This window comes from Pezoporus flaviventris, unplaced genomic scaffold (assembly GCF_033815535.1).
Source record: "Pezoporus flaviventris isolate CSIRO_AGI_PZ_B2104156 unplaced genomic scaffold, CSIRO_AGI_Pfla_v1 ptg000021l, whole genome shotgun sequence".
NCBI lineage: Eukaryota > Metazoa > Chordata > Aves > Psittaciformes > Psittacidae > Pezoporus > Pezoporus flaviventris.
In genome coordinates this window covers 12,520,030-12,774,548 of record NW_026892569.1, presented here as the reverse complement: position 1 = coordinate 12,774,548, position 254,519 = coordinate 12,520,030, and the positions used below count along the sequence as shown (strand labels likewise).

General features: G+C 46.2%; 1 protein-coding gene across 5 annotated transcripts; it reads left to right on the top strand.

Moving 5' to 3' along the window:
* The first annotated feature begins 12,100 nt into the window (after positions 1–12,100).
* GRIP2 (glutamate receptor interacting protein 2) lies at positions 12,101–252,681 on the top strand. 5 transcript variants are annotated; one of them, XM_061456089.1, is made up of 24 exons: positions 12,101–12,267; positions 195,682–195,762; positions 199,176–199,311; positions 200,092–200,237; positions 202,929–203,015; positions 203,308–203,383; positions 203,931–204,076; positions 208,726–208,873; positions 209,569–209,738; positions 213,752–213,877; positions 214,744–214,896; positions 215,090–215,276; positions 220,437–220,582; positions 221,242–221,322; positions 229,352–229,418; positions 230,181–230,326; positions 230,607–230,751; positions 234,737–234,876; positions 237,251–237,427; positions 240,372–240,525; positions 243,426–243,546; positions 246,674–246,910; positions 248,563–248,709; positions 251,066–252,681. In XM_061456089.1, exons 1-24 carry the CDS (start codon positions 12,213–12,215, stop codon positions 251,261–251,263), a joined length of 3,270 nt encoding a protein of 1,089 aa, XP_061312073.1. In that variant the 5' UTR covers positions 12,101–12,212; the 3' UTR covers positions 251,264–252,681. The 5 variants fall into 5 exon arrangements, with proteins under 5 accessions (XP_061312073.1, XP_061312077.1, XP_061312074.1 ...); XM_061456093.1 differs by having other exon boundaries at positions 248,563–248,815; positions 251,066–251,203; XM_061456090.1 differs by lacking the exon at positions 12,101–12,267 and adding an exon at positions 136,366–136,514.
* The last annotated feature ends 1,838 nt before the right edge of the window (positions 252,682–254,519 follow it).

Here is a 254,519-nt window from a genome sequence, read left to right as displayed (position 1 = left end):
AACTCACACGTGCTGAACCCAGCCCTCTAACCTCAGAGGTGAGCACAGGTGACTCTTAGAGAATGAGTGTTTCACTTCCCCAGGGTAGGTCATTGTATCTGTTATCATCCCCATGAAGAAAAAGGGCTGTGATAGGTTTTAATTCACAGTGATTCTGAAGATCATGATTATCTGGAGTCGCAAGAGGAAGCTGCCTTTCACTTGTCTTTGATAAAGTGGGAATATATAAGGTGCTGCGATGTTGTTGCTCAGCAATGTGACAGCTGATGGAAGCGCCTGATACAGCTGCTTTGGTTTGTGAAGTTTATTGCTGTTGTGTTTGGGAGCTGGGTCAGGCTCCTATTTAAACAGTTTGTGGATGCAGAACTGCAGGGCTGACAGAGACACTCAGCTGCTAAGTAAGCTACAGTTGTATTCCGGGGAGCATGAAGTGTGCCGTTCAGCAGGAGCAGTTTCTGGCCCTACTGAAGCTGTCTTGCTTTGGACTTTTTAAATGGGAAGAGGTGGGAGACAACAGACACGGAAAAGTGCAGGTCGTGTCAGAGCCCTGAAGTTTGCTGCTTTCATCTGCGATGGGAGAAGGGAACTGAGCATTACTGAAAAATAGGCCGAAGGAATGAAAACATCTGCGCTGCTCTAATTAAATCTCACTTCAACAAATCCCCCATTGGTGCCTGTTCAAACCTCAGCAACAACACTGAGAAGGAAATCCAGCCCAACCCCAGCCCAGGGTTGGCTCTGACCAATTCCTACCCTTCCTTTGGAGACATGGCCTGTGCAAGGGCACATTTCCCCCCCCAGAGTGCATTGATTCTTCTCCACATTGCTCCCATCCTACATTACAGCCATAGGACTCGCTTGTTCCCCCATTGCCACAGGTTTCCAGCACTTTCAGGAGCTCAGGAGTAGCTTTATCTTGAGACTCCCACGACATGAAGTGTTCCTGAAGAGCTGTCAGTCAGCCCCAGTCCTGTGTACCTCTTTATAACTGCAGGTGCAAAAACACGTCAAGAAATCTCAGTCTTCTGAAAACTTGGCCTGCAGAATATGATGTTCACTGGCTAAACTCAATGTCTGAGGCTCTGGGGTAGAAACCCTTCGTGTAATGTAACACTAGAGAGCTGCTTGGGGACTTCAGTGCTGCTTAGGCTTTCTGACTTGAATGTAGAAGGATGCAAATGCCGAGTCTATTTGGGCTACATGTTTTATCCTGTCATCCCTCCCCTTCAGATGCCTGAATCCAGACCTTTGCTTGCAGGATTCCTTACTCCTTGGCACTAAGCCCCCGTAAGACTGTTTGCAGCTCCTTACTGCATTATGTCCTTCCTGTTGCATTTTCATGCTATGGCCTGCCCATCTCACTCTTAGCAAACTGCTTTCGGCACCATCCCGAATTCACTTCCTAGTAGCACTTTTCATCTTTACAAGCAAACTGACATTCTCTTGTGATGTTATAAGCAAATTCTGTTTTTCCACATGTACAAATCTGGGGTTTTGTTTGCTTTGGTTTGGTTTTGTTCTGTTTGTTCTCTCCTTCCTGCACTCTCCGCTTTTGTATTTACCGGCCTGAACTGTGCTGGAACAGCACTCTTTGTTTTGGGTGTTGCATAAAATAGCTCAGTATCATCCCAGCAGCCCTCTGTGTCCTTGGATAGTCTTAGGGGATGTGTGAAGGTGGAATGAGGCCCTGGAGGTGTCAGCATCTCTCTTAAAATGCTCCTTTCTGGTTGAGGGTGAGGTGCATGACCAGGGTTGTAAGGAAAAGCCGTGCTACCGAGTGACTGTGTCACAGGATGTGGAAAAAGGAATGAATCTTAGACATTGCAAGCTAGCTCGTGTTGTTGCTGTGAGCGAGGACCACAGAGATGGAACTTCTGCGCTTGCAAGAAACAGATTTAGCTCGTGTCCCCTCTCAGTTAGCATCAGCATCACTAGCAGGCAGTGACAAAAACCTGGACAGAGGGGAGCCTCATGCTTGCCGGAGCAGTGGTGTTGCTCTGTAAGGGGTATGGGATTCTGCACTGAAGCACACATCCAGAGAGGTGGCTTTCAGAGCACTCTGTACGTGTTGGTTCTGTAGTTTTGTATTTACGGTCTGAGAACTGACAAGCTTTCCCACATCTGGTTCCCTCCAAAAGGCTCGATATCGACTCTAACCAGTGGAAGGCTGTGGTGCACATTTGTTTCTAATCCAGCCCACAGGCATTCATAAAATGCCAGTGAGGGAGGGGGAGCCGGAATAAGAACACTTCCAAGTTGTGAAACTAAATCAGCTTGACCTAAAGGAATGAGGTGGAGAAGGGGAGGAATCTCTGTGTGTATAGCACAGACTGAAGTGTAGCTGTGCTTATTTCCTACTGGGAACCTGTGAAAACTCTATAAACTACCATGTCTAATCTTAGCCGATAGCCCGGAATTCCTGGGGAATAATTGATTCAACATTTCTAATTAGTATGCTGCTCATTTAGCATGAGGCCTAATTGTGTTTACTTCCACAAAGCTGCACAACACAAAAAGCTTGTTTGTTATTTTGGGGGAAAATGGGGGATCTGAGGGGATTTTGGATGAATCAGTGGCGTGTCAGTGTCTTGTGAGATTGGTGGGAGATGCTGCACAAACATGGAATTAATCAGTTGTAAAGCTTCAGTGTGGATTTCTACCCAAACTAGACTTACAGGAGCCCCACATCAAATTATATTGATGTTTGGGAGATTTGCTGTTCTGAAACTGATTCTCTTATCACAGACGCGAAGGTTTCATCCTCCCCTAAGGCTCTGATGTTCTATCTTACTTTCTACATCTTGGCTTTAAGATGAAATAAAACTGTGGACAAATAACAGCTGAATGTTTTGTGAGATAAGCCTTAGTGCTAGGGCGCTGTGTCCTCACACAGCTTCATAGACACTTGACATAAGGCAACTTATCCGTGTTTCTCTAAGGAATGGAGAAATTCCTTCTGGTTTTCCAGGCTCTTCATCTCAGAAGTTATCATATGAAAGAATTGGGGCTGCCTTTTTAAAAACCAAGCAGGGTTTGTTTTGCTTTCCATGGTTTGCATATGTACATGTACTAGAATATTAGTTCATTGAATTTGTTTGTGTTGGTGTGTATGAGGCCAAAACCAACTGGGGAACAAGCAAAATCGTTTGCAAATTACTAATTCTTGTAACGTGAGAAATCCTGGAGTGTTTCTTTCCCCCCTAGCAGAGATTCCATCTCTTCCCAAGTCCCAGCATACCTTTTTTTAACCTACTTCCCTTTATTTTCCTATAGGCACCTGAAGAATACCCCAGGTTTTTGTATTTTAGCATTGCCTTTTCAGAAGTGTCAAATTGCTGCAGCAAAACAAGAAACCAAAAGCCCTTTGGTACAGGTCCTAGATGGACTTTATAAATGATTGCTTTTAGCAGGAAGACCAGAACTTAAAATCCTCTGGGTATGTTATTAGCAGGTGTGCGCGTTAGGAGAAAACTATTTCTTTGATAAGAAGGGTTTTGCACGATCTTAGGCAGGAAACAGAAACCAGAAGTGGTGCATAATAATAGTGTTTAACCTCTTTCTGGCATGCATGAGGCTTACTCTGGTTTTGCCTCTTGGGTCACAAGCTGCAATGCCAGACTGCTTTTGTGCTAGCTTATTTTTGCTTGCAACCTACAAAAGAGGCACAGGAGACAAATCTGGTGGTGGCTTAATGCTAAATTGAGAAGAGATCTAAAGTAGCCTTGTTCTGTGGGAACCTGTATTTTACGTACAGTTTTATAAAGCACTTGAAATAGTGTCTTGTGTCAACAATATTGTCCTCTCTTCTCTCTTTGTGGCGTGAGAATTGAGTGCTGTTACGTGCTACTTGTGTAGAAATTGTAATTCCTCTCAAATACAGCTAGAAAAGAGGGATTCCCTAAGAGCATCCATCAACTTAGATCAGAAATAGGCTTAATGTCATCTTAAAACAGAACCTGTGGGAGGGAGATAGTTATTGCAACTGGAATTAGCTTAGAAAACTGTTATTGAGAGCCATGATTTTTTTAGTAGGCTTTTTAGCAAGCCTTGATGAAAATGGGCATAACAAGCCTTCCTCCTTTGGGGAGCATGTTCTGATAGCCATAAGAAAAAATGAGTACCAGTTCTAAAGAAGAGGTTTCTCACTATTTTCCTGTACTAAGGGTTATAAATACATATATTTGCTAAACTGGAGATGTAAGAAGCAAGCAAGTTCCATTGAAAACTGGTTTATGAATTACACTGGGGGGGTGGTGGTGGGGGTGGCTATGGATATTTTCATCCTCTAAACAGGAACCCAAAGCTATTGTATTACACTGTATTGTGAATATATTGTTGTCTGTGGTTGCTGTGTGGCTGGCATAAAAGACAAACATGCCCTTTAAGGAATTGCTCAACTCCTTGAGATTTACCCATTCATCTGTCCACCCTTCTCTCGCCATCTGTTTCTTTTGCTGTGAACATGTGAAGTTGCTCCATCCCTGCAGCAAAATGCAGCCTGGATGGTTCACAATCAGGATTTTGCAGGAAGCAGAGCTTTCCTCTCTTTGCAAGCGCGGATGGACTTGTCTCCCCATCAAGGTGTAGCCCTATAAGGAAGCTGGGTTTTGTATTCCAGCTGCACATCTGCAAGCTGCTTCAGGACACTACAGACTTGGGTTTCTTTGTCTCTAAGTCTGGGATGCCAGGCTGGAGGAAAAGCCTTGGTTTTTGTCTGCGGAGAATGCATGACAGAGGTAAGGCAGCAAGGGAATATGTGGAAGGTGAGGCTGTAATCGAGGGGATGCTCATGAAAAGGGGTTGGGTTCAGTGCTTCTTTTACTACTCATTGGCATTGCTGAATACTCCAAAACTTATGACTTTTTATTTAAAAAATAAACCCACAATTGTAGCTTTCCCATTAAGAAGCATATTTTTAACTTGAAATCTGCTGCTCTTCCCAAGTCCAGGTCCAGATCTCCATGAGGATGTTGTTAGTGAATGGATGCCTGCTTTGCTTGCAGCTTTGTCTTTAATCTGAGCCTGGCCTAGCAGATACAGCTTTTACAGTGGCAAAGTTGTGTCTATTTAAAAGCATCTACCAGAGCATAACAGTTGGGAACTGTGAAGCTCACGTACCTACTTCATGCTCTGTTTTACTTCTTTTAAAGAAAATGCTGGGCAATTGATTGTGTCAGGTAGACAGAGATGTGCTCATTGTGGCTGTAACTTTCTGACGAGAACACTTTCCAGCTTTGAGTTTAAACCCTGTTATTTATGTTCAGTTAGTGTCAGGGTGATGATGTGAGCCATATTTATATCACCTTCACTGCTTGTGAAATGATTCTGTTTATATCCCACTGTTGGAGCTGAATTTTTTAGACCAGCAGGCTTGTGGCAGCAAATCCATGTTTTCTGACATAGTGACAGGAATCTGGGTCCCATAGCACGTTGCTGGACTACCTAGGAGGAGGGAGAGGGATGATTTATATTTACTTGTTCTAGCGCAATATCATTGCATTGCTGGTGGTGCTTTTTAAACATATATGGGATGGTGTCATTAAAGTGTGAACTGAGTGGGGCTTCAGGTCAGCATAAAGCAGCATGTTTTATTCCTTAGAACCACAGAAAACTAACCTGAGGTTTCTCACTGTCTCCTCAGGCTAGAAATGCCAAAGCACGTGTCTCTTTGAGAATAAGTATATATGTATAAACCCTTGTTCTGTTGGTTATCAAGGGTCCTTTACTGTACTTTGAGACACAGACACGGTGACATCCCTTCTGCACACTTTCTCTCTATGGAGGGTCTAGCTCTTGAGGCTGAGCAGAAGATGGACTAGCATAATTGAGCAAATTATGGCTCTGCATGTGATTTCCTGATACATTGGAATGATTAAATCTACATACTAGGGCAGGACATCTCTCTGGCATATGATCATTTTTACCTTGAAGCACCAGGGAGATTTAAATCAGCATAATTGGGTATTGAGTTTCTCTACCATCTGGGCATTGGTTACCTAGCAGTCATTTACCATATGCCAGCATAGATGTCTAAGTAGCAGCTATGATTAATATATCAAGAGAACAAAACTATGAACAAATCTATCCTGTATATATTCCTTCTCTGATAGTGAAAAGCTGCTGTTTGATGTTTCAGAACCAAGAGACATTTTTTCCTCTCACTGTAGCTCAAAGCCTCAATCCATTCCAGTTTGAATTCCTCTTTATTTTCAAGTTAGGTTTATCTGCAATAAAGTGTTCTTTTACTATCCATCATCCTATCAATGCAGTGAAGGAGATAAGTTGTCTTTCTAGGCAAAGTAATTGGGCATTGTGCATGTTGGAGGAGATGCTCGAAGGGCTGTAGAGCACAATCTTCCCCAGGAAAAGAGAGAGCAGAGTCTATGGAAGAAAGGGATAGCTGTTGATGCAGAGCTTCCCTCTGCAGCAATGTCACAGAAGTGTCACTCTGCTAGTAACAAGACCGCAACGCGGTAGATGGCACTACGAGACTGTTGATGCAGCCCCGTAGCTCAGATCTCAGCGGTACTGGGAGCATTTAGCAGAGGTTTCCTTACATAAATGAGCATCGCCCCCCCGCAGTTTTCTCTCCTCTCTCCAGCATTTGAGGAATAAATGGCTTTAACCTGCCAGAGGGGAGACTGAGATGAGCTCTTAGGCAGAAGCTCTTCCCTGTGAGGGTGCTGAGGCGCTGGCACAGGGTGCCCAGAGAAGCTGTGGCTGCCCCATCCCTGGCAGTGCTCAAGGCCAGGTTGGACACAGGGGCTTGGAGCAAGCTGCTCTAGTGGAAGGGGTCCCTGCCTGTGGCAGGGGATTGGAGCTGGATAAGCTTTAAAGTGCCTTCAACACAAACCAGTCTGGGATTCTATGGCTCTATGATAAATTGGTTTCTTCTCCCCATTCCTCCAGTCTCGTACATGTAAAGTTAGGTGAGAAATAAGACAAGTGCAGAACCCAGAACTGCAGGAAGAGTTGACCCTGGGTTTCAGGCTGCCAGTTCAAATTCTGTGTGCATTTGTGGGATGCAAGTTTTGGTTTCTGCTTTGGCCAGCTCTCTGAAATACAAGTTGGACAAGCGCTTATATGTTAAGTTGCATGAACGTAGCAGCTGCCACCCTTTCACACTCACAGCTGACAATGGTTTTGCTAGGGGTAAGACTAAAGATTAAATGAGTAAGGAATTCTTCAAAAGGGCTGCTAGCTTTGCAGGATCACCAAAACACACACCCTAAGGAAATCCTGATTTCCTTTGCTTGAGTAATCCCTGTCCTGTTGTTGAACAGGGCTCCAGCCCCCAGGACAGGCCTCCTGATACCAAAGTTATTGAAAAGAAAAGCCCAGAATGCACCAAAGTGTTGCTATATGGATCACAAAAGAAAGCTTACAGTGATTATAGATGTTATTTTAGAATGACTTGAGAAAAGAAATATTGAGTCTCTGCACATAGAGAGCTTGGAAGTGTGTGTGGCACTGCTGCCATTAGTCAAATATAGACAAGTGAAATGAGAACTAGAATAATACTTCAAAATGAATAACTACATCAGGCAAAAGTCCAATGATTGCTTTATTAAAGCCTTGATGAGTGCCAAACAACTCTTCAGCTATACCCACGAGCTGTACAAGATGTAAATTCCAGTGTTTTATGAAACACCGAGAGCCTGCACTATATGGAAGTGGAGGGTGCTTTACATTGTTTAACTCTTGCTCCCAGCTCTTGTTTCTTGCCAGCTAATTTGGGAGCGATCAGAGCACCAGAATGGCAATTCTTGGTTTTTTTTTCCATCTCTTTTGAATGTACATACAAAAATACAGAGCGTTTCCATTGAGACCAACAGTCAATACCAGTGCTTTGCAGTAGACTGTCATCATTAATGTGTTACTGACAGCTGGAGCTGGGTCACAATGGGAAGGATGAGGAAGCAAGACAGTCATAGTAATGACTTGTAACATATGTTGACAGAGCTGTAGTGTTGCTTCTTGCTGCTCATTTCTTGAACTGCTTTTGTTCACAAAGCAGAAAAAAAGGAAAACCCTGAATTTTCTCTAGTTGCAATATTGAAAGTAGTCTTGATGACATGCAAATGCTGATGTTCCTTTCTGAGAGACAGATGGGTGGCGTTTCTCTACTCACTATCAAGTGCAATAGTTCCAACTGGTTTCTAGTGGAATAGATGAGTGCTTAAGGCCAGCTCTGGCTTAAGGGAAGCTCAGGAGGGAGCCTGGGTTTGTGGCATGAATGAAGGGTGGGTCCAAGCTTGTCTTCATGTCCTGAGCCATCTGCTACTGGTGCACAACTGAACCTCACCTCACTAACTACTTCAGCACAGCTCCCAGTTTTCAGGATCTGGATGAATTAAGATCAGAAGACCCAAACAAATCCGAATCAAACCTGCCAACTGCTGCCCTGGGCCTGGCTGTCACCCAGGATGGCTCGTCTTGTCCTCCCTTCCCTTCCAATGTAGGTGTAAGTGGAGTTCTGGGCATGGCAGGTACTGCTGTCATGTTAATAGCTGGCACAGAAGTACTTCTGCTACGTGTTTCTCCCACGGCTGTTAAAGGACACTGAGCTATTCCCGAGAGGAATGACAAATCCCAGGTGAGCAACTTTTCTTACTTGCACAGCTGGTAACCAAGAAAGATGCAGTTTGGGAGTGTAGGGACAGCTTAGAGATCTTTCCCTATATAGAAAAGCTTGTCAATCAGGAAATCAAAGCCAAGTAGAGAACATGTCCTAATTGGAAACTTTCTCAGGCTGTGATCCATCTGATACCTCGAGTTCTCCATAGTGCAGAGCTGTCCCGTACCTGATAAGTCTTTCACTTAAGTGATTTGTAAAACTTCCCTGAGGCACCTCTGCAATGAGGAGCAGAGATGAAACCTTAAGTAGCCAGAGGCAAATCTTGCTGCTGAGTGAGTGCCTGGAATGAAAACCTCCATATAGCAGTGGGATGGCATGGGGATCTTCACTGAGGATAAATGGTGATAAGCACTGTGCTTGCTTGAGAGGATTATGTGACTCCATGAAGGTGAATGCTCAGACGTGGTGCAAATGGGTGATGTTTTATAGTGTCTAAGGGAGAAATTAGCAGAAGTGAAAAAGGAAAGGAGGGAGTCCTGAAAGCTGCCTTGAAAAGGAAAGAACATATTTCCAGCAACAGCAGTTTCAATCACTGGTTAGAAAAGCGCCTCTTGTATTGCTGTGATTGAGTATGTTCAGGCTTGTTTTTAAACCCCCTGTCTTCCTAAATAACAGTCCAGATCACACAGCTTCTTCATAACCCATAGCTGTTAACACTGTGAGCTGGCAGTCCTGAGGAGGATTTTACACAGGGTGGGACCAAATGGCATTGTCCCTTATGTTGTACAGCTGTAAGCAAATACCAACACTGTTAGGCGACTCTATCAGCTGCTTGTGCTTCAGGCTGCATGCTGACTGCTTGGATTTGGAGGGTACGCACAATGATACATAACATACATGGTCACCTCGGTATTGAATTCCTGACACATGCCTTAGCCTGGAAATTGATGGGCAGCAGCTGCAGTGGAGCTCCGGGCACTGCACAGCCCTAAACCATGCTGTTAGTGGGACACGGACCTCTAAGTCTTCCTTAAACACTGATGGTTTGGGGCAAGCAGTGAGGAAGGTGCAAAGTTTCCCTGGCTTTGTCTTGCTATGCTGGAGTCCTCCCAACACCATCTTGTGTGCTGCTGGGTCACTGGTACCACAGCATCTGTCTTACATTGGTTCTGCTTATGAATTCGCTGCCGGTATTCTTAGCTGTGCTTTGTTTTCTCTGACAGGTTCCCATGTGAGTGCTGAAGTTAGGCTAACGTGCAGTGCTTGAGAAAATCTCACCCACTGCACCAGCGCTGGCTCTTCCTACAGTAATGTATGTGTCAAATTCAATTGTTAAAAGCCCTGAGCTACCTTTTCAGCTGGTAACGTGCTTGCTATTTTCATGTGTAATTGTTTCTGTGGCACCGATGTCCTTTAAAAGTAGTGCTATTGTAGCCATGATGGTCTGAAGAGATTTAAGGGAAAGTCTTTTATGAGATCAGCCAGTGTAAATAGCAAAAGCAGATGAGCTTTCAGGTGCAAAAAGTGTTGATTTGACCTTACTTTGAAAAGGCTCTTGCCTGTGTCATGTTTTCCTCAGACTCTCATCGCTTTTCCTGAGAGCAGTGTTAGATTAATAACAGCCCCTTTTCTGGGAATCCTTTTCTAATGTCTAGAACCTGAACATCATCGAGCAGCTGAGGATACTAAGGTACAGAAAGGGCAGGTGATGTGCCTGCGTGAAGGGTTGAGTCACTCTAACTCAACAGCACTCGTCTCCGTGTGCTGGGTTTTAACTACCACAACAAGTATAATCTCCTTCCACAGGATATGTGCTGGCTTCAGGTTAGTCCTTCTCTAAAAAGCTTCTGAGTTTTGCTGTCAGATAGAATATTTGGTGCGCATCACAAACTCCTTTATTGTCAAGAAGGGAGATCTTTAGGAATCCCAGAGTGGTTTGTGTTGGAAGGGACCTTAAAGCTCATCCAGTTCCATCCCCCTGCCACGGGCAGGGACACCTTCCACTAGAGCAGGTTGCTCCAAGCCCCATCCAGCCTGGCCTAGAAAACTGCCAGGGATGGGGCAGCCACAGCTTCCCTGGATTGTATGGAGTGGTTCAGTTGTAACTGGGTGGGAGTCAATCCCTACCTATGCTTCTACTCTAAGTATGTTTTTGTCTTGTGAATTTTTCTGTGCTGCTAATGGGGGATAGGCAGGTCTGAGCTGTGGCCGTGGTCCTGCTGCTGATAGTCCTCAGAAATGATTGTTCCAGCTGGGTGGAATAAGCCTTCAGGTGCCATCACTCCAATCACTGCCCTTTAAACTGATGGGTGGCTCCCTGAGTAGAAGCATGAAAGGAAGTCAGCCTGTACAGAGCTGCTCTTTGCTGTGATAAGAACCTCTCTTGCAGTTCTTAGGCATTACATGGCACTCCATCCTCTGCAGTGTTGCAAGCTCTTATGTTTAAATGAAGAGGGTTGTTCTCATGGTTTGTGGTCATCCTAGCTTAACTCACCAGGAAAATAAACTCCTGATAGTAACTGTAGAGCATCTGATCCAGCCCAGCTCCTGCGTGGCTCTTGACTGAGCCTGTGAAGGGGGTATGTATGTAAAATGTTTGTGACTAATTTAACTGTGTATCTTTAACTCAATTGCCTCAGGATCCTCATCCCTTCCAATTGCTTTTGATTCAGGTAAGGACAGAAAAGCTGGTCTGAAAATTGATGCATCCATATGGCTGCATCTATTCCTTTGCTTTTCTATCTGTCCAGCCTGGGTGGCCTTCTGAAACTGGAATTAGTTCATGCTGCACCAAGGAGAGCTTGGTCCATAATATTTTAGATGATAGCAGATGTTGCACATAATATTATCACTCATAAAGGGAAGCAGAGCTGCAGCCAGCTAATAAAAGGCCTAATGAAGAACAAAAAGCAAGCTGCTAGTCATTGCAGAGATATGTTGCCCCCAGGAAATTAAAACCATGAATACCCCAGCGTCTGCAATAAACATCTCCTTTGTGTCTGCGTGAAAGCACGGAAACCTCTGGAATACTAGGAAATGACAAAGATGCTTTTAAGTCGTGTCCGCTTCCATACTTCAGCCGCTTGCAGGTGGTCGTGAGAGAGACGGAACAGCTCAACCCGGCTGTTGTGCAACTTTATTTAGCCCAACTTGAGGCTGATTGCGCTGCTCAGTGAGCACACCTGCGCTCGGCGCTGGGCTGAGGCGCCAGGCTGGACCGGGCAGGGGGATGTAGGTTGGGAATAGCGTGGTTTCCGCACCTTTCCCGGGTGTGCGTTTGCCCATCAGCAGCTGTAGATCTGGGACCCGCGGTGCGGGTGTGTGTGAGCAGACCCCATTGGGGAGAATATACAACATATAGCTATATGTATATATATATATATATATATATATATATATATATAGGTCTATGTTCCCCCCCTCGGCCGGCGGGGCGGGCGCTGCCCCCGGGCCGTGCGCAGGCGGGGTTGGGCAGCGCCGCTCCCCCCTCCCGGCCCCGCCCGGCAATAAAGAGGCGGGAGCCCGGCCGCGCTCGGCACCGCCGCTCCCGCCGGGCCCCCCGGGCCGCTGGAGCCGCGTCGCTGCCCCGGGCGGGCGGGGGGCGGCAGCAGCAGCAGGAGCTGCCCCCGCCGCGATGCCGGGCTGGAGGAAGAGCCTCGCCCTGTGCCTGCAGCGGATGCAGGAGGACGGTGAGCACGGCCGGGGGGAGGATGAGGAGGATGCTCCCGATGGTGATGATGAGGGTTGGAGCAGGGCTGGGGGTGCTCGGGTTTGCCCTCCTTACCCCGACCTCGCCTTTTCTTCTTTTTTTTTTGGGGGGGGGAAGGGGGCAATCCGCTAGCCTGGAGCTCCGCGGATGAAGGGGGTGAATGAGGGGATGCTCTTCGTGCTGGTAAACTTTGCTGCAGCAAATCTGTCCTTCCACCCCCCTGGTTGGCTTGGTCTTTGCTTTTCCTTTTCATTTATTGTTTTCCTTTTATTTTTCCCCTTTATCTATTCCCCCCCCCCCCCCCCAAGTAGTGGGGACCAACCCGAGGGGTGGCTGCGAGGTCCTACCAAGAGGGGCTTCCAGCATCTTGGCTCTAACTTTGGGAGGCTGCTGCTGTTCTCACCTGGTCATTTTTCCCCAACTCCAATTCGGCATTAAAGGGTTTGTGAATTTCCCGGAGGATTTGTCGCCTCGCCGTAATCCGATTCCCATTGTGCCGCTTCTGCTGTGAATGATTTTGTTTACATGCTCAGGAGTGTGATGTTAAATAAACGCTGGACCTGCAGCTCGGGGAAGTCGGGAGAAGGCAGCCACGAGGTGGCACAGCTTAAGGGAGGCTTGAACCCTGCGCTCCGGCTCTGGTCTATAGGCGAAGGGGGGGAAAGTTTGTCTCCGAAACAAAGCGCAGTTCTCATGTGCTCTCCTAAGGCGCAGGTGAAGGAGATGATTTGGGGTGAGCAGAAATAATCAGGAATGTGAGTCTTAATTAACCTCAGCTGCTGTGGTGCAAGTGGTTAACACAGGTGTTTCTTATGTCTCCCTTCCCCTGGCTGCCTCTAGACTATGTGCTGCTAATAGACGTTCCGCACGGTGTGCCGTTATTTGGTGTGAGTAATGCAAAAACCGGGGGGGGGGGGGTGTTCTGGTCCTGCTGGTTAATGGGCACGGAGAGAAATAGTGCTGTTGGGTGGCAGGGCAGTCGTTAAGCTGCTGAATCTGATGCTGGTTCCTTGCTCCCACTGTGTATTTCTGATGTTGGACCCCTGGGGGACCATGGCATCCACTCCAGCCACCTGAGATAGAGCTGTTGTACTGTAGAAGAGTAAATCAGTCCCCTGTCCGACAGAGTAAGACCTGTCGTTTTTTTTGTGGTGCAGTGCTCTGTAACGCTGCAGCTGACAGGGATGCACATGCACTGCTGGACCAGGGATGGCTTTGGAGGCATTATAAAACACTTAGAGCAGCAAGGACTTGATGTGCAGCTGTGCTGGGGTGGTGTGCTTGCCCGGTTGCTTTATCTGTGACTTCATATGTACGTACTGCCTCTTGTCTCTTAGGTCTACGTAATGCCTTTCCTCCGTATCTTCCCTCCCTCTGACTTCAGTCCCAGCACTGCAGTGAGCCTCTGACTGGTGTGCATCTCTTCAAGTGCGTTTATGCTGGTGACATAGCATTTATTGCCATGGGTGGCTCAAGAGTAGTTGGTCTTTGGAAGTTACCGTTAATCACAGGGTGGTTTATCTGGAGGAATAAACCTTGCAGGCTTGAGCTGCTGTGCTGTGTAGAGGAGGAGGTATATACCTGCTAAAGAATGTGCTGAGTTTGTAGGTAACTTCTTTCCCCTTTCCCCAAGGCAACTGGTTTGGTGGCTGTATTACAGCATAGAACTCTGCAGGGGTAGCAGAGGAGGTGTTTGCTGAGGTTTTTGTAGCACTGCAGTGTTAACAGGTAGAGTACAGGGCTTAACTGGATGTTAGATGCTTCACATTGTGTTGTGTATAACACCATCAGGAAATCTCTGCAGGGTTCTGATCAGATCTTGATTTTGCAGACCAATCTCCAACCAGTCTATGGAGAAATACTGACTCCTGGGTTTCCGTGTTCAAAACAAGTTACGTCTCCCTTGTTGGCATCTCCATGGCTCTGCAGATGTGGTAGGCTTTGTTTCAGGTATCTATCTGTGCAGCTTCTCCCTGAGGTGTGCTGTGGCCCATCAGCACTTTAACTTCCTCTGAGGACCACTCTGTTTCCAAAGGGAAAATGCTGGTGTTCAGCAGGAACATAGTTGTGATTGGAAGAGTGGTGTATTTTGGTTACTGAATATTAATGTGATGAGCATCTCTTGTAATCTGCAGCCATTCAGTGCTGGATTGGGAGCTTTATTAATCACAGATGGTATTCAAAAGGTCAGCAATGGTAAGTCACAGGGGGAAATGCAAGATACACATGAACTGTGCTCAAGTATGACTGCTGAGGCTTTTGATAGCCAAAGAAGCAAAGACTCATTTCTGCTTTGGGAGCACGAATGTACGTGGGCAAGTGGGAAAGTCTCTGGGGATTTTGGCACAGCTGAGTGGATGTAGAAACTGGATGCCCAGAAAGGATGAACTCTATCTGCAGACTGAGTAGGGGAAATATAGATGCAGATGACTTGTATAACACGGGTCACAGCAGTGGGCAGACAGCCTTTGCTAAACCTGAGATGTTTTCCTGCTTCTCCTGGGAGGGAATACAGAGTTTGAGTGTAAATTTAGGTAGTTGATATAATTCCCACTCCTCCCCCACATGATTTTCCTTCAGTCAAACCAGAAAATGACTCTCGCCTTAAAACTCCAATATGATGCTTTATTAAGAAAAGCCCCAAACAACCCCAAATCTGAAGAAAGACTGATGGGATTACAAAATATGAGGAGAGTTACTCGCCCCTTGCATGAGTCATGCGGTGGATGGAAAGGGGGAACTCAGACCTGCTCCAAAAAGTGACAGTATTGCAGCGTTGCATTGCTGCTGTTTGCTTCCTTCCCCTGTATATGGCTCCGTGCTGGTTACCTTGGAAACAGCTGTAGGAGCATTATAGGGGCATTTCGCTGCTGTGCAGCTGTGGGCAGAGGTGTCCTGTGGTGTGTGGAGATGAGAAAATCCTTCCTGGTGCAGGATGAGGGCAGCAAAGTGAAACCCGTTGCAAGATCTCCCTTGTCTTGGTGCTGGTGCCATTTGCCAGGGGTGGCACACTGGGGGGGCTTTACAGGGGGAGGTTTTTCATGGGTTTGGTGGAGCTATTGGAATCCTTTAGGATGGGGAAGTAAAAATATGGCCGCAGTTTGTCTTGAGAGGGTTTGTGACAGCTGGGCTATAAACATCAGCTCTTTATTCTGGCCTCACAACAGTGAACCAGGGCGTTCTGCTCCATCGCTGTGAAACTATGATTATGGGTGGCAATGGGATTCTTCTTTACTTAATCACGCACATCGAGGAGGAACATCCCAGTAAGATGGAATATGTGCTGGGTTTGTGTGATTAGCAGAAATACGGAACGTCCTTCGGCGAGTTCCATGTTTGTGACGGTGGAATCACCAAAATGCAGTAACTGTTAAAAAGGATGCAAATTATCTTTTGTTCATTTCCCATAAATATTTTGACCTTGCAAGCCATGTGGTGTGCGTATCTTAATCAGTTGAACCATTCTGCTGCTTAAAATGAAGTGTTTGCTCTTGCGATGGCCACATCAGGCATCATTCAGTTCCTCGGAAAGGGCTGAAAATAGGCTTTTGTATTTATCGAGTCATCCCAGGACCATCTTTCAGTGCCAGGTTGAGTCTATTCAGTTTTAAGACGTTGTCTTAGAGTCCTTTTGTCCAAACCTACAGTGACATGATCTATTGTACTGGCACTTAATTTTCAGTAAGGAAATTCGACTCGATAGCTGTCAGCTAAGTAGTGTGCAATTGAACTGCTCTGTGTTGAAGGGCTGTTATGTCTGTCTGCTGAATGCAGTGTATTAATATATGCCTGCTTGTTGCGACTCTGACTTTTATGTTGCATCCAGGCTTTGTTGGGGTGAAGACTTGCACCCGTGGCTCCGAGGAATTTATGGGCTGCTGTTTGTTGGTAATATTCATTATCCAGGCCACTGCTTTTAAACAAAATGTAAAGATAGAGGTTCTGACCCTCCACTGAAGTGTGCCGGGGAATTAGGATTGCTTGAAGGCTGTGGTGGTAATGCTTAAGGGATAATGTTCGTTCATCAAACTGATGGGACAGCCAGAGCAAATCCTGCTAGACTTTGATGGGGTCTTTTTTGTTCATTAATATGCTGATGTGGATTTGGTACCCATTGAGTGAGGGAGTAATAGCGGCACTGAGCACTCTGCTTGCCTGCTCCTCTCCTCGCTGCCTGTCACGCCGTCATGCTGTGCTGGGTTTGGGCTGCTGCTTTTGATCCCGAATCTGGCAATCCTGAACCTTAGCTCTGATTGAGAAGTCCTGCACAACTTGGGGATGATGGAGCCACAGTGAAATGATTGTGAAGCCTCACCGGAATTTGATTAAAGACAGAGTTTGAGCCTTGGTTTGGTTTTTGAAGTGGTCTGCCAGATGGTACAACCTGAACGTGCTCCTGTGTTCACAGAATTTGTCCGTATGAACTGTACGGACATCATGGAGTTCCGCTTTCTCTCATTCAAGCACTCTGTAGGGCTTTTTGCAAAGGGGTTTTTATTAGCAGCATTGTGTGATGATGCTCGGTGTGGAGCAAATGCATCAGCTGCGGTGGTTTGGCATGTCCTCCCTTTGGGGGTGCCAAGGCTGGGAGGTGTGGTGGGAACCTTTCAGGAAGCAGAAGGCCTTGATGGAAGCCATGAATTGTCATAGCCAGGAGAATTCCAGAGTAGCAGTTGCCAGATCTGGCTGGATTCAGGCCATGCTTGTTGTTCTCCAAACCTGTTGGTGCTGCCATTGGCTCATGCCAAGCATAGTGGAAAAGCACATGGGTAATTCCCAGGCAATGGATGTGGTCTTTGAAAGTGTTCCAGTCTTGAGCTGTGATGGCAGCCGCTGACCCAGAGGCCTGTTGGTTCTCTGGCTTGCACTGAGATGAAGATTGCTCAGGGTAAACTGAGGTCTTTAAGTTTAGAGGTGGATGAGTTGCTGTTTGTCTCTTCTAAGCAGACACAAGCGCGGGGGAGCTGCTCAGTGGTACCCACAGCTGGACCCTTCCTGGGTGGATAGCCAAAGGGGGGCTCTGCACCCGGGCATGTCCTCTATATGAAGTTGTGGTTAAAATTGCCACTTCCAGTTCTCCACTTTGTCCCCCCCTCTTTTCATCTTTGGAAGATGAAGGAATTCAGATAACTCAATCAAATATATTTTACAATTGGGGTGTTTTTTCCTGTTAGTGACTTCCCCTCATTAATGTCAGATGAACTTGGCATCTAGTAAGTACTGGCTTTCGGTTTGGAGCCAGAACTGATTTCTGGCTCCAGCAAAATTTGCTGATTCCACTGATAGCATTGGGAGAGCTGCTTTCCGCTGGGAAATCACTTCAATTCAATGTATTTTCCTATGACAGCTTCAGATATTTTGCATTAAAACTGTTCTGCATCTAAGGAGAAGGCGGCTCCCATGTGCTGTTTGAGGTCAAGGAAATGCTCTGTGTTACGAGGTGGTTAGATCTGTATCTTACCTGTGGCTCTAAGCAGAGGTGTTGGTGACCCTGCCAGCTAAACTGCTGTGTCTTGATGAGTAGAAACCTCTTGCTGAGGCTGCAGGATAAATTCAGTTCTACATTCTTTGAGTTTTCTATGAAGTAACACACTTTTTCACTGAACAATTTTATTTCTCACTGTGAACAAGGCATTACCGAGCTTCTGTTTTAGCAGTTACATTAGCCTTGGCTGCTGCTTTGTTGCTGGAGTCAGAGCCTATTCTGAGTATTTATTCAGCTTATAGATGTTGTCACCTTTTCTTGCACATGTGATGCTGCTCATCAGCTTGGTGACACTTCATTCATCTGTGCAGAGAAATAAAGGTCCTGGCTCACATTGCAGTATTGCCTCCTGCAACCCAAGAGGGGAGCTGCTACTAGAGTCAAGTATTGTATCAAGCTTGAGAGGTCTCACTTGAGTCCTGGGGGATGGAGCTGAGATTGGCCTCTATTTTTCATCTCATGTTTCCATTTAAAAGTAGTAGTAATAACAGTGAAGCCTTTTTGTCTCTGTTCTTTGGGCAAAGTTCTGGTGATCCTACATTGTCTGGGCACAGAGGGCCCCTGTCTTGTCTTTGGTCCCAGTTTGATAAGAGCAGTTGCTCAGGAGCAGTGTGTAGACTTGATGTTGTGGGGGCAGAGGGCTTGTCTTCATTTGCATCCCTTTCCAGCAGAAGCCTTGAAGATTTAGCAACAAATAAGATGCAAACAAATGAGGAAGAAATGAGGACTAAGGCAAATGGTCAGGGAGTGTGACAGGTTTGCAGAAATCAATGATGCCAACTCGCTCTTTTCTTACGTGGTACCCATGTGCTTTCCTGATGCAGGTTCAGCCTCTTCCATGTGTGCTCCAGGAAATGATGATTCCAGGAATGGGGGCTCCCTCATTACAGCTATCTGGCCCAGATCCATTGCTTTTGGCTACTGGAAGCTGGGAAGTTCCCTGGGGCTGTCAATGGGATGAATTTAGCAAAGAGCTCAGAGATGAGTTAGTAAATATTCATAGCAGCTTGTCTTGGGGCTATGTGTTAATCCTGAACAGAGGCCGCTATTGGGAATGACTATTTTGTTTCTAGATTAAATGTTCTTTTGCTGACTTTCATCTTGGACTGAGGAGCAGTCAATCTCCTTATTTTATGTGCTGTCATGTCCACAAAACAAACTTCTCATGAACCTCTCTGTTGTGATGGGAGGCCAGGTAGATCTGTGGGATGCATCCCTTTGGGTCCCAGGAGAAGAGCAGCTCGGGTGCGTGCTTAGTGAAGGACACTGCTGCCCAGAGCTGGTATGTGGTTGACCTGCACACGTCCTGTGTAGGATCTGGACATAATGAACAGCTCCTTGCTTCTTCTGTACCTCAATACCCAGAGGTGATGTGGTCACGATCACTGTCACTGCAGCTGTCAAAGCTCTCGTTTGTCTCCTTATTCCTGTCAATGGCTGAGGCTGCTTAAATTGCATGAGGTTATTTCCTTAAATAAGGAAGTTTTTCTAGACCAATAAGAGGGAATGGGGAGTGGAGAAACAAAGCTTAAAGCTAATGCTCAGTCCCAGGAAAAGTGCAGCATTGCAGGAGACGAAAGACAGGAGTTGCTTTAACTGTGCACTGCAGAGATCAATACAATTGCCGGAGAGAGAATGAGGATTAAAGAAGTAACTTGGTGTTCTTGCCTTTTTATAAATAACATTTGCAAACAGCTTTTGGAGAACTGGCTTAAATTGGTCTTTAACACAGAAGCCCCAAGTTGTGGAGGTCCCTTCTCAGTGGGATGGGAGGTAGCTGCAGGTAGGGTGCTTGCATGGGGCTGGAGGCTGGAATGCTACCTCTAGGTGCTTTCAAACGAAAGCCAAGTTCAAGAATGCTGCAAATCCCATGTCATGTGTTCAGATGAGATACTCATGCTCCATCAGTGGGTGTGCTCTCATTTACTGGTCATGTTTTGCTACTCCAGCAGGTTTCATTGGCTTTGTCCTTTACATCCCATCTGAGCATCTTGTGTAGTAGTATCTCGTGGCATCAAACAACTGCTGTGTTCGCCAGCAGGTCAGGTTGTAGTCCGGGGTAATGACAGCAATTCCAGTGTGGCTGGTGCTGAATTAGTGAGTACTGGGGATTAAACCACAGGCATTGTGGTCCTGTGCCGGGCTCTGTTCCTGACCAAGTGCAAGGCTTTGAGCAGAATAAATCATCATTTAGTTTCTCAGTGGTGGGGCATTTTCTGGGTTGAAATGAATGGCACTGAGGAGTTCTGAGCTCAGAACATCAGTCTGCAAACCTCTGTGTGTGTCCCGGTCTTCGCATCTGCAGAACATGGATAACGAATGAGCTTTAAAAGGTTTTGATGTTCAGATCAAAATAGATCTGAAAGTGCAGTTACTGAGTGTAACTTCGTGCCTTTCTTTCTCTGCTTAACACCTTCGCACTCAGAATTGTGCCAAATACTTGGAAAAGTGACCAAAATGTAGTAGAAAATGCCCTTTTGGTGCAGGATTGTGCATCCATTGCAGCACACAGCTGGAAGAGCCAAAATCTTAAGTGGGTAAAGATGTCCTTCTCCAGTAATGTGTTTCGAGTTTAGCAGCTATCTAATCTAGTTTCCATCCCTTACATCAAGTGATAATCCTCTAACAAATGAGGTGCTGTTAGCAGCGTTCTGGTCAGCCTGGGTCTGGCTGCTCAGCCGGGCAACCTGCCTTTGAGGAACCTCAGTTTGCCCTAGTCAGTCATGCTGCTTCCTCAGCCTCTGGAGACTGCATCTCCAACAGAACACAAAGCTGAGCTGTCTTGCTGCTCTAATTGTATTTATTCTGCTTTTCCTCCACGCACAGCCTGCCGGGGCGTTTGGCCATATATAGGGATAGCTTTTGGGTTGGGCTCTCTTGGAATCGCCATTGTAATTGGCTTTTTTGGCATATCCGGTCCTACTTTAACATGATTCCTTCACTGTGCTTACACAGGGGCTTGTTGGTAAGCATAAGGGGATCAGAAAGCAAAAGACTTGCAAACCAGGCTGTGATGCTCAGCGTCTCTAGGGCTTGCTGGCTGGGATGTGTCCTTGCCCAGGGATGGGTTGTGCCTCCAGCTCAGAGCCAGGCTTGCTTCATGATGAACCCCGTGCTGTTCTGGCAGCCAGCACTACCCCTGCCCTCTGGGGCTGCCCCTTGCCAAGGGTCCTGTGCTGCCCGGGGGTAATTCAGTGACAGGCAGTGCTGCAATGAATGCACTCCAATTTCTGTCTCTTAATAATTAAGAGGGAATGTAGCTTTTGGCCAGGGTGCACCATTCTCTGTCACCCATCTGCTTCTCTGACTTGCTTGAAGCAGCTGCTCCTCTCCAGGGCTTCCCAGCAGGGCAATGAGACACAGATTCTCAACTACCCTTCATTGCCTTATCTAGTGAGCTTAAAGTCCTCAGGGTGCCATTCCTCCGTGCTGCTTTTCTCTCCTGCAAAATCACGCCATGGTGTTTAATTGTGAGCTGCAAACTTGGTGCTTGGTTTCAGCGCAGAGATTGGAGCAAGGGATGGGAGCAGGAGGAGTGTGGAGCAAGGGGGCTTGTTTCACTGTTAACTCCCTCTGCAGCTGGGAGCTCCTTAGAGAAATCCAGGGATCCAGAAATGCAGGGAAAGCAGGGTTGAGTTATGCTCCAGGGAGATCCCTTGGGCTCGGGTCTTGGTGTAATGGGCATGTTGTCAACACTCTTTGTGGGAGATCCTTTAAGTGGGGTGTCAAGGAAAATCACTGACAAAGCAGCCCTTGCATTCGAGGGGCAGATGGTGGTGGCTGCCTCTGCAGTGTTTCAGAACAGCTGAGGAATTCCCTCTGTATATGAATATGTGCATGTTTTTAACCTGAATTCAATGCTGGGATGAATTGGCTGGAGAGGCTTTCCATCGCCCTTGAGTACAATTGTGTAGCACCATTACTAGCTGTGTCCCATGCGGTGAGGTAATCCAGCGTTTGACCTGTTGTACCTCAACACCAAGTAAGTGAAAGCCGAGAAAACAGCCTGGAGTTGTGACAGCCCCCAGCTTTGCAAACTCATCCGTGCCCCACTGCAGAACCTACTGCATAGAATCCCAGAACCCACGAGGTTGGAGAAGACCTTCAAGATCATCGAGTCCAACTGTTGTCCCAGGACTGCAGCTGACTGGGAGCTCCTTCCCCATCTGTGGTTTTCCTTGCACAGAGTTTCCTGCTGGAGCCTGGCAGATTTCCTGTGCTGGACCCCTGCTCTGAGCTGATGTGACGGTTGGTGTGAGAGTCCCGTTTCCCACCTACCTGTCACCTCCTCAGCCTGTCTCTAACCTGGCTTGGTTAGCCACTGGCAAGCTATTAAACTCTTAAACAGCTTTGACACAGCACATTAGTCAGGGTTGCAAGCTGGAGGTGAAACAGACCTTACCACACAAAAGCTTTGATCTGTGCTGTGAGAGGGGAGCATTGCTGATGGCATTTTGGGGAATGTTTATGTGACAAAAAGGGCAGAGTTCTTTGAAGAGATTTCTCTTGTTTTTTTTTTTTGGAGGTATTTCCCATTTTTCACCCATAGGATCTTGAAGTAGAGCAGAAAAAACAGTTTGGGGATAGGTAGGGGGAATATGAAAACTTGTTTATGCAGCCAAGTAAGCAAGAGAACGGAGGTGGCTTGTTGGATCATGCCTTGCTTGGGTGGACTTATTAGTGCAGCTCTCTTCTAGTGTCTGATGTTCCCCTTTCACTGCAGGAGAAGATAGACACGGATCTGCCCAATAGCCAAGAACTCCTTTGTGGAAAGGTGTTCTCTTCCCACGAGTGGTTGCTTCCAACCAATAAGTCCATCTTCCTGGCTGGTTGTGGTGACCTGGCCTTGGAAGGGACCTCTGGGGTCTACTTTCCCTGTAAGTGAGACATTAAACCACCAGTCATCCCAGCTAATACTGTTTCAGGAGCTCATTGATTTTCAGCGGAGGGAAGTGAGTTAAAGTGATGAGCCACTGACCTATTCAAAAATGAACAACCTCCTCGGGGTCATCAGGGGCTGGTAATAGATCATCCTGGACAAGAGCTGGTGAAAGGGAATAAGGGGTTTTCCTCGTTCCTGCTGTTGCTCTGTATTGTGTGTCACTGCTGTTGCACTCGCTGTGTGTTTTGTTCACGGGTGAAGAAGCAGTACATGTTATATATAAAAAGCCAACAATTTCTTGTGAGTGGAATGGAAACTCTAAGAGTCTGATCTTTATTAGCCCGGCTATAGTAACACAGTTATAATTGTTATATGGGCATGTTACTGGTTTAGTCCAGCTCTGTGTGTGGATTTCTGTAACTGATCATGGGTAAGTTTGGACCTGTGGCGTCTTCAATGTCAGATCTGTGTTTCATTGTTTGCTATCCTGTGCTGGTGCTCCCCTCCGTCACATCCTGTGCCTCTGCTTCTCAAGGGCAGTGTTTCTCTGCACTGTTGGCGTTGTGTTGGTCATAAATATCTCGCTCTTCGTAGAGCAGCTGCTCATTACAAATTCCTATCTAAAATTATGATTGTACTATACAGAGATCACAGATTTCATGGAGCGGTTTGGGTTGGAAGGGACCTTAAAGCTCATCCAGTTCCAACCCCTGAATGGACCCCTTCCACTGGAGCAGCTTGCTCCAAGCCCCTGTGTCCAACCTGGCCTTGAGCACTGACAGGGATGGGGCAGCCACAGCTTCTCTGGGCACCCTGTGCCAGCGCCTCACCGGTCCCACTGCTGGACCTGGTCAGTTGGAGAAGTTGCTGCTGCAGCTGAATCAAGTAAAACAAGGAGAGCAGCTCAAGGAAGGCTCAGAGCAAGCTTGGTGAGCCTCAGCACTGAGGCCATGCAAACTTGATGCAGAGCTTACAGCCGTGCATCTGAATTACCTTGCAGGAAAATGCCCTGCAGCTTTTCTTCTTGGCGGACCTTGTACCTGCCCCCTCTGCTCCTCCTTGCCTGGACTGAGGAGCTGCTTGCTTGTTCTGGGCTTTAGGGTAGCTGCAAAAGGTGTAGAGAGGATGTGGAGAAATGAATGACTGCAGGTCTGGCTCCCTTATTGATGTGTGAGATACCCTGGGATCCTTCCCTCTGGGAAGTGAGGAACAAACCTAAAACTCTGGCTTTAAAACTGGGTAAAACCATAATGATTTTTTTGCTTCTTGTAACATAAATTAATGTGGAGCCCATGCTTATTTGCTCCCTTGTTATTAAGATTTCAGCCCCTGCCTCTTGATCGCTTCTTTCCTGTCTCTGGTACCCACACGAGGCTTTGGGATAATGAAGTGGGAATCTGCTCCTGAAGTATCTCTTACAGGTTTTATGCCAAGCTGTGACTTTGGGGGAGTTCAGTTGGTGGCGTGTGCTCATCTGATCAATGAAAGTCCCGGTTATGTACTTTGCTATTAAGTCTTAGTTCATTGATTTAAGGAGCTACCAGGAACTAGGGAAATAACATGGTTAATTAAGTTAACTGGATTGTAAGGTCTCCAGGGATTGTTCCCGTCTCTGTGCTCTCTGAAGCACCTCAGACACCTCTGATCACTATGAAATAATGACTTTTTCTCCCCGTACCCCGGCAGTTTGAACTGCTGAGTTGCTTCAAAATGATCTGCGTTTCAAGGCAACCGATTTGCTCCACGAGCCATGGAGTTTTGTAGCCTTTGGCTTTCAAAGTTCATGTGCAGAGCGAGAAGGGGATTTTAAATAGGGTTCAGCTAAATGATCCCAAGGAATCTGGATCCTTGTGTTTGTTTGCCACCATATCCTGCAAAGTGGCTACCTGTGCTCTTAGCAAAAAGCCTGTGGGGTGAATCCTAGTTTATACCCTGGCCTTGGGAGTTGGTTTTAATTACATTTTTCTTGTCGTCCAGCAAGGTATGCAAAGAGATAACGTAGCAGGCCCTAGACAGAGCAATGCTGTGGCATCTATTTTTCAGGGAAGTAAGTAAACGGGTCTGCTGCTGTCTAAAATGGAAATTTATTCAGGGTGTATGAAGTGCAATCCAGCGCAGAGGTTTTCTTCTAGAGCTTGTATTTCTTCTAATTTATAGCTTTTCTTTTGCAGGTGAATTGGAGGCTTAATCCTCCCGTTATGGGTCTGTAATTCATGTTTTTGGACCTTTACGATTGTTATCTTTCAGTGTTTTTATGAAGCTCTGCTGTGGAGGTGCTCAGATAACGGGTATATTCAATGCTGGCCAATCACTAGGAGCAAAACTGGGATTATAAATAACCAGAAATGTTCTTCCTCAGCATGAGCTTGTTCTAATGGTAATTTCTTTAACCTCTTTTGAACCATTAGGGAAGAGGAGCTATGGGAAGATGGACAGTAATACACAACTGTACTTGGGCTTCCTTGTGTCATGATCTGTTGTTGGTCAAACAGCTTGAAGGTCTTTGTATGGATTAGGGCTTGTTGCCTTCTCCCTGGTGTTCACTTAGAAGAAAGGAAGGTGAAGGGAGAAAGCACTTTTGTGCTGCTTGGCAATGCACCCATCGAGTGAAGAGACTTCTTGAGGTTGTATTTCTCCAGTGATTTGTCTTGAAACTGAATTTCTCTTTTAAAGGTTTTAGTTTAGACTTGAGTTATCTTCCCTCTTGTGGCATCCCTTCTGAGTGTCTTTCCAGTGTTTCCAGTCCCACAGGAGCCAAGGAGTTACCAGAACCTGGAAGTTGAACAGTTTGGGGGAGCAAGTTGGTGTTTTTCCTCTTGGCTTGGCTGTTGTTTCTCTTGCTGCTGTTTTCAAAGTGGAACTGTCATACAAGGCTTTACTAGTTCCATAGCCCTATCTGGGGTGATGGGGGAAGAGGGCAAATGGGTCCCTTAAATCAATTTGCCTCGTCAGGAAAAACTTAATCTTGAATCTTGCTACTGTGTATGGTTCTGCTGCGTGACAGTGTCAAACAGTGCCTTTAAATGCATTTCTGTGTGAGGAACTTGGTTTTCAGCATCTTTCTAAATCACCAAAAGAAAGCAAAGATTCTTTTGCGTGTGGCTTTTTACTAAGATGAAGAAGGTCCTTCCCAGGAGGATGCAGTCACTGCTGCATGTGGTTGGTACAAAACCAGATGCACTGAAGAAATGCTTACCTTAACAGTAATTCAAGTCCATGAGGATGGGTTTTCTGAAGCCTCTAAACATTCCATGGTTGGAAGTAGGAAAGAGTGGTGTGTGTTTGTGGGGATGAATGGTGTTTTGTGGCTTCTTCCCTCCCTATGTGTGGATGCTTGTGTTAAAACCTTGCCTGCAGACACCAGCACTAGGAGAAAGGGTTTTCATTCACTTGAATGAAAGATTGTCTCCTTGTCTGCGGTGCCTGATGTATGGGTAGTCTTACTGTCACCAGGGGCAAACTTATTGGCTGCACTGTGATTAGATGAAGAGCAGTGGAATAGTAAAAACAGTGCAGTGTACCTTGCTCTTTGTTGCATTGCCATCCCTGTGGCAAGAGGAGCAGGAGAGCAGAGGGTGCTTTGCCATCATAGGGGGCCTATAGGGATGCTGGACAGGGATTCTTCATTAGGGAATGTAGTGATAGGACAAGGAGTAACAGGTTCAAACTGAAACAGGGGAAGTTTAGACTGGATATGAGGAAGAAGTTCTTTACTGTAAGGGTGGTGAGGCACTGGAATGGGTTGCCCAGGGAAGTTGTGAATGCTCCATCCCTGGTGGTGTTCAAGGCCAGGTTGGACAGAGCCTTGGGTGCCATGGTTTAGTGTGAGGTGTCCCTGCCCATGGCATGGGGGTTGGAACTGGATGATCTTAAGGTCCTTTCCAGCCCTAACTATTTGATGATTCTATCATGTTCATCATGATTGGCAGTGAGCATCTATTTCTCCTCCCCAGTTCCCTATAAAGCTGCTCTGAGAGATGCGTGTCCAGATATACAAGGCTTGACCTTCTCGGTGTTTAAAGCTTCCTGGGTATTTCTGCTAATGCCTCTCCAATTTCTCCCTCATTTCACCCCTAACACCCATTATGCAGCAGTATTCCAGCTTCTGCAAGAAGCAGCTCCAGCTAGGAGAGCCTGTCTGCTTCATCAGCTGTTCCCAATGTTGGAAACCCCCCTTTTCTCTCGAATTTCATCTGCCTGAATGTTACAGGCTCTCAAATTAGCTTTGAGAGCTTGTGGTTGTGTGTGGAGCTGAAGCAGGGCAGGGGAAATGGTGATCCTGGGAGGGCAAGACGAGGGCTTGCCCAGCATCCTATGGACATTGAGTTTCTCCTTTTGTAAATCCCATGGAATACAAAGCTCTGTGACATGGAACAAGGAACTTCTAGTTTTGTCTTCTGGCATAAGTATTCTAGATGTAAGTGTTATTCAGGCTGTAATCTTGCAAATGAGATGCAGAGCTGAGCAGGTCTGTCCCTTCATCCCTGGCTGCTGCTTTTCTGTCTCTCCATAACTGATAGTGGGGTATAAACTGCTCACATTAAAGCTCTTCTGGAAGTAGCATAGGTGTTCTGCCAGCTTTATTGCAATGGTGCAGTGCTGGTGTGGTCACTGCAATGCCTGTGTGTGGGATGTCATCTCAGTCTTTATCCCAAGGGATATAGCAAACATAAACCTATCTCTGTTTTAACACACTGCACACACTGAAATGCCTTTGCTCTTACATATTTCTCTGCATACAAATGCTGCTCAAACTGCAGCTGCATGTTGGGCTATGAGATGTCCTGTGTTTTCCCAGCCTGCAGGAGGAGTTGTTACTGGAAACGTCACAGTGGGATTCCTATGGGAATGAGGGCGCTTGCCTGAGTGTTGTAAACTTTATATGAGAGGGATAAACACCAGTGCTGGAGAAGGGGAAGAAGCCACAGGGAAGGAGATGAGCAGAAGAGATGGTGCTGATCCTCTTGCCAAGGACCAAAGGTTGCATAAGGCAAAATGCCATTGTCAGTGAATTGAGATGGCAAACCCATGGCATCTGGAGGAGAAAGATCGCTGGTGAGAGCTGAGAGCTCTTGCAAGTGCATTACTCTTCAGCTAAGAGGAACTTGAAGCTGAACCCAGTGAAGGGATGTGAGGTCAGGTAGCTGCATTTGTTCTGTGGGCCCCAAGTCCACCCTGAACCCCTACAGCAGGGAGCCTTTTGAAATAGTCATTTTACTTTATATGTGTAGGCTGTATCAAGCAAAGCACCAGAAATCCCTCCTTAAACAAGAAGAAACAGAATAGTAAAGCACCTCCAAACTACTCCCAAGTGCTGCCTCTGCAGCGGATACAGCTTCCAGCAGCACAAATCACTGCATGGCAAATGGAGCAGCCTGCACCTGAGTACTGAAATAAACTGCAAAACTCAAAATAAACCCTTGCAAGCAGCTAACAGCTCGTGTAGCTCTCGGCACTGGTTTGGGGGGAGGAATGGAACAAGGTTTGAGCACTAAAAAAACTTTGAAGTAGTCTTTCCCCAGTGTGAGAGTTTATCTGCAGCAAACTGCGTATGTCTGGTAGTAACGCGGGTGTAGAGAGAGGGAATGACAGTTTGAGGCTGTTTTGAATTGGCTTACGAGACTGAGCACTGCAGTGTCTCTCTTGACTTGGAGTTTCAAATGGATCTTGGGATCCAAGATGCCACCTTGGTCTAACTTGTTTCAATCCTCCCTGTCCACAGAATCTCCTTATCTAGCCCATTGTAGTAGCATTTGTCATCTCTCTGTGGTGAGCATTGGAGAAGCTGTTGTTACAAAGCAGCCCCCGCTGCATGGGTCAGGTCTTTGCCTGTCCATGGCACTGCAACTTGAGCAATCTGTCAGCCAGATTATCTCGCTGTGCACTTATGCAGCCCATAATAGACCTGAGAGCTTACCTGGCTTCTGCTCTTGATGCTGGGGATGCTGAAGTGTCTTAACTCACATGATTCTCAACGTTGTCATGGGCCTCTTCAGGGCAGTTTGCTCATTGTTATGGCTTCTTGTCTGCTAAGCCCTTATGTTGTCTTCATCAGTGTCCCAAAACCCTGATGGGACACTAAGACCAGAAAGAAGAGGCCATCTAGCTTCCTCAAGAGCATGAAGGCTTTGAGTTGAAGAGGCAACAGCTGTGAGGAATGCAGGAAGGTACACAAGAGTTTAGATACAAGCTGCTGGTTTGGGTTGGAAAGATGGTAGAGTACCTTCTGGAAATCTGTGTTACAGCTTGATGAAGTTTAGCTTTGTGAAAGTGGTGATGCTTATTCTGTCCTCCAAAATGGACCACGAATTCCTGCTTCCTCGCCTAGATGTAAAATTCTGAAGCCAGAGTTGAGAAATACAGCTATAGTTCAGGTCGGAGACAAGGAGATGGGAATGTGTGAGGATTGTTGACCCCCTCACGTGGTGCTACCCAGCTGTGGCATTTCTTCATTGCTCAGGACTGCCTTGGCCTTGCTCTCATGTACCCTTGTTGTTGTCCTTGTATCTGACTGTTGGGCAGCATTGGACAGCCTGAGCTTGTCTGCTGGGCTCCAGTCCTCTGATAACACTTCCCATCTTTGGCTTTCTTGTGCAAGGCTTTGAGGCATCACACACCCCAGAAAACTTCAGCTTATCAGACACATGTAGCTACAGCACTGGCAGTTTTCATTCACTATCAGCAACATTTACTTCTCAAGCTCCGTTTTTTACTTCTTTCCCCAACACTTCATTTTAAGCAGATGGTTGGAGGCTCTCCCTGTTGGCAAGCACCAAATGAAGATGCTGTAGGATGGGCTTTGTTTGCCGAGCTTTGTCTGTCTGCCCCCCTTCATCACTGCAGAAGGTAAATCGGTGGTTTATCTCCTTTTGCCCCACTCCAGATACCTGGCGCAGCCATGCGATGCCTGTCTCCTTCTCCCTTTGGCTGTAAAGAGGGGCTGGGGTGACTACTTGAGGTGGAGACACCAACACTACAGACTCCAGCTCTGGTAGTAAGCAATGGGTGTAATAAATGGGCCCAAACCCTCCCTTAAGACTTAGGGGTGTTCTAATGAGGCAGGTGAAGACATCCAGAGAAGGTGACTGTCCCTGCACAGGAAGCAACTTTGCTGACTTTGAGGCAGGAGGGAATGGAACTGGAGGTTCAATGAAGTGAAGGTTGAGCTGTTCTTCAGTGGATCACTGTGATCAGTCACTCCGTTAAATCCTAACCTTGCTTATTGAGTCCTCACTGTCAGAGCACAAAGCCTGTGAAGGTGGCTGAGAGCAGGAAGAAATGAATGAGGAGGAGATTGGGTGTCCCAAGTTGGGGTGATAACTGAGAGATTGCCTCATGTTTGTTGTTCTACTCAAGTGACCAACTCTATGGTGTAAATAAAGATCTTCGTTTAGGGCAGTCCCTCCTGCCCATGTTTCCTCCAGCAGACTGCAGGCATCAGTTTAATTAGAAGTAAAAATTGATTAGTGCCGTCCCTCGTGGGTCTTTCAGAGGTTTGGCAGCAGCTGCAAGTGATGTGTGTGCAGCTGTTGAGCAGCCATTGCCCCCTTACATTCCTCTTGGCAATTGATCAGAGCTATTCCTGTGCATTGATCTGCACCTCCTGGACGGAAGATGAGCCAGCCCTCTCCAAGGGCAGCTGGGTGGCAGCGTCTCAAGGAGACTGGGGGATCAAAGGTTGTTTCTCTTGGCTCTATCTTGTGTTATAACCTTTTTTTCCTCTAAGAACTTCCCTTATGTTCATGCTCACAAGTCTCAGCTGTGGAAGTCCCAGTGTTTAGCACCTAGTGGAAGCTGTAAATGACACTCTGGCTGTACAGGTCTGGCATGTGTCAATGTTATGCAGTGTACATTTTCCCCAGGCAAATGTACCTCCCGCACTAGTGGATGCAGGCAGGATGCCATTGCACTGAGTTTTGCTTTAGCTCATTCCAGTATTGTATTTAGTTTGTTTGTGGCAGTAAATGAATTGATCCAAGTCTATTGGCACAGTGGAGAAAGCAGTCTGTGTGCTGGTGGCTCCAGTGCTTGTCATCATTTCCTATTGTTCTTCATTCACAAAAGCCCATGTGCTTTACTGAGCTCCCCCGTTGCTAAATGTGACTCTCTGCTTTTAAATGAGAAGGGCAGGCAAGGTGTGATGAGGCGAGGACCTTGCCTAAGCAAGAAACATGCCCCCAAACCAAGCTGGAGTGTCCCTCTGTGCTCCTATATGGGATTAAATGCTGCTGTATAGCTGATCTCGTCAGCAGGAGGTCAGAAGTGATGCCTGGTAAGCAACCACCTCTGTGTCACTTATTCCTCTTCTTTGTCACCTCTGTTCCCTCGTGAAAGCTGAGATTGGCTTTTCCTTTGTAATAAAAGCTGATTAGGGGAACGAGATAGCAGGGAGGGTTTTCAAGTCCAAATTGCTTGGTATTTAGCCAGGTAACCACAGGCCAGTGTTTCCGATGTTGTGCATCCACCTTGCTGAGCCTGCTGTGCCTACAGAGCCTCTTCCCTTTGCTCTGGCAGCCCTGGCTTTGCAAGATCAGTTTACCGGGATGCTCATCCCAGGCAGTGCTTGGCTGAGTTGGGGCTGTGCCAGGGCCTGACCCGATACCAGGGTGTGCAGTAATGGTGTGATCTCCTTCATGTTGTAAATCTGTGTTTGAGCACTAAGCAGGGTGTGCTGTGGTGTGTTTTGTGTGGGGGGTTTTCATTTTTAGTTTGTAACCCATAGCTTTAATCCACTTTGAAATGAAGAATGAATACATTTCTGTGGTCTTTACGCCCCAGTGAAGTCTGTGTGAAAAGAGGAGGTTAGAGGGTTCAGGAGCTCATTGCATGGGATTTGCTGGAAGGCAGATGGGACCTTTCTTGTTCTCTTGGTTGTACTCTGAGTCTCTAAGGATAGTAGATTTGTTCATGTTAGGATCTCTTCATGGAATCTATCTGCAAATGGACCTATTGATGAGGAGAAACAAATGCTGTTGTACCCAGCTGCTCCTGTGTGCTCAGTAGGAATCGAGCAGGTCAGGTGTGTTGGTGGCAGGAGGGCCATGATGTTTGCTTCATCTAACAAAGCTCACAGTGTCCTCATGTAGAGGGATGCCATCATCAGAGTGCCAGGTGCTCTGGAGCTGTGTTGTCTAATTTAGCCCTGCTCCTAAATCCTGTGGAGTTCCAAAAGGACTGGGCTATGGTGTTTCACGGCATGTGGCTCACTGGTGGATGTGTCCAGCTTGGTGTGAGGGGTAGGTAATGCCATGGGGCAGTGCCCAGAGCCTGGGTTCAGCATGTGCAGTGCCAGTACCTGCACACAGCCCTGGGGTGGGCTGGCTTGCTCTTCTCTGTGCTTGGTGCAATGGGTTGATCCTGGCTTTTAATGATGTCAAGGCCAGGTTGAATGGACTTTGAGCAACTTGGTCTAATGGAAGGTGTCCTCTAGCATGTCCAGAAATAAAACATATGGAAAAAGCAAATCAAGATGAATTTTCAGGAGTTGTTTTGGTTTTCTAGTAAATCTGTAATAAGCTTGTAAAATCATCATCATTTATAAGTCAGAACGATATTTAAGGTCCCTTTCAACTCAAACCATTCTGTGGCTCTATGTGTTTCTTGTCCTCTAGTCCCTTGCTGCAGAAGCCCTCCTCAAGGCATTAATGGGCACTGGGGGGACAGGGGAAGGGATGCCTTTGGGCTTGCAGTTGGGTTTTACTGTTGCTCTGAGCCAACAGCAAAAACCTCATTGGGCTTGGAGGAAGCAGGACTGGAAGAGAATGCATCCCCAGAGCATTCACTTACAGCCAGTGTCAGCTGCTGAGGGAAGTGCAAGCCAAGTGTTCCAGGGAAACTCTACCAGTAACAGAGCCTGCTGAAGGGGCAGCAGCTTTGCAGGGGAAGTCATGCCTGGTGCTTCCCAACCTCACCATGGCCTAGCTGTACAGGGAGCAATCTTCCATTTCTGCTTGGTGTGTCCTGCTGGAGACTGGAGCAAACCCTTCCTTGCCTCCCTTGTGGGTTGTGTCACTGTTAATCATTCATTTTCCTCATCTCGGGATCTTGGGTGTATGTTGTTTGTGTGCAGATCTCAGCCCCTCACCACCTCTGCATCCTGTCGGAGATTATTTAACCTATAAATAGCTGTGTAGAGCAGGGCTGTTGGCTCTCGGGTGATGACTGTATTAGCTGTGCTGCTGACAACTCCTTACATCGTGTGCTGGAGGATCGCTTAAACAATGAAATGAGCCCCTTGGGAAAGAGGTAGGATGGCCACTGATATTTGATGCTTGACTGCACAAGGAGAGCATGGAGAAATCGAGCTTCTTGGGGAAATGCCATGTGTAAGGCCCATGGAGAAAGGATACTGGTGCTGCCTGGGTCCTGGGCTGGCTGTCCCCATTGCTCTCTCAGGACGCTTTGGTGAGCGTGACCCCAGGGTGATGCTGTAGGAGGGAAATTGCTGTTAATTGCAGCAGTCTGCTCCTCTTGCCAGCATTTCCTGAGAGATTGACTTTACCAGATCAGGCTTTTGGGGTGTGAAGAGTGACATCTCACCATGGGTGATGTGTGGAATGGCCGATCTTGTTATGCCATTGGGTAATCTTGCTGGGCATCTCATATGGACCAGTAGGTGGTGGTCACTCCAAACAAAAATAATTGTGCCAACTCTAGGATATGGAGAAGGAGGGAGCTTTTCTCACAGCTCAAGTCTGCTTAAGGCTCCCAAAATGCTGGACATTTTGCTTCCATCCCCGAAGTTCCTCTTTGCCTGTGCCCGAGTTCCTCTGCTTCATTTAAAACGGGTCTTCAAATTGTTTTTTGCTAAATTGCTGCAAAAAAACCCTGTGTGGATGCTCTCGAGTTGATTTAATCTTGGTTGATGTTGATTTAGTTTCTTGGCAACTTTTTTTTTTGCTAAATCCATTTGAGACGGAGTTAAATCAACTTATGAGTGTCCTTGCAATTTAATTAAATCGACTGATGTAGCTAATGTAACTGATTGTAATTAAACACAAGCAGCTCTTATAGGAAGACAAGCCCTGAGGGTGTTCAGGAAATCCCATCTCGTGTTCCCATTAGCCCCTAAAAGGAGTTTGCTTGCAGTTTACAATCTCTGCCTCTGATCCTTGTCCCAGAGCAGGGCTTTGTGTTGGGCCATGCTCTGCATTTACAGTAAAGTCCTTCCCTTGTGGCACAGCCCCATGGCTCCCTTCCACTGCTGTGCTTGTGTGGCCTTGTGCCAACAGCCCCATGGGACTGGTGCTGGGTTCTCACTGCCCTGGATGAATAAGAACCTGCCAAATGAAAGACAAGCCCACAGGAAAAAAGGTTCCCTGCTGCCCATGGCATCCAGAGTCATCCCATGAAAAGCATCTGTAGGGATGTGGGATGTGTAGGGCATTAGCAAGGTACCTTATGAAGGATGCTTGTGTTCAGCATGAGCTTATACAGGCTCACTGAGGGAGGGTTTTGCTGTCATGTTACTTATTTCCAGGTGTTGAAAACTTCTTGTTTCTTATGGGGTCAGTCATTGTGAATATGGGCTGTTGCTTTGAAGTGTGTTACTCTTCCTTATTCTCAGCCTCAGACTGGAGGCAGTGGTCTGTAATGATTTTAATCTTCCCTACAACAGCCAGATCCCATACCCCAAAGGCTGCTTTTGATCTCCAGCAAGGAGCTTTGCTATTCAAGGGAGCAAAGATCCTGTGTTAACGTGAATTTCTGTGGCTGCGAGTGATAAGAGAGGGCGAGATGGGAAAGCAGCCAGAGCAGCCTGTAGCATCCTGCTCTCTTTTCCCCATGGAGACTCTGCAGTGATAGCAGCAAAGGGAAAGCCAAGGAGTATCCCTCTTTTCCCACCTCTTGCTGCTAATGTCACCGAAACCTTGGGTAGCGGCAGAGGCACCATCAATGTCAGTGCAAGCTTTTAATTTGCCTTCTCCTGCTGCTTCCAGCTCAGTTCACACATTAAGAAAACATTAATGGCCTCTGATAGTTCTGTGCTCTGTTTGCATCCCTCCTAATGAGACCCACTGGCATCTGTGGGAGTGCTCCCTCCATGAGCAGAGAGGCCATTGTGGATGTGCCACTGAGGGACAGCTCCATGAAGAAAGACACAGGGGTTTGTTGGGGCTCTTCACACCCGGGGTCTCAAGACTGCTGCTTCTCAGGGTCTTCAGAGATCAGTGTTGGGCGATGGGGCTCTTGTGTTGCCTCTGCTACTCGGTGTTCAAATGGAGCTTTTTATTTCCAGAGGCATCAGCCCTCCATGGGGTCCCTTGTCCCTAAGGGCTTCTTGGCTCTCTTTTCCCCTCTTACCCAGCTCTTTTTCCAGCCTCTTACTGCCTCTCTTTATAGCTGTGCCATGTCTGTGAGAGTAGTGCTTAGGCTCAGGAGCTGAGCAAGGTCTCTGGTTCAAGACAAGGCCCCTAATAGGAAATGAAAGGTGAAAGCAGTCAAGAAGGCACTGCAGGAGTGCTAAGTGGCTTCCATGGCTAAGGAATACAGGCCCCTTTGATTGGGAGGTGAGGTGGGAGGCAGCAGATCTTGAAGAGCATCATATAAGGAGGGGATTTGTGGATAGAAAGGGAAATGACTGGCTTTAAAAAAGAAGCAAATGGCTTCTTACCATGGTTATTCATAGAGGGGAGTGGGGGATGTACCAGAAATGGTCTTTCTAGGATGGAGTTACTGCTGGAAACTTGGTCATCTTGGAACAGCTGGTTGTGAAATCCAAGGCTGGTGGCTCCTAGATCTCGGAGCAGTGTCAGAAGAGATAGGACAGCCTTTGGCAGACATACTCCAAGACAGCACTGGACATGGGCCAGGATGGGTGGCTGAGGTGAAGCTGACATCTTGCAGAACAGCAAGAGGAAAGCTGAGTAAGGAAGAGGTGAAGCTCTGCACCCGCTGGCACAGGGCTGCTGGAAGCCCTGGTGATGGAGGCAGGACCAGAGCTCTGGAAGGCACACAAATGAACATGATGTAGTTTTTTTCCTCAGTCTATGAAAGTTTATGGGTGGAAAAAAGCCTTGAAGAAGAGACAGCCAAAACATTCATCTGGGTGTTAGACAGCAGATCAACCCATTTGCCCTTAAAAATAGACTTTCTTTTTTGGAAACCCTCTCTCAAAGAATGAGTTCAAAACTCTGTTTAGTTCATTTGTTCAAAATCTTTCTCTGGTGTGCTCTGTTTGCCCATAAAAATGAATTTAGATTTTTTTTTTAATGAGCAGGAAAAAACTTGGAAAGTGATTTTTGATTCTTTTTGATGTAGTTGAGAGACACACAATTGCAGAGAAGTTTAATGAAGAAGAGAAGTAAGGAGGTTTATTGTGTTTCTCAGCCCTCTCTAGTATCAGGTAGTGCTTTCTGTGCAGCAGGATCACAACTGCCTTGTTAAGCAACATCAGGGCAAAGGAAGCTGTTGGCAGAGGTGCCGTGGGGTGCTCTGCCCCGTTCTATGAGTGTGTGATGTGTATGTGGTACCTACATGACAAGTCAAGAGTGTAGTTAGATGATGAAAGATGAGATGCTATAAACATGGGAAAAGCAATGGTGGAAGGATGTGCCATGAGATAGTCTGGGCATTTAGGGCAAAACCCCCTGTAGTAGGTTCAGCATGGAATAAAAATGGGAGGGAAGGGGATTAACACCATGCTGCAGAGCCCACTGGGTGATAGCATGAAGCATTTGGGTGTTCTCTCAAACTCTTCTAATTGAATTTTCCTTTGTTTTGAAGCTCTTTCTCCCTCAATGTGTTTGATTTATTTTGTTTCTAGCCAAAAATCCCCATGAAAACCAATAGCATCACTTTGCCACAGGGGAAAAAAAGCCCAAACCAGCTTCCTTGGAGTGTTTGGTCAAGATGTTCCAGTTAGTGGCACGGGAAAGGAATTTTATGCTGAAAAACTATCGCCTTGCATTAGAAGGAGATGGTTTGGGGGTTTTTAGCTTTACAAACCACCCCCAGCCCTCTCCTGTCACTGTGAGTGCATCTTTATCTGGACAACACAACCCCATCCTGTGGAGGAAAAGATCATGGAAATCAGTTTTATAAGGAGCACACTCAATAGGTATTTCTTATTTTAGCTGTGGAGATGTGGAGCAGGAGGCAGCAAAGAATGGGGGGGGGGGGGGAAGACTATGGAAAAAGAGAAATAAAGGGGAAAAAATAAGGACTAAAGGTAACACTCCTGGCATGCCAGTGGATGGGATTTCAGTTATTGATTTTTCTTATTCTATTGTATCTCGCAGCAGGAATTCTCTGATGCTGGAATGATTTTGAGGAGAGAGGCTAGGATGCGAGCTCTGAATGCTGATGCTAATGTAGCTGGTATCTCTAGATTTCATAAAGAAATGCCTTTGGCTGCATGCGAACCCCTCATCTGCTGCCTGGTAACAAATATTGAGCATGAACATGAGCTTATTGGGAAAAGTTGTCCCCTGGGATGCTTTTTCAGAGGCTCGATACAGTGTTTGAGCACAGCTTCAGCAGATGTGGCTGGTGACATGTGTTTGCATGCTTTTTGAGTCAGGTTGGTTTGGGGGTAGCATTGGTTCCTGATAGTCTGGAGATGGGTCCTGAGAGCAGTGAGGCCCAGCCTCTTGTGCTAGAGACAGGAAATGCTGAGTGGGAATGACTGTCTTGCTCAGGGATCTGCAGAACACCATGGAGGAGTCCCAAAGAGTGCAGGAGATGGAACACAAGCCTTGTGTATGGGTGCACACGTACCCATGCAAGAGCAACTGTGTGGGTTCTGAAATGTTGTTTTGTTCTATTACACTTCAGTGTTTTCCTGAATACCTTCCTGAGCCATGCAGAGCCTGTGTGGTGTCCTGATGTGCTGGCTGGTAGACTATGAAATGGACTTAGATGCTGTGTGCTGTCCCTGATCACAGAATCCCTCTGATTTCCTACTAATAATTCATATTTTTTACCTGGACTTCATAATTCCCTGTGGAACAGGAGCAAATATGTATTCCCAGCACAACTCTGTCCCGGGCAGTGATTTCTTTTCTCTCTCTATTCTCCTAACATCCGTAAGACTGGCTTTAAAACTAAAAAGGCAAGGCAGACTTATGCAGTGTCTTTACAGGGAAGATCCTGCTCCTCCCAGGAATGCTGGCTGCAGGGTGCTGCTGGATTTGGTGCAGACTGAGAACTGTAGAATCTGAGGCACAGGCACTGTGTGACTGCCAGTGGTTTGTGTGATCTCCACTGCAAGGGCTGAACTTAGAGTAAAGGTGTAAGTACAAGAAGGCTTGTTACTGTCTTCACCCTGAGTCCTCCTAGAGCTGTGGAAGTCCTATCTGCTCCATGCACAGAGCCAACTCTTTAAAGCTGTCTTCCTTCAGGTTACACTGTGTTTTAGCTAGCTTTTCTTCTAGATTTCCAAGCTGGGGGACCTTCCATCACGCAGGGGACCCATATTTTGCACCTAATGCTACACTAGGGTGTTTGGCAGAGCAGGTCTGATTAATGCAGCCCACTGATACAGCCTTATTAGGGACAAGGTTTGCTTTGCAAAGATGTCCAAAATTCCCCTCTGTCCTGGGTTCAGCAGTAGCAGTCATTTTTCTCCTTCTTAGTAGCTGGTGCAGTGCTGTGGTTTTGACTTTCAGCCTGGGAACAGCGCTGTTAACACCGATGGTTTTAGTTGCTGCTCACTCCTGTTTACTCTGACCAAGGACTTTGTGAGTCTCATGCTCTACCAGGGAGGAGGGGAAGCCAGGAGGAAGCAGAGACAGGACACCTGACCCGAACTAGCCAAAGGGGTATTCCATACCACAGCACGTCATGCCCAGTATATAAACTGGGGGCAGTTACCTGGAAGGGCGAGATCACTGCTCGGTCGGGCTGGGTATCGGTTGGCGGATGGTGAGCGGTTGTATTCTCTTCCCTTGTTATTTCTCTTCTCATTATTACTATTGGTGGTAGCAGCAGTGATTTGTGTTATACCTTAGTTACTGGGCTGCTCTTATCTCAACCCGTGCGAGTTACATTCTTTCAGTTCTCCTCTCCATCCCTCTGGGAGTGGGGGGGGGAGGAAGGGGTGGCAGTGAGAGCAGCTATGTGGTTTTGATTTATGGCTGGACTTAAACTGTGACACCCTCCCAGATTATGCAGTTCAAGAGGGAAACTAGCTCAACGTGGCCAATGTCTGCAGCATCTCTCTGGGAGAAAGCTAGTTTTCTTGCAGCACTACTGCTATAGCAATAGGATTTCACCAAATCCAGAGCATTGTGCTTTGTGGTGACCCTGGTGCCATACCTGCACTGGGGAAATGAAGGCACTGTGGGTTTTATGTTTACATGCTGGTAATAGAAATGAACCCAAGGCACTGCTCTCCCTGAGCTTTTCTCTCTATCCATGGAGAAACCAAAACCACCCAGTCACTTCAGAGGCTGTTGCATTTGGTTTGTGGGGTGGTTTTGGGACACCTTTTAAGTCCTTGGTTTTAATAACTATTTGAGGAATGTACATTTATCTTCTACTTTTCCACCCCCTCCAAACACTTAGGATTTCATATAAATCAAGAGGCTGAAACAAAGTGAAGCATGGGAATTAGCTGTGAGGGAACCTAATAGCTGTTTGGTAAAGCAGGTGCTCACTTGGGCCTCAGATTAGAAATGAAATTAAAACAAGTTTTCCAATGTGCTTTCTTTCCATTTTCCTCTGCTCCTCTGGGAGCTGAAATGAGAGAGGACATGACAAAACGCAGGGCTCAAGCCTGCTTTCCTGTTGTGTCTGGCCCTGCTCTAATCCTGACTGCTTGTGACCGAGCACTGTTTGAAGGATCACAAGCAAAGGAGTTTTGATGTGCTCACCAAAGAGATTCCTGTGTGAATGAAGCCCCCCTGGCTGCATGGCTCCCAGCTGGTCTTCTATGGAGCTGTGATTTGTGTGGTTTCTCCTGTCAGTCCCTGTGCTGCTAAAACCAAGGGAGCCTGTAATGTACAAGTGTGTAGGATCTCACGGGGCTGCAGTATCCTACAGCTCTGCAGGGAAATAAGAGGTAGCTCTGAAATCCTTCACACAGGAGGTGTTCCTTGAAACATTCCTCATCAGCCAGTCAGTTCTGTGGGCTCTCGATTCCCAGTCCATGCTTGGATCTTCTGCGGAAGACACTTGCTCATCAGAGCTGTGACATGGGCTGGGTTGGATCTGGGTTGTGTGTGGCCAGCAGAGATGGTGATGACCCCTCCAAATACAAAACTTGTCTGTTTATAGTTGTAAGACTCCTTCACATCGCCCTCCCTTTCTGAGGCTATTGAGCTTCAGACTAACAAGTTGCTTCTACGCAACTTGCTTCAGACTGCTCAAGGAGAAGGGAAATGATTGCAGTGCTGGGGCATGAATGATCGGGCTGTGAAGAAGGCAAAATGTGCAACCCAAGGAGGCAAAGGGGAATGTAGGTTCAGAGCTGACTTGTGATCCAACATGAAACCTCTGAATGAACGCTTGCAGCTTGTTTTACATGCTATGTGCCTGTGCGTATACGTGATGCGTGCTGCTGCCCTTTGGAGATTTACTGCTTACCCTCCAAGCCTGACTTCTGAAGTGCAAACAGGCTTTATCACTAAAGAACAGCTGAGGTTTTGTGGATTAGAGTCAAACCATCCATACTGAGAGAGAGTGCAGAAAGGGGGGTTCTGGCACAGGCTGTGTTTTCTCCCATTTTGAGCAAGCGTGAAGCAGGAGCCAATGAAGGAGCCCAGGTCCCCTCCTGTACCTGAGGCTGGGCACAGCCTCTTATCCATGCTGCAGGGTTGTTGCCCATCTCCTTGCAGGTAAATGGCCTTCTCCTGGGATGTGGTATCTCACTGTAAGGAAGGCAAAGCTTTCTGGTCTTGTTAGCAGCTGCAGCATCTCTTGGCACACTGACTGCAGGTCTAGCTGGTGAAACATCCCGGTCATTAGCTTAGGGTTTGCTGTCCGGAGTCCTCCAGTGGGGTTTCGTGGTCAAAGGCTGTAATTTAACCTCAGATGGGATATTCTTTTAATCTGCTCCAGTTCCCCTGTGTATTTTTACAATGCACAGCCCATTAGAGCTGTAATGTGCATTTACCTCTTAACCTACACACACAGTAAGAAAGGCGTTGTTGGACTCTGGAGAGGTGCTGGTTTGTTGTGCTGGGGCTATAGTGCTTGTATGCCCTTAAGGACACGATACAGTTCTACATGTGTGGCTCTTCTTCCCTGCTGCTGTTGTGTATATGTGGTAGCTTTTGCAGTCAGGCTGGTGTTCGAGTTAGACTTGCACTGTGCACGAATATGGAGAAATGGGCTCTTGATCTTTGTGCAAATGATGTTTTCAATGAAACAGCATAAGGGAAGTGAAGAGGGAGATGTAAGTCACTGAGATAACTTGGAAACTGCCTCGCTTCGAGATTCTGCTGAGTGATTTGAGGAGTGATGCTCGGCACAGCTTATCAGCTTAGCTTAGTTAGGAGGAACAAGAAATCAGAGGAGTGATGGAGGCCAGCCTTCAGAGACCAGCTTGCCTAGAGAAGGCAGCTGCCAAGCAGAGCTTTACAGCACTTGGTGCGCAGTGGAGCAAGACCATGCAAATCCTTTTGGCTCCAACTTTAAGTAGTTTGCTGCAGATAAGCAAATGCATAACCCTCTGCTGACCGCATCCATCCTCTTGCACAGGTGTGTGCGCGTGTCTTTGGGCACATACACGCACCCTCTCTGTAAGCACATCCGTATCTCAGCCTTCCCGCTTGAGGTAGCTCCAAATCCGCTCCAGAAAGATAAACGGGGAGGGTGAATAAAGCACTGCTGTGATTGCTCCTCATCCAGGTTCTGTTTCTGCTGTGTTAGAGAGATGTAGGCTGAAAGCTGCTGGGCATTTACAATGGCAGCATCAGGAGGTGGGTGCAAGCAGCCAAAGCGTCCCTATAAAGGGAATATCATGCCCATTTTGACCAGTTCTCCACTTACAGGACTGCCTTGTTTCATGGGACATGCCTGTTACCCTTTCCCATTGCTCTGTCAGTGCAGCTTGTGAAATATGCAGGTGTTCAGCAGTATCACTGATGATGAAGCTGCTCCTTTTATGTTTAAAAACCCAGGCCACTCTCCTCTAGGAAAACACCCAGGGCAGCCAACAGAGCTATGCCAGCAATGTATTTGGCACAGGAGGCTGACTGTAAAACCTGTTTGCTTCTCTGCATAAACCCCTGACACCTCATTTGCCCATAACCTCTGGAGGATTATGTGCAGCTTCTTCCAATAAATACCAGCTGATCCACAAGGATACTAAAACCAGTGAGGCCATCCATTGTGAATTAAAAAGCTTTTTCAGCCAGGCCAGTGAAACACAGTGGTTTATAGCCACTGTTTGCTATCGGAACTCGATGTATTTCCATGATTTGGGAACGGTTTCTATCTTTTTAGGCACTTTACATGGAATGTGGCATTGGAACTACAGTTCCCACAGTATCCAGCACAAACGTTGCTCCTGAAATTAGAAAAGGAAAGAAGAAAATACCAATAACCCCCCCCGTGTCGTGTCGTCCTTCCCCCCCCAGTCCTGCAGTAACAAAGTACTAATCACTGTTAACGTTTTGAGGCTTAATGCTTCTGCCGTGGTACTTAATCGATAATTGAAATCACAAGAGAAGTGTAATGCCCAGAATTCATGCAGTTAATTTTATTGCTCTCACTTGTAATTTGAAAGCAATTCTGAAATCAATATCAACGTGGTTGCATGCAGTGGGAGAGCCTGGAGTAGGTTCAGCCACAAACAGTTGTGAGAGCCGCTATTCCACGAGAGATCTGGATCAATTCTGGCCATTTCCCCTGCAGTTTATAACTGAGATCTCCCCCACACTGGGTGTATTTAGTGTTTGAATTGCATGAGGTTGTTCTCAGGTCTTCTCTGTGTCCCCACAGGCTGCTCCAGGTACCAGTGGGGCTGTGGAAGAGGCCAAGAGGAGGTTGCAAACCTTCTCCCTGCCTGAATCCTGTTCTTTTACAGTGAATCATGCTCTTGCAAGGCTTTCCAAGCTTTTTAAGGTCCCCATTGCTGCAGGCTCCAAAGAAGGCATTAATTGAGGCAGGAGCATGCTGGGGTGATTTGTACCTCAGTGTCTTCCTGATGAACTCATTGCAATGGGCTCCTCCTGGGCTTGCTGGGGGCTGTAGTGAAGGTGAACTACAAGGGCTTATGATGGAAAAGCTTTGAAGTGCCCTGGCTTTGTCTCAGGTCGTTAAAACTGCTGTAATTGCTCCATACCCTCTGCAGAGAGGGAAGAGGCTGGCTGAGATGGTTGAGTCCTTTGGAGATGTCTGTTTGTGCTGCAGGTGTCACCGTGCCACAGAAAACATGGAATTCAGATTGGGGGCAGTGCTGTTGGGCTTCCCCCAGGAAAGGCAGAGACCTGGCAAGGCAGCCAAGGTGCAGAGGATGAAGGGCTGCTGCATGTGTCCTGCAAATGTATGTACATCAGTGGGGAAATGGCCTGATTCTGGCCTTGGAATGTCTCATTTGGCAGAATCAAGCCAATTTCACAGCATTCAATCCTCTTCCCAAACTGCTGTAGCTTGGCAAAAAAACCCCAAGGTCAGATCCAAAGATGAGTCTTGGTGTTGCTGCTTTCACTTGTTTTTTGTCTTGTTGGCTGGAGGGACCCCACTGCTTCCTGAAACAGGCCAGATGTGCTGTGGCTTTGGAGCATCCCTCCTTAGACATCACAGTGTTAGAGCTGGCAGCTTGAATGCTCCCATGGTTTGCCTGTGCTTCTCCTGTTCCAGTACAACTTCATTCATGGACACAACAATAAGCATCACTTGTTTTGCAGACTCTCTTTATGGCATTGAAGTTCACAGGTTCTTTTTGACATAAAAACCTAAAATGGTGCATGGTGCTGATCAAGAGCTCGAGCCCAATCTGTGTCTGCAGTGTAAGCAAAGAGCAGCATGGGCCCTTTATATGACTTGGGCAGGGCTCAGGACCAAACACTGCCATCCAGGCTGTCTCGCTGCTTATTCAAACCAGCATCCTCTTGATCTCTGTGGGAGTGCTGACAAATCTAAGCTTGATGATTTCCCTGTATGTAAACCAACCAAGTGGGTTGCAGAAATAACAATGCTCCAATTGTTTTCCAGAATAGCTTTAGTGTGCAGCTTCCGATGGCTGAGAGAACTTGTAGAGGGGTTATTTAAATAAGAAAGCTCTTTTTTAGCTCCAGTTTCAGCCTTTAATTTATCAACCTAATTAACTGATCCTACCCGGGGACACTTTGTTCCTGTGCAACGCTCTCCCCTGTCTGAGTCAAGGCATCTGTGTGTGCAGGGTGTGCTATTCCCCTCCTGTACGTTGTGTACAACTACTGGTGCTTTCTCATTCGTTTGGCTTTGTTTTAATTCAGCCTGAGCTCATGTGAAGTACATCACAGGTTCTGCAGCTAATTAGCACAATTACAGCTGTCCACATCAGCCTGGGAGATGGAGTTAGAAGCAGTCAGGATCCCAATGTCCTGGAGTCTCATTACTGAGTCTCCAGTGCAGCCCCCTCTAATGAAATTCAAACGGATGAGGTTAAATTAGATTAGCTAATGGAATTCTCATCTTCTCAGTTTAATGTAATTCTGAACCGTGAATGTTTAGTTTACCTAGGAAATAAATGCTTCTTTGAGTTGGACTTGACTTAGCTTTGCAGGCCTGAGCTCCTTGGACAAGTTAATGTCCAGGATCTGAGCTCTGTGGGCTCAGATTGTTGGTGGCTTTTGGAGACCTTGAGCTGGGAGAGAAGAGGAGGCTCTGCAGTGCTCTTCCTTGGTAGCCATGGGGTGGTCCCAGGGGGTTTTCATGGTGGATTCCTCCTGCCCTAGGTGACTGCAGCTGGGATAGAAATGCAAAGCACCTATACCACAGCTACTGCACTCCAATGCAGAGCCAAAGCAGCCAGAAGACTGTGTCAGCATGCCTTGAAATGTTTGTCTTGTGCTATTAGCAACTCCATCCATTGTCCTGGTATTGAGGAAGGATGAAGGAATTGATGCTCTCGTTCCAAAGTAGGCAAATTTCTGGCAATATAGTAGGACCTGTGTCTTTAGTGAGATAAGGGGGAAAGGATGTTGTAGAATATCCCTTTTCTTACAGAGGCAGTGTTTTGCATGGTCCCTTGGTAGTCCCCAGCATAGGCATCAAAAATAGCAGTGACAGAGGGCATCAGAGCAGCCTTCAAAGCTTGATGGTGCGTTGCAAAGCTGTGCAGGGCTCAGCAAAGTTGCTGTGTCTTCTTGCTGTGACCCCTTTTGTGGTCAGCAAGGAAACAGGCGAGATGCAACAAAAGGTTCCTGCCTGCCTGTCACTGGTTTGGTGACGGTGTGTGCTATTGGAAGATGCAGAGGCTTGAGGTTCAGTTGGGGATGGGAGGGTATTCATACCTGCAGGGGCTGGCTGTGCTGAGTGAGGGTCTGTAGTGTGTTACTGCTGTTTGCCGTGTGCTGGTGGAGGGACATTGCTGGCTCTTTGTGCAACTGCAAAAGCTGCCTATTTAAAGAGTAAGTGTTGAGTAGGATAAGGTTTGTGTCCTGGTACCCTGTTGACAGCAGAAGGCCAGGGAGGCAGATGGTGGTGGTGGGGTTGGATGGAGAAGAAGAAGAAAGAAGTTATTTGTTGTATTTCTTTGTCTCTTAAGCAAGCTGCTTCCCTTTTTGAGTTTATCATGTCAGCGTGGTACCTCTGCAAGTACTAAATTAACTTAATTTGTGATGGCTTTGTGAGCGCAGTTACTTGACATCGCTGGCTGACAGCATGAGGGCTTTTGAAAGGCCATTAGGGCTGCGTGCTGCGTTCAACTTGGATCCCCTTCATTTGCCTTCTTGAGCACCAGGCACTTTTCCTGACTACATGGTGCCTGCAGCCAGTGTGCAATGTGGGCATCTATGCACTGTTGTGATTGGAGTCCCCCCAGGATCAGGTGAAGCATTTGATTCTCTTCCCCATCTTCCAGCAAACTGAGTGGGTTTTGGTTAGAAGAAAAGTAACTGCAGGTTGTGCAAGGACACTCTAGGGGCTTTGAGCTTCTCCTCTGCATGGTTTTGTTGTCACAGCATTGCTTTTGGTAGTGTCTGCTGGTAAAAATGAAGGTCTTGGAGCAAAGGCATGTGTCTTCATGCCAAACTTATTTAAGGCTCTCCTTGCTGTGACATCTAGGCTCTGCCCTGGGGGTGGATTGTGGTTTGGCAGATGTATTGTCCCTGTGTGTGTCCCCCTGCCCACCCAGCCTGAAGTGACATAAGGAACAATATATTCTTTGCTGGTTACAGGGCACTACTGGGACTGGAAGTGGTTATTCATAGTGGCACTCCTCACTCCTTCCATAACAGGCATTTCTTCTCAGCTGTAAATCCCATTGCCAGCACAATAATTGTTTTCATTGCTTCATTGGGAGTAGTGAGGTTAACATCTTGAGCAGCAGCTAAAATAGACAAAAGCAAATAGCACAATAGCTTAATCCCCTGGAAATTACTCTTTTCAGTATGGAGTTATGTTTCCTTTTTATCTCCCCTCTCTTCCCTGCCACCCTTTGCTTTTAAAGGGCAGAATTCCATTTTATTTACAGCTGAGCCTAGGACCTGGAGTCTGCCGCTTCCTCACACGGAGTCACTGGATAATCCTCTGGGTACCCTTTTCCCAAAGGGCATTTCCTGGCTAGAGGGTTGTGAGACCTTGGTGATGGAGGGAGGAGCAGTTTAACCACAGGGTCTCACCTTCCCCAGGTGTGGCCCATTGCAAATGGGGTCCCTCAGTGGAGGAGGAGCAATCTGGTCCCTCCTGCAGTAGAGATGGGAGACTTGAAGTTGTCCCTGCAGAGATGAGCGGCTTGCAATGTACATAAATATCCAACCCTTCTCTGTTGACTCTATCACTTTCCTTATAAACAGACGCGCAGTCATTTTCCAAGTGAGCCATCTGGGCTTGACAGATGTCTCTGGCTTTTTCTGGGCCCATTGTTAAAGGGGGGAAAAAGGGAGGGAATATTCTGAATTGAAGGAAATAGCTTCTGATGGCAGTCTGCAATTTCATGGGCCGGGAGATGAACTGCCCTTCTTTCTCTCAATTGCCATCAGCTCCATTGACTGTAATCTACGTTTGCAGCCTGGGAAGCATCACTTCTGGTGGGAAGTGCTGGAATTGTCACTTTGGGGAAGGAAGTTCAGGTACTTTTTACCCTTGATACAGAGCTCATGCGCTCTTCATCCTGATGAAGGATGTAGCAGTGGTTGCTGAAGCTGTGTCAGTGAGGTCTTTACAGCCCTTATCTTTGACTTGATTACCACCCTTTGCATTCCTCTTACCCATTCTGGTCTCAAAGCTTGCAGACACTGGTACAAGGTAAGATCCCCCCTCCTCTCAGTCTTGGAGGGCCGTGTATATTCAGACACTTTTAAACCTTCTTGAAATCATGTTATTTCTTCCTAGTGTAGAAAGATCCCAGTATCTGATCATTGCTGATGAACTGTGAAGTTGGCAAAGGTGACATTACAGCTAAATACCAACATCAAATGTCGGCATTATGGAATCTGTATTTTTTCATTATTTCCCTTGTGGATTTTTTTGGTTGTTTCTGATGAGAGCACATGAAATGCATCCGCTTCCTGAAAGTCATATTAAAAATAAAAGGGGAGGTGTGTAGGAAATGTTTTCCACGCTAAAGGTCACACATCAGAAATGAATTTCAAAGAATATACTCAAATGAGAGGCTGGTGAGATCCTTTGCTTCCCCTTCGCAACGTGTGCGTGGGTGAAGTCTGAGACTCTCAATTCATTGATGTACACATGCAGGTTTTGCTCTGCTTGAAGGTTTCTGCCATCCTCGTGGTGCAGTGGTGGTGGTTGTGAGGCATCCAGCACAGCAGAGCGTTTGGAAATGCAGGGCTGCGCGTACTGAACGTGGATGTACAAATTATCATCATCCTTTGGTGAGAGCAAGGTCCAAAGGACATGTTTAGGACAGCTTTGTTAAATCCACAGATTTTGTGTTTGCTTTTGGAGTTGATGTGCTTAGCTGAAGAGGGAAGGAGAGAAGCAGGGGGAGCACTGATTAGCCAATACTGCATTTATGGCAGCATAACGAGTGGGAAATTGTCAAAGATAGAAGTTTAGTAAAGAAACCTGTCAATACTGGAAGCCTCATTTCCTCCCCTGCATTATCACCCCTGAGGGAGGCAATAAAGGGTGATATTATGCAAGCCTCGTGTTTACTTGCTGCAACAGCTTCCCACAGTAATTACCCAATCACAATCTACAGACCATTGGTGGTCCCAGAAGGTCATGGAAGGTAATGCCATAAAGCATGTGACAGTACTGCCATTGGTCAATTCTCATTGACAAGTTGGATGTCGAGATGCTTTCTGCTTGAGGCATGTGGTGTTGGACATGGGAAGAGTTGAGTTACCACTTGTTTGAAGGTGCAGCAATTCTGGGAGCACCCAGTCATCCTCGAGGGGCATGTCTGATGAGGTCTCCCATAGCCCTTTGACAACAGCACAGCCCATGTTTGGAGCCCTCTCTGAAGTCCTTGGTTTTGAGTCGCTCTTTGAACACAACACAATAACATTACTCATAGGGCCCAACCGCGTGTAGTCTGGGTGCTTGGATGCAACTTTGAGGATGTGTGTGGTATACCTTTGATGTATAGATATATCTAAGGGCTGCTGCCCTATTCTCAGCCTGAAGCCACCTAACGACACATCTTTTGTTCTGTGTTCATGCTACAGAAGTGTGCTTCCACTTTGTCGGCTTTCTATGCTCTTAACACAGAGGTGCCTGCCCTGCATTATAAACACTTCTGGAAAGATTTTGTCCCTGCTGTGTACAGCATAGTTGAGTGTTCTCTTGCAAGCTGTTCTGGAATAGAGCTTAGGTTTGTGCTTCTATATGACTCTAGGGGGAAAAAAAATGGTTGCGCTGCCTGCTGCTGTCTTCTGGCTCTGGAACAAACCAGGAGACCTGGAAAGAAGCTCAGAGCAGGGTTAAAGTCAGAGTTTTGCTTCCAAAGGGGAGTGTCGATCAGGTAATGCATGTGAAATAAGGTGCTAATCATGGGTGTTGTGGCCTTTTTGTAAGTGTCTGGGAAGCCTTTAATGTAAGGTTAATTGGATGGTGGATTGGCAGAGATGTGTCCTGGGAGGAAGGGGTGAGTGCATGAGGAGACAAATTGATTTGATCTCTGTATATCACTGTAGGATGGTATATGCTGTTCCTAAGCTGATGGCTGCTGAAATGGCAATGCCACCATTCAGTCCCTGGGCGTCCTGCTGTCTTGGCATAGGTGCAAACTGGTCCTATGGATGCGACTTCAGCCCAATGGAGCAATGAGGTCCTGGGAGGAACATGCCCTGGTGCACCTGGGTGTCTCACAGACCTGCTTTCCTGTGGTAGCACATGTGATGCCGAGTTCTGTCCCTGTTAACCTTGTTGAGACCTGTTCAGAGCAGGGCTGGGAAAGATTGAACTCCACTGGCTTTGCTTCTCATAGCCACCTATGTCATGGCACGCTGGCACTGAAGCAGCAAAGCTGGCGAGTTCCTGTTCTTAGAAGCGTATCTGGGTTTTATTTCTGTTAATGAAAACACAAAGGTCAAAGGAAGCTCTGGAAAGGGGGAACAATCTTCACATGAATTTCACTTTTGAACTGGACAGATGCCTTGAAGATCTTGGCCGTTGAACCGAGCTGGGATTGTTTCCTTTGCTCAGGGCAAGTGTTACCTTGTCAGAATGGCTCCTGAATTGCAGACTGGGGGGGCTCCCATGACTGAATGCTGTCACCCAGGCTGCAGTGGGTCCCTCTGGTTTGTGACAGCATGGTTTTCTGTCTGTCATCACCAGAGTCTCATGAGCTGGCACTATTAGCATGTGTGTTTTTTCCCCTCACACTGTTCAAGAATAATTACCCTCTCTCAGCAGTGTGAGTGTTTCTGTTCCCTCTGATTTATGGAGGCAAAGAACTCGTTTGGGAGGATGAGTCAGAACTAATTGAGCTCCAGGGCAGCTGTATTTCATGGCGTTTCCTCTCTTTATTTTTGCCCTGTACTGTACCTCACAGTTACCAGTGCTTTGGCCTTCCAGGGAGCACACATTAAAGCTTAGAAGTGAGCTCAGGCTGTATACTGCCATGAGTTGCATTTAAAACCCAACCTGATTCTGTAACTCAGGAAGCTGACACAGAGATTATCTTCTAAGCTCTGTAATACTATCATAAATATAACATGATTCACTGCTGGCTATTCCCAAACACTTGACAGACCCTGAGTGAGCAGGGAATGGATGGCATGGGCTAGGGCAAAGGTGGGATACAGAGCCATTGTTTGCTGACCTGATATAAGCAATAAATGGATAGCAGAGCTATGTTTTACGCCTTGCTAGCTGAGGTCTGGGGGGTTACCTCCCTGTGATGGTCTAAGAAGGCTTTTGAATTGCACAGGGACTGGGTGAGCATCACAGCAGCATCAAAGGGCCGTAGTGCTGGGGTGAGCTGCTGGCAGCAAGGAAAGGATGTTTTTGTTGCCCTGTTGAAATACTTCCTTTCCTAACGTGGTAGTGAGACAATGAACACTGGTGCTCATAGGAGCCTTAATCTCCCAGGCAGGGTTTGTGCTGTGGAGCTGAATGGTTTCCCCTACCACTCTAGGATGCCATGGCAGAAATCCAGTGACAACCAGCTACCCTGGGAGCCTTGTGCAGTGCAGTTCAAATTGGGGTGTCTGTCTTTTGCTGGTTTGGTTTCTCCTTATGTAAGTATTCCTTGCTTTAGTTCCGTGTGGTGCCTTGTTCCCCTACACAAATCCTTTGCTGTTAGCTGAAACAGTCTTCTGATTCAGCCCCTGGCTTCTCCCAGCTTGGGGCTGACTTACAAACTTCTGTATGACTGATGACTGCTCTCACATTTCCATTTCTATTTACAGTTTAATTTATCCCTCCCTCTGTCTAGTGCTTCTTGAAGGAAAAAGCCACTGAAGTGTTCTCAAGTGTAGCAAAACTGAACAAAAGAATCTGATGTTTCATTGCTGGGCCGAATAACTCACTGTTATGATTGATAATGGTGGAACTGGGTTATAATCTGTCTGAACAGTGATGTACATCATTAAAAACCAAGCGGACAGACTCCAAGATGTCTACAAATCTGATTGCTTTGCAACAGAAGATGATCTCTGGGGAACTCGGAGTGGGAGCTCCAGCTCCGAGGGTGCTTTGAAGCAAGAACTGAATGCATTGTAAGAAGTAATTGTGAAAACTAACGTGAGGGATCAACAGTTCATTGATTTATACATGCTTTTGATAGGTAGAATTGTCTGTTGCAAATGGGGTTTGCTAGCTTTTAGCCAGTAATCTCTTGGTTATTCTTCTCCCCACTTACTTCTGCTTAAAGAGACTGCATTCAGGGTTAATCCCGTTAGTTAATACAGTCTTACTTTCTCAGTGACTTCATGATCCTAAGATCTAAACTGTGAAAGGTGACATGATTGGCATCCAATTTTATCTTTATTTTCCTATGCTGTGGCCAGATTTAGGGTGTGGATGCTTGTGGGGGTTAAACTGAGAACATGGGTGTTGTGGAATCTTCAGCTGCGTTTTCCCGAGGTGCATCCACTTACGCTGTTTGTCTGCATAGGCAATGAAAGAAGACAGCGCTCATCTGGTCAGAGCAAAAATGGGGACCAGCACTTGTGGAAATCTTCCTGATGAAGCTGCCAGCCTTTACAAGCTGGATTGATCTGGAAAGGTCCCCCAGATTTGCCATATACACAGGTTTCTGGCAATGATGTAGTGCATCCGAGTGCTCGTTGCTTAAGCCATTCTTATGGGGGAAAGTGGTGCCTGGTTCTTCTTCCCCAGAGCAATCAAACCCTTGGTCTATCTGTCCATCTGCCTGATGGCCTCCATCACTGTCTGCTCTGACCTTTAAAGCTGGTTAATGTCCTGCCATGTGCAGCTTTCATGGATGGAAAGAGTTGTTTCTTCATTTGCAGATAAAGGCCAGTGGGGATGATAAATGTTGGGGAGGTATTTAAACCCGAATTCTTTTTGTTGCATGATTCTTTATCTCTGAGCTGAATTCCTCTATGGACAGTGTTGTAAATGCATGGATTGCTCACTCTGAAGCAGTCTCTTCCAAAGATGGAATTGCTTTCCTGCTTCTCTCTGTCACTTTGGGAGCAGCTGATGTGCTTGAGATACCAGGATCATAGAATATCTCAAGTTGGAAGGGACTCCTAAGGATCATTGAGTCCAACTCCCTCTTCCTTGTATCCAACAATTACCGTGCTAATCAGAGCTGTTTTGTACTTTGAACACAAATATCCCAAAATGGCCTGAAGATGCCTGGTTGAACAGCCATGTGACACAGCTCCAGCCTCCCAGCAAATCCAGAATGAAAGCATCTGCTAAAAATTGTTGCCTGGAAAAGTCTCAAGACCACTTGATTTACCAAGGACAGCTACTGCTATCGAGCACCTCCGGGGCTTACGTCAAGGGGCTTTGAAGGTTACTAGTAGATTGCAAGTAAGAGGTTAGTTATTACAGGGCAGTAAAGCTGGTCCCAGGCTACTAGTAAATCATGTTGGTTACTGAGATGAGTAGTGGGTCTGCAGCAGACAGTATGGGAGAGGTGTCTGCTGCCTGGAAGGCAGTGCTGTAATTCGGATGGCAGAGCACAAGCTACCAGATTGCTTTAAATTAGTTACAACCCTCTGGTGTCAAGAGGGGTTAGTGATGAACAGCCTCATCTCTGTGCTAGACTTTGGGAACATAAGGTATGCAGAAGCCTCTCCTCTGCAAATCCCCAGAGACAGGCTGGGTCCTTGAGGAAAAGGGGTGGCTCACAGCTTTTGGGGAACACCTTGTGCTGGTTTCGATGGCTCTGCTGGGTAGAAGAGTTCTCTCTGCTGTGTTACTACTGCATCGCTCCCCTGTGGCAGGGGCCTGAAGGTGATTTAAGTGTCCTTGTTTGTTTGGAGGTGTGAGGATTATGAGGGGAGCACTGTCAGACATGTGGGGCTAATGCGGGTCAAGCTGGGCACCTTCTGCCCAAGGACGGCAGGCTGGGCATGGTAAATGGCTAGCAGAGATGGATACGGCTAACGATGGTCAGGCAGTGTGGCCAGGGAAAATCACAGAATGGTTTGGGCTGGAAGAGCCCTTAAAGCTCCTCCAGCTCCAACCCCTGCCACGGGCAGGGGCACCTTCCACTAGAGCAGCTTGCTCCAAGCCCTTGTGTCCAAGCTGGCCTTGAGCACTGCCAGGGATGGGGCAGCCACAGCTTCTCTGGGCACCCTGTGCCAGCGCCTCAGCACCCTCACAGGGAAGAATCTTTTCCTAATGTCTAGTCTAAGCTGTGGGCAGGACAGGCAGTTTCCTTGCCTCTGAGGTGTGCTGCCGTAGGAGATGCTGCTGGACCACAGAGACACGCCAGTGCAAGACATTGGTTATTGCTGACCCTGAGTGAGCTTGGCTTGACTCGATTCAGATGTCTACACTAGGAGCAAGGAGCTGGTTTAAGGTCCTTTTGCAGATAAAGATACAGAATATGGATGTAAATGCAAATACTTTCAGCTGATGACATTTGGAGATGTGTATGCTTGCTGTAGATTTTAGCCAGAGGGTGTGTTGTTGTGTGCTTTTGATTTGTTATGCTAAGTAATTGCAAAATGCCTCTGTGCTGGGCAAAGGTTTGGTGCAGTGCCACTACATGCATGGTTACGCTTTCCCCTTCCCTTCCTGCCTTCCTATATCTCCCTTTACCTCTTCTCGGCATTGTTCCTGCAAAATGAATGTAAAAAGGCAATTTGGGCTGCTGCTAAACCCAAGAGGTTCTGAGTGTCCTTCCTGGGAAGGACCTGAAAGTAAATGTTGGGGTTTTTATTTGTGGCTTGAAAAGAGAATTTCCTTCAAGGAGGGGGAAGGTTTAGGACTGTTCATTACAGTCCTTCACAGCATCTTAGGACTTTAACATCTAAGACAGGACAGAGAAGAGAAGCGTTATGGGGGGCATGGGAGCTGGGCTTGGAGCATCCCTTGTGCTGTCTCTCTCCCACCAGCTCCAGGCCAGGCACGGAGAGGACCTGACCCTGGTTATTCCCCATCTCCAGCCCGTTGACTTGGAGGCACTCAATTATTTCAATGAGTCTCTTGACCTGGGACAATGTCCTGCCAGCGAATCAAAGCCCATCAGCTCAATGTGAATCGGCAGCTCCAGTGCGCGTTGCTGGGTGGTGTTTTGCAGCCGTGCTTTGCTCTGTGAGGACGTTGATGGTGATTTTAATGAGTCCAGCCCTGAGCAAGGAGCACTCCTTGAGTCCCTGGGGCTGACCTCAATCCTGAGCTCAGCCTTGGAGTGGCCAGATCCCTCCTGAGGCTGTTCATGTTCTCCAGGAGCTGCTCTCATGTCCGTCCCCCTTCCTTTCCTGCTGCCCATACCTGTTCAGGGTGGCTGGAAGGGGTCTGTGTATGTCCCCATCACCCTGCCTCAAGCAGGATTTCTTTGGTTTTAGTTGTTCAGCAGAGCTGGTGCTTCCTGAGAAGGGTGACCCATGGCCTGCTTCCAGTCTGGGATTTGTGTCATTTTCATTAATGAAACTGAAATAAATAAATACATGAAAAATGTATTTCTTGAAGTACTGTTGGAGTACGTTTGCTTTTCCCTTAGGAATGCAGATAAGCAACCAAAATGTCATCTATATGGTTTTTTTTCTATGCTTTTTGCTATTTGAGACCTAGAGTAGTCCTGCAGACCCATTCGCTGCCCCTTCAAACTCAGCCCAGCTTTTTCCATTTGCATGTAATGTCTGACCTTGTGTTTGTTCTCCAAACCAGCATCTGTTCTAGGGTAGATCATGACGTAGATGTTATAGACCAGCACAGTACATGGATTATTGAGTGTTGTTTCATAGCTATGGTCATGGGAAATTCATGTTTCCTCTGTTTTGTCTTCTGTTCCCTACAGCAGTTATTTATCAGCCCTCTCACAGCAGTGTCCGGAGACCTCTGATCAGGTTTCCACTGTGTTGAGCATGGTTCAGAGAATCCCTTTGGGATGTGAAATCGGGAGTATGAGGGAGAAGAAAGTGGCTGTGTCTGCAAATGAGGATGAAGGGTCAAGCAGATAAAGCGCATGGTACCAGAGCGAGGAACCACTACGGCGTGTTCCTGGTGGCATCAGCAGCTTCTTTGGTGTGTTTGTGATAGTGATCCTTTTAGTAGAGATCTTTAAAGAGCTCTTTCCCCAGGGTTTAATGTGATGTGGGCATCCTGACTTGCACTTGCAGGGCTTTATTTTCAGACCGTCATGTTTGTGGCAATGCATCCATCCACGGCTGCACAGCTACCTTGTCTCTGCAGGCTATCGGTGGTGGGTCAGGACATCTGTCCTGCTGTTATCTACAGGCTTGAAAGGATTGGTGCAGAGGAAACGGGAAGATGCTTTGCTCGAGTTCTTGTGTCGGTATCTACAGCACTTTGTTTTCTGCCTTGTCAATTAGGTGGGCTGTTTGTTGTATTGCCGTAACTCCCTCTGGTGGCTAATTTGCCAGCTTAACCATCTGTTTTAATTGATCTTATATCTAGGTGCAGCATAGTTCTGTCCTGGAGACTGCCTTGGAAGGAGAAGGTGAGGAGTTTGTGCTCTGCTGGGGCAATGTATTTACTGCCTGTTCTTGCTGTGCAGGTTTGCATCTCTTTGTGGCTGAGTAAACCCATTCCCCTGATGAACCATCCTCTCCCTTACAGCTACCGAGTGCATCTGTGGCAACTGAAATCTGCATCAGGAGGGTTTGCTGGGTCTTTGCTGTGCTGCCAGGCTGCAGCTGGGGCAGAGATGCCAGCTGAGGCCCTGCCTGGGAGCGAGTTGTTCCTCTCTCCATAAGCACCACTGCAAAGGGAATCCCAGGTACGATGGGAGGACAGTGCCATGGAGACTCCCAGGAGTTACCTGACACAGCCAGCAGTTGTTAATGCCACACTGGAGCTGAGACAGGCAGCTGTGCTGTGCAGAAATCTCTCCCTGCGCTGCTGGGTCACTGCTGTGTGCCAGGAGCATCGCCTGCCTTAGTGGGCATTGCTGCTATCTGCTCGCATATATGCGCTGCCTCAGTTCCCTATGAGGGAAACAGTTTCAAAGTGCACACAAAAAGCTTTTACCTATGCTGTACCAAAACCACAGAAGAATTGCTTAATGAATATCAGCTCAGCTGTAGAATAAGTTCTGCATTCCTGCAAAGGCATCAGTTGCTTTTATGTTTTTATATATATATCTCCATGCCTTTGCAGGAATTTTGGTGCAAGAATAATAAATTACAGGTTCCTTTTTCCTCAGCATAACAAAGAAGAGACAGATGCTGTCCTGTGAGGAGCAGGGAGTTGGATCGATCCTCATGGGTTCCTTCCAACTCGAGATGTTCTATGTTCCTGTTCTTTGCTCCCTGGGTATTATTCCTTGCTGCTTGGCATTGAGTTTAATTAAGTTCTGGACATTTAATCCTTAAAGTTGATGGATTATGTTTTAAACCATATGCTAGCTTCAAGTGTTGTGGGGATAGTGCTGAAATGCTCTGGAGCTGGTGGGGCAGAGCAGTCTTCTCCCTGTCTGGCTCCTGTGGGCTCACCTTGATTTCATGCAGAAGTGCTAAAGTGCCAGGTCCCTATATCTGTGGCTGAGAAGCTGAGGCATATGGGTGGCTTGGATGAAATTTAAAGTCTGACCCATGCCTGTTTTACAATAGAGTTTTGGGGTTTTGCCTGTTTTACAATAGAGTTTTGGGGTTTCTCCTCTTTCCTTCTGCTTTTCTTTGTGCTGATATAACTGCTGAACTTGGTGAACTCGTGTGCATGCCAAGCCAGTATAAGAAACTGGGGGCAGGGGAGAAATCAGCCTTTTTGGCACTGGTTGACTTACCCCAGGTTCGTTTTGGTGTGAGAAGAGGATGGACTTGGCTGTTCTCTTGTGTAGCTTGTGGGTGTACCAGGTTGAGCTGTGCATTTCCTTACGTGCATTCAACACACCAGCGTGCTAAGTCCAATGCAAGACATGTTGGCCCTCTGGGCTAGAGGGGTTATGGGGGTTACTATCATAGATGTGCTGCATTGAGGTCAGGGGCTGTTTGGAGTGCTCATGTCCTTTTGTTCTTGTCAATGTGGGTGCTAAAAGGAGGAAAAATCATTGTGACTTGACTGTGCCTCCTGCCTGTGATAGGAAATCAATGGGCTCCTCATCTAGCCCTTGCCACACGTGCATCCCATGCTCCCAGCTGTGCCTGCCTCTTGCCTGTGCTTTGCCTGCCAGGGAATTTGGGACTCTGGAGTAAACCAGTAATGGAGGAGCTGCAGGTTCTTTGTAGAGAGCAGGAGGGGTTTTGGGTAGAAGCCTCAGAACAGTGACTGGGGTCTTTTCTCAGAGGGTTTTTGCCATATCTCAAAAGCTGGTGGTTGAGAACTGGCCCTGGGGGAGCTGCTTGCATTGCCCTTGCTATGATTTGTTGTGGTAAAAATAAATCAAGCCTGCAGAACTGGGGGATGTGTTACAGTCATTGACTGCAGGGTGAAGAGAGTGAGGGACATCCTGGGCATGGAGGAGATTGAATGGAAAGTGGTATTGAGTTAATGCGGGGTGGAATTGGAAAGAGCTCTGTTTGCAGGGTGGAAATTAATTATTGGATTTAGTCTAAAGCTGAGCTGATGTCAGAGGCATGTCTCAGTCTTCCAGACCTCAACACCTCAACTCTTTGCTTCTCTGTTTGTTAAAGAGGCACAGGTAATGATCTGCCCAGTGACAGCTCAAGCCAGCTTGCTGGGGCTGGATTGCTGAGTCTGCTGATGTTCTCATTCTGGGGTGTTGCAGTTTCATATTAAAGCTTTAGCTGACTGAGGGCAAATCGAATGTGTCTGCCTGTTGCTCAAAATGCAACCCCTTTCAAGCCCTCCCCGTGCTGCTCAGTGGCATGTTGCTTTGAACACGAATGCAGTGCATCCTCATAGGGGCAGGGTGAAGAGGAGGATATTGAGCTGACTGAGATCTCCTAGTTCCTCCAGCGATGTTTAATTGCCTGTGCCCCTCTCTGGCAGCCAAGAAAAGAGGTTGCTTCGGCCAATGCTACCTGGTGCTTCTGGGCTTGGGCATGTTCAGCATGGGACATCCTGGTGGCAAGCACAGTGTGTTTGTTGGGAGCAGTTGACTCTTTGCACTGGTGACAATTGATCTGCAAGAGAGATTCAGAAATGAAGGATTTGGACTGTCAGGGATGTTATTACTTGCTGAATATCTCGGTGGCTATCCCACAGGAGCACAGATTGTAGACCAGGACTGGTAGGCGCTTGTCAGACACAGAGCTGTGTTTAATTCATTTAATGCCGCCAGAACCTTGACAGTTGTTACACGTTTTCCCTCCTCTTTCATTTTCCCACATGCAGAGAGCAGTTCCAATGTTTTCCTCTATATGCTGACCTTTGAAATGAAAGCAGAAGAAAATTGCAGAAAGCCCCAGTGAGAAAGCCAGGAGTCGGTCTCCTTTGTTGTACCACATGGCTGCTATCTCAAGGAAAGGCCATTTGTCTAGTTAAAATGTTTTCATCAAGATTCTTTTTCTATGAGCAATGGCTTTTCCAAGGAAGCAAAACATTACTGAGCGTTCCTGCTATTTCAGTCTTTCATATTCTACTGCAAGATGCATTTGTTGCTCATTCCTTTTTTTCACCAAATCTGTGGAAAATGTCAAGCATTCAAGACTCTGAGTTTTGTTGTCGAATGTGTTGTTCCTTATCAGCGCACAGAGAAAGTCTCTCTGTATGACCTAGCAGAAATAAATGTGTGCTTTCATAGGCAGCTCTGCTGGAAAAGCAAAATGAGAGGGGAAGTGCCTCAGTGCAATGTACAACACCACGGGTCCTACCTGTGAGGTTGCTCTATCCTCAAAGAAGAAGACAGCGAAGAACGCTAAAGCTGCCCTGAAGCTCTGCAAGAATGTATTTAAGTGGAAATAATAACGATGCAATTATTTTTTTTCCATAGAAATAGCGTTGAGTTGAAAAATTAATCCTTCCAAAAGGAAAATAATGACTAAAAAAAAACCACCCCATAAAAACCTTTATTATGAAATTACCTTGGGGATAATGCAGCTAGTGGTGGGAGATTCCTTTAGTGCTGCTGTTCTTCTGGAAGGTTATTGTGTGTTACTTTTAATGGTGATAATATTCAAAATATATCAGCAACAAAGGCTTTTTTTCTCCTAAAATAGGGTCTTCCATTGGTTGTGCATAGGTTTGCTGCTGGGGTGGAGGATGGCTGGGGGAGCTGTCATCAGTATGATGCTGAATCAGTGATCTCCTTTTACCAGTGTTTTGATTTTTTTTTTTTTGGGCTTTTGTGTGTCTAATACTTATGGAAATATATTTTTAGATCTGCCTATAGCTGAAGGGAGTGCTGGGAAGTCCTGCCACTGCCTTTCAGTATGGGGGTTTGCTGATTTTTAACTCTTTCTCCTCTTTTATGCTGTAGCAACCCTGCTGCAGTCTTCCTTCTCTGTGGCTGGAGATGTTATGTCTGTCTGGGGGCTATTGCACTGATTTATTTCCACATATAATTTAATGGAAGAGCTGAAACATGACCTTCTGCAACACGCTTGATGTCTCTGGTCCCTTGTGTTGGTTATCCCTGTACAACCTCTCATGGAGCCTTTTCATGGGGAGAAGTTAAGCAAGTGGAAAAGGGTATAGATACATAGAAAAAAGATTATCTCCCATATATTCCGAAGCGGAGAGATGATAGGGGCAAATCACTTACTTAACCTTGCACTGAGAGCAGCAAAGCTTCAATAGACCTTGGATAAACTTGTTGGAGCCAGCGGCCAGAGTGTGAACTGAAAATCCAAGCCTGACACTTACATATAAATGTACTCTGAGGACAGTCTGCTTTTAAGATGTAGGTGACAGGCATTAAGAGGAGCGCCTGTGGAAGTGCAGTCACAGTTTCCAGCTCTGCTACTGCCTTCTGATCAAAGGGCTCTGTGCTCGGGCTGCTTGAGTGCAGCAGAGTGTGCGGGAGGCGAAGCCTTGTGAGCATCGCTTCAGGCTCAGCATAATTAATGGTAAACTACGACCCTCTTTAACATATTCAGAGGGAGTGGAGGAGAGGTTTGTGACAGAACTTGACAATACCTTAATGAAGGTGTCTGGCATCACCGATGGTGCCATCTGCAAACTGCTGGGCTTTGGCACTGGGGAGAGAGCTGCCAGGACTCCCCTGTGCTGCTTTGTTTCAAACTGCTTTGCTTTGGTCGTTGAAAGTGAATGATGGATGAGCTTCCCATGTGGGTTTTGAAGGGTCTGACACATGTGACAGGATTGCTTCCATTCCCCACTTTATATTTCTGACATAAGGGAAGATGAATGCGAGGTGCCTTCCTTTAAATTTGCTAGGCTTCTGCCTGATGTGGTTAATAATTAGTATTTCTGATAGAAATGGAATAAAGACCTGGAAGCATGGACCTGGGAGAGGGGTGCTGAGTAAAGCACATGTGGGAGGCACATGTCCAACTGGTACAGTTGTTACCCCTTGATAGGAAGGTAGGAGGATGTACATGGAATGGCAGGGGTATGTGCAGATCCACTTCTTCTTTTCCTTGTTAAGTCAAGACTCATTATTCGAGCCTTCCCTTTCACTTTGCTGTGTGTTTTGGTTGACCTGACAAGTATCAAGTGACACATCCAACCTTCTTTGACTTTACCTAAGCAATTATTAGCTATTTCAGTCCAATCTCGCAACACTTGATTGAAGGTGCGGTGAGGTACAGTCTTTAAGCAATGCGGTTTTTCTCATCTGACTGCATGGAATGCCACTGAGATAGACTAACAAAGTAAAATAAACCCAAAGAAGAGCAGAAACACAGTTCTGTTCTCTGCTGGGTAGAAATCCTTCCCTTCTCTCAAACTTCTTTCCACCAGCGTATCAGAGGCTGCAGTCAGAACATGTGTTTTCTCTGCTTCTATTAACTGGGATGTATTTCCTTACACTACGATATCCTGAGACATGATGTCCTGAGACTGGCAAGTCTGAACAATTCCCAGGAATTTAATAGGTTTTGAAATGCTGAAGCTTTATATGAGCTCTAATAGAGTTGTGGCGCATGGCCATGCTTCTTACTTTGCCTGTTGATTACTCGCACTGAATGCTGAAGTCAGTGTCTTTTGTGCGTGTAGTTGAATATTTGATTGAAATTTGGGGGATGGAAAGCAGCTCAAAAAAAAGAAAATGAGGTTCAAAGCCAGCCTGAGTCACCTTTTAATTTCTTTCATTGCCTTTTGCAGTCCATATGGAGTCTTTGCTTCAGTTTGCATGAAGTTGCCTTTTCTGCTCACCGTTTGCATCTCTCATTTCTTGGATGTTTTATATTGGTTATTTTCTGACTGCTGGATCTTTTCCTCATGTAGTGTACGCTCACGCTTGGTATCTTTTTATGGCTGCTTTTGTCTGTTAGTGTGGCTCCTGAAATCAAGACACCAAGACTCTGTAATGAACTTCATTAATCACCTTGGCGCTGTGTAGGCGCCATGCTGCATGCAGCCAGTGTGTGTGTGCCTCTAGTGCAAGCGGGTGCTGTGTGCTTGGGAGGGAACAGTGGGTACCAGCAAATACTTCCAGAAGCACAGGACTGTAAGGCTGGAGGAGGTTGCCAAGCACCGTATAGCTATAGCAGTGGCTGTGTCCTTGTAGCTGGTCCAGCTCCTGCCTGTCCTGTGTGAGCAACTGCTTCTGCACCCAGGATGTGTCTTAGGGCGGTTTATGTTGGGAGGGACCTTAAAGCTCCTCCAGCTCCACCCCCTGCCACAGGCAGGGACACCTTCCACTGGAGCAGCTTGCTCCAAGCCCCTGTGTCCAACCTGGCCTTGAACACTGCCAGGGATGGGGCAGCCACAGCTTCTCTGGGCACCCTGTGCCAGCACCTCAGCACCCTCACAGGGAAGAGCTTCTGCCTAAGAGCTCATCTCAGTCTCCCCTCTGGCAGGTTAAAGCCATTCCTCTCTACAGGCCTTTGTAAAAAGTTCTTGTCCATGTTTCTTGCAGGTCCCTTTTAGATATTGGAAGGTTGCTGTAAGTCTGCCCTGAGCCTTCTCCAGGTCAAATCTCCGGTTTCAAAGACTTCGATTTCCAGTCTAATCACATCACAAACTATCGCCTGCTTTTTCTAATTCTTTATGCAGTTTATCTTATCTCTTTTCAATATCCGTGTCTGAAGTCTGCTCCATTCTGTGTGTTTGTGTATGGGAACAAGGTTGGTCCCAATGGCAGCAGAGAGAAGCAAAGTGGGAACAAATACTTTTTTATTAGGGCTGTGGTTTAATGTAATGAAAGTCTCAGAGTCAGGGAGGTGCTGCCACCTCCAGTTACCTGGGGACTGTGTGAAAGGAAGGTGAGAAGGAGCGGTGATGCCCTGGAAAAGATTTTAAATCCTCGTTTAAACTTTACAGAGTTGATTGAGTTAGCAGCAGTGGTACTTTGATTCTTAGCTTCTTTAGTGTGTATCTCTCAGTGTAAGATGCAAAGTCTTTGGGATGAGAACGTCATTAGTAGAATGCCTTCACCCTTTCAGGTATAATTACATGGCAAATTGGACCCTTTCCTGAAAGATTGTGAATGTGATCAGGCTCCCGGTGGGGATCCTCCTGTGACTTGTGAGAGCTGGCTGTGGAAGTTATTGCTTTCCTCTCCCCAGCCCGAAGAAAGACCAGATAGATAAATGAATGTGCACCTCGCGTCAATGTCTGATACTGTGGGAGAGAATTACTTTGATTCCATCCATTACAATGATAATTTTTTGGAAGCGATTTATATCTAATGTGTTTAAGATTTCTCGCTATTGAGTTTTCACATTTTTCCATTATTTCTGCCTCTCCACACACCCCTTCTCAATCCCACTAGCCATTTCTTCTTAAATGACAGTAATTTCTTGCTGTTGAGCAGCAATGAACAGTGTTCCTGTAGTGGTGGAGAGGTGCTGATGGTGCTGTTGATGAAGGCGTGTGGCTGGTTGTGCTGAAAGGAAGCAGAATTTGGCTCCCTTATAAGCCATAGTCTCACTCTCCATAGGAGAGTGTGAAACTATTGGTTATTTCATCTCCTTTGAGAGACTACCCTCACCCATGGAGACCCAGATGATGTTCATCAAAGGGTTTTACACGCTCCTGTGCTGTCTATCCTTCCCATTCTTTACAAGCATCTCTGGTCTGTCACCAGTATCATTCCCCAACCATAACACTTTCACGTTTCAGCTGGCTCATGTGGAATGACATGTAGATGCAGAGCTTTCTCTGCTTTCAGCTGCTGATGGAAATTAAGATCTCGATTGCACCCCAAAATGATGGCCAGCCAACTAGTTCTTGGGATAGGGAGAATGCTCTGTGTAATCTGTGTCTAAAACGCTGTGCTGCAATATGTGATGGTTGGAGAGCAAAGTAGATTAGTTCAGAAGTGAAGCTGGGAATGTGTTGAGGAGGCTGGAGCTGTTTGGGGTGGGAAGGACGTGTGTAGGACGTGGTTGGACTCAACTCTCCCATCGTTAGCCTCAGGAACAGCTGAACTACTTCATGTCAAATCTCACCCTTCCTCCCAAATTATATCTATACACAGATATATATGTGAGTGTATGTATATCCTGAGGCAAACACTTGACATGAAATATGTCATCCCAATCCATTTGAATTTGGGGGAGATTTAAGCAACAAAAGACAGTCTTACAATGGAAAATGGAGTGCTCCCAGCACAGCTTACAGAGCCAGTGACTTGAGAGGAATGAATGGATCCCATATTGAACAGATCATGTGCTGGGCTGTGCTAAATGTATCACGGAGGGCACCATTTCCAGGTTATGAGTATTACCACTTGGTCCTTTCAGAGAGACTGAGCAGAGGAATGTGTAATTGTGTTGACAGGTATATAAGCACCCATGGCTGGATTTTACCTGGTGTAAATCAGCTTAGTTCTGGGGGTTTCAGTGGCTTTAGCTATTACCTTGGCTTAGGCTGAAGCCCTTGCTGATGGAGTTAATGGGCAGTGCCAGGCTTCTGCCCTTCTCAGTCTGTCCATTATCATCCCCTGGGCTGCCAGTTCAAAACTCATGGCTAGAGCATTAAAACATAGAGAAGGGATTAAAAATGAAGGGATTTAAAGAAAAAGAACCAGTTTCTCTTCTTATTTTCTAGTGGTTTTGAAACTTTTCTATGCCTTGGGTCATGTTTTCAAGATTTTTGTCATTTCCTTTGTAAAACTAGAGGCTATTTTGTGTATATATGCAAATATAGGACCACAGAGAAAATGTAAGTATGGTGAGACTTGGGATAAAATTAGACTGACAACACTGAGTTTGCAGCTCCATACTGGGCTAAGTCATCATTATTTGGATTTGCTGGCATCCAGAAAAAGCTCAGCTCATGTTTTGAGCAAAGCCAGCAGTCACATCCTGCTTTCTTAATTGCCATTTGATATGAACAATGATAATTTCTATTATGAAGCCAGTTTTAATTAAGCAAGCAGAACCTCTCTGCTCTTCTTCCTGGCTGGCTTTTGATGGCTTCTTCTGAATTGTGACAGTCGGGTTTCAATGTGCTCTTCGAACACAGCAAGATATTGAAGCTATAATAGAGAGCCATGTGTGTGGCCATAAGCAGTAGCTTTTTGTGGTACAGAAGCCACCAGTGTTTGCTGCTGGCTACCAAGTAGGATTTTAGTCATCAGTAGTCCGTAAGTGGTGAATTGCTTGGGAGTCTGTAAGGTGCTATGTAGGTGCAAACAGTAACTTAGGGGATCGAGAGGGCTTAAACTAGCAGGGAGATGCTTTGTCCTGGGTGCTGCAGCTTCTGCCCAAAACTGCACCTCCAGGTGCATTGGAGGGAGAGCCATCAATCCCCTCTGACAGAGGGAGAACTGTTCCTGGCCCATGTTGTAGAGGAACAACTATAATATACCAGGCTGCGGCCAGAGAGACTGGCAGATGTTTGAGCTGTTTTCTGTAGGGTGTGTACGTGAGTTTCTATGCTCAGATCAGGACTTCTCAACCTCTTTCATGGGCTCTGAAAAAAAGATACAGGAAATAGACAGCCTTGAGGTATCTGTGTGGGCTTGTGGTACTGCTCATGGTGTCCAGCAGAACGAGAAACAAGGTTTGGAAAAGCCAATGGACTGAAGAAGACAGGCAACCCCTTGTCTTTTTGAGGTAGATGAATCAGAGTTCTGTTTAGGCATGTATGGAAGTTTAGAGCTGTGTGTATGGGCTCAGGAAGGATCAAAATAACACTTCCAAGAGTGTGGCAGAACTTGTCGGCAACAAGGGTGCCCCATTAGCAGATGCTAATCATACCAGAAAAGATGTGAATGGTGTTTTCAGCTTCACTGAAGAAAGTGCAGTCTTAAACCCTCTTTCCTCAGCAGGAAGGAAGGAGTCTCTAGGCAGCAGTGACTAAGGGTTGGAGCAGGGCAATCCTGAGAGGGACCAAGGGTTCAGACAAGCCTGGGAGCCAGTGCAGGACTGTTAATCCTGCTTGATTTATTAATGGCCCACATTGCAGGAAGGGGATGTGTTTGGAGGTGGTCTGCTTGGGGAGCAAGCTGAAAGACACATCTGGTACCACGGATGTGGTACCAACCATATCCTGGGCTGCATCAAGAGGAGCGTGACCAGCAGGGCAAAGGAGGTGATCCTGCCCCTCTACTCTGCTCTCGTGAGACCTCACCTGGAGTATTGTGTGCATTTCTGGTGTCCTCAACATAAAAAGGACATGGAACTGTTGGAACAAGTCCAGAGGAGGCCACGAGGATGATCAGGGACTGGAGCACCTCCTGTATGAAGACAGGCTGAGGAAGTTGGGGCTGTTCAGCCTGGAGAAGAGAAGGCTGTGTGGAGACCTCATAGCAGCCTTCCAGTATCTGAAGGGGGGTATAGGATGCTGGGGAGGGACTCTTCATTAGGGACTGGAGTGACAGGACAAGGGGTAATGGGTTAAAACTGAAACAGGGGAAGTTTAGGTTGGATATAAGGAAAAAAGTTCTTTACTGTAAGGGTGGTGAGGCACTGGAATGGGTTGCCCAGGGAGGCTGTGAATGCTCCGTCCCTGGCAATGTTCAAGGCCAGGTTGGACAGAGCCTTGGGTGCCATGGTTTAGTGTGAGGTGTCCCTGCCCATGGCAGGGGGGTTGGAACTGGATGCTCTTAAGGTCCTTTCCAACCCTAACGATTCTATGATGTGGAGTCTTGCTTTTCAATACTAGTTAGGTGGTTGTGAGGGGGTTCTGATGGAAGGACAGCAGAGTCACCAATGTGGAGGGGGATAGGAGTTGCATTGGATGTAGCATGTAAAATCATGGAGAGAAAGAGCAGGCTGCAGTTTTATACCTTGGACCTTGCAGTGAAGGAATTAATGCTGGGACTGGGAAATTACTTGGAATTTTAATCTTGCTTTTTGCTGTATGTTTCATGTGCCCATCGGTCCAGTGAGAGGGAATGGCAGGTGGAGGAAAAGGAGGACAATTAAAGTGGAAGTCAGGGTCCCAGGGTTGGATTTTCGTTCCTCAGGATGGATCAGTTCAGACCCAGGTGGCACAAGTTGGCCTTGCTAATAATCCTTCTAGTCATTTTTGAGTCTTAAAGATAGACAGCAGTGAATGAATCCTCAGCTGTGAATATTGTGGCTCTCGTTTGCAATGCTAAAGGGCTCAGGGGTGAAGATTCAGGATAATGACAAATCTGAGCTCTACCTGGGCTATAGAGGAATCTTGTAGCCATTTTTCCCAACACCAGCAGCCAGCAAGTGGGGAGGGAGAATTAACAGAAAGAGGCATTCTATCTAAGTAAGTTGTATACGTGATTGCCTGTTGTGTGGTATGTATGAGGGAATTCTGCTTGCATCTTCATTCCCTGTCATCTTAAAGGGTTTCATTAACATCTAATTGCTGCTTGTTTTCCTAATTCTGAGCATCCAGGTGCTGTACAATGTTCTTAATCAAGTGTGAAAGGACCATTTGTTGAGAAAGCTGCTTTTTCAGCAAGGTGCCTCTGAAGATGTCTGGCCTTTGTCTGTGGTTATCTAGAGGGAAAATAAGTGTCAAGACTCTTGAACTTGGCTGAGATCTTGGCTCGATCCCATCAACCTTGTCTCTGTGCTCACACGTCATGGTAGCATAGCAACAAAAGCCTCATCTGAAGGAGCTGGAACTAATTTAATGGGATACCAATGCCGGCCTGTATTGGTGGTTTGCCGAGTAGCTCTTGAGACAAGCAGGTCCCTCAAACAGGAGGGAGAGAGATGAGCAATGTGAGATGTTACCAGAAACCTTAAATCCTTTGTACTGTAGGACTGGGAGTCTGGCTGGGAAAATGAGCCCAGGCAAGGGGTGGTGGTAATGACAACAGAAGTTATATGGGGTCCCCTTGGCCTCATGCATTTTGTTAGTCAAAAAGGGTAAAGTGTGAAAGAGGTTCTTGAACCTGCACAAGGCAATAGCTTTTGTTAATGTTAGGTGTCTTATTTTCAACCCTGCCCTTTATATTTGCACCCTGGTGGCCCTGTTCAGCGGTACATGAGATGATCAGAGCAATGGTGGTGATGGACCATTCTCCCACTGGCAGCATGCAAGGCTTAGGGACCATAACTAAGTGACATTGGGGAGCTTGAAGAGTTAGTAAGGTAATGAGAATACCATCCTCTGTGAGATGGGACATATGTTCTCCCTCGCTTGATTGAAACTGGCTGTCGAAAACACTTTAAAAGCATTTTCCCCCTCCACCTTAAAGAATTAATCCAGTGGAAACAATCCGGATTTAAGCAGCATAGCTGGAATCAAAACAAATACCTTGTTTTTCTCAACTATTAGGATATTTGTAAGCTGTTGGCTAATATCTCTGCTGATATGACTTCACTAAATTCAGTGAAGCTTGGATCAAGGTCTCCATTGGCATATTTTTAATCCAGTTCATTAAGCAGCAAGCAGTTGGATCAGATAGGAAACAAAGCACAAAGCACTTGCTGGAGACTGTAATATCCTTCATTAGTCAACTGGGCTTGCAAAAGAGCAGGGAGAGAGTTGTATCCACATCCTCAAAGTTCAGCCCTCAGTGGGTGTCTCGCCATGTCTCCAGTCTGTGTGAAGGGTGCTGTAGAACTGTGCAGCTGTATTGATCAGTGTTCTGAGATGCTGAGCAGCTTGCTGAACTCCAATGATGTAGCAAGGAAAAAATTCTCACCGCACAAGTAGCAAGGGACAAGAAGAATTTAAAGAGATGAGAAGGCAAATCCATCCCCTCGGAAATCCTGTTGATGTCATGTTGCTCCCAGGCATTTCTGATGGCAAAGGGAAGCTTCTGCAGAGCAGTGGCCACAGCACCCAGCAGTCAATCTGGGACCATAAGGAAATGGTTAATGGTGCTTTTTAAAACGAAGATCTGTTCATATATGCTTTTATTAGTAAATGCAGTTCACAAGGAGTCTCAGCTTTTTTTTGGGGAATGATTGATGGTGAATTTAGCATGAGCTGAACATACCTACGGGCTTACAGGCAGCAAGTGTGCTGGAAAAGGTAGACATCCCACATGCCCTTCCGAGTGGTGTACCAGCCTCTGAGCCCTTCAACATGAGCATTCATGACTGGGAGGGGTGGGAAAGGCGAGAGTGCAGAAGGAAGACTGCAGTTCCTTATATGCATGGAAAGGAGGATTACACCCACAGCATTTGACACGGGAGAACAAGGATTACTGCCTGTGTGTGACATTGCGTGGGAGAGATTAAAGTCACTCCAGGCAGGCAAGAATTGAGTGTGAAGCAGGAAAAGAAAGGAGGATTAGGATGGGAGGGGTGTGATACAGGTGGAAGGATGAGTGAAACAGGGATGGTATAAGGCAACAAGACTTGAATGGTGTGGGTAACAGGTGAGGCTGCAGCAGAGGTACAACGACTGGAGGATCTACAGGATGGAGCTGTTGTCACTTCCAGACCTTGGACTCCTGGAGGTTCTTGTCCTTCCAGCTCTCTGAAGCAGGTTGTATGGGACTTACCAGAACAAGGCTTTTGATGTTCAGCTCTTAAGATTCGGGTGATGCAGGATGCTCAGCTCTCAAGATTTGGGTGACGCAGGATGCTTCAGGGTTAGGGTGAACTGTAGGACATTGGGGTGCTCTTAATCTCCAGGAACTGGTTGTTGCCTTTAACTGAGACATTAGAGGCTTTCTGCTTTGGGGTGGGTTCCTGGATTGGCTTCACGGAGAACCTGCTGGCACTGTGAAGGAATCTCTATTGTGTCAAGTGCCACGTTAAAATGTAATGAGAGATAAGTTTTGCCCTGAGGAGACACCTTCTGCTGTGCCTGGAAAAGAAAAACCAAGTGTGGCATAAACCAGACCCTAAGTAGAATGGTTGTTGGACTTGTCAGTGCATCATCTTACGGATATGATCAGCACATTTGATACAAAGGAAGACTTTGGATGTGAGCCTGATGAGATTTAGACTTCAGTGCTTTATGGAGGGCGTTGTAAGTGCAAAAGTACAGGGAAGGTGATCTGCTGAGTGTCTAAGGCTGATGCTTCAGTTATATTGTACATAGGGTGTCTACAGTGTTTACTTATGTTTAAAATCCAGCCATAAATTGTACTTGGAGTGGCTGTTGCCCATTTCCTGCTCCGGGAGCAGACTTCCAAACCCACAATAAATATTCACTTACAGTTATGCCTGATTTGAAGGGGAAAGATCTCTAGCTTTGTAGCCTTAATAATTTGCTCAAACAGCTGTACGTTAATGAAAGTGTTGCTCAAGGCATGTTTCCAGAAATAGCATATAGTTCAGCCCTCTGAAGTCACATTGGATTAGGGAATGTGTGTGTTTAATGCTGGGAACGCACATAGGAGATGATATACGAGAACATTGTGGACTCATGATCTAGATGGCCAGGTAGATCTGGAAGATCTTGAAGACTGTTTCTTTATGGAATTGCAGAGGTCTTAAGAAGCTTAAGTTTTACATATGGCAGAAGGAATATGAGCCTCATCCTAGCCGATGCCCTCCATGCTCTGCAGCCCAAGCACTGAAAGCCTGTGATTTTTTTTCTGCCCCAGGAGTCAGAAATCAGATCAAAAACTATTTGAGACGATGAGATTTTTTGAAAGAAGCTACTAAGCTTTCCCCTCTGTGTTGGACACTGTTGAGCTCCACAGCTGGAATCTGTATTGTGTTCACCAGGAAAATGTTGTTGTTGTATGGCTTAGTCCATTGTCTCTTTATTTGATCGAGGACAGAATGACAAGAGGCTATTTGCTTCACTGTGTATTTGCTGGAGCACCTCCCATATGAAGACAGGCTGAGAAAGTTGGGGTTGTTCAGCCTGGAGAAGAAAAGGCTGCGTGGAGACCTCATAGCAGTCTTCCAGTATCTGAAGGGGGGTATAAGGATGCTGGGGAGGGACTCTTCATTAGAGACTGTAGTGATAGGACAAGGGGTAATGGGTTAAAACTGAAATAGGGGAAGTTTAGATTGCATATAAGGAGGAAATTCTTTCCTGTTAGGGTGGTGAGGCACTGGAATGGGTTGCCCAGGGAAGCTGTGAATGCTCCATCCCTGGTGGTGCTCAAGGCCAGGTTGGACAGAGCCTTGGGTGCCATGGTTTAGTGTGAGGTGTCCCTGCCCATGGCAGGGGGGTTGGAACTGGATGATCTTAAGGTCCTTTCCAACCCTAACTATTCTATGATAGGAAACCCACAGTCATCAAGTGGAACCAGTTCTCATTCTTCTCACCATCCCTTGCACACAGAGCCACAGGGACCTCACTCCATAATGAGCAGTTGATTTCCATAGAGTGATGCAATCTCTCAAGGATTGCTTTAGCCCGCTATATCTGTGCCTGTGATGAAGTAGCTGCAGGGATTGCTCAGGTGTGGTGGTGGACAAGGTACTGCAGTTGTTGGAGATGTCTGAAGTCAAGTATCTGTTTTGTCCTGATTGCCCCTTGGGATTGTTCCTGGCTCTGAAGAGAAGCATCCAGTAGCCGTTACAAATGTTGGTTTTGCCAGGATGGTAGGAGCCATGCAGATTCTTGCTCTGGTCATGGGTTGTGTGCTCTTGGGTGTCCTGTAAGGTACAGAATTGTCCCAAGTGGTATGAGAGCAGGGCTAAGTAAGATGGGTTCCTTTGTGAAGATGTGATGACTTGCTGAGTAATGCCTAGCAGTGGGGCAGTCATTGCTGCTCATCATTCCCATGGTGGAGAGCTGAACATCCCTCCCTCCTGAGGCTAATAGGATGCCTCGCTGCTCCCAGTTCAGTAAAGGTACATCTACTGTCCTTCATAAGAAGCAGGAAATGTGCTAATATGTTCCAATGCTGCTGCCCTGCAATAACACGTGCTTTTCTTCTTAGACTCTCACTTGATTGAGATTTTTCCATTAAGGTCTGGCCTGATTTATCCGTTCCAAACGTGACCGCAAATAAAAACCGTGCTCATTGAACTGATCCAATCTGACCTGACAGGGACAAAATATCTAGAGCTGGATGGAAATTCCCTCCCAACAAAAAATGACAGTAGAAGGTGGGGGAAGATGCAGCTTTGGCAGTGTTTTCCACAGAAGCGGTCCACTTTTATTCATTTCTTTTATGATGGGGGTAGGAATTCCTTTATTTAGGAGGGGAGAAAAAGATGCTGCTGGAAAAACATTGACCAGCCTTAAAAGGCTTAACTTTTAAGTTAAGCTGTGCCTGTGCTAAGTGCAGTGGCTCTTGACTGTGTATGCCTCAGAGCAGCAGGCTTCATTCATCCAGCATGGAGAGGTTTGGACATAACAGCTGACTCTGCTGCTGTAAACCACTAAACCCCAATGCAAGGGGATCTGCATGGGGAGGTGGTGATGGAGCTCATGTGTGTTGTGTTATTGTTTCTGTAAAGCAAAGTGAAGGTGGCACTTGACCCCAGAGCTGTTGAGTTGCCTCCAGATGGGATGATGTGAGAAAACCCTCGGTGATGAGGGGGGGAAAAGGGGTGGTGGGGTCAGAGAAGCAAAATGCGTTCAGACTGCAGGGAGGAATTGGTTCCTGACAGCGGGAAGATCATTCCATTTCTCTGCCTGCCCCTCCGTTTCACTGGGATTTATTGCTATGAAGATTGCAGCGGTTCTCATTAACAACCCGTTTCTGTTCTGCCTTCGGTGACTATTAACCCCTTCTCTGGTGTGTGCCTGGGGAGATGTGCCAGTCGGTCACATTCTCAGCTATACTCAGTTTGCAGAAACACCTAAAGGAAAGCCATCTGAGGTGCTCTGAGTCCATCACGTCTCTTGGAGAATGAGGGCATTCCCTAGGGGTGCTGAAGGTTGTGGTTGTGGGGCTGTTGGTGCCAGAGGAAGAGTGGCTGAGCAATGGGAACACAAATGGCTGAGGGCTTTGGGTCACATAGAGATTGCTGTCCTGTACTCTGCATTGAAGTAATGAAGTGGTGAGACTTATGGCACTGCCCATTGCTCTGAAGGGAGAAAAAGCCAATGGACTTTACAATTTTATTATGTTTTTTTTTAATAAAAGTATTTGAAAAGGCCCAACCAAAAGCTGGCCTCAGTCTGTCTTACCAGCAAAATAAACTCTGAAAGCTTTTCAGTAAAAGAGGGTGGTTTCCTTAACACAAGTAGCTTTTCTGTGCTGCCCTCTGAGAGAGGGGGAAGTAAAGAGGCTTCTGCTACCTGTAGTTGCTGCTTCATTTGATGGCATCACCTTTTGTGGTGGCTCTGGTGCCTCAGGGTCACCCTTTGCAGAGGCTGTGGTCCCTGTGTTTGTCTCTTTTCCTTTGTCTCCTTGTTTTGGAAGTTAAGGCATGCTGAGAAGAAATGACCCTGCATTGAAGGGTGTTTTGTAAATAACTGAGCTAATGTGCTCCTGGGTGGATGTGGGACTTTCCACCTCCTCCTCAGGACCGTTCAGAACAACTTGAAGCTCTGTGTGGCAGCTGGTCTTCTCCTAGGAGAGACCTGCAGGATAATACCTCTGCTGGTCCCCAGCCTAAGAAGAAAGCCGCTTAGTTTTAAGGGCATCGACAACCTTGGAGGTGAGCCTACGTTTTCAAGTCCAGACAGTACTAAAAGATTTCTTTGCAGAAATAACTACAAGAGGGCTCAGGGTTTCCATTGCACAGGTCACCAGGGAGAAGGAAGAGGTGAGGATGGCAAAGAGCTTGCATGGTTTTATGACATATCCCACGCCTGCCTTTGCCGTCTTTTGCTTAATGAGATTTAATTGCAGGCTTCTTGCTTGCCACTAGATGACAGCCTTACCCTGTGCACCAGGGGCTTGGTTATCACTATTAGGGGGCAGGGAAATGACACTCTTAGAGGACATGTCCTACCTGTCTTGCTTCCAAATGCCTTCTTGCAAGGCAGGGAGCTGGGCACAGAGGAGCCGATGGTGCAGATCCACTCCCTGAATGGAGTAAGGGGGTGCTTGAATTTTGGCCACACTTCAAATGGGGGAAAATCAAGAAGTAAAAGAAAGAAATGGCCTTTCTCCCAAGAATGAAAGGGTGGATTTGTTTTTAGGAGCACTGCCTTTGGATTGCTTCTGCCAGCCTGACCCAGTGTGATGCTCAAGCTGGCAAGCTCTGAGCCCCACATCTGGGCTCCAGGCTTGCTCCTATTGATGTTCATGGTGGGCTTCCCTGCACAGGGACCTGGCAGAGCCCCCTCCTTGCACTGAGCTGAGAGAATGAGACATGAGGACTCTTCTCCTCAAGCATATTGCCACAGAAAAGCCACATAAGGTCCTGTTGCACTTCTTGATTGTTTATCCTGTGTTTTTCTTGTCTGTGGTTTAAGCCATAAAGCTTCCCAGCCTCTTTGCTCTTTTGTATTGTGCACTTACAGATGTAGAAATCCTGTTGTATTGGTGTTATTTTGGGCAGAGCATCCCATCACCTTCTTCCTGCAGGCTTTTATATTGAGGAGAAACACAGATTACCCAGAAAACATGACTTTGCCATCCTGTTAGCATGGCTGTAGAGTATGAAATGATAGAGATCGGCAGGGAGGGTTTAATGGCTTGAAGGCTTTGACACTGCCACTGTTAATAGTATCAAATCTGAATATATGGTTTATGCCTTGGCTGGCTTTGGGACTCTGGAGCTGTGCTCAAAAGGAGTACAAATTGGAGGAGGTAAATGGGAGAGTAATAGGGGACGTGTTGATGTTGGAGATGGGACCCATCTGAGCTCTTCTCAAGGGGGCTTTTGGAGAAAGACCCTCATAGAGGTTTTGAGTCATTGGTCAAGTGTTGAATCATATTTGTACCATGCCCTGCTCCAGTGCGTTTGGTTTTGTTGTGATCCTGAGAGCCTTGAGGAGGCATTCCCACCTGAACATGGCTTTCCAGCTTTGCAGAACCGAAGACATCCTCTTGGGCTGCTTCTTCTGGCCCTGCTCAAGTAAAGCAGGGTTTTACTTTGGGTTGTACTTGGTCTAATGGATTGTCCATCCCAGGGGCCTTGTCTTTGGCCAGGGAAGCTAAAGAGAACTCGGGTACGCACTGGTAGGGATGTCTCGGTGAACCAGAAGCGTTTTGCTGTCGGGGTGATGTTAAAGAAGCTATGAGATCATTATTGATCAGGATCTTCTGAAAGCTTGAACCACTGAACTTGTGTCTCATTGAATCCTCTTCTTCTCCTTCTCCTTTTATTTAATCTTGCTCCATTATGCAATTTGCATATGAATTTATTGCTTGTGAAAGGTGCCAGATTATGGATATTGTCATAGCAGCTGTGATTAGAAATTCCCTTTGGGAGTGGACAGGACAGTGTGCTCTGATCTCTGGGCAGGTCACGGTGTATGTCTGTACCTGCTGTGTGCATGTGGGAGAGAGTGCATGTGTCCAAATTTGTATCATTTGAATCTATTCCTTAACAGCTGGGATTTTGCTGCTCATTTTTCATTAGCAGGGTGTGAATGCTCATGTGTTTCAGATGCTGTTAAAGCACCTTGCAAACATGTCAGATACCTTTTTCTCACTTGTGCCTTATATCAAAGTTTTGTGGATTTGCATTTTGCAAACATTCAGCATAACTTTTTGACATGAATAGTGTGAAATTGGTGGCACCAAAGCCAGGGAATGATCTCCTCTAATGGAAATGGTTCTGTATGGGTTTCACGGTTTGTGCCATTGGGAAACTGAGGCAGCAAATGTGAGCAGTGGGTTTGCAGGCCCAAGGATAAATCCCAGGCCTCTTGCCTTCCTATGCTGGTGGCTGTTTCTTGTACGGATGCAGGGTGGTTTTGAGGTTAAGGCAGTGAGCTGGACCTCAGGAAGCAGGGGACGGTGCTGTGCAAAGTTAAGTTTGCTGCTTCCTGTTGGGTACCATCCTTCCTGATCCCTGGGAACGCCTGCCTGTGAGCTGAGCTAGTGCAGACTGCAAGGTTGAATTCCCATCTCTCAGGAGATGTCTTTTTATCCACCACTGTGCTGTTTGGGAAGTCTGTTTCTGCCAGGCAGCCCTGGATGTCTGTGCCCAAGAGCATCACCGGTATTACTGAATTAACACCTCCAGGCTGGTACCAAACACTGAGCTGTGAGCAGGTGCTGACAAGGAGCAGATTTAGCTCAGTTTTGCTCCTGAAAACCTGCTAACATCTTGGTTCCATTTCAATGCACATTGGCTCAGCTTGGAAGGAGATGGGGATGGATGCACTAGAGCACATGGAGGGCTGTCAGGACAGGGGCTTGGAGGCAATACCCACAAGCATCAAGACACTGCTGTGCCTCACTGGAGACTCGATTCAGCCTCTTGCCTGCAGCACAGAGCCTGCCCCAGGCAAGATGTGTAAGGAGAAGACACAGGGTCATGTGTAGTTCCTTTGTGCAGGATGCTATACATGCACACAACAGCCAGCTTGTATAGCTGCTGGGTAACCCCTCTGAAACAGCCTTTCCTGGCTGTGAGCACTGCTATCATCTCTGTTTTGATTAGGGTGCTAATACATATTTATACTTCTTTCCACCTATCATCTGAGGAAGGAATGTGTTTTAGGAGTGCTTAGTTAGCTGGTTTTAATGGGCATAACGTACAAATAATAACAATGAGAGAGGAAGGAGGTAATACATGGAGTGGAACTCATTAATTATTATTTATTAGTCATTAGGGAGTGAACAAAGTGCTAATTGAAGTGTTTGAGCTTGACTAGCCGTGAGTGTTCTCATATGGCTGCAAGAAAGTCACTGCTTTTCAAAGTACCCGTAGAGCATTTTGAATTCTATTAAATATCTTTTCCATCCTTGATCTTTAAGGCTTTCCAGCTATGACGTTGCAGGAAGGTTCCTGGTAGTCCTTTTCAGCAGAGCTCTAGAAACTTGCTGGAGACTCCTCCTGGTGTTTGAAGTACTGTTTTGGGTGATAATCTTTTTCAGTGGCTAGAACATGCCTATCTCTATCCAAAACCTCCCCTTTTTGTGTTCAGTCGAGTACCATGTCCTTGCTGGGCCCTATTCTGGGTTTATTCTCGCCTCTCTTTATTTGCAAACATACCTTATATTAACTGAGAGCTGAGGTTGGGTTCTGTCCCCAGCTGTTGCTGTGTGCACGTGTTCTTGTGTGCCAGCATCTGTCTCTTCATGATGAACTGTCACTGTAGGCATGTCTTCCTGTTTATTTACGGTTCGCTACTTGTCCTCGTTCTTTGAGGGAATTATGCACTAGCACTCATCACTGCTCTGCTTTCTTCTCTACAGCTGCCTTTTCCTCTTCTGTGTCTGTCTCTTTCCCTCCTTTCCATTATTGGGATGCTGAACTGGGATTTCTCCTTGCTTGTGAGAGTGACTTTCTGGGCACTGGATATGTGGCAGTGCATCTTGAAGCGTAGTGGACCCACAGGCTTGCCTGCCAGGGCTGTGCTCCTTGGGTGAAGGACCATGTTGTGTGATGCCCCTGGCCTCAATGCCCTCCTGCTCTGATGCTATTTGACAGCTGTGGCTGCATCCAGGATCTGAGCAGGAGCACGTCTCAGTCCTCTGCTCTCATTTCTGGCTCCGTTGCGAAGGATGAAGCTTTCCAACACATTAAATATCCTTTTGGGAAACATGAACAGAAAGCTCCATCTCCCAGCTGTGTTCAGGCAAGTCTTTGCTCTATTCTGAGGGCTGCTGTGGGGCAGCCACTCGTGGGTGCCCTCAAGGAAAGTGTGGGTCCTGTGTGAGATGCTCAGCAGTGGCTCTTCATCTCTCTGTGCTGGTCATGCAGTGTCTCCCCAGCCTGTCTCCCTGCTCCTATTGAGCCAAAGGATGCTGGCTGCTTGTCCTGGTTTTGAACAGTGGTCCTGGCTTTTAAAGGCCTGGTCTTGTTATAACTGGGCAAGGAGACACCCAAAACTGTTGCTGGGGAATGCAAAGGTAATAGGGGCAGAGCAGGAGAGATGGACACTGGAGATTTTCTTGCATTCCAAATGGAGAAGTAAAGAATTGGATGAAAACCCCTCACTGTACCAAAAGAGAGCCCCAAATCCATGAGCTTTTCTCTCCCTCACCCTGCTTTATTCCTTGCAAATACTTTGGATAGGCTCGTCCTCTTCCCCTGTGAAGGGCAGGAGTGCTGTTTAGATTGCAACTTGGACAGTGACTGGACTGTCCTTTTCTAGTCCATTTTAGATCATTTGTTGCCTGCATGATCCTGTCTAGGACTAGGGCTTCTAGATGCATGATAAACATTTTATGTGGTTGCGTTGCTCCTATGTTCCTATCCTTTAGCAGAGAAGCAGGAGAATGCAGTTAGCAGGAGCAGTGCAGGTTTTCCTGTGTCCGGTGATGCTCCAAGCTCAGCTTGCTGCAGGCAGTGAGCACGGTCATTCCCACACTGCACCCATAATGTGGATACAGCATCTCCTGCCTCTCCTTCTGGATGAGCAGCATCACCAGGATTTCAGAGCATGGACAGCCCCTCTTGGAGGAACATCTCCATCTGCACTGAGGTTTGCAGCTGAACTTTGGTTGCTCCTTTCGTTTGTTTGTTTTAATATGAGCTTGTTAATTATGCTAAAAAAGAAATCTGTGTTTGTTCTTCTAAAAATAATAAATCCTTAAAAGCTTTTGTGCCTGAATAATCTCGATTTGGCGACCCGCAAACCATAGGCAGAAGCATAAAAGCAATCATTTTCTTTTTGTCCTAGGAAGCAGATGGCTCAGTTCAATCTCTGTGACATCCTCCAAATGAAATTGTGTTGTAGACATTCAGCAAGAAACTAATTTCAAGAGTTTGAGAGAACTCGGGAAGGGTGAAGGGACCAAACCCACAAATTATGTATTTCAACAGGGGACAGGAGAGAAGATGTGGGAGGGAGAAAGAGGAAAATTATAACTCAGAATTTATTCTAAGCTTTTCCTTTTTTTTTTTCTATGCAAAGAAATACCAAAATCTGCATGCATATTCAGTGCTCACATTTAATAACACAGTTTTGTTGGTCTGTACTTGTTGGCCTGAAGTTAATTGAACAACTCCTTCAAGCTGTTTGTGATTCGTGTTGTGGCTATTCACCGCATACATCAGCTGGCGATGCTGCGCTTCCTGATATGTGACCACAGCAGCGTGAATGTGGGACAGCGTGCTTGCACATAATGTTTGCAGATGGCTGGAAATGTGCAGCCTGCAAATATTTGAGTGGCTGGGTATAAAACTTGGGTTTGCCTGACCTGTAAAGCCCAAGCATTAAGAGGTGGTGCTGTGAGGAAGACTTCAGTTTGAAGAAAGATGGGGAGGAGGAAGAGGATGGCTCAGATTAGTCCTTGGGGACACGCAGTGCTGACAGCATTGCTGTGCTTGAATGCAAGAGGGGAAGAGTGAGGGGGTAACCAGTTCTTCCCTGTGAGGGTGCTGAGGCGCTGGCACAGGGTGCCCAGAGAAGCTGTGGCTGCCCCATCCCTGGCAGTGTTCAAGGGCAGGTTGGACACAGGGGCTTGGAGCAAGCTGCTCTAGTGGAAGGGGTCCCTGCCCATGGTAGGGGTTGGAGCTGGATGAGCTTTAAGGTCCCTTCCAACCCAAACCAGTCTGGGGTTCTATGAGTTTGTGGAGGAAATAAAGATGCATAGGAAGAGGAGAATGGATTTCAGCCTGATCAGTGACTGATGGAGCAGAAGGAAATGGCTGAGCCCATGGGGTCCTTAGGGGATATGGATGGTGGAGAGGTGTGATGTTCCTGCAGCTGGGCTGGCTGGGCTCTCTCTGACTACTCACACCAGGAGGTGGTTTTGCCTCTGTTTGTGGTGGTTGAAGAAGGTGCATGATATCAGCAGAGCTGTAGAAAACTGTGGCAGCTCTAAATTGTGGTGACTCTATTGCTTTAAGTCACACACATCATATTTTAGCAAGGAACAAAACCGCTGTCTGGAGTAGATGAGTGCTGTGGGAACAGCTTGGTTTTAGCCGCTCCAGTAGTGCAGGGCTGGGAAGCAGAAGATGGAAGGTAAAGGCTGGAAAGGCCTCAAGGACTGATACATTTTAAGTTTCATCAAGCCACAGAGTTGAATCTCTGGCACTTATCCACTCATCAGTGATGATTTCCATCCTATTTGTAAGGGTGCTTTTGTGCTAACTGGGATGTCTGTGCTGCTGTGTGGTGAAAACAGGGGATGCCCCTGGTCTCTTGAGCATCCTTGGACGGTCTGTTAACCATCCTTGCCTCGGTTTTTCCATCATGGATACAACATGAGTTGATCCTCTTCTTAGGACGTGCTTTGGCATCATCTACCGTAATATTACAAGTCATTTGCGATGATAATAAATATTGACCTGGCTCTGTGGTGTCTCTGGAGGGAAGAGGGTATATTGAGTAGGAGATGTCATTGCAGGAGCATGTTTGGTCAAAGAATAAAACAAGCAGTAGAACAGAAAGATGAAGAATAAAAGAGGGAAATGGAAGTGCATTCTTGTTCATTCTCTAAACAAATCACTGCATATGTTATTTTTTTTCCTTCCCAGGGCAAACTAAGGTAGAATTAATGTAACAAGGTCTGGCACATTAACAGAGAGGTGCAAAGGTTTGTGAAGCTGCGGAAGTAATTGCTTTGACTCTTGCACTGGAGCTTTAGGATAGCTGAAGAGACAGATGATATTTTTTCTGCCTCTGTCGTTGTCTCCTTTCTCCTGTGCATCACCTAACAGAAAACATCACCCCTGAAGGCTTTGGAAACTGTAGTAAATTGTCATCTTGCCATTACTGACTCTTGCTTAACAGCCAGTTTGTATTTCCATAGCCTGCAGCTGCCAGCACAGACTTCCCAAAGAAAGGAAAGGAGTTTTAGCTACTTGTTCCTCAGTTTCTACATTATTTTATACCCCTTGGTCCAGATGGGGGTGGTGCTGGTGATGCATTTGATTCCATGCCAGGGGAGAGAGCTTGTTAAGAGCTTTGTCACTGTCATTGCATTGCTGCAGGCTGGAATCTGCTGTGCTCAATCAGTTTCCCCCTTTCCCTCCTCCACTAAGGGCTGTCCTTTCAGACCACTTCATTGGGCAGGCTTTGGAGTAGCCCTCCCAGTCCTTGAGCTGCTCTGATCCATCTTCCAAGTCCATCTGCCTAAAAGGTCATAATTATTCCCTATTATTCCCTTCTTGCAGGGGAGGGTGTTGGGCAGTTTTGTTAGGTTTTGTGATCGGTGACGCCAAAATACTGCACACGTCTTTCACACTTCAGTCTAAAGCAGGAGTTTCCTGGGTTTAGCTGTCCCTCTGCAACATCCAGCACTCCTGAGTTGAAAAGCCCTAAAATATGAGTCTAAGCCTCAAGAGAAAGGTCTCTTTGGATGGAAAATGAAGCTGAAACCATATTGCTAGAGCTGACCTGGAGGGTTAAATCCAGCCCTTGCCCCTTGAGTACTGAAGTAGCTCAGATCCAAAGTTTTTGTGTGGCCACCAGTCATATGTGCCAGTAGCTTCTATGGCACAGAGATGTTCCCCCGAGGAGCTAAGATAACGTGTCCTGTGGGCCTATGACATACTGTCTCACAGCCTGCTGTGATTTATGAGCAGTCACTATTGTTCTCTCTTAGATTGTGTTGGCTTTTAACAGTAGCCTGTTCCAGGGGTGAGGGACCTTGCATCTCCTTGTCCCTTCTCTGAGTGTCTCCTCCCTTTCAGATAGGAGGAAAAGACGGCTTTGTTCTAATAACCACTGTGTTCTTTGAAGATGGGTGAAGTATGTGAGCTCCAATCTGTTATTTTTGGCTCTGCTGGGAGGATTTGGTCATTTCAGTTCAATATTACTGATTTTTGTGTGTGGCATTCACCCTATAGCTGCGGAACATCTCTTGTTGCTGATCTCCGAACAGTCCTGCAGTGACATGCGTGGCAGAGCTGTCTTTGTATGGGTGGTTGGCTTTGAGTCTTGGCAGCCAGGGAGGAAAAAGTGGAGGGGAAAACCAAACCCTGATGAGCAGTGAAGGATTAGCCAGGGAGACTGCACACTCTGCATCTGCATTTTCCTTCCTAGATAGTCCCAGGGAGCACAAACATCAACAAGGAAACCAATGGTCTTAAGCTAGTTTTGAACTTCAAAGAAGCATCCAGCTAGTGTTTAAGGCAAAATTACAGGCTTTGTTATCCAAGCTCCTCAATGCCATGGGGCTGCTGTTTTGGAGCTGTGGAAGAGCGGGTTGGCTTCTTTTTGCTGTCTATATCATTAATGCTAAAGCCAGTGTAGTTCTGATTTTTTTTAAACGTAACATTTTTGCAATGATGCATGAAGCAGAAAGGAAGCTGTTTGATTTTCGCCTTCTTCCCCTCTGCTCTGATAACCAGCTTTAGCTTTTTTGCATGCTGTCAGCTCAGGAAAAATCATGTTGAGACTTTAAATGGAGCAAACAGAATGAGAGAATCATTAGGAGGGAAAGAAATAAGGAATGTGAAAGCTATTTGAGTTTGGTTTTGGAGTTGCACAGTGGTGATGTCTTGTCAGACGTGGTCAATACTGGACAGGAAATGCTATAGGATCTGGAGGTGGCAACTGTAGTGATGCTGATGTGAGTATAAGGTGGGACTGGACTGTTGATTGCAGGAGTAAGTAGACTTTTCTCCTTAGCCTGAAAAGTCAGAGGGAGCCAACTATAGGGTTAAGACCATTTGCTGGCAGTGTTCTGTCTCCCAGTTCCTCCTGAACTGATTTAGGAGTAGTTGGATCTCAAACCGGTCTCGAGAGCTCCATTATTGTCCAAGAGAAAAGCAACCTCTGAGTAGCAAGGACCCAACAGGCAAAGCTCACTCAGAACTGAAGCATCTAGAAACAGGGTGCCTGGAAGAAGTCCTGGGGATCAGTTAAATGCTTGACACAGGAGACACCATGGCTAGCAATGGTTCCAGTCTTCCTGTAGCCATCATGCTGCTGTGATTAGGAGTATACAGAAAGCTGGTGCTCAGCTGAGATGGTGGCTCTCAGGAGCACAGTGTGGTTGGCAGTATGTGAGATGCCACCAATCCAAGTAGGTCAAATCTTTATGTGCTATTAGATCATAAGTCATAGAAATGAATGGGGCTCCTGTCCCAGCCCCACTTCTCACTGTTTGGCCATTAAAGTTTAAGAGGTGTTCAGAGTTTTAGTTTTTCATGAAGATCACACCTCTAACTGAGCTGAACCTTCATTCAGTGCTCAATTGAAAGCCCAAAGAAATCAGTAGAGGAACTCCTGCTGACTTTGAGTTGCAGTTCACGGTCCAGAATGCTCTCCGTTTTTTCAGAGGGATCATGAATTTTGAGTCTGGGAGGCTTGTTTTCTTCAGAAGGATGTAGATGTCAGAGATATCAGTTCATTAACTTGGTTTAATTCACTGTCACTTTACTCAGCAAAGCACGTTTTGGTAGCTGAAAGGCCTTATTGGAACAGTGCTTCCTACTCCTTGCCTGTATCGATTGCTCTTTCACATTGTTGCTGGGGATGGGGAATAGGGTGGTAATGCCATGTGAAATGTCAAGCACGCAAATGCTCTGTTAGTTTGTACAAGCAAAGGGCAGAATGCACAGAGCACCTTTGCTTAAAGGCTACATGGGAAGTAAAATCCACAATGAAATGATGGCGAGGCTGTGGTATAGACCTATCGTGGGTAAGAAGTCCAGAGCTGCTGCTGCAGCAGGTATCTCCTTGACAGAGCTGGTTTCTTTCAGTGGCTGGGTGTTCAGCCTCCTGTGATAATGCCTTTATCTCCCCCCTGAGGGATCTGCCCTATCACACGATGTCCATGGAGGTGACGGAGAAAAAGGCTGCCAACACAGCAATAGCCCTTTGAGGAAACAACCTCATTTCTCCAGGGGCCTTTGGGGACGATGGTAACTGGTAAGGAACCGTGTTTTAGTGGGAATTGATACCGTTATGCTCTTGATTTGTAAGGATGCCTGACCCCAGAAGAGCCTTTGTGATGGTCACTGCCTTGAGCTTGTGGAAACCCCTTTGAGCTTTCAAGTTTAACCCTATCTTTGCTCAGGTAGCACTAGTCTGGTTTTGTGCTTAGCCAAATCTGGTCACCACACAGGGAAAGTGTAAAACTTCAAAATGTGCTTAATAATGATTTAAACTAAACTAAAAGGCTCATTATTTTACTGAGGAGCTGTGGGCCTTGTGAACTTGAAGGCACGAGTAATGAGAGTTTTTGCTTTCCAGGTTGCCAGGCTGGATTTAGTCACACTGTAGGAAAAGCATGTCCCAAGTAACCGTTAATGTTCTTTTATTCCCACCTGAAGCCACAATAAATCCTCTGTTGACATCCCAGTTGCTCTGACAATAATTAGGGTGCTACTGACAGCCTTATCAAGAAGAATAAGCAGCAGAGGAAGAGCCTGTGACTGCCTTTGTACTGGTGACTATTTACATAGGAACCCCTATGGAGTAATTGATAGGGGAAGCTGTCGAGCTGATGATGCAGTGTAGGGGCCCTTGGTGACCTTTGGAGTTAAATAGCAATGGTGAGAGAACATGGTTTCTCTGCCTGCAGACTTCTCTGGAAGTGATAGATTAATACCTGTGTGTAAGTTTAGATCCCCATTTCCTAGACCACATTTAGGATTGATGCCTTTATTCCACCACCATACATTTATAGTGGTGGAACCCCGGAGGAGCTTATGCATTTAACATCAGCCAGAATCTAATCTTCACAGACTCCGCTTAAGGTCTGACCCATTTTGAACATCGATGAGGCAGTGTTGACACCTTCCTCAAAGGTTCTCACAATTTTGCTTGAAACCAGCAATAGTTCCAGGAAAACACCATGCTAACACTAGTTCTCATTTCATTTCTTCCCCGTTTTAACATTCCAGCTCTTTGGAGCTTGAGCATGAGGACTGGGTGCTTGTGGTTTCTGACTTGGCTGTTTTCTTGGACATGAACATGAAAAGAGATTTAAGAAGGATGCACTCCCTTTGCATTGGGTAATAGGAGAAAAGCAAAACCAATTTCTGAATGAATTTCTGAGCCTTTTGGATGGATGCGCTCTATTTTCAACCTGAGAGCGGGCAAATGGCTCACTCCTTGGCACAGATTGAAGGGCACTGATTGAAGTCCCTATATTTGCTACTGTGAAGATGTAACAGAGTTCTTGGATTTTAGCAGGCTTTTTATTGTAGCATTTTAGGGTTTGTGAAGTAAACCCACGACCACTTTGCCCTTTCAGTAATCAGGCTCTTTAATCATTTTGTAGCTCCTTCTTACAGCACAAGTGAGATTGTCTTCTCCAGCAAAACAAGCGTGTGTTGTATGAGCTGAAATAGTCAGAGAGGGTACGTGACAGAAAAAGAGCAATCCTGAATCGCTCCACTGGAGGGAAGTGTTTGATGTACAGTGTCGAAAACATCAGTGTAATTTCTGTCCTTAAATCTATATTTTTCCTTCTAGTACGTATAATGGGAAACTGCAGCAAAAAAAGATCAAGTGATGCCCTTTTTGCAGACTGCTTCAGCAAATCCTGTGTCCCTGCTTTCAGCTTAAAACAGGCACTTCAGTCTTCCAAGACCACCTCTCTTTGAGATGCTTTAAGTTCTGGGAGAGTTAAGTCAGAGTAAGCTTCTGGGGACGTGTTGCTTTTTCAGAGCAGATTGGATTACTGCCATTATCTCTTCTGACCGAGACCTTTGACATTTGACTGAGTCTGTGATATGTGGAAGTCTTGGTTATGTGTCCTAATGACAGCCTGATCACTTTTAGAGGCTGAAAGGACACATTTTAGCTCTTACTTGTAATTGTTCTCTGGCTATCAAACCAGTCCTGTTCCCAAGTGTTTTCTCAAGCTATATGAGCTGGTACTAACATTATTAAAAAGCCTAAATCTGGGGGGTGAGGGAGGGTGGGATGTAGAAGTAGCAGCCCTGCAAAGTGGCATATGCTGGGTGACAAATGACAGACGGTTGTTCAAGGGGCATGGTGCTAACTCAGGTATTTCCTCTTGGGAATGAAACCTGTGATTTCTAGGAGGTTCCAGTCCCAGCACGGCTGTGTGCAGTGGTGAATTTGTCACCAGAAGGTGTTTGATTTATGAGTGGTAATGGAAGATCAAGCTGAGCCCAGTCTTGGTTAGTGCATCCTGTGCTGTCAGGAGACACGAGTACACTAGTGGTCACTGTTACATTAAAGAAGCACTAGCTGTATGAAATATAATAAGATGACAGATCTAGCAGGGTGGTTGCTTGGCTGGGTTTTGAGGGATGTTGGTTTAATTCTGTCCTTTTTCACAACTTCCTTTTGTCCTTGGATAAATGACCAAAGGAAGCCTCAGCCCATTTGAGATTTTGCATCTAGAGGTGGTTTTTGGCTGGGTCTAGATTGTACAGCCCACAGGAAAGCAAGATGTGGGAACCTGTGGGGCTGAATCTAGGTCTTAGCCTCTGCGTTTCAATTACCCGTCTGCAACATAAGGATGGCAGCTTTGAGCGCTCCTTTGGGAATGCTGTGTGGATGTATTTAAGATGGTGAGCGGAGAGAGGTGATGCTGCCGAGAATGGAGTTAATAGGGGTGAGCTGGAGGAATGAATTAAGACACAGGTTAAAAATTTGGGACACGTATTGAGGCAGACATTTGCTTGTAGATTGTTTCCTGTGCTGTGCGAGCAGACAGACCAGCTCCCTCTTGCTCATAACTGCAGAATTATCTCCTTCAGTCACTGCACATGGAGTGACTCAGTGGTAATTTCAGATTCTGAGGCAGGAAAGTGGTGGAGATGCTTTCAGCACTGGGTGAGCAATCGGCACCATGCAGGCTGCTGTTGTGAGTGGGGCTGGGAGCACATCTCATCTCCTCTTGTGTGCAAGCTCCAGGAACTTTTTCTCCTTCACACCCTTCCTTTTGTAACTTAAAAATCCTAATCAAGAGTGCCAAGGATGTAAATGCAGCCAGTCTGTTGGAATAGCTTTCCCTTTCCACCTGGACCAAGTCTAGATGCCTTACCTCAATGGGTGTCCTTTGCATGGCGTTGTGGGGTGCTTTAAAATCACAGAGTCATGGACCATGATAGTGCTCTGCTCTCAGCAGTGTCTACTAAAGGACTGCTGGTCTCTTCTCTACTGTGGCATGAATTTATGCCTTAGCCTCCTGTCTACAGTGAGACTGACCCAGCTTCTCTTTGGGGAGCGCTTGGTGGTTTAAGTAATTAAGGTGCCACAAAGTTCCTTCTGATTGTGTTAAGTACTGGGTCTGGGCAAATCCTGTTATTGCAATACGTAACTGCTGCTTTGCTTTAAGAACAAGAGTTGAGATAAATCTGGACTCTTTGCAGAGGGCAAACAGTTAAATGTGGCTGAGCCTGTGCTTGTGAGGATAGGAGATTTTACTGCAATCAGTGTGTGCTGCAAGGCTCAGGGCTCCCCCAGCTTTAAGGTGGTGGAAGAAGAGGTTGCGGGTCAGGCTGACTTTCTGGCCATCCTGGCTATGTGCTGCATAGGGTTACAGGGTCCGGAGACCGTTTCATGCATTTAACGGGTGCCTTCCTGTTCTTGGTGTGGGTTATTCTGAGGTTTGGCTTTAAGTAACCAGGATCTCTGAGGAGTAAAAAGCCCTGGGAAAGCTTCTGTAAGGGAAACTTGATTGCTTTTGTGTTGGCTACAACAGAGCATTCATTACCGTGTAGGAAGTGAGCTCCTTCAGCCAGTGGGCAAGAGGCAATGTGCCCCTTCCTCTCTGAACTGTGATGTGTGCAAGGTAGGGGTGATCCAGAAACCTTCAGGATAAAATCTTGCCTTCAGTTTTCACCCTCTGGGTGCAGCAAGGGTAAAATTCTGCTCTATGCTGACCTCTGCAAACCCGAACAAACCTCCCATAGGACTTTAACACCCTGATGGGCCCAGAGCTTTGGGATGCTGGGAGGAGTCACCTCAGGAGTGATGCAGGAGTGCCTGAGCAGCACTTCAGCTCCCTGCCTCTTCACAGATGTTGCCTGTGTCCTGGGAAGCAGCAGAGATGTTTTGTGTGCTCTGCTCGTCACAAGGAGATGATTTCTCTCCTTTTTGTCTCTTGAAGTGGGAAGACTTTCATCTTTCTAGCAGTGACTCAAAGCTTGAGTCACAGGGAGAGAACTCTTTACCATCTGATGGCTCCTCTGTAATCTGGGAAGAATAATTTGGGAAGTGTTGGTTTAGTCCCTTCTGGGACAGATGTCTGCATCACAAAAAAAATCCATTTGCCATTTGAATAGAGAGGTGGAATGGACTGTGAAGACTGCTCTCTTGACAGCTCTAGAGGCAGTGATGGCTTGTGATTTCAGGATATCAAATGTAAGGCACCTTGATAGGACAGAGGGAAGAGATTACATTGCTGGGGCAGAGGATGCAGCTGCTTTGTGGCCAAAATGCTCTTTCTCTGCTTAGAATAACCAGAGTATGACAAGAATACATGGATGCATTTGTGTGAATATGTGCTGAGCCACACACCCGTGCACATGCCATATCCACATGGAAGTGTGCACAGGGCATATGAGGGGAAGAGGAATAAGAGTGAGTCAGCTCCAAATGTTAACAAATGACAAGAAAAATCCCATTTAGTCAAAGCATCCGAGGAACCTTTGGGAAACCGCAAGCTTCACTCTCAGACTTGAAACGTTCATTGGTGACCTGAATAATATCATAATGCAGACCTGTCTCCCTCTTTAATTCCCCCTTTTTACAGGCTTTTATTTGCCTGCCTTATTTTCATGGCCACATCACAGCTCAAATCATTTTACAAGACGGCTCTGCTTAATCTGACGCTCTGTGCCATGTGTATCTTGTTGATTACAGGCCCTCTTAAGATGCCATTATGAGTGACTCCTTGCATGCCCTCCTGTCAGCAGCTTTTCCCTTCCTTAAGTCTCTTGAATGTCTTTGCTCATGGGATTATAAGCCTTTCAATAAATACAGTGTGATTAGTGAATTAGGGTGAACTTTGCTCTGGGATTGCCAGTCACTTACTATTTAGAAAGCAACAGCAATCAAAGGCACCTGTAGGTGGTCTTTGCCAATGTTTAATGGAGGCCAGAAAAGTAGAACAAAGATGTCTCTATTTCCATGTAAATCATGTTAGGAGATGATGTTAAAGGGGAGTTTGGTCTTGGTTGATGTCCGCTTTCACGCTCCAGTTGGTAGAAACCTCTTTGAGCACGGAGGTAAATGGTGTGACTGCTGTTTTCAGCAGCAACCACGCAAAAGTAGATGAGATGCATTGAGTGGGCATTTATCCCATTCATTTTAGACCATGCTGAACAGCTCTTATTTCTCCCCATATCAGTTCTTGTTTTGGGTACAGGGATGTGAGAGGACGTTCCAAAGAGTCCCCTGTCTGACTTGCACTCTTTAAGATGATGGGGTTGCTTTAGAAGACTGTATCCACATTTTAAGATAAATCCTACTCAGGGATGCTTGAGCATCTCAGAAGTGCTGTGTTTAACACCAGAGCCCAGTCTTGATTTATGTCTCGCTTTATTGTGCAGGCTATTATTAGAGGACGTCATACTAATTGCTTGTTCAGATCTAATTTTACACAGTTTGGGTGACATTTTGAAAGCATTGAAGTGGGTTAGGCAACATGTCCCATTGATTCCTTGTGTACCCTGTATTCCTGGAGTAGCTGGTTGCTTTTGAGAAATCTCTTTAGAGCCCTAGGAGACAAAGAAGCAGCAGGTAGGGAATTGCAAAGCAAGCACCTGGTGTATCCGAATGAGTAGCTGCTCCGAGTCTGCATTTGGCAGAGTACCTACAGTCACAGCTAATGGCACGGGAGGCATGGGCTGAGGAATGCACTTTTCTCCTTGCTGGAAATCAAAAGCTGATTGCTTCCCTCTGCTGCAAACTGTCTTGAAAATGAGTTTGATTTGATTTGAGTCAACCTCCTGAAAACCAATCTTGGTTTCAGGTTGCAGAGGGCAGATGTTTATGGACTTGGGCAAGCTCCAGAAAATGGTTGTGAAGGGTCAAGCTGGGTCACACTTGCCACAGCCTGACTCTGTGTGTGTGTGTGTGTGTGTGTGTGCTACAGGAGCATGTCCTGGAGGGTTATTAAGGGCCCCAAATACTCATCATTTCTGCAGACCCAAATTGCGGTGTTGCCTCAAAGGACTCGTGTTTGCATCTCTTGTGGTCCAAGCCTTTTGTGTATGGAGCAGGCTGCAGCAGGTCTGGTTAAACCCTAGAGGAGAGGGATGTTCATTTCCATCCAGGAAAACGTGGATGCAAGTGAACTTGCACATAGCTATTGGAGGCACTGAAACTGCAGATGGCAATACTGCTGTGTGCTTTCCCTTTCACGTCAGTGATCCTGGCATGGATAAGTCTTCACGTGAGTTGGCTTTTTAACTATTAGCATGAATTTAGTGGTATTCTTCATAGAGAAACGTTTGCTTGGGGATGACAGTTACTTTTGTGCCTCAGGCACTGATTTGATAAAAACAATTAGTACCATTCTGATAGATATTAGTGTTTTGGGAAAGATAATATCAGGATTTTTTAGAGTGGAATTCCTTAGTATTTAGGAGGTCATTGTTTAATAATGTTATTTTTGAAAACTAGAATGGAAATTAAATGCTTCAAAGAAATATTGCTCTTTCCCCCGTTTATTCGTCAGAAAATTGTGAGAATCTGGGGCATTGTTACTGCTTTGTTCCGTAACATAGCAAGCAAAAACTCCTGAAGTAAGTGGGTAATGAGGGAGAAAGGGCATGGGTGAAGCTGAATGCTCCCATTTGGGGCTAATTTCTTACTGCTACTTAGCCGAGTGTTGGCATCGTGCATTCCACACTGGTAGCTTCTGGTGGTGGTAAATGGTGGTGTCTCCACCAGTTATGGGTTGGGCTTCTCCCTCTCCTCCCCCTTTTTCTCTCTGGCTTTCAGGATAATCATGGGAGGTCAGGACAGCTGTGGGTGGAGGGTGTCCGGATGGTGGGTCCTGCAGTGATGAGGACAAGTGAGGTCTTCAGATCTGGTGTGTTTCTGGAAGTGGCAATCATTTGGCGGATGTTTGACTGTGATTAAACCCTTCAGCTGTGTTACATGTGTAAGTACAATGCAAATGCAGTTTTCCAGGCATGCTCTGAGTATTGTAATGATTTTTGTTATTGCAACAAATACTTTCTATTATTTAATACTTCCAGGTGGTGTTTTGCTTCCTGTTCTACATCTTGTGGCATTTCACTGCTGTGTTAAATTGCCTGTGGACTTCTCCCTGTGCATGTTAATGGCAGATGAATGCATCTCATGAATGGGTTTCCATAGCTGCAGATAGCAACTGAGATGAGCAGAACCCATTTGCCTGCACATCTGCAGCGGCTGCAGTTATGTCCGTGTTATGTGCCTGTACAAATGTACTCTTGTTTTTTAGATCAATATATGGGGAGGCAAGAACTCGAGCCTCATGCAAACAGATGTAGTGCAATGTGCCCCTTGTTTGTACAGCAGACACGACTTCAAGAGGGGTTTAATCTGCCATGTGGTTTGGTGGGAGGTGGCTGGTGCTCCTAGCTGCAGAATTCCTCAGAGGGATTTTTCCCTGGTGCTGCAGGTTAGGTCCTGTATCTACAGGAGTCTGGTTTTGGATCAAACACTAGTAATTGGTTCTGTTCTTGGTTGTTTTATCCTCTACTCCCATACAGAGAAGACTCTTTACAAGCTGTATACAACTTCCCTTGTCCCTCCTTCCCGTGTCTCTCCCACCTCCTTTGCTCTTGGTTTTCTTAGACCATCTTAAGGCTTCCACCACACTTGGGCTAACTCTGGTGTTTGAAGTTCCTCTCGTTGAAAGGAGCAGCACCACACCTTTGCAGAGCAAAAGGCAACCCTGCTGTGGCAGAAGGACGGGAGGTTTGTGAGAACTCTTCTTGATAGTTCTTTCTCAAGATCATCTAATGAAACATTGCAGTTCAAGTGTTCCCATGAAGCAGAGCTCAGTGGCGTCTGGCTTGGGCTGAGCACGGAGCAGGAATGAGCCTGAGCGCACGGCTGAGGCACACTGATTTATCTTTTCAATTATTGCTTTAAGGTCAATATTGCAACAAAATAAGCTGCAGCGTAACTGAGCTGGATGGGGAGGTAGAATTGATGGTCTAGCGCCGCACTTCTGCGCTTTGAGCAGACTTTAATGGGAACTGTGTGTGCTTAACACCTGGGAAGAATCAAAAGCCATCTGCGAAGTGTTTGTGGGAGCGGATTTTTCCTTCTGTCCAGGTAATTCAGAGCTGGACTGGGAGTCAGGAAAACGGCTCCTGTTCAGTAGCTGACTACAAATCAACCCCAGCACAATTCTTTCACTAACAGATGTTCTTTGGGTCATCTTTGGGTAAAAGAGCCCTGGTCACCAGCTGGGCTTGAGGAGCTGACTGGCTCTGCTTTTTTGTTGTCATCTGTTCGTTCGTGCAGTGGTAAGAGAAATAAGTTGAAAGATCTGGGCCCTGTGCTCTCTGCTTGGCTCTTGAGTTTCCTAAAAGCTGTGATTCAACTGATGGACTGATGTTTAAGTAATTGTTGCTTGCAGGGAACGAAGCAGAGATTGTGAGGCACGGACTGGGGGAACTGAAAATAACACATTTCATGTGGAGGGGAATAGGACAACGCTGATTTGTTTTCTTACTGCCAATGAACTGATTACAGTAGTCCTGCTTTTATCCTCCCATGGCATCTGTCTCCTGAGTGCAGCAGGTCCAACACTTACTATCTGTGGGTATTGTACGTGGCTCTTGGCAGGGAGAAAGCAACTCCTGCCTTGCAAATAATTGAGAGGCACAGCCCAGTGCTGGGATGCTCAAGCACCATCGTGCAGCTTTAAATTACAGGCTGCAGCATCCTGGCATAACTGACCTGTTGGTTCACACGCTCCTGAGCTGTTCCTTGAATTCTTTTGCCTACCTGTTAGTTTTCAGTATAATCTATTCCAAAGCATTCCCATTTCAGCGTGTAGTTTGCGGAGTCAGCACACAGTTAACGTGTTTCAATCTTTGCAGGCAATTAAAGAGGTGAAAGTAGGCTGAGTTCATGGAAGGACACAAGTATCAGCGCACTGCTTGACTTGAAAGGCTGCTTATTCTTTTCAGTGCTGCTGATTGCTGATAATGACAGATGCTTTCTGCTGCAAGGTGAGAAGGAAAAGGAGAAAAGAGATTATTAGCTGTGCAGGGGGCCAGTGTGCTGCTGCAAGGAGCTTGAGACCGAGGTATTCACGTTCAGCTGTCTGAAATGAAAGATCTGGAATAGAAAGAGGAAAATCCAGGCTGAACCATCACCATGATTTATGCGTAGCCCAGTAAGTGCTTTTGCACGGGGGTAGTTGAATTCTTTGTTTTCTTTATAACTTGAATGCAATTGCTTTCTCTGTTTTCTGGCCCCACCAACAAGCTGAAATGCTTTAAAGACAGTGTTGAAGAAACACTAAGTGTCACCAGCCAGAAACTGGGGGAGATTTAAGAGGGAATGGTATGTGAAGCTGAGCAGAACGATGAGCAGTTAAGGCTGTGTTTTCCCAAGGGCTGCTGGACCTCCACTGCCTGCTTGGGAAATGCCTTTGGGAATGAACCATGTGAGTACTACAAGATCCAGACTTTTACATCCATAAATAAGGTTTAAATGAAAGGCTCCTAATGTTTTATTCTGTCCTGTGTTAATGAACAAGGCCTTTTTGTGAAGGTGCAGTTCTAGGAATGTTCCCCTGGTGATGTTACTGCTTGCTGGCATGGCCATGGCAGGCGTGCTCTCCACCCAGGAAAGAGTGCTCATTAATGTTTAAAGGGAGCAAATAGATTGTTTGCTTTTCTCTATGTACTCTCTGATGTCTTATCCATTACTAGGGAAAAACATCTGTATTCAGTAGGTGATGTCTGCCTTTTTATGCATTCCTAGAGTGGAGCACTGCTGTTATAAGCACATCGAAAATGAAAATTTGCAGTTAAATTTGGAAGTCGCCTCCAGTTTGTAGATGTATAATCTTTCAGACACGTCAGGTCTAGTTTGCAGATGGCAAAAGAAGCTTTGGGCATCCCCCATGTCCATAGTGAGTAGACGGAGAAGGAACAGGCTTAAAATAGCAGCTGGGGAGGTGAAGGTTAGGAAGGAGGTCTAGGGTTAGGATAAAAGCCAAAGCTTTGTCAGTAGAGGTAGCTGGTTTCTTTGCCCCTGTGGCAGCCAGGGCAGGTTCACAAATGGCTGTGCATCCAACCTCCAGCAGGACAGGCAAAGGGGACAGATCTTTATTCCTGGTGTTCCTGGTTAAGAAGGTGTCCCCACATCCCCTGCAGATTTGCTCCTCAAAGTGCCCCGTATGGCCTGAGGCTAGAGAGGGAGGAGAAGAAACATGTGGCAGTTTCCAGCATCACTTATTTAGTGTGCACATGGCCAAGCAACTGTCCCTGCCAGCTTCTGAGAGGTCCCTTTTTACATAGGCATAGCGAAGGGCTAACTAAAATTGTGCCCTCCAAGACTTGGATTTATGAGCTGTTTAATAATAGAGAGGAGCAAATACAATTTAACCCCCCCCCCGCCCCCCAACTTCAGTAGGAGGACAAAAATTTCCCAATGGGTTTAAGGTGAATGCAATTAAAGGAATCAAGAGTTTGATCCCAGTGTCTCTGAGGATTCACCCCATTTGTTCCCTCCTAGAATGAAGGAACCAGGGTGCTGTGATGAGGATGGGCTTTGCCCTGTTGTTACACCCTCTGGCACAGCAATTCTAGCAAAGGTGTGTTTAAATGCTGGCAGCAGGACTGGGATCCCAAGTCCTCTCATTTCCATCTAGTTTTCACTTACCTGTGCAGTTTAGGGGGTCCAACCCCAGGTCTGTGGGTCAGGTTTGCTGAGGTTTTGCTTTGCCTTCCCTAGTTTTAGCAGTGAGGGTTGGGGAAAACGCTGTGTGTAGCCCTAAAGCACCCAAGTTCTGTGCCTGTTCCCCTTCATGTTAAAAATGGTGTCCTCAGCCTTTTCTAAGGTCAGAAGAAAGTAGAACAGCACTTCTGGGATTGTTGTTTTTGACTGTGAAGCCCAAACTTTATCTTGGCAGGCAAGGCTCCCTGTGGCTGCTCTTTTCCTTATGTCCTTTCTCTGTGTAATAACCAAGAACATCCAGGTGTGGATGCCCCTTCTGCCTCCATCCTCTGACACGTTAATGTCTTGCTGAGCCTGGGGCAAACTTTGGTTGCAGCTGGTTTTACACATAAACTAGAGCAGTTTCAGGGATAGGTTTTGCTGCTGATCAAGTGAGCAATGCAGGTACCAGCATTGCAGCTTTGTCTTGGTCTCCCTTTCCTCCTGCACCCTGACTGCAGCAAGGCTTTGCTCAGCAAAGGCTTTTTTTCTGTGAAATGTGGAGGGCTCGTCTGTCTGCTCAGCCCATGTAAAATGACCAAGGGGAAAATCAAACCAGTGTTTTCCAGAGGAGGCCACGGAGATGCTGTGAGGACTGGAGCAGCTCTGCTCTGGAGCCAGGCTGAGAGAGCTGGGCTGGGTCAGCCTGGAGAACAGAAGGCTCCTTAAGGGGAGACCTTAGAGCAGCTCCAGTGCCTAAAGGGACTACAGGAAAGTTGGAGAGGGGCTTTGGACAAGGGCCTGTAGGGACAGGCCAAGGGGAATGGCTTTAACCTGCCAGAGGGGAGACTGAGATGAGCTCTTAGGCAGAAGCTCTTCCCTGTGAGGGTGCTGAGGCACTGGCACAGGGTGCCCAGAGAAGCTGTGGCTGCCCCATCCCTGGCAGTGTTCAAGGCCAGGTTGGACACAGGGGCTTGGAGCAAGCTGCTCCAGTGGAAGGGGTCCCTGGCCGTGGCAGGGGTTGGAGCTGGGGGAGCTTTAAGGTCCCTTCCAACACAAACCAGTCTGGGGTTCTACAAGGCTCTGATCTTGCAGCTTCTGAGCAGAGGGAGGTGTGGAGCAGCACTGGGTGTACAGAAGAGGTGCATGGGAGCCATGGGCACAGTGCCACCTTCTTTGGCCTAAGTCCAGGCTATTTTCCCCTAAAACCTCCTTTTCACAATATATTGGGTAATGTTTATGTCTTACAATTGCTTGGAAGGATGCAAGTTAAACTTTAATGAGTTTCTGTCCAAGAGGCGTTGTGAGAAGAAATGCAATTGCACCTCCTTGCTCTCTTCCCCATGCTTCAGCTCCTGTCAGAGCAGTGACATAATCGTATGTTGCTGAATAAACACAAGGGCCTGATGTTGTGAATGTGCTATAAACAGAACAGTAATGGCAAATTACATGGATCTTAATTTCTTTGATTAACAGTTGCTCTCAGGGGATTGGTTCTGCTCACGAAAGGGATATGGTGGACAGCCCTGTTCTGTGCTGGTAGTAGTGTGGATGCTGAAGGACCAAAGCAATGGGATCATAGGGCTCAGTTGGCCATGGGGCTCTTCTGCCAGCTGGGATTTCGTGTTAGTATTGCTGTCTGCTTTCCTTGGGATTGTGTTTGCCCTGGGCTCCTTCCCAGCTGTGCAAAGTCTCCCTCAGCTGCCTTGATTTTCCAGGATGTTTCTTTAATGTTTGCTTCCAGAAGGACAAAGAGGAGCCTTTGAAGCAGCAGCTGCCATGTGAGAGCTGTGGTAGATCACATGGAAAGGTATTTATTTCTTCATTCTCTTTGCAACTTCTCCGTGATTTCATGGTCCTGGATAGGGCAGCAGAAAAGCTGAAGCGTCCCCGTCAGTCACAGCGTTTGCTGAAGGGCAATCAGGAGCAACAGAGAAAGTGAAGAAGAAGATAAAGCAACACAATTAGCTGGGTTTCAGTGGGATTTTTCACGCCTCCATGCTCTCACCTTGTTGCTGCTGTTATTCCAGCTAGCAGGGTCAATGGCTGGCCAAGGACACTAATGAGGCTTGACAGAATACCCACTCAGGGGCAGCCCATCTCTCTGGGCAAGTTTTGGCAGCTCAGGAGATGGTGTCCGTGCTCTCAGTCATTGCTCTTACCCTGTTGTAGAGGGAATCTTTTATTAATTAATTAATTTATTCACTGTTGGCAACTAACTCTGTAATATTTTGACTGTAAGTAGAATCACAGAATAGTTAGGGTTGGAAAGGACCTTAAGATCATCCAGTTTCAACCCCCCTGCCATGGGCAGGGACACCTCACACTAAACCATGTCACCCATGGCTCTGTCCAACCTGGCCTTGAACACTGCCAGGGATGGAGCATTCACAACTTCCCTGGGCAACCCATTCCAGTGCCTCAGCACCCTTACAGTAAAGAACTTCTTCCTTATATCCAATCTAAACTTCCCCTGTTTCAGTTTGAACCCGTTACCCTGTATCCTAAGTACTGTTCTTGGAAAGCTGCGCCTGGAGTTTATGGAAAATCCTGGGATTTTGGGTCCTAGGAAAACTGATGTGCACTGAGTGTGCTGTAGGTGTAGCCATCTCTGGCTCCATGCATGCTCACAGTGTGAAATGGGGGCCTACAGGTACGAACCCTCATTATTACAGCTGAGTCAAGTGTGGTGGGGCATCAGATCTGAATGAGACTTGGTAACTTCATTTTGCCTTAACTTCTTACCTTGAAAATTACCTAATGAAGCACCTTTCTTTCTACTGCTCTGTGTGCATTTCAAATTCTTCAGGGGAGAAGGGAGCCCAGGAGGCTAAACCTCATTGGTTTTTTTTGACTTGGGTAATGGCTAAATGTTTGTGTGTTGAATGAACAATAAAGAAATAGAGAATTTGCTTAACTACATAAAGTTAGCATCCCTCTGTAAAATGGTTCTGAACTGCACGGGTGCCTCCATGCATTGCATAGCTGTGGGGAACACATATATTATGCTGTCAGGATGAATGATACCCTGTTTTGGTAGGAACAACAGGAGTTATTCATTACTTCAGGAGCTCTTTTCAAGCTGACAAGGTGGTAGCCTATGCTCGCAATAGCATCACTTAAAGCTGGAAATACCCTCCTTGTGCTGTCAGAAGAGGTTGGACACTTCAAGAGCAGCTTCTTGCTGATTTGGGATTGGCACTATCCATGAGGTGAGTGCCTTGATGTCTCTCCCACGGGTGGCTGCAGGAGGTGGTGAAGGAATGGATGGGTTTAAGGGTTTAAGGGTTGTGCTGTGTTTGCAACCTCACCACAAATCTTGATTTAAAGGCAATGTTTGCATTGGTGATTTCTGAGCCTAGGTAGCACAGCGGCAAAGGGCTGCAGGCACCAAAGTTACTTAAGAGGCTGTGACATGTTCTATCCTCTGGGTATACGTGAAAAGCGTACGTAAAGATCTTGCCAGGAACAATGAAAGGGATGAGGACTTCTGGATGTCAGGGGTGGCTCTTGGAAGGCTTTCTTGCTCTGTAGACCTGTCAGAGGGTGGAGGTGTCCGTGCAAGGGGGTGGTGTGCAACAGCAATGCCAACCAAGGAGTGGAGGTGGAGCTGTTGGAGGGGCAGTGATGAAGCACTCAGAAGTGAGATAGCACCTCGTCCTCAGTTGTGCTAATTAGTCCCTTGCTTGCAAGACCACCAAAGTAATAAATAATGAATTAGCTCCTATCAATATTGTGGACATGCAGTTGCTGAAGCCCCCAAGTAGCTTTTTCTGGCTCTGGTTGCTCTAGTGTTGATGCACAAATGCTTCACAAACATCTCTTTCATGTTTGCCTTTGCCTGGAACAGCCAGCCTTATGGGTGGCATATGTTATGTCTCACTGTCTTCTCCCTCTCTCATGTTCTGCATTGCCTCATGCGTCTCTGTTTATTATTGCCTTTAATGCTAGGGAAATACTCTGAATTATGCTTTTGAGGCTGTTTGCTCACATGAATTATCTCTGACTCTCCTTCCACCTTTCATTTTCTGGTACTGAAATATTTCCCTGAATTAATACTCTTCAGCCACACTTGCTGTCCCCAATGCCTCAGAATATGAGTTTAGATATTGAATTATTATTTTCTGTATAAATAATACATTTTAGTCCTTGATGTGAAGCATGATTCCTTTGCTTTAAGCTACATTCAGTTTGTTTTCCGAGCTTTTTTCCTTGGTAATTGTGAAGTTTCAGAATGAAAACAGATTCTCTCATCATTATTTGCCTTGAGGAATTGCAGATTTAAAAGAAACACCAAATGCTGTGAAACTCTCAGTAAAATCTGAAGGTTTGGCCACTCTGGGGATACCCTCAGCCTTTTAATTTGACAGGTTAAGCGCTGACAGGCTTTGAGTTCCATCCAACAGGGGATGGCGCATTCCATCCAACAGGGATGAATTTTAAGAGGCTTGTAGGGAATTTTGTTTTCCAAAACTGAGCCTGCAAATACAAGTGCTCACATGGGAAAAGCGTGTCCAGTAGCAACAGAGACAGAAACCAAGCCGAGGTGGGAAGCAGCAATTGGCCTCAGAGCTTGCCTGTGCGGTCTGAATATAGAGAAGTTGGTCCTTGCAGCAGTTTTTGCTTCTGGGGGCAAGTGTGGTTCCATCTTAGTCAATGTCAGAATCCCTTTGGGCATTACTGCAGCACAGATGTCAGTTTTGCCTGCTCCCCCTGTGTTCCTTATGTAAAGAGTGTTTGTGTTCATGATCAGGAGCCCTTTTCCTTGGCATTGAACAAAAATCAAAGATGCCTTCTCGGTGGCTTTGTAAAATCAGTTTGTTTTTTCCCCTCATCTAGAAAACTAGATTCAGTCAAAGGTTTCAATAGGCAGGACCTAACTACAGAGGCTGTTGATAGTTTCCCCTCTGCTTGTTTGCTTTCAGTTGCCTGATATTAGGTTATTTGTCAGCATCTGCTGCCTTCATCGCATGTGACATGATGTTTCTCATGCTGTCGTGTACTATCAGAGGTGGCAGTGGCTGTGCTAAGTGTGTAATAGTAGCTTTGGCGTGTGGTGTGTTTGAGTTGAGAGTTTAGCATGCGACCAGATTTTAGATGGGTTTTCTTAGCCTGTAGTTTAGTTTGCAGCAGATGTACAAGGAAAGACCTTTTCTTCTTTTCTCCTGCCTGTAATGTTTGAGTTTCAAACTGTTCTACCGAAGGCAGGAAAGCATCTAGATGCTTGGGTACACCTTCGAGTGTTTGAGTCCTTTTAGTTTGCTTATCAAAATGATTTTGCAGTGGCTTTTTACAGGATGTAAGTAAGTATTTCTACTGTAGGAAAATACTGGATATTAAACCACTCTTGAATCTAGTGGAGAAAGACATAACAGGAGCTAATGGCTCAGAGATGAGCCAGATGACTCTACAGCAGAAGGGTGATGAATTAAAGAGTAATTTTAAATAATCATTGAGATTAAGGAGGTGAAGAATAGAGTGGAGTCACCATTTCTCAACACCTTTGGATCATGACCGAATGCCTTTCTGAAAGATGTTTCTCAGGAAATTATGTGCTGCTGAGCTCAGTGTAAGGGCAAAAAGTAATGGTCTATGTTAGAAGAGAGTTGTCACAGTTATGAAATGGTGCCTCCTGGCCTTAGCGGTTATGAATTGAAGCAATTGAGGACTTGGTACATGGTGGTGTGGAAGGCATTTTCTTGTAATGCTTCCAGGGCTTCTGCATGGGCTGAAGTACAGGTCTAAGTTAGCTCTGAAGAGGGGGTGACTTTTTCACACGTAACATTTCCATTCAGCTTTTCCTTCTTTTTATCTCTAATTGCTTAGTTAGATTCTGGGGGTACCCTGTGCCAGGTGAGGAGGAATGCTTCAACTGTTCCTTAATAGTTAAACATATCTTTTCTGCCAGTAACACGCTAATATCTATTGTTTAGTGCTTAAAATTAAATACTGGAGCCAGAGCTGATCTGAGCTGGGAATTAAACTTGGAGCCTGGACTAATCACTTATGCTGATGTCTCCCTTGTAATAAGAAAAGTATATCATAATTTATTACTACTTTGATGACACTTTCTTGAGGTCCCCTGTTTTCGAAAGACTTAATCTTGCAATTTTATTATTATTAGTTGCTTTGCTTTGAGAGCCTCTAATAGAAAACTCATATAGGCAGAAAGCATCACGAAGGGGCAATCCTTTGCATGGTGCAACAATCTTATCTGTCATAGCAGATGGTATCTGCCCTTGGGGATGTTTCAATGGAAAGATGCAGTGAAACTAGAAGAGTATTAGATACCTGTGCCTGAATTTTACACTTGCATGAAAGTGATGATTGGTTGGTTTTCTCCCATGTATTTGAAGAAGGACTCTTAATTTTTGCCTTGCACAGGAGAGTTGCAAATACTCCTCTCTGATGCTAAGTACCCTACCGGTGGCATCACTATGGTGGAGGTGAGCCCTTTTGTAGGCTTGTAGAGGGGCTCTTGCCACTTTTGGAGGGTGCCACCTCCAAACTGTTTCACTTTAATTTTAAGGTGGAACATTGAAGTGTCTTTTTCTCTCTCCCGAGACCCATCACATTGAACTCCTGTGTCTTTTTCACTGAGATGCTCCCTTGAGGAACTTCCCTGTCAAGCTATCAAATCACTGCAGAGATACTGGCTTTGCTTGCTGTAGTAATCCCTTCTGCCAATTCTTGGGATACACGTGGATCTGAACATTGTCAGAAAGGACAGTGATTTGTATTAGTGGAAACTGCTTCTGACAGAGCAGCAGGTGTTGCTTAATATAATTTTCCCTATGAAAGTCAAGTGCTGCCTGTAGGAAATGAGGTAGCGGTTGCTGGTGCAGTCTAGTGCTGTCCTCCTGTCCCAGACATCTATACAAGTACAGCTCCCTCTTGCAGCCTTGCAGAGCAGATTTTGATAGAGGCAGATATATGAATATATGCCGGGAAGAGTGACCAGGACTGAAGGCAGAGATGGAGAGGAATAACTTCTGCATAGGCTTTTCCAATTTTCATCTTTTTTGTCATGCAGTGATGCCTGATTGCTGTTTAGGAAGGTATGATGAGCTAGGCGAACATCGGATCTGACCTCCTGTTTATCGACCTGCTCCATCAACGTAATCATTTCTGTTGATAAATTGGTAGCACAGGAACAATGGAAGTCCACTTCCTGTAGGGGCAAATAATTGGTTTTCTCTGTGTATGGTATTGGCTGGCTGTCACACCAAACCTTGTTGGTCCTAGTTAGGCCTGTGTTCCGGTGGTACTGTGGCGATGGAAATAGTACAAGTCCTTCGGGCAGGTCCAGCAGTTTACTTGGAAAATTGTGATACTGAACAAGCAAGGAATTTTGTGTCTGGAAAAGGAAATTTTTAGGGATTTGGAGGCCTAAGGCCAACACATCCCTTGTGGATGTGCATGCCCTGGGTCTGGTTTTCTCCTATCTCCTGTCTATGCTTTGCTCTGATGGAGGAGCGATGCGATCAGGAGCCACCTTCTCACCAATTATTTATACAGGGAACAATGTAACTCAGCCTCTGAGTGAGATATTTATACCAGTGGGATCCTAGTGCTGTATAAATAATTGCAGCATTGAAAGCGTTGCCTGCTGACTGTATGGCATAACCACACTATTTATATGACTCTGACAATGTAACTATAGCTGTGGAAGACAATTTAAATACAGCCGGTGAAAGTAAGTACACCCTTAGGAAGATATAACTAACTACACAGATAATAGTATCAGGTAACTGTACCCACAGGAAAGCATAAACATACAAATAATAGCCACAATATAAGTCAGGGGGTCTCAATATTGATATGATAGCAGTAGGATAGCATTACTCAAAGGAGAGGAATACAACTGTCTGAATAACAATTGCAGTCTAACTGCAGCGATGGGAGAGGGTAGATCAGAGAGTAATAGCTGTGATATATCTCTCCCAGTAACAGGAGGTCATCTGCATGTGGCCAGAGCAGCCTTTGAACTGGAAACTTTAAGGAACTGGGACTTGAAGGATGGGCAGTTAAGTGTGGAGCGGGTCTGTTCCCAGGAAGCCCTGTGGATGGGGGAGCTGTGTTTTAGCATGGGAAGATGATGGATTGAGGAGTGCAGGGGATTTGGTTTCTGCTTGCTTCCCTGCGAATGCGTTTTAACATATTTCAGAATGCAGTTTTAATGTGAAAGGAGGCATTCTCAAAGAGAAAAGGTTTCCAAACACATGAAATGGTGATGGGCCCATCTGGCTGCAGAGTAGCAGCATTGTACTGCATGTGCTGAATACAGGGTTAGTAACTTGTGCCAGAAAGGGGGGGGGGGGGGGGAGAGGAGAACAAAGTCTTAAAGGCAGCAATTTGTGTGGTGACAAACAGCAAACAGAAAAGGGAACTGTCAAAAATAATGCCTCAATTTGTTCTGTTTTTATTTGGTCTATTTGACCCTTTAAATACAGATGGCTTTTTATTCCTGTGCCTCTTAAAAATCAAAGCAACAACAAAAATCATTGCCAGTTACCCTGTATTTGTATACAGCTCTACAGCAACAAACCCTTCTGAAGAGAGAGCAGAAGCAGCTCTTTCCCCTTGCCTACAATGTTATATTGAGACTGGTGCTGTATTCAGTGGGAAATTGGATTGAGTAAAATGAATGCTGTGTTCTCTAGACCTTCACATGGGTTTTATATATTTCATATGCGTTTGAAATGGGAGTGGAAGGGGAATGACTTAGTTTTAAAATAGAATCGGTTTAAATCTTCCATGCAGTGCTGAGCTATGTATTGTTTAAGACAAGAAATTGGGCTTTGGAATGTTTTTTAGTTAATCTTTTTGTTAGCTGTTTGGAAGGTGTTGATTATCAAACCCGAGAACTAAATACCTGGGGAGCTGTGGTGAGGATGAGCACTGAAACTCCACCAGGTCCAGGGCACAGCGTTTCCGAGGCTGACACATCACCTGGCTTATTTCTGGGAAGTTGTTCTGATCAGTTCTGAATTTTAGAAACAAGGAGCAAAATAAATTCCTTTATCTCTTTGGAACTGTAGTATAAATACATAATGATTGTTGTTCCTTTGTCCTTGGTGCAAAGACAGCTCTGTAGGAAGTTCTGCCTGGAACAGACTGGTAGTTGTCCAAGGGAGCAGTCTGTCTTTTGATGGGGTCATTGGAAATCTAAGAATAATCTCCATTATAGAGGTGAGCTGAAGTGTCTCACCACTTTAATGTACCAAGAATATCCTTTACTCTGCAAGATAGATGATTAGGAAACCCTTGAGGCTCAGTATTAAATCCCTACAGGGTGCAGGGATACAGGCACAAAGCGCAACGACCAAATGAGATAAAAGAGGTAGATTTTCTGCCTGAAGCCTTCCACTTACGGGAAGAAGCAGGTGTGCTATTCCCCGAAGAAAGCTTCTTTGGGAGGATGTCTCATTAGCAGTGCATTATCCCCCTTTTTTAAAGTTCAACCTGGAAGCCTTTCCTGATTCAAAGTGACTGAAAAGCAATGGGGCAGCATGCTGGTGGGTTGGGCATGGGTAGCAAGAAGCCCTACAGGTAGAAGGAAATGCCATCAAAAAGGCGAGGAGGGGAGGGAAGTGATGCTGAGCACGGAGGGATGTCAGCTACATTATTCACCCATTTCCTTCAGGCCAGCTGCAAGACTAATGTTCTGCTCTGCTGCATTCAAAGATCACTGTGGTGAGAGCTCTGTGTGATCTCCCAGCCGATTTAATGGATAGACATATTTACCAGATGGTATCAGACATGAGTAGCAATGTCTGACAGGCCCCATAATCACAGTTTATATTGGTTGGAACCAAGGTTTCTGGAATGACACAAAGTGCTTATATATTGGTTGCACGATCTGGTTGTGTTTAATCCTAATCAGGGTCCTAAACAGCTCAGTAGCTGCAGAAATAAGGCAGACTTGAGGACACATCTGTTGCAAGAGCTAACAGAGGACTTTCAGGGGTCCTTTTCCTCAATTGGTGATGTGGACATCCTAATCTCGTTCTCAGGTTTGGACCTTCCTCTAGAAGCTCTTGTATTGTTAAAAAGAGTAATTGTCAATGATGGGCAAAGGCTTTTTGAGGGGAAAAAAGTAATTGTTCCAAATCTGAGTTGAAAACAATTGAAGAGTTACTGTTCTGAGAAACTGAGGGTTTTGGGGGTGTTTCAGCCTTGGCCATACAGCAGTGGGGTGTTTTACCAAGAAGATTTAAGTTCCTGTGGACAGGAGTAAGCAGACTGTGGTTGCTCTATCTGGAGTACTTGGTAGCAAGTATGTGTGTAAGATTAGGGTCGAGATGATGTAAGGAAGTTCTGAGAATACACTTTTTAGTTGTTAATTTTAATAGTTAATAAATTAATAGTTTTTAGTAGTTTTTATGCCTGTTAAGGGCAGTGGAAGTTCTTGGCATGATCTGTGGCTCCAAGCCTTTTGCCATTCTAGTATTATTTTAGATCCTCATAGCAGCTGCCACTTCAGATTTACTGGGTTTGGTTTATTCTATTTTGTTTGCTTTATTGTATTTTGTTTGGATCCAACTGATGAAGATCTGCTGCAATTTGTGGTCTTTATTGCACTTATTCTTAGCAATTAAACAATTCAATATGCTTCTATTTAGCTAACGACCAGAAATTGTGCATTATAAGGTTTCAGTCCCAAAATTCCGCTATATGATACTTTTTTCTGCAGTAGTCAGCTGCTTTGTGTCAGTCTAACTTCCAAATAAATGAAATAACAATTTAATGGTAAAACAGTTGTATTTCATTAAATGCATTTGTCTTTCCTTTAGAATTTCAGCATTGAATATTTGACTGGACTCTGTTTCATAGTCACTCTTGCTGCTTAAGGCCATTTTGGAATATCCCATCTCAACCCATGCATGCTTTGTGATGGTAATGGGTGAAATTCTACACACAAAAGGAGGTGGTTTACAGTAACCTGGTAGAATTCCTTTCCAAAAGCTGATTTAAGTGCCAGGAGGTTTGTATAGACCTCCTCTCCCCTCTCCTCTCCCTACACCTAGGAGAAGTGCCAGGTAGATCAACATGTATTGATCAAGCTCAGGCTCGGAAGAATCCAGATATCTGAAGCCTGGGAGACTTTGAGGTGTAATATACACCTGCCCTGTTCTTGGTCTTGGATGTCCTTGTGCCCACTGCTAAAGGCAGTGCCCTAAGCTAGATGGAGCCTTGGGGTCAGTGCGGCTGATGCTGCATCACCTTTGTTGGCTACTGGGAAGCAGGAAAATTTTTTATTAATTGGTGACTGAATTTAGGATTTCTTGATTATTTTTTTTAAGTTTGTGATTTTTTTACTCTTGCCATTGAACAGCAATGTCCCTTCACCTCAGCCAGCTTCCTGCAGCGGGCATGCTTCTTCCGATGGTCAGAGGCAATGGTAAAGTTCAGTTAATCTCTAAGTATTGGAGAATTGCTGAATTACTCAGTAGAGGATTAAGGTTAGCGTAAAGCCATTGTTTAGCTGTCAGGTCTTGTATTTTATGGCTGTTCATAGGAAGAACTGGGAAAAAGGAGAATTTGTGTCAGTCAATAGCAGATTTCATCAGCACCTTGGAGAGAAAAACCTACACTAAGCCCGTCTGAAACAAAGCAGATGTGTTTTCCCCCATATGAATTCTGTTCATCCAGTATTGTTTTTCCTTTCTGTTAAAGTTTTCTTTCTGTAATGTTTTCCAGCTGGCCCAAATACAGCACTGCTTAGCACAGCAGCCTCTTTTCAACTGAGGTCTTTCTAGCATTAATACCTTTGTATTCTCTTCATTGGAAATGCTGCTGTTGCTGTACAAAACCGCGCTAAAGGTTGACCTTTGTGAAGGCAAATAGAAATGCGAAGGATGTGTCTACATAAGGCTGGGAAACCTGCATCATAAATTGTAATGTTCTAAGACATTGATATAACTGAGTACCATAATCACTGTTTCAAGGGATTTTGCTGGATTGATGCCTTTTCACTCTAGGTCACTAGACTTGGTGGTCTCTGTTCATTCACTTATGGGCAGATCCATGTGTGATAACTGGACATGCTGGTGGGAGAGGCAAAGGACTGAGAGCAGGATTTTGGTGCTACCGACTGGTGTTGGCTATGGCAAGTGAAGCACCAAGGTTTTGTCTTCCTGCTGCCTCTGCCACATGTGCCATAGGATGGAGTTTATTCCTCCATGTTGCCAGCCCAGTAGAGTTGTTGCATGCTGAAGTTAAGTACTAAAACGAAGAAAAAGAGCAGTCAAGGGCAGATGGTTCTTGTGTAATTTAGCATGCTATGGATGAAGGGAAGATGCTGCCCTCTGCACTTTGGCTTTGAGAAGAGCAGGGGGATTTTAACAGTGCTTAGGAAGAGCAAAACCTAGTGAAAGGAAGAAATAGGACTTAATACACTGGTTGCTCTCCTTTTTCAGTACTTGTGGTCTTTCAAATCCTTTGTCTTGAAGCGCTCTGCTAGGCAACAGAAAAGTTATCTTGAAAGCAAGGAAGAGGTGTCATGCCTGGGCCCCTCTGGAGCAGCAGCTGCCTGGTAAAGAAGATGGCCATTACTGCTTGTCGCCATAATCTCGAAGCCCCTGTCCTCCCTAGTGCTCTGCGTACTCAGCTCTGTGTCTGCCCAAAGCCAAGGTGGGTTTTGCTGTGTGCAGTTTCTGAGCTGCTGGGAGGCGGTTCTCCAACCCAGTTTTCCTTCTGATCTTTGTTTCTGCATGAAGATAAAAAAAAGTGGTTTTGAGGATTCCCTTGAGGACCAATTTAGAGTTTGGTTTTGATTGAATTAGTTGGATGTATGTAAATAGCATCACGCAGTTAACAGAGAACCAGATGAAAGACCCTTTCAGGAAGGCTGGAGGCAGATGTCAGCCTGCAGCAAGCACTTCTGAGCAAATCCTGTGCTTCTCCCTTTCATTGTGGTTTATTCCTTTGCCCTTCACACTCAGGCACTGGTGAATACTGTTGTTGTGAGATACATCTTTGTTTTGGGCACTCATGCCTTACATCTACTTTGGGTCTGTGGCTGGCTGCTTTTATTTATTTTTATTTTTATTATTTTTTATTATTTTAATTATTTTTTATTTATGGGCCATAGAAAAGTATGCTTTTGTGTCATTCCTGGAGCCCCAGTATTTGTGGATAAACTGTAGCCATAAATACGGATGACACAATTTGTTGGCATGAGTAGGGAGGGAGGTGAAGATTAAGGACCACTGCTTTAATTAGCTGTCTGTGTGCTGGGGGACCTGTGCCCTGTGAGTTGCCAGCCTGGAAAGTTACCTCCCTGCTGCCAGCACGTAGCTGATGAGGAACATCAAGCCAATGGCCCAGGCAGCAGATGCAGTGAATGGAAGCAGGGGCTGCAAGTATGGCTGAGGTTGAAAAGGGCTGCGTGGTCCCACATCTTCATCACACAAATCAGGAGCGCAGGGATTGGCAGCTGATTTACACATCAGCTCAAAAAGCCTGGATCCACCAGGCTCTGCTCTGGACCTGTCTTCTCTGAATCACTGAGGAAGGTGACTTCCAAGGGCTTACCTCTATTCCTCATGCCAAGAGCTTTCATTACAGTCTTCTTGACTGGTAGTTATTCTTCATCTGGGTACCTCATGAGGTCGTGACTGCGTTGCTCTTTTGCACTCAAACTCACCCATTCATCTTCCTGTTGGGAAGCCATGGCCTCTGCAAGAGGTACCTGCTGGGCTATAGCTGGGAGAGGTTTGGGACCACTGCAGCAAACAGGCAGTGCTGGCTGCTGGTGCAGCGGGGTCAGGTCTGCCTGCAGAATGGAGAACACAAGGAAGGTTGTAAGTTACAGGAGGAGACAAAACGTGTGCTTTACTGGTTGACTTTGGAAGTGGCTGGCTTGCTTCCCTTCCACCACAGGTCTGGAAGAGTCTTTAATTTCTATTTCCTTGAGTTTGCTAAGCTCAGTGCTAGAAGCTGGAAAATAAATAGGGGAAGTTTAGATTGGACACAAGGAAGAAATTCTTTACTGTGAGGGTGGTGAGGCACTGGAATGGGTTGCCCAGGGAAGCTGTGAATGCTCCATCCCTGGTGGTGTTGAAGGCCAGGTTGGACAGAGCCTTGGGTGCCATGGTTTAGTGTGAGGTGTCCCTGCCCATGGCAGGGGGGTTGGAACTGGGTGATCTTAAGGTCCTTTCCAACCCGAACTGTTCTGTGATTGGGCATTCCATGTCAAAGAGGACTGTGAGTTTAAACATAGATGTATATAATCAGCTGTAGGATCAATTTTTTCATTTATTTCAACTGTGTCACAGAATCACAAACATCCCCAGTAACAGCAAAGCTTTCTGAGTCTTGTATGATGCATGTTCTCATCCGTGTTGCACTCACTGGGGCCATGCTATTTAGCCAGGGCCTAACCCATTTTAGATGTGGCTGTACTCCTTCTCTGCTATGTCTGTATGACCCACGGTGCTATGCTTTTAAAATCAAAGTAAATAAGATGCTGTCCATCTCCTTCCCTCCCCTAAACCTGCCTGTCTCCCTGAATTTGGGCTCTTGAGTTATTTAGCTAAAGGCTAAATCACATTATGTCGTACACATTAACTGGAAACAAAGCAAATCTCAGCAGACACCTGAGCAGATGCCAAATGTCAAGTTTGATGGAAAATGCTTAATTACTTGTCCCAAACCTACTTTTTTCCCCTTCCTTCCTCTGGTCTTTGGAAATCCCCCTCTTAACATGGAGAAATGTCCTTTTTCTGTTTCAACTTCAGCTTTGCAGGCTCAGGCTCCTTGCTCTTTGGACAAGGGAGCTTAGAGCAGCAAGAGCTTTTCAATACAGTCTTTTTGCAGTTCATTTTTATGCTGGTTCAGGGTCACCTTTCTTCTACAGCATCATTTTGGGGTTTTGAGGTTTTTCTTCTTCCTGAGCTATTCCTCTCAGTGTGTTTTTCCACCGTGGTTTTTTTACCTGTATTTTTACCACTTGCTGTATTCCATGAGAATGAGTTGTGGAGTGCATGGTGGTGATGGGATAAAACCTGGTGAGAATTACTGGTTAAAGTGAGATGATGGGACTCTGAAAGGCTCCAAAACTTGTCATAGGAACTGTGTATCATGTGTGTGAAATCCAGGCTCAATTCACTGTACTAAAGCTGTTCTGTTCTCAGGCTTACAACTTGCTTTCCACAGCCATGGCGAGTGCACTGGCCATGAGGCTATTCTGGGAGGTCCTCTGTTTTCTCCCCACTGTTTCCTGCTGTTAGTCCAGATGGATTTTGTCCCTAGGTGGGACAAACACACCTTTATGCACTCATAATCTTGCAGGACGGAGTTGGCTGTGTAACCATTCAGGACAGCAGTGAGGACTTGAATACGCAGTTTTGAGCTGAACACACAGTTCTAGGCTGGTGCTGTTTTCAGGAACTCTCTTTTAGCTATTGGAGAGCTTTATACACAGATAAGTTGAGCGCTGCATTGCCAGCAGAAGCTTTGCATATCCTAATGCTGGGAAGCAGAGGAAGGAGAGCTATGGAAGCCAAGAGGGCTTTTGGCAAAGCAAGGAGTCCTGAGGATGCTGAAAACAGCTCTCACAGTCCTGTTCCTTATGAGCAGGGCAACTGCTGTGCCTGCAACGCAGCTTCAGTGTTTTACAACCCCAGTGTTGGGCCGGCACCAGCATTAGCAGAGACCTTCCCACCACACAGGCAATGTGGCTGTGGTGTTTCCCTCATGCAGACAAGGAAATGAAGAGTTCAGGAGTGTCTGGGGAAAATGAGGTTTTCTCTGTCTAAGCAGCTACCCTGTTTCCAGGTACTTTTACTCTTTCCTGTTCCTTGTCTCATCTGACGCTGAGCAGTGTGGTCACTGCAGAGCACAGAGATGTATCGTGTGTGCAAGGAGCCTGTTGATGCTACAGAAGTGAGATGAATGAGTCGCATTTTTTTTCCTATTTGAAACCCTTTCTGTGACAAGTGAGTTTCCTGTGCTTGGAATTCACTGCTTTCCACATCTATCCGTGTGTCTTTGCCGTATATTATGATTTCTTGGGTCTCCCCTGTTCCACGGGGCCAGCCCAGCAGCAGTAGAGCTTTTCCTTATGCAGGATCTCCCAGCACTTAGGGAGGAGGGGAAGGGATAGTAGTTTGTGCAGTTATTGTAGTGTTTCTACAGAGGTGGGAAACTAAGCAGCATGTTGGACATCTACAGGACCCGGGAGCTGTGCGGCAGGGCGCAAGCAGCCTGTAGCATGACACTATCAGGAAGTGAACCATAAAAAGAACATGATGAAATGAATTTCCTCCCCTTTTAAAGGGCAGTTGCCTTAATGTACCCCCCTACTCGGGATCCCTCACCTGCACCTTTGCCATCTTCAAGCATTCCTTGCCCACATGGACTCGCACTGGGGCTCAGATGTCCTTTCCCGCTGGGCTCTGCTGTTTAGAGCATCTTCAGTCCCATCTAGAAACAAACCCGGAGCAATTCACTTTGATGTGTAAAATCTGAATTAATGGAATGACTGAATTAATGTTTTGTGTCTCCTGGGGAAGAGAGCGAAGGGAATGTGTTGGCCTATATTTCATCACAGGAAAAATCTTGTTTAGTTGCACATACAGAGCTAAGATTTCTTAGGCTGCATGGTCCCTGTGTTGCTGAAGCAGAGCGTTGAGAAGCCCCTTCCTTGCTTTGTGGTTTCATCAGTGTGTGGAAGAGCTGCCTGTTTGGTTATCAACATTAAACCACTGAATTATAGAATGATTTGGGTTGGAAGGGACCTTAAAGCTCATCCAGTTCCACCCCCCTGCTACAGGCAGGGACACCTTCCACTAGAGCAGGGTGCTCCAAGCCCCTGTGTCCAACCTGGCCTTGAGCACTGCCAGGGATAGAGCATTCACATTTACTTGGGCAGCCTGTTCCAGTGCCTCAGCACCTGCACAGGGAAGAACTTCCTCCTTATATCCAACCTGAATCTCCCATTTCAGTTTGAACCCATCACCCCTTGTCCTGTCACTACAATCCCTAATGAAGAATCCCTCTCCAGCATCCTTGTAGTCCCCCTTCAAATACTGGAAGCTGCTCCTAGGTCTTTGTGCAGCTTCTCTTCTCCAGGCTGAACAGCCCCTATTTTCCTAGCCTGTGAGAAGACAAAGAAGACCCTTGGTTAAAAATAGTACATATCTTATAATTAAAACCATATTTATGCATACAGAGACAGAATTAAGATAATAAACCCACCCTTAAATGTGCACTTCATAAGGCTTTCATCATACAGTTTATAGCTTTTAATATTCTTGCACTCGCTTCTGTTTTCCTATGTGGTTTTTACATGCAGTGTGTCTGGAGTGGTCAGGGACAGGGTACAGGCAGTGACAGTGTCAGCACATGAGCACAGAGGAGGTGTAGCTGGCAGCCGCAGAGCAGCTCGGGGCCAGCCTGTCTGCCAGTGATGAGGTTCCCTGTGTCCTGGCACAGTGGTGCTCAATCCCGATCTGAGCCTGCTCGGTGCAGGGTATGTTCTTCCAGCAAGTTGAGGGTATCAGCTGTGCAGCTGAATCTCAGCTGCGCTCTCTTCACCCCATTGGAGAGGGCAGAGCACTTTACTGGCCTAAATCATTAATTAGGGGTGTGAGGTCTTGGTGTGCTGCTCAGCATCTTGCAGGTTTAGCCCCTAACTCGCTTGCTCAATTTTACTGCGAATGGGCAGGAAATAAGGGAGTTTTACCTTTTTCTTTATATATCTTTTGGGCAACCGGGTTATCTTCTCCTTTCCCCATACAAAATAGCTTTGAAAGAGAACATTTTTCTGCAGTAACATTGATAATTTTTTTTGTGGTGCTTTCTCATAGGGAAAAAAAGAAAAAAAGTGTTGCTGCCATTCCTTCTTATTGTTTTGGCACTTTAAAAGTTATTCTTTTCTGCTCAAGATACTCTGGGGAATTGGGTGTGAATCAAAGGCAAAGGATCAGGGCAGAACTGAGAGGGACAAAGCAGTAAGCTCTTTAGTCCAGCTGCAGAATTTCCTGGGCCCTTGTATTAGCTTTATTTACCTGGGTGGAAACCCATTTTGATTACAGCCTGGTCTTCTAGGATGACTTGTCCCAGCTTCTTGGTTTTGAAAAACAACACCATGATGTGCCAAGCCATCTCAGGGGTGACACTCTGGCTGTCTCTTTTGCTGCTTGCCATCAGTTATGCTGCTATAGGAAGGTGTAAACGGTTTGTTTGCTTTTTCCTATGCAGCTCCTGTAAATCTTTCCTCTCCTGCTCATGGTGTGACTTATGACCCATCAGAGGGCTGGTGAAAATCACCCTGAAAGGGATGGGAAGTGCCAATTTGCTGGTCAAGCAGCCAGTAAGTCATTTATTTATAAGGGCAGGGAGAAACACTGCTGGAAATCACAGCTCTGTTCTTAACAGTCATCCCCATTGCAGTGGTGTTGATTGTATTGCTCTCCTCTGGTGTGGATTGTGTGCTTGTGAAGACCTGGGCTAGCAAAAGGAGGAGCTGCAGATACATCACCGCCCCTTATGCAGATTGTTTCCTCTTAGATCTGCTGTGAAATGGGGCTTGGTAAAGCTTTGACATCAGTACTGGCCTTGGTGCTTTCCCTTTGCATGAAAATAAGCATCCCCCATGGCTCAGCTCGATGGCAGTCCTATAAGCCATGTATTTTTAATAGCCCACAGCACTGCCAAACCTGTGCATGGGTGATGCCTTCTGATGTTTTTTCACCCTGGTCAGGTCTTGGACCTGCGAGGTAGGGCTTTGCCACACCAGGGGTTTCAAGGGACATGTTTGCCCTAGCAACAGATTCTCTTTGGGTTTTGCAGTGAGAAAGCCTTTGAAAGAGCAGGAGGAGGCTGGGTCTGACTGTGCTGATGTCAGTCGGGATATAGCTGCGCTGAAGGGAATGAGGTTAGTCTAGATTGACACCGGCATAAAAGGAGGGCAGAATTAGGCTTACGGTACCTAAAAAATGTCTTAGGTCCTGATTCATCAAAGCACTTCACTGTGGCTGAATTCTTCCTAAAGCCCATGTGTTAGCATTTTGCTGACAGGAGACATTTATTCTTATTCAGAAAGAGCAGAAAGGGCTAAAAGGAACACTTGTGAAATGGCTTCCTTCTGACTAGAAGTAAAACTGGCTCTAAATTCAGGGGCAAAGAGGAGAAAATGTGTTGGGCTGAATATTTCTGATGTTAAATGTTGTATCTAACTGCAGATCACAGCTTCTGATGAAAATATTGTGTCAGTTGCAATGGCAACATTGCTGGTACAGTGTGTAATTAGTATTTTTGATAATGGAAGAACACACTGTCTTTATGAGCCAAGAAAGCTGTGGAGTGGTCATTGTGTAGCGATTTCTTTTTGCTAGCAATAACCTATTTCTATATGATGCTGTAATGATGACACAATCACAATCTTGAGACAATACAAGCACTTGTCTGCCCTTTGTGCATCACAATACCCCGGAGATGCAATTATCTCATGGCTACTACATTTTTGACAAGTCTTATTGCTTAAGTATTGCAAGCCCCGAACGCGGCTATATACAGAAAACATGAAATATTCATTTGCTGTTACACGTATTTATTAAGAATCCCTTTTCTCTGTTGAGTGAGTGGTGCTTTTCAGGTCACCCAATTCAACAGCTATGAAGATATTTGAGGACTCGGGGATTCTTGCTCATTTGAAGTTTTCTGGTTTTGGGGGCAAAATAAATGCAGTAACTTGCTTTGCTAGGAAATGGGAATATGACCTTCCACCCTCCTTGTCCCTCATAGTTTATAATGGGAAGACAGGCTTAGTGGAGCTGTAAGAGTGGAGTGAGGTTTCCATTTCTTCTCTTCCATCTCCTCAAGCTTGGGGAACAAAACTTAGGTGTTTGAATCATTACGAAGTGCTGGATGAACAGATCCACTGCTTCCCCCACTAAGTGTCCTTTATTTGCATTGAAGCAGCGTGTACATCCCTGGCCATTTTTGGCCAACGGAGCCCTTTGTGTTAAATCTAGGTTTGGTCAACTATTGTCTGGCTGGCCTCAGTCAGAAAGATAGATGCCCAGTGCTAGGAGTAAACATTAGAAGTTGCCATAGCTTCAAATTGGCAAAACAGTTTGTTCCTGGTCTGTATCAACCCAGAATTGTCTGATTCATGGTTTGCATATTAGTTATGGCTATGTATAGACCCTGTTTGTGTGAACTTGTCCATATGTACGTATGAATGCTGTGTGTGCCCTGGGGTCTCTTTGGAGTCTGTATCTGTGTTGCTTTGGCTGCTGGAAGTGCCAGGTTTGCTCCTTTCAAGCTGTTCAGGATGAGGAAGGAACTGGGGATCTCGCCAATGAGTTTTGCTCTCAAGTTTCACCAGCGAGAGCAGTGCGTTAGTGTCACCTCTGATACCAGTAAATGACCAAGGAAAATTAGACTGAGAGAGCCAGGAGTCCTCACCAGCGATTACACAGCTGCAAAGAAATGGGCAACAAAGCTGCAAGAGGTACGTGTGCCCTTGGGTGCTCCTCTGCTGGTGTGCTCGGCTGAAGTGACAGATGAACCCAGGGGCTGCACACTCCTCAATGACAAATCTTCCCTTGGTAATTGCCTGAAACGGAACTTGTGGTGTTTTGGATAAGTTCAACTGCTGCCTGTGCTTCTCCAAGTGATTGAGAGAGCACAGTGAATCCCAGGTGGTCAGTACAACCAGCTTGAAGCCTTGTCTCTTGCACTGACTAGATTGCCTGATGATGTACTGGCACATAGGGGTGTTATGTGAGGGGAGAGGTTCTCCATTTCCAAGTAGCCAAACTGCTTCTAGCCTGGAGCTTGGTCTGTACAGGTGTAGGAGGAGCCTTTGGACTGAGGAGAGCCTTGTGTACTATCCTTCCTAGGAAAAAAACAAAGCCCTGTGTTTCCAGATGTGGCTTCAGGTTGGATCGGTCCCATTGTGGTGACAGAGAACAGTGTGGGTCTGCGGTGATGCTCTTGGAATGTGTTGTTTTATTTCAGTCCTTCTGCAAAGCCTGGCTGTCACCCTGCTCTTAGGTTGCTTAAAACAAAAGGGGGTGTTTGTGTTAAAATGTCTTTTGTTGTGTGTTTTTAATCTGTTCAGCCCTGAGGGAACAAACCTTTCTGCTATCGCCCTCCCTTGGGTACATAGCTATTTACCTGATGTCTGAAAGAGAGCATCACTTCTATGCTTCATGTACTTGAAAGGAAGTTAAATAATTCCTTTACTCCTTTCAGTTTGTCTTGGACTTGTCACCCCTAAGAAAATGTGAAGCCAAGTGGAATCAGGGAAGGGCTATATAGCAAGCAGTTTGTCCATGAAATGCATTTGTTTTTAATTGCCTCATTAAGTCAAGTTGTGATGGATTATTTGACCTTACCCAATGCAATCTGACATAATGGGATGCTGTCAGAAGTTCTGGAATAAGAGAGTGATATTCACTTGACTGGGGTTTTCTTGCTTGTGTTTATAGCTGTGTCGATCACTCGCAGTGCTTATATGCATTAAGAATGCCTTGGCATGAGGAAAGGCAAGGTCATTAATGCTTTCTGTCATGATTTCTTGATGGGCTTGTTGTTCCACCAGGAATTAATGCCCTGCTGGTAGCACAGGAAGGGGGCATGGGGCTGTCATGCCACCATGTAATGGGGTGCTGGGCTCACACATTTCTTCTGATGGTGCTTTCCAGGCCTCTCTCCATCAGTGGTTATCAGGGATCACAGCCATTCCCAGAAACCTAGAGGTTAATTCTCAGCTGAGGATAACTGAGCTATTTTAAAGTCTTTGACTAGTGTTTAATAAACATGGCTTGAATAGGCCGCTCCACACCGCACATCTGCTTTGGAGGGGTATAGCAAATGGAGGTGTTGCGTCCAAGTCAAAGCAAGCTTGCTTGGCAACTGGAGCTGGCTTTGCTATTCCAGCCACAAGGAAATAGGAGCCCTCTCTTATTTCCTGGCTTGTATTGGTGTCTTGTGTAACGGGGAGATGCAAGAGCATCCTCCTCCTCCTGTGACAGATGAAGTTTTGTAGGTTTTACACTGCTTAAATAAGGGTTTTGGCCATGCAGGAGCTCCAAATATGTCCTCCAGAACAGGAGAAAAAACCCACCACTCTCAGGTGAATCATTATAATCATTATGCTGCATTTCTCCTCCAAACCCTGTAAAAAAAGAAAATAGTGATTTTGAATACAATTACTTTTGCTTTTTCCATTTCTCCCTTAGAATTCCCCAGCTGTTAAACTAACTTTGGATTAAACCCAGACTTATGATTATTTCTTTGTCCCCTTTCTCCTCCTCATCCTTTTCCATAAGAATATCTGATGGATGAAGTTTTTAGAAACAGTATTTCCATGTATAGGGCTGACTCCCACAGCACATCCTTCCTTAAATACTGGTGGTTCTGTTTAATTACCAGGAACAGGACCATTTTGTTGGATGATGAAACCCTACTTGTGTGTAAATGCTCTTAAAAGCAGTGATTTGAATGGCAGGTCTTGACAGCCAGGTCAGCCAGAAACGTTGAAACACACCGTTTGGGGCTGTTTGATAATAAATCTTGACTGCCACAGGCTTAATTCTCTCCTTCAAAAGTTTAGAGCTTTCTCCTTCATCAGGACAAGGGCATTCTTCAGAGTCTCTGGAAATGGATGTGGCATCTTCTGTTCTTCTGCAGGGGTTGCTGCTGTGAATATTTGTGAAGGAAATCCTTGAGATCTTAAGGGGTGTTTGGAGATAAGGTTATTTTACATTAAAGCTCACTGAGAAGTTGATTTCCATAATGTTCTCTGAGGTCTGTGGGACAAAAATGAACCCTGAATCAGAACACACAGAAGCTTAATTTCCCCCCGAAGTTGAGATGTCACAGTGTTCCTCATGAAAACACTGTGTGGAGATTTCATGTAGGGGAGGCATTGCTGACTGGCATCTCCATGGGACTTGGCCCGAACTTGGTGTTGTTCTTGTCAGCTTCCTCCGAGCTCCTCAGCTTGAGGCAGTAAAAGGCTGAGAAAATTCATGTCAAGTCTAATTTGCAGCTGCTGGGGCTTGCAGCCTCTGTGGCTCCGTGGATCCCTGTGCTTCCAGGCCAGGAATAAACTTGCAAGTGTCAGACAGGGCTGAGCCGGCTCTTTAGCCCCACAATTAGTTTGGCCACGGTGACACACGCTTGTAGTGTATGAAGCGAAAACAGAACTGCACAGTCTTCAGCCTCCAATACTGATCTGATCCAGACTCCCTGCACAGCCTCAGCTTTTAGACAGCTGACTCTGTCCCCCCTCTCTTTTTGGGCCCCTGACAGAGACCCCTAAACCAGTCTGTTTCTGAGTATTGTCTATGTTGTGGCTACGTGGACTTGGAAACCTTGGAGAACTCCAGCAGAGCCAGGAAGAGGCAAGACCCCCATGGATGCCCATGAAAATAGAGCTGCTTCTATCACAGGTTTTCTTAGAACCTGCCAGTCCTTTGGAAAAACATATATTTAATCAGGAACTTCCTTTACTCCTCTCTACTCATCCATCTCCTCATTCCCATTCCCACTCTTCTCTTTGCCTGTTCCTTTACTTGCATGCTGAAGTTTTGGTACCCAGTGCTGGTACTGGGCTGTCAGCTCCTCACAAGCATCCCGAGTGTGCATGTTTTGGGAGAATGCAAGGCCATGAAACAGCATGGAAATGTGAATGCTTCTCTGGGGGCAGAGAGGAAGCCGCAGAGCTAAAACCTGGTCCTGATGAAATCCAGGGAGCTTTTACTGTCATGAAGTTCTTTAGCAAGAGCTGTTGTTTGTTTGGAGCTGCTGTGGTTGTATTTTTAGTAAGAGCTTCAACTTCACCTCGATGTATGTGCAGTGATTACAGGGCTGAACCTAAATGTCTGGGGAGAATATGCTAAACTTCACCACCATTGGTGACAGGCTTCAGTAATACCTACCTCCACAAGCCTGGGGTTTAGATATCTGCTTTATTTGGGCTTCCTGGTAATTACACCCCCAAGGAGCTTAAGCGAGTGAAATAATCTGTACCGACAGTGCCTGGTGTGGAAATGTCCTTCCTTAACCACCCTGCTCATGAATGACTTCAACTTGGAAGCTAAGGCAAATTGATGGCAGAGATCAAGTGGAAATCACACTGAAGTTTGGGTTTGACCTGAGGTAGGCACTGGAGAAAGAAGGAAATGAAGGAGGGAAATTTGGTCCAGAAATGATATTCCTTCTGTCAAAGATGCTGGTGAGGTAACTCAGCTCCTTGTACCGGAAGCACTGCTGTGTTTTGCTTTGCAGAGCCATCTTTTCAGAGTGTTTTGTTTCAGTTCCCTTGGTACTGATCAGGAGAGCTCTGAACAGCTGTAATAAGTCCCTAACTTCACTTCTAAATGCTGTCTCTTGAGAGCATTAAGAAGGTGATGGGGTTTAGGAGCAGTGAGCTGGCTGCTTCTTGCTGGGGATGGCAACTTCAGGGGTCAGGAGAGACTCTATGCAATAGGGAGTGATGAGCTAGCTGGGAAGTTCTAGCACACAAGCTGAGATCCTGGGTGGAAGCTATGGGAAGAGGCGGAAGGCAGTGAGAAACTTGGGAATAGCTTTCCTCTTGTATCCCTCATCAGCTGAACCCTGGCCACAGGAATCCTTAATTTGAAGGGGCAAATGAAATTGCTTTTCCTCCTAAATAAGCCTAGATCCCTGTATTGCAGCCGTTACTGCTGTGCCATCCGAGCACTTTGAGGGCTTGTATGTATTTGTGTTCAGGAGCATTTTGATGCTGGAATGTGCTGTTATCCCTGTTTTTAGCTGGGTGGTTGAGGCAGAAGTCCTGCAGATTCCAGAGGGTTGGCTTGGCACCGTGTGGCATGGCCCATTACCTTGCACAAGTCCAGAAGTGGTGCCATTCACCTCTCCTGGTGTTAAGCCATCGACTTCCCTGCCAAGGGGATGGGGTGATTTTAATTCTGAAACCATATTCCCTTGAAATAAGCATGAACTTAGAAGAAGTGCTTTGAAATGGCTGAGCAAATCCTTAATGCTCTGCCAAGCACTATTGCTTGAAGACTTTGAGATCCCCATCTTTAATTTCTGTAGCTGCAGCCAAGCTAGTAAGATGCTGCCCATGAGTGGCAAGCCTCCAAAATCACCCTCTTCCTCTGCTGCCTGGATTTATTGTCATGTTTATTGTTTTGCAATAAAGGCAAAAGCCCAAGCTAATACGCTTGGAATGCAGCAGTTGCAAGACACCATGTGGTTGCTTACTCCAAAGCTGCCCATGGTCTTTGAAACAGCAGGGAAATGTCTAAGGGAAGGGAGTTAAATGGCAGGGCATCAGCAGGAACTTGCAGAGGGGGTCAGTGCTGCAGGTGGGTGTTAAAACGATTGAAGGCTTCATGATATGAAGCCTGACAGCAGTGCTGCACGGCGTGATTAATAACTGCAGCAAGGGAGATGGTGTTTGGTGCCATCTCTAGCCTCACTAAGCCTAGCAGAAACTCGGATCTGTGCAACAAGCAAAACATACGGCAGTAGAGAAGGATCAGGCAAGGGCTTACCAGTGAAATAGTGCTTGTGGTAGGACGCATCCCCTTGATCTGGAGGCATTTGCTCAGTATTGAATGAGGATGCGGTGTCTGTGCGCGACAGCAGAACCATGTGGTTACTGCAGCAGTCAGTGATGCATGGGTCGATCTGTTGGCTTTGGGAGCTTATTTCCAAGCGCTACCTCTGGAGAATGATGCCCTCAGTTTTGCCTGCCAGAAATCAGGCCGGGGGTTTGGGTATGCTTAAATCTATCAGCTGTGACTCGGGTGGCCAGGCATAGGCAGATAGGGCTATGTTTCTGCATTCATGACTCCTTAGGGTCTTCCTGCTGTAAAACTGTTTGCTGCAGATGTGCTGCACCTACGTTTTATAAAACTTAGTGGCAATAACATTGATTTCAAACAGGAAATCCACCACCTTCGATGCTCCAATGCTGAGAAATACCCAACAATACTGCTGCTTTGGGAGCAGCCTCTTCCATGGGGGGTGGGATTTCTCTGCTGTCAGGTAGAATTAAACAGGAGCATGAAGGACAGGAGGATTTCCAGGGCTGAAGCAGAGCAGGAGGCTGCTCTCAGTCTTGTTGGGCAGGAGGCAGGCGCCGCATGCTGCTGACTCACGTAATGACCCTTGTGCTAATGCTGTTCCCTGTCATTTAACACAAAAATAAAACTGCTAAATTGAGACCAATTGGAAACATGTGTGGTTTGCTTTGGAAAACACTTAATAGCTGCTATACTTTAGGACTGTGATTGGAAAAGGAGGGAGAAGTAAATAGTTTGGATTAATTGAGCAATACCAAACTGTTTTTATTGGACTTTCCTAAATTCTGCCCGAAACTTGGCTCAAATCAAACAGCTTCAGATAATTTGGGAGAAGTGGTAGGTGAAGCTAAGTGGGAATAGGGCATTAGAGTGTGTGATTACCTGAGTGGAAAACAAAGTGTTCCCAGCGCTCACAGTAGTTAGTGAGTTGCTTTGAAGGATTTTTCGCCCCTGAAATTGCGAGGGCTTTGAGGCAGTGATTTTGGCCTTCAAATGAGTAGAGCAACTTGCTCTGCTGCCCAAGAGCTTTTGAAAGCAGTGTGAATGCACTTTACAGAATGAACAGCCATAAAGCAGAAATCTTTTCCAAACAGGTTGAGAGATCTCTTGATTATTTAATCATGGAAAAAGTAGCCTGCAAGACCTGAGCAGTTCATGGTGGCCTGTCACCTTTTATAGCGCCCAGCCAGACCCTGCTTAGAGAATGTGCCACCAACCTCCCTGCTGCAGACACCAGCAGCTTTACAGGCATTTGTATGCTAAGGCAGACAGTGACAACGCATCAAAGCCTGGTTTTCCATATCTGTGTGTATGATGCTGTGGCAGGTGGGAAAATGCAGAACGGACCGAGTGCAAGTTGCATCTGCAGTCCTGGGGGACATGCAGGTTGTATCTTTGGTCCCTGAGAGCTCATCCCAGCAAAATGCTTTACATTGCTCCACGCTGCCTCGCTTCCTTCTGCTCTCTGTGTTGCTGCAGCTCTCTAAAATATTAATTAGATGAGAAGGGGATCTCCCTCAGATGATCTTCTATAGCGTTACTTGCTGCATTGAGAGCCTGGGCTGCAGTACAGCCCCAAATCTGTGTTGGTTTTCTCCGTAGAAGTGGGAATGGTGACTCAGTATAGATGACAACTTGAATTGGTTATGTCAGCTCTAACTAATGACATTGAAGACCAATAAAGTGACTCTTGGATTGGTTTGGCATTATTAGTTTCATTATTAATTATGTAGACATGACAGCAGCATTAGTGCTAGAATTAACCATCAAAATAAAACAGAATTGTGCTCATAAATCTCGCCAATGAGGAATAAGTGAAGGATTACAGCCATTTTCCATAGGAAAGGAGAGGAAATGGAGTGAGTCTGGGGTAGGAGAGAGACGGACGCAGGGGAGAGTTTGAGGAAGGATGCCAATATACTGAAGATTGTGCAAAGAAGGATCCTGAGAAAAGGGAAGCAGGAGTTAGGGATAAGGTCTGCCCCTGGCTGAGGTGGAGAAGGTTGGGTTCTCCTGCATGTTAACAGGATTTATGTACTGTATCACCTTTAAGCTCTGCTGCATGCATAGTGCCTCCCTGTTCCCCTTGGGATTCTGCTGCCAGCTTGGCATCTAATCTGGGAGCCACTGCAAAGGTTTTCTTTGCTGTGTGAGGCTGGGACAAGCACCCTGTCCATCTCCCAGGGTGTTTGAAAGCTTTATGGGGATCATAAATAGCAGAGTCCAAAGGAAACTGGGTCGAGCACTTGCCAGGAGCAGGCTCTGATTTGGGTGCTGCCTGTGGTCAGGAGGAAGGGGAAGCAGGCGCATCTATCCTGCCCTGGAGGGGAGGCAGGGAGATCCTTGCTCAGCAGAAGAGCTGCCTTTGCTCCTGGGAAGCTGAGCCAGCTTTGACCACGGTAAATGGCTGAGACAAGGCAGTGCACATTACCTCCTGCCCAAGGGAAGATGGAAGAAGAATTACACCTCAGAGGGACGCGTGGGAAGGGCACAGTTACCTGAGGTGGTGCAATTTGCACAGCACTGCTTGTCTGGGGCCATATCTCATTAAAATCTGGGCCTTAATGAGCCGAGAAGCCTGCATCCGCTCAAGCTTGCCATTGAGATCTGCTCTGTGGCAGTGCTGACGTGGCCACATCTGGGTGTAAGAGGTCAGGCCTGGAGGGGTTAACTGAGGCTGGAGGTGGCTGTCACTGTGGACCATGCTCTGCCCTGGCCTCTTGCGGGGTGGTGGATGTGGGTAGCATCCTGCTCAGTGGTGAGAGTAATGGCTCTATTTTTAATGCCTCAAACTGAAGTGCGTGATAATTTAATTTGTACATCCATTAATACTATCTACTGCAGGGTTTGTTCTTAATTATATCGCTCTATAAATGGAGTTTCAGGCATATTAATGGGCTCTCGGTTTTGCTGCCAGGCACAGCTGTATCCATCCCACACGTGGTTGCTTGGAGAAGGACCTCTCTGTTCCACTAACTCCACTGCCCTGGTTGGAGAGGGCTCCTCCCAGCTTGACAGACATTGACCCCAGATCACCTTTCCTCCCTGAAATGGCCAGGAGATGGTCACAGTGGATATCTCCTTGACATCAGTGTGGGGAAATGGGACTCTTTGCAGGGTCCAAGAGCAAAAGGGGTCCTGTGGGACCTGTAGCCCCAGAGTTTTCCAGGAGAAGCTTGTCTTTCAAATAGGAACTGGGCTCCCAAATACCTTTTGTAGCCTGTCCCAGGGTTGAGCTGATTATTAGTGAACTGATAATCTGCCTATGCCATTGGTTCTCATGGGTATAAGAGGGTTAATAAACATCTACCTTAAATCATGTCTCATGGTCTGGTTTACAGCTGAGAAGCCAGCAGTAGAGGCGTGTGTTTGTTATCTGCCTGTCTCCCAGGTGGCCTTTCCCAAGCCCATAGGGTTATTTTCCACTTAGCTTCCTGACTCTGAAGCTCATTTACCAAACAAAATGATTGGAGCACTGCTTTTACTCCCCACCCATGCCTTGGTTTGCAATGCCAGGATGGCAGTAGTGCAAGGGCCTCTGAGGTCCCCATCTTCTGGGATAGCAGGTCCTGTCAGAGCTTCCTGCATAGGGTTGTTGCATCCTTCCCAGTGGTTTGGCTGGTGTCTGAGAGCAGCCATGGCCCTGGGTGGGCATTGCAGCTGCATGCTGTTGTCTGTTTGAAAGTACCAGAGGGTCATTTAAAACCATTCAGAGGCTCTAAATTACTTTAGAAATAGGGAGAGAAGCTATTTGCACGGGTGTATTCAGTGGTTGCACTAAAAATGCCTTGACTAGTCACTTCACCTTGTAGTGCTTTGGTGTCTGCAGGAAACTAGGGAAATTACTTGCCTTTTTCTAAAGATGCTGGTGAGAAAGGGCTTGCTGAAAGGTGCTGGGTAAATGTGAGTGATTATGCAAGTCCAGGAGAGTCAAGGTTCTTTCAGACCACACTGTTACTTAGCTTTTCTCATAGATGCAGATATTATTTGCTGTCTGCATTAGCTATTTCTAATCTTTGAAATGAAGCCAGAGTTCTTGAAGTCACTGCTTTTTCTGAGCTGATGCTGGCTTTTTTCGCCCGAGGAGCATTTGAAATCTGCCAGAATGAATGTATTGTCAAAACCAGGGACTGAAAACCCTATACAGGATCTGCTGCCCCTGTGAGTTGTGAGCTTTCCCAAGTCATCAGGGAGAAGAAATGCCTGCTCTCATTGTCTGCAAGAGCTGTGGATGGACAGAGGCAAAAGAAATCCTTCTCTCTCCTTCCCCCCTCCCGCCGCCACCCAAAATTCTCTCTTTGGGTGGAAAGAAGCTTTTGACACAGCCACACGCATGCATACACACACAAGAGCTTCCGTGCTTCCCAGTGACCAGGGAGCTGGAGCTGCTGAGGAGCAGGAGTTGGGGAGATCCCATCCCCTCTCTGCGGCCGTGAGACCAAATGAACAAAGTGAACAGGGTTTTGAAGATCCTTACCAAGTCCTCGAGGAGGAGGAGGAAGAGATGGAGAGAGGAGCTGAAGGTGGAGGAGGAAGGGGAGAGCCGGGCACTCTGTGACATGGGTGGTTTGTGCCGCCTGCACGTCTGTACTGGTGGTAAGGAAACAGGGATGCTCTGCTTGCCTGGAGATAACATGCCTCTTTGATACCCTTTGCTTTACTTGACAGGAAAGCTTCCTAGAGCCAGCCACTGCTGTTGTGCTTGTCAAGGGCTGAAAAACATTGGTGGGACTCCCAGGTCTCCTTTATGAACCTTCCTTTGACAGCAAGGGTGGCATTTTGTACTGTTGTGGAGTGGGAGCAGCAGGGAGTCTCCTTTCCAGTGGGATGGTGTTCCTGAAAGCGTGGTGAGAGCATGTAGCTCACTGAGATTTTTGTTTGGTGTATGTGTGCTTTTGAGATACTGAAGCTCGGATGTGTATTATGTATATTTGGGCAGCAAAAAAGCAATGGGAAAAGGACAAATTTGGTTTGTTTATTCATCTGAGGAATGGTTTTGTCTGTAAAAGTGTGCGACAGCCAAAGCTGGTCTGGACCCAGGTTCGTTACATCCATTCCTCTCTTCTGAGCAAGCTATGCCGTGGCTGTAACATCACTGAAAATGATTCTGTTTTAGTCTGTCTATAAAAAAAGCCAAATGAGAAAAGCTCAGAATGTGGAAAAAAGGGCATTTACAGCATTCACTGACATGTCCTCAGCACGTTTGAACTCTCTGCCAGCAGCTGTGACGCAGCAGAGTTAAAATGTGAAGGGCTGTGCGCTTGGTCGTCGGGCTCAGCTTCCTTCATTCTGCATTGCCAGAGTCCAGGGGATATGAAGCTACATTTAAGATGAAGCTATGCTCATGTCTAATGTAGGTCACTGTTCTTTTCACTGTCACATTTGGTAGTTTGTTTGCAATGGTATTGTTATCGCTTTTGAGCATTTCACAGGCTTGCTCTTTCTCTTCTCGCCCACTGCTTTTCTGACCCTGTCCTGGAGCATCTGATGGCCTCATTTTTATAGGAATCTAGGTGCTTGGACAGCTTCATTTCCAGCTGGAGGCCAGGGACACAGGGCTTGCCCGGGGTTACACAGATTGGGGCAAGGCTGAACACTGAGCTTGAGACCCAAGCCTGTGCTATGATAAGGAATTCTGGTGCCTATCGCTCTCACCTTCAGCTTCTGCATAAAAAAATGCTTTCTGCTAAAAACCTGTGTTGCAAAGGTTGTTCAGATCAAGCGGGTGAGTGGTAGAAAGCCAGAAAATACTGAGGTGAGGGTGGTGTGCACAGATCAGACCATCCCTTAGTGCTTTTGTGTGTAATGTCTTCTTTAATCACACCATGGCAAGCCAGGAGGTCATACCCTAGTGTGTCTTGCCATCTCTCTTTTGAACCTTTAGTTGATGCCAACCTGTATGGGTAATGCTAGTTAGGTGGCATGGGTCTCTCTCAGCTGGATGTACAGAATGGGCCTCTCCCTCTGAACTGTGTGTCCAGGTTGATTAGCAGGGAAAGGAGAAGAATTGGTGCTTCTCAACCTAAAATCAACATTTTAAATGCATGGGATAAATTGTCCATAGAGTGTACTCCTCTCTGCTGAGTATAAAGGGAAGTACATGTGACTGGCTAAGATGAAGATCTCTCTCCTGGGCTTGTATGGCTTTGTGATGTGAATATATGACCATCCAAGAAAGTTTTGGCTCTACTGCCTGGATATGTTATAGGTGAAAAGCCCCTCTTTCAGAGTCTCTATTGTTAGCCTTAGTCTTTGTAAAAAGCTGAACCCATTGCTCAATGCAAGATAGGTAGTGGGTTAATGCCCCTTCTGCCATCTAGACAGCAGTGACAGAGATGGATTGCCAGGGAGAAAAAGCATCTGTTCAGGCAAATGGGGAAAAAAATAGTGCATTCCTGTGGTCGGGTTCTCTGCTGGCAGTTATTCCAGCCACTTGTATCTCCACAATAAAATGTAAATGAATGCAATCATTTATTCTGCAGCCCGGAGGCCTAGTGGCATGAAAAGATAAGAGAGCATTTTCCATTGTTTATGTGGTGGAGGTGGCTCTTCTGTGTCTGCTACTGCTTCTCTGATGCCTTGGCAGCATCTAAATGTTGCTTTTATTATTAAAAACACATATACGGGTGCCTAATATCTTAAACGGATTAGCGTGGTGTTTACAGAAGCATCAGCCAGCCCCTGCTCCCTGCAGGCTCTTGGCATTCCTGTGCCTTCTTCAGGAGCAGTGCACAGGCAGCAGAAATGCCATCAGCTGGCCAAGGGCTGGGGAAAAAAGCAGTTTGTGCAGGCACAAAGCAAGGAGCGATGGGCTTGTAACGTGTGTGGTTGTGCCAGTCGGCGGGATGAGGAGGAGGGATTGGGAGATGCCAGTGAGCTGCTTCTCCCGAGGCTGGAGAAGGGGGAACAAAAGGGAGGGTGGAGAACAATAGGACACAGTGGCACTGGGATAATCTCTGACTGTTTTTAGGCATGTTTAATTGGCCTGTCAGTTTTCCACGTCTCATGCATTTTCATAAGGATTCCTCTTTGCCTCTCATTTTATCTTCTCGTAGCTCCTTGGATTTCCCTGCAGACAGTCTCTCTGGCTTTCTTTGTTGTGTGTCCTTCCCCCCCCCCCGTTTCAAAGCAGTGCTGAGTTGCCTGGCTTCGTGGTCTCCAAGCAGAAAGGCAGATGCAGCAAAGGGTCTGTTTGGGAAAAATCTCATGTTATCCTCAGCAGAGGGAGAAATTGGGCATGAGAAGGGGGACTGTCAGTGACCTAGGCGTGCGTGCCATCTATCGTAGCTCTCTTTGCACTGGGCTAGGGCTCTGACGATAAACCCACATCCCAGTCGTGTGATGTTTTGGGGAATTAAGATTTATACTGGAGATTTATATTTTTCCCTCTGATCCTTCTGAAATCTAAGGTCTATTTATTATTCTGATTTTTCCGCCCAGTATTGGCTACCTTGGAAAAAACAAACCTACTCAATTTCTGGGTTAAATAAATCCATTCAAAGGGATGTTGCTCAGCCTTTCAGATCATCTGTGTTAAGCTCCTACCCTTTCATTGCTAAATGATGCCAGACCTCGTTGCTTCATCCTCCCACAAGAAATCCCCTAGGCACATAATTAAAACCAAGCCATCCTTGTAAAGCCACTGGCTGAGCTCACTAGAATCGGTCCTGCATTTCTTGTGGCTTTGAAGTTCATGAGTGCTGGGGTTGGGAGGGACACAAGGACCCACAGAGACTCGGCTCTGGCAGATGAAGATCAGGAGCTGCCGTTATTGCTGATGGGCTTCTCTTGGAGCCAGTCCTGTCCCATCTGAGCCATGGGGTTGAAGATAAACATCTTCAGATAGGTGCCTGTGCCCGAGTTCAAAACTGCATGGTCAGGCTGTCCAATGGGGTTTGGGTGCTTGAGGTGAAGCTTCATAGCCTTTCAGAAATGTCTCATTGTCAGGATCTGGGGGCAGATGCTCTGATATCATGAAGCAAAGGCCATGAGAAGCCAGTGGGGTGTCCCAGACCCTGGGCAGGGAAGGAGATGGGAAGAGCTGTAGGTGGTGGTGGAGGAGGTCAGGGATGGACATTTCCCCCTTGCTTGCTTTTGAAGAGGTGCTTATACCTCATGATAGCAGAAGAGCAGCTGCCATGAGGCCCTCTGTGTCCCATCAACAGGGTTGTTTTCACATGGCTTTAATACATTTAGTGATGACAGTTTGGTTTGTGGCAATTGATTGTCCTGCAGGGTTGTCTCCTCTGTTTATATCCCATGGGTCTCACTGTGCAGCAGTAAATAATTGCAAAGCTGCTAGTTTCGTTTCCAGCCATAAATTCAGATGCTGGAAAAAGAGATGTGTTTATTCCTATGTCTCTCTTCTTCAAATGTGGCTGTTCAGGGAGCAATGTGTACCCCTGTGTGTGAACATGTTTGGGAACAGTGATAACGAAAATAGTGTGAGGAACCTCTAAATCAGTGCTTTTTCATATGGGAATGCAGGAGATGAAGTGATTTGGACAAGGCTGTGCATCAGGGAAGGCGGAGAGACAAGAAAAAGATCCTTTTGGCATAGCATTGGTCCAGGCTGGGCGTATGTGTGCTGCGGTGCCTGGTCCTGGTCTGGGGATGGTGATGGAGTACTACAGGGAGCAGTCAAGCAGCTGAGGTTTAACATGCTGCAGGTCTTGGGACAACTCTGAGGCATGGCAGGAAGCGTTCTCCTAGTGGGAGCAGTCTTCTTGATAGAAAAGGGAAAACCGAAGAGCAGGAATTAATGTGTGGCTCTGAAGAAGTCAGGGTTAATAGCATTGGGGCAGGGATATCTGTAGGTAAAGACAAAAGACCCTGAGAAAGAGAACAGGCTGGAGACCATAAGAATCCTCTCTCTGCCCTACTGCCCTATGGTAGTGAGCATACTCTAAGTGAGCCATTATTAGCAGTTATGGGCATACTGCAAGATACAGATTGGTCTATTGAGTTAGAAAGAGTCACCCTTTTTCAGCCTTTCAAAGTGATTTCCCTTGTGATGACCAGCAGAAGGAGAAAGCTGTATTTCTTAAGTGGAGCCCTGTGCTCTTTCAAAGCCCCAGCATCTCCGAACTCCCTCCTTGCTATTGGGGTCACGGAGCTGCATTATTTATAGCTCCTCCTGGGCACCCCACTTGCCCATCTTGCAGCGGCTGCAGAAAGGGGATTGCTGGCATATGCTGGAGGTGCAAAGGTGACTGAAAGCTCATGAATGTTTATGGGATCTCTAACTTCCAGCACAGACAATTGTACAGAGAGAGCTCTGATCAAACGGAATCAATCCATTGTAACCAAACATAAATTTCACTGTGAAAATATTCTGTTTCAACATTTTCAGCAATTAAGCCCTTTTTCATCTAGACTGGTGCTAGAAATTAATTAGCTGATAATATCCTCTTTAGAATAAAGACAAATGTTTTCATGTCTTTGCTGAAGGCTAATATTTGCAAAAAGAAAAGTAGATGAGTTCCTTAAATCTCTGTAATCTTGCCCCAATAAATATACTTCTTTACTATTAAGTTTTTAATGAATTTCTGCATGCCTTTCCCACCTTTTATATCATGTTAAGTACTGGAGAGAGGCTTCAGGTTTCAGCTTTCAGAGGACTGATCGGATTCAGTACAGCCCTTCAATCTTGGTGTCACCTGTAATAAGGGCCAAGGAAAGGGGTAAGAGTGAAAATGTAATGGGACAGATGGCCCTTTTCTTCAAGAGCAAGTATATAAATGCTTATATGATTAAAGATGATATGCACACTTTGCTTGCTTGTCAAGTAGGTGCAGAAACTGGGCGGTTTAGTCCTTTATGCAACTGGATCCTGAATTAGTCTATGGATGAGGCGAGCCTGGAGGCCAATGGCTTGATTTCCTAGGGAAGCAGAGATGTGCTGAGTTAACTCTGCAGCACTTGCTTTTGCAGCTCTTTTGCAGTTGTGTAATGAAAATCAGCAAGCAAAGCCAGGCAGAATAGGCGTTTTAGGGAACTCCAAGGAACTGTCTTGGATCAACCTGCAGCTCTGCTGGTACGCTGCATCAACACTGACTTTGGAGCAGAGTGTTTTCCTGCTCATTCACATGATGATGGGACCAATCCATGAAGGAAATGCAGATAGAGAGTGAGACTTTCAGGTTTCCTGACTGTAACATGCAGCTTTGTTGGTTTTGGACATCAGCATAAAGTAGAAGCTATAGACTGAATTTGTAGCCTTTGTGAAAAGCTGAGTTTGGTATTTTCTGATTAGAGAAATGGACATGGCAAATTCTGGAGGAGGGAAATGCAGGGTATTGGGGTAGGAAAGTACTTCAGAAAGTACTTCAGAAGTAGGGATAATAAATGAAGTCTGAATAGGGTAGACTTGAGAGCTGCAGTTCTTAACATCTCTCTTGGATGACAGAAGTAAATATCTCCCTTAGTGGGAAATATGACATTGCTGGTAAGTGCTTTTCTAAACACCACCTGACAGTGAGACTTCATCCATTTTTAATTAAGCCATCTCAATGATAATTACTGTGATTTAGCCATTTCCCAAACAGGTCTCTAGTGAATTATGGGCACGGTCAATTCTTGGAAGAGTGAGTGTTGGGCCACCTCTGTGACGGTGCAGCTCTGGGTCTGGTAACCAAAGGGGCTGGCAAATCTCTGCCTACTGTCAAACAGGGTAAGGAAATCAAGCCTGTGTGAATGAAAAAATGCTTAAGGTAGTATAAAATAATGATGAGTTTTGAGCTGGTTTTATGCATTTAATTGGGGCTGGTCCCAGTTCCCTGCTCTGCTGTTTGCTCCCAGTCCAATACTGGGCAAGCCACTATGAGCAGGTTTTCTGCCAGAGTAAACTGGTGTGGCTGTTTTGCAGACAAGAAAGCAATGCCAGTTGTATGTGGTGGTGGGATGTGGTCATTAGGTTTGATGGTGGACAAGGATAATTTAGCTTGATGTCCTGTACAAACACAGGCCAAAACCTTCATCCGTGTATCTCTAGTAACTTGGGCAAGATGGCAAACCCGCTGGTTGGTTTTCTGGAAGCAGACATCTGGTTTTAATTTAAGGAGACCAGAGCATAGATAACATGCTCCTTCCTGCAGTAATTTGTTCCTGTGGGTGAAACACAAGAGGTCCTTAAGACCTCTTGAACACTCTGCTATTGATTAATAATTGTGTAGCTTCTAGCTTTCAGCCTTTTGCTTAAAAAAACAAGGTAGGTTTTTTTTTACTGGGGGCTAAATATCATTAAACAGCAAATCTACCAGAACAAACGTGCTGCTTAAGAAGACACGTATATTTCCTAGCAGGAGCAGTACTGATTCTGCACGGTTATTCTACATTCCCCAGTATAACACGTCTAAAGTGAGGCTTGTTTGGTTTCAAAGCTAAGCTGCATGTTGCAGTTACTGCAGCTTTCCGATCACCCTTTCTGGTGCTGGGAAGACCGATGGTGCTCTGTAAGTACAGATGGTGTTAAGTAAGATGGTGTTACTGTAAGTAACAGTTAGATTTGTGAACGATCTTTTCACTGTGCTCACAGTAACAGGCTGCAGCTGGCACTTAAACTGGGTAAGGAGAACCTGCTTGAAAGGGAAATGACTTTTGGCCTTTGGCAGACTAATGTGTCTCAGGCTGTTACTAGCTAATTGCTTCATTAGCACAACATCGGTGTAAAAGCCAGTGTGAAGGCTGTTGGGAGTACATACATGAAGGCATAGTGTGACCCCTGTCTAGATGAGCATCTGCAGTCAGTATTTGCAAGAGGCTTTCCTTCTTCTAAGTAAATTGGCAGTCAGAGTGAGCAGCAATACAGCACATGGAGATAAGACTGTTTTAATTTCTTGCTTCAGGAGACTCAGCTGTCTCCTTGGGAAGACTGATGCCCTGTCCATGGATCCACAGATTGAACAAACATACCGAACCATTTAATTATTAACAAATAGCTTCAGCATTTCCTGGCAAAATAAACCATGGCCTTAGGCTGAGTCCCAACAACAGTGTTCCACCTCCAAGACCACACTTCGTACCACAAGCAACAGGCAGTACCACTTTTGTCACTGCTCTTTAGAGTAATGCAGCCCTCATAACCCTGTTTCCAGATGTATGCAATATTTTCTTGCAGTTAAACAGCTTCTTTTTACTGCTATTTCACTGCAGCATTTCCAGGTAGGGACCTGGCTCCTCTTACACTCTCTTGTGCAGAAGTAGGAAAAAAAAGATGGGCTGAGTATCAAGCACCCGAGCTTTTGGTTTGCTGTGCATGCTCATAAGGCTGTGGCATCACCACTGAAATACTCCCAGGGAAGAACATAAGACTACTTCTACACACAAATTGTCAAGATGTTCTGAGCTAATAATTTTAGGAAGAGGAGGTGTTTAAGTAATACTGATAGGGCTCAAGTTGGAAGCTCAAAAAAGGAACAGAGATGTGACTTTTTAAATCAGCTGCTGCCTTAGCTTTGGGACATAATCCAAATGCCATTCACCTACTTGAATTGCAGAAAAGTGCCCATAAAATCCTAGACATTCAGCCTTCCTGCCAATCTGGGGTGTGAATTATGGAGAGGACAAGTAGGGAGACATCATCAGTACATAGCTTTCACCCCTGGCCTTCACTCATCTTTAGATAAATCTTCCTTGAGTTCTAGTCTCAGTCTAGTCTAAATACAGATCATCAGGATCTCAGTGGTTTGGCTTGGAAGCGCAGTCCCCATGAGTGTTACTTTTGAAACTGTGGGACCATGGTGCTTGCACACTGCTGCATTTGTGGTATCTCAGAACAGGATATTTCTCCAAAGAGCATCTTGCTGGTTTCTTGCAGCTGATGCTAAGGAATGTTGAGAGTCTGGAGAAGTTCTAATTCAGGGAAATAATTGCGTATAGTCAGAAATCAGACATGGCATTTCTTACAACATGGCCTTCTGTGGGTTTGTAAAACATTACCCAGCATGTTCAGAGCATGTGTCAGAGAAATCAGAGCGGATGCAGAAATAAGAAGAGCTTTCAAAATGCTGAGGGTGAAGGTTAATGACTGAAGCCTGTTCATCTACTTAGCTGAATACAGTTTCATGACAGACTGTCACCTTCGTAAGTTATTGTCAGAGTAATTAAAGCCAATAGTGCCACATCAAACTTCTCCCCCTGATGTTACTCTGTTGGAGTCTTTGGCACCACACAGGGGAAAGCTGCAGCCATGCTAATTAGGACCAGGAAGGTACTTGTAAAGCATAATTTAGACCATATCCTTTTGGGAATTGTCTACTAACCAAGCATGGCTTCAGTGAAATGGTTCATCGTTCACTCTGTCACCGGGATCATTTATTAACGGTAATCAGTTTAAGTAGTACGTGTGTCAGTGTGGGCAGAGCATCTTCTCCCAAACCTTTGTTATCGACAGTGTCAGTACACGAGGAGAAACAAGTTCAGATTGCCTTTGCCAAGCTGTCAGTTTGACCCCCTGCCCTGACCTAACAGTATTTGTCAGCATTGCATTGGATTTAATAGGCACCAAGAGGCAATAAACTTGGAGCCTGGGGTCTGTTTGGTCACTTTAGGAGGGGGTGAGCACCTTTCTGCCTGCTGGCTACCCTGGTGCTGCTCTGCTTTATGAGGGGATATGGGCATTTCAGTGGGAATTCACTCATCAAGAAGGAGAGTACTTCATCACTGACACACAGCATCCCAGGAGTCTATGGGATATCTCATTTTTATAGATCAGCTCACTCTGAGTTTGGTTGAAGGCATTACTGCTTTGCATTTGCTGTTTCAGCATTGATCTGACTTGCTTGTCTAAGAGAGACTTTTTGTCTCCAGATGCTTTAATGCCACATTTGGCCAATGTTATTTGCTTCTGTGGCTCTTGAAGAGCTCCTGAACTCTTAGGGGGAAATCTGTTGTATGCTAATTGCAATGGTTTATCTTAACATGCACTGTGGCAGGAATATTTTTGGGATACCTACATTCTGTTGTTGGCCAGTCCTGGACAGAGTTATCCAAGAAAATCTGTTCACCAAGAGCAAGACTTTAATGAAGTGCTGTAGTAAGAAGGCAGGCTCTTCCATAGATTTTGTTAGTGATCCCTGAAATTACTCCAATGAGAAGTTACTCATAGTCTATTTATAGAGCAAACCCATCTGTAGTGAACTCTGTTTGTTTTGCTTTCTTTTTAAATGGAAGCTGTACACTGGTTAGCCAGTTTAATGCGGTCTGATCTATAGTGATGCTAAAAAGCCCGTTAACCCAGTGTCTGGCAATAATCTGGTTTTACTTCTTGCAGACAATGTGCAAATATAAAATGAAAAGAGAAGGGAAAAAAAAAGGCTGCCATTCCATAGGAATCTGCATTTCTCTCCCTAGAAACCCATTTTATGGGTCTGCTTGCTGGCTCTACCTATAGTCATCCAAAATTGAAGCAGATGTAAGGTTGGAACATCCTTTAAACTAATGAAGAGAAAATGAAAATAACCGGAACAAATACACGGAGCCACTGTTATCAGTATTTGTAACATTAATGCATTCAACCATAACTGTAGTTGTTAGTAAGGAAATATTGCCTTTTCAAACACGTTTTAGTGCAGTGTGTAATTTTCAGGATATATATTAGGCACATGGGCTTTTGCATTATTATTCCTGAGAAAGGAAACAAGCTATATGGCATCTTCAAGGGAAAAATGAGCTAATTTAATGGGAGCTCTACTTTGAATAGTTTCTACTCCTTTAATTTTGGTCTAATACGTGTTTTTAAATGCCTGCATGAAAAGAAGACTGTTTTCTTCCTTAATGCATCTCCACAGTTTGCTGTTATAGAAAAGGTGTAATCAGTGCCAGACAAATGCAGCAGTACACACGTATATTCTGAATACTGCATATTCATTAATCACACCGTGTTTTACTTTATCTTTCTGAAACTTGGTGTAGTTCTGTTTTCATTATGCTCGTGTGTTATTTGCCATGGATTCTATGGGTTGGAAGAGCCACTTCAAATACTGAAGATGATAAATGGTAATAGATTTCCCATTACACAAATGCTTTTTTATCCGCTTAGTTTAATTGCTGCATTTCTCACTCCTCCTATTGTGTGCTTGTGATGACCAGCGTCCCCACAGTCATTTTCTTAGCTGAAATGAGGATTAGATTTATATGTGGGAGAGTTGAAAACACAGTTGTTCCAGTATCAAAGAGGAGCAGCTGTGTTTTGCTTGCAACTGGAATTTCCTCTGAGGTAAACCCAGTTCTCTAGGGACATGCAGGCAATTCCCCATGCTAAAGAAGTTCTCTGAGCCTTTCAGAGGAGGCTAAACTGGATCTTAATATTCAGGTTTATGTCTGAATATGCTTAAATCCCAGTGGTGAACCTAAAGAGAGGATGCAATGGCACGGTTCCTCTAGTCCCACATGCATGTTTCTCATGTAGTACAAACACGTTCAGGCTTTATCTTCTGTAAGAGGCTTTAAATACATGTTTACATGCAAGTTCATCTGTATGTAATATACACGTACACACTCATCACTGCTTTCAACTCTGTTTTAAAGAAAACAACAAAGAGTCAAGCAGAGGATCTCAGGTGCTGTTACATAAAGATTGATCTCTAAAGGAGGCACTGAGGGTTTATTGAGTTTTGAGGGTCTGTAATTGGAATTCCTGAATCTATAATTTGGTGTTACTGCTCTGGGATTGCCATTTGTGCTGTGCTGTGAACACTGCCACATAGAATCATAGAATAGTTAGGCTTGGAAAGGACCTTAAGATCATCCAGTTCCAACCCTCCTGTCATGGGCAAGGACATCTCACACTAAACCATGGCACCCAAGGCTCTGTCCAACCTGGCCTTGAACACTGCCAGAGTGTTCACGAGCATATGTTCAGAGCAGGTCTCTTTTAGCCCTTTCCTTGCTGGAAAGCTGTCTGGGTCAGTCTGTGTTATGTCTTCTTGTGGTTCCAAACTTAGACCTTTGAGTTTGAATGTACCAAACTGGTTATGTGTCCTTTCAGCCCAAAAAGTTGGTAATTACCCTGGTAACTCAGCGCAGATACAGAGAGGTGAGGCATCGGAGGTTGATGGCGAGGGTTTGTATGGGGCTGACTTTTTGTGGGGACCCTGAGTGGTCCTGCCAAGAGCGAGGCATCCGTTTGGCCTTCCTAAATTCCCTGGTAAATCTGCCCAAAATAAGCTTGGTGCCTTCTATTAGTCAATAACCCTGTGGAGAACCAGCCTGGGGCTGCCCGCTATCCTCTGCTGCACACAACAGCTTATAAAGACAAAAGCTCTCCAGCAGTTAGGAAGGTGCAGCCCCGAACTGCTCCAAGGCTGCTCCATCCCCAGCAGAAATATCCAGGAGGATCCATCATCCCGCTCTGCAAGTTGGAGGTGGGACTCGGGCTTCATTCAGGCCCATTGTCTGGGGAGCTAACGTTCAACAGGTGGCTTACGTGTCCCGGGAATGGTGGCTTCAGTCTCAGATCTGTGGGATGTTGTTGATGGTTTCTGCAGCCACAAAAAGCTCTTTTGCAGATAATTTCTTTAGCAGAAAGGTTATTTAGGAGGACTTGTGGTGCTGGGGCTGTTAGCAGCACATACCCCCATGGCATGTGCACCGGTGCCGGGTTTCTGGTGAACAGGTCCCATAAAATCATAGGAGTTTTATTTCCTTTGCTCTGGGAAGCTGTGGTTTTGTCTTTCTGGTGAAGTGCAAGCATGAACCCGTATGTGCTAAGGAGCAATGTTACTTGGCAAATTAATATGTTAACGTGATACCAGATTCCCAGCTGGAGACTGGCGATAGGTTTATAAACACCGATGAGTGATCATAGTCATCTGGACAAGACAACAAGAGCCCTGTGCTCAAAGTGTTGGAAAGGGGCTGTGTCCCCTCTAGCCCTGTCTTTGCCACCCTCCCTACAGAAACCCTTCCCTCTCGCTCCCTCTGCCACTACATAAACCACGGCTCCATTCCACTCTAGCCATACATGAGCTCCGAGCGGGCAGCCCCTGGCAGAGGCAGGCAGGGGTGCGGAGGGGGAAGCGGCACGGAGCCGTGTGAGCGCAGCGCCGGAGCCTGCGGGCGCTCGGGGAAGAAGATGTTCGCTGTTTCGCTCAAGTGCCGGCTCGGGGTGGTGAGACGGAGGAGCAAAGGTACGGGGAGAGCCGCGCAGCTCGCTCCTGCCTGCGAGAGAGGGGCTCGGAGGGGACGGGCTTCAGCTTCTCCTTTGTTAGCGGGGCAGGAGGCAATCACCTACGTGGTCCGTGACTGATTACCGCTCCTGATGTACATTGGCGAGGTGGGGGGGGAGCAGGGCTGGTTTACTTTCTCGCATGTCACACGTTTTTCAGAAGTTGTATTTTCTTTCCCACATTGATTCTCTGGATTTTTATTCTGTCCTTCTGCCACGGTTATTATTGCAGTAGATTTAAAGGTGCCTCAGAGCATCACAGGGATTCCCATCTCCCATGCGGGAGCTGTAACTTTGCAGGGAGAAGCACTTGGGTGTTTGCTGGATGCCACCGGACTGTTTGGGACTGTTTGGTTGGGACTGTTTGGTTGGGACTGTTTGGTTGGGACTGTTTGGTTGGGACTGTTTGGTTGGGACTGTTTGGTTGGGACTGTTTGGTTGGGACTGTTTGGTTGGGACTGTTTGGTTGGGACTGTTTGGTTGGGACTGTTTGGTTGGGACTGTTTGGTTGGGACTGTTTGGTTGGGACTGTTTGGTTGGGACTGTTTGGTTGGGACTGTTGTTTGGTTGAAAGGATGAGAAAACTGGGAGGATAACAGGGAGAAAACAAACTGTGAGAAGATCTGAGGACTATTTTAAGTGTATCTCAGAGGAAGTTATCGGACACAGGGTGGAGTTTCTGTTCTCAGAGTTCTGCAGCATTGCATGTGATGAGAAGTAAAGAGTTTTCTGTGCCGGGCTGTGATCCCGCTGTCTATGGCCCCTGGTTTAGTTGTGTGTTAGGTGGTCTGTGAACTTCCATGGTGGAAGGTGCTGTGGCTGCTGGTGCTCAGTCCTGTTGCTGTTGCCTTTGATTTCTGACAGGTTTGTGTTTGCCTGGGGCCTGAAGCCCTTGCTGGGAGCTCTGCTCTTCCTGCTGGTGGCACTGCTGCAGCAGATCAAAGCCCTTGTGTGTAAAGGAAGATGAGCTGCGTTTTTACAGGGACCTCTAAAGATAAACGTCTTTTAGGGGCCCTGTATAACTTAGTTATTATTGATTCCAGTCTTCACTGAATGAACAAACTCAGTTGTCAGATTTACTCAATGGGAGAGAGAGAGACTTACTAGTGCAGGGTCTATGTGTTGATGCTCAGGAGCTCTGTCAGGACACTGGCAGGTACAAAACTTAGGTATCAAAGGGAAGGGCCTGAACAAAATGTGTATGTCTGAGGTGGACCAGACCTTAAGTTCAATTCCTCTGTGTGACTTGCCTTGCAAGTAACAAGTATTTGCTCAGCTCAGGGTTGCAATTCAACGGGACATACCTGAGCACAGAGCAGGAGCCTGAGGGCTGCTATGCTTGATATCGGTTATTGGGTGCTAAGACAGCATGTGGGTTATGATTGCCTTGTCATGCTTCTGCTACTGTGGTCAGTGCACATGCAGAGGCATTACCAGGATGGTCTCTTGTGCCCTTTGCTGCACACAAGGGCAGCTTTATTTCAGGTGTTAGAATACGTGTTTGGCATCAGTTGCCTTTGACAGTTTTTGCTGACCTCTCTTTGTTTCTTCTCTTCCCTGGTTTGGAGGCTTCATGGGATTCTCTCTGCACTGGAAGAAGTTTCATAGAATCATAGAATCGTTAGGGTTGGAAAGGACCTTAAGATCATCCAGTTCCAACCCCCTGCCATGGGCAGGGACACCTCACACTAAACCATCTCACCCAAGGCCTCATCCAACCTGGCCTTGAACACTGCCAGGGATGGAGCATTCACAGCCTCCCTGGGCAACCTATTCCAGTGCCTCACCACCCTAACAGGAAAGGATTTCCTCCTTATATCCAATCTAAACTTCCCCTGTTTAAGTTTGAACCCATTACCCCTTGTCCTGTCACTCCAGTCCCTAATGAAGAGTCCCTCTCCAGCATCCCTATAGGCCCCCTTCAGATACTGGAAAGCTGCTATGAGGTCTCCACGCAGCCTTCTCTTCTCCAGGCTGAACAGCCCCAACTTTCTCAGCCTGTCTTCATACAGGAGGTGCTCCAGTCCCCTGATCATCCTCGTGGCCTCCTCTGGACTTGTTCCAACAGTTCCATGTCCTTTTTATGTTGAGGACACCAGAACTGCACACAATACTCCAGGTGAGGTCTCACAAGGGCAGAGTAGAGAGGGGCAGGATCACCTCCTTCGACCTGCTGGTCATGCTCCTTTTGATGCAGCCCAGTATGTAGTTTCATGTTGTGTCAAACAGGGTGGCACAGGCAGGATATCCACTTTTTAGAGTGACACCTGGAAGTGCTTGGATCAAGCACAGCCATGGGGCCCTTTATAGTGGGGAGATACCAGAAGATTTGGTGCCCTGTGTTTCCAGTTCTTTTTACCTGGCATCTTTCTTTTGCTCAGGCTTCCTAAAGGAATTGGCAATGATGTTGTAACATGAGGGTTTTTTTCTTATGCAGTTTTCCTGGGAACTTAGCAGTGACTGTTCTGACACAGGGGGTGTAAACGCATTTATGCCTGCAAAACACTGTGGAAATGCAGCTGGAGATTGTAACGGAGGTTAAAAGAATGTTATCCCTGTACTACTTGATTAAGTTTCGGTGGCTTTGGTTGAAGTATTTAGAATTGACTGAAATCACCTGCATTTCTTAGTGACAGATTTAAATGAGAGAATCACTAATCCAGCACTAAATTGTACTGCTTTGATCAAGGATTAAACTGAGCTGGAATTGGCTTTTGGGGCTACAGCTTTGAAATGAGCAGCCAGAGCAGCTCATTTCATGTTCCAAACACTTCTGTGTTTTGGAACAGCTGATTTTTAAAGTACATCCCCAAAAGACTGAGTAATAATAAATGACGCCTTGGCACTGTTGCTACCAGAATGGGCCCATCATGACTGGGCAGCAACCAAGGATGGGAGCCAATATAAATTATGCTAGTGAGTAATGAACTCTGCTGCATTTCCCATCTGTAAATGCTCAAAAAGTAACTAGCTATGTGTTGCATCAGAGGGGATGGTCAGGCCTGGTAAAAGCATTTGTTTTGGGGCACTAAAAATCCCCCCTAACTTTGTTTCAAAGAGGGAAAGGAAGACACAGTGAAGGAGTCTGCAGAGGGATGTGTGGAAGTGGCAGATACCCCAGCCCAGTAACTTGTCTGTCCTCTGATCCAGACATTTATGTGACCCTGTATCCCAAACCCATGTGCTCTGCCTGGCCCTGCAGCTGCATGCTTGTCAGGGGAGATACCCTTCTGCTCAGAGCTGATTGTAATTTCATTGTAAGGTGATGTGTTCAAGTCTCAGCGATGGTGCTGCTGTTACTTTTATGTAGTTTTAAGTTTGAACATCTTCATGGAAATAAAGATTAATTTCCCTGTACTCATTTGCTACTCTCTGCTTCATAACAGACCCCTTCCCCCAGGCTGGCACTTCTTAGGCAAGCTTTCCCACAACTCTCTGCTTTCTGCTGTATTTTCTTTTCCTTCCCCAGCTAATCCCCTCACTTCAGAGAGAAATTCTTGCTGTTTGTCCTCTTGGATTCCTGCTTTCCTTCTCTTGCGGAGCCCATGAGCTTTTCCTGGCATGGGGAGCATCCGCACTTAACCCAGCAGGCATTCATTTGGCTGGCTGGGGGCAGCCTGTGCTTCCCTGCCTGCCAGCATGGGTTTATACAGCTGCAGGGCTCCTCACTCCTCTTCAAAGTCCCTTGACCCTCTGCAGAAGGTGCTGTTAAAAACCCCAGGGAACAAATAGTCACTTGTCCAATGCAATAATTAAACTTCCTCAGTATTAGAGGGGTTTTCCATTGGAAAAACTGAACAATGTGCTGTACATATCATATAACAAATGTCTGTTTGAAGGGTGGCTGCCCCTGTGTTAGTGCCATGCATCCCATTTCTGTATGGCCATGCCTGATGTTCAGCTGAGCTCAAACTGGACCTGTGGTAGTTGATGGTTGGCTTCCCTGCTAACCCCCAGTTACTGCAGCAAATCAGCTGTATTTTATAAATAAGTAAACAGAGGGGATGGAGAGCCTAAATAATTAACCAGGTACATGTGTCGGCCTGAAAAGTAGCAAATAAGGCAATTTAAAGGTGCTTTCACTGTTTCTTCTGCTTTCTAAACCTGCGGCCCCAGGGGAGGGGATGCTCTGTAAGAGCTGGTGACACCAGGAGTTGCCTGAGCCACCAGCAGCAGATATTAAGGGGCTTGGACCCCACTGCTATAGCAGAAGCAAAAATATGGTTACTTGCTTTGAGATGCAGAAAACATGTTTATTTTTGTCCACTCTAATTCTTCCCATCGTGTGGTGCGATGGTGTTAGAGCAATAGAAGTCATTTTGCTGCTTCTTTGTCAAAAGCTGTCGCTTGGAACATGCTAAGCATCAAGATTTGTAAGAGAAAATGCATGTTCTGCTTTCCTTCTCCTTACCTCTGTGTTTTTCAACCTTTTAAGCTTCACTGAGTGATGTTGACTATTTTTTGGTTTAGGACTAGATGATTCCTTTTACATTTTGTTCATCTCTTGTTTGAATGAATGGCAGCTGAGAACCTAAGTAAGCAGAGGAAAAACACCCAACCCCCCCCAGAACTAACTAGAAGAATATGTTCAGAAACACTCTCAAATAGGATGAAACTTGCAATGAAAGGACCAATTTTGGCACAGCAGCTTTTACAGCAAGACCCAGACTTTCAAAGATAGCACATTTGTGTGTGTAGGCATCCTGACTTGTCCGTTAGGCAGAAGTTGCTATGTCCTGATGTTTGGTTTTATTTCCATGTTTTTGTTGTATGCAGTGTCACAGAAATCCATCCAAGGAATCAGGAACAAGTTCTTGTGCCACATTGCCTTGTTTGCTGTACAGCAGTATTGAGCTGTAAAGTATCCTGGCTCTTTCATGGGGGTTTCTGTCACCAAAAGATTTGCTTGATGCAGAAAACCCAGGAACGTTTTGGAAAACGAGGGAAAAAAGAGGAAAAACTGGATAAGCAGGTACCTAATCCATCCAGTGGTGTGGTGTCAAGTCTAGGGCACCGCAGTGAAGTGATGGAGTGAAAAGTCCTGTGTAACATCTGTTCCTGCAGGAGGCAGCAGTCGTCATTGCTGCATTTATCCTTCAGGTCTGGAGCAGCCAGTAAAACAAAGTAGTTTTTATTTAGCAGATGGGCAACCAGCACACAGAAGCCAGACTTCTCCCCAAAACTCAGCTACGGCACAGAGGTTGAGCCCATGGTCTCAGCAACCTAAGGCTGAGTGCAATACTATAGCACAGAAAGTTGTTTTCCCCGTTAAGGGCTTGAGATACTTTCCTCCTGGTTCCATTTCTTACATAAAGCTATGTGAGATTTTTGCCTACTTCTTCTAAGTCAGTGAATAATGCAAAGCAGCCTGGAAGCCAGCATTTCAAACGGGCAAGGAAATACCTTGATCTCCTATTCCCCTGCACCTGTAGAGCTTTTTATCTGTAGTATCTCTTCCCTTGTCGACGGGAGTCTGACTTTGTGTTACTCATGGGGATGCACTACATCACACTTCTTCAGTTCTTGTGGAACTGACTGGGGATCTGCAGTAGGTCTGTCTAGAGGCCAGTCTGCTCCTGTGTCCCAGGGCCATGGCGAGGAAATTCCAAGGGTTTTTGGCTCTATTAGCTTCTCGGTTGCTCTGCTCCCTCAGTGTGGCAGGAAATGCTTTAACTGGGGAAAATCAACCCAAATCTGACAGAATTGGAAGTCTAAAACCCATGGCAGCCCATGACCACGTCACCCCATGGGCACCACCAGTGGGTTTTGTGTGATGCTGTTCTCCCTCCTCGTGAAAGCCTTAAAACTCAGGGCTGCCACCAGGCTGTTCAGTGCCCCCAGGGTGACATCTGAAGCAACGAGGCAAAGTTAGAACCCTGCATCAGTCAACATGGTTTTTTTTCCCCCTTTTTCTGCTACAGCCATCTAATCCAAAAAATGAGGTGCTAGAAAGGCAGGAACTCAAGTTATCTACAGGCTGATGTTACCAGTGTGGGATGTTTTATATCCGTGCTGGCAGATCTAGGCTTTCTATCCTGTCTCAGTGTAAATACCTGGTAAGGAACTAGGTTTTTATTTCCTACTTTGATGGAATTACTTTGAATGTAATGGTATTATTAAATGGATTTATTAAATAACAAAATGTTTTAGCAGTGCGCTGCAGAAGAATAAAAGCACAAAAAATAATGTGAAGTGAGATTTCAGCATCTGGCACTGGAGCCCTGAGATGATAACAGGAGTACATATTAGCAAGGTATAAAGGTCTGTGTTTTAATTTATGTTCTTGTAATCTGGCCAAAAAGAGATGTTTTTATGAGTTACAGGTACAAACAGCCAAAGCAGCATTGGCACTTGCTATAGGCTAAAATTAGGGTCGTTTTTCAGTTAGTTCCAACACATCTGGTGGTCACCAGCTGCTCTCCTAACATAACTGTTAACTAATAACAAGAAGCGCTGCTTTAGCTTTTCCTCCCTGATCCATTATGCTGGCTAATTTAGAAGAAGCAATCCCTCACCCTGTGTCTGGACAGGATGTGGACAGCATCTCTTCATTCACCTTGGTTTCTCGTATGAGCTAGTTACATCCTGCCGTACTCAGGAGCAGGAAAATAGCACCATGCACCTCATGCTTGATTCCAAGTTCTCCGTTGTCTTACTTTAATAAGGCTGTATAAAATTCTTCTGTAAACGTGCTGTAGTGCACATTTGAGGCTCATTGATGCCGACGCGCTGGAGTTGGGGTTGTGTCCTTGCCCAGGCTGGCAGCCTCGTGCTGAACTTTTCTCCTCTTCTTGGTTTCACTCGGCTCCTGAGGGCTATTGTAACCTAGTTTTATGTGAGCCATTTCCTTTCCTCTCTCCTGCTCTTTTTACTTTACAGAGGAGAGCCGGATTCATCACACAAAGCCATGGAAATCACAGCAGCATGTAATGTGGGGCTTGCTAACTGATAGTGGGAGGGTGCAGGGGAAGGGTTGTGCTCTTTACCCAATCACCATTTACCAAGCCCGAAGACATCTTTCTGCAGTTCCTTTTTTCAGTCTGCTTCAGAAAACACAAAACCAAAAGGAAACTAACTGCCTTTTCAAAGATATGGTCTATCTTCACAACCAGCACGCCCCTTCTCATCCGAGTGCATTGGACTGTAAAGGAACAGTCATGAGAATATGTCTGAGGAGGAAACACTCTTTTTTTTTTGCACTGAGAAAACATGCCCCAGAAGAAAAATGAGTGCTTTGGATATTTGTCCAGAATCTTGAAGTTGTTTACTTCATGCCGTTGCTGTGACTGCTGCCTCAGATCAGCATCCATTGCACTGGGGCAGAACACCAAATAAAAGAATGAAGGTGATGAAAACCCAACACTTGCTGAGGTACTCGTGTGTGAGGATACTTTTCACAAGGTCCCTTAGCCTGAACATGAAATTACCAGAGGCTCATCCTGTCAGTGAGAATATATAGTCTTTTCTTTGCTCACTGGCGTGTCAAAAGAGGAAATAGAATTCTCTTTCACTCAAAGGCTTTACATATCATTCTTGGAGGTATTTTTTTGCCCATCTCTACTTGCTTGTCTCTTGTTTTACTTACATTATGTTTGCACATCTTTAAAAGTTTTGGGAAATTGGGAATGTAACTGATACATCTGGCAGTGAGGAGGACAGAGTCTTCTCTCCATCTAATTTCTTCCCAGGTCTATTGCAACCCATGTGAATGGTCCAAGAAATGGAGGTGGTTGGGAGCTTTTTAGTTTAAAGGGAGAATTAGAACCCAGTGATTTACAGGATCTTTAGTTTTGATGTACCTGCCATTAGAAGCTCTTTCCTGAATGGAAGATGAACTTTATAACCACAGTCGGGTTAAAGAGAAAGAGACATTTCCCTGAGCAATAGGCAGTGACTGGGTGGTTGGGACATTCATGTAAGCATAGAGATTCCAGCTCTGATCCCTGATGTGCCCAGTTTACTTCTGGAGATGGAACTGGCATCTCGGGTTATCAGCTATGATTTGTACAGCCTCTGTATCATCACAAAGGAAAATAATCAGTTTTTACACGACAAAAAATCCTTCCCCACTCAAATCTGCTGCCAGCGCAACAAGAGATGCGCATGGCGATATGAATCCAAGAACACAGGTTTCTCTTCCTGAAGTAATTCTTCCTCTGCCTGTGAGGGCTCCAAGGTTGAGCATTGGTTTATCCAATACCTGTTCATTGATCCCAGCTGGAAAATAAAGTCATGGCCAGATACCAGTCACTGTCTTCATATATTAACAACACCTATGGCCTTATATCCCAGAGATACCAGCAAGCTCTTTTATCTGACGAAATCATCCCAGATTGGTAAAGCAGGAATAATTCCTTTTGATTTCTATGATACGAAGCTGAACATAAAAAAAAAAAAGAGAAGTTTTCAGAAAGCAAGGAATTTAAATAGTAATAATACACTGTCTGCATTCCTCCTGTGGAGCAAGCATTGCTTCCCTGAGCAGTTAATTTCTTATGCATTTTCTTTCTTTGAGTCTATTCTTGTGTTTTCTGATGAGCTGCTTCCCTGCCCTGGCAAGAGCTATGGCTTACAGTTTTGTCTTCAAGCAATGATCATAATAATAGATATTAAAATGATTCAAGACATTTCGGTCCTAGAGCACCCACATTCCTTTGTACTAATCCTGTTTATACATTCATTTCTGGGAAGAAACTCCAAAGAAATCTATAGAGAGGATAAAACAGAGTGATTTGAGCAACAAAAAGCAATTTTAGCATCCCTCATGGGGTAAATTAAAATGATTTTAGTGTTTCTGATAGATTTTTCTTGGAAAACAGTCAAGAGCTGAGCTTTTGTTGTGTAAATTCAGGCTTTGTCTGTGTGTCTGTCTAGCTGCGGTGGTGTCATCTGGCACAGTGGAGTAGGCTGGTTGCAAGCAGCATAGGAGATGTGCTGATGGTTAAAACCTCAGTGGCCAGGTGCCCCTAAATTTGGGGAACCTCTGGGGTGAATTTAACCCTGCACAGCCCCTGACCCTGCAGCACATACATGTTGCTGCTGGTAAATGCAGATGGATTGGCTGCAGTCTTGGGCTCATTCTTGCTGTAATCCATATGGACATAGCAAACAGAGCTTGGTGCTTTTCCCACTTCTAGGTGTCAGATGAGGTTCAACCCAAGCATGAATATCAGCAGCTTTTAAAAGCTGATGTGAATTTGTGTCACGGTTCAAGGACCATGGATTCAAGGATTCTCTGACTTCATTGGCCTGGGATTTGCTCCGAGACTTATTTTGTTTAGGGGCTTCTTTACAAACCCTGGATTGGCCACCCGTAATCTGTCTTGAGCCTTTTGAAGCCCTGAAGTATTGAGCTAGGTCTAAGTTAAGGTTGTCCCCTTAGTGCTGTCTTTTCCCCAGAAGGAGCTGTAAAATCCTGTTGGAGCTGAAGGTCTGACCAACTCGTGTGGGTCAGAGCCTGAATTCTTTGTGGTTACTCCTTTGAGGCCCATTTCAGGTCCATGCTCAGTGACTCCTCACCACAAGGAATGTGAATTAGAGCCATGGTGCCTGGATGGAACCCAGCATGACCAGTCTGAGTAGCGGGTCAGCGTGATGGACCAGTTTAAGAACCTCCATCACTGGCTTTAGCCATGTTCTTGGGAGATGTTGGGAGTTACCAAAACCCCCCTTCATCTGCCACTTCTACTGTAGCTTGGGGTAACATGATATTTCCATTTTCCAACAGCTACACTACTTTTTTCCCCTGCATGTAAGCATCAAATGCTGTTTGCTGAATATTTCACTCGTTCTTATTTGGACTGAAGGTTTCTGTTACCACTGGCCCTTAGGGGACTGATTTAGCTGCACTGAACCAGTTTTGGTGTTCAATTCCGTTTTTTCAAAGAGCTGCATTTCCACATCAGTTCAACCCTTTGTATGCTGGCATCTTCCACGCTTCTAGCTCAATGAATGTATGAAAAAGCTATTTCTTTTGTCTATCCTCACACATATATATGCCTCTGCTATCTAAATGGTGGGGGGACATGAAAGTCATGCTGAGAAGTGGGGGAGATTTTGATGTAAGTGATGTACCGCCAAGGGATACAGCCTCATTCCAACCGAGTGAGGTTTTAAGCACAGAAATGCAAAATATGCAGCCCATGTATCATTAAAGTGTTGCAGCAAAACCTCTCCCAGCCATCAAGTGCCTGAGTAAATCTGAACTGCTGACTTGTGTCTCAGCTCTCTGCCCCAACCTGCGCTATGGTAGCTGCAATTGCAGACGCATCCTGCAGCATCCTATTGTTTGTAGGGTTCTTGTCCCAGGTCAATTGTCACCCTTTTGGTGTCTTGTGGCTTTTGTGCCTTGAGGGGAAGCCTGCAAAATTCACTTTGCTCTTTCCAAGTGTTAGTAAGAGATGCAGGCAGAGGAGGTAATCTCAGTCTGGTGTGGTTTTCTGATAAAATACACAGGATTAAAGATAATATGGGGGTGTTTTGGTACCCATAGTATTCTGAAATAATTGTTGAAGATGGAAATGCAATACGTGTGAGTGTTATTTTTAGGTTATGATTTTCCTTAATTTAACTGAAGCTTGTGGTGTTGATGTCATGGTAGAGGATAGAGGGCTAAGGGTGTTATTACAAGGAATTTTCAGGCTTCAGCACATGGATCTTTTCATGAGGCTCATGCTCTGCAATCACACAGATGCTTTAGAGGAGCCCATCTCATTGGCTTGTATCATCTTTCCCTACTTAGCTGCATAGGCATCAGCCTATTCAGACTCTACAGGATAAAGACACCAGAGCCAAATTAGACTCCTGGAGAGGATCTCTGAAGGTGGTGTGTGCATGTGTCCTGCACTGAGTGTGTGAATACCCCTAAATCCTTCTGGGCTATTAAACAGGATCCTTATTTCCCTTCAGATTGTAGCATCTCAGTGACGGATTGCAGAGCTCTGCCTATCAGTTCAGCCTCTCAAAGCCCTGTTCATGTGTTTCCTTTCCCATCTTGTGCACAGGCTGTTATCCCTGTCAGCTCCAGTTTACTGGATGCTGCTGCTCAATTCTGCACAGTCAGACTCTGCTATTTAGGGAGGGCACTGAAGCAGCATTACTTATTTGCTTTTCCCATTCCATATGGATGATCCCCCTTCCCTTAAAGTGACAAATAGTGGCTTTTGTGGGGTGACACATGCAGAAGCCCCCTGCCTGCATACTTGGGCTTGAAGTGACCACCTAAAGCCCAGGACACCTTGCTCTCCCAGTTCTCCCATGTTCAAAACACGGCTTTGAACTGGTCCCATGCTTGGTGGCAAAGGAGATGTCAAGTTTATCCCCAGCACAAACCCAAGTCACGATGGGCTGGGATCCATTGGTTTATTTGTGGCATATCCTCTTGGCTTTGGTAGTCAAGTTATTAAAATGAAGCTCATCAGCACACCAAAGAGGGTTGGGGCGGGGGGGGGAAGCTTTGCATCTTTCATGCGGTTTGATCCTGCTCAGCTTGTTAACACTCCATTGCTTTTGTGATTAATTATTTAGTCTTCTCCCCTGGTACTGGGGTATAATAGCACAACCCCCATTTCTGCTGAGGCTCACAGTTCTTTGCTTTTCCCTGCAAGCCCTTTGCACCACCTCAAAGCACAGAGCATCATGTTTTTGTGATCACCTGGGCATAGCTTCTTCAGCTGTTTAATCTTTGGGGGTGTTGCTTCTTACCTGGATTCTCTGAAGCTATGTGTGCAAAGAAGTTTTCTGCACCCAGTGCTCAGACACCCTCCTGCACGTAGCAGGGGCTTATGCCCATGGTGAGGCAGATGTGGGGTGACCGCTAAGCTTGCTGCTCTGGTTAGGTGCTAGAGGACTGGTGCAGGATGAATTTGTATGTAGTGGTGATTGTACTGGGGTTGTGGTTTGAATTGGGTGAGCTGAGTGCTTGCAACACTGTCCTCCAGGGCATCAGCACCTATGGACCACCTGCAACCAGTGGCTCAGGGAGGACTGGTAGGTCCTTCCAGCTCTGGAAGGCACCTTCCTCTCTCCCTGAGCATCCTCAGCTGTGCTTCCTGCTTGAAGCCCTAACTGTTGGCTTGGGCAGGCCTGAGGTCTGAATAATTAGCAAGGTATTAACTGTGTTTTCTTTATGACACCGTCTCCCCCATTCCTCTGATGCTTGCGTCCTTCTCCTTTCATCTCTTGCCTCTGGTGCAGGCGCCCTGCACAGCGTGGGACCGTGGGAGGCTCTGCCAAGGGGTAGGCAGGCACATACCACTGCAGCAGGGTTAGGAGCCACTGCTCGTGTCCCAGCCCTGCAGATGTGACCTAGAGAGTCCAAGCCTGTCCTTCACCCTGCTGCAAGCTCCCTGTCTGCTGCTGGATGAGCCACACTTTCATCTTGTCCAACTTCCCTCCTCCCCACCAAGGGTGTTGGGAAAGCTGATTACTTTATGCTTAGGAAGCTGATGAAGCATTAGCCTGGGTTTCTGTGTTTTATATGGGTCCATAAATTAAACGGAAACTTACAGTGATGAGGAAAGGAGCCAAGGAAAGCAATTATTTGTCAGGAAGACATAATGACTGATGGTTTTTCTACATGTTAATTGAAAGTGCTAGAAGTTTTAGTGAAATAACACCTGAAGGCAGCTGGTACCGAGTATACAGACCAGAGTACAACAGGCTGCATCGCTCGCTGTTTAGGAAGCTCAGTAGTAACCTAAAGGTGTTAATCAAATCACATCTTTAAGACTTTGAGCCAGATGACAGAGCCACAAAGCTTCAATCCTCTGAGCATCCCCATGTCTGTGTTTTTAATGCTCAGGTCCCCGCCTGTAAACCAGTTTACTCTCTCAAAGTATTGTCTGTGCATCATAAAGCTTTGAACATGATCCAAGATCTCAAACACCTCCCAAGTGGGCAACAATGGATCCCTGTGAGCAAGGGCTGCCCACTGCAGTGTGATGGGGTCTGAGGGCCTCCGCATCCCTGGGGCCACATTCAGCTTATGGAAATGACGTCTTGTTTGCGATTGGAGAATCACAGCGTGTGCCTCCTGCGTCCATTAATAGCACATAAATAACCTGCTTGGGTCAGAGATGCTGAGGGTAATATGTAAGCTGGAAAGAATCCAGAGCAGAGGCTGGATTCGCTGCCTTGCTGGTTAGATCATGGTAAAAATGAAATTCAAGCCCCATTTCTTTTTCAGACTCGACCATGTCTTCAAATCATATTGGGCCACACCAGAAGTGCAGGTACACCAGGTACAGTTACGTCACAATAAAACAGCCTTTTAAGATCCCAATATCATAACCATGAAGCCATATTGGTCGTATTATTTAATAATAGTTACGATTTCAAAGACTGGGTCTTAATATATAATCTTCACCTTCCACCATTGCTTAGTCTACTTAAGGCTTGTGGAATTATTCATGTTACAGGGAAAGGAGCACACATAATAACTTGTGGGATTCAGATTGTCTCTAAGAATATATTTACCTTCCCATTTTTCAAGACATTCCGCTCCCAAAAGTTCTGTAATAAAAGAGTGTATGAAGTAAGGAAGTGTAAAATACACATTATATAGAACTTCTTGGTAAAGCTCTGCTGACAAAATCATTAAATCTTCCAATTACTATCTAAATAAATATTTTATTGTATTTTAATGTGGTTTATTATATTCTGCAGTCTCCTGAGCCACCTTGATGTCATACATGAAAGAATTATTACGTAGAGCCTTTGCAGTATGAAAATGAATGCTTAAATGCTTGGAGACTTATAAAAGTTTCAGCAGGTTTTCTGAGACTAGTGAGGAGGTTTCATAAACAGTGATTTCCCCCCTCTCAAACATTGCAGGTCAATGGAGTGTACAAGAGGAGATGTTAACAAAACCTGTGCTCTCTTAATAAGAGACTGGAGTGTTTGGAGGGCAACACACGCAACGCTTACGCTGCGGCACTCTCTAATAACATCTCCAGACACTGCAATAGCATTAAAGCATGACAAGATTGTATAATAACTCTATTAATCACTTTCCCAGTAACATAAAGAGAGCACGTTATAGCAACTGGATAAACCCTGTCACCTTTCGGTGCCTTGGGAGGTTTGGGGCAGTTATTGCGGAGGGACACCATCTGTTGGTTTAGTCTCTGAACTCATTTTAAGTGCTTTGTGGGGCGGTGCATGTTGTGTGTTTTGCTTCTGAGAGAAAACTGGGAGCAGGATGTGCACATGTGCCTGTCCCACCTGCCTGCCAGGAGAGGCTTTGGGAAGGGGATCAAGCCGGTTTAATGCAAAAGCACTATTAAATGTGCTCCGCCAGCTTCCCTCCTGAGCTGATCTTGAGTCACCTCTTGCATTATTCATGTGTATTCCCCCCCCAGCTTTGTGACCTGGGGGCTGGGGTAGGAGTGCCTGTGCACTCGGTTTATGGTTATGCATCAATTCCCTCTCCATCCCAGGGTCAGGTCTCCTGAGCCCTGGGCACGGGTGTTGGTAGCCACCCACCAGGGAGCGGCTCTGTGTTGTGTACAGGAATGGGGAATGGCTTCAAAGTCCCCAGTGGCCAAACATTCATCATGGGATAATGCTGCAGGCGGTCTGTGCATGGATACCTGCTGCCCATTAAGCACACAATGGGGAAATTGTGGGTTCTTTTCCCCCTTGTGTAAATTTGCACATCTAATGAATACTTGGGTAGAGACACGTAAAATTGGGTTGGATGGAGAGGTTCCTAAAAGGATACTACTTAACCTCTGCTACCCACTCTTTCCAAGGCTTCTTGGTAGCCAGGAGGCATCTCAGAAGAAGATAATTAGGCTTGTGCTATTTCAACCTCCTCTGATCCCTAAGAAAGAGTTAATTACAGTCTTTTCCCTCTTGCTCAAAGGTGGCTGGGTATTATTATCAGAGCTGTAATTATTCATGCTAATTGCTTATTTGGAGAGGGAGAGAGAAGGAGAGAGAGAAGCCCCAGACTCTGCATCAGTGATTAGCAGAGCAGACCCAGGTACTCCTCAGAAGGCTGGACCAAGGTAGTGCAAAGGGGTGGAAGGAGGCTGGGAATGCTGGAGTGTTGGTGAGTGAGTGGTGGAGCAGACCTGGTCCTGCTAATGCTGCCACCTCCTCTGGGACTGAGGAAGAAGAGCATGCACTTCTTGCAGACCTTCCTCCGGTGGAGGGCACTCCGAGGTAATTGTGCTGCTGGCTGGAGTCTTGGTTTGTTTTGTGGCTTTAATTAACCTCTCATCATTTGGTTTCATTTTCCCTCTGTACGAGGGAGCAGGGCGGGTTGTGAGCTGCATGTCTGAGGTTTGGGTTTAAGCTCCTCTGCAGGTATTTCAGATGCTATTTCATTAAACTGAACAAAAACTTCTATGATGCCCTGACTGCCTTATGCTGGCGGTTTTAAGTTGGGAAGGGCAAAGGAGGTGTTGTGTCTGTCCTCCCCACTACGTACGGGCTTTTAATAATAAGGCTGATTTCCTTTGGAGGCTTATTCCTATCACCAGATCTGGGGCTTGCTTGTTAAAAGCAATAGGTTTAACCTGTATTCGTTGTTGGTTAAGAGCATCTGAAGTATGATGGTGCTGATGAGATGCTTTGAAGGCAGCAGCATGGTCAAATCCAGCATGGTGCAGAAGCTGGGACTTGGTGGGAAAACGCTGTGGGAAGCTGTTTCCTTAGGCAGATGTGGAGCGGTTTGGGGATGGTGTGCTGTGAACACACACTGGCTTCTTCTGAAGTGAAGGAAGAATTGGTGAGGTGGGAGCTTGACCTGAGTCATCCCTAAGCAGTCATGAGTTTATTGTACTGTGTTTTTTGTTCGCCTGTGTCCTGCTTGGCTGCGGTTGCAGACTGCTCCTGGTATCTAATCCTTGCATGAGTCAGTGCAGGGGTGAGTGCTCCACTGTGATGTGCGCTGCTTTCTGTTGAGCTTTCTGTTTTCTCTTAAGCTTTTGGCTCCTGCTGTTCTTAAGGCTGAGAAAAACAACCTCAAGAATTGCACTTTACAGGTGACATGAACTGTGTGGGTTTTAACAAAACAACTGGAGGGAGCTGCCTCTGCCAAACACCTCCGAATGTTCCTCTGTCCTTTTTATAAAGGTCTGTCTGCTGTCGTGCTCGTGGACAAGCAGCCACATGCTGTGCTAAAAGCCAGACTGCAGCGCTCTCTCTTCTGGACATCTGAAATGATTATCCTTGTGCTTTAACTTCCTAACTGGCCATAATTATGTTTTAATGTACTGAGTAATCTTTTCATCTGGATGTTTTACTGCTCACATAAATTACACCGGCTTTCCATGTTCATATCCTCTTCCTGACAGAGGAACTGGCTTAAGTATAGCAAAGTGGCGACAGGACTGTTACTGTGGGAACTGCAGTCATCTCCATCCTTTGGGATGGGTGGCAAGGACACAGGGATGGGGAGATGTTTCTTGCTGAGTAAGGGGAAATTCGGATTTGCACAGAGATCAGGGTCTTGGTGGCTATTCTAACAGGTACGGCGCTGCTGAACCTGAGCTGAAGATTTATTTGTAGATTTCTAAGCCTTTTGCATGCCTATTATTTGGAATGCTGGACAAGGCAAGGAATCCAAATTTGCAGCCCTGGCACAAGAGAAATAGCCCTTAGTAAACCCAGTCTATCCATATCTGGATCCCTTAATGACAGCAAATTTTGTACTTATCTTGAAATCTGTAGGAATTAAGAGCTTTTTTTACTCCCTGAGGTATCTGGCCAAAGTGCAGTGATTTCTTTCCTTCTTCTGTTTTCTTTTTTCCCCTGTATTTTCTGACAATTACCACTTCATCCTTTGCTGTTCTGTTCTTAAGCTACGTGTAGTAAACATTATCTAACTAATTACTACTTATTGCTTTGCTATGGACCTCAGATCTCCGAAACACCTCTTTAATAACACTGTTGTAGGAAAACCATGCCTTTGTATGCTCCTATAGCAAGCTTCCCATGCGCTGCCGGTAGCGCTTGCTTCCTCCCTGTGGTTTGTTCTTCATGCTGGGGTTGCAAGATTGTAAACGAGTGCTGCCCTTCTTGCACCTTTGTCACTCAATGCTTCAACTCCATGTGCAGATTGAGTGGGGAGGTCAGGAATCTTTGGGTTGTGGACGTGATCTTTGCTTTGCAGGGGTTATAATATGGTGTGATGTTACCTGCAAGGAGAGCGATGCCCCCCAAGGAATGTACTCTGATGGCTACCAAGGGCCATGGGAGGCTGTGATCCCTCTAACGAGGGAAACATCCCTCTATGGAGGAACTACATACAGTACAGTGCATGGCACTCAGAGAGGTCCCCTAACTGTGGGGCTCTGCTGCTGTATGTGTTCAGTGACTGGGGGGTGACCAGCATCTTGAGGATGTTAACCACTGATTTGGTAATAATACTAATAATAAGTAAAATAATAATAGTCTCTCCAAGTGACCTAGAGTGCCTTGTACAGCTAGCTGACCTTGTGTGCCGTAGGAATAAGTAAGATATCTACGTGGGGGAGTTGTAACCAGAGACACCACCATTGCCCTTGACCTGTTGACATCCAGATTTCTGAGATGTAAGTAAAGAGGCTTGGAGCAAGACAGTTGCAGGTACAGGAGTGGAGTGAGTAAGAAGCTGGGCAGTGAAGACTCATAGCAGTTCAAGGTGTTTGCTAAATGCCTGCCTTTCATCTGCTGTTGACCTGTGTTGGACTTGGAGCTAATCGGGAGATATACAGACAAGTCGTTTGCAAAGTAGGCATGTCTAAGCAGTCGTGGTGTGCTTTGATCTGAAAGGCTTTCCTTTAAGTGTCAGGCAGGCTTTCAACTGATGTCTGTGTGAGGGAGAGTTTTTGATGGAGTGAGATGGCATGGTTGGGTTTACTGCAGTTTAACTCCAGTAGTTGAAATCAGGAAAGGTAGAGGAAAGGCTTTGTAAGAGGCTGGCTCTGGGAGTGGAGGACTGACTCCCCATCCTGTATCAGTTATTGCAGTAGTGTGGGCAATGTTGTTTTCCCTTTTATTTTCCCCTGACAAAATCCATTAATTAAAAGGCTACATTAATCTGCACTCATTGAGTTTGACAGATCTGAGACTGAATGCTAATTCATGGCACTATTCTGTGTGGTGGGGTGTGCGTGAGCATCTTTAAGGGGCTAGGGCAGCCAGCAAGTAATCATCTGTCAGGCTGAGTTCTTGCTCCATCTCCCCCCAGTATATCCAGTCAGGGGGGAAATAGGGGAGAGAGACTTTACAAACCTCAGCAAAAATAGTGAATATCCCAGGAAAAATAACACCTATGCATGAGCTATCAGAATAGCAGAGCTGAAAAAAGGTGTTTGGCCAATGACCAGATGCTCGCGCAGGACTCTGGTCCAGGCATCAGAGTGGTTGTTCTGCAAATCAGCCTTGTGAAACAGCCCAGCAAGAAATCATTGTGTAACCCCTGCAGTGGGTGATGTTCCTCAGGATTGGGTTTTTCAGGCAGTTTCTGTAGTCACGTTGTGAGCAGCAAGTGCTGGTTTTTATTATTATTACTTTTTTCCCTTGATCTTTCTGTTTCCTTGCTTTGCCCTCACAACACTGATGAGGGCACCCCCATTTTCCTTATCCCAGGCAAGACTCTTAAACCTGTGCTCAACTCTTTCTTGGTCATATTGTCTAGGCAGTGACATGCAGTGGCTATATAACGTGATGGAAATGTATGTAACAAGCTTCTGTGGAGAGGTGGATGTAGGTATGTATGTGTTTATACATTTTACTAGCGCTTAAATGCATTACATGTTTCTCCCACATTCGCTTGCTGGTGCAGCAAGCTATGGTGAGGATTCTGTGGGCTATTCCCGAGCTCACAGGCAGGAATGTGGCAGTGTTCTTCTCTGTTCCCTTGTCCATGCTCAGCCAGAGTTCCAAGATCCTTAACAAGTTAGTGGTCATTTTTCATTGTCCAGCATGTACCAACTAAATATTCTTGATCATAGGATCTTGACAAATGAATGGGCAGTGATCCAGTAGGTTGAGCAGTCCTGGATATGAGGATCAGTTGGAAGTTAAGCTGGGTAATCTGAACCTCAACATAACCATTACCATGATGCAGATCCTACCAAAAGGCTGAGAAAGAATGTTAGGGGTGTCCGGTGTTTCTATTGGACTTGTTTGGAATATCAACATATTATTATGATGGTCAAGTCAGGCCCTCTTGGCTTCAATAGCTGACCTGTAACTCCTGAAGAGCTAGGTGTAACAGGGTTGAAATCAGCTTTAAAGCCTGATTCTCCCTTACAGTTGGGTTTCTCAGGGTTTTTGGTTGGTTTTGGGGTGGTTTTTATTGGCTTGGTTTGCTTGTGTGTTATTTTACGTTCATTCTTTTAACCCTCCAGAAGTTCTTCGCTCTGGTAGCTCAGCTTATATAGCCTCAAAGCAAGGAATAATCAGCTGTGCATCCCAGCAGCACCTTCTTTCTTGCAGGGTGATGTTGCGACCCTGTGTATGCGCTTGTGAAAATAAAAGCATTCAATAGTATCCATTTCTGTCCCTGTTCTCCCCATAAGCCATTTTAAAAGGAGTTGTAGAACTCAACTGAAAGTACATGCTGCTCCCTCGTGGAGCACCATGCATTGCAGGCGAGGCCAAGATTGCTGTGTATAAAGGATCCGGTCTAGCAGCCTCTGAAACAAGTGATGCTCCTTTTAGGAAGGGAAAATGGGATTTTGCAGGTGATGGAATCAAGGGGTTTGCTGTCTTTAATTTCCAGCCAGCACCCGCCTTGGGGTGGAAAATGTGGGAATAGCTTGTGGAGCCGGCTCGGCTTTGGAGGGTGGGTGGGTGGGTAAGGAAAGGTGAGGACGTGGTGGTGGGGAGAGGTTTCTCCAGCCTTTCTTTTTGTGCTGAGTTGGCCTGAAGACCCAAACGCTCAGGATATTAGAGGCTTACCTGCATGTCCAATGTGCTCCCTGCAGGCAGCCCCATGTCTGCAGCGTCTGTCTGCTGCTGGGCACTGCCAAACATGGGGCTAAATCATTCTTGCAAGAGATGGAGCAAACCTGAGGTTTGGGCTGTTCCCAGAGAGGAGCAGGTATTGTCCCGAGTGCCTTCTACTCTGCTGAGGAACTTGCTAAATCCTACTATCAACCAGCTGCTTCCACCTCTTACAGATCTCAATAAATAAATGTTCCTTCTTATGTCTGATGGAAGTAGGTACCTGTTTGGAGAAAGCCCTCTCCTCTTCCAACACACAGGGAGGATGGAGGAGAGGTTGGAAGCCTGCCTGTAATCACAAGAGGGCAGAGTTGGCTCATGGCTCCTGAGCATCCCCAGCTCATGGACCCACCGAGGGGCAGCGGGAGCTCCCCTTGCCCTTGGCACTGGTGGCAGCCGGAGCTGTGACAGTTGCTGGGCTGTCGGCACAAATGTGACTCCATCGTGTGACTGTGCCCTTCAGCACCAATGTTACCTGGGGGGATAGATAAATAAGACAAGAATATCTCTTGTGACCCTTCTCTAGTTGCTTTGAAAGGTCAGCTGTACCCATGTGTGCTCATGGGCGTCTTGCTATGGCATTAATAAAAGCTTCATATTAATATTGATGTTAGAATTGAAAACATAAATTGATTGTTAATTAGCAGCTGAAGAGTGGCTCAAGCAGTGCTGGTAATGATGTATTGAGCTTGGCTTCCCAAGAAATGTCTGCTCTAAACTACACAAATGCAGGTCACAGGTCCTGTTTGCATGTAAAATAGCAAAGGTGTCATTGCTAATGAACACATCTTCCTAGCAGGTATTCAGCAGGCTGCTCGTACCGGCATGTTTTGAGAGTATCTTTTGTGCCATTGCCTGGAAGGAGCTGGAATGATCACAGTGGGAGACTGCCTCCTGGTCACCTCTTGGTGGTTGTTCTTTCAGATAATGCAGGAATGTGGATATTGAGGCTTTTAAACAGATTGGAGTTTTAGAATGACTTGTGTGTGTGACCTGTGTGATTTTTAGGTAAGACCATGTGTAACGTTCCCTAAAGCCTTCTGGGTCTCATTGATGCCATCAAGTCCAGTAGTAAGTTATCTTGAATGGACAGCTCTACGTTCTGTGGCATTTCTCCTGGGGTCGGGGAATGGGGATGGCATTTTTGGCCCCCTCCTGCAATTGAGTTTCCTGGGAAGAAAAAGTGGATATCTAAAATGGATGGTGGCATGGCTCAGTCTTCAAAAGCATGTTGGCATCTCCCATGGCCCTCACCCTGCTGTGAATGGGATTGAAGAGCAGCTCTCCTATGCAACTTCAGTAGGGTTTGTAGTTAGCTCTGTCACCTACCCGCACGTCTCTAGTGTGAGTCTGTGATCATGGGGTGCAATCCTGGTGTCCGTATTACGAACCTTCCTCTATTGCATTGACAGTTAGGTGGAGCATGCCATTAACCTTTCAGGCTGCTCTAATTGCTCAGTTTTTGATCAGACACAGCTTGTATTAGTATGTGATGGCTAAACTCAGTGCAGTGTTGTCAGAGTGTCATAGGCTCTGCTGGCCAGCAGATCCTCTCTTCCCTCCTTCATTCCCCTGCTCTATGCATGAGGAAAGCGAAGCTGAAGCACAACCTTGACATAGGAGTAGGGGTTTTTGGCCAAAACTAACTAGCAAAGCAAAAGCAAACTGCAAGAGCATCCCAGGTTTTATGTGTGTTTGCACTCAGGCATTTTCTGTATCTTCTCAGTCTTTAGACTTCCGCCCTATTTTTTCCCTTACCATCCTTGCACTTGCTTTGAAATGGGACTTCCCAAATTCACATTCCCACCGCTCACGTGTTTCATTCAAGCACTGCTTTCATCCTCTTCCTGCCCTACCCAAGCCCAGCATTTTCACACAGAACAAAGCTTATTTCCCTGGTTAGTTGTGTTTGCTCTCTGTCTGCTGACTGGATGACTAACTCCTTGGTGTTGCAATCCATACAGAGGTGTCTTGTCGCAGACAAAAGTGGTGCTTAGGGTAGCTGTGCTAGTGCAGGCATGCAAATGTGTCTCAATAGGCCCTGGAGCAGAGCCAGTCCCCAGCAGCACCATCCAGGGCCAAGGGTGATGGGGTGAACTTGTCTGAACAAGCAATCCCTTTCCTCCAGAGCTGATGGGTGCTTATGGTGATGTAGAAGGGACGGGTAGTGGGGCTGTCAGCCATGGACTCCAAGCAGGAGCAGTGTGAGAAGCAGCCCAAACCCTGGGCAGTGGTGGGGTGGCTCTTCAGGATGCTGTGTGGAAGCAAGAAGAAATGGTGCCGACTTCTCCCATCTTATCCAACTTTTGTTACAAAGCCTGAAAAGAGCTTTCCCAAGGTGCCACAGATGAGGTGACAGGAAGACACAGATGGAAAAGGACTTCCTAAAGTGAAGTAGGCACAGCGGGAGGTATTTCATTAGCAAGGGAGATGGTGGTAAACTTCGTCCTTGTCTTGATGAGAATATATAGGGAACATGTGTGTTGGCACACTTGGCTTAACATAACTGAAGAGCCTCGTCTAAGATGCAGAGTAATGCATCTGAAGTTGCTTAGATCTAAACTTGTCCCTAGGCGTTTGACATTTCCCTCAGTGAAGACTCATCTTGTACTGTATGTTCATTATAGCTGAACTCTTTCTAAAGATGCTTGTGGTAGAGCATCCCATAAAATAAAATCAATTATGCCTCAGCCTTCTTATCTCTACTAAGTGTACAATGGGGATTGATTGTGCCTCTGAGAAGAAAACGCTATGTTACACTTCTCATCTATGTCTAAATGTATTCCTGGTAGACCAAACCCACTTAGAAACAGCTGTAGCAAGACTAAGATTCTGGGACTGGATGATAGCTGGCACTGTTTTGTCCTATCCTTGATGGTACCGAAAGAGCCTTATTTTGCCTTAATACAGCATCCTGTTTGCAAATGCACTTGAATAAGTGTCTTGGGAAAAGTCCCAAATGTAATACCTGCTCAAATCGTGCTCTTGGTGTGTCAGATTAGCTGCAGATGCAGTGCTCAAGCAGTCTCGTTTAATAGATTTTTATCTTCTGTACCAGTGGATTCAAAGGGATGGAAAAGGATCCGGAGTTCTGGGCCACAGAGCGTGGGAAGAAAAGGAGCCTCTGAGTCACTGGTGATTATTAAGTGACAGCAGAATTGAAATGCCTCGAAAGCCCAACTGTGCACTCATGTAGGCTGCTAATTGTTGATGATGTGCAAAGACAAAAGCCCTGCCTGAAATTCCGAGATTCCTGTTTCCCTAAAGAAAAAAAAGGAATAAAATGGCCCTTTTGCTGGCTTCTCAGCTGAGCCATGAGCACACGTGTGATGTAGAGGCCATGGTATTCCCTTGGGCTGCTGGCTGAGATAGGATGGCATCATTGCCCTGGGCCCCAAAAGCATCTTCCTCTGCCTCAGCTGCACTCCAAGTGGAGCCTGGTGTTCAGCCACCTGGCTGATGCTGGAGAGGAAGACTGTTGGATGCAGAACCGCTCCTGCTAGCGCTGAGAGATGCCCTTTTCTTTTCTACGAGAGTGAGGGTCCTCTTTTAGGATGCAAAGCTCCAGGATAAGTTGCTCAATTGAGAGCAGTCGTCTTCATCCTGTGGTTCCCTTATTCACCAGCTCTCTTGCTTGCACGTGGGTTGGTATTAATTCCCTCCAGGCTGTGCCAGAAAGGTTTCAGGTCAAGGCAGAGGAACATCGGATGTAACTGGAATGAGGCATTTCACCAGATTACAACTCCTCCCCGGAGGACTTCTCAGTCTGTTCACAGCCCTGACGCCATGAGTCCAGGAGGACTGTGTGAATCACTCCTGGGTTGGCACTGGTGGCCTCAGGGACCTGATGGAGAGGAGCTGGAGTCATGGAGGTGGGATGCAGGGCACTCCTTCACTGCAGCGAGCTGCCCACCAGGCTTCCCCAGCAATAATAGCTAATGCTTGCTTTGGATTGAGATGCTGCATAACGCAAGCTTTGTGTGGTGAGAACATATGAGTTAGGAGCTTAGAGCTCACTTTAAAGTCAGTAGAACAACCTTACTCCTCCCTGCAGACAGCCCTGATTGATCCTGACTCTCATCTCTGTGGCTTTACTTGACTTTCTGCCCCTAAAACTGGTGCTGACTAGTTCTACAAAAAGACATGTTGGAGCTACAGCCCAGTCACTGGTTAAAGCTGTGTAAAACTCAACAGGGCTTAGTTTGAGGTGAGAGCTTTGCCCCCAGATGTAAGACTCGGATGTACCTGCCCCTGACTCCTTTGGGCTCACGGTAACGCTGGCTTCTTCCTCGCTTCCTCATCCACTTGGTCACCCCCAAGAAAACACGGTGTTTTCCTAAATTTAGCAGCATAAGTACTGTGGATGTTGTCTCTTCTCCCCCCCTTCCCCACTTTCAAAAGGCATCTTAAAAGCTGCACAGCGATTTAAATGGCAGCTTGATGGGAATCCATAGCAAATGACTCCGCAATTAGTAAATCTCTCCTATTGTGACAGCTCTATTATTAAACTGCCATAAATGCCAGGCTATTAATCTGCTGTCTCCTCAATCCCCATGCTTCCCCTTCCTTGCCTGTCCTTTACACTGCTTGATTCTTTGATTTTTTTTTCCCCTTTATTTTCCCTGTCTTCCAGCAAGTGTTTCCAGGGAGGTGGCACTTGCAGGGAGAAAAAGGCTCTGTGACACTGTCCCTTAGGAGCTTTTAATCCGTAAGGCCTGAATAAATGGTCATTAATCTGTAAGGTCTATGAATGGTCATCTCTCATTTGCTTCGAAACTTCTGCTGCTTCAAAACCAGAGCATGTGAAATTCCCAATTTGCCAAAATCAAAGTTTAGCTCTTAATGAAGCCCCTTTATGCAGGAAGGCGAAGGGGTAGGGAGGGAAGCTGTGACAGCAAGTGGGCAGGATATTGACTTAGGAAAAATCATAGCTGTCCTAATGGCAGGGTGAACTTTGCAGCTGCTCCATCCCATGGTAAAGGTGTGCATCTCGTTTCTTAGCCCATAAATCTGCTCTGTCACCCCAGTGCTCAGGGACATGTGGTGCTGTCGGTAATGTAAAGGGCATGCAGGGCTGCCAACAGCAGTGAAAGTAGAGCCTGGAATAGATGCTGCCTCCATTGTGATGGTGTGTCGTGTGTTCTCAGTGCACACTTGTACGCACTCATCCCTCCTGAGGGAGCAGATGGACAGGGGTAGAGGGAGCAGGAGCATGTGGAGGTGTGGATGTTGTAGTGTAGTACTGGGGTTACAAGAAGGTCTCACCTGTGAGCATTGAGATTGGCCTGTTGAGGATGCAGAGCTGGCAAGTCTGTCCTGGGGTTTCCACTAAGGAAAGAAATTGTATCTTTACAGTGGAGTGAGGATGATCTTAGCACAGACAGGGGTCTGCTGCTTGGCAAGAAAACACTTGGAAAGGTCCCCACCAGCCTGAAATCTGTGATCTCCTGGCTTACAGCTGCTGCTTGGGATGGTGCTGGTCTCAGTGGAGACATCTGTTACCCTGCATCTCCCCTGGCACCACGGTACCTGTGCAGGAGGAGCTGATGGTGCAGCCTGGCACAGAATCTGGATGTGTATTTATCAAATGTGTGTGTACAACTGTCCTGTTCTTCTCCACTGCAATAAGAAGTGTTACTACCCTGTATCACTATACTTTCCTCTGCTGCTTGGGGAGAAGAGTGTGTCTTGCAATACTGTCAGGACTAGGTCTTTCTGAGACCTTGGAAATTTAGACCTTTAACAGCTGGAGTGTAAAAAAAGCATCCGCATTGCTCCATGGCAGAGATAACAGCAAAGTGACCCATGAACCCAAAATCTGGGACTTGAAAACTTGTGGGCACGAAGAGGCTTTTTCTTCTGCCACGATGATGAACACACTGGTGTAAATCAGCTGCACTATGTAAACACCTACATGCTCTTTGCACCCTGTTGCTGTAGAAACTCCCTCAGAGCCTGGGTACCTGCACAGCCGCTCTGCTGCTCTGGGAACATCAGGTGCCTCCGAGCTGGGGCATCTGGTTGAGGTCTGCTGTGGACTTGGCTCATTTGGGGCAGCACTTTTGTCTGCTGCTGCTTTGGGGCTGCTGAGGTATTAAAGAAAATGAAGATCTGCATCCGCTTAGTGCCAGCTTTAGTCCCTTGTGATGAGATGGGCTTCTGCCGAGCATGCTGCCCTCTGTTAACTGTGGGTATTTAGGAGGCTCTCAAATACAGTATTATACTCCTAATTATGCAGAAATCCTCCAATCTGGCCTGTTTCATCTGGAATTATGCTCAACCATCAAATCCTGCCAAATATTATCTTCTTAGAGCAAGGGAGGCTGGTGCAGATTGCCCCCTGCAGAGAGGCAAATCCAGCCAAGAGGCCAAGCTGTGCGGCCCTGGGGGGATGAGCAGAAATAGGGGCTGCTGGTGTGAGTGTGCCCATCTCCCTTTTTAACAGCACAGGGCAGGCATAGCCACGGCCATCCACCTTCCCAGCCCTTCACCCCACATGATCCCAGTAAACACGTTGTCGGATGTTTCCCAAGTCAGGGGGGTATTTTTGTGCTTGTCCATAGGGACAGTGCTTCCAGAGGAGGCTGGTTGGAGGCTTTCACCAGAGAAGATGGGAGAGGACTGGTGTGATGTCTACACACATGACTTGTGATGTGACGCTGGAACAGGAGAAGCTGTGGCTGCCCTATCCTTGGCAGTGTTGAAGGCCAGGTTGGACAGGGCTTGGAGCAAGCTGCTCTAGTGGAAGAGGGGGGATTAGAACTAGAGGAGCTTTAAGGTCTCTTCCAACCCAAACTACCCTGCGAATCTATGATGATTTGAGCAGAGCGTTTGCACCCTCCTCCTCTGCCACCTTTCTTCTCTGGCTAAATCCCTTTACAGCAGGAATGTGTCATTCTGGAGATAACTAAGGCTATGTGATGCTTTGTATATTTAATAGCACATTTAATGCGGCTGCAATTCAAATCCCAAACATCCTTTGCAATGGTACAAGTATTGCTTAAATACCACCTCAGTCCACTTGAGGCAGATGCTCTTCGTAAAGGAATCTGGTCCTTAATTACGTTGGAAAAATCACAGGCAGTGCAGGTAATTGTTAGTTATGCCTGGGCCACCATCTGCTTGGCATGTGGTTATTGCAGGGGTGCACCTGAAATTGTGCAAGGAAGCTTTAACGCTCCCTTGGTGATCTGTCCCTCAGGTGTTTGTTGGCTCAGAGCACCTGCAGGCTTCATTGCTTTCTGATCCAGACCTATATTCCTGTTGTCCTCCCTAGCCATACATGCCTCGTTTCTCAGCTCTATAGAGAGCAACCCCATAGCTTTCACTCAAATCTCTACATCCATTTAAGCCTTCCGCTGCTTCTTAGCAACGAATTAACAGTTGAGTAAAAGGGTTTTACAGGACGATATATTTTAGAGAATATTCTTAAATTACCATTCCATAAGTCACCGTACAGAATGTTTCTGAGAACCTTTTTCTAGGGAGCTCTCTTAAACCTTTAATGTTAGTTCCTGTTTGCAGTAGGTCTGGTTATTACTATGTGTCAGAGATGTCAGCTAATACGAAGGTGGGAGACAGCAAACGTAGGTTTTTATAGCTCTTAGAGCTTTCAGAAAATCATTTTCTATGCTTTTCCTTTTTCACCTTTAAAAAAAGGGGGCATCCATGCATCTTTTTTTGCCAAGTGTATACAGCTTCAAAACTTGGGTTTCTTGGTAATAATTCATCCAGTGTTGATTCTGGCCTGGATTCTGTGTGGTCATCTTTGTGGAGTAATAAGGTTTGCAGTCATGAGTCTTTCAGTATTGTTCCCAGTGGCCCTTGCACAGGAATACACTCTTGGAGTAGGAGGTGTAGCTCTGGAGAGTGGACTTGAGCAGCATTTGCCTTGCCTTTGAGTAGCAGGAACAATGTCCAGGAAAGCACAGGAAAATAAGGTACTGAGGGAACAGCTCTGAACATTATGGCAAAAATGGATAAATCTCATACTTACAATGCCGTATCACACCTGTAACTACTGTGCTTCAGCATGCAAATGGCTGCTGAGGTAGCAGAGAATGTGTACTTGCTGCCTCTTCTCATGTGTAATCAAAAGGTACAAATGAGGAGGTGTCTTTGCTGTAAACTGGGTCACTGGGTTAATAGAGTTTTGAAAATACCCCCTCCTAACCCGTGCCATTAATATCTCAGCATCCGTCTAGATTTTAATGCTGTCATATGCCTGTGATGTGCATGTCTGTCATCTGCTTGCTCTGAAGGTTTTCTCCCTTAGTAAATACTCTGTGTGATAGAGATCACTGCTGAATGCAATAGGATGCTTTGACTGGCAACAATCCGTCTTCATTTGACCACTAAATATTCCATTTCTCTAGCTAGTGAAAGGCTTGATTTAGGATAGCAGCTCAGTGACTGTTCCAGACATGGGTTTGAAAAGGTAATATTCAGCTGCACTTGATACAAATTCAGCTAGGTGAGCTTTTCATGTTTCTGTGTCTAGTACCTGTTCCCTGTTCTTTTGTGTCTCCTGCCATGGGTTTGACTGAGACACTCTTGTATGGGTGGTGTTTGCACTGCTTCCTTGCTGGGTTTTAGTGTGTTCCCTTTCATAGTGATTCAGCAGGAAATTTTAGGTTTTAGAGGGAGGAGGATTAGGGGAAGCAGTTAATGAGCTGTATTTGCTGCTCTGTCAGAAGAGATGAATCTTCTCTCAAGTTTACAGATTACTAAAGTTAGGAGCTTTATCTAAGGGATTTGAGATGAACTGTTCTCTAGGACAAGATGTCTTTCTCATTGGCCATCCTAGAGAAAGCCCTGGTGATGCTCTCATGTTAGACAGCTCATATAGGTGGAAATGGATCCCTTCCCTAGTGCCTTCCTGAAGGGTGCTGGGCTTGTTCTGAACAGCACTGCTGACTTTGTGAAATACAACATTAGCTTTACCTTCCTATTGATTCAAGCACTAAATACTTCCTCCTCCTCCCCATACCTTCTAGGCGCAGGAGCTCTGTTGGCTTTCTGTGCTGCAGTCTAGGCAGGGTGGCTTGGCACACTGTTGCTCCTAATGGTGCGGCATTTCCCAATCTGATAATGGGAATGCGAAAGAATGCTTTGCTCCTGGGTGTGTTACTCTTTTTGGCCTGGTAGGATCTTGCAAGGCGGTGCCAGATGCCTGGTTTTCTGAGCAGCAGGGCTGCAGATGTCACATTAAGGAGGACTCAGTCCTCCTTGCCCTGCAGCAGCAAGAGCTGAATGGCCATGACCTGATTTTGTTCATTTTCAGATGCACTTCAACACGTTTTTTCTTCCCCTCCCCTTTCTGAGAATTAGGAGTCACTCTGCCTTTGCTATTATGGATCCCCCTCTCCCTTCTTAAGTGCATCTCTCCCAGAGAGTTCACACGATCAAGCTAACCCCCTTTCTCTCATGTAACGCAAAACCCATCTACTCCAGGTAGTCAAGATTACCAGCTAACTTTACCTGTGGCTTGTAAGAGCGATAGGTTATAGTTGCTGTTGTGGTTAGCAAAGCAAAAGCCATTTCTCTCTGCTTACATTGAAGGCAGTTGTTCTCTCCACCGGCTCCTTTAAATCTTCCCCCAGCCTAGATCTTAGCAGCCAGGTCCTGGCCACCCTGAAGTTTGTGGGATCATGCTTTGACTTCCATGGGGTAATGATTTTCCTGCCCATGTTCAAATGACACCAACTACCAGTTGCGAAAGGAGAATGGTAAATTCATTTGTTAGCTGCTCTCTCTCCTGCGAGATTTACTTCCATCAGGGATTTTTATAGGCTAATGCCATGTCTTTCCTGATGGGGATGTGTGCTGAAGGAGATTTATTGTTCCTTTCCTAATAGATAGCTGTAATTTGATTTCACAACAACTATGTGTGAGAGAAAGCGATTCCATTGTGCCACCACACAGCGTTGGGAGCATTTGTGGCCGTAGGGGCATTTGAATTAAAGAGAGTAAAGGCTGCACATCTGCTGCCCCCCACCCCTATTCACAGAACAGTGCTAATCCTAAAGAAAAGAGAGCAATTAGCTTGTAAACCCTTCCTGAACCCACTGGAAGATTAGCCATTTTCAATTAAAGCATTTCAGCTGGAAAGATAATGGGCTAAAATTTCCAGCTTTTAAAGTATACTATTATTGACCATGTGGGTTTATTTCTGTCAATTTACATCCTTTGTAATTAGCTACCCTGGGATAATTAGGACTGCCTTGCACCATACCCTGTTTCCCACTCTTTCGCCTTATAATGCAAATGGCAAACTGACTTCGTGGTCCGTCTCCTGGCCTGTTGCAACTAGCCCAAATCCACTGTTGTCGTTTGGACCCACGTTGGGGATGAGCCCTAAGCTGTACTTTTATGGGTTATTGTAACTCATGAGTAAAAGGACAAACCTTTACACACTGCTGTGAACGTGCCGCAACTGTTCCCGGGGAGCCCGGATGGGAGGAGGGAGGCTGATCCCATCTTGCAAGCCTGCAATAACAAGTAATTTGCAGTCCCTTGGGGAGCTGCGCACGCCCTAAAGCCGAAATACTTCTGTCTATATCACTGGTATATAGCACTTGGGGCTTACCTGGAGCTGTGTGTGGCTCTGCTTTGGCCCAGCTTGGGAGGTAAAACTTCACATGCTGGAGCAGGAGCCAAGTGGGCAGATGGGAATGCCTCACCCCAAAACACACGGCTGAGCGGCTCCATCCGACGGCATCCGCGTGTTCCAGCACTTCTAAGAGCTGCATTGCTCCTCAGGGTGTCTGGGTAGAGCCGGGAGCCTTCCTGCGGCAGCAAGGGAGCCTGACCTGGTTTCACCCCGTGCTGGATAGCCATCTCTGCTTGCTTACTGTGATTGCTCCCCATGTTCCCTGCAGTTACCGCACGAGCGCAGCACTGGCATCACTCAGCATGGGGGAGAGGCTGAGGCTGGAGCCAACAGCCAGCTTGTGGCCTCATCCAGTGCTGGCCACTGCAGTGTCCCCCCCTCGAGTGGGTATCCCTGTCTGCACCATGTGCGCAGCCTTGCATCCCCTGCTACCACAAGTTAATGGGATCAGCTGTGTTTCAGGGGGGTCTTGTGGCTCTTTGGTCACTATGTGTGACTCTGGAACACAGCTGTGCCCATGCTGCTGGTAGTGGCTGGGCTGCATCTAAGCAAAAGAAAGAGAAAGGCTGATCTTTTAAGGACCTGCTTGGCCATATAGGCTGAGGTGCCTGACATGGCAATTAGCCCTCTGGCCACAGCCAAGGACTTCTGAGTGAGGCAAGCTCAGTGAGCTATCTGAATGAAAACCATGCAGAGCTCTGACTCCTGGGTGCAACGTGGGCTTTTTCCGAGTCATGAAAACTATTGGTATTGCTCCTAGTTCTTGGCTGTCTCCCATGCGGATGTTGGCCAGGTCCCACCTAGCTTTGCCTTGTCTCCTCTAGAAGAGTTGCGCAGTGTAGATACTGCATGGTAGTGTGTAAGAGTGGATATAAAAGCCATTAAAGCTTTTCTTGTTTGAGGAATACAGCTTGGTGCTCTTGGGATCTCACTGGCTTTATCAAGCTACTGATACTGTCTTTTTGCAGTCAGCACTTTTCCTGCTATTTCTTTGTTGAAATGCATATGAAAATATGCCTTGGAAAATGTTTTACATCTGAACTAGTTAATGCAGCACCTTGGAGAGAAGGTGTCTGATGCAGAAGTACAAATGAAGCCTCATTAAGCAGGAATTCAGTGGTTCTACTGAATGCCCCAGCAATTAAATTTCATCTCGATTCATATGCAGGTCAGGAGAGTCTGGAAGGAGAATAGAGGAAACAAAGCACTGTGGCTCTGTACTATGTAAATTAGTGTTAACATGGCATTTCATTTATTGTTAATGCATTGTTACACTGCTACTCATTGAAAAGAAACTCTGTGACAATTGCTAAGACTGATGACCCACTTGCTTATTTTTCCATCTGTGTTGGCAGCATTGCCTCCGAAAAGACCAGTGCCAAGATAAATCTGTTAAAGGGGGAAGATGCAGAGGTTTTTGTTTCCACAGAGATGACTGGAGTTGGATACTGACTTAGTGTTAAGACTTGTCCTTTAGGCTGCCGTAAGCTGTAGCGTTGCCTCTCTCTTGGAGTCTGATGAGGCATGGCCACATCCCTGCTACTAGGACACTTGCTTCGGACTGGGGCTTTCAGGATCACGAGGAACAAATCTTCAGTTCCTACTACTGGAAAAACCTGAGCTCTTGTTGAGTGTAATGTAGTAAGGGGTTCAGAGATGCTGATGTGCTTTGCAGCCCCATCAATGCATTCACACCTCTGCTCCCACAGGGCATCTCCATGTTGTCATTTGGACTTGGAGTCTGCTGTTCTATCTTTGGAGGGCTGAAGTGCCAGCTCCTCATTTTCTGTCCTATACAAATGTCCACAGCAGGATATATTTCCTCTCTTGTGTTTTAGATTAACGTGGTCTTATGCGATGGAACTGTTTCATCTAAACTGCCTACCCATAGTGGGGAAGGAGGGTGGATACTGATGGGTGCTAATGCAGACCCATCACTGTTTTCATTTTTAGTGATATTCATAAAATATAAAGAAGAAACAGCATTTCTACTGAAGAGGAGAGGCCATGGACTGGTTCTACCAGGGCTGTACTGGTGCTGATATTGAGGTGCCAAGTACAGCTGCCACACATTCAGTATAAAGTGAAGTGGTTTAATGACCTTAAAACTGGGAGCCAGTTCCACCACTGAAGAACTTAGACTCTTATTTTTCCCTCCAGCTTTTTATCTGTGAACAACTTGCTATCATTCTGTTGCATTGATCACTAGGAGCTGAGAAGATGGGAGCTCTTAGGCACTTTGGTTTCCCTCAGTTGTGTGGTGCTGCTCTTGGTCTCAGTTTCTGCAGGGTTCCTCCATTCACACGTAGTTCTTTGAGCTGGTTCAGTGCATGTTCAAGATGATTTTACTTGTGTCCCAAAGTTGTTTTATATCTGCTAGCTACATTAATATGAAAAATTTGAGGAAAATAAAGCCAATTAAGAGCATGTCAAATGGGGGTGTATCTTTTGCCCAGAAAAAGTGTTTTTCTGTACAATACAGCCACAAAGATAGAGAATGGGAGAAATAGGCACTATGTAGCTGAAAGTGATGAGCTCTTTTTCAGATGCTGTGTATGCAGCTTCCAGAGCTCTGCTCCTTTTGGACCAGGTCATAAACTCCCACCTTGTCCTGGCATTGGCAGGTGGTTGCCAATGCATCATTAACCTCCTGCTGCATTGCTTATTGCTGTGTCTTGTTAAGCTCATCTCCATTTGCCTTAAAAAAATCCTCGGAAAGCTGAGATTCACTTTTGTTGGGATGACCTCTGCTAACAAGGTCCCTGAACGCACTCTTTTGTATCATTAGAGCTGGCTGGGGAATAAAGGATCTTGTACTTTGCTGCAGCCTATTTGTCTTCCACCATTTCTCTTACCCGCACTGGAATCCCCATCCCTGTAGTGTCCTACTCTGATTACCCAGACAAATATAGTGAGCATTTTATTGTGCTTCGGTGGTGGAGGGAATGGATGGGGGTCCTGGAATTACCTCTAGCAGTGCTCTCCATCTCGGTGCTCTGCGTGTGTGTGTGCAGCAGGGGCTGTAATTGCCTCCTGGATGAGTCAATTTATCTTTCAGTGTTCATTACGTGTAATAAGTTAATGTTTAGGACTGGCTTATGAAATTTGCACTTAAAGGAAAGAATAATCAAGGACTTCTTCCTCTGGCTCCATTATTAAACTGTTTAAATACCCTTTTCTTTAAAGATTCATTTTAAAGTCCATTCCCACTTTCCCATAAAAACGTATCATTAAAACAGTGCTTTATATATATGTAGCGGCATTTGGGGGATGTGTGGGAGAAAAGGGGCATCTGCTTGGATCAGAGATGGGCCCTGCTGCATCCCTCAGGCTGGCATGCAGTTGTCTGGGGTTTCTAAATAAGCACAACTATGTAGAACTGGAGCAGATGAAATGGAGCAAACATGCAGCCAACGGATAGCTGGGTAATCAGCTGTGAAGTCTCTTCCACCATGAGAGTGATGGACTTTCCTCTTGTCCCTCCTCCTCCTCCTTGTCTCCAGCAACCAAAAGTCAATGAAGGAGGGATGTAGGCTCTCCAAGCCTCTTGATTTTGTGCAGAGAGATGGGTTGGAGTTCCCAGTAAGACATAGAAGTACTGGGTTTGCTGTGCCAGAAACAAGCCTTGCCAGGGTGGATGAGCAGAGAGACGGGTCCCCAGCCCTAGGCAGACCCTGATGGGCTAGTATGTATTTTTAAATGGAAGAAATAGGATGGGGAGAAGGAGATGGTGATGTAAAATCTTAATTTAAGGTTTAAATTTAAAAGGAAGCATCTGCGTCAGTCCCTTCTGCACCTTCCTAGCCCACAACAATTTCTGTTGCTATTAATATGACTTTACATGCGGTTAGAACCTCGGTGTTTCTCTGTGCACTGTAAGTGTGGTTGGGTGTTTTTCCTCACCATTTTCCTGTGGCTGACTGTTCGTTACGTTCATTCAGCTGCCTTCAGAGAGTCTCCTGAGACTTCCTAATGCGGAGTGATGTAAGATCTCCATGTTCTCCCAGGCTCAGAGCGTGTTCAGCATAAATGGTCCATTTCGGGATCCTGCTGGAGTGTTTCGGAGTCCTGTGTCTTCTGACAAGGATGCTTTTGGATGTGGTTAAATAAGTAATGGTTTAAATTGCAGGAACAAAAACCCGTCAAGCAGTGGACTAAATCGTTGATATTCTGAAGAGCCCGTGGTCTTCCCTCTGTTGTCGTCCCCATCTTGTCTGCATAAAAGTGTATCCTGTAAATGTCATCCCAACTAATTAAAGCCGGGTAAGGTCTGCAGCTTCGTTCCCACTGTTCTGGGAGGGTTTGTAAGTTGGCTATAGGGAAAGATCTATGAAGTTCAAAAGCAAGACAGCGTACAAGGAAGGATAAACCAAGCACTCGTACATGTGTGCTTGTGTGCTTCTCTTTACTTGTAACAAACCAATTTTGCTTAAAGGTCAGCCTGATCCTGAGAAGAGTAAATACCCTTTTCTCCTGACTGGTGGCCTATTGACTGGTAGCACCTCTTTAGTTGAGTGGGTGAAAGCCAAGAGCTTTCAGGATGGGTGTTTCCAGCAGGGACAACCCAGAAGCTGTTCTAGCCATGGACTGTCCTAAGCCCATGCTGTCATTCTGGTCAGTATTTTATAATGAAGGAGGGTCCAAGAAAAAGGGTTCCCTACACTCTCTTTCCCCGTAGGGTGGTAATAGGAGATCAGGATATCCCAAGAAAGCTGAACTGAGTTTTTTTTCCCTTTTTTCCTGTGGAAAGATTTTCTAAACATTCCCCCATCCCCTCATGTGCCCCTTCTTTTTCCAATGGGCACAGTGTGTGGGTAAAAACCAGGTATTCTTAGGTGAGACTTGTGTGTAGTTAACATTGCCAGAACATTTTTGGGGAGCTGCTAGTTCTGAACAGGCAAGCATTAAGCTTATGTCAAGAGGTACAGAAGGAAGTACAGCGTGTTCATGAAAAATCAAAGCTCTACATACCACTCCTTGAGTTTGTTCAAGTTGAGGTTGATGCCGCCCACTCTTTTGACACCTGTAGATTTTAACGTCATAACATATCTTTTGGGGCTGCCTAATTTTGTTGGTGTGTATGGTGTGGACCCTATTCCTTCCCCATTAGAAACTCAGGCTGTTCGCTTCAACCGGTTGTAGTATAGTGCCACCTGAAACATGAAGAAAGTGTTGCCTTTATTGCTTTTGGCCAGAAACCATAGAGTAAACATCCTCTCCAGGCTCCTGGTGTGTTGGTCTCTTGCCAGCCAGCTCAGTGAATGCCACAAGGAATTCGGGGTTTGAAATGCCAAGATGTCTTTCATTTCTCTACTGGCAGCAGAGGAATGGGGCAGCTCCATCCAGTTCTCACCCACAAAACCAAGCAGCTTCAACTATGTAGTAGACCTGCCCTCTCATACCCTTTCTTAATGCAACAAATATTCTGGGAAGAATTCTATGGTGGCATAAACAGGAACAATCGGGTTTAGCTTTTCTTTAAAGCATCATACTGAAGACATCCATTTCGTGGCATCCAAAGCAATGGGCTCTTCCCAAATTAGCAACTTATTGTTGTATTTGTGCTTTTTCCTTTAAGATGAGATTTCTCTGCAGCAAAAGCATTAATAGCTGTGTGAAAAGTTTTCCAATTATAAATTTTGGCTCAATTACTAATTAAGTCTATTGTCAGACTGAGCAAGTTCTTAAAAACAAATTATGGACCAAAATATCTCTTTGTAAGTAGGTTTTTTTACTTAGTAATTTTACTGCTTTTGTATTAGTTGTCTGTGCATGCAACAGCTGAGTTTGAAACAAAATAGAGATGTTGCTGCATTTCAATCCAAGGAAGAGCTCTGGCATTAGAGCAAATCTCAGTTCTCCTCCTCCACACGGATCACACAGAGTTAGGGTCCCTAGGTCTGCAAAATTTCCTGCTGGCACATCTGAATGTGTTCAGGCCCCTTTGATTTATCCTGATTTGTTTCCTAAGGAAACAAGACATCACCTTGCAGCTTCTCTGTGAGCTTCCTTCTGAATTTGTAACCTCTTGGCCACTTTCAATCAAATCTAGTAGAAGTTTCAAACGTAACTGGACCCTCACACAGAAGGGCTTTTGTGCCTTGACACATGCTTGTCTTGCTCTCTCTTCACTGTTAGAGGGTATAATCATAGAATTCCAGACTGGTTTGTGTTGGAAGGGACCTTAAAGCTCATCCAGTTCAACCCCTGCCACGTGCAGGGACACCTTCCACTGGAGCAGCTTGCTCCAAGCCCCATCCAACCTGGCCTTGAACACTGCCAGGGATGGGGCAGCCATATAATCCAGGTGATACCAGTTCCTGAGGTAATAGAGCAACTATGGAGAAAACTACTTTTAGGTTGTAAGCTGTGGGCTGGTTGGTACCAAGAGAGTTTGTCTTACAGCTTGATCGAAACGGAGACCTGTGTTCTGCTGCAGGTGGAATGCAAGCCCTGTGCACACCCTCGCTGCCTCCCATGCCTGGGACAGTAGCATTACCTGCACGCTCTGCATCTCCAACACAAGTTAATTTGGTTCTCATTTTAATAGCAAAGGAAGCAGACACTAGTTTATTATTATTACAATTTATTTCTGGTCAAAAACCATATCTGCAGGACCAGCAGTTTCGGGCAAGCCATGAAGCATCGTGTCCTGGAGGGCCGGACTCCCCATGACCAGCATTGCCCCAAAGCCTCCCCTTGCTGAAGTCTGTTGCTCATCCACATCCTAGCCCAGGACCTGCCTGTGTTTTGGCAGTGCTGGTTTCTCTGCCCTTCCTAAGAAAGGGTTAACCTGAGCTTACAGAAAACACTGTAGGCAGGACATAAGACTGCAGCTTCATACTCCCTTTACTAGCACTGCGTGTGTGTTTAGGAGGCAGTGTAATGCTTTGACAGCAGCTTGACATTGCCTTGCAAGGTGCTGGAGGCTCTGCAAGCACTTGCCAAGAGGGGGTGGGGGAAGAGGAAAGTGTGTCAGGCAATACTGCAGTCCCAGCCTCTTCTTGCATTCAACCCCGCTGCTGCTGCAACTTGAGGTTTGCTGCCAGCCAACTTCTGCTGCTGGCTCCGAGCACTGCACAGAGGCAGCGGGACCCTTCCTTTATTTCTCCTCCTTATTCAGCTTGATGTTTTTCCCTGCCTGAAGCCCCCATGAGACCCCCGGAAGGTCTCGGGCAGCAAAGGGCCAGCACATCTCAATGGGATGATGTCCGCTCTTGACCGGCGGGGCGCGAGGTGGAATACCGCTGGGAATGAAGCGCACGCTCGACATTTGCTGCATCTGCCGGCGAATCAGGGTTCAGTGGCTGCGTCCCCTTCAACCAGCTGTTCCCTTTAATCACCGCGCTTCCAACTTTCCCGTTGCCATGCCTGATGGCCAGCCGAGCCGGCAGAACTAGCACGGGATTTTTGGGACCCTATACCCTTCGTTTTCCTATTTCTATCCCGGACTGGCAGATCACACGTTAAACAGCCATGTAAAGACACTTCTTCCTAAAGGATTGCTTCATTTCTGAGTCCTCCCAGCCTGGAGTGCCCAGGACGATTCCTTCCCTGTTTTCCCGAGGAGCAGCGTGTACGCTGCAGCTCTGCTCGGCTGGGGGAGGCAGCCTTGAAAGTGAGCCTGAGCTGGCCGGGAAGTGATTCCAGTGCAGGCAGGGAGAGGGAAAGGAGCGGCTGGTGCAATTAACTGAATGATTTGATAGATAACAGCAGACATGCTTTGTGGACTGAAAAAGGATTTGCAGTCAGACTTTGGTGAGTGAGCCTGTCTGTATTCCCCCCCTCCCTCCTCCAGTAGTTTACTTTTGGGGGTTTATTCTATTTCCTTTAACCACTGTCATTAACTATTTCATGGGCTGCACTGAAAGGGGTTTTACAAATCCAAACTGTGACTTAATAGCTTTGATTTATGAAATATATCTCTGCTTCTCCGGAAAGAATTTCTCCCTGTGACCACTGGAGAGTCCCCTTTGGGGTGCTTCCCTCCTTCTCCAGCTGGAAGACTGCTTGACATAGGGGCTATTCTGAAGGCACCCATGATATCTGGGAGCCTTTATAGTCGGTTTTGCTTTATTTAAAAGGACCCCCCCCCCCCAACTCTAAGTGTAGTTCTTTAATTTTCAAGATCGGTGTGTAAATAAATGGGCTGGGCATTCAGGATGGTGAGCAGAGGACTGAATGGGGGGGAAATGTGGGTAAAGGATTCTGCTGAACATGATGGGATTGCTGCCATCACCTCCACCTCTGCTGTAATCTACTATTACCTTGCCTAATAAATATTTCAGCTCCTGCTAGAAATCTGTCACTTCAGTGAGCTGCTGACCCCTGTTTTAGAAACCTGAGGTGAGCAATTCACTACTGCCATGGGGTATAAAGAATTCTATTTCACTTCTGCAGGAGGGTGGGTGTGTTAGATGAGTGTAGAAGGGCACCTTTATGAAGGGCACAGTCACCAAATCCAGACCCTCGTCTTTCCAGGATGGACAGGCTCTGGTACTTCAAATGGGGTGCAGTATTCAGGTAGTTTGTTGTATGCTGTAGCTCTCTGCTTGTTGCAGCTAAATATACTGCATGGAGCTTGCTCTGATGCAAGCATTTTCCTTCTGAAAGCAAAGACATGGGAGTTGGAATTGCAGAGGTAATTTATGGTTTGTGAATCATTTTACATTGCCTGAAGTGATGTAGTGGGACTGACTTTGTCCTCTCCTTGGCCTCAAGATGTCCTAAAGCATGAACATAACTGAACTGGTTGCCTGCTACCACAAATGGTGACTAGATGCAACATCCGCTCACTATAGCAGCACAGCAAGGAGTGATGGGGCTTATTTTAGGCTGGCTGAGACGTGGCGATGAGTTCTGGTAGGCAGAGGGAGTATGGGTGCGTGATTTAACAGGGCAGGAATGCAGCCGCTCCATGAAAAGATCAAAAGACAACTTGGCAGGAGCTCGCATCGCTCCTGGGGCTGAGCCATAAGCTGGGGCCCTACCTCAGAGGTGGTTGACACTGACTGTGCTGGAGGAGTCTCCTGGAGGCCACCAGGATCATTCATCCAGTTTTCTCTGACACATCATCTGGCGCTTCACACATGCGGTTCTCAACGATCACTGTGTTGCTGCGAATGGTGGTGGTGTCAGGGTTTTGGGTATTTGAATGAGGAATATTCCTGCTCTCAGCCCCAGCCATTCTTGGAGAACCTTGGGTCAATATTGTGCATGGCTCTGGCATATACAAGGGAATGGTGCCGTCACTGAGCTGGTAAGGAAACCTTCGTGCTGGTATCAGACCCTTACAGCTTGTGCTGGTGGGGCTCCTGAGGACCAAGGCCATGCTTTCATCACATGGTGCTGTTTTCTTCAGTAGCCTGCAGATGAGACCATCCTTAGTACCAGCAAAGACACAGAGAGGGGTGGACAACCATCTTGTTTCATGTCTGCCATCCCTTCTTAGTTTAGTGCACAGATATAAAGCTTTGAGGAGGGATGATTACAGTGCATTGGGTTTGGCTTTGCTGGCGTGTAAGGGAGCTCTCTTTTAGTCACATGGCTGGGTTCTTAATGTGTTTTTTCTCCTGATAACCTGCTTTTTCATGAGACTCATCTCATCTGGAAACCACCCAAGATGGAAGCAATAAAGTGACTTGTTACCGTATCACTCATTTTAGCATTTTAAACGTGATAGGAAAACCAGAAACCACATGGATTGTTTCTAAGAGGATCCAAGTGTTTCAGAAGTGCACCACCATTAGGGTTTTGGTGATTTCTCTCCTCCAGCCAGTCTTAAAAGTTTTCTGATGAGACATTTTAATAATACTGAGCTTTTGTTTCGTCATTCAGAACAGAAGGACCAGAAAATGCAAGCTAGCAGTGATGCTTTGGGGAAGGTGATGGAATCGTTTGCTTTCTGATCAGAGTAAGCTTGTGTGTATCACAATGATACCAGTGTGTTTCCAAAAGAGACCTTTCATCTTGCAATAGAAGACTTCCTAAAGTGCTTTATGGCCTTTCTGAAGCCCAGGAAGATTCCCTCTGTTTTGCTGTAGCAAACCTCATGTTCAGTCAGTCCTTACTGCAGGAGTGGGCAGAACGACAGAGCACATGGGATCTCCTTCATGCTGCTCTAGGTGACCAGCTGAGGGTCCCATCACATACCAGCCTGAGTTAAATGGTTGATTGCCTACAGCAGAGACCGCTTCAGAAGTCCCTTTGTATTTCAGATATATGCATATAGGTGACTTCATTCTTCTTTATTTTTTAACATATGGTTTGTATAGAAGGCAAAGGAAGACTAAAGGAAGATGAGGACATTTGGTGCTTTTCTGTTCAGGTTTGTTGTTTTTTTCCAGCAAAGCTGTACCCTTTATTTGCAGGGTGGGAATGACCAGGAAAAGAGCCTTATTAATAGATCTTTGCCCCTTCCTGCTTGCTGGTTTCCAGGGAATCAGCTCCCCTGTTCTGTCCTGTTCTCTGCTACAGCCCCAGACCTTCCCACTTGTCAAAGAGACAGGAGAAATAGAGGAAAAAATGTCTGAAAGGGATGGAAAACTAATGCGAGGAGCTAGAATTAGACAGGAGGAAATCTTCATAGATAAATCTCCTAGGAAGAAAGATTTTATCTTTCTTATTGAAGAATTTATCACAATAGTACTCTTTAATATAAGTCCTGCTCGTCAAGCTGCTTGCATCACTTGTCAGCTTTGCCTCAGATGCAGCAAAATGGAAGATTAAAAGAAAAAGAAACTGGGGTGTGCGTATCAAGAAAGACATCCCTGGGTCTGGAGCTGAATCACAGTGATCTTCATTTCCTTAAGCCAAAACTGGGCAGAGAGAGTTTGTCTGGGCCTGAGCTAGCATTGGCCGTAGTTTTGTTACTCTCTGTCCACCTTGCGTTTGAATATACCCATGCTGCAAACACCACATTAGCTCAAATTCATTCACTAGACTTAAGGAAAAGCTTCCTGCATCTGCATTTTTGATGCCATCGCTTCCTGTCCTAGCACAGATGATAGAGTACTTCTTCCCTCTGTGCATCACTCTTCTGGATGTCTGACGAGAGCAATAACACTTTCTTTCCTCTTTATCATAGGCAGCTCATTTCTCCCCCCAGTCCCAGAAGTTGTGATCTTCCAGATATCTGACCAGGCTGCACTGATTTAATCTGAATGAACTCTAGCTATATCACATCCTGCTTAAACTGTGGTACCCAGACCTGGGCACTGCATTCAAGCTGAGGCTTCTATCAATGTTGTGTAAAACAAAAGGATGATTTCACAGCTGTTGCTGACTATAACCACCCTTCTATGTAAAAGGGTGTTAGTTTTTGTTGCAGCTGACATGGCATTATGGAATTACATTTGGTTTGCAGTCCACGATATCTGAAGAGTCCTTCTTCAGCTGTCAGTTAGTTTCTTCCCCATCCTTTATTCATTTGATTGCTCCTTCCCAGGTCTGGTAGCTCGTATGCACCTCTACTGAATTGTATATTTGGTTTTGCAACATGTCTGAATCATTCTGGATTCAAAATTCACTTCCCAGCCTCTTTCCAGCCCCTCATAGCTGGTGGCTGTCAGCAAACTTAATAGGAACAATCTCTCTGCAAGCATCCGGGTCATTTGATGAAAACCTGGAGTCTTAGCAGGCTGGGGATGGGCCCATACAGCACTTGGATTAATACATCCGTCCCTTCTGATTGTGAACAACTGATGAGTTTTCTCAGTGTGTGGTTTTCCAATCAGTTTTGCAAACACTTCGTAATCATCTATCTCCTGCTTCCCAAACATACTTGTAAAAATAGCACGTGAAAGGGTGGCAGAAGCGTTTCTAAAACTGAGATATAGCAACTTGCATTTTCTGTCTATCCACAAATGTTGCTCTGTCATAGGAATTGAGTGGGCATGACTTATCTGTGGGAGATCCAGATTTGCTTTCAGTCATCCTTGTCTTCTTTTAGCAGCTTCCACACACAGATGGCCAGTTCCAGGAACTGAAAGAGAAGGTGATGGATTTCTCATACTCTCGCCTTCACCCTGGTTTGGTTTGTTTCAGGTTGAACATGGCATTTTGCTCTCCGACGGTGCTGTGACTTCTTACCTGTCCTTCATAAGGTCTTAAGGATACCTGCTGATGGCTTCAGGACTTTGGTGGCCAGGTCTCTCAAGTTTTGTTGGAACTGGATGATCTTAAGGTCCTTTCCAACCCTAACTATTCTATGATTCTGTGATTCTGTATTAGTATAAAGGAGTTCTTGCTCTTTTCTAGAGATGACCCATTCCACCAAAATTCCTTTTCATAGAAGAAAAAATACTCAAGCAATTTCCCAGTTTTTTTTGGCCTTCAGGAATGAATTATCTTTTTATTCAATTTTCCCCTCCTGTATGGAGGTTACAGAGATTTTCCTCTTAAAGGTTGTGCTCATGCATGTCTCATTAGTGCACATTTGTTAGTAGGAGGCTGTTCTTTGATGCAAATCAGGTAGGTTTAGTAAGGATGTCAGTCTATAGTGTCAAATGAACAACTGCTCTTTAGGTCTTCTCTCCAACACTGTTGGAGTTCAGTTTCCAGCCCAGACACTAACCTTCCTGCCAACCTTCTTAAGAAAACCTCTTTGCTGCTGGAAGAGGTGCTCTCTGAGTGACCCATAGCAGGGGACTGAGTTTCATGGGGTGTGTTGAGTTTTGCTTTTGGTTTTATGTCCAGGTTTGTTATTCTTTATAATGTTCTGTTTGGTTAATCTCTATAAGCCAAGGATAACCTTTCTGCCAAAGCGTTTGCGTATGTTAGGGCATGTAGGATTTAATTTATTTGGAAAATGGAGTGTTAGAATTGATATTTGTACATGGATGCCAAAGTTTATTGCTTGTGATATTATCTGCTTAACTCAAGGATATAAATCCTACGCAGAAGGTCAGAATATGGCATGTGCAGCTTGGAGGGAAAGGGTGCCTGTGCTTTTGTCTTTAGGCATGCGTAGGTGTTTCAAACAAAAGAAGCAATTAAAGCTAACAGGTAATAATAATCAGAAAGAGGTATTGGCACAGAACTGCAGGCGAGAAAGTAGAGCAAAAATAAATATTTAGCAACATCCATCAATTAAACGCTACCAGGCATAAGCGCGTTTAAAGCTCTTTTCAGCTGTCAGTTCAGCTACTGCCTAATTTTTAGCATGTGAGTAATCCCATCAGGGTAGGCATGGTCTTAAGCCTTGATAGGACCCCCAGGTCATTGTATGGCTGTCTATTCAAGATGGCAGAATGCTGTTTCAAGACAAGCGTGCTTACGTGGGAGTTAAGGAATCCTGGGTTGGTGACAGCCTGACTGCCAGGCTGCTTCTGACTTTGGGTTTTTTTAAGTACTATTATTATTCTGTTCATAACAAAAAAGCACCAACCAAGCTTGATATTCTCAGCTGCCAGATTTATGAATCTGTGCGCTTACAAATCAGTCTGGCAACTCGAGACGTGCAAAATCACAGGGGATGAAGAAATTTCTCTCCTTCCATTCGCAACAATTGCAATCCCCGAGTTTATTTCAATGGAAGTGTTTTTTCTTTTTCCCTTTGACCATGTGTTTTTGTTCAAGGATCTGATAATTGCACGCTTGGAGGCGATGGCTTTTCAAAAGCATCTTTCTGAGCAATTTTCAACTGGAGATGTGGGTAAAAATATCTCGCCAGTTTTTTCCTCAGAAGTGTTTTCACTAATGTGCAATTATGAGCTCTGCCTTCATTCAAGTCATCCTGGAAGTATTTGCTTCACAGGGAAATTCGTTTCCTAGCTGCTGTAGATGCCAGCATAGTTGGCAGCTGCAGGTGGCGAGGAGGGAAAAAGAAAAGGCCTAGAAATGAAAAATGCTGTGAAATAAATTGGTCCCAACACCTGGAAACCATGAAAGGATGGAATACCATACTCTCCTGTTAAATCATTGTTAAACTGCTTTGCATGTCAGTCCCAAAATGGCCTTGTAAATTATTTAGTATAGCTGAGATATGAAGAGATGATCTCGCTTAATCATGCCTCACAGCTGATCTGTTTCTTACTGTTCAGGTTCATGAAATCATGTTAGAGAGGTGGAAGGAGTTGTGGTTTTCTTCCCAGCAGTACTCTGGCTTCCAATCTCAGTGTATAATTAATACTTGTGTGGTATATCTTAATGAAGCTGTAAGTTAGGAGCTGGCTCAGGTCTGGGGAGAGCAGTGTTGGCGAGAAGGGCTGTGGAGCGGTTACAAAGAGAATAAATATGCTTTTGTCCTGGGAGGCAGGAACTTGTGCTGGTGAGAGCAAGATCAGGCTCCCTGCTGCCCTGGCGTATGGATGAAAATGGGATTCGCTGCATCTTTCTGCTTCATTGCATCCTTCTCTTTCCCAAAGGAGGGAGGTAGATCCCCGATGGGGTGTCTGCTGCTGGTTTGGATGTTGTATGCCAAGTTATTTACAGCCATTAAGCTAACTGACTTGCTTGATATCCCAAATGACTCTTCTCTTCCAGCTTCTGCTCCATCCTTCGAGCTCTCTGGGTGCCCAGGGAGCGCACAGGTCCAGCACACTCATCCCCTGCCCTGAAGGAGCTCTCACTATAGCAATGGTGGGATGGCCCAGCTCCAGTCAGCTGCTTGCCCCAGCCAAATAGCCGAGCTAATTCAAGGATCTGCTTCTCTGTCTTTGAGCAACCATGTGCATGACCGTACAAATGATGAAGCTCTGAGTCAAACCTTTAACAGGTCCCTACTGTTGCACCACCAGCCTCGGTGGAGTTGTCCCAGTAATGAACCTGCTTCTCTATGAGGTCTCAGTGGAGATCCCCTCCTTTCCTGCTGTCAGCACAATAGCTGATCATATATGTTCTTTATTGTAGTGAATGGTTCAGCCTGAAATGTGGGGGACATGGCCTGCTCCTGCCTGCCCTGGTGATTTATAGAGGGTAATTTCTTTGTGGAATGCAGTGCTGTTTGGGTAGGGTTAAACTTTTGGCATAAGATGAATGTACATGTTCTGGTAAAGGTTCCCCCTTTCTTTTCAATAATGTACTGCGTTTCCCATATAACCAACTGTGTAAACAGATTGTGTTCCTTCCTGACTTGAAACGTTGCGCTCTGTTGCTCATGCAAGAGTGCCTGGAACCTGCAGCCCAACAGCCCCCAGGCACAGAGGGGGACAACACATGATGTCTCCAGGCAGATTCTCTGCAGTTTCATTCTCAGCTGACTCCTCTGCAGTGTACAACGAAGCCATCGAGTGTGTGTGTATGTGAGGAAATCAGTGGGAAGATGCTCAGGTACATATAGAGCTGGATCTGTTCGGGTGGTGGCGAATGTCACCCACTCCAGAGAGTTGCTGTGATTTGTAAAGCTGAGCAAGAGGCACGAGACAACAGAGAAATTTGTTATTAATAATAATAACTTAGAATCACAGTAACTCCCCTTTCCCCTTGTGTTTCAGTTACCCCCTATCTTCCCACTCAAGTGAGTTCCCCCCATCGCTTAAAGGGCGAATAAGCATTCACCTTGCAGGAACTGGGAAATAAAATGTTTTGGAGGCTGCAGTGGAAGCAAGCAAGCGGAACTCCTTTCTCTCCTTTCTCAAAGTCCCTTTATCATTCAGCAGCTGACTTGAGCAGTACTATGGGCTGTAATAGGCAATTAGCTCCTAGCAGATTTATGTGACACTGCGTTTTATAAGCAAACAATCATGTGTGTTTAATCATTAAATGGATCTTCTGTATCTAACATTCATGGAGCTGCTCCCTTCTCTTCTGTCTCCCGGTGCACACACTCAGCTCTCTTGCACCAGTATAAACCCGTAGACATTCGTACTTGTGCAGAACTGGTGGAAATGTCTTACTTGGCAGCTGCCTTTGGTTCTGGCAGGCAGTGACAAGAGGTAAGTACTTGGCAGTATCTGCTCTTGGATACATCCAGACTCCCAGCTAGAGGTTAGCATGGTGGGAATGGGAGATGCCTCATGCAAGAGAATATTCCCCCCTAACCATGAGGACCATGGTGTGGTGAAGGGCTGGGCAGGAGGCTGCACAGCACCTTGTTGAGTCCGTACATCCAGTGATTGCAGCATTCCCCAGATTTCCGGAGGTTTGGGAAGTAGCCAGTTTTAGTATTCATAGTTAATTTTAGGTATACCTGCATACGCTGCTCTTCCACACCTCTATTACACACTCCACAGAACCTGCTGGTTTTAATTTTTATTAGCACTGTGCCTTGTTGAATCAAAATTAAGTGGGTATTTGGGAAGCATAACATGAGGCATTGCACTTAATGGTCTGTGTTCCTGAATGAAGAAGGGCTATCACACGAATCTCCTCTCTTCCCAAGACTCTGCAGTCTTTAGCGACACCTGAGTTTTCCCTGAGTTCCTTGCTACTTCCTATCCTCTCTAAGCTGTAAAACTCTCAGCTGCATCTTTTTGGGACAGATGCCCTTATTCAACCCTTCCCTTCTTCTGAAGTGGAACAAGTATTCCCTTAGAATGAGGCAAAAATGACTTTTTCCTAGTCCTGGCCATGAGTCTGCCATGAGCCAGTCCCTCTGGCTCTTTGTGATGCTCAGGAGAGCTCAGGCTCTCACTCATCAAATTGCAAGTGCTGTTGTAACCAGTGTCCCTGTTCCCCAGCCTGTTGCTTCTGTGGCTGGCACCCTGCTCCCAGCTAATCCTTTGGCTGGGATGATTTTGGGTTTTAAACATATGAAAAGTCCAAAGGGAAAATTAACCCACAGAATGGTGGGGCTTGAGCTCTGCACAGAGCAGGGTTTACACTGAAATCCCAAGGTGTTTGCTCACTGGTACTCACAAGAGCGAGCATCTCTTGTGAGCCTTTCAGAGGGTGGCAGAGCCCAGCTTGCAGCAATTTGTTCTGATTTTTCCCAGGAGTTTCCATGCCTTTTGGAAGTTCTTGTGCTGGTTGTGCATCTTCCATGCAATGTAAAGCAACTGGAAGCCAGTACAATGGTGTGCATGAAGGCAGCTACATCAAGCACATGGAGTGCATTAATGGACCAGTGGTCTGCTGGAGCGGGGTCTTACCCATCTTTCATACTAACAGATGTTTGCTTTCATTGTAGTGGTGCTGTGCTGAACTTTAGGCACCAGCCTCTTTGGAGGTTGGGATGTCAGCAGAGCACGCAGCCAAGGCAAGGCTTGATGGGAAGCAAGAAGTAGGGCAAAATCAGGAGCAGGGCTTGTTGGAAGCAAGATTTAATGGGCAATTCAGGCAAGTTTTTAACAGCTGTTTTGATGGGGTCAGACTGCACCAGTTCCAACATCAAATAACTTTGGGCTTTGAAACTTTCCTATTTCATCTTGTTGTCCTGCTAAATCTGATATTCCCTGGCTCTTTGATTCCTCTCCTTCTCCCTCCCTCCTTTCACTTTAAGCAAGGCTCTTGCTTAAACTTTCTTTAGTCTTTTAACTATAAGCTTATTCCATCTCTCACACAGCTCTTGCGAATCCTCCTGGCACAGCCAAGAATAAAAGCATCCCAGCCACGTACACGGGCCATTGCATAATAGATGGTTTGTGTGTCAGTCTAAAATCTACATCTGTTTAGATCAGTCATGAAGCGAGAACATCTGTATGTATTCATAGAGTATGGCTTTTACCACATGAATGAATAATCCAACTCCCACCATTTGGTATTTACTTTTCTTGAGACATTGCTACTTAGCTGAACGCTGAGCGGAGAATCACATTTATGGGAATTAAGTCTTAGTAAGGTTTAGTGGAGCTTCGTGGATAAGCTGAAAACAAGTCTAAATGGGGTGCCAGAAATCTTTCTTCTAAAATAGTTAATGCTGTCTGGAACTTCTTCCTTATGTCTTAACTCCCACTGGTTTTAGAGCGCTTTGCATCAGAATGCAGTGCAGATGCAGGATAAAGCACCTGATTTGCAACCTACTGCATTGAATGTATTCTCATGTGGTGCTATTTTCCAGCAGTCTTTCCAGTCCTCCTAAAAGGGCTTCAACCTTGTGGGCTGCATTGTGGACTGGGGGCTCCAGTTGGGGGATTGCCCCATTGCAACATCCCATGGGAGGTACCTTGGTGCGCTGGCCCATGGGATGATGGAAGAAGCTGTTGGAAATATAGTCCCCTCCTTGCTTCAAAGCAAGCTGGGGCCTTTCTGTGTCTGCTTTCTGCTGGGTCAGGCTGGTTTATTCTCTCTGTGCAACCAATGAAGCCTCCAAGCCTTGTATGTGTCCAGCTGCAGGCTACAGTTAACCAGGGTTGTCCTGGACAGCTCTGGTTTTCCATTGCTCCTTTTGAAGCCATAGTCTAGTTGAGATGATCAGATCAGAGCAGTAGCAAGTGAAGTCATGGACAGCTCTGGTATCTACTTTTCATAGTTTGACATTTTTATACTGGTGCTGATGGCATCCTTTAGGGTTTGTATAAATCTGTTTCCTTCCTTCACCCCTTGATCCCTGGCTCATGCTTTTATTAAATGTTACCGTGCTGAAGAACACCTCTTCTGTTGCCTGATTTGCCTGGGGTCTTTTTTTGTTTTGTTGGTTTTGTTTTCTTGTGGTTTGCATGGATTTTCTTATTGCTGCTGGCACCGAGATTGATTCGCACCTCGCAGGAACCTGCATAAATCTCAGCCACCTCTTGAACCGGCACAGCAAACGTCCCAGATTTGATTCCACATTTCGTTTGCTGTGCCTTTTTCCTGAGCAAGTTCAGGCTTGTAATTGGGAGCAGGGAGAGGGTGCTAGCCTGGACAAGTGGCAGGGTGACCTTTCTTGCAGCAGCTCTGCTGGACTGCCTTTTCCCAGCCTCTGATAGACCTTGCTGGTGCAGGGGTTGCCCACGCAAACTGTGTTGCTCAGCAAGGAAGCAGGATGTGATTCGATGTAGGAAGAGGTTTTCCCCAACTTCTCATCCAAGGACTTCTATTTTCTAGAAGGTTTCCCTCAGATTGGATTAGCACTCTTAGTTGCTCTCCACATTGCATGCTGTGAGTTTAACACAGATGCTAAAGTTTGATGTATGTTCTTGGGAGCACGTAATTTACTCGTGTAATGTGGGGTCTCATAGAAGTGCTATGGGAGTAAACCAGATAAAAAGGTATTGTAAGTGCAGTGAGTCCCTCTTCAAAATGGATTACCATGTGGAACGCTGGCATAGTGTCTTGTTGCCATCTCATCTTTCCTCTCTGCTGAATCCAATGGGTTTTCCTCTGCCCTGTCTGCTGCCTGCCACAAGAGATTTGCTCCTGGTGATTTCCCTGCTGAACTGGGAGAAGCATCCTGCAACACATCTTTGAGGAAGTTAATTTGTCTCATTTGGTGTAAAGGGAGGACATGCACATGTTCCAGCATCCTTCCTAAATTCTGGCCCTCTAGTTCTCCAGGAAAGGGTTATGCGCTATCCTGCCATGCTCCTGCACTAGATCAGATTGCCTTCTCTTCAGTGCAGCACTATCTTGTGCTGCTTAAACACCTTCCCTCCCATGGAAGTTAGCAACCTCTTGATTTGACAGTTCTTTTATAAGATCTTGAAGGATGGAAGACAACAGGTACCATTTTTAAAGCAAAGATAAATCATAGGGACCAAAAGGGAGCTTGTAAAAGGGAAAAGAAGTCAAAGAATTTACTATCACTGCAGCAAATAGATCTCCATTTCAAAGGGTGAAAGTCCTGACTTCTGCCTGTTCTGTTGTCCCCAGGCCTATTGATTTGTGCTGCATATTCTCACCTAGGCTATCCACGAGGGTGCTCAGTTCTTGGTACTCCTGTCTTGATTATCTCCTCCCTGGACCTCTGTGAGGAGCCCAAGATAGAAAAGACCCCAAACCCAAGGCAATAATAGTTTGTAATATGGACATTGATAAACCTTTTTTTTGCTTTAACTATTGATATGTCAAAAATAAAAGCTTACTAATTTCAGGGTTTTTAAGCAAGCAGGTTAATAGTGGCTGCTGTGTTTAGGTGGCACCAATGATTTGTGTACTGAAGTCTAATAGACCGATAGTATTTCATTTCATTTGATTGAAAAGCCATAATAGAGCTGCCTTTTTATTTTATCTCACTCTATAGTCACTTAGCACAGCACTTGGTGCTTGAAAGAAGGGAAGCCCCAGGGTTTGGATTCAGCAGGCTGCGTTCCTTATCCACCTCCATAGTCAAGAAAAAGTTTGGAAGCTTATATGAAGTTAATAGCGGGGATTCCCTTGCCAGCTAGGATTTACTGTTGCCTGCTGCATGGATTAATAAAGAGGAGAGGCATTCTTCCCTGGGAATAGTGTTAGACGTTGTTGGTCATTTCTTACCATATTCCAATTGCTCACTTGGATAACTTTCAGGAATGATCAGTCTGAAAATGCATCTTGTTCCACTTGAATCTTTACTCTTGAAAGATGCTTTCTTCAAGTAATGCAGTATGTCAGCAATATTTCATCTTTCCAGCTTACTGTTGGACTCTCCCGTGTACAGTCTGTGCTGCTTAATAAGAGAAATTGCCAGATTGACTGGAAAATTTAACTTTAATAACATAATTTCAGGCACTAGAATCATTGCGAAATAATAATCTCCTTGAGTTGGTTTCTACACTATTCTTGTCCCTCATGCACAAAATTACCACATACAGTGCATGTGTGTGTGTGCAAATGTGACCTGCAAGGGGGGTGAGAAGCTTCATGGTTGATCCTGCCAGGTTCTTCATAAATATAAAGTGATGAAGCTGTCTGAAAATGCTTGGGCAGGTGGGAGAGGTTGCAGGAAGGGAATTGTCTCTCCCTTTCTCTTTGTTTTTTTAACATTATGAATTCAAATCTTGCTTAAGCAAAGCACTGGAGAGGGCTCACTGAGTGAAAAGGGACCTTTTTGGTACAGACTTTGTTTTGGAGGATGCTTTGGAAGAGGGAAATAAAAGTGAAGGTGTTTGGGAAAAGCTGTTTGTGCTGAAGACGCAGCCTATGTTATGCTTCAAGAAACTCTTATCAAGCCTTACTTAATGTACAAAAGCTTATCCTCACTAGAATGGGGAAAGAGTTGTCCCTGATCTTTTTAAACTAAAGGAAGAAATCACAGCCTGCTCCAGAAGAATAACGTGAGCTCCTCTGTGAGCAGAAGAGCAAAAGAGCATTTATCTCTAACAGTTTTGCATCCCATATCCGTTGTTCTCTTCCCTACCACGCAGAAGAAAATGAGCTGTGAAGTTGGTCTAGAGCTGGTTTGCACAGTAGCTCTTTGTTTTGCTGGGAGCAATAATAAGGGTCTTTTCTAGTCAAAACAATCTTAATATATAAGGACTATAATCCGCTTTCAGGCTGCTCCCTTTTCCTCCAGGTTGGGGGATTTTGGCCACTGGGTTCCAGAGGTGCAAGAGGACAGTAGATGGATGCACAGACAGCTTGGGAAGTTAATTTTCACAGAAAACCAAGCAAAAAAAAAAGAAAAAACAAAAAAACCCACACTAGTTTTTAATACAAAATTCTGGTCACTTTTTTGATTAGTTTTTCTTCCATCTCTCAGTACAGCTCGAATGGAAATGAACTGCTCCCAGGTCCTCTATTGCACACTCCCTCAGATGCACTGATTAGATAAAGTTACTCTGCACTGGCTTCCAAAGCAATAATGGGTGACAGACAAAGCACTGGAGAATGTCCCTAGTATATAAAAGACGTGGCTGTAATGGCAGGTTGACTGCAGAGTCTTAAATCGTGTCTTTCTCTTTTCTTCCCCTTTTATGTCTTGTTTTCGATGGAACACCATGTATATAAGAAAAGCATGAGGAGTACCAGATTTTGGCATTGAGCTGCTTCCAGCCTTCATTCTGGGACTTGGATCAGTCCTTGGGAGGTGTTTAATACCCTGTGAAAGTTGATGTGAGTTGAATCTTTCCAAAGCCTGGCTTTTCTGCAGAGCTGACTTAAATGGGCTTTGTGCGCACAGACAGGAACAGAAAATAGAACATCATCTACTTGTTTAAGTAAATGCTGAGACTCTTTTCACTGCTCCATGGGAAGCAGGAGTCTTCTTCCATCACTGTTGTGTATCTGCTGAGGGCTTGCCAACGGGGGAGAAATGCGTTCTGATATCCCTTGGAAGCTGACCTGCTGATAACAGGGGCATGGTTCTGCCTCATATCTTGGTCTCATAAAGGGCACTGCTATGCAAACAACTATCTACATCATTTCAGTTGAAAATGGTTGCTTAAAACAAATTGTTCCTTTAAAAGTAATTTTGGTTTCTTATTAAAAAGGAAAAAAAATAGAAGAACAAAGCATGGAGTTTTCTGTTGAACAATGAGCTATTGTATCTTTTATAGATCTGTTTCCTGTGAATAAAGCAGCAGGTGGTTATGAAATTACACATGCCTGAAAAGGGTTGGTAGATAAGTGAATACAGGCTTTAGAAGAAAAGAAGGGGGGGACATGAGGGCGTGGGGGGATGAATTCCTTTCTATGAGTTACCAGGGAGAGGAAATTAAGAAGTACAACTTCCTCTTGGAATAACTTCAAAGTCTGGACAAGTTCTCCGTGGCCAGCTTATGGGGGATGAAATGAGCAAAACAGTGTCATGAGAATGAAACTGTGCTGCAGAATCCTACAGCAGAAAGGGACATTTTTTTTCCTGGTTTTTGAGCACTTGCCAGGAGCATGGGCTGTTTTGTCTAAGGACTTTGTGTATCTGTTGCTGTATGGTTGGGCTATTTCTATGTAGGGTACGATCGTGCTCTAGCTCAGCTTTTACAGCGTTCTAGGAAAAGCAGCCTGGAGATCACTGGCAGATGTTTTTTATCCCTTTGTTTGGGTTCTATTTATTTACTTCTGATGCATTTCTGGAGATGGGGAAAGGGCTGAACATGTGTATTTGGCTTGATGAACTCCTGTACAAGTTTTCCAAGGGCCTAAGGAGCTTTGGGTTTAGTTGAGCAGAAGAAAATTCAAGCCATTTGCTGGGGAAGGTGCAAACAGTTTCTTGCCTGAAGCTGAGACATAGGAGGAGCTTTTGGGCCATGGTGGACTCCATAATTAAGTAGTTTCATGAAATCATGCAGTCTGTAGCAGTATTCAAAAGGGGCTTTTAGTTCTCCTGTCCTCTTCAGATCTGCTTGTCTTTTCCATTAAAGGCTGAGTGCTTTGAAGATAGGAGGCCACTGCTGTGCTGCTCTCATGCAGAGCTGACACAACCATCTCCAACCTGCTGCAGAGGTCCTAAAATAACCCATCTGCCCTTAGGGGGATGTGCTGGAGGTTTAGTTGAGTACAGCCTTGCAGTCAAACCCAAAACTATTGCTGAATGTCAGCCTGGGAAGAGGTGGGAAGCATTATGTTACTGTACTCTAATGATGGTAGAGCTCCTGGCTGGGTTGTCGGGGAGGCTGTGTGATTTAGGAGCTAAACACTTATTTGAGATTCAGAATGGCTGTGCATGGAGAGGTGTCTTTTTTTCCTCCCTTCCTTCTAGTAATATGACAACTTTTAAAAGATGATTAGGTGCCTAAAGATACAGATAGATGATTATATTCCGGTTTTGAAGTACATGTCTGCATCATCAGGCACTCAGATATCTTTAATATCACATGCCTTGAAGACTGGCTTCCAGGCAGCTGCACTTTGAACCATCTCTAGCTGCCTTGACCCACTCTCATGTACCCTTAACCGGTCTTTGCTTCACTACAGATAAATGCCTCCCTTGACTTAGAGAAATAACTCTCTCAAAATGGATCAAATCACACTTAATTTTAGTCATTTGGGTTACTGCTTCCAACCTCGTGCTTTTATTCTAGCAAAAAATACCAGCTTGCCTTAGCGTGAACAGCTTTGGGTTCTTAATGCTGTTTTAGTATTCATTTCTCTAAACAAGGAGTGCAATTACCCTATAGCAAAATAACTGTCTCCAACTGTCTTTTTTCCATTAAACAAATGGGAGGTTTTACCTCTTGGTCTTCCCATAAGATTAATGCACTTTCTCTGCAGGAACTGTCTTCAAGCGATCCAGGAATCTGAATAACTTGCAGACAGCAATTCTAATTGTCACAGAATCTTATTTAGCCAATGCTATTTTCATTAAAAGGTGATCTCTGTTAATAATATAGACTAATAACTCTCCTAAATGAAAGTACCCTTCATTTTTCCCCCACAGGCAGGGATAATGAACTCCCAAATCAGTGCTCTTTCTGAGGAAGCTTTTTTTTTCCATTATAACAGAGGTTGGATTGAGACTTAACCAGCGCCAGGAGATCTGGTGCCTGTGCTCACAAGCCATTGGGCATTTAACTAAGTCATGGTGTTACTGAGATTGGTTTTGCTGCTGATTGCTGCAGAGAGAGAATTTGGCCCAGGAAATCTCCACTGGCTCTGTGAAAATGGAGGGTTTGATGGGGTGTCTCAGAAAGGCAGCAAGTCAACGTTGGAGAGGTTGAGAGGGTAACGTCAGGAAGCTATATTCAACCTGTTAGACCTAAGAGAATCCACATCTCAGACAGCCATGAGAAATCAGGAAGCCAAGTTCTGCTGCTTGTGGAGCAACTTGTCTTTCCTATCAATGCCTCAGTTCTCAATCTTAAACCAACAAACCCAACAAAACCCAGCCTAAGGCAAAAGCTGCTACCAGGACCGACCCTGGGGCATGGCAGACAGGGAGGCTGTTGCACAGATCCATGCTTCCTCTTAACTGGCTTTATTCTCTTCCTTTTTGGATTACAGTTATTTTTCCCTCTCCTTTCTTGTCTTCAGGGACAACATATCAGTGTGCCCTGGCTGGAGGTGCCATGGACTAGAGGCCCTGCTTAGAGCTGCCATTGATGGTCTGGCAGCAGGGCAGGATACTGTGGTTTGCTCTCAACTTCCCTTCTTCCTGCCCCTGGTACTTCTGCTGAAGCAGGGAGGTATTTTTCCTACTTCTTCATCTGTCCAGTTTGTTTCTGAGGGAATGAGATGGGATTCTCTCTTCTCCTTTTGTCACTGGGTGAGACGCATACTACTGGGAGGAGAGTCCAAGGCCATGTGTAGGGGAGGGACTTAGGAGCTCTTCTTTCCTTAGAGAAGAGGTTACTAAGACTTTGAAATGGCAAAAACTAGTGTCAAAGAACTTAAAGGAAGTTTTTTATATTGTCACAGCTTCCCATGGGATCAATGGATGGGAAGTGTTGAGTTGTCATTTTTATTGAGGGTCTTGTGAACTTCGTGGGCTTTTCTGAAAGATTTAGAAAAGCTTGAAAAATACACCTCTAATGGCGGCAGCACTGATTGCTTGAAAGAAGAACCCATGCAGGCTTTTAAAAAGCATTATTTTCCCTATTTTGGGAAGTAGAGAGACTCATGAATTTTCAGTGCGGGTGCTGCGATTTGGGCCGATGGAGCAATCAGGCTCGTTACGAGTCTCACCTCTGTCGACGGTGTGCTAGGCAGGAGAGCTAAGAGCATAAAAAGAAGGAATTTCTTATTATAAAAAACAAAATCTCTTCCTTCCCTGTCCAAAAGAAAAAAAGCTCAGAAAGAAGTGACTCCATTAACAGCAGCTTGAGTGGCAGAGAAGGAAATCAGCTGAAAATGAACAAAGAGCCGCACGGCAGGGATGCTAATGCAAGCAAATGCCAATTCACACTTCGGCAGGCGGCGTGTGGCAGCTTCCTTTCCTGTTCAAACATTTTAGCCAGATAATGAGTGAAAAAAAACCAAACATTTTTCACATAATCAACTGAGTTTGGAAGGGAGAAGCAATAGAGGAAGGGGAGCTGTGGTGCTAATTACGTGCCGGCTGATACGGCTGTTACCGAAGCAGTGTGGGACTATGCTGGGGGGGGGGGGGGGGGTATGTTGCTAATTGCCAACATTTCTTGGCCACTTGGCTGCTGGTGGGAGCTGTTGTTAATGCACAGGCAACCTGGTTGATTGCCGAAATGGAAGCCAAGGCACGTTTGCCAGCAGCTATTGGGGTAGGGAGGGTAACGGTTAGCAAATTGGGGTTCCATATCAATGTATTGATCGGGGTTGCAATGGGGAAATGAAGCACAGAAGGGTGCTGGTGGCTGTCTGGTCCAGGGCTGTGTGTTTATGTGAAGCAGATGGTTGGCTGCTTTACTTTGCCAGCAGATTATGGAGCTGGCTTCGAACCATCTTGCGTGGTTTCCCAAGAAGGCAGGGATCCCGTCTGCAGCATCAGCAGAGCTTTACCGCCTCAAGCATGTTACCTGGGGTCAGAGCTGGCAGCAGTGCTGTCACACAGAGCATGCTGGGGTGGTCCCCGCCATCTGCAGTGTCCTGTGTGACCAAAGGCACACTGATGCTCCAGTGGCATTAAGAGGCTCCAGCCCCAGATATCTCAGGGTATTTTGCGGGTGCCTTTTGCAGACTTATCTCCAGAGCTGATAACACAACCTCATGCTGGGTATCTTGAGATGCTGTTTTGGGGTTCCTCTTCCACTGTGCTGCTGCCTTTGGGAAAGAAATAAAGGGCGGTTGTAGCTGCTGGGCTGAGAGGCATGAGCAGGGAGTAGCTGGATGGGCATTGTCCTCCTGCTCCCCTGGGAAATGCCCCCTTGTTTGTACTCCCAAACCATCCATGTTTTCTGACTGCAGTTCTGCAAAGCGTGGGATGACAGAGGGAGGTAAGGCAGCATAGTAGGAAAACCCTTCTGGAGAGAGAAATTAAGATGCCAACAGTGGCAGAGTTTGAAAGCTCTGAATCTTTACCACTATCAAACAGCCACTGAAGAAGAGACGGGATGGGGGCTTTGCTTTTTTTTTAATATAATTTTTTTTTTAATATTTTTATAAAAATGGATGCTGGAGCTGAACAGTCCCAAGTGAATGAAACTTCTTTCCAGAGTCATTAAGCCCAGGTTAACCCTGACACTGGTCTCCCCATCACCCAAAGAACCATTGCTATTAAAAATGCAAGTTTCATTTTCAAGCCTTCTGCTCTTAGAGTTGATGCCAGGCTGTACCAGCACCCATCTGAAACCAGTGACTGAGATTCTCCAGCCAAGGACTGCTGCTTTTGCTGTCAGCATTGAGTGATGCTGTAAGATCTCCATGGTCAGGACAGTGCTGTTTTATCCTACCTGTTCTCAAAGGCAGAGCTTCACTCCCCTGATTCACAGAGGTCCTGCATGCTTAGGTATCAAAGTTCAATATATTTTGGCAGCAATGGCTTGGCATAGCTTGGTAACAGTCTAGTGCCAAGTGCTAGCTCTTGTTTCAGTACAGTGGTGATGGAAAAGCACTCACAGTGATGCAGGAGTCCAGGGTTTGGATATCTACATCGGCCCTCTATGGCCTTCAAAACTAAATGGTGTTTATTTTTCAGCCAAAACCTTTTATGCTTGAAAGTGCAGATGTGGTTCAGTCAAAGCTTTGTCAACTTGTGAAGTTACTTCAGCTGGGCAGCAAGAGTTAAAACTCAATTATCTTTGCTTGTTTGGAAATTGCTATAGTTGGAACCTTATTTCATTTTACTTAAAAATATGCTCAGTTGAGCAAAATTCCCTTCCAAGTGGTTAAGTGTAACCCACAATGATTGAATTTATGCCGTTGTTTTGTGGGCAAAGTGGGCTGCCAGCAAACTAAGCATCAGTTTTGATTTCTCTGAACAAGCCACAGGCTGAGCAAAAGTCATTCCCTTTGTACGCAGCAAGGCAAAAACTTCTGTGTAACTTATGTTTAAGTTACTTAAGGGCTGTAGACAGGAATAAGAGGATAAGGTTTTCAGTAACCTGTATTTATACTATCATAGACAACTTCTAAGCCGTTACAGCTATTGAAGAATTGGGAAGGGCAATCCAGGAATGTGGTCACTGAGAATGGGAGTTATTTGGTGCTACATGGTTAGTGGAAATTATTGACTGGCAAAGAACCAGCTTTTTAGGAAATGCCTTTAAAATGCACATTTTAGATGGATGGCAATTAAGTCTGTAGAAGCACATTCCCTTCTCTACAAATAATCTCTGTGCCGTATAGGAGTCTTCCAACAGGAGAATATAAAGGTATTTAATTACTCAACGTTTCAATTTCAGCTGATGCTGGATGATGCATTTATGATGTATAATACTATTTTTTCTTTCCTCTGACTTTTTTTTGTGTGTAAAACTACTTAACAGAAGGTGCTCTCTATGTTGTACAGAGGCTGGAATAGCAGCAGGAAAATGTGACTTTGAAATAATGGGATCTATAAGAATAGGCCATTTCCTTCAGGTATAGTGATTTAGTGCCCTGTTAGTGTCCTGATGTATAACTCTATTTCCAAAGACTCCAAGTTTCCTCACAAGCATAATGACAGGCTTAAAACTTGTGAGACTAATGCCACAGCTTTCTCTGTCCTCAGCTGTTCCACATAGTTGCAAGAGTAAGGGAATTTTGTTCTCTCCTAACAGATTAGCTCCAAGAGGAATAAATCAGATGTTACTGCCACCTCATTTCTTTCCCTCCCTTTCTTAGAAGTAAGATAGCCCACAAGACACAGTGCAGAGCTGGGGCTGGTAATGTGTTTTCTTGCCTACAGCCTGCCATGCGGATGTGATCCCAATTCTGGTGTCACCAGGACAACTTTCTAAAGTGCTTTGGTTCTGTTGTTTGTAGCTTTTGGTACTAATTTCAGCCTCTGTTTTTGTTCTGCTCACAGACGATGGCCCTTATTCAAAAGGGAGCAAAGACTCTGGTGGGATGGACACAGCCCTGGTCTCCAGGAGGCAAAGCATCCCAGGTAAAGGAGGGATTGGCTCAAAGCATCCATTACACTTCACCTGGATACCCCTAAAATGGGTAAAACCCCCAAAACCACTCATTTGGTGCATCTATCAACAAGGTTTTTGCCAGAGGGCAGAAATAGATGGAAGCAACTGATCTCAATGAGTGGCATGTTACTGGTAAAATCAGAGTCTGGTGTGGAGCTGTTGATGATGGTTATGGAGAAGCAGACACTTATGTCTGTGTGGCTAACACCACAAAGAGGAAAACAGCAGCAAGGGAGATGGGGAAGAAGCGTTGCCACATCTGAGCTCGCCAGGCAGGGCAGGAGACTGGCAGTGCCTGGCAAGCTGTGTATTTCCCACGTGTGACTAAGTTTGTTCTGATATCTAGTCAGTCACAGCAGACTTGTGTGTGAGATGAACCTTCTCATGCAGAAACACCTCTGGGGGCTGAAGAGGGTCTGGAGAAAGAGTGGTACATTTGCCTCTGTTGGTGCTGGGCTTTATCTGCCCGCAGCATGCCAGCAGGTTTGGATGGGCTACTCTGGACAACTCATCTTCTTCCTAAGAAAGCCCATGGATTCATTTTGACTCCTGACTATTAATGACCCAGCCATAGGTTTGGTTTAATGTGTTGTAAGGGATGGGGAGGAAACAGGGGCCTTTTTCCATTGCTTCCTCATCCAGCATTTTTTCTAGGGGATATTCTGCATCCTTTGGGAGTTCTGCAATATGTTGCCACTGTCCCACAACCCTGATGAAGAAGGGCTGATTCACTGTTCACAAGAGCCAGTATGTCCAGCAACTCCAGCATCTCAATGGGGAGGGCAAAAGTCAGGTGTGCTCTTCCTGCCTTGGGGTGCTTTGAGCAGCAAAATCCAAGCATATATGCCAGTAGAAGAAATCCAAGAGTATTTGCATATAGAACTTAAAGACTGTCTCTTGAAGGACCATATCCTGCTTAACCAGGTGGCTTTTACATCTGTGATAGCAGCAGTAGATTTATAGAGGTTTTGGTCAAAATCCCTTATTGCTTACCTTAATAGATTGCTCTCGGGGACTTTCCTTATTTCAGAGCAGTGATTTCTCCTTGAACCCGTAACAATGGGTAATTGCACTCTGGGAGCTCTCATTTTAAACACTTATCAAGGCTCAAAATTAAACCCCATTGAAGAGCTAATAATCTCCCCTTGTGGCACCATCTGTGTTGATCAGTCATGTCTGTAGTTGAGGGGAAATTTGCAGGATAGAGCTGGATGGTGTTCCTTCCAGCCCAGCGGGGAGCCTCCACAAAGTTTCTGGCAGCCCCTGGGATCCCGGGTTGGTGAATTGAAAACTGAGTTACTGTAGTTGGCAAGGGATCAAAACTGAGTTTAAAGAGCAGGAGCATCGTGGACCTGATGTTTTACAACAAGCTGCCAGGGCCATGTTAAATCGGTGCCCAGCAGTGCCTAAATGCTTTCCAGGCTGGCGCTGGATTGCAAAGAGATTCCCCACTCACATTAATCAAGTGTACAGATTAGCCTTGGAAGTGTTATACAAAATAGGTGTAGTACAGGGCAGGATGTGAAGTAAGGAGTTCTGGTGGCATTAGACAAGGAGCAAAGTGCTAGTGATGAGGCACCACAGTGCCAAATGGCACTTTCTCCCAGTGAAAGAGGATGTAGGGGGGGAAACATGCACCAGGATGGATCTTCTGCGTTAATGTGCTATCTTAAATAGGGTCTCTTGAAGACCCTGCCTTGCTCTGGAAATCATAGTGTGCAAGAGTTTTTAAATGTTCCCTCTCTAAACAGAGCATCTCATTTAAGCCTGGTGGGTTTTGCTGTGCAAACAAGCTCCTGGTCTGCTTGCAGTGTGGGTTTTAGTCCACAGCTGGGGGTCTGCTGTTTGCCATGGGCTTCCAACGCCCATTACCACCTTCTTCTGCACTTCCGTCAGAGAAAGACACCCTGTGCGAGGGGAGACTGTTTTCTCCTGTAGAATTGTGGGAGCTTTCAACAGCAGAGAGAGCGGAGGTGGATGGATCATGTTGTAGGTGAATTCTGCAAAGGGTTCTTAGAGGAGGCTCTGGCAAGGCATGAAAGTCGTCTGATTTGCCCCAGGGCTAGTTCTCCTTCGACCAAAGAGTGTGGGTGCCATCGTTTGGATTAATGCAGAGCTACCTTTTGCCAAGCCTGCGGAGCTCTCTGTCTTTCCCTGGGCTAGTTCTGGCTCTCCTGCTTCAGAAGTCAGACTAGTTTAGGGACCTTGTTTTTGTAAACCCAGATATGGCTGTAACGGGAGGGACTCTTCATTAGGGACTGGAGTGACAGGACAAGGGGTAACGGGTTAAAACTTCAACAGGGGAAGTTTAGATTGGATATAAGGAGGAAATCCTTTCCTGTTAGGGTGGTGAGGCACTGGAATGGGTTGCCCAGGGAGGTTGTGAATGCTCCATCCCTGGCAGTGTTCAAGACCAGATTGGATGAAGCCTTGGGTGCCATGGTTTAGTGTGAGGTGTCCCTGGCCATGGCAGGGGGATTGGAACTAGATGATCTTAAGGTCCTTTCCAACCCTAACTATTCTATGATTCTATGAACACTGGCATCACGTTGGGCTTATATATAGGTGCTGGACAAACAAGTGTCATCTTGGGCTGAAGGAAGGTAAAATGTATGCTGCCTGCATCAGAAAGGGAAGCAGTAACAGTGCAGTGGATGTGGGCATGGCGTCCCCTAATCCTGACCCTGCCATACCTATCCTGGTTGGCAGTGCACGTGGAACCAGTTATGTTGTAGAAGTGATTGTGTTCTCAATTAGATGAGGCAATATGGAGGAAGCTTGACTTCGACCAGGTATAAATGATCAGGGAAACTGCTGTAAATGAGTGAAGGTCATGCTTCCCCTCCTTCCTCTGCTGATGGTAGGATCCCACCTCTCTCTGCATTATGTTTACCTCCCATCTGTATTGTGAATTTCTTTAAATCACAGTGTTTAAGACCCACCCTGTTCTGTTCATCCAGGCAGCTACTGCAGGTCCACAGCATCCTCCTACCTGGTAACTGCGACTGACTGACATGTAGCCCTCCTATCACCCTTCCCCCTCTATATAGAGCGTAGTCCCTGATGTCCCTGAACCACTGTTGAGATCCCATCACCCCGGTTTTGAGTCCTACCACTGCCAAGGTTTTTATTCTATCACAAACCTTCACTCCTCTGTTTTGTCCCACTTGGTCCTGCTCACCAGACCTGCATGCAAATGCTCTCCCTCCACTGCTGTGGGTCCACCAGCACACGCTTCTGTGTGTCTGAAGCTTTCTCTTTGTGCTAATTGTACAAATCATCCCAGGTCTGCTCTCCCACCACCTGTAGGAAAAGAGTGTCTTTTGGATCGGGAGGAACGTGCCTTCCACTGAGATGTCTGTCTGTATTCCTGATCTTTCAGAGGAGTTTAGAGGGGTCACCATCGTGGAGCTGATAAAGAAGGAAGGAAGCACCCTCGGGTTGACTATTTCAGGTGGCACAGACAAAGATGGAAAGCCCAGAGTCTCCAACCTGAGGCCAGGAGGACTGGCTGCAAGGTGAGAAATGGAAATGGGATGTAGGGAGCGCAGTAAAACTGGAGTGGGAAAGTTGCGTGTTCTAATTATGGAGTGAATATAGTTATAATTAACGTAGCTGGCACCCAAGTCCCTTTCTTCAAGTGCCCCAGAATGTAAAGTTGTTGCTTTAGCAAGTCAAACATCTTCTATTTTGAGTTATTTCCCATGCTCTATGCTATTATGTCTGAAATTTTGTGTAGGGGTATTCGGGATTCTGTGAAATTAGGCAGCCTTGTCAGGAGGGCTGCGTGGTACAATACGTCTTGATCAAGCTAAGTGGTTTAATATTGTATCTGTTCTGAATACTGAGTGGGTAAGTAACCCTGGCTCAAAAAAGAATGGGAGAAGAAAGGCTCCAAGAAGAAAAGAAAGGGAAGGAGTAATTGAACAATTCTGCAGAAAACAGGCAAAAGGAATGTTTCCTTTTTCCCTTGCTGGATTTTTTGTTCAGACAGCTCTTTGACTGATTGCCCTACATGAATGGGACCTGAGCAATAAAAAGAGAGGTTGTAAAGACGTAGACTGCGATTGTTGCTTTATGTACAGATCTGAGCACTTGCCAACAGGAAAGATAGATGCCTTCGATTTTAGCACTTCCCTCTGAGAGCAAGCACGTGCAATCGGATGAGATGAGCCCAGCACCGGTGGCTTGGTCAGAAAGTCCTCCGTGTACCACAGGTTTGCCAGGAGCATCCAGGCTGAGCGTAGCAGAGACTTTGTGCTACCACTGCCTTTGTTTTCCTTTTGCTTTCTTTGCAGAAGTGACCAGCTGAATGTTGGGGATTACATCAAGTCAGTGAATGGCATTAACCTGACCAAGCTGCGGCACGACGAGATCATCAGCCTACTGAAGAACGTGGGTGAAAGGGTAGTGCTGGAAGTAGAGTATGAGCTTCCGCCTGCCGGTGGGTGCCTCTCTGATAACACTACTCTTCTCCTGGCTGCTTTTTGTCCTGGGGTGCAGATGGACTTGCTTGTGCATTAACCAGCATGGACTAGGCAGTATCCAGGGGCATTTTGACGCTGTGCCTTCATCCGCTCGCAGCACTGTGCTGGATGCTGCAGAGCTGTGTGCAGTCAGAGCAGGGCCTTTTTTCCAGCACAGTGGGTGCCTGTTCATGCACACTGGCAGGAGATGGCTGATTAGGTCTGTCTTGCCTTGGAGTGACTCAGTAGCACAGGCCAATCTGCCTCCTGATGCTGCTTCAGCTTGTTTTTCTTTTCCCCTTTTGGAGCGTGGCTACAGGAGGTTTATTCACTCTTAAGCATGTATTGCCAGATCCTCTTTTCTGAGCAGTGGCAAGTGCTGTTATTCCTCAAGATGCTTTGAAATGATGTGTTTTCAGAAAGGAAGCTGAAACAACCTGTTTTCCAGTTTAGGACCCCCAGCTGAAACTGGCAAACCCAGCTCACAGGTCTTGCATCCTGATGTGGGAGACTATGTGTTCTTGCCCTCATTTGTTCTGATTAAAGCAAGTGCCTCGAGACGATTTGTCATCACAGGCTTTCCATTGTGAAAATGATCTCGTCCCCAGTTATTACTCATTCAGTTCCCCAGATCAATCAAAGGATGATTGGGCAGAAGAAATAGAAAAACTAAAAATGAGATGACAGGAAAACCAAAACTGATGAAATCTAAGCATTTTGCCCCAGAGAAGAAGCTATGTTACACTTCATATCTTTGCTATAACTCCTGCCTTTATGTTAAAAGTATTGAATATACAAGTGACCATGTAAAGAAAAGAATATAATCTGAATTAGGTGAATCTCCATCACCCCCTCTCTCCTGCTGTGTTTCTTAGCTTTTGCATACAGCCCTGGTAAAACAAACTGTGACTCAAGTTTTCCATGGTCTTATTCTCACTAGAGATGGCAACTCTTAACCTTTCTTCTTAGCTGTGAGCCTGACTGTCAGGAACCTGATAAGCTGTACTTACGAGCTAAGGAGCAGTGCCAATACCGCGTGGCTCAATCAATAGCAGTGGTGCAAAATCTCCCCACCTCTGAGCGAGCAGGAAGAGCACACTGAAAGAGTGACTTCTCTCCCGTGAGATTGATGCTGTTTATGACTAATCCATACAAAGAAGCACTGCAAAATAGAGGGAAGTGTCCATTATTGCCTTGTGGGCTTTTACCTGCAATGAGAGTTTGTTACTGCTGTGTGCACCCATCTCTCTCTCTTTCCCTGGGCAGAGAGTAGAAATATAGTGCAATTCAATAGCTTGTGCTTGTGTGTTTGATTTTTTTCTCCCCACTGTGTAATTTCCTGCTTTGGAAGAGACTTTGCAAGTCCATGCCTAGTTTTCAGGCCACTGTGTCATATCATCTCTTCCATAAATAAACCAAGCCCTGCACTGACACCAGCTTAGGTTTCCACGCTTGCCGCTAATCTTATGAAAGGCTGCTGCAGAACTTCATGCTTGGATGCTTTAGGACAGAAATTGGATGGTTTCTGAACTCATTGTGGATGCTTTATACCCTTTTCTTGGTATGTGAGTATTGCCCTGTAGCTGGGAACCTTCCTGGGCCCTGAGCTTTTCCCTTCGGGAGTATTTCTAGGCTGTCACTGTCTGCAGTCTGTGGACAGCAGCTGGGGGACAGTGTTTTGGGGGTTTATTTGGCCTTGCCTATGGTTCCCAAGGCTGCAAGCCTGCAAGGAAGTAACGTGTCCCCTGGATGTCTTTTGGGTCAGTTTAACCCTAATTTGGGTGCAGGTGGCAAGTGTGCAGGACTGCTTCCTGAGCCAAAGGGAAGTGCTAGTGTGGACGTGCCTAAGGGATCCTTCAGCTCCAGCCTGCAGTCAAGCTCTTTGTGCTTTTTAATGGTTATCCTTGTGGCCATTCACTGCACTTGGTTTGAAGATTAGGAATTGATCTTTTCGGAGGGGACAATGCTGAAATGCTGCGTGCAGTTCTGGGTGGGAAAGATGAGGAAATTGGCCCATGTTCACTGCAGTAGTTCAATAAATCATTAAATAGCAGGGGGTGGCAAGGGATGGAAACAGTTTCTTTCTTTTTCTCTTTACTTTTGAACTTTAAATAGCACTGTGTATTTAACATAAAATTACTGAATTGCCCCTAGGATCAGTTTAAAAGATTCACTTAATCTTTTTTTTTAAATTCAAAATACAAGAAGTAGGGGAAAAAAAACCAAAACCCAACCTTTTGCACTGAGGATTTAGGATTTTCATTTTCTTTAAGGTCAGCTGGTGACTGGATTCTTTACGCTGCTGCTGGTCTTTTAAACAAGTTTCCATCTGCAGCAGAAGCTTCTGGCTTTTGAGTAATGCCAAGTGCATTAAAGCCAGTTGATAAACGAGAAGGCTTTACTTGAATGTCAGAGTATAACCAAGACAAATTTGAGGGGAGATGCGCAACACTGAGCTGGCAAAATCATCCTGGAACACAATGGTTGGCTCTGATGGAGGTTCACAGTTCTGGGTCGGGCATTCTCTGCATCCAAACAGGGAAGGTACAATATGGGTATTGGGCTGGACTTCAATTTCAATGCTGTTTGGATGAATTATGGTATTATTTTGCAGGGTGGCATGAAAAAGGTTTATCTGGGGGTAACTGGGTCTTCTTCTTTTCCTTCAGTGCCAGAGAGCAGTGCTGGCATTATTCCCAAAACCATCGAGGTGTCTCTCTACAAGGAAGGCAACAGCTTTGGCTTCGTGCTGAGAGGTTAGTAGTTTCCCCAGTGAAAAACAGAGGGGACAAGCACTGGCAGAGGTGATTTGGGAAGCAGGAACAGAAATGTAGGAAGGTGAATATCATAAACCTCAGCTAAGAAGCAAAAGTGTGTCCTGGGCAGCATCCCACGCAGCCATCAGGGACTGTGGCTGCTGAATCCAGGGCAGTCTTTTTGCTTTCAGGCTGTGTCAGCTGTTACGTGATAAATGTCTCTCCTTTCTCAGCACTCTCATTCAGCCTTTCAAACCTCCAGTGACTTATGGCTTCCCTGGTTTCATTACAGGGGGAGCCCATGAAGACTGGCACAAGTCCAGACCGCTGGTGCTCACCTATGTGAGGCCGGGTGGTCCAGCAGACAGGTAATGCTCGTGTCGCACCTCCAATATCTGCTTTGACCACACAGACCAGCAGCCCTCAATGTGCTTTTGGATGTGTGTCCTGCTTGTCCTCCTTGCTTGCCTCTACAAGGCTTCTCGTGCTGGTGGTGTGCAATGATGTGGGTGGTGTGCAATGATGTGGGTGGTGTGGGACCTGTGGTGTGCAGGGAGGATGGATCTGGTACTCATAGGCTGACCCATGTGTAGAGATTATAGTTATAAGCAGAAAATCCTCTTCCAGAGGCAGCCTCTTAATTAACCCTGTACACATGAATAGCTGATGCTGTGTTGGAAAGCAGGAGGCTTCTATCTATTCTCCTGCTGCTAATTTAATGTGATGGAGCTGATACTATAAATAACACAAACTATTGACTAATTGACTTTATATATGTGTGTGTGTATGTATCTATACACACACATATATATATACACAAAAAAAATATTAAATATATATTATGTATAGGTATAGAAATGAAATACAAATAAATATATATACACAAAAAAGTCTTTTTCTCATGGCTTTCTACAGGGAAGGGTCCTTGAAAATTGGGGACAGGCTGCTGAGTGTGGATGGGATCCCTCTGCACAGCATGACCCACGCTGATGCCCTCAACATCCTGCGCCAGTGCAGCCAGGAGGCTCTCTTCCAGATCGAGTACGATGTGACCATCATGGGTAAGGCCAAGATGAGTGTGGTGGCATTTGCTCTGACTGCTGGGAAGTATGTGGGATTAGACACGGTAACCGGGATACTCGGTTTCAGTGGAAAAATTGCTGAGCAATGCGCTGCCAACATGGGTGTGTAGGGGGTAAAGTTCAAAGCTGGCTTAGTTGAATGCATTTGTGTCTTGATGGGAATGATGACTGGTTTTAGAGGAGGGGGAAAAGAGGGGTTTTGTAATGTAGGCAAAGATGGAATAGGAGAAATTGGAGTTAAAAGGGGCCTGGAGTGCTGTGCCAGCACTGCAAATACCGCTATTAAATGAGTGCAGCAGAGTGAACTGCAAGCACGCAGACTTGATGCGGCTGGAGTTTGCTCTGTATTTTAACCCTGCTTAATTCTGGAGTTATTCCCTTTCTTAGAAGCATTAGTTCAGATCTGCTTCAGAAATATATGAGGGGTGATCAACTGAGTGACCTCAAATAAGGCAGAATTTACTGGAGGGCAGAGGATGAGTGTTTCTGAAACGTGTTCTACACTGTAGATATGAAGTTTGAGGGTTTGGAGGGTTGGTGGGTCTTTTCTTCACTTGATTTTTAGTTTTAAGCCCTGGGAAAGGGTTCATTATTAGCTACTGTAAAGTCATTTGGAGCTGGCTTTGTGATACACAGCTGTTGCTGCAGGGACTGTCATTAGTGAGTTTAAGGTTACCACAGAGTCTGAAGCTGTGCTGGTTCTGGAAGCTCATTGAACTGTGCATTAGATTTGATGTTGCATATATGTCTCCAGAGGGGTTTCTGCTTCCACTGAAGCTGCAAGCTGGGCTAGGTTGGAGTCTTTTCTGCAGATCTCACAAACCAGCGTATCTAAGCCTAGGATCCAATGAGGGATAGGAGTCTGTGGTAGCAGGTTGTTTTCTGTTTGTCAGTGAGGAGGGAAATGAAAAGGATCTGCAGCTGAGATTTGTGTTGGAAGGGACCTTAAAGCTCCTCCAGCCCCAACCCCTGCCTCGGGCAGGGACACCTTCCACTAGAGCAGCTTGCTCCAAGCCCCTGTGTCCAACCTGGCCTTGAACACTGCCAGGGATGGGGCAGCCACAGCTTCTCTGGGCACCCTGTGCCAGCGCCTCAGCACCCTCACAGGGAAGAGCTTCTGCCTAAGAGCTCATCTCAATCTCCCCTCTGGCAGGTTAAAGCAGTTGCCCTTGGCCTGTCCCTGCAGGCCCTCGTCCAAAGCCCCTCTCCAGCTTTCCTGTTTGTCCCTTTAGGCACTGGAAGTTGCTCTAGTATCTCCCAGGACCCTTCGCTTCTCCAGGCTCCCTTTCTATATGATGGTGATTGTGGTAACTCTGCAATGGTTGGTAAGGAATGTCTGTTGCTCTCCATGCAGGCTGGCAGCCCTGCCTGGGGAGGGAGTAGGCAGGTTTAAAGGGGGATTGTGCACAGAGATGTCAAGTCCGAACAGCAGCAAATAATTAATAGTGCGTGGGAAATGGGAGGCTTTTTTGGTTCTGTTGTTTGTGTGATCCCCTGGTGCCTGTGTTGCAGAAAGTTGATTGTTTTTTAACATGACTCGGAGCAAAAAAAGCCACGAAGGTGTCTTGGTATTTCTTCCTGAGTAACTCTCCCACCTAAAACTGTTAGGGTTGAGTGAACACAGAGGGATGGCAGGGGTTTATGCAGTGATTCTCCATCTTGTGTTGCTATACAGTGAACCAGATACTTCCCAAGATGCAAAACCAGTCCCTTTCCTAGATAATTTCTGCAAAGAGAGTTCTTCTCTCTCACCCTGTAAGGAGATATACTCGCCCTGCTTTCTTTTAAGGTAAGATGACGCAGAATGTGTAGCTGAAAACAATCCCTGCAGACAGTTTTGCCAGGCAACAGCTAATAACTGCAATGGGAGATGAGCGTATCATCCCCAAATCACAACTGCTCCAGACATTCTCTTTACCAGCCACAGGAAAATGATGAGGGAAGGGAAGAGCCGGTGCTGGAAGTAGCATGGTGGAAAGGGGTCTTCTGGACCCTGTCTTACTACCCACTAAACCAGTATGTATTGACAGTTGTGCCTCAGTTTTCCAATCTGTAACATGGTACCCTCCTCCTCTGGGAAGCACAGTTCATTGCTTGCAAACCACTTTCAAACCCTTACATGGAAACCTGCACAGCCATGGAAGGCAGCATAGGCCCATGGGGTTTTCCTGTTCCTTGGTAACAAAACCCCAGAGGAATGATGCAAGCAGCTGTATCCACATTGAACTTGGTGTCATTGGCCTCAGTGATGCTTGTTCTGCAACAGCGTGATTTCTGGCCACCATTGCACACTGAGCAGAGTCTGAGTTGAGTATCTCATGAACCCTGAGCCTTCAGAACAACTTCTCAGGCTCTCTTGGCTTGCAAGAAGGGAATTTGCTTTGAGTAGGGTGAGATTTGCTGTGAAACACAGGAGAGCCAGGGATGGCTTTTCCACAGCTGCTGGGTGAGTTGCAGCCATGTGATGGTGCAGAAACACTTCATGGTGCCAAAACAGCAATGCCAATTGAATCCCTAAGTAAGGTTATTGCAATTCCTGCCCTGGTCTCTCAGTGTTTCTTTTTAAATTAGCTTGGGTGCAATAGCCCCACGTTAATCACGCCTCACAAATACTGCTAAATTGCAGACTCTTGACCTTTGATTTGAGCCAAATCATTCCCTAGAATAATTAGTAGAGGCTTGGCTTGGTATTTCCTCAACAAATGCCTCTATAAAATAGATTTGGAGCAATTCTTATCAATGCCACTGGAGATGAGAATTAAAAGGGGTAGAGGGGTGGTCTGTGCTCTGTGCGGTGGGAGGAGGAACTGGGCTGGAGGCAAGACTACAGTGATTTCCTACAGTCTTATTGATAACCTACATTCTGGCATGAACCCAGAGCTCACTCTTCTCACCATGGTCCTGAGACCCCCCTGGGAATCGCTTGGCAAAGTCAATAAGTTTGGAAGCTGTGTAAAACTGAGAGGAGCAAGGATTTCCTTTGCAAAGGAAGGTCTATTGCTCCAGCAAGCTTCTATTTTCACTCCTTTCCTTCAGCTGGAGGAATGCAAGTCTGTGTGCCTCCTCAGAGGATATGTGCTGGACACACATAGGCTGCAAAACCAAGGCATAGTTGGTGTTTACTCTTGGAAGAGATCCTCAATCTCTTGGTGCTTGCTTTGCTAACGAAGGCTGAAGTGCACCTTCTACAGGCTTTAACTGGCTGCTTTGTGCATCTTTTTGATTGAACTGGGGCTGTGCTTTTTTGCCAGGGCCTCCAGACCTCTCCAGTGGTCTGTTTCAACAGAGAATAAACAGTGTTTTATTTGAAGGCTACATAACCTTTAACATTGCTCATTCTTCCTCCTTCCTCCGCTAGGAAAAAGGGCACTGTGAGTACACCAGAGCCTGAACATCCCCTGCCTTATCCCAGGGGGAAATTTCCAAAGGTGTTTTCTGTCTCCATAGACTCAGCATCTCCAACAAGTCTCAGGAAGGACCTCACTGCAGCTCGGCTTCTGAGACCTGCATTAATGCTTCCGTTTCTCAGAGAGCAAGAAAGAGCCATGCATCAAGTTTTGGAGCCAAGTAGCATCAGCATTTTTAGTGGAGCATAGCTCTGGAAGGGAAAAGCTTTACTATGAATAATTAAGGGCTGAGGAGGCATCAAGCTTTCAGAGGGCTCTGCTGGCTTTCCTTCGAAGTGGATGGCTGGGTTTTCATGAAATGGTTTTGTGAGGGGGTCAAAACTATGCATAGGGTGCTGGTTGTGGGATGTCTGGCGGTGATGACACGTTTGTGAATCCATCCTCTTTATGATGGCTTTAGGTAATCTGGAAGCAAACGTGTAACAGAGGTGGAGGGAATTTCTGTCTAATCAGCCAGAGACACAGGCTTTCTTTTTCCTCCCCCTTCCCCAGAGGAGATGAATAGGTGTTGTGCAGGCTTATGCTAACAGGAGCAATTTGGTAGGAGTTTCATAGTTTTCCTTTCAGCACTTATTAAGCTTCTTGCAGAAGTGCATCTTTTAAAGATGAGTTACTCCTGTATTGTCTGATGGGAAGAGGAGGCTTTTGTAAGCACGCGGGTAGGCAGTGCTGTGTCTCTGCTCCCACTGTCGCACTGGAGGAGCTGGGATGAGCAGTGCAGTGATGTTTTGAAGCTGGTGCTGAAGCACAGAGGAGTTGACTGACTCGTGTGCTGGTCTTCAGCAAACAAGACTTCTGAGTACTTCAGAGAGTGTGATCTTGTTTCTTTCTTGCTTGCTTGGGAAGAAGCTCATAACAGTGACGTCCTTCTGATCTTCCTTTTTTGCGCTTTTAATGCTGTTGATGTGACTGCTGCCTTTGAGCAATCTCTTCCTTGATCTTGCTATTTAACCCCAAGGGGGGTTGTTTTCGTGAGTGAATTGTTGTACTGTGTCTTCATTAGCATATATATTCTATGCAGAATCAGTTCTGCTTCTTGAATTTACTTCTTAAATAGCTTACATCTTTGTTAAGTTATGACATGACACAGACTGCAGGATGTCCAAACTACAGGTTCGCTGATGGTATACATGACAAGTCAGCCCTATTGGCCAACCCCTTGCTTTTAGGAATGGGAAAGGCTGTATGAAAAGTGTCTTCAGATGCTCTCTTGTTTTACAGACACTGTAGCAAATGCTTCAGGTCCTTTACTAGTTGAAATAGCAAAGAGTCCGGGGTCTACGCTAGGAATCACACTGACAACAACCATGCACCGGAACAAACAGGTCATTGTCATCGACAAGATCAAGCCTGCCAGTGTGGTGGACAGGTACAGATCTGAACGCGCTGCTCCTAGCTCTGCTTTTCCGTTCTCTGCTGCTTTTTTCTTCCCTTGTTACTTATATACCATTCTTTGCTGCCTCTCCTAGAAATGCCCATGTCCACATGTTCTTAGCACTAAAAATATGTGACCCAACAGCAGTAGACACTCCTCAGTGGGCAGGAATGTAACTCAGTGCATGTGAAAGCTGAGCTCTGATTTAAAAACCTCAGCTCTGACTGCCCTGGAGCTGTGCAATGGCAAAAACCTATTCTGGAAACTTCTGGCTAGAGCCTTTTCCTGATGGGCAAGTCAGCTAGTCACCCTTCACATGGGGATACAGGATGACAAACCGTTATGCACCCCTAGTTGTGGTTAGTCATGTTGCTAAGCTGAACTCTTGGCTTGTAGGAGTTATCTACACTGCTGCATAAGCCCACTAACTGAGTAGGCACTATTAAATGCTTAAAAGATCTTTTCCAAGCCACCCTCAGCACTGACTCAAGCATGAACCATCTTAGTTGGTATTTTGGGCAGTGCTTGAACCTAAGTTTCTAATTGGAAGTAAGAAAAGACATGTGAATTCCTGTGATTTTCTTTCATACCATAATTCACGGTTGAATTTTGCATGTGTCTGCCCCCAAGTGTAAGGACATGGATTTTGGCCATGTGTGTAATTACCTCTCTTGCTGTTTCCTTTGCAGATGTGGCGCGCTGCATGTTGGTGACCATATTCTCTCCATTGATGGCACGAGCACAGAGCACTGCTCCTTGTTAGAGGCAACTCAGCTTTTAGCTGCCACTTCAGAAAACGTGAAGTTGGAGATATTACCTGTTCACCAAAGCAGGCTGCCTTTGAAACCTCCTGAAACAGGTGAGTCCTCTCTGCAAACACTGTTGGTCGCCCTCAAAACTCACTTGAGGTCCCTACTGGGGTTCTTGCTGCTTTTGAATGCTGGCAACAGACTCCAGAGACATCTGTGGAGGGGAAAAAAAATGATGTTTTGATGAAATGCATGTGATTAGATGATGTTCTTCAAGGATGTGAATAGGGAAAAAAAGGTAACATCTGTGCTTGAATGGGGAAATTGGAGTTGGGAATCCCACAGTTTGGCAGTGCTGAGTGCTGTGCAAACTGCTTCCTTAGTACCTCAGATAAGAGACTTTAATGGAGAGGGATAAAAAGCAACCTTGGTGCTAGCAAATGTATTTCCAAGCTGAGATTTCATTTGCTGATGCCCAGTATGGCTTTGTCAGTAGCTAGGCAGGGTCCTGCTGGACCTCCATAGGAAACTAATCTGTAAGCATCCTCCAGACCAGCCTGTTTTGAGTGACAGCTGTGTCTGATCAGCCATCGGCAGGGTGGTTGCATCTGTAACTGCCCCTTTTGCAACCATTGTCAGTCACTTGTGTCTTTAATGATACTGTGCACAGTAGCCCTGGGCACAGCTCTTTTCTCCATTCACTTCTTGGGCAGTTTGGAGAGAGGAGGAAAGTATCTGTGTTGTCTTCTTTAACATGATGCAGTGAAACATAAAATCTAATAACATCTCCATGTCTAGAATTAAATCTCTTGCATGTCCAGTCCAATTTGTGCAGAATCGAAGCAGTTTAACAAGGGGGGTGGATGACTTGACCTTTGTGCCCAAGAAAAAATGGAAAGCTATAATCCTTTTTCAATGGCTGTTAAAATGAGCTATTCTCCTCCTTCCATTAGTGCCCTGCTCCTAATCTTCATTCAAAATACATTAATTCAGCAGCAGCTCAGGAGAAGAAGGATCCATGAAAGGACAGCTCGGTGTGTTCAGGACCTGTTTACCCAAACCTCCATACATCAGATCAGTTTGCTGTGATAGAAATGCAGAACATAAACTTGGGACAAGAGCTGCAACACATGAATAGGGAAAATAAGGGGTATAACAACTGTTTTCACTTTAGATGGTTGGGGATCGCAGGGAAGGATGCTGTTCATCCATGTGGCTGTTAGAAGGCAGAGAGACCTCTGTGGTTGGAGACCACTGCTTGGGCTTGAGCCTTCAGCAGTGCTGATGGGGGTGGTGGAAACATGAAGGAGAGCACTTTGGGCAGGAGGAGCAGTGCTCCTCAGTGGTGTAACCGCCATAGTGAGCAGCAGAGGAACTGCACCAAGGCTGACCAAAACTGCGTTTGGACCTGGGATAGGCATTGCCTTCTGCTCGTGGTGCCAAATGCCAGCTCCACAGGCTGCTTGCTTGGGGTTTAGGGAAACAACCAGGGGCAGTAAGGAAAAGTGGGCCATGCAGAAGCAAACTGTCATGATTGCCAAGAGAGTGAAACCTGGGGGTAGCAGATGAGGAGAGGAGACTGTGCAGACTCTGTTGAGCACTTGCGGTGCAGTTCAGCCGTTCCAGCGTGTGCCTGTATGGGGCTTGGTACTATGTTTTTCAATAGCAGCCTCTCATGCAGTTAGAATCTGGTTATTGAGGAGGTGCAGAGGGAGCTGAAGCTGCAGCAGCCGTGCAAGAATACAGCCTGATGCTGAAGCAGGGATTTAGAATCATAGAATAGTTAGGGTTGGAAAGGACCTTAAGATCATCCAGTTCCAACCCCCCTGCCATGGGCAGGGACACCTCACACTAAACCATGGCACCCAAGGCTCTGTCCAACCTGGCCTTGAACACTGCCAGGGATGGAGCATTCACAGCTTCCCTGGGCAACCCATTCCAGTGCCTCACCACCCTAACAGGAAAGAACTTCTTCCTTATATCCAGTCTAAACCTCCCCTGTTTAACCTGTTGAACCCATTACCCCTTGTCCTGTCACTACAGTCCATAATGAAGAGTCCCTCCCCAGCATCCCTATAGGACCCCTTCAGATACTGGAAGGCTGCTCTGAGGTCTCCATGCAGCCTTCTCTTCTCCAGGCTGAACAGCCCCAACTTCCTCAGCCTGTCTTCATACAGGAGGTGCTCCAGTCCCCTGATCATCCTCGTGGCCTCCTCTGGACTTGTTCCAACAGTTCCATGGCTCTAGGGGTATTTGGAGAGTTTGGGAGAGGATTATGCCCTGCTCACAAGACCAACAGGAGCAGATGGTGCCCAGGAGTGGTGCTGGGATGGATGGGTTTCCTCAGGCAGGGATGATGTGTGAAAGCTTAGGGAAGGCTGATGGTTTTATCACCGAATTGTCCAACATCTCTTCTCTTCCCAAATGCACTGACATCTGAGTTTCAAAAGTGCTTTTCTTTCTGTTGTCAGATATGTGCTAAGAATTTATAGACAAATGGCTTTAATTACTATAAATGGATTAAATGATTTTGTATATATGCCCGTAAGCCCTGTCCCTCATGTTCAAAGTGTTTAATTTTGTTAAGCACTTTCCTTTTTGTCTCGCTATAGCTACATGTATTAATTTGATTTTTGTTTTTAAAAGCTGCCTGGCTCTGAATTTGCTTTTAAATCCACAAATAAAAGCCTCAGAGCTGGAAGTGTATTTTTCAAGAGCTTGATAGACTAAGTGCTAAACTCATTGAATGTTTAGCAGGCTAAATACAATCACTCTATTGGTTGGCAAACCTGACCTAAATGATTTGATGCTTATGATGCATGCACACAGAATGGATTTCCACTGTTAAAGGCACTTACAGATGACCTTTAGATGAGATCTCTGGGTGGACTCACTCAATAATCTGAGTCCTTGTGCCAGGTTTGCACTTGTAGGCAGCTCTGAAAGTGCCAGTGCTGGTGGCATTTCTGCCTGCTTGGAGAACACAGAGCCTGGAGGAGATCTCATCCTGGGGAGGGTGTTGTCAGTCAGTGCACGTGGGTGCAAGGTTAAGAGCTCTGGGATAACTCGTGGCTGCAGTGATGCCCCTGCTGTGAGATGCTGCTCATGCTTAGCTGAATAAAAACAGATGCTCGCAGTCTTGCTCATTAGCCAGTGATTCCTCTCAGAAGAAAACAGATCCAGACAGCATGGTGCTAGAGATTCAGGAGAGAACCCCCTGCGCTGTTGGGTGAGGAAGGACCAAACTGACGCTGTGCTAAAGGAGCGTCAGTGAGAACAGACAAGGGACCTGGTCCACTGTGGGGCGCTTCAGAGGAGACCTGTGGCATCGTGACTCGGTGTTGCAAAGCCACAGTTCCTGGGACAAGGGATTTCCAGATGATTGCTGTCAGGCTGCAGCAGATTCCTGCCAACGTGTCTGGGCTGGGGTTAGGGTTGAAGTTAAAGCAGCTGTGTGCCCGTGAACAGTCTGCCATGTTGGCGTCATGTTTAATTTAAGGGATTCCACACTCTTGACATCTTTTCCTGTGTCGGTGGCCCTCTGTAACTGCCTTAAGCAGCAGTGATCAAGTCCCTTTTGTTCTGGTGAGCTGGAGGCAGCCCTCTGCTGCTCCTCTGTTTCATCCATATGTGCATTCCCAGCCAAGAGCAGCCGCTAAACAACCAAACATTGATGCTAAGCAAAGCATTCCTTGGCATGTGTAAAAGGTGTTGAGCCCTGTCCCAGGGAGGGCAGCAAGGTGGGAAACAGCACAAGGAGGTTTCCCTGGTACTGTCAGGTAACACTTAAGGGGCCCCAATGGGAAGCCTGTGGCTGGATGGAGCTTCTGCATCTCACACAGCAGACTGCAAATGGTAATGACATCTGTGTGCTCTCAGCATGGCTCAGTCAGGCCATGGGCGCAGGATGCAGAGGTTTTTATGGGGAAGGGGTGGATCTCTGCCACTTTGCATCAAGTGTCATGAGGTTACATAAGGATGTTGCTGCTGCTTGACGCACTCTGATGTGTTCAGAGCCAGGATGAGGCTCTTTCCTACAACCTCCTGGCTCATGCTTCTTACCTTTTCTTTCTTATTTCTCCTTCCTGTCTGTGGCGATTTCTGCCCTCTTGGGTGCCATCAGTCAAGGTGCAGAAGAGTGACCACCACCACTGCTGGGACCCCTGCGTCAACTACTGTCACACCCACCACCCTGGGCACTGCAAGACACCCACTTGGAACCAGGCGGCTGGACAGGATTACTGCAAATGTAACCTCAGTGCATGGCATTGCCCCCATCCCTGCATATGTTCATTCATGTTGTGCCCCTCCTTTTCCTTAATACCCAGCTCCATAGCCTGCCTTGTCACTTGTTTCCTTCTTGGTCACCTGGGTCTGTTTCCACAGGTCCAGTGTTGAGGTACAAAATCAGTATCTGCAGCCCAGCACAGACCTGGTAACTGCAACCAAAGCAGGGTGCTGGGCAGACCCATGCTCCCATCCTCTACCCCCACACCCCAGTGCCTGGTTTCTTATAGCAGAAATGAGTGGGACGAGGAAGGCATCTCTGCTGCTGTGTGGGAATGCGATATGACAACACACCCAGCTCAGCCCTGATGCCACACAACAAGTTAGCAACAGGATTTTGTCTGCTTCAAAATCTATAAACCCACCTCCTGCAGGACGCAGGCTCTGTGCAGCCCCAGGTTTCTTGTACTATGGCAATAAGATAGGGAGGAGGAAACATTGCAGTGTCCGAAGCAAACAGGGCAGCCCACTGGCCCAGCAGCTCAAGTTCAAGCTGTGGTTTCTCTTTGTATGTATTTAAGGTTCATTAGTGCCATCGTGCCAACCTCCTGTTGGCTGCCCTGCATCTGTGATGCATTTCTCACCCATTGGCCTGAATGCTGCAGTGACAGGCAGCCCAGCACACCAAAAAGCAATGTCCATTTGGGGTCCAGGCCCACCCTCACAGCTCTCCTGGAGCTGCAAGCCTACGACAAGGTCTTGTCTTGAGTCCTGGAGCTGTGAAGGAAGAGGTGGTCTGAACCCTATAGGTGTTTGATGAACCCTGTGAGGTGACCCCACTGCTGCACCTCGTAGTGCGTGCCCTTAACACGCTCTGTATTTCCCCAGCTCTGGTGGCTGCCAACTTCTCGTCTCCCACCATGAACGCACAGGGCTTCCCGTGCCAGAACTCGAACACGCTACCTCGCAGCTCCCACCCCATGAGCCCCCGCACCACCATGCTGAGGAGGAGGCAGAAGAAGAAGGAGCACAAGAGCTCACGTAAGCATGATGGAGGGCTGGGTTGGATGGGGTGTGCACGCTTGCCTTGCTGTCCTTAGCGTTGACCATAGCCACGGTGTAACCGCAATCTCAGCACTGTCAGTCACTGTCTCCATCACTGCCCCACCAAGGTCTGCGACCAGATCTGCTGCACTGACCATACCCTGACTTTCTGCCTCTCTCCCCCTCTCAGTGTCACTGGCCTCCAGCACAGTGGGTCCTGGCGGGCAGATAGTCCACACGGAGACGACAGAGGTGGTGCTCAGGGGAGACCCTTTGAATGGCTTCGGACTTCAGCTCCAGGGAGGCATCTTTGCTACTGAAACCCTGTCTTCCCCACCTCTCGTCCGTTTTATTGAGCCTGACAGCCCGGCAGAGAGGTTAGAGACCTTGCCCTTGGATGCTGATGGTGCTGCTGCTGAACATTTCATGGTTTGGTTTGTTTTCTCTCCTCAGAGGCTCATTTAGATATTTACTCTCATCCTTGTAATATCTCCCATTCTTCACTGGGCATGGTTTACTGTCACTGCCATTTCTGCACTCGTCGGCTGACCGTGGCCTCCCTCGCATCCCAGGTGAACGTCTTGGCACCAGGCTGCGGCTGTTCTGGGAGGAGGAGGAGGAGGAAGGGAGCGTGTGTCTGTGTGAGAGTGCCATTCCCATTCCTTGTTGGGGTTCTTTCTTGTTGGAAAGATAAAGCTTTTATCTTGGTGCAGAAAGGGGAAAGATCTAAACTAATGGGTCCAGCAAAGCGTTTTCTGCCTGGTTTCATCGTAGTAGAGCCTGGCTATGTAAGTTTTCCTTAAAGCCAATTTTGATGTGCAGAGGAGGGCTCTGATTGAGGTGCAGGTAGGTGCTGCATTTAAGCACTCTTGCTTTCAGCTTTACGATGCTGGGAAAAGAGCAGAATGGAGGAGCAGCATTAACTGCTGCGTGTCACTCCCTGGGATACTGGGAGCAATGACTCCTCCAGGGAAGTCTTGGAGGGCCCCATCAGAGGGGGGTGATGTTTTGTGTCCCTAAGCCAGCCCTGGCTGGGGACACAGACATGGGGGAGTTGTACAGAAGGGAAGGTGTCTGCAAAAGGAAATGCAGGTCCTTGCTATGCAGAGCAGCTTCTCCAGGCGGCTGAAGCAGAGGCTGCTGTTTGTAGGAGGAGAGGGACAAGGGGCTGGCAGAGAAAAACACTTGTCCTGACTATGCAGGTTAAAGGAGATTTCAGAAGCCTTTAGTGCCTTTTTGTTTGTTTAAAAATGAAGGTGATGGTGTTTTTATCCTCAATTACCAGGGTGAACTTGGCTCACCTTGCAAAGCACCAAACTCCTTTTATAAAAACAAAGCCTGCTGTCCCAGGGGACAAGGGAGATGTGCTGAAATCCGCCTGGCTTTGCTTTATCCTCATGCCAAACCTGGAGCAAAAGCAGACACTCGCAGTGCAATCTTGCTTGGCTCTAATGTTTCACCCAGGCTGCTCTCCCTCTCGGCTGCCCACCCAGCAGGACTCGTGTTCTCTTGGCTGCTTTCTGGTGCCAGGGAGCAATCTTCCCTGTGTTCACAGCCTGCATTTGATTTGGGGATTAAATCACTGCAGTGTATTTAGTCCTCCCCTAGACCATGCTGCTCTTCCGAGCTGGCAGGGAAGCAGTCTTTCCTCCCCACCTTTGATGAGTGCTGTGGGCTTGCAGCAAGGTGGAAAAGGCAGTTTTCATTTCACTTTTTGTTTCTTGCTGCTCTTGTTTGCTCCATCCTTTCTAGATACCTTAGTCCCTGCCCTTGAGAGGTTCTGCTCTACCTACAGCCCATTAGAGCTGTTTTTCTCCCCCATACCAAGGGCTCTCGGCTGAGGCTGGGCTATGCTCTTGTGCTGCAGTTGTTGCTCTTTGCAGAAGAGGGTGAGCAATGGGGGCACAGGGATCAGGATTAGCTGCCAGGGTTTCTCTTGCATGTTCACACACCCCTGTGCAAGACCTGTCAGTCTGAATGTGCTGTTGTACAAGTGCATGATCCACAATAGCTTTGTTCATACCTGGCTTGCCATATAGGAGCTGCCTCTTGGTTATCTAGCAAGTCTGAGTAGTATTACCAGGGAGGAGGATGGCATCACCCTACTTTCAGGGAGGCTGAGCTGCCTCTCATGTATTACTACTTCATGGCACGTAGTAGTTTGTAGCAAAAGCTCTTGAGTTCCTGACTTGTGATTTGGTTTAGAGCCAATAGCCTCTAATAACTTTCCTGCCCCACCTGTGGTTTTGTTTCCTGGGTGCAAGATGAAGCCTTTGGGCTCTAAATGGGACAGTGATTCAGCCCCTGTTATCAGCAGGTTGGGTGGAATAGGAAGATGGCTGATGTCCCCTCTTTGTTGTCTTGGAACATGCACTTTTTGTGTCTTTCCTCCCCCTGCTGTCATTGATGGCAGTGGGAGAGTATCTGGCTTCTCCATCCAGGTATCCAAAATCAATGCTTGCTGCTGAGTTACATGTTTTCTAGCTCTGCTCAGACACAGTTGTTTGATCATGGTACTTATGGCTTTTAAGCATGAATACTTTGTGAAAGGAAGATTTAGCAGCTGGGTGACAGCAAAGCTTTGATCTTTTGGAGCTGGGACCCCCCCCCCCCCACCAGCATGCACACATACGCACACAGATGTGCACATCTGACCTGTGCAGGCCAACTCCAACACAGGTAAAGGCACAATGAATGGGTTTCTGCAGCTGGTGATGTGTGGCTGTGGTCACAGCTACTGCCGCTCACCCCACGGCTGGAGGGACCATGCAGAACCTGATGATGCTGAGCGAGATCTTCAGTGCATATCCTGCCTAAGGCTTGAATATGCACTGCTCTGCGTCTGGCTGCTCTGTTGCTGCCTTTGAGCCTGAGGAATGAGTTATGACAAAATGCAAATCTCTGCAGCCCCAGGGAGACTTTTCCATCATGGACTTCAATGCATCCATAAGGCTGTCTTTCACTCCAGGAGATGCCTGTACTCTTGTTCTTTCTGATTTTAATGCACTTTTCTCATGATCTCAAAGCGCTTTGTGAGCTCTGATCTTAGACTGCACATCTCCAAGATAAATGCCCTCTCTTTGGGAAAGCCATCTAAAAGGTTTGCATAGGACCTTACAGCAGAGCCAAGGAGAGGTTTGCAGGAGCCTTGGCTCCGCAGGCCCTGCTTCCACCACAAGAGCACACGTCAAGAGGAAACTGGTGTCCCTGGAATTATTGTGAAGGGTTAACAAGGCACGCTGGGTCTCTTTGCACTCAGAGAGGGAGCCAGAAGGTTGTAGCTTCACTCCACAAACTTTTATAAGCCTGCAAGACCAGGGCTTCAACAGCCGTGATTGACTGGGGCTAATAACAGAAGAAATACTTTTCACCTATGAGAGCTATTGGCTGTAAAACACCCAGGCAAATCCACCACGGCTGAAGAAACACAAGAAATGGGTCTTTTGTGAGGAGGCAGCTCAGGTGGGAAAGGTGGCAAACGTTTGCTTTGATGCTGTGTAAAAGTATCCTGTGATCTCCCAGCCCTCGTAGCTGAAACAATGGTGCCAAAATGGACTGTGTCTTGTGTGAGCTTGAAATGACAGTGATGACTGTGTGAGGCAGCTGTCGGTGTCTCTGAAAGGTGCATTGTGGCCATAGCAAGAGAGCTCTTGGTGCTGGGGTAGGCATCTCTGTCGTGCTTCTTGCCATCTTCAGATCTATAAGCGGGTATTTCCAAGTGCGTCTGTGTGGCTGCATAACCACAAGTCCAGTAAAGGAATGTAATTAAACTTGATATAATTTATTCATAAGGGTGGATTCATTTATACCCCATGGAGCTGTCTGTCCTAATCCAAGTCTCCTTGGGCAAACAATTCTGAATGGACATCTCATAAAATAGCCAGTGTTTCTCCATGGATGACATGGACTCAGGCAGCAGTGTAAATATACTGCAAGTTAATACCTTCCTACCAGCAAAATCACCTCCTTAGGCTCTCTCCAAGCTTGTTCATATCTCAGCTTTTGATGGGCCACCAGCAAAAACTGTTGTGCTTGTGCATTTTTCTTGCTTTTGATTCTTCTCTTCTTAACCTGGCCTTTTACATAACATCCTGTTGTTTGGAGGTGAATCATACCGTGCCAGTGCCCATTGCCTTTGATGTTGTCTTTGTGTGCCTGGAAGCTGTGGTACCACATTTTCTTACAGTTGAATTGGGTGTGAGTGATGAATAGTGGCTGGAAGGGTTTAGTAAAAACCAAGCTGTCTACCACGAAGTATGAGTGGAAGCTGACATGTAGAAAGGGGAGGATGAAGGATGTGCTTGATCGTTAAGAAGAAGGGGACTAAAAGTTCTCTGGAGAAGGCTCAAAACAGGATAGCTGATGCCTTCTGGGAAACCTTTGTGGTAAACCAACTCCAAATATTGAGGTGAACCCTAGATTTGTTCCCATAACCCTCAACCTATTTTGGAGACCAGTCTGTAGCTCCTGTTGATGGAAGAAGAATGGTTTCCTAAGCGCTGCTCAAGTGGCAGCCTTGTAGACAGGCGACGAGCAGAAAAGGTGTGGTTCTAACAAACAAGTGGTGGAGAGTATGGAGAAGAAGGAAGATGAGCAATTGCCCATGGCCAGCCACAGGGAACACTGCACTTGGTTTTGTAGAGCCATGGGCCAGCTCAGGTTAACTGTGGGAGATCCTGTCTTGCTGATGTTGCAGTGTATGTATCAATAAAGGAGAGGGTGGATAGTGAATGTAGTGGTTCATGTGTGAAAAAGCCTTGCCTATGAATAGAGGGATCCCAAGAGACAAACCATGTATAGCCAAACCATGGTGTAGCAGCATCTCTCCAACGTAGCCTTGCCATCGTTATTTTCTTCCCCTGATGATCTAAACCAAAACCCCCAAAGGGCCAGCTGTGGTGAGCTTTCACATCAGAGTAATATTGGTCTTTTGAGGCAGTTAAAAGGTATCAATGTACATTTGGCTTCCAGAATTGCAAGGGATAAATGATTATCCAATTTACTGAGACGTTTCAGTGGATTCATTGGATTGTAGCTTCAGTATTAGGCATATATTAAGCAGAGGAATCTGTGATTTTCAGTGCCATTGGGTTTCAGAGTGTGCGGGCACATGGAAATAGGGTAGGATAGGGTCAAAGGGCACATGCCCTTGCATTTATCACTCTCATCTCTTGGCCATAGTGTTGACTTTTAGAAAAGGGAGAGTTAATTTTATTTACCTTTTTTTTTTTCTGGAAGTTGCAGGAAATGTGCCCTAAAAAGGTTATTTAGGAGCAAAGTATGTCTGAACACAAGCAAACCACAAGGGTTTGCTGCTTTGTCACCTTCCAGAGGCTCTTGGCATTGGGATGGGCATCGCAGAATGAGTTATCTGCCCTTTGGGCCGCTTCTGCAGGATTTGTCTCTACTCTGTGTATCTTGTAACAGATTTGTTGGGCAAAGTAACTCATGGCTGGCTGTGGGGCTGTTTTTTCTCCTTTCCTTTTTCCCTGCCTCCTTGTTTCCCTTTCCCTCTTTTTCCCCAATGTGGACTGCAGGTGTGGGCTGCTACAAGTAGGAGACAGAGTCCTTTCTATCAATGGCATTGCGACTGAGGACGGGACTATGGAGGAAGCGAATCAGCTCTTGCGTGATGCTGCGCTCACAAACAAAGTGGTGCTCGAGATTGAATTTGATGTCGCAGGTATGTTGCCAAAGGGCTTGCTGCTCCTCACTACCCGCAGAACTCTGCCTGGGGCTTTGCTAACCCATAGGAGGGACTTTATTCTCATAAATACAAGAGGTTTTCCCTGCAGCTTGGAGGGAAGAGCAAGAAGACCTTGTGAGACCTTTGCCATTTCTTGTTGTCCTCTAATGTGCACTGAGATGGAGGGTACTTCTGATCCTTTCATAAATGCCCTGTGCTCATTTGGCTGACAGAAGCCTAAGGAGTGGATAAAAAGGCCACCTGCACTTTAAATATTTGGTCATAAATATGACTAATATTTATGTTAATTCATAGCCTTGACACAAGGAGGGAGCCCAAGGTACTGGCTGGGGCTAGAGTGCAGCTTTATATTGAACCAGAAAAGAAATGACATTGTTTTCCTTTAACATTGATAGACTGCCTCGGTCTTGAAATGCAGCATGATGTGAGCACTTCACTTGATGTTCAGAACATGTATTTTTAATGAGAATCCAAATTTTAACCTAAATTCTTCATGGCCTCAGATAACGACCTTCTTTGAACCAGTAAAGCTGAGCTTTATGGGCTTGTTTTCCTTGGGTCTGAAGAAACCATTCATGCAACTGAAAACTGTCTTTTTCTCCTCTTTTCTTTCTTGTCTGTTTTTGGGTTTATAGAGTCTGTTATACCCAGCAGCGGTACTTTCCACGTTAAATTGCCCAAGAAAAGAGGAGTAGAGCTTGGAATTACAATCAGCTGTAAGTATTGCTCAGACTTGTGCTAGCGGTTACAAGAACTGTTGCTTTCCACTCTGGCACATCAGAGGGGTCCCAATGGAGAGAGCTTTGATGATGTGGGGTTTCCTGGTAGCACTCATAGTGCTTGTGATTTATCCCAACCTGAATTAGATGTGCGGCTCCTGTCTCCACAAGCTGGTGACTGCAGAGTAGAGCAGCTGCATGAAGGGCTGGGGCAAAGGATGTGTCTCAACTGATCAGTTGGTCTGTGCTGCAGACTTATATAGTTATATTATATGATATTGATATTTAATATCATGTTTACTTCCTTGCTCACAGTTGTATTATGTGCCTTTTAAAGAGGTATTGCCTGGGTCTGGTGGGACTCTTGCAGGGCAACCTGGAGGGAGGAGAGCAAGTGTGAGGTGAACCCGCAGCTTAAAGGGTACAGAAGGGAAACTGCCAAGAGGAGGAGGAGAATAAAGGGCGTAAGAGGTGGGGGAAGAAGGCACTTGAGGGTTCAGGAGGGTGCTGGGCAGGGTTTGCCAGGAGTCGTTGCATTGACTAACCCCAGCTGTGGTGAAGGAGGTCCGTGTGCCAGGACTTGGTGGGCAAGAGAATGAGACATAAACCTTCTTCCCTTTCTCTCCTCACTCTTCATTAATTATCTTTCCCTCCTGAAGCATGTTTTTAATTTAAAGGCCTTTTGGCTTCTTTGTAGAGGATGCTGTAAGGAGACGAGATGGGCAGATCTGTCCCAGATTTTTGGCTAACTTGGGGTTGTTGTTATGCCTTGCATCTGTGAACTTTTCCTTTCTGATCCCTCTTTCACTGGTGGGTAAACAGAGTTGAATCATCTCAGATTTGCCATGCCTGGAGGCTGCCACCACCTCTGAGCTGAAACAAAGCAGCTTGTGATGGGATCTTGCAGTGATGGGGTCTTGCGTCTAAGCCCTCAAAGCATGGACCCAGCTGTGTCTGGGGAATGGAGTTGCTAGGGACACTTTAAAACGAGAATTCATTAAAATAGATGAGTTGTTTGCAATTACCTCTTGGCATTTACAACATTAGCTAGCGAGTTAATTGCAGGTCTTCTGGTCTAAGTGGGGTTATTCTCAGGAGTGACTTGAACATCGACAGCAGGGTGGCTTTGCGCCCTGTGTTATTTCTTCTCCCTCTTCCCAGCTTCCCCTATTCGTGCCACAAGGGTAATCCTGAGAAATAACAGCGCAGTGTTTAACATTTGGCTTGGTAGCAATTACTGTCTGAAGACATCAAAGTGCTTTCTGAGGGCAAGGGGGTTACCTGTACTGACATTTCACTGGTGGGGGAGCTGGACACGGCACAGCATCCCAACCCATGCTGGGTTCCCAGCCCACTGCCCAGCTCCCTACGCTGGCATTATGATCTCAGGTAGCAACCTAGGATGATGGATCTGGTAGCAAAAAACCTCTGGCTTGAGCATGGGCTGGGTTTCACCCCATTTAAGCTTCAAAGCTTAGTTTGTATCTGGGGCTGGTGAGCAAAATGACCCCAGGAGTTGCCAGCAAGAGTTTTAATTTGAGGATTCTCACTTAAATGGGGTCTGTCTCAGATATGCATTTACACTTCAAACGTAGTTATATGCTGAAAAGTTTTTCATTTGAAATCTGTTTAAAGAATCGATTTTGCACACTGTTTAGAAACCCCTGCTACATAAAGAGAAACTCACCCCTGGGTTTTAAATAGTTGGGTACCCGTTAGCCAACTACAGAGCGATTTTTAAACACTAAAATAGATCTGATCTCTCTGATTGTTCAACATGTTTGCAGAACATTGTTTGAGTAACGCATGCGCATAAACTTAAGGTATATTTCAGTCCTTTGCTGAGTCAAAGCCAAAATTGTATTTACAAACGGAGCAAAAGACAGCCATCCAGAAAATGTGCAGTGGCAAGGAGGAAATGCTACTTGAATCTTAATTGTGTTTTCATATACTGGTCTGTATAAGCGTATGTCCACATGACCCTTAGCAAATTAGATCTTAATTTTGTCACTCTGCCTCTAACCAGGCAGGTAAATATACCAGTTTCAAACATTAAAACCAAAGCAAACAGCCTTAAGGTAAGTACCTCCTGCAGAGACATGATGTGCATGCAAGCGGCAAAAGAAAAGAGGTAAAAATAACTCTGTTTTGCTGAGTTCCTCCTGGTTCTGCAGATTTGAATGCTTGCATAGATCTAGAAACAGCTTTTACAGCTTTCCTTCTGACACAGTATTGTTTTAAGGTAGGGGACTTGGTTTACTGGCCTCCCACATTGGATCCCTGGTCCCTACTCTCTGAAACAGGGGCATGTTAAATAGATGACAAGCTGGAGAGGGGTCAGTAGAAAGACCCTCTATGCTGTTGTGGCCACAGAATTGGGTTTGTTCCTAACCTTTGTGGTCCAGCTACACTGTAAATGAAAGATGAGTTGCATTGGTTGAGGTTTAGATCTCGCGTTAGAAGGCTCATCTGTAGTTAATTCCTGTGTCTGGGAAGGTTTGCTGCTGCCTTCTTACAATGGGCATAAAGTGTTACGACCTCATCAGAGGAGCACTACAGAAATAAAAGCGATCAAGTTCTTGCTGTGCTGTGGCTCTCAGAGCTAATTGGAAGATGGGCCTAAGTAAAGCAGTGAGGAGAGCAGGGTTCTTGATGGATGCATTGGAAGAATTCCTGTAGTGGAGCTGGCTGCAGGAGGAGTTATAAATCTGCTGGAGAGCCTCATAAAAGGGCTGAAAACCCAGGAGGTTTCTGTATGAGGTTCTGTCTTGGATGAACATACAGGGAGGTTCTGTGCTTGCTCTTGGTGAGGGGCAGATGTTTGTTATGGGCATTTTGTCTTCTCCAAGGTCTCAAGGTTTTCCATAAAGAGAAAGCTTGGGATGAGTAAGCCCCTGGTTGTGATCTATGCACACAGATGGGTTTCTTCCCCCTGCTTAAGCACAGCGTGGCAAAGGGATGCATAAAATCAAGATGCACTGTGCAAATATATGCATATACGATTATTTCCTCTTCCATTCCCCAAAGGATGAATAGGAAATCCAAGGGGTGAGTCTCTTACTGACTGTGCTTTGTATTAATGTGGCACCTCAGTGCCCTCAAGCCTCACTTCAGTCTCCTACATTTGCTAAATGAGAAGTAGCAAAGCAAACCACTGAAGCTGCTCTGTTTGCGCTGCTTCTGTGCACTTCATCCAGGGGTGAAGGGGCAAGAAACCAACAAAATTGGTCTCATTTTCTCCATACTCCATTCTCTCAGTTTCTGTCCAAGGCTTCGTTTGGTTGTAAACCACTTGCTTTGGTTGCAGAGCAAAGTGTGAAGTCCTTTCGGCTCCGTGTGGTTCAGAGCTGTGTGGGCTGTGGAGTTCACTTGTTTGCAGGGACCTCTGAGGTCCTTTGAGTGGTGGGGATGCAGAGATTTTTGACACAGGGATGTGAACGGTCAGTTCTTGTTAGCCTGAAAGACTCATCTCCATTAGCAGAACACATGCCTTAAGTGCTCTAATCTTGCTGGCTGCATTCAGTTCTAATGGCACAGTTTATGCCTTTGTAGGTTTTCTGTAAATCTCTCACAAATTAAAATCTCCAGCAGTGAGAAGCTAATAGTTGTGTATTATTGTATGTTCAATACCTAACCTCTTAAAATAAGATATGGATTTGTTATTAGCCTCTGCAAAATGGTGGTTGATTACACAAAAGATTGCTCTTTGTGTCTGGCTGGGTTTTTTTGGTCTGCCTCAAATAGCTTCTCCAAGGGCTAGCTGTGAAATTTGCTGCAGGGTACAGGTGTGTTGGTGTTGCTGTTGAAACAGGTGTTGGAAGTGCCATTCGGTTTAGATGCGTATTAATGCTTTATATAGTTTATCAAATTACCTTTATATATCTTTACAAATCAATTCCTGTGCCCTTGGCATGAAGTACTGCAGATAAGGAGTAAGCAGTATATCTGCTTGCAGGCGATAAAACCGGATTTTAGGTAGATAGATGACTTTGATTAAGTCACTTAAGCAGCGTAATCACTGTCCTAGTGAGGAGATGGATCTGTTGAGCTGAGGAAATCTAGCTTTGCTGGTGCTGGATTAGCCTGGGACCTGCCACCAGCCCAGCAATGTGCCCAGCAGCCTCCTGTCCGACCCCCTCACTATCACTGCAGCTTCAACTGAGATGTGCGGCTGATTCACTCTGGTGCTTTTACCAGAGTGGGATGTTCTGTCCTGGTTTTGCTACCTGGAGATTTTGAGAGGAAATAGATCTGCAGAGGGGTAAATATCCTGCTGGTAGCACTGGTGATTTATGCTGCTGCTGCTAAAACTAATGAATGATAGTGGGAAAAGCTGGGCACTGGGATTTGATTTTCACTTTTGGTAATCAAGTCTGATTTGCTTTAATTCCTATTCCTTAGCTATCCTGAGTTTATTTGCTTTCTAATTTTGTTTGGTTTTCCCTATGTATAAATGCTTCCTTTCTTAAATGTATTCTTATGGCATTATTATGGAATCATAGAATAGTTAGGGTTGGAAAGGACCTTAAGACTATCTAGTTCCAACCCCCCCACCATGGGCAGGGACACCCCCCACTAAACCATGCCACCCAAGGTTATAGTTTCTTTAATTACACCTTGGCAGGGAGCTGCTTTGGCTTGGTCAATAACGAAGGGCATTTGTAACAGGCTGATGCGTGTGAGATGTGCTCGTGCTCCTTGGAGGGGAATAATTTACCAATCGGAGTCATTATGCATTCTATTAAAACCACAAACTGGACATGTGTTTCTGGCCCTGTCATCCATCACAGAGTAAATGCCAAGTGAGCCAGAATCCCAGCAGAGGTGGCGAGAGACTGAAAGCAATTTATAAAAAGTAAATAACAGTATTGATCAATTCACCTTTTTATCACTGCTCTGTCACCACTGCCAAGCAGTGGTTTCAGTCTGAGTTTCTTCCCCACTCCATGCTTCTGCCTTCACCAGCTGTTGATTTATAGAGCTTTCTCTGAGCCACTGGAGCAGATTTGAGCTATGTTTTGTACTGATAACCCCCCAAAAAATACAGATGGATCTGAAAAAGAGCTGCTTCTTCCAACTGAAGTGGTTTGCCCTGGCACATGGAGGCCATGACCAGAACCGCTGCTGAGAAGAGAGCATGGTCATGGGTTTCTGCTCACCAGCTTCTGTCTCTGTGCCTCGATCCATCTCTCCCCCTGACTCCTTTTGCTTCCGTCTCCATCGTACAGACAGGAAATCAAGACCCCAAAGGCAAGTCTTGGTACCCAAACCATGTCTTCCTGCAGCAGAGGTACCAAGGCAATGTCCTTTGAAGAGAAATAACCACACTGACAGCAGAAATAAATGGATAAAAAGACTTTATTCATCAGTGCAAGTATCTTAATTCCAAAGGCCACAGCTCTAATAAAATGATAATGTCATTTAATTTATTTTTTAATTGTAGGCAAATCGGTTTATCTAAAATCTCACCAGAGATCTGCATATCTAATGCAGGTCTAATGCAGATCTAACGCAGCCCCAGACTGAGCCACCACTTCAGTGAATCATAAGATCATAGAATCCCAGAATGGTTTGGGTTGGAAGGGACCTTTAAAGCTCACCCATTTCCAACCCCCTGCCATGGACAGGGACACCTTCTACTAGACCCGGTTGCTCGAAGCCCCATCCAGCCTGGCAGAGGGCTGCTGTTTATTTCCATATGGGTACTCGGATGGCAGGAACAGTCGTATGCAACTATACATGGCTCTTCCATTTAACTGAAGCCTTAAGAAAAGCCATTTGGAAAGCACAACTTCCAGGAAAACCTGCAAACAAAACCCAGACTCATTTTTCCTGAAACTTACTTAGTTTCCTCCTGGCTCTTGGTTTGTCACTTTTGCTTCTGATACAGAAGCTTGTGCTGTGTTCAGTGCTGACACCGATTGCAAAGCTGCAGAAGGATGAGGTCTCACTGTGCTCAGAGACTGCCTGCGGGCAGGATCCCACCACGTGTAAGGCAGACACTGGGATAAACACCATTTCTGCAGGGCTGGGGGAATATCATTGTCTATACTTGCCTTTTGTTTTTGCTTTCCCCGCTCTTTGCTCTTTTGAGTGTCTACAGTCTTTGGACATACTGTTGTGGCTGTGGCTGGGTCAGGTTTAGAGATGGTCATCCCCATCCCAGCACCAGGACTGTGGAGATCCTCCCTAACCTCTTTCTGTCACACTGCTTCTGCTTTGAAACCAGTAAACAACCCTTGCAGTGAAAAGTCTTTTTGCTAACCTGGCTCGTTTTGACAGAACCAGGCTAGGGAGCTATTACACATGCAGCGATGCCAGCCTGACCCAGGGCTCAGGGTGTGCTAACAGGGCCACCCATCACTGCTGCTTAGACCATAGCATTCTACACCTCACTCAGCAGCAAATACATCTCCTATATTGAGCAAGAGAACAGCAATAGTAATCACAGGGTGATACATCTCTGTCCCCTGTGCTGTTAGTCAATGGTGTGTGGCCTTCTCAATCAGAGGGGGGATTTCTGCGTTGATTTTAGCTGCTGTATCCCATCCTTCCATCCCACTGCTCAGTTCTGCCCAGGGTGTGTCTGTCTATCTGCTGGCTGGTTCATGCTGTGGACAGGTTGAATATGAGCCCTCAGTGAATCTCCATAACTCATCCACTTCTCTTTGACATGCAGACACAATCTGAACATGAATGTCCAGACCAAAACTGCCTGGCACTACGCTCCAGTAAAGCACTGGGGAAGATGGTTCTTCCAGGCTGTGTGTCATTCAGCAATCACATTGTTGTGTCCATTACAAAATCAGTTACACTCTGCTCTTCACTGCCTGACCTAACTTTTATACTCAGCCCTGCCACAGCTGAGATTGGCTGTCTTTTTGCTCCGCAGTACAGAAGGTTTACTTCTGTAAACCTGGCAGAGGATATCCTTACAGGTGACAGGCTAGCACATATGTTTTTAAACCTCTTAAATGAATGCAAACAACAGAAAAAATCTAGGGCAAGGAGGCTGATAAGAGGAAGAGCTTATTCCTTTATGTGTGACACTGTGGAGTGCCCTCTAACTGCTGTTCAGGCAGCTGGATCTGTGTGTAGTCAATGATGATGTGCTTCACAGATGTTTTAATCTCTGACCTGCGCCTGATCTGTTCAGATGCAGCAAGTTTCTTCCTTCCTACGCAGGGAGAGAAGATCTGTCAGCTTTAAATGGGGTGATGCAATTCCCGTGGCAAGGTGAGAGGGAATGATGTGGCGTGAGAAGGATGCTCTTGGCATATGGTTGGTGTGCGGATGGCAGAGAGGTCAAGGGGGTTTGAATCATAAATCTCTTGGATTTCTCAAGACAGCAGCAGGTCTTGCAGGCAAACCTGAAAAAGTGAATGCTCTCAGAGATGTGAACTCACATCTCTTGTGGGCTGAAAAAGCTATCAGGGTCAGGAGAGAAGAGCTGGAAACTACCCCTTTCCAGCTGCAGCACTGAGACCAGCCCTGCTTTACCTGCTTGTATGCTGAAGTGATCCGAGGAGCTGATCCAGCTGGAGAACAGTGGTTTATCTTGTTTTTCCTGGGTTATTTTCCACTTGGAAGATTACCCAGCCCACTTTCCTTTAAGAGCACAGAAATGCTCATATTAATCACAGCACTGAGTGAGGTACTCCCTAGGCACCCGTGCTAATGTCCGATACTGCCACAGCCATTGATTCACTTGCTGGGAGGGTCAGAAATGTGGGTGAGCTGGTTTTTAACAGTGCTGGGATGAGGCAATCCCACCTCTTGCTGCTGGATACCACATGTTCTCCCCCTCAGGAGGAGTCTGAAGGGAGCAGCTAGTTAATGTGGGCAAAGGGCAACCAACAAACTTTTACAGGGATTTACTGCTTTTTATTCCTGGTATGGCTTCACAGCATTGTTTTGTCAAAGGAATATAAATTCCCTTTCCTTATGACTCCTTCTCCCCATGAACCACCCCCATCCTAGATAACAGACCCAATGCCAAGCTTTGTACCATGTGTCTCTCTTGCAGCTGCAAGCAGAAAGCCTGGGGAACCTTTGATCATCTCTGACATCAAGAAGGGGAGCGTAGCACACAGGTGAGTGCAGAATCCCCCCTCAGCCAGACCCACTGCAAAACATTCAGCCCAGTAATAAGAGGTAGAATGAAGCCCAGGCACTAGCACATGGGTCTGATTTTTGCCAGCATCAAGGACATATCAACCATAGAGGTTTTTCTTAGACCAGAGTAGGGTTTGCAAAGAAAACTGTATTGAAGAGAGTTGAGCCACTGGTTCAGATGTCTGCTGACCCTGTAAGAGGTGGATGTTTAGCATTTAAGAGCATGTAGTAAATGGCTTCATATAACCCATAAGGTGCTGTGGCTCATCAGGTAGTTTGCCATGTCTCAGTTCCTGCTCAGGTGAACGGAGTGAGTGAATTATGAGCTCTGATGAACTGTGCAACTAACTCAGGGTTTATTGACTTCACCTCTGATCCCAGCACTTCATAGCAAGGCTTTCAAAGGAATTCAGTGCTGCTACACAGTTCTTTTTTGAGTGCTCATACAGGAGTTTCCATAAGAGGTAGCATATCTCCCAGTTAAACATCAGGCATTTTTTAGTGCTGTAGGTTACCCAGGCTGTATATCTGATCTTCCTGCCTTGTTCTGTGTTGAAGCATGCTCTGCACAAGCTTCCTTTCTTTAAATTACAGTTATCCCAGACCCTGTTCATGGTTGTTTCTCAGATCAAGGCCAGCAAGAAGTTAATATTGTCATTGCCACCGCAGGACTGAATGTGTCACGGGACCTGAAAGGCAAATACAAATGTATTTCTAGTTTTCTTTTCCTTTCCACGTAGAACTGGCACCTTGGAGCCCGGAGACAAGCTGTTAGCCATTGATAACATCCGACTCGACAATTGCTCAATGGAGGATGCTGTGCAGATTTTAAGGCAATGTGAAGACCTGGTCAAATTGAAGATTCGGAAGGATGAAGATAACTCTGGTACAGAAATCCTGATGCAAACTGGTGCCTGTCCACTGTAATGACATTTCCCAATAGGTAGTGCAAACTAACAAAGATAAGGGCTCTGCTTGTCCGGTCACCACTTTCCAATTGATTATAGTCTATTTTTATTATTCTGCCCTTAAATGGAGTCTGGAAGGTTAAAATCCAGGTTGGTCTGAGCATGGCTGACAACCTCAGGCTTTCACTTCTAAATGCTGACAGTCTTCCCTGTGACCTATTTCAGTGCAAAATTCACCATCCCTGTTTTCTCTTTCAGACGAGCAGGAGACAACTGGTGCTATTATCTACACAGTGGAACTGAAGCGCTACGGTGGCCCCTTGGGAATAACCATCTCTGGGACAGAGGAACCTTTCGATCCTATTGTCATTTCAGGCTTGACCAAACGAGGGCTGGCAGAAAGGTGAGGTCTGGGGGCAGAAGGGTTGACTTGACATGGGATGGGATCTTGAACTTTGCCTAGTCTTCCCTCTTCTTAAGTGTTTTAGTCTGCTAAAAAGGAAAGGTGCTGTGATGGTACCAAGCACTGTGAAGCAGGGTGGTTGGGACAGTGCTGTCAGGGCAATGAGAGTGGCTTAAAGCAAGGCACTCTGGAAAAGTCAGATCCAGTGAGTCAGTTGAATGCAGCAGCCAGGAACTTATCTGCCCTTCTTCCACGGGGGTGCTTTCCTGGTCTGTGATTTCGCTTCCATATCTTGCATGGGGAGAGTGCCCATAAAACCACTTCTGTCTGGGACTTGCATTATTCCTAAACTACAGCTTATGGCCATGGCAGTGCTCTGTCCTGGTGAAGCCAGAGATCTCAGGGGTCTTCTGGCCCATTCTTGCTGATTGTTTAGCCTGTGCATGTGGAGATGCCTCAGTGCAGGGCTGACGTGCCTCAAGCAGCAGACATTTATACTGCATGCATGTAGGTGCAGATTTACCTTCAGCAGTGAGGAATGTTGACTGTGTGCGTGCCTGTGTCTGAATCTATGTGCCTCTGTGGGATTTAAAGGATCAGGACAATGCTGAGATATAAGGTGGAACCGCGTCATACACTGTATCATAATTAATCTGTCTATATGGTAGCTGTGATTTGTAAATAGATCATTTCAGCAGCCCAGAAATGGCAGAACAGCAGCAATTAGGTGCAAAGTGCTAGACCTTGGGCAGGTTTGACTGCAGACCTGGCCTTTTGGTTCTTTCTATTTCAAGGCCACACTCCCTCTTAGCTGGGCTGTAAAAAGCCCAGTGCCTCATTCTGCACTGGGTTCCTTGAGCTCTCTGCATGCATGCTGCTGCACATTTCCATTGCTTCTCTTTGGTACAGAAAGCAGAACATTAGCATCTCCCGAGAAGTAAGAAAGAGGGATGGACTTTATTAGTGATTCTTCTCTTTGGGGATTTTATATCACTGCTTGCCGCTATCGGATTCAGGCTTTTCCCCTAGAAAATAATAGCCAGAGTATCTGAGGCTTTTCTGCATAGCAGTTCTGCACTGTAACTGCAGCCTGGCCTGAGAGAGGTTAAAGGCAGAAAGCCCAAGCACTGTCAGGTGTCAGAAGACAGCTTTGTACCCTTGTTTCTCTCAATTCCCTTTGCAATGCTGTGGCTGTTCCTGCTTTGAACTCAGATACACATCAATGACTACTCCATGGAGAAACAGGTTAGTGCTGCAGTACCACTGGATTTTGAGGAAGAGCTGGCAGGCAGTAAGGGATGGAAAGCCTTTTGAGAAGAGCAGAGGAGCCACTCAGTGTGTTCACTGTTCCTAACGAACAAATAACAGTGCAGAGGAGTGGTGTGGGGATGGAGCAGTGCGGGGATTTCTCCGGATAACCTTGGCTCACTGTGGGGAGGGTGAGGAGCACTGGGATGAAGGCTGCCTGCAGGAAAGTAAGGGTTTTTGAAGGGCACTGATTTCAACCCAGATCTGTGACTGGCTGATCATGGATCCTGTGATGGAGCACAGGACATATTTCAGCAGCGCTAGCACAGGGTGGACCAGATCCCATTGTCTGATAAAGGGAACGTGCTGGCAGCTCATGTAAAGGCACTGGCCTGTGCTGCGGCTCAGGCTGCTCGCTTGGTGATGCGAAGGCAGGGTGTCCTCTATGATCTGTCACACGTTTGTCACAATGGGTGACATGCTGTCTAAGCTGAAAAGGCTCCAGATCGGATGATTTTGGGTTTATCTTGTCCTTGGAACATTTTTCTCCTTGTACGTGTCTGGTCTTACAGAAACCTACAAGAGGCAGCTCAGGCTGTTGGTTGGTGTTGAGCAGTGGCTTTCTCCCATGCGTAGTCTCAGTTTCCCCTCCTTCAGTGCCTGCAGGTAGCTTTAGCTTAGGCCATGGAGCTTGTTTTCTCTCTTCTTGGGAAAGGGAGTATGTCTGAACAATGTTGTTCAATGCTGGTCACAGTGTAATGGTTCTCCAAAAGCAATCTGGGGCTATTGCCGGCATTTTAAAGTGCCTGCCCATCCTCTGGTGCTGCCTGGTCAAATACATGGAGTTGCTGCAGGGTTTTGTCCAGGAGTGCTCAGCACCAACCCACGTTGGCAGGGAGGGAAGAGTGGTGGCTCTGCCCATGTGCCATGTGCGTGCAGCCACCCCTTCTCCAGTGTGTGTCTGCAGCCCCTTTTACACCTTGCAACTCCTCTATTGCTGTTCCCTTGGGCTGGTTTGTGTTTGAGGTGAATTAAGGGCTGTTAGTGATAATGGAGAGGCACAAGGATCATTCGCTAGGAACAGCTTTCTCTGTCCCTCCTGCTCGGCACAAGGGTGCGGGGAGATGGGCAGATGAAAGGACTGGACCTTGATTTACTTCCCCCCCCCTTGGAGAAAACCACCTTGCTGAACGTGACCTTTCTCTTTAATAGTTCCTCTATTTTCCCCTGCTGAGGGACTTTCACAGTTTCTGCAGAGCAGTCGTGTTGCTCAGACACGGGCTGTTGGGCTATTGCCTTGGGTACAGGATGTGTCCCATGCTGGGTTCAGGGCTATAGCAGGATGCCCTCAGATGCTGAGCCCCTGCCGTGAGCCAAGGATCACCACTAAACTGCCAGCAGTTAAGCTTGACTTTTTTATGACCATGTAGATGAAACTTTGAAGGCAAATGCTGCTGTTCCAGTTTGATCTGTGATTTATTTGAATGCACAAGTTTTCCCTGAAGGCTTTTCCAGGCTGATTTGGATGGGCCGAGACGGACATCTAGTGGCTGGTGGGACCGTTATGCGATGTCCAAGTATTGCAGCAGCAGCAGTCCAAGCAGCCCAGCCTGCTGTTTGCCTACGTTTCCCAATGTGATGTGTATGTAGCAGATGTTTCCAAACAAAGCAGTGTGTCTACCAAGGTTTCACCGTTTGGGGAAAGATGAGCAGCTGTTTTGCCTGTGACAGCACACTAAATCCCAGTTCTGCTGGAGAATTTGGAGATGTGCCTAAGAGAAGCACTTTGCCATAGAGAAAATGATGCTGCAGTTCAGATGTGCATCTCCTCCTGGCTCGATCACACAGCTTCCTGGTAGCTGAACCTTACAGCAGTGCTGGAGGAGGACAGGATTCCTGCTCTTCCTGGCGTTAGGGAGTGAGTGAGTGTGGTGAGCTCGGTCCAGCCAGCAGCAAGCATGAGCTCCTGCCTTGCAGCCAGCTCTGAGCACATCCTGCTCTGCCTGGAGCTGCAGCAAACACAGACAGTGAACCCTGTCTGTGGGCAGACACAGAGGGGAAGGATGGAGGAGAAGGGGGAGAAGTTTGTTCCTGGCTGTTGCCTGAGGATGTATTTAGCTGAGAGCAGAAGCCAGTGCTGGAACGTAGCTGTGCAATACAACACAGTAACTGCTCCTTAGAGTGCTGGTCCTGATAGAGAAGGTCACAGAGGTGTAGCTGTGTAGGGGTGAGCTTTAAACACATCATGAACTGATCTGCAACCAGTTCAGCTGCTGCTTGCACACATGGTCTGTGTGTGTTGGGCCGTTTTGGTCTTGTTTTTCAGTGGGTTTCTATGTTTTTCTTATAGCTTATTTCCATCAGAGTGAAGCTGCCCTTCAGTCTGGTGGACGTCACACACTGGAAATGCTTGTGCTTTTAATGTGTAGACCCTTTGCCTTAAGAAGTTTTGATCGTAAGCTTCTCTGCAGTCCCAGGTCTCAAGGGGCCTGGGATCTGAGGAAAGAAGACTTTCCTGTGCATATTTGTATGTATATACACAAGTGGAAGATGGGGAGGGACCCAGATTCCTGCTAGTGGCAATGAAGAGGAAATCATGGGTATACCAAGGGAAAACCAAGGCATATTTGAAAGTGCAGAGACTTAACATGCTATTGCTCCACGTAACAACATAACAGCCTGTTTCACAGAGGCAGAACGCTTCTCTGAAGGTTCTAACAGTGCCTTTTCTCTCCAGAACCGGAGCCATCCACATCGGTGACCGGATATTAGCGATTAATAACGTGAGCCTCAAGGGCAAGCCATTGAGCGAGGCCATCCACCTGCTGCAGATGGCGGGAGAGACGGTCACGCTGAAGATCAAGAAGCAGATGGAGAGTGAGTTGGGACGGTTTGGGGTGGGAAAGTGAAGGGATCCCGTGCGATGGAGTGGGTAACGCTGTGGGTTTTCCTTTGTGTGCTCTGGGAGGTGAGATGAGGGCAGCGGTCAGGGGCATGGCTGGGCACAGAGGGGGAAGGTGTGTGTTTTCTGACTCTGATGTAAACCAAAGGCAACGCAGGGACTGTCTCTGGTACTGGGAAGAGAGTAGACAGCAGGATTAGTGCTGGTAATCATTTTCTGTCCGGATTGACCCCTTGTGCTGTCGCTGCTATTGCCTGTCCGTGAGGGTGTTTCACCCAGGAGTGAAGCAGAATTGCCTTTGCAAGTAGAAAAGTGCAGGGTTTTGTTGTTTTTTTGTTGGTTTTGTGGTGTCCCCCCCCCAAAAAAAGGAGCCAAGGGGACTCCGAGCTGGTAAAATCCACGGAAAAAACCCTCATCTTTAATCTGACTTTTTGAAACCAATTAGCAATAAATCTTTACCACCTTTTCTCCTGGCTTGGGGTCGTCAGAGCATCTTTCCAAGCATCTACCTTCACTCTAGAGATCTCCTTCTTATTTCCATTCCAAGCTCCCTGTGGCTTTGATGCTGTTCTTTGTGACAGGGTATCCAAGAACAGGAGCATACTTAGTACAGGCAGGTCACTTTTGGGGGGGACAGAGGAGGGATTGGTGAAACCAGGGAACATGCAAACTTCAGAGCCAAACAGAGGCTGTTTCATGAAGTTCAGAAAGTAGCTCATCCATTCTGGCTGCATTTCTGTCTCTCCCCACACCCCATATTTTCCATCTCTTTTTGCACCATGCTTCTGCAGTCTCTAGATTTAGTTGGACCTACCTGGCCAATAGCCCATGGTGCCATGGGAATTGGAAGAAATACAGTGATCAAGCTCTTCCAAGCAAGCACGGCCCATGGGATGCCTGTCCTGCATCTGATGAAGTAGCATTGCTCCTAAACTTCTATAGACCTCAGAGCAGTTTGCAAACGTGTGGCAATGCACTTGCTTTACAAATCAGGTAATCGAGGCAGGGAATGGGGATTTAGGAAGCAGAGGTAGATGTGGGGAGCTCATTCCTTCCCAAGAAACCACACTCTCGTTCCCTGCAACCAAAGCACCTCAATCCTTGGTCTGAAATGCCCCTTATTCCCCCTGCTGACACTTAGCATTGTCACAGCCACTCGCTGGAGTAATTGACATGCAAGTGCCAGTTGCAGCCTCGTTAATCATTCTGAGAATGAAGCAGGTGTAATTGAAGTTTCAAGGTAATCTTGAGTTAATCATGGGGAGCAATCTTCTGAATGCTTAGAAAACAGGGACCTTCGGGGCTTTGTTTGGTAAAATAATCTGTCCTCATTGACAAACGAAGACTTTCAGAGGGCTTTTCATCCCGGTTTCTGTGAGTTGGAGATCAGGCTAACAGGACATCTAATCAGCAAGGACTCTAAACTATTCAGTACAAAGAAATGCTTGTGCTGAGAAACCATTCCATACATAGCTGGTACCTGAAATGGAATTTGATATAATGATAATAAGGGCCTATTAGTACTAAAATAATGAAAGGGAAGGTCTGGGCTTCATCACCTGTATTCAACTTTCCATTTTCCAATCACTAATCGGGGGAAATTCAGCCCCAAAATACCAGGCCCAGGAATTCCTCATTGTCATGAAACTCTCTCTGGAGAGGCGGTGGTTAGCCTTGAGCTGATGTGAGGTTGTACATTCTTGGAAGGGGGCTGTAGTTTCAGCTGTGACAGTCTGGGACCAGGTTGCATTGTTGGAACCTCATTAAAACAGAAAGTTTGCAGCCAGCACCGTGACTACGTAGAGTGGCAGAACAAGGGGGAATGGCTTCAAGCTGAAAGAGGGGAGATTTAGGTTAGGTATTAGGAAAACATCTTCCCTGTGAGGGTGCTGAGGTGCTGGCACAGGGTGCCCAGAGAAGCTGTGGCTGCCCCATCCCTGGCAGTGTTCAAGGCCAGGTTGGACACAGGGGCTTGGAGCAAGCTGCTCTAGTGGAAGGGGTCCCTGCCCATGGCAAGAGGTTGGAACTGGATGTGCTTTAAGTTCCCTTCCAACACAAACCAGGCTGGGATTCTGTGAAAGGCACAAGAAGGTGTGCTTGAGAACTGAGATTAGGTGCCAACTCTCTCAAATCCCCATGTATTCCATGTGCTAAAAACTCAGAAGGGTATTTCTTGATTCAGCTTGAGTTAAGAATGCAGCGTTAAATCCTTTCAACCACATTGCACATGCCTTTCTCAGCTACTTTGCAAGAGCTAAAGAGGTTCTTCAAAAGACTCACAGTACCTGGGCTTGGCCCTATGTCAGTGCAGGTCTTCCTGCCTGCTAAAGAAGTGTGTTCTGGTTTCAGAATCCTATCCCAAGAAGTCGGGGAGTATAAATGAAGTGAGTGACCCAGAAGATGACCTGACTGACTCCCAGAAAACTAGCAAGCTGTCTGAGATATACTCCAGCACAATTCCTAGCATGGACAATGTGATGGATTCCTGGGATGGTTCTGGCATTGATGCTGGGTATGGAAGCCAAGGTAAGCCAGGGTTGTCTTGTCTTAGGCACCTCAAGGTGAAGACAGACAGAGCCCCTGAATCTGCCTGGAGACTGAATATGAGCTGAAGCCTGTGGTCTGACCATATTTACATGACTTCTTGCTTCCAGCGAGGAACAAAATGGATTTTAAAGTGCACTCCTGTGGTGTTCTGAGCTGATGTATCTGCTTTAGGTTTTTATTGGCACATTTTTTCTGACTTATATGGCATCACACTGTTCACAGCGTTTTCATAACCATTACAGCACTTCATAATTCACATAATCAGAGGAAGTATTCACTGGCCGTATGTCTTATAGAGTATTTGGTCCATAGCTCACTTCTAATTCCCCAGAGAGGCTGCATAGGACATATTAATCCTCTTCAGGATGTTTTAAAGTCCACGGGAGTGTCTTGTGACTAGAAACACTCACTTAACAGAATAATTAAGGTAATACTACAAGAAAGTATTTCTAACTCTCTAGTGAGTGATCAGATGAACACACGTCTTTGAGGCCAGGTTTATTCAGCTGTGGCTTCTGGCAGACACATGGAATTGGGATGAAGGATACTCTAGTCATGGGAATAGGTTTTTTATTCAGAGAAAAACACTGGAAAATAGTGCTTCCAGTTCAGATTTAATGACATAAGCTTGTATTAGCCCATGTTGAAACGAAACCAAACCCTGAACCACCTCTGCAAAGGGAATTGGTGAAAAGACTGCTGTCCAGAGCAGAATATGAAAACAGGGAGGGATGCTGCAGGAGCAACGCACCTTCAGTGTGTGCTGAGTAAGGTGCGTGCCTGTGCTCACTGCACTCTGAGGTAGGGTGCAGTGCATGGGTGTCTTTTCCACCATGCCCGTGTCTTCCTTCAGCCTCCATTGGTCTGAGGTCTTAATTTGGGAAAGCATCTGGGACTGGAGGCTTCATTAAGGAGGATTTCCCTGGCCTTCACCATGCTGCAGTCCTTCTCCATCCATTAGGACGTTAACACAAGTTGGACACTGGGTTTAGACTGGTAAATTGAGAATGAGTAATTGAGCCCAGAGTCCCAGGGAGTGGGGCCGGTGCCAAGCTGCCCAGCATCCACAGGCTGCAACTCTGCTTCGGGAAGCTCTCTCCTCTTCCCTGGCAACTGCATTTGGCTACATGGTGGTGCTGGGAAGAGGGAAGGGAGAAGGACATGTGGGGTTGCCCATGGGATACACAGGGAAGGCAGGATGCAGGGAGACCTGCCTGGAGATTGGGGTTTACATCCCAAATGGAGAACTATAGATTTGGCTCTACAGCCTTGTGGGTTTTAGGTTCATCCACAGCTTTAGGAAACTGCTCAAGGAAGGGTTTGGGCTGTGCTGGGCTTGGTGGGAACGTGCCACCAGGTGGCTCTGAATTCCAGGGATCCAGCCTATCCCTCTGGAAGGAGGAGGTGAAACAGAGGCAGCCAAGTGGCAGCTCTGCACACATAGCCCTGCACACGCTGCTGTCCACCTACTACAGGGACCCGCATCCAGGGACCTTGCTCTGCTCTGGCAGGCAGTGAGTGCTCCTGACTGCTGTGACCTGTTGCAGTCCAGAGCAGTCTAACCTTTAAAAACACACGGAGGAAACACTCAGCTAAGTGAAATAACAGATCCTGGCATTTTCAAAGGAAGTGCTGGCGTTGTCTTTGGGTATTTCCAGTGCTCTGAGCTGTTTGGGAGGTCAAGTCTCCCCTAATGATGTGTTTCTCCTGTTAGCTCGTCCTGTTCGCTTGGCACAGCGTGTGATGGAAGTGCACGATGCTTCTTGGAAAGGCTGTGGGGATTTCTCTGAAACACAGTGGGCAGGGGACTTGGGAGACTTATTTCCACTGCAGATGGCACCGATGCTGCTGAGGAATGCTCTGGTTTGGAAGGTTTCTCTCCAGGCAGCTACGTGGGGATCTTGTGACTTGGTAGTGGTGGATTCGCATCTCTGGAGTAAGACACTGCAGTACAGGAAAGCTCATGGGGACAGAAGTAATGAACTGTGTCTGATTTCATCCCAACAGCCCGTATTGATCTCTTATCAAACATGGTACAGAAGAGCCTCACCTTCTCTCAAGCCAGCAGAGTTTTAACTCCTGTTCCTTGCTTTTCACACACATCCCCAAAGCAGTTTTCCGCACCTGCACCAGCTGATCCCAAAGGCACGGGAGGGCTCTGCTGGCTGCAGGAATTCCCTGGCAGCTCTCAGGATCAGGGCTGGATCTTCCTCCTTTAGCACTGTGGAGCACAGTGAAGCTGGTGACCACCACCAGGTACCCTCAGTGCTATTACACTTGTTGAAGGGAAGCTGTTGCTTCTGGATGCTCTGGATGCAGTTTCTTCGCTGCTGTCCTTCTATATCCTATTACTTTTTTGTGATGTCCTTTAAGTCCCAAAGGCAGTTGAGAATCTAAACGAAGATATTTTTTTTTCCCCCCAATAGAAATTGAGCCTTCAAATCCTTCCAAAAAAATGGGGTTGGGAACACTGAAGAAAGCTTGGCAGCATCTTCTTTTACCCTTTGAAGGCCTCACTGTATTTAAAGGTGGCTGCATCAGCAGCACAATTTCTGTTGGGTTCAGTGTGGAAACGGCAGCTGTTAACCAAGGTTGGAGCTGGCTGGGGGTAGGATCTGCATCTGTGGGTATACGTAATCCCGTGTGTGTGGATCCCAGACCCACAAGTATTCAGAAGTGGGGGAGCAAAGGCGAAATGGAGCATCTTGTAACAACATCCTGAGAAGTTGCTTTGGTTAAAGCAAGAAGAGATGGGAAGAACAATCCCTTTTGGATGACTGAGATGGAAGCAGTATGCAATCTATACGGCCTCAGGTTTGAGACTTTAGGAAGGAGGCTCTCCTGGCTCAGCATGACTTATGCCAGTTGGGCTTTCTGAGCAGGTATTACCCTCCCTCTCTCCACCCCTTCTTGCCTTCCCTAGGTACGTACATACCTCAGGCTGCAGCAATAGCCCTCCATCCACATGAATGGAGACACAGCAGGCAAAAGAGCAGCACCCCTCCGGGGGACCCCAGGAAAAACTACCCCTACATGGATGGAAGCTTCAGTGAAGATGACTGGGACAAGCCCAGCAGGTACGGAGGGGTGGGAGGAGGCAGGGAGGAACGTCTGCAGATGTGGGAGTCACTATACTGGGACAATGGGGCATGGGAATGTGATGGATTGGCCAGCAATGTCCCCATCTTGGCATCAGGCAGCCATGGGGAGGGGTGCTGGGGTGGTGAACCCCCTCCACATTGCCAGGGTACCCTGGGTGTAGCTCTGTGGCACCTCTACCATGGCCAAGGGACATTTGTGTCTGAAGTTAGGGCAGTCTCAACTGCATGGACCACAGGTTCTTACCCCGTCTCATTCTCCTGCCTTGCTATGTAAAGGCTGCAGTGTTTTCATGGTTTGGGTGTGATAAATAGATATGATCAGGGCTCTTCTCGCATGTGTTGGCCAGACACAACCGCTCAAACCAGCCATGAAACAGAACAGGCCAACCAAAGCTTTTGGAGGACCAGTATGAGATTTCATGTCCAAGTTACAATCTCCCAAAGCTCTGGCTGGAACATCTCTCTCCATCACACTTGGGCCCTTCCAGCACCACAAATAAAGCCACATTGAGTGAGCATATTCAAGATAATCCCTGGGTTTATCTGGTGTGGGAGAAATCCTGCAACACCTCCTGAGCCCATGGAGGAGGCTGCAGCTGCCCCTTGCTTTGGGTCAAAATCCTGCTGGATTTGACCCTTGCCGAGCCACACGTGGTGGAAAAGCCTCGTTGCTTTACAACTCTCCCCTTGACATCCTCCAGAGTCCCCATAGTTGTGTGTGTTGTGTTGTTAATGTCAGTTCTTTTTGTTTCCTCCTTATTTTGTTCCTTAACTTTTGTTTGTCCAAACAAAACCCTTAGAACATCTCATGGCCATTTCCACCTATTTAAAGAGGATCACACTGGCAGGAAGGCTGGCAGTGACGGAGACTTTGTTCTTGTTTTGCATCTCAGTGAGAGCCAGCTCGCAGAGGTCACTGTCCCTGGTGGCCCTTGCAGCGAAGCCAGCTGAAGTTAGCAAATCTGAGCCCTGAAAGCTCTGCACGTCCCTAGTGAGGGCTCCAAGCCCTGATGTCAAAGTGCAAGTGAAACGGTTCATGCTGCTGAGTGCTTTTATTAGGGAGGAAAACAAACTATCTCTAACCCTGGCTGCCTTTAGCCTGTAAAAACCTGCTGAGCCAGTGGTGTGAGAGCCCCCGTTCTGATTCATCTGTGTCCTGGATGTGTGTGTGTTACGCTGCTGATCTGAGAGGCAAGAAACTGGTAACTGGAAGGGACTTTTGCCTCCTCGGGAACCTGGGAGCAGCGGAAGGAAATGAGTAAGGGGAAAGAATTGAAAATTCCTTTTGGGGGGAAATTTTGGTTTGTTTTTCTAAGGTCTTGCTGTGCGGGTTTTTGACCTTTCTGCCTGGTGTGAAGGCTACTGGCCTTTAAAAGCTGATGAAAGGAAGGGGGGGGGTATTTAAGTGCAATAAGCCACTTCAGATACTGCTCCCCCCAGTCAGGCCGTAACCCCCGAAGGAGCAAAAGCACATGTGTGTGAGTTTATGTCTCCTACAGGCTTCCATTTAAACCCTTAAATGAAAAGCAAAGCATGTGCTAAAGACTTTGCAGTTAATAGAGATCTGGAAAAAGCTCTATTAATAGTGCAAGGGGTCATTATATATTTAATGGAGGCCATCCTCTGTTTGACTTGTGCTCAAGTTAAATGTTCTGACTCTGCTAAATGGCTCTGGTGGATGAGCTCCCTTCCTTAATGATGACCATTAAGCCATGCAAGTGGTGCCAGATGTTGCAGAGGTGGAGCCTTGCCCATGCAGCTCCTAATAAGATGTGTAGAAGATGCATTAGGGATGCTCTAATGTCACTGTCCCTTTGGGTCTCTCCCCATGACACATTAGTGGTTTTATTGTGACCTTGATTTAACACCGCAGAGAGTTTGATTCAAGAGGCTCCTGTTAAACTGAGCACTGAGAGTTTTGCATAGAGCTGGTGCTCAGTAAGCAGTGTTGCCTACTTTTCTGGCTTCTTCAGAGAACTTCAGCATGTTTAATTGCTATTTGCTTTAGCAGTCCAAGAATTGACCTTGGCTCGTGGTCAGAGATAAGAGGTGCTGAAACATCCAAGGTGGGAAGTTGCAGAACCCCCAGCAAGGTACACATGGTGTTCACGTTAACATATATTGAGAGAGTCCTCTTTATCCGTACCCTCAGTTGTAGATGGAACTGGTGGCAGTCTTTACATGGTGGCAAACTTTACATGGCAAAATGTGCCATGGCTGTTATATAGCCAAAAAAAAAGAGACTTTCTGAAGGTAACAGCTCAGTTCCCTGGCCAACCCAAAGCAAATGAAACATGGTTTGTATGGGTTATACATGACACTGTCGATATTGCTGGCTGATGTGTGCATTTGCTTGTCCAGCCCAGGGCAACCATTTTTATATACATCTCTGCATTATTTACTCTCATAGAGACCTAATGTATTTATCATTTTCTCACCATGTCTGTTACCCTCTGTGTTTTTCTCTCTCTTCTCAGGTGTTCTGTGTCTCAGATCTGAGCTCTATCCCATCAGCCTTTGTACTAACAGTCTCTGAGGCTCCTGGTTTACCCATAACGCATCCTTTTTTCTTTCACTTCTCTATTTCACCAAAACGTCTTCCTAAACCTACAAATCTTCCTACAGGCACTTTTTAATTTACCCTTTGAACTTTGACATTACTACACCAACTTAATTCTTCCTTTGAAGGACTCTTGTTAGTAAATGCATGGAGGTCTCGTGTTTGGACTCTTGTCTGAAAAGTTCATATTGTTTGCTTTTGTATATGAAGACTCCTCAAGTCTCTGCTTTTACTGGTGAGACACTTGCTGTAGCCTTGCGGCTTTCACCCCACTGCAGAAGAGTGCTGACAATGTTTGGTTCCTACGTTACAACAGATACCCCAACCGCCAAAATGGCCTTGAGACCACTCACGAGGATAGTTTTTGGCGTGTTTTTGGAGAAGCTTTGGAGGATTTGGAAACATGCGGCCAGTCTGAGCTTTTGAGGGAGATTGAGGTAAATCCCTTTCTGAATTTGCTGCTGATCCCATTGCTTTGCTCTCCACCTGAATGTTAGACTGTTTCCCCAGATCTGTTAACTGCCCGTGGCATCCCTGTGCTGCCGGTGGTGTGAAGAAGGGTTTGAGGTTAATCTCAGTTTGTGCTAATGGATAACTATGTCTCATTAGATAGTTGCTTGCACGCACTTTCCCCCTGAGCCGATGACTTACCCACCAGGAACTCCAAGCTCCTTTTGCAAACCATTGCCGGCCAACAATCTTCACATGACTGTTGGCAAACCTTCCCTATCAGACGGTAAATAAACCCTCTGCTTGGGAAGATGTTGTGTGTCCAAAGCAATTAAAGGCTAAGCAAAAGGAGCCCCCTTTAGCCCTGCTGGGACTGAAGCCTTGGCTTACTTCAAATGTAGCCTGGCCCAACATATATCTTGCATTCAGCTGTCACTCTGCCGGAAACTCTTTCAGTGAAATAGGTAATTGGAAGCTTTTCAGCCGGGCTTCCCCATGGAAAAATCTGAGAAAGCAATTGCTTCCTGCAGAAATAAAGGTGTTTCCTCTCTTCACAAGCCACTTTCTCTTTTCTTTATCCAAAATGCTTCGGAGGTCATGTTATTGTGTCCGGTTATAGGATAAGGAGCCTGGATTTCTAGGGTGTGTGATGCAAATAAAGGCCTCCCTCAAGACTGTGGAGCAGCAGGAAGCAAACCTGCCCAGCAGGATGGGACCTGTGCTGCCCCCTCCCTGACTCAGCTCCTGCAGCCCAAAAGAAGGAGCAGGACCCCATGAGCTTATCTCTCCCCTTGCCTTCTGTGTGCCAAGGACCGGAGAGAGCTTGCTGGGTCGTGCCCTCCATCACCCCCGGTGGGGCTGTGTTATGCACAGTTGCATCTCTCAAGCTTCAGAGAGAAAAAGGCAATTTCTGAATAAGTGGAGGTGGAAAAGGGAAGTCCTGTTTTGGTCTACGTGGTGACAAAGGACTTGCTAATTGTTCTTTCCTCCTTGATCCTTAGCAACTGTAAGTGGGGGAGGAAATCTCAAGTAAATTCATTGTGTTGAAACACAAACCCCTGTATTTATTATCTTAACTGCTTAAGAAAGTGCTGATTTGAAAAAAGCCCAAACCAACACAACAAACCCCACAAACTGTAACTTCTTCCTCTAATCACTTGTTTCCTGGACCTGAATGTATGGAGAAATGAGTTCAGCTGCTCTCAACCTTGCTGAACTGCTGTTGAATGCTTAAGGAAAAGGTACCCCTCTGAAATGGTGCATAGCTGTTTCTCTTCTACATAATGGCTGGCACCTAAATGTGAAAGAGGGGATTTGTTGGACTGTGAAATGCCAGATTGGAGAAAATATCCTTGTGCCCAATCCCTTTCATTTTCCAGGGATCCATAGTGCAGAGATGCTGTTTCAAGGCTTTGGAGCTGTGACAGTTACAGCAATGCTTTAAAAAAGTAAAACAATGAGAGTCATTCAAGATGACCCAAGATAGCCTGGAAATGGGTTCACACACAGTAGCAATCCACTTTGAGACTGTGGGGTGTGGGTAGAAACAGGCTTTTCCCAGTACGTCTAGGGGAGCACATGTCCCTGCTTTGCTTTGAGGGCAACCAAGACATGGGGAAAAACAATGCAGGGCAGGCACAGGCTGGAGAAGCCTGCAATTGCCCTTTCTGCTGCTTGCCCTTAAGCCAAAGCACCCAGCAAATTGTTTATGATGCTGCAAGGAGTATTTCAATACCTTGAAGGTAGGGAAGGAGGTGAATGCTCCTGGGTACTGGCTGGTTATGGCATCTACAGGGTGTGAGGGAGGACAGCAGCACAACGTGCAAAGACCTTTCTGTCTCCTCACTGGCTCTGCTGGGCTGGTGTTGGTACAGCATGGCACAGCACCCTGGGGTGTGTTGAGGCTGCCTGAGGTCACTGAACAAACAGCCCCTGGTTGGCCGTGATGATGTTTTGTTAATCTGTGTCTCAATATGGGGTAAGTCCACGTCCTTCCAGCATGTAGCAGGTGTTGGGGTTTTGGCCAAACTCAAACTGGTTACGTCATTTTTGTGTGAAGACCTGAAAAGTGCAAAGCTAAAAGGTTGTGTTTGGGAATAGGGTGGGGAGTCGTGGCATTTTCATCCTGCCACCACAGTTTGCTTTGTTTGCCTTTGTTCCAGCTTGAAGCAAAGAGCTGGAGGGCCTTCATGAGAGATTTAGTCAGATGCTGTTTACCCCATGCACAGGAGCAGTTGCTCTTTGACTTGTCAAGTTTAACACTGCAGAATTCTGCTGTCTGCTCCCTACCTTTCCTTTTTTTTCCCCTTCTACCTTTTGAGGTTTAATGGGACTGCAGACCCTTGGAGCCTAAACTCCAAAATGACAGTTTTCATTACGCTGTTTAAATGGACTCTGTGACCTGGAGCCAGTTGAGGTTCCACAGACTGGATTCTTGACTCCTGCGTTAGCTTTGATCAATGTAATCTCATTAGCGAAAAGCATTGCCAAATGGAGTAGAATCTACTTAGGGCCATCTTTTAATGGATGTTATCAGGGATGACCAGGCTTAAATACTACTTAATTTCATATTTTTAACTCAGTTTTCCTCAGTGACAGCTCCCATTTACTGACAGATAAAATCCTAATTTCTCTACTGAATTGGTCTCAGTGGAGTCCAAGCTATTGCTTCCTCTGGGCCATTGCCAGCCCTGTGTGAGCTGCAGCCTGCAGGGTAGGCTGGAGAGGAGCCCAGCAAGCACTGGAGACCCCTGAGACTGGGACGTTCATCCTTGAGTACCAAGAAGTTTCCTGTACAAGATGAGGCCTATCTGGCCCTGTTTGTGTAGAAGGGGTCATCAGAAGATAAGGAGACGCTTCACAGATTCTTCCTTCTGAAATGAAGCTCCATGTTTCTGTGGCGAGCAAACAGTAGGTCAGTGATAGACGTGGCAGCCATCTCCTGAGGTCTGGAAATGGCTTTTATAGCCAACTGGAAGAGCTTGTTGGTACTTATTTCTGATTCATGAGAGGAGTGGTGCCACCCTGTTGGTGTCTCTGCTGCTTTTGTTGCCGCGTGGTCCATCTCTTCCCACTGCTGGCTCAGCTGAGTGACTTTGTGCCCTTACCCTACAGGCATCCATCATGACAGGGAGTGTGCACAACCTGGGCTTGGACAGCAGCAAGCTGCTCCTGGACTCTGTCAACCCATCGGGACTGAGCCCGTTGAGGAAGGCAAACGCCAGCTGTGAGGATGGACAGACTGAGAGCAGCAGCTCCCCTGCCAAGAAGAACGAGAGGAACCTGGATGTGAAGAAGATCGAGAAGGAGATGCAGGAAATCATGTCCCCTACCCCCCTCGAGTTTCACAAGGTTTGTGTTGCCAAGGGTTGCTCTTGCTGTGGCACTGCAGTACCTCGGCGGTTACGGCTGTAGAAGCTTTGAACCTTGTAGAGGATTTCCTTTGTTTGGAGAACCCCCTGAAAATGTTCCTTGTTAAAGCTGGCCCCCACCAAGGTCTGCAGCAAAGGTTTCCAGAGGGTCGTCTGAAGATGAAGGGGGTCTCTTCAGAACGGCAGGGGGGTTGGAACTAGATGATCTTAAGGTCCTTTCCAACCCTAACTATTCTATGATTCTATGATTTAGCTGCCATGCTTCAGCAGGGTTCAAATCTGTGCTTTCCTCTTTCCCTTTATTAGATGAGATTTCCAGGTCCTTGTGTTCTGGAGTTCATTAATTGGTACTACAGATACAAGCAAGAAAGCTCAAAGTATGGCCCTGTGGAGACCCATCAACCTTTTTCCAGTTCAGTAGGGCACGTTTTATATAATAAATAACTTAAAAATAACTTTTCCCCCCTCCCTTCCGCTCCATTCCAGCCTTTCCTGAAGGCGTGCTCTTCAGCAACGGGATGCTTGTTTGAATTCAGTACCCAGCTGAACATAGCCAGTTTAAGCATGGTGCAAGGCAGCAGTAATTCAGAAAACGAATTAAGTGTAGAAGCTGCTGATGCAGAATGCAAGCAGGGGAGGAAGCTGGAGAGGTTTCAAAACATTTGCCTGTCTTTTTCTTTCCTAGTGTGACTTCAGAGTGAAACCTGCAGTTATGGCAGCTGGAAAAAACAGCTTTTGATGTTTGATCTGCTCTTGTCCTTCAGGGCACGGCAAATGTGTCTTTAAATGAAACTCCTTCGTACCTGAAGGAGGGAGCTGTGTAATTAGGCATGGTATAGGGTGACTCTTCCTTCTTCTGGAGCACCTTGTGTTGACTGGTTTTGCAGATGAGGTTGAGGCCAGGAGGGCTGCTCCTGTGCATCATCCTGGGCACTGTCCTTCCCAAGGACTGCACATCCATGAGGCTCATCCAGCCAAGAGCACAGTGATGGAGTTAGAGCCCCATGGAAGAGTTGCACTTCTACTTTATGGGAGGCAATGGGAGATTTTGGTGGTGTTGGGGGATGAGTTGTTCTTGGCTGCCAGTGTTAGCTATAGCAAGATACACTTCCAGCTCCTCTAGACAAGGCCAAAGCATGACGTGCTCAAGGGAAGGGTGATGAGATTACCCATTTCTTGTCCTCAGTACTTCAGCACTTATTGATAGGAATTTTCTGAAAAGAACAGGGAAGTTTAGATGTTCCTGCTGAGTGATGTGTTCAGAACAAGCTGTCTTTGCATTTGGCACACTACACTGAAATTCCCTCTTAACATGTTGGATTTTCATGTCCTGTGGCGTACACGGAGGTTGCACAGCATAACCTGGGCTAGGGAAGGTGATGCTCTATTAATAACACTTGGTTTGCTGCTCTTTGGATGAAATACAGCAGCTCTCTGTGTTACACTGCCTGTGTTTCCTTCCACATGCAAAGGAGAAGGACTGCTGTGTGGCTGGTTTTATGCCAGTCACCCAAGCACTTCTCCATGTGATCTACCAAAGATGGTGGTGTCTGGTAAATAAGGCTCAATCTGTTTTACCTCCTCCTTCCTCTGGTGCATTAAAACTTGTGTTTTCTGTTTCTGCCCCTCCAGATGACACTCCACAAAGACCCAGAGAGCGAAGACTTTGGATTCAGTGTGTCGGATGGCTTGTTAGAAAAAGGTGTCTATGTAAATATGGTCCGTCCGGATGGGCCAGCAGATCAGTGTGGCCTCAAGCCATATGACAGAGTGCTTCAGGTAATAAATGCAAAATGCAGTTCTGGAGGCTGGGACGGAGTGAATGAGTGGCTGAGAGGAAGAGAGAAGTGAGACCCATCCATGGCAGCACTAACTTTAATGAAAGGTAACAGTTAGCCAACTAGGTGAGCTCTTAGCCACCAAGCACTCAATGAGACCTGTGTTTTATAATGAGACATCACTAGGTGGTACCCCTAGGTTACACCTCCTCCAGGACACTGCGTGTCCTGGCACTGGCCTTTTTGAGCTTGAGGAGCTCAAAACAGCCAAAAAGGTGTGATGCTTCCTCTCTTCACCCTTGGTCCTTTTACTGTCATGTAAGAGGGTGGGTTTTGGATGAACTAAGCTGTATTGACCAATGTGTTTCTGTGAAGCCCCATGTGGAGGAGCCAAGTGGTGTTCATAAGGTTCTGTGCATGCCTTTGACAGCTAAAAGAGTTTTCTAGGAAGCAAAGTGTTTTTCGTGGATATTTTCCTTTGAAAGATGCTTGAACTGGAACAGCTGATGTAGAACCAGAATAAAAGCTCTGCTCACAAGCAGTCTGTAATAAATATGACTGGAGCATATCAGACTACTGGAGGGACAGTAAGAGCATGGTGAGTTTTGGAGGTTGGAGAGGAGCTTTACATGGATGAAAACCAACTATTCTTGCTTTGGGGCAACTCAAACAGCAACTGAGAAAGTGGAAAACCTTCCCCCATTGGGAAATGCAGATATTGTGACCATGTTTGGGAACACTCAGATGTTCAGTTTTACTGATTTCTAGGTGGGGGTTGTCAGCAGTAGGATTAGAGCCAATAAATTATGTACATCAGGTAACTGGAGGACTCGCAGCGCTGCGGGGAACCTTGTTTAAGCTTGTTATGGTCTCTAGCCAGTTGGCTGCTATACAATTATTCCTTCTCGGCTTCAAATAAAAGATGGTGCAAGAATGAACAAGCAGCTAATTAGGCTCTGGGCTGCCTTTCTGTTGAATGTTGGATGTGTCGCTTTCTTACGAGTGCCAAGGGCTCTGGGAGGTGTGCCCGAAATCCTAAACAGAGCAGCATGAAGACTTTCAACACCCCCCTTCCACATGCTGAGCTGCACGGCTTACACCTACAAGAAGACAAGGCAATTGGCATCGTGTTGACATGTGGAGTTGTGATTGAGGGCTTGCAGACCTGGTTCAGGCGACTGCCGTCAAGAAGTACAGAGAGGCATTGCTGAGGAGGCTTCATGGGGCTGCTGATTATGGGCATGATGATGTGCATGAAGGCCAGTCAAACGCCTCGTCCCTGCTCTATCAACCCTATGGATGGATTAGCTGGAGCACGGCATTGCACTAATGGCATTTCTGCCCTGGAACTGCTTGGCTGGCATAGTCCAAAGGCAGAGCACGCTGGTGGCTTGTCTGTCCTTGTCTGTATGTGGTCTAGAACTTCTCCTTAGTTACTACGCTGTAAGAAGCATTATTGAGGTCAACTGTGTGGACACCAGTTAGGGCAGGGGGACACTGCTACCATCACAGAGCCCAGCTCCATTGGCATACACTAATGCTGGGAAAGGGTTTTGGATTGAAGGGTTGCATGGACCCGTTCAGCCCTTACCCAGAGAAGGAAGCAACGCGTGGCCCCAGGGGTTACATTCACTCCAAAGGTGGGTGGGAAATTCCTTTCTCCCTTCCCTGCTTCCCTTCCCTGTGTTGTTTGCCAGCCCCCTCCAACCAGGAGCTGTCATGGCACCAAGCCCAAGTGCTCTGGCAGATGCAGGTGACAGAGCTGGGGTGGCTCTTGCAGATGACCCAGCCTAGAAATGTGCCTGAAGGTCTGCAAGTGACAGTAGTAGAAGTGCTTTCACTGCTGAAGCCTGCAGAGAGAGTCTACAGCCGCCTTCTGAGCCCTTCTGAGCCCTGTTCAGTACAGTCTCAATTTACTGCTGGCTGAGCTGGGAAGTGGTTGGCAGAAGCCTCATGGTCTGAGCTGTGTTAGTTTTCTTGGCACTGAGCACCCTGCATCACAGAGTTAAGGGCAGTAAAAGCCATGATGGCAAAACAGGGAAATTGGCATCCTTTCTTCTACAGGCTTGTATTGGAGAACTGGTTTTGAGCCTTGTAGTGTTTAATACTGGTCATACTGCTCCAGACACTGGGGTCAGGGTTTATGCCTGATCCAGACTTCATTTTCTCCTTCCTTCTACCAGTTACTGCATCATTGCTCGGCTAAGGAAGGATGTGCTCAGCCTGAAGGGGTGCCCCTCTTTGCTCTGAGCTTGGAATCAGGGCTGTGTGTTTTCACCAACCTTGCCATTTCTGACTAACAAACGTGGTCTTTCTGTTGTTCCTCCCCATGGCACATCCTAAACCCATCCCGGCAGGTAAACCGCATCCGAACGAGAGACTTTGACTGCTGTCTGGCTGTTCCCCTGATTTCGGAGGCTGGAGATAAGCTGGACCTGGTGATTAGCCGGAACCCCTTGGCACTGGCTGCCAATACTCCCCAGGAGGGGACCAGAGAGCTGCCAACACAGGTAGCCCACGGTACCGAAGTCAAGGCGAGCATCCAGACCCTCTGAGCAGCAGGAGCAGAGGATGCCCAGGGCCTCCCTCCGCTGAGCCAGTGTGGTATTTGGGGTGTTTTTCCTGTTTTTTGCACTGGTATTTGTAAATGCTGTGTGTACCATAACCTGCAGGTAGGGAGGTGGGTCTTCAGACCACCAAATAGTGCTGGGAAGGTCGGAACTGGGTGCGTATCTCGGGCCACAGGCAGTGATAGGGAGAGCTGCTGGTGGGAGGAAGGAGCATCCACAGCCAGCCCCATGGCACTGGGGTCTGCGGGGTCCTGCCTCCAACATCCTCCTCGCTTGGAGGGCCTTGGCCATCCTATAAACACACATGGTGCTATTTTCTTTCTTGTTTGCTTGGTTAATCGCATACAGCAAGACTGAAACGCCTTTTCTGTTGTGCTCCATCCTTTAAACACTCCTGATTGATAAATCGATTTCTGCATCCCCTTGCACTCCCAGCGCAGGGCCAGGGAGAGCCCTGTTGAAAAGACATTTCAAAATGTGCTTTAGAGTGGTGATGCAATTCTGGTTCAAAACTTAGTATTTGCAGCTGCCTCTTGCCACCCCTTGTCCATGCTCCCCACCAGGGTTGGCTCACCCTGCAGTGGGATGAAGCACCTCATACTGCTACCAGTTCTCATGAGTGATGTGGTTTCCTGTGCTTGGAGTAGTTATTAGAGAGCAGAAGGCCATAGTCAAGGCTAAAAGCCTTGAATTACCTGCCCAAATCCCCATCCACCTCATTTCTCTGGGCTTGATGGAGCTCTCTCTTGCTTGCAAACCTGGCCTGTGCCCACAAGTGAATAGCTTGAGGAACAGTGATCTTCCCAGGGCTGCCCCTGATGTTTCGAGTTAATATAACCTCATTGTCTCCTATCAGGCAGTGGCATGAGAAGCCCTTCACTAGATGGAGGTTGTATCGCGTGTCCTGTGTGGGCTTGGGCTGTCTGTGTGCCCACATGGATTTGGCTGCTCGTCCCTGGTCCACCCCCCTTTGCCTGTTGCTGGCCTTCCCGTGGCTTTGCAAGCATGATGCCCCATGGTCGCTCTCCTGTTCCCTCCCAAGAGCCCCCAGCCCTATGGGGAAGAGGGGCCACGATGTCTGCATCGGTGTCCTCATCCGCCTGCCACCTTTCACATAGTAGCACTTTATGATGCAACGTATCAGGGTGTTTCTTCCAGACACGTACCCAGCCCCATCCAGCTAGTTGTCGTTGTAGCCATTTTCTCTTGGAGTATGCAATATCCCATACCATTGCTGCCACTACTAGATGATGTGCCATAATTGATACTGTGGAGCATTGACAGTGCAGCCGAAAGTGGTTTTATATGCAATATTCTGAGCAGTGGAAGCTCTCATAGGTTTTTAATGAAGACTTTTATTAAAGGCTTTAAAAAAAAAAAAAACAAAAGAAAAGAAAAAAAGAGGAAGAAAAACTTGGTCCTTGTATCCCTTCCTATGCATTTTGAATGATATGAAGATGAACTGCATTACTTAAATGTGTATTTTTATCCATATATTAGAGTGTATTCCTTGTAAAGTATTTTTATATGCTGATTTTTCTTATGTATCTATGAAAGCACAATATTTAAAAGTACAGCATTTCAAAGAATATTTTAGTCCTGTTTTGGACCTCTTTGTAAATCTCTGTATTTAAATGGGATTGCAATGACTTTGACTTTCTTTTCTTTTTCTTTTTTTTTAATTAAATAAAAGCAAATGAAATGCATTTGGTTTGGGCTTTCTCTTTCAGCTGGAGGATGATTTGCTGTAGCCAGATTAACATAGAATCACAGAAGGGCTGGCAGGGACATGAAGTTTATCCATTTCCAACCCCCTGCAACAAGCAGGGACACCTTCCACTAGACCAGGTTGCTCAAATGACCCCACCTCTGAAACCAAACATCCAAAGGTTTGACTGCTGTGAGCGTAGTTCCTTGTGTCCCTACACTGAGAATGTCCTTTGCTCTTGCAAAGGGCTTTAGGATACCCCTATGGTCCCAGCACGGGCAGCGCAGGCTGGGATGCTGCCCGGATAAGGCCATAGGGAATATCCACTCACTGGCAAGGGAAGAGTGCACTCTTCATGGCCAAGTGGGTTATGCCTGAGCATGGTATGGAAACGCTCCTGGTTAGACCTGTGGAATCACTGCCACGTAAACAAGCTTTATCCTCCCATCTCTGGCCGCCCTCCTGGGGCGCGGGCTTCAGAGCAAAGCCCTTCGCACGCTTGGCACCGGGCACCTGCCAAAGGCGTGCGGAGCCAAGCGAGGTTGAACGGGCGCCCATGCAACGTGACTGTGCACCAGGTACAAGGTCAGCACGGTGCTGCTCCTCTGGTATGCGCTGCCCTGTCCTCCTCGTGTCACCTTGGGGCCCACGGACCAAGGGAGCTGGGTACAGCCATGGGTAGGTGACAGCCGCCCAAGGCAGGTAGATGAAACCCTTTGGCAGCAGTTTGTGGCATTTATGGCTTTTTGAATTATTTTCACTCTAATTAATTAATTTTGAATTCTTAACTTTCTGAACGATGTATTTTAACCTGAGTTAAAACAGTTTCAACAATTGTTGTCTGTGCTGCTATCAGGCTGCTCAGACCAGGCGCTGCAGGCTTTGCCTACCTTAAATCAGAGCTTAAGGAAAGGCCTCTCTGGTTTAACCTTCGTCTCTTTGACTGATAGGGCATCACTGAGCCTGAAACAACCGGGAAAGTAACTGGGGTTTGGTTTGCCTTTCTTTCTATTGGGTTTTACTAATGTGTTTCAAGCCCCATCATAGTTGTGCCATGCAGCCAAGATGCTACAGACTTTGGGATGGGCTGAGATGAGGCAGCTCATACATATATATTTGTGTGTGTATACACACACACACACATATATATATATATACACACATGTATATACACACACATATATATATACACACACATACACACACACGTATACATATGTATATATTGTGTATATATATATACACCCCCCCCCCTCCAAATATATATCTATATATATTTAAGGACAAGAAAACCCCAAACCAACAACCCCACAACAAAAAATAGGTTTAATGGGAGAAATGAACTACTCAAAAGACCAGGAAAAAAGCATCCAAATGCGTAGCAGGTTTATAAAGTAAAGTTTTATTTTCAGTTATAAGGTGATTACAAACTCATCTAAAAAAGCAAAGATGACTTAAAAATATCCATATACATTTTATTTATCTAAAAAGCAAAAACAGAAACTGCAAAATACAAACATTTACCATATACAC

Coding starts and splice junctions, on each gene's coding strand:
- GRIP2 (XM_061456089.1), top strand. CDS start 12,213: ATGCCGGGCTGGAGGAAGAGCCTCGCCCTGTGCCTGCAGCGGATGCAG. Junction 203,384..203,930: donor CCGGGTGGTCCAGCAGACAG/GTAATGCTCGTG, acceptor GGCTTTCTACAG/GGAAGGGTCCTTGAAAATTG. Junction 237,428..240,371: donor TGCTGGGTATGGAAGCCAAG/GTAAGCCAGGGT, acceptor TGCCTTCCCTAG/GTACGTACATACCTCAGGCT.